The following is a 288,358-nucleotide window of genomic DNA, read 5'->3' on the forward strand; positions in this document are numbered from 1 at the left end:
GCTGCTAAGTGTCATGAGCGGGACTTAAGCCAGGTTTTAGATTCTAAACCCAGAGTTCTTTCTGTTAGGTTGGAGCAAAGGTAATTGCGTTTTTGGTTTTTTTTTTTGTTTGTTTGTTTGTTTTTGCCAAAGTAATGGCAAAAAACACAATTACTTTTGCGCCAGCCTAATACTACATGTGGTTCTTCTCACCTCCAGTCATTTTCCTGCATGTTTCCTTTTCAGACATTTTCCTGAAATCAGGGCCCACTGTAAGTTGAAAACATACAGAGGTTGCAAGACTCTTTGTCAAAAATTTTCATTTAATTCAGTTCCACACATATTTATTAAACTCAGTGATCATGACATAGAGGCTTGCTCTTTTTTGGGCAGGCAGGATATTGCAGTAGGCTAACGACTCTGGAAACAGACTACCTAGGCTTGAATCCCAGCCCACCACTTCCTAAAAGCATGACCTTGGGTAGTTTACTGTGCCTACATTTCCCCATCTGTGTATAGGGTATAATAATATTACCTGCTCCATAAAGTTGTTATGAGAACTAAATGATGTAATTCATATCAAACACTTAGAACAATGACTGAGACTTAGTAAGAACAAAATAAATCCTGGTTAATATTATTTAGAGGAACAGAGATTTGTGGTGACCATAGCTACATGAATACCTACTTGAATGCATAAATAACTCTGCTACCTGCAGGAGGCTGATAATTGTCGTAGAATAGGTATTAACCAGGTGCTATAATGGTTCTGTCTAGGAAAGCAGGAGCCCAGAAGAGGCTGTTTGAGAAGGCCTATGGGTGGAGGACAGTTTTACAGGGTTTAGAACAAGCAGAAACATTTGGGGAGCAAAAACTATGGTGATCAAAATTAGTACTTGATTTAATGGCTGTTTAAAGCAATGCAACCCATGGGTACCAAGCTTCAGGAGTAGGACATAGAAAATGGAAGGGTTTCCAGACCTACCCATCTCTCCATCCCAAGGAAGCAACTGACTTGAAGAGCAGAACTTCCCAGTCAGCTACTGTACAATGATGCCCTCAAGGCTTCAAGAAGACAAATGTAATATTCCTGCCAGAGAGACTAAAGCCTCCAGGTCACAGTGTGACTTCCCTTTCAGTTCTGACTTCTCCTATGACTTACCTAACTCACATAGCTCCTTGAGGACCCCTCCCTGCTTCTTCCTTCCCCCTTTCTCCTTCCTCTTCTTCCTTCCCTTCTCATAATATTCTACCTAATGATGTTTTATGAAGAATGACTAAGATGCATAAAATCATTTTGTAAAAATGCAAAATGCCCTGTGGTTTAATGACGACTAAACACAAAATAAAAACAAAGCTGAAAATGCATAGTTATCTTTTAATCTTCACAAGAAGTAGCTTGCTCAATGATTTCAAACACGTTAATCATGCCTCAGATCCCTGGGCTTGATATTGTTTTATAGAGAAGTTTTATGCTGGGTTTTGGTTTTGTTTTTGAGGCAGAGTCTCCCTCTGTTGCCCAGGCTGGAGCACAGTGGTGCTATCTCAGCTCACTGCAACTTTCACCTCCTGGGTTCAAGCGATTCTCCTGCCTCAGCCTCCTGAGTAGCTGAGATTACAGGTGTGTGCCACCATGCCTGTATTTTTAGTAGAGATGAGGTTTCACTATGTTGGCCAGACTGCTTTTGAACTACTGACCTCAAGTGATCCTGCCACCTCAGCCTCCCAAAGTGCTGGGATTACAAGTGTGAGCCACCATGCCTGGCCTATGCTGTTTTATAGAAAAGTAAACTGTGACATAGAAGCAATTTTTCTAATAAGAAGTCTGTGATTTAGCAGTAGAGCTGGTGAAAGACCTGCAAGACCTGGATTCTGACTGGACTAGCAATCCTAAGGTAGCTTCCACTTGCTTTAGACTGAGACCTTCTTCTTCTACATACTCTAGCGATTCAGGGGGATGCCCTCAGGGATATAAAACTAAGTTACAGAAAAAAGCCCTGTAACCTCGTGTTAATTCTCAGCCCTGTAAATTCTCATCATGGCCCCTTACTAGACAAGTCTTTCAGCCTTTGTGGTAGTGACTGTGTCCTTTTGATGATAGTTTTAAGTCTCTTTCCAGATGGCCAACATAAGGTTATTTAATTCAGTAAACAAACATTGTGTTCCTCCTTTCAAGACTCTTTCTAAGGAGATTTTCCAACTCCACAGGATGGGACAGAGTCTTGATGTATTTTTCTTTCGTGAACCTAATTGTGGAAAGAAAAGCAAAAATAAAAGTAAAGCTGGAAGCAAGAGGCTAAGTCCTTAAAAAGAAAAAAAAAAGAAGGGGAAAAAAACCCCACAAAACTTTCTGAAGGGGAAGGAAGATAATCTTAAGAATCTCTTAAGCATAATGAATACATATTTCTTCTGCAAGCCCTAAACCAAGATGATATATATAATTCTATGTTAAAGAATGCTGAGGTTTCAGAAGTTGAAGCCACTGTGTTACAAAGTGACATCTTAGCATCTCAAGCCAGGGAGAAGATTAATCCAAACCAGAGCTTTACACTTGGGGTGTCTTCACCTCACTCCCCCAGAGAAGCATCTGGGCCCAGGGTGGAGACTGCTGTATCCAGGAGGTTTAGGAGTGGCGTTCAGGGAATGCAGTCTCCTGCCAGCTTGGAGGTCTGAAAGAATGTAGCAGGTCAGTTCTCGCTGGCTTCCTCCCCTCTCCATATGGCATGACCGTTTCTTTTGATCTCCTCCAAGATCTGAGAATGCTCAAGGCTTTCAAACAGTTGCTGGAGCCTGCTGCAGCTCTAACCTGGCTGATATGGCAGGGGGCGTTTCTGTGGATAACAAGGAGGAGACAGAACCAAGCTCTTATCCCAGGGAACATGAACGAATTCTAATATATCCATTGTTATACCCTCTCCTCCTTCAAGTACACCTCTCCTCACACTCACACAAAGAAAAGTAAACATCAGAGAGTCAGGTCAGGCTCCAAGGAATCTGCATCTGCTTAATAGAAATTTTTCAGTAACTTCCATAGGATACTTCTGTGGAATCTCCTCCAGATAAGGGACACATTCAGGAAAGGTAACTGGCATTGAAATCAAACAGATCTACCAACTGAGCTCTGTCATTCAGCAACTTTGTGGCCTCGGTTTTTCCATCTCTAAAATAGAGATGATCACATCATCTCCTTTGTGTGGTTGTTTTGAGAATGAAATGAGATGAATGAAATGTACTTGACCATGTACATGTCAAGTACATGGTACTGTTCCTGGCTCATAATAGAGCATCAGTAAATATTAGTCTTCCCTTGTCCAATGTCATTTCACACAGGTCCAGTTGGAATGTGCTAGACAACTTACCCAATCCTGCTAAATTCTCATCATGGTCCCTTACTAAAAGCCACAGTAAAATTTGGAGAGATCTGGAATGTTCTGCAAAGAAAGATAGCTTAACCCAAATTTAACTTTAAAAATAAGCATTTGTGGAACACAAGCTGTGCTCTTTGTAGGTACTTGCAGTTAAAGATAAATTCTGGTTACTTATGGTCAAAATCACTCCAAAACATAATTTTATTAGTCTGTTCTTGCATTCCTATAAAGAAAGATCTGAGACAGGGTAACTTATAAAGAAAAGAGGTTTAACTGGCTCATGGTTCCATGGGCTATACAGAAATATGGCAGCATCTGCTTCTGGGGAAGCCTCAGGGAGATTATACTCACAGTGGGAGACAAAGTGGGAACAGACCTCTTACATGGCAGGAGCAGAACCAAGAAAGAGAGATGGTAGAGGTGCTACACACTTTTAAAAAACTATATCTCATGATAACTCACTCACAATGACAAGAACAGCACCGAGGGGGTGGTACTAAACTGTTTATGAGAAACCATCCCCATGATCCAATCACCTCCCACTAGACCCCACCTCCAACACTGGGGATTACAATTAAACATGAGATTTGGGTGCAGATACAGATCCACACCATATTATTATTCCCCTAGGCCCTCCCAAATCTCATATCCTTCTCGAATTGCAAACTACAATAATGCCTTCCCAACAGTCCTACAAAGTCTTAACTCATTTCAGCATTAACTCAAAAGTCCAAAGTCCAAAGTCCAAAGTCTCATCTGAGACAAGGCAAGCCCCTTCTACCTATGAGCCTGCAAAATCAAAAACAAGTTAGTTACCTTCGAAATACAATGGGGGAGCTTGGAATGGTGGCTCATGCCTGTAATCCCAGCACTTTTGGAGGCTGAGGCAGGCATATTGCTTGATACTAGGAGTTTGAGGTCAGCCTGGGCAACATGGTGAAACCCCATCTCTACAAAAAAATACAAAAATTAGCTGGGCATGGTCATGTGTGCCGGTGGTCCCAGCTACTCAGGAGGCTGAGGTGGGAGGATCACCTGAGCCCAGGAGGTAGAGGTTGCAGTGAACTGAGATCACACCACTGCACTCCAGCCTGGACAACAGAGCACGACCTTGAAAAAAGAGAGAGAGAGAGAGAGAGAGAAAAAGAAAGAAAGAAAGAAAGAAAGAAAGAAAGAAAGAAAGAAAGAAAGAAAGAAAGAAAGAAAGAAAGAAAGAAAGGAGGGAGAGAGGGAGGAAGGGAAGGAAGGAAGGAAGGAAGGAAGGAAGGAAGGAAGGAAGAAGAAAGAAAGAAAGAAAGAAAGAAAGAAAGAAAGAAAGAAAGAAAGAAAGAAGAAAGAAAGAAAGAAAGAAAGAGAAAGGAAAGAAAGAAAGAGAAAGAAAGAAAGAAAAAGAAAGAAAGAAAGAAAGAAAAAAAGAAAGAAAGAAGGAAGGAAGGGAAGGAAGGAAGAAAGAATTGGGGTACCAGCATTGGGTAAACACTCCCATTCCAAAAGGAAGAAATTGGCCAAAAGAAAGGGACTATAGGCGCCATGCAAGTTCAAAACCTAGCAGGGCAGTCACTAAACCTTAAAGCTCCAAAATAATCTCCTTTGGCTCCATGCCCCACATTCAGGGCACTCTCGTGCAATTGGTGGGCTCCCAAGGCCTTGGGCATCTCCACCTCTGTGGCTTTGCAGGAGTCAGCCCCTGTGGCTGTTCTCATGGGCTGGTGTTGAGTGTGGCTTTTCAGGTTCAGGGTACAAGCTGCCAGTGGATCTACCATTCTGGGGTCTGGAGGGTGGTGGCCCCCTCCTCACAGCTCCACTAGGCATAGGCAGAGACCCAGTGGGGACTCTGTGTGGGGGGTCCAACCCCACATTTCCTCTCTGCACTGCCCTGGTAGAGATTCTCCATAAGGGCTCCACCTCTGCAGTAGGTTTCTGTCTGAACATCCAGGCTTTTCCATACTTCCTCTGAAATTCAGGCGGAGGCTCCCAAGTCTCAACTCTTACACTCTGTGCACCTGAAGTCTTAATACCACATGGAAGCTGCCAATGCTTATGGATGGCACCCTCTAAATCAGTGGCCCAAGCTCTACCTGGGCCCCTTTGAGCCATGGATGGAGCTGGAGTATCCAGGATCCTGACGCTGCACAGGCCAGTAAGACCTTGGGCCTGGCCCATGAAACCATTCTTCTCTCCTAGTCCTTTGGGCCTGTGATGGGCAGTACTGCTGGAAAGATTTCTGAAATGCCATTGAGGCCTTTCCTATTGTCTTGGATATTAGCACTTAGCTCCTTTTAACTTATGCAAATTTATGCAGCCTGCTTGAGTTTCTCCTCTGAAAAATGGGCTTTTCTTTTCTAACACATGGCTGGGCTGCAAATTTTTCAAACTTTTATGCTCTGCTTCCCCTTTAAATGTAAGTTCCAGTTTTACATCATTTCTTTGCTCATGCATGTGAACATAGGGTGTTAGAAGCAGCCAGTTCACATCTTGAACACTTTGCCACTCAGAAATTTATTCTGCCAGATACCCTAAATTATCACTCTCAAGCTCAAAGTTCCACAAATCACTAGGGCAGCGGCACAATGCCTCCAAGTGCTTTGCTAATGCATAACAAAAGTGACCTTTGCTCCAGTTCCCAATAAGTTCCTCATCTCCATCTGATACCTCCTCAGCATGGACTTACTGTCCATATCACTCTCAGCATTTTGGTCACAACCATTCAACAAGTTTCTAGGAAGTTCCAAACTTTCTCTCATCTTCCTGTCTTCTTCTGAGCCCTCCAAACTGTTCCAACCTCTGCCCATTACCCAATTCCAAAGCTGCTTCTACGTTTTCAGATATCTCTATAGCAATGCCTCACTACTTGGTACCAATTTTCTGTATTAGCCTGTTCTCATATTGCTACAAAGAAACACCTGAATCTGGGTACTTTATAAAGAAAAGGGGTTCAATTGGTTATTAACCAGGACCAAGAGTAGGAGAGGAGGTGCTACACACTTTTAAACAATCAGACTTCACAATAATTAACTCACTCACTATCATGATGACAACAGCACTGAGGTCGTGGTGCTTTAAACTATTCATGAGAAACTGTGCCCATGATCCAGTCACCTCCTACCAGGCTTCACCTCCAACACTGGGGGTTACAATTGAACGTGAGATTTGGGTGAGGACACAGATACAAACCATATCAGTAGCGTCTTAAAACAACAATGTATTGTTGACTATCATGGTTCTGCAGATTTACTAGACCTGGCTGGTTGGTTCTCATGCAATGGCAGTCAGCAGTTGAGTCATCTGGAGGCTTGTCTGGGCTGGGCTTCCAAGACAGCTACTTCACCCTCTGTTTTAGTGCCTCCATGCTCCTCCACATGGTGCCTTTCTCCAGGAGAGTAGTCTAGATGTATTGTATGGTGACTTAATGCTCTAAGAAAAGGAAGAAAAAGGAAGCAGAAACTACCAATAATCTTAAAACCTTAGCCCAGAAATGGCCCAGGTCTCTTATGCCATATTCTGATAGCAAAGGCAGGTACAGACCAGCCAAGATTCAAGAAGGAGGAGGGGTAGTTTCCACCTCTTCATGGGGGAATGGCATGTATGTGCACAAAGGGAAGGGATTAATGGTGAATGTCTTTGGAGACAAGCTACCACTGATGGATAAGATATATGAGTTTCATGTGCCTAGAAACACAAGATATTTACTTGTGCTATATTTTAGCTGGTAGTTCTTCAACCAAGTGCAAGATAGACACCATCCGCCACATGCCTCAGGCTTCTGAGCTCCTACCAGTTAAAATGATTCTCAAAAAAAGGGCAAATTTTTGTATCAGATCATGTTTTCCTTATGGCTAAGATGACTTTGTCACCTTGGGCTTTATTTTTTTAACAACAAATTTTATCCTCCACGTGAGCATGTCACTGTGTAACTCATTGCTCTGTCTCTAGAGTAAAAACCAAGAATTCTGATCATTCAAACCAAATGCCTGCTCTTGCTCCCATCTCCTGATACTGCCCTATTTTCTTCTATGTTTCCAGTAATTATGGATTCCAATGAGATATTCAAGTAATTCTTCTAGATAGAATAAGGAACATGCTTTAATAGCTCCTTGTATTTCTTCAAAGCACTTAACATTAGTTTGTAACTTAATATTTGTACAATTGTTGGATTACTTTCTATCTTCCTTATGAGAGCCTAAGCTCTATATAGTCAGGTTTTATTTATCTCCAGCACATAGGTCTGAGGCTCGTGTATACTAGATGCTCAACAATATTATTTGAATGAATGAATTGTTCCTTCTCTCCAGAAATATTTAATGCTGAAATAAAAAGGTGAGCCCCACTAAAATGGAAAGCAATTTTAGGAATTTATTTTCACAAGCATGGTGTTTGATTTTTAAGTGTCACCCCTTAGAAAAATCATGATATCTGATTTTTAAAAAGCAAAATTATTTGATTCTGTGACTCAAGCAATATCAACTAAGTAGTTCTCTTTAAGAATTCCCTCCACAGCAGCAGACATGATCTCAGGCATGCCAGGCTCTATTGAAGGAGTATATCTAGGTTTCAATCTCCACTCAGTATTTCAGACCTCCTTGCTCTGTTCCTGCATCTCAAATTCCTTCCTTGTTGCCTCATACCTGATTGCCCAAGCCCTTCAGATGGATGTTGCAGTTGGAGTGTACATTTGCCTTGAAATCTGCCTGAACTCTGCTCCCCTTGAATAACATCTTTCCAAAGCCTGTCCTGCCTCACCTCCACACCCACACATAACTCTGGAATCTGCTACTAAATTCCAACACCTTGATTCTCAGCATATTCAGACATAGCGTCATTTAGCTTTGGTGTTCCCCAAACTGGAAACACAAATGAGCAATTGGACTCCAAAAATCTTTTTATTGTTACTTTTTACTATGGAAATTTTTAAAGTTAAAGAAAATGTAGTGATAAACTTTAATAGGAACATCACCCAGTTTCAATTATTATTAGCTCATGACCAGTCTTATTTCTCCCACACCCTTATCCACTTTCCCGCTGCCCTAAATGATTTCGAAGCAAGTCTCAGCTAGATATCACAGTGTTTTATCCATAACTATTCTGGTATCTATCTTTAAAAGATAAGTACTTTTCAAAAACACAACGAAAAACATTACCACACCTAAAATTACTCTGGGTACTCTTAAGTTTCAGCAACTGATAATTTTCAGTCCAAAATATATTGAGGTGATAAAGCTCCATGAAGCTAGCTCTTTACGACTGCTGTCCTCCTACGCATACTCCACACATGAGTGCGCCTACACACTCTCTAAAGGATGGAAAGGTGCTTCTAACAGGATATTTTGTTGTCCCGTGCAAGACATGGTGCTGACAATCAGCTTTGCTATTATCTATACTCTCAGACAAAGACTGCCAGAGACACTTGTAGTTGAATAAGTTGAGTTTTTCACAAACTGCAGTAAAGGAAAACATACACCGTGAAAGGGTCATAGAGCATCTCAGAAAAGGTTGTCAAAAAGAACCTGGTATAGAATTTGGGGTTTGGTTGAGCAATTTTTGGGAGGGACTAAGAAAACAGGGTTCTCTCCAGATTGGATATTATCAATAAGTGGAGGTAATCCTACTTTTGGGAATCTCGATAGGTCTTATCTGTGGGGAACACAGACTAGGGAGACATTAAAGCTGTCATTGGTAAAGAAGTCACTGTCACTCATTCAGCAAGAGAAGAAAATGTCTGCTATTTTGTGTTGCACAGCGACCTTATTTTTGTCTCACTTTATCATGGCCTAAGAGTGACCTTGTTAGATATAGGTATTCTGCGAGATTGTTTATGTTCAAGAGGAAAATAAAATGACCAGGCTGTGTGTGTCAGACCAACTTGTAATAGCATTGAGGTCCAGGTGTGAATGTCAAATCAGTCCTAGATGTTGGGGGGTACTTTTATCCTTTTTCATTGTTTTATCACTTTCCAGGGTGTGTGAGTTTACTGAATACTGCTACTTTCAGTCCTGGTTCCATACCATCTTCTCAACCTATTTTTCCTTTTGGATTATTTTTACCACTCATTATTTACTAGTATGTATGTTCTATTCTATTTTATTCAAGTGTTTATAAGCTTCTTTAAATCCTTTTCTAGAGAAGAAAAAATAAATTCATGTTTGAATGAAGAAAAACAATGAGTATCTGAAAATGTAAGATATTCCTGCTACCTATTTATTGTTGCCCACTCCATAATCAAATGCATTTTGAGTAGATATCCAGCAGCATTTTACTTGTAGAGGGCAGTAAGCTGGCCTACTTTGCAATCTATTCATTCAGTTAACAAGGAAAATTTTCTCAAACTACTCTCTTCTACTGGAACCCTCAGTAAGAAGCACATTATGCTCAGTATAAACTATACCACAAAATATAACACACACACACACACACGCACACACACACCCCTTACCAGATTCAAAATTTAACAAAACAATATTTATTTATTTCTTTTTTGGAGTCTCGCTCTGTCAGCCAGGCTGGAGTGCAGTGGAGCAATCTCAACTCACTGCAAGCTCCGCCTCCTGGGTTCAAGGCCATTCTCCTGCCTCAGCCTCCCGAGTAGCTGGGACTACAGGCACCCATCACCACACCTGGCTAATTTTTTGTATTTTTAGTAGAGAGAGGGTTTCCTCGTGTTAGCCAGGATGGTCTCGATCTCCTGACCTCGTGATCGGCACGCCTCGGCCTCCAAAAGTGCTGGGATTACAGGTGTGAGCCACCATGCCCAGCCACAAAACAGTATTTATTCTTACTAATTGTGATGTACTCCAGTATTTTCTATTTCATTCTATTTTTATTTCATTTTTAAAATTAAATACTGACCTTCTAAGTTCAGCTCATGACTCCCTACTGGATCTCAATCTGCATTTGAAAAAACTTACTGGGCACTAGGGCATTACTTTTCACAAAACAAAACATTTGTGGAATTAATTGAATTAGTTAATTCATTGAATTAATTTTGATGCTGCTGCTGTTTGTTAAAACCATGGTGGGTATTTTGTAATAATCACTTAAAAATCTTTCTTGGCTAAATGATGGCAAATTATGTAGAATGATATAAAATACAACAAACTATTTGGAGAGAGAAATCTTAACCCTGCCTCTTATTACTGACTTGGCCGTCACCATGCAGAGATGACCTATGTTGGGCATGTGTCTTCATTATGGACCAAGATTCTTATAACTGGATTTTAAACCAGATTCAGACTCAAATTATTAGCACAGAATAACTGAATTTCAATACTTGTCAAGAAGAATGACCTCTCTTCTCCCTTCTCAAAAGCTTAGCTGTCAGAAATGACAGTGAAAGGGACAGGGACAGTCGCTCACACCTGTAATCCCAGCACTTTGGGAGGCTGAGGTGGGTGGATGGCTTGAGCCCAGGAGTTCGAGACCAGCCTGGCCAACATGGAGAAACCTGATCCCTACTAAAAATATAAAAGTTAGCCAGGTGTGGTGGTGTGCACCTGTAATCCCAGGTACTCAGGAGGCTGAGACAGGAGAATTGGTTGGACCTGGAAGGTGGAAGTTGCAGTGAGCCAAGATCATGTCACTACACTCCAGCCTAGGTGACAGAGGGAGACTTTGTCTAAAAGGAAGGAAGGAAAGAAGGAAGGAAGGAAGGAAGGAAGGAAGGAAGGAAGGAAGGAAGGAAGACAGGAAGGAAGGAAGGAAGGAAGGAAGGAAGGAAGGAAGGAAGAAAGAAAGAAAGAGAGAAAGAAAGAAAGAAAGAAAGAAAGAAAGAAAGAAAGAAAGAAAGAAAGAAAGAAAGAAAGAAAGAAAGAAAGAAAGAAAGAAAGAAAGAAAGGAAGGAAGGAAGAAAGAAAGAAAGGCATGACCGTGAAAGGATGATATTTGGAATATATATTAAACCTAAGTCTTTCTTTGCTGACTCCCCATTTCTACCCTTATTACTGTCAACATTATTCTTTATTGCTCTGTAGTTCTTTCATTTGTCAGAAAGAAGAAAGGATCTAAATTTACCCTGACAGAGTAAATGATATTCTGAATGAAGTTTTTAAACTCACCATCAAAGGTAGACTTAAACTGGGCATTGAACATCAAGAGCAGAAGAGACCAAGAAGTTTATTTATTTATCAGTAACAGGTTAGAGATCAAAGAAGAACACAGTAGCAGGACTAAGTTGAATACTTCAGGATGGACAGCCTGGTGTGTGGACAGGTGGGATTGTGGTAGGGTTGGTAATGGAAATTAACAAAGGAAGGGGGGGATTGGTAATGGAGATTAACAAAGGAAGGGGCATTACTACTCTGGAGGCTAGGGGAGCCATGCCATGCCAGGTGTATTAGTCCATTTTCACGCTGCTCTAAAGACATACCTGAGGCTGGGTAATTTACAAAGGAAAGAAGTTTAATCGACTCACAGGTCCACATGACTGGGGAAGCCTCAGGAAACTTACAATCATGGCGGAAGGCAAAGGAGAAGCAAGTACCTTCTTCACAAGGCAGCAGGAAAGAGAGAAGAGAAAATGAAGGGGGAAGATCCCCTTATAAAACTGTCATATCTCGTGAGAACTTACTCACTGTCATGAGAATAACATGGGGGAATCTGCCCCCATGATCCAGTCACTTCCCTTCCTCAACACGTGGGGATGACAATTCGAGATGAGATTTGGATGGAGACACAAAGTCAAACCATATCACTGAGGAAACCTGACTAGACAGGACACCTCGGTGAGAGTGGAGTAGCATCAGGGTACTGCCCATCCCTCCCTGCCAGGGTGAGCTCAGTGACAAATTTGGACCCAATACCCTGGACTGCCCATTGCCAAATCACCTGAGGAGAGCAATTTAATTTTAACTAATCATTTTTGCAAGCTTAGTTGTTTAGCTGCTGGGGAAAAAAAAAAAAAAAAAAGCACAAGTCTTTTTAAAAGGAATAAAATTCTGACACATGCTATAACATAGATAAACCTTGAAACATGATAAGTGAAATAAATCCGTTACAAAAGGACAAATCTTGTATGATTTATTTACATGAGGTAGCTAGAATAGTCAAATTCACAGACACAGAAAGTAAAATAGTGGTTACTAGGGACTGGGGGAGGCTAGAATGGGGAACTGGTGTTTAATGGGTATGGAATTTCAGCTTGGAAAGATGAGAAAGTTTTAGAGATGAGTACTGATGATGGTTGCACAAGGATGCAACTTAATGCCACTGAATTGTATACTTTAAAATGATTACAATGGTAAATTTTATGTAATATATATTTTGCTACAATTTTTTAAAAGAGTGTGGGTCCAGACAGGGTGTAGTGGCTCATGCCTGTAATCCCTGCAATTTGGGAGGCCGAGGCAGGTGGATTACCTGAGGTCAGGAGTTTGAGACCAGCTTGGCCAACATGGGGAAACCCCATCTCTATTAAAAGTACAAAAATTGGCATATCATATCAATATGTCTGATATTGATACAATACCAGACATATGAGTAAATTAAATACAAAGTAGGAGGTAATAAGTGCCAGAAAAAAGAATAACATATGCTGTTCGAACTTAGAATCAAGAAACGGAACTGTGTGTGTGTGTGTGTGTGTGTGTGTGTACAAGGGGAGAATTAATTTGAGAAAGTTCCAAGTAATTATATTTTGAATATATATATACTGAATGTTTACATTATATATAAAGCACATATCTGTTGTGTGTTTTATACTTTTTGCTTACAAAAATTATATTATGACCTAAATAAATGAAATATTCTTCTCTTGGTCTGCATTCTTATTGAGATCCAAGTCAACATAGTTGCTTAAAAACAGTTTCCAAACTTTTGATGACAGTAAAATTATGATATATGAGTCAGGAAAGATTAAGGAATACAGTATAACGTGACCTTGTGCAACACTGGCGTTGATATGGGAAGGGCTGGAGTTCAAGACCCACATTTGCGTAGTCTTGGGCACTATCTCACCAGGCCCCCATTATCTTATCTACAATATAACTAGCTTGGGCTAGGTAACTTTCTAGCTCTGTCAGTCTCTGATTCTAGGGAGTAAAATAGTCTTAGCTGTGTTATGAATCCATCTATCTCCTTCACCGTAGCCATCACCAGTTTCCTTGGCCAATTGTTGCTCCTGTCTCCACACCTACCCACACTAGTGTCTATTTTGAAGCAAATCCCCAGACATATCATTTCATCTGCTTTTCCTTACTGGAAGAAATGAAGAAAGAAAAAGTGTTTTAACTTGGTGCACCACAATGTCACATTTGCTCCTATATAGAAATGTAAGGAGAAAGAGTTTTCATTTAATGGTGTGATGGCAAGTGGACAACAGTTTTAGAAAACAGGAGTGATTTTAAGAGGCATGATAACCAGCTTCATAGTAAAGAAACAGTAAAAAGTAAAAACATGATTTTTCTCAGAGTATTCTTCACATAGAAAAATAGTTCTCTGTGGCCATTTGGCAGCTCAAAGTGAAGAAATTCTTATGAATGGGCTGGGGAATCAAAGAGAGAACGTGTGAGCCACAGGCAGAAGGGAAATTCCATTGTAGCAGCAGTTGGCCACAATCTGCTTTTCTCCTTGGGCCTCAGATTTTGGACAGCTGTGTGCCTGAGACTACAAGGTCATTTCTGGCCTTGCCAATGTTGCTTTCAGCTATTAAGTTTTGGGTCGGTTTGTTACACAATAATCACTAACCAACACAGAAGAAAATGCAAAATCTCCAATCCTGATATTAGACAATATTCTGTCAACAAAGTGACCATGTATTATTAATAATAATGTAATAATTAAATCCCTTATATGTATTTCTTCAGGTTACTTTTACCTGAGTGGGTGGCAAAGTCGGAGGCTGAGTGAGCAGGAGACTTGGCCATACATGGTTAGAGCTGGTAGTTGGGGTTACGTGGCTGCCAAGCTTGCTGGTATGGACATTCTGTTTTTCTTTGCATGGCAGCAGCTAGAGCCCTAGCCCAGTAGTTAGAGGATGTTTACTCTAATTCTGTCTCTGCCACTTGCTGGTTGTGTGAACTTTGGCTACTCCCTGGACCTCTCTGGCCTCAGTTTCCTCATTCATGAAAAATACTGGCTATAATAATCCCTACCTGACTGGCCTACCCACCTCACTGGCAGGATCGAGTAAGATGATGATATGAACACACAGTGAATGCTGAAAGGTAGTCATATGCATACACACTCATGAGATGACATGAGGATGTGACGTAGGATCTCAACTGAATACACTATAGTTTTGCCTGGACTATTCAAAATGTCTGATAAAACTTTTCTGTTAAAAAAAAAAAAGTCAGTCTTTAGTCTATATGATGTCAAATACCTGGACTTCATTTTACAAAATAAATACAGTTTTGTGTATGATAATATATGTAATCAATGCTATAAACTGATTAATAATTGGCTAACCCTGGATAACCAATTACTCTGCTTCATAGGTGAAGTGACTGAGACTCTGAGAGATTAAGTAACTTCTCAAGGGCCACAGTTACTAAGCAGTAGAGCCAGAACTTGTGCCCAGGGACCCTTTCCATTATATCCCAGCAAGGTTTCTCAAAAAGATTGAAGGCAAGTTGGCCTCAAAGGCACACGTACATCACTGATTCTGAGAAGGTAGCTTTATGTAGGATGATGCCCAGGCATCTTCATAAGAACAAAGCAGAACAAATCCCTTCAGCCAGGGAGTTTTGGAGATCTTTTTGTTTCTCTTCTTTGCCTGCACTAGAGCTGGTGAATAAATCAGGCAGCACTTGAAAGCACCACTGACTTCACAGTAAATGAATACCAGAGGTGCCTTGGGTCCGGGCAGAGGGAGACCCCATGGATGGTGGTGGATGAGATTGTACTCATTTGGGGCTTCCCAGCCAGCATGTGCACATGGCAGAGGAACATGGCCAAAGCTTCTTGTGCATCACATCCCTGTCTGAAACATAATTGTCCAGACGGTCAGAAAGTGTTCTGTATGATGGTAGTTTTCAGGTGTTTATGTTTTTGTGATGGTAGTGGAGAGAAATACTATGCTTGAACCAGATAGAATCACTTCTCTCCTTAGTCCTCTCTCCAAGCCCTTCTTCCCCCAACTCACCCCACCTTGCCAGTTGCATTTATGCATTTGAGTAGCTCTCAATTCAATTGTCAATAAGTGATGATATTTTAAGTGTTAAGTTGAATTTTAAAATGCATTCGAAATTATTAATACATAAGAATCACAAGAGCATGTACATTTTAGCCTCAGCAGCTTAGGTAATTAGATAGATGGTTTGGTCCCAACACGGACCAAAACTAAAGGTTCAAGAAGTAAATAAATGATCCTGTCTTGTATTTTCTTCTTTTTTTAATAAAAATGAATTTTTAATTTCATGAGCATTAAAAAGAAAATCAAAACCTGTCACATTTCCTTCCCACTCATACAAACAGCTCTCAAATGAGATTCTTCAAATTTTACATTTTTTCCATTCTGGCTCATCCTTTGCTTCCTCATGATCAGATTCAAATTGGCCAAACATGATTCTGTGCTGAGTCTTGGAACATGTTGGAAAAACCCAATATGGGTTGTCTTCTGCTGCTTTGGAATGATGCAAAATGGCTTCCCAATGATTACTGTTATCAGTCTTGTCCAAAGCAATGTTCTTCACAATACAGGAAGAAAGAGTGCCCTTGTGGGTCCCAACTCTGCCACCACAACCTGGGTTAGCTACAGGAGGTTCAAGTTTATGCGACTTCAGGGAATCCAGTCTGTCCTTCTCCAGCTGTTTCCTTGTACTCCTTTGGCGGGGCTCACGGAACATAGGCAAGACATGAGGGGTGATGATGTAGTCCTGGGTTAGTGTCTCAGCTTGTTTTGCCTTTCACTGGTTTTTTGTGTGTTTGTTAGAAAACCCGGCATAAAAAACTTTTATTGCAATAACAAAACTTGAAACTCATATATGGTGCTGGGGGGACGAGACAGCAATGATTTCTCTCACCAAATCACTATGCAGGACAGCAAAGGGGGTGAGAATGGCCTGAGGGAGGAAAAGCCAGGAAACTGAGATCAGCAGAGGGAGCCAAGCATCAAAAAACAGGAGATGCTGAAGCTGCGATGACCAGCATTATTTTCTTAAGAGAACATTCAAGGATTTCTCATGACGCCTGGGCTTTCATTGGGTGTTAAGTCTACAAACAGCACCTTCAATTTAAACTATCAATTAAAGTTTTTAAAATTCAGGAAGTGGTGGAGCTTGGAAAGTTATGAGATTACAAAATTCCTGAAAGTCCACTAGAAAAACCACAGGATAGAAAAAAAATAAATAAATAAGCCAGGCCACAAAGAAGACTTCAGAGGTCCCCGCTGGCCTAGGGACAGATACCTGTAGTGTCCAGCATGGCAGTGAACATGATCTGCTTTCAAAGGCAGAGGGTTTAAGGGGAGGGTGGGGTGAGACTAGTGGAAGCAAAGGCTCTCCCCATCCCCACCTCAGTTTGAGGTAGGGCTTTTAATTTAACCCAATGACATCTCTCAACTTGGAGAATAATTCAGCCCTAAACAGTGCCTCAAATCTGCTATGGCTTTGTAGCTCAGCAGCAAGAATGTTTAATATACAATAGATTAAAATTTCATCCCCAAAAATAAAATAAAACATTCTTGCAACTCCCCTCCCCCCGCGCCAACACACACACACACCAATTCCTATTCTAAAGTTAACTTATCACTTATGCTGTTAATACTTGATGATATACTTATTGGAAACCCAGATCCAAAAGACTGAAACTGAATCTTCACCCCAAAATGAAAGCAAATTAAAATGAATAACTTGAGGTTTATGGCATATAGTTTAGGTAAACACATATATGAGGAGAAAGGGGAAGAGGAGATGGAGGTGTCGGAAGCAAAGCTGAGTGACAGAACACATTCAGTAAGGGCAGATGTCTATATAGAGTGGAGTGGAACATCAGGAAAAGCTCCATATGGATTCATGTGCACGCGTCTGGAGGCACCAGATCCCTCCATGGCAGATCCAAGAACAGGGATCTGGATCTTGGATCATTCTAAAACTGGAATGTCAGGAGGAGGCCATTCCTGTCATTCCAGTTTTAGAAGCTCCACATCGAAGACGAGAGTGGCATGTGGTGGGATGATGCCTGGGTGCTCAGTGGCACTGTAGGTGTAATCTGGAGATATAGTCAGTTTGGCTGTCTGACCCACCTTCTTCTGGACAACCCCTACTTCTCACCCTGGGATCACCTCCTGCTTGCCTACCATAAGCTTAAAGGGCTTTTTCTATCCCGGGAGGAACCAATTTTCTTTCCATCTTCAAGCATCCCGGTGTAGTGCATCAAGCAGGTCTGGCCACGCTTCGGGAGGGTGTGCGCGTCTCCTGGGGAGATGGTTTCCACCTGCACTCCCCACGGCTGCTGCGGACGCTGGGCGGACAGGCGGCGCGACGGGCGGCGTGGACTCACAGCTACCTGGCGGCAGTTCCATAGCTCTGCCTAGTCCCCTTCCGCCGGGTTTTAACCACACATAATTTTGCTCCCCTCTGACTCTTGTTGGGGTTGTAATAGACTTTAGGCAATCATTTCCAGTTCCAACCGATGTCTGTTTCATAGAACCTTTGGAAAGTCCTACACTCAAGGCAAACTAGTTTGCCGCTGCCACATCCTCTTTGAACAGATGTACCAGTGACTATGAGCTTACCATCTGGACTGAAACACAGTCAGTCATTGGGAACATGGTGGGAAGACCCGAGGCTGAAAAAATGTGGCTTATTAAATTGTCAGATGTCCCATAATTTTAACGAATCATCACCTCCACGAGAGGCAAGGACATTACCATCACAGGAGAAAGTCACGCCAAGAAGTGTCTGTGCCCAGGTAATGAGGCTGTTTATAGTTGAACTTAGGATGAACAGTCAGATATCGGTCCCAGATCTGTATGCTTCCATTCTGGCAGGCAGCTGCTATGAGATTCCCATCTCTATTATATATGCACGTTGTGGGAATGACTTTTTTGCCCTGCATCGTCCGTGGTTTAAACACACTTTTTTGTTTCTTTGGATTTTCAATTTCCCACGTCCTCACAGTCCTGTAATCCAGGACAGTATAAACATTCTTGCACCTGCTGGTTCCACAGTACTCCTCTCCTGGGTACACTTCCGTATTTCTTGTTGAACTTAAAATGCCAATAGAAGCGATTTCTTCACCTCCATCAGGGTTACACTTCAGGAAAAGGAAGCAGGGGTTTTCATGTTGGTTGTTCAGGCCTCTTCAAAATCACCAGATGCTCGCCTGGAACAGGCGGCGCTAGCAGCTCCTCACATTCGAAGTCGCCAGCGCTAAGACAGCCCGAGTGAGAAGCAGGCTGTGGGTCAGGGCTCCGCCTGCGGCATCCCAGGAAGAGGACAGCATGGGGCCTGAGTGAGGCCCGGTCCTCGGTCCGCGTCTCCCTTTCGCCGCCTGCTGCCAGGCCAGCTCAGCCCCGGAACTTCTCTTCCAGTGCTTGAGGGTCCGCCGGTGCAGCGTGGAAGTGGGCAGGCAGGACGACTTCCGGCTCGCTCCCTTGTCTTGTATTTTCCATAGTCTGGTTTAACAGTTGTATGTGGGTGGCAGTCATTATCGTCATCATCACTATTATCAGCGAATATTTTATGGTGCCTTGATTAAGTGGAGGCACAGTGCTAGGTACAGTTAAGGACTTTACCTTTCTAGAAGATACAGTCACTGTTTTTAAGGAGTGTCCCATCTCCGTTTCTGGCCCAGAGGTAAGATTAGAGGTTCTGACATGGTGATAAGTTTGAAAAACAGATACAGCCCTGGAAGTCCCGGGGCAAAGGGAGGAGAGGGAGCAAGCTTCAGAGTGCTGACTTCCAAAGTCTTTCCGCAGATAGCCAGTGTGCTTCCAGCTGCTCAGTGGGAAGAGCCTCAGAAATAGTGGAACGCTGCAGGGAGGTAAAAGGAGAATGAAGCCTGAGACATGGCCACAGCGTTCAGTAACGGGTAATGGCACTGATGAACTTGCCATAGTGAGACCGGGACAGGAACCAGATGGCAAGAGGTTAACGAATCAGAGGGGGTCGGGAACTGGAGAGAGAGGCTTGGTCATGAGGAGAAAGGGGCAGGGTCAAGGGAAGATGTTTCCAAGAGATAATTCAAAAATGGAAAAGTTTGATTATTTCTGGTTGTTTGATGGGTAAATGGGAATTCATTATACAATTCTCTACACCTAATGGGTATTTTTTAATTTCTTTAATAAAAATTTAGGAAAGGCAAAGTGAGAACTGAGAATGTGTAAAGAGAATGAAGAAATGGGTAAGAGAGGATACTAAATCTTTAAGACAGAATAACGATAATTGGTGGTACAGTCTCAGGGGAGGTTTAGAGATGGAAACAAAAGCACCCGTGAGGGAATTAATCTGCTGACAGGGGAAAGATAATAAAAATGGATGAAGATAAGAATAAAATGTGGATGAAAGAGGAAAGTGTTCATATAAAAATATTATAAGGCTGAAAGGAAGATGGATGAAGGAACTTGGACCTTCCTTTCTGCAAGTGGGAGGAGAGGTTATAACTCTCAAAGTAGTTGGGGCGCGGGAGGAGGGAGGGTTTGAGGAATGTGGAAAAAGGTTGCAATCAATAACAGTTGTGGAATGCAGTAGGGAATGAGTAAGAGGGGAAGATGACTATTGAGAAGCAGGCCCATCTAGAGAAAGGGAGCCCAAACTTTTAACCGGTTCGTACTTTGAGAACCACCACCATAAAGCATGCAGAAAACAGCAAGCGAGAGTGATGTGAGGTCTCTTCCAACCCTAGAGCCTTCTGAAATCCCTAAGCTGGCAACTGACTGTCCCAAGAACAAAAGTTTCTTAGAGCAAGTAGCAACTGCTTGAAACACACCACAATGAGCTGCTCCAGTGGAAAGTCTAAGGAAGGGCATCCATTTGCCCCAAAGTAAGTAGAGTAATAAATGTGTCCAACCTCAATGTATGGTCCTTGGACTGCCAGAATCACCAGAAGCTTGTTAGAAATTCAAAATCTAAGGCCCTGCTCCAGACTTTCTAAATCAGTATCTGTGTTGTAACAAGATTGTAGATGATTTACATGCCCATTAAAATTTGAGAAGCCTTGATCTATAACTTTGCTAGAAGCTTTGATATACATATGGGTAATCACAGAAAAGCTAATGTCAATTTAAAAAAAAAAAAATTGGGCGTCTGCAGTGTGCCTCACACTGTGAAGACCACCAAAGACCTGGATGCATTCTCTACCCTTTAGGTTTAATCACAGTAGTTATTGCAAGGAGGAATTATTTTTGCAATTGCAGTTCAGTCTTGGAAACCTATAAAAGGGAAAAGGTTTATCTAACTTTGACATTCTGTGAATTGGAGCTGATTATTCAATTTCAAGCAAGGAAGTTTATCATTCGACCTTGCTTCTGGACTCTCCACCACTGTCAGTGGCAGGGTAGCCCAGGTGCACTTAGAGCAGGCACACATCATACCAATTACTACACCAAGTTACTTCCTTTTAAAACTTAGTTTTAATGTTTTTACTGCCTTAGAATTTGGTCTTACCCATAATTTTTGCTCTCTTTGCTCAGTCCTTTGGCAACTAGAAATCCATACTTAGAGTCAGTGAGAACATCTTTGAGCAGTGGGACCACATGTCCCTTCCAACTCGTTGGCATTGCTCTTTCATAAGACACGCACTCAGTCTAAAGAGTGTGGGCTTGGGTTCAAGTGCTGACTTGCTTTCTAGCTGTGTGGTTTTGAGCAAACTCCTTACCCCCTGAGCCTCAACTTCCTTCCATAAAGCAAAGAGGGAGGTTACTGGGTTACTGTTACCCACCTCAGAGGGACATTGTGAGTTAACACTGAAAAGCACTGAAGTTATACCTAGCATGTAACAAGCTTACAATAAATAGTACTACACAATGTAATTTTATCAAAATTCTATTCTTGGCAATGAACAGTTTCAAAGGAGCCTATTCAGGGGAGCCTTCCCTATCCTCACTGGAATCCCCCTGTTACCCTATATGCTTTTGTGGCTTTGTCTAGTCCATGGAACAAATCATAGTTTGTTATTATACGTTTTTGAGATGGTCTGATTAATGAAAGGCAACATGCATAGAGGTTATGAGCACAGACTTTTTTTTTCTAACTAGATTGCTTGAGATCAAATCCTATCTCTTGCAGTTACTAGTGATGAGATCTTGGGAAAGTTACTTAACCTCTCTGGGATGCAGTTTCCTTATTAGTAAAATTCAGATTAAAATAGAACCAACTTCATACAATTGCTCTGTTTTCGGTTATTAGCATTATTAATATCTGTCTTCCTTTTCTTATAAGCTCTGTCTTAACATGTCTCCAGTACCTGACACATCAGTGCTCAAAAAACATGCTACAAGAATAAATATATAAAAGCTAAAATTGACCCCCAGAAAAGTTCACTGACATGAAATTTTAAGACAGTTGCTTTTGATGTTATTTTTTCCAAATTGTGCTTGCTCTCTTAGTGTTGTTATCATTTCCCAATATGCTTGTAAATTTTTATAAGCAAAAATTATTTGGAAAAATAATTTTTAAAAACAAATGGGGAAACACTTGTGCAAAGGCACAGATGAAAAGAATAATACATAACTATATAGTCAGATTTATAGACATTAAAATAAATGCAGTGTTAAAATTTCTCTGCATTTTAAAGCCATAACATGAATTTTTAAACTTGGTTTATTTTTGAACCCATGTTTAATCTTAAAAAGAAGATGAGGAACCACAGTTAGTGATGTTTTACCTTATGGAGAGTGGGTGAAGGGTGAGTTCCTGTTGAAAGTTAACTTTTCACCTATAACCATGACGATATGAAAGAATGCTAAAACAAATCAATATTTGGGCAGGTCATCTGGGACAGATTTACCAGCCAGAGCTGACGTCTCTCTGAGAGGTCACAGCTGTGCCCTTTTGTACTAAGAACTACGTTAGAGGGAACTATATAGCACCCCCTTTGAGTCATGAGGCAGGAACAGATTTGCATTTGCTCATTCTAATTTTGAAAACAACTGGAGATACTTTTAGGGTGTAGATAGTGCCTGCTAGCTCCTCAAGTTCAAATCATAACTCAGGCTGTGTCTACCCATACAAAATTGTGGGAATTATCCAGATAATTTATCCTGTGGCTAAGAAAAGCCCTTCATTTGAACCTAAATGCATGCAGGCAGTCCTATCTGTGTTGAGCAAACAATAGGTACCAGTCTTTGGTTTCTGAAACAGGATACTGTGGTGATTAAGAGGATGGTATCTATAATCAGACTCCCTTGGTTTAAATCTACCTTTATCTCTGTGGTGAATTAAAGATGGCTAGAAATTCTCTGACATTTCTTTCATAAAGAGATGAGGTCTATGTTCCCACCCCTTGAATTTGAGATCATTCCGACCACACCGACCAATAAAATATGGCCAAAGTGACCCCGTCCCATTTTCTGGCCCAGGCCTTAAGACAATGGCAGCTTCTACTTATATCTCAGAGCCTTATGCTACCATGTAAAAGTCTAACTACAGTGTTGCAGAAACCACACGGAGAGCCCTGAGACTACAGGAAGAAAAAGAGGGGCTCAGCTTTATATGAGCCCAGTGTTATAGCTGTTCCCATCAAGGCACCTTGGCATATAAGTGAAACCACCTTATACTCTGCACACCAATGTGGCCACAATTGAGCAACAGCAATAACCCCAATCAATGCTACTTGGAGCAGAAGAATCACCCAGTTTGTCTCTACCCACCTTCCTGACCCACAAAATCCTGAGATAAAGTAAAATGATTATTGTTTTAAATACACAGTTTTAAGTTGGTTTATTATACATCGAAAGATAACCAGTGGCCTGATGCGGTGGCTCACACCTGTAATCCCAACAATTTGAGAGGCAGAGGCAGGAGGATTGCTTGAGCCCAGGAGTTTGAGACCAGCCTGGCCAAAATAGTGAAACCCCGTCTCTACTAAAAATACAAAAATTAGCTGGGCATGTTCTCAGCTACTCGGGAGGCTGAGGCAGGAGAATTGCTTGAACCTGGGAGGCAGAGGCTGCAGTGAGCTGAGATCGCACCACTGCACTCCAGCCTGGGCAACAGAGTGAGACTCTGTCTCAAAGAAAAAAAAAGTTAGCCTGGCATGGTGGCATGTGCCTGTGGCCCCTCAGGAGGATAAGGCTGGAGGATCGCTTGAGCTCAGGCAGTCAGGGCTTTGGTGAGCTGCAACTGTGCCACTGCACTCCCGTCTGGGTGACAGAGTGATACCCAGTCTCAAAAAAAAAAAAAAAAAAAAACCAGAACAGTGCTTACCACTTGTTTTTGTTTCCTCATCTCTAAAATAGGGACAATAATGTCATGTAATTGCTTGCTTCTATAGAGCTCGATGACAACTCTAGATAGTGAGATAAGAGACATCTGAGAGGGAGCTCTGTTTCTTCTAGTTCTCCAGACCATGTGGCCCTTTAGTAGTCCAGCCTCTCCCAGGACCCTGGTGCTTTAGGGAACACTCACATTGAAGTGGCCCAGGCATGGAGGAGTCTATCATGAAGCATCAGAGCTCTTAGAGAATAGTGACTGTCTTCCCTTAGGCAAGATATTTCACATTCCTCTGTTTGTGGAGGCCAATTTGGCTCTCAACCCTGCTCCCAGCTCACCACCTTGGCACCTCACAATCTCCCCAAATCGTCTTAATCCCGTCTTCCATCTTTGCTCTTGTTATACTTCCTTGCCTCAAATCACTACTCACTTTCTCTCTGCCAACACAGATTCCATCACAAGCACTTGGGAAATGAGTAAGCTCCAAGTTTTCCAAAGGATGTTTTGGAGAATCCTGGCCCTGCCAGCTACAGGATACAAAAGATGGGTTCTGCAGGCATTGAAGCTTGGAAAACACTGGATCTTATATTTCTCAGCTCCCCAATAATTACACATGCACTTGCAAATTAAAGGCCCCCAAAAGTTCTGCCATTCAGAGCCCTATTTTGCTCTGTGTTATTCAGATTTCCCAAACATATCTTGACGGTAAAACAGTTTTCTTATAAAACAAGACTTCTCAGAAAAAGTGACCACCGAGCTGAGTTCTGGAGGGGTGCAGGGGGAGAAGGGAGCAGAGAAGGAAGCAGGAAGACAGGAGGATTGATCTGGTTGGAAGACAAATCAGGGAGGACTACGTTTAAGATCTGAGGGCCCTGGAAGCCTCCTGAGGGCTTTTGGCAAAAATGTAATATCAGTTTAGCATTTATAGAGATCACTAGTTCTCACTTTATAAAGATCACTAACTCTCACTACCTGGTTTGATCTTTATTTTTTGATTGAAGACCTATAGTAAGGAAAACATGTTGCATTATTACCTAACATCTATGCACAGATAACAAAAATTTCATAAAATGGCTCTTATTACATGCAATGCCCATTAATATTTTATATTATTTTTTCCTCCTTTGGGAAATCACTTTTAACAATCTATTTTCATCATCCAGGTAAGCAAAGATGAGGACCTGAATTTTATTTGAATGCAAATGTGTGGAGACCCCCGTCTTCTTCCTGATATTCTGTATGAATAGATGGGAATGCTCTGCTTTCAGACAAGCAGAAGAAGCCATGTCTTGTTCTTCTGCTAAGCGGCGGTTTCTCATTTAACCTCTGTCTATGGGTTCTCTTGTCTTTTGTCACAAGTAGAAGGTTGTAATATCATTGAGGGCAGAAAGCAAGTCTTAGATTTATTTTATTCACAAGGACAGTACTTGGCACATTGGTGGACATATCATGCATGTATCAAACACACTTATTGGTTGCACTGCATTGCACTGAATTGACAACTCTTCACCCATTTCAGGGTGAATGTCTTCTGCTTCTATGGTTGTTGGCTGAGGAATTGACTTCTTGCATCACTGGAAGAAGCCCCTGGACTTCCTGCTGCTTAATCCCGTGTGGTCAAATGGGATTGTCCATGAAGACAGTGCCCATATTCACGTTCTTCTCCCTTTCTTCCCCCAAGGATCCCTCCTGTCTTTTTATCCCTTCCAGGGCTACCATCTGCTCTCATTTCTGAGGCCTCCTTACATGAGTAATGACAGAGTAGGGCTCAGTGTCCTCAGCCACTTCCTTCTTGCTGTCTCTGAAAACAAGGGGGTTAGCCTTTTTGGTTTAAAGCCTTCACTACTAAACTCCCAGAGGAACAGAGTAAGCAATAAACTATCAAGTAGGGGTGTCACAAAAATGATTCTCAGAATCTCACACAATTTTCCCTCTTGCACCTATAGCAGTCTGTTGGTGACCCCCCGGCTACACTTCCAGAGGGTGAATTTCACCAAGGTTCGCTTCCCCTAGGATCCCCTCTCCCCGGATTAGATATTCCACTTCTCGCCTGGAGGTCTGAAGGCACAATTAATAGTTGAACAATTAATGAGTTAGTCACTATCCAAGTGTTTGAAGTCTGAAGTGGTCAGGGCATTCCAGAAAAGTGACTGTTTTTCAGTGCTTCTCTTCCTCTACCCATGAAATAAGTTACCTCAGACCAGAAAGAAAACCGAAGTGTGGTCCACAGTATTTCTTACTTTCATCTATTCACTCAGACAGTATACATGGGTAACTCCAGTTGCAAGTCTGAAAAATCTAGGACATTAGGGCTAGTGTTGGTCAAATGCCATGATGGTAATATCAAGAAGCAAAAGGTGTAGTCCAGGGAGAAAGAAAAAAGCTTCCCAGTCCCCAGAGAGGAGCTGCCTAGCTCTAAGTGGCATATGCATTTGATTAACCCATCCGCCCACCCCCAGGACTGTTGCCTTCTTTAGAGTTCATATGCTCAGGACTCCCTGTCAGAAGCCAGTGGGTTATAAATAAAGCTCATTTGCACCTGCCTAGGGTGTTGGAAAACAGCTGCCAGCACAGTGATGACAGTCGTTGTTTGCTTCTGGTGGAAACACAGCTGGTTTTCCTTTTCTTCCTTCTGTCTGTATGTCTAATTTTTCTACCAAAAAAGTCACATATTATTTTATAATAAGGAATAAAATCACAGTTTGTTGTTGTGTTCAGAAGGAAGTGTTTCCCACTGTATGCATATACCTCGCACACAGTATCATTCTATTGTTTATATTTAAAAGGTGATGCTTTGTGTTTGTTTGTTTGTTTTTGAAAGGGAAAATCTATGAGAGAGACTATAGCCTGGGTTTTGGCAACACAGAGGTGAAGGGAGGTAGGCTAACGGGTATAAACATACAGTTAGCCAAAGGGATGAGCTCTATTGTTTGACATCAGAGTAAAGTGACCATGGTTAGTGATAATGTATTACAGATTTCAAAGTAGCTAGAAGAGAGGACTTAAATTGTTCCCAGCACATAGAAATGATAAATATTCAGTAATGGATACCACCAAATACCCTGGTTTAATCACTACACATTCTACACAAGTAGCAGAATATCACACATACCCCATAAATGTGTAAAATATTATGTATAAATAAAAAATAAAATCTTAGCTCTTCCTGTTTTGCTGAGATAACCTTGCAAAAATCACTTTGAGCAGACGCATACCCACTTGTGAAGGGGGCATGATACCTTCTTCACAGAAGGGTGAGGAACATTTAAAGTGCTCATTTGTGCTTGGAATATTATGCATGGCTCAATAAACATTTGCTGTTTTTCTGCTTTCTTTCTCATCCTGACCCTGAAATTTCTAAGTATCTTTATAAAGCAACCAGTACTCATTTTGTAGAAATTTTAAAAGGAGCCTCAACATTTATCCAGTCTGACTTCTCTGGAATCCTTCCCACAGCTTCCCTTTCCAAGGGACTCTGAGGCTTGGCAGAGCCCAGTCCATGGCTTCCTTGTGAGCAGGTGGCCTATTCCACGGTAGGACAGGTCTCACCATGGTAATAATGTCACTTGCTTTTTATTTAGCTAAAATTTGACTCCCTAAAATATTCAACCTATTTTAACCTCTAGATTCTCAATGAAGAACTAGTAAGACTTCCGGTTCCACCTCTTAATCCTTCAGCTGTTATGTAATACTAGTACCAGGCAGGGCCATCGCATAATGTAGAGCTTGGTCCAGGCGTGGCAGAGACCTTCTTAAGTGACACAAAGCAAATGAATAATGAATCATGCCCCTGGCAGTTGGCAAACTTTCTAATAGGGGTGTGTTTTACTGCCTCCTACACTCTAACTGCCCTTCCAACTGTGTCTTCTCCCCAGTCAACCCCTCAGGACCTTTTCTCTCCCTCTCTACCCAATGCCGACCTTCCCTTCCCCTTAGCCCTCTTAGTGAATGATGGTTTATTTATTTCTATATGGAAGACATAGCTGAAAGGGTTGATTAGGAAAATTGTTTTTACTAATTCCATCACATCGTGTAGGGAAAAGATAGAACTTAATTACTTAATTGGGTAACAAGTAGAGAAATAGAGCAATCAGACAATAAAATGTACAGTTACTTTTTTCCTTAAAAAATTATTGTAAGTCTGAGCTCAATGATACACAACTAGACCATCAAATTATTTTCATATTGAGGAAAACAGAAACTCTTTTGGATAACCCTGCATTCCAGGCTTTCGGTGGAAAAGACAAAGACACACACTGTACAGCATTAAGTACTTGGGAGACATGATTTTAACCAGGATGTAACTCAATTATATTAGTGATTTATAAAGAGTCTGGAGAAAATATTTCTTTATTTGAGCATGGGCACTGTCAGATTAAAGGTGCAGTGGTTCTAAATGCTGTTTGTTCCAGCCCTGTCTTCGATTGCAACAATGTGAGTGTCTTGTCTGTGCTGGTGGATTATTAACAGAGGTTATTGGTCTCCATGGCAAAGCGATTGAATGATTGCTCTGAACGTAATCTCATTTATGGGGGTGCAAAAAAAAAAGCACTTCAGGTCAGGGAGAATGTATAAATGTCCATCGCCATCAAGGTTCTGCTATTTTTGAGAAGCTGAAGCGACTCCAAGGACGCAGTTCATAGAAATTTGGTTCTCAGCCCCAAAATACTGATTGAATTGGGCACAGTTACAAGGACTCTCTGGCCAAAAACCCTTGAAGAGGCCCCGTGAAGGAGGCAGTGAGGAGCTTTTGATTGCTGACCTATATTGTATCACCCCAGCATGTGCACTGGGAGCTGTGCCAGATGCCTGGGGGGCACCCTCATTCCCCTTGCTTTATTTGGCTTCCTGGCTAACATCCTGTTATTTTTTCCTGGAGGAAAAGTGATAGATGACAACGACCACCTTTCCCAAGAGATCTGGTTTTTCGGAGGAATATTAGGAAGCGGTGTCTTGGTGAGTAGGGAAGCCTTAAAATCCCCCTAAGGGAGATTTTCCCTTCCCCCCAATCCTTTTTAAATCATGTACTTATTGAACAGGGAGATATTTAGTTGGTAATAGAAGCTCAAGCATTGCATGATGAGAGGTCAATGCCTTAATTTATTTCTCCTTTCTGTTAGGATCTAACAAGGACACATCAGCTAAATTTACTAAGTAATTAATTTCCAGACTTGGGTCGGGAGTTCTCATGGGTCATTTGAGTGCCATGAACCGAAGTGAAGGTCACATAATTTCTTGATTCCAACAAGATAGTGCCCAAAACAATAACAACAACAACAAAGCCACAATGCAAACCCGCTAGAAAAGCAAATTGATTTAAAACCACCATGAGAAGCGGTTGTCGGTGCAGTCGTCTTCCACTTAGGACCTAATGATTTCTTTACCTGTGGTTTCCAATAGAATTGGAAACCTCCATTTGAGAGAGTGAAAGGAAGAGAGACTCACTTTTCATGACAATTGAGGACAAGTTTCTTATTCTTTTTTCTAATACACCATCTAAATGGAAACTCAGATTTTGAAACCCTGACTCACTGAAGCTGGTTAGTCACCCCAAATGGAACCTAAGTACTCCATAACACTCCATTACCCCTCCAGCCATGTTCTGTTACTTTGCCTTTCCCTTTGGGCCTCCAAGTCCCTCATTGTGGATGGGGCTCCTTATACAGTCAGGCAGGCTCGGGCCCTCCCTTCAACTCCTGGACTCTCTCTGAGGTGCCTGTCTTGCTGGTAGATGATCTTCCCTGCGCTGGTGTTCTTGGGCCTGAAGAACAATGACTGCTGTGGGTGCTGCGGCAACAAGGGCTGCGGGAAGCGATTTGCGGTGAGTTACCATGGGGGGCAGCCACTAGAATTACTCCAGGGGGCTCTGTGTTTTTGTGCTGGGCAACATGGGGATGGAGACAAGTTATCAGCTCCAGCCAGGACTCTGGGAGCAGCTGGTGAAGGGATAAAACTGCTTTTTCCTGTCAGTGTGAAATAATAATAATTTTCCAAAATACCATAGCCCTCATACTTACAGGGTATGAATACAGTATTAGATTTTGCAAACCGACAGGGATGTCAGAACTGGAGATTCAGAGGGGTCCCATATACAGAATGCAAGCCTGGAAGGCAGAGATGGGGCTGCAGCATTCCTCTACCACTGAGAGGCCACAAGAACTTGGACAAGTCATTTCCCTTTTCTGGCCCTGAATTGCCTCATCTGCAAAGGGAACTTGGGACATGACAAAAGATGGTATCCTCCCCTCCCCAGTAGGCTCCTAGGTTCCTCACCCACACCACTTCCGTGTTCTCTATCTCTGTGGCCCAGCACCTCTGGCTTCCACAGGGCTCTGCCTCAGGACTTGTTTCCTCTCTTGTTTCATGTGGCCATGGAATTTTGAGTAGGTGAACTAGAGACGTTAGGCATCAGAGTTCCAGGGTGCAGTAGAAAGAATGCTGGGACTTGGGGATAGGACCCATTCTACAATTGAGCAAGTCATTGTACTGCTCTGCCTCCCTTTGCTCATGTATAAAGCAGGAAGCTGAATTAGACCAGAATTTCTCAAGTGTGGGACAAGCTCTGGTGCTACACAGATGTGCTATATCTTTCAACAATATAGAATGTCATTGTCATTCAATTCTCCTTCAATCCTTTTGATACTTTCAGGAAAAATATCTTATTTTGATAGACATAAGTCTTTCTTTTTTCTTTTCTTTTCTTTCTTTTTTTTTTTTTTTTTTTGTTTGTTTGTTTGTTTTGTTTTGAGACAGGGTCTCACTCTGTTTGCCCAGGCTAGATCTTGGCTCACAGCGGCCTTGACCTCTTGACCTTCTGGGCTCAAGTGATTCTCCCACCTCAGCCTTCCAAGTAGCTGGGAGTACAAGTGCGCCACCCCACCCAGCTGATTTTTTGTATTTTTAGTAGAGACAGAGTTTTGGCATGTTTCCTAGGCTGGTCTCAAACTCCCGGACTCAAGCAATCCACCCACCTGAGCCTCCCAAAGTGCTGGGATTACAGGTGTGAGGTACCGTGCCCAGTCATCTTTACTATTTTTTACCCTTCATAATCTCCCTTTATAACAAAGAGAGGACAAGTCTTAGGCTCCAGGAATGAATGCAACATTATTTAACTAAAATGCAATTATATTGTGTTTCTCTCTGCCAGTGATTCTAATTTTTCATTCATGTAGTGATATAAATGAATAAAATGAGAGTTGACAAAAAATATTAAGAGTTAGATATATTGATGAGGCAGAAATGAAGCACAGTAGAACTGGAATTACTGGTCTGAAAAATGAGGAAGTCCAATTTCTCCTGTAATCTCCCATGGTTCACATGTCCACCTAAAAGATTCATGAACCACAATAATGAATTAACCACATTTACTTTAACTTCCTAAAGGGAAAGGTGCATCTATCCATTCTGAAGCAGGATCCTTTTAACATTTCTTTCTTAGCATTATTTGTTCATTTATTCAATCAAAAAATATTGCGCATACGTGAAAGGCTGAGGTTGGTCCAATGTGCATACATTACAGTTTCCATGTGAGTTCAAAGGTCAGCCAAAGAAAATATAACGTCATGAGTCCCAAATAAGTATTGATAATTGTTATGTTAACATTTAAAATCATCATTTACAAAGAGATTTTTTAAAACCCACAATTTAATATAATCATGTAATATATGTTTTATATAACAAATGATATTTTATGTGATTATAAATGAAAAGAAGATATTTATAACTTGTTTTCCCCTTATACGTTGTTAACTTTTGGGGGTAGAAGTTGGAGATGAGGATTTTTTTAAAACTAGCAATTAAGAAAATAGGGATGAAAAGAAAGAAGAGTCATTGCTTTTAGAAATCTAACATTTCATACCTGTTGTTGAGTAAAAGGCTAAAGACTGGCTAATATAAAATAAAGGATCTTTTGTTTGCTTGATTTTTGTTTTTAGGTTTACATATAACCACAGTGAGAAGTGAAATAGCATTCTAAGTATTAAACAAAACTTGGTTTTTAAAATTAGATGTAAATGAAGTCCAAGATGAAGGCAAAAAAGTTTGTTTTGTTGTTGTTGTTGTTGTTTGTTTGAGATGGAGTTTCACTCTTGTTGCCCAGGCTGGAGTGCAATGGTGCGATCTCGGCTCCCTGCAACCTCTGCCTCCCGGGTTCAAGTGATTCTCCTGCCTCAGCCTCCCAAGGAGCTGGGATTACAGCCATGTGCCACCATGCCCGGCTAATTTTGTATTTTTAGTAGAGACGTGGTTTCTCCATGTTGGCCAGACTGGTCTCGAACTCCCAACCTGAGGTGATCTGCCCACCTCTGCCTTCCAAAGTGCTGGGATTACAGGCATGAGCCACTGCCGAAAAAAAATGTTTTTATAAGTACATTACATAAAAGAAAGTTTTGAGTCAATAGGATCTGAAATATTTGGTCTTCCCAATACAAGTTGTCTGTGGGGGCTGTCTAAGCCTCCATGTGGAAGCTGCCGTTGGCATGAGTTGAGGGTAACTCCTCCAAATAACCAACTGACCATCCAAATGACGAGGCAGTGTCCGTCAAAGGACCAGCTGGGCCAGACTGTAAACTAAGGCACCTAGCATGGCTGCCCTGGGCCAGGGTCGACCACAAGCTGGGTAGCCAGCAGAAGGATTTCTTGTCTTTGATTTTTTGTTTTATTTTGTTTTGTTTTGTTGAGATCAGGTCTCGCTCTTGTCCCCCAAGCTGGAGTGCGATGATGCAATCTCAGCTCAGTGCAACCTCCACCTCCTGGGTACAAGCAATTCTCCTGCCTTAGCTTCCTGAGTAACTGGGATTACAGGCGCTTCCACCATGCTCGGCTAACTTCTTTTTTATTTTTAGTAGAGACAGGGTTTCACCATGTTAGACTGGTCTTGAACTCCTGACCTCAGGTGATCCACCTGCCTCGGTCTCCCAAAGTGTTGAGATTATAGGTGTGAGTCACCGCACCCAGCCGATGGTTTTGTTTTTTAATCAGCTGCCAATTTTTAAAAATTCAGAGATAGAACATAAAGTATCTAGATATCTGACTTTTTTCCCCAAGAAATAAAAAATTAATCTGGCACCCCTAGCCTGCATTTTGGCACAACAGCAGCCTTCACTGGGCCTGCCTGAGCTCCACAGGGCCCACCCTGGCTGCTCTACTCAGTTAGGGCCCCTTTCCTGCCCCTAAGGCCATTGAGCTCATGTCCCCTGCTTCAGACTCTTGTTTGCTTAATGTTATGTTCTGAGGCTTTGGAGCATCAAGCAATAATCATTTTTTTCTTTCTTTCTTTCTTTTTTCTTTTTTTTTTTTTTTTTTGAGGTGGTTGAGGGTCTCACTATGTTGCCCAGGTTGGTCCCAAACTTCTGGAACTCCTGAACTCAAGCAATCCTCCCCTCTCAGCCTCCTGAGTAGCTGGTGCTAGAAGTGCTCACCACCTCACCTGCCTAATCATTTTTCCAAAATGAGGTATTTGCATTTTGTCAGACAAGAAGCAAAAACTACAGACTAATTTGGAGAGAACTACACTGCTGAAGTTCTGAATTATTTTCCAAAGGCTCACGCATTCCCCTCCAGGCTCCAGCTCCTTCAGGGACACAGGGCTTCTGAGGAGCATTGCATAGGGAGCAGTGCACAGGAAGCCCTGCAGGTGGAAAGGCCTGTGAGGCAGACACAGACTGGGCCACCAGCTGCTAGGCTGAATCCTCTGTCCTCTCTACAGTCTGCTCGCTGTCATTTATTTTCCTGGCTCCTCTCTCTCTCCTCTCATCTTCATTATATCTTTCTGGAACATTCCCCAGAGGCCCACTGCACCATTCTCTTCCCTTTCCTCGGGTAGCAAAACCAAGTAGGAGATAGGAGAAGCAGGATGTGGTGGCTGCAGAGATAAAGCAAGACAATAAGCTGGAAAGAATCTTGGATCACCTGATTCAGTTTCTTGGTAAAGCCGAGAAAATGGCTCTCCTCTGAGGCAGAGCGAGACTGAAGTTCAGCTCCAAAGACCTGCGCTCTTTGAAATAAATTAGGCTAAAGGAGAGCCGGAAAAAGTGAGCCCTGGAGCAAAAATAGTGAGAACCCTGGCCTGGGTTTGTTTTCAGGTCACAGCTTCATCCTCCCAAACCGGAGATTCCCAGTGGCTTCTTGGCAGCATATCGGTGGCTGGTCAATATCTCCTGCCCTCTAATCCTTCTAAAAAATGGATCTCTCAGGGCCCAGTGGGGCAGCAAATTAATTTTGTCAACTCGTTTATGTTAAGTATGTGTTTTATTAAGAGCCTTTTGTAAATCTTGGATTTGACTCAAAGGAGTGTCTTTAATAATGAGACCAAAGGTAGATTGATGAGGACGTGTCTTGGGTAGGCAGGCATTTCACCATCCTTAAAGCATATTAGATAGATCAAGGCCCACCCCACCCATAGGCAGGGCCAGATGATCAACCTCTCTGTTTTGAAGAAAGGTCTTGGTCATGTCCTGATGCAGTCTGTGTGCCGTGGTCAGCACTTCTTCCCGTGCCTGGCTCATCAGTGCCCCCTAGAGATGCCTCCTGAGTGAGCATTTCTGAGGACTCCCTCTTGCAGAGGTCCTGCAGGCCAAAAGCATCCCTAATCTACCTCCTCATTCCTTGGAAATACAACCAGCTTGAGGAAGATTTAAGAAAGACCATTCCTTTAGAAAAATGGAATATATTGAAAGAAAAAAAAAGGCCGGTCGCGGTGGCTCAAGCCTGTAATCCCAGCACTTTTGGAGGCCGAGACGGGCAGATCACGAGGTCAGGAGACCGAGACCATCCTGGCTAACACGGTGAAACCCCGTCTCTACTAAAAAATACAAAAAATTAGCCGGGCGAGGTGGCGGGCGCCTGTAGTCCCAGCTACTAGGGAGGCCGAGGCAGGAGAATGGCGTAAACCCGGGAGGCGGAACTTGCAGTGAGCTGAGATCCGGCCACTGCACTCCAGTCGGGCCACAGAGTGAGACTCCGTCTAAAAAAAAAAAAAAGAAAGGAAAAAGAAAGAAAGAAAGAAAGAAAAAAGTATGGAATTTTATTTCTTTTTTTTTTTTTTTCCAGATGCTTTCTCCTTAAGCTCCTATTTTTATTCTACTTTGACATATTTTATTTTTATTTATTTATATTTTGAGACAGAGCCTTGCACTGCCACCCAGGCTGGTGTGCAGTGGCTCGATCTCGGCTTGCTGCAACCTCCGAGTCCTGGATTCACGCGATTCTCTTGTCTCAGCCTCCCGAGTAGCTGGGATTGCAGGCGCCGCCACCACGCCCAACTAATTTTTTGTATTTTTAGTAGAGACAGGGTTTCACTATGTTGACCAGGCTGGTCTCAAACTCCTGACCTCTTGATCTGCCTGCCTTGGCCTCCCAAAGTGCTGGGATTACAGTCGTGAGCCACCACACCGACATCTTCAGTAAAGATTTTCTATGCTTCAAAATCCTCTGCTACAAAACGGATCGTGGCAGTTACTATCTCTCATAAGGATGTTGTAAGTTCTAGGGGAAGATTTTGCAAGCATTGGTGTAAAGGAAGAGGAGGGAACTACCAACTAAGTGCCTAGGGTATGGAGGACACAGATCCTCAATAAGTACTTGTTGGATGAATGAAGTAAGTGAACACCTAGGAAAGAAAATGGGCTTTCCATATTTATCACGCTCAGTCCTCACAACAACCCTCTGAGTTCGGCATTAAACTCCTCATTTTATAAATGAGGAAACTGGGGCTCCTGCAAGTTAAGTTTCTGACTGCCACTTCCGCCACTCCCTTCCCAAGCCTAGCCCAGGTAAAAAATAGAGGATATTAATTTTTAAGAAGAAAAAAGACTTCAGGCAGTCTCTATTCCTCCTTACTAAGGAGGAATGTCCATGCCCTCAGGATGTGCTTTGGCCAACATAAGCACCTACATGACCCCAGGGCACAACATGTGTGGAGACAGAGCTGGGATCTGATGGTACCTGTCTGTCTCCAGAGCCCAACAGAAAGGGAGGTCTTCAAGCTGGCAATTGGTGAATTACAGGACATATGATTGCAGGTCTTCTTTCAAGGGAAACATTTGCAGCATATGCTATACACATTAACAACGTGAGCAGAATATGTGCGCTGAGTAGCTATGAGGGAATTAGCCCGCTGAATTTTTTCTCTCCAGAGTTATGCTCTCTGTATTTGTGGAAAGTAAGTGCATGTGAGGATGTGATAACAAAAATACTATAATATAATAATGACATTGATCAAGTGCTTGCTAATGTCATGGGAAATTATCCAAACCTTGGGAACAGGAAAAATAATTCTAGGTGTCCTATCAGTGAGGCACTGGGGATTGCTGGTAGCCTATCCCACCTGGGGTTGATCTGATTTTCAAGAGGTGTGTACCTTTACTGGTTAGGTTATCTTACATATTATCTGTAAGGCAAGTACTTATTAATGAGCCTTATTTTACAGAAGAAGAACTGGAATAAAAAAGATTAACTTCCCAAGATTGTGAGGGAGGAACCAGAACTCAGATCCAGATCCATCTGCCTGTAATCCATACCTTTGGCCACAACACAGTAGTGTCCTTCTTCACCATTTATTCACTTGGACCAGGTACAGCATGCCCATGGCACAAAAACCACAAAGGAAGACTCCCTTATCTGATTCCAAAGTCTGCCAATTTCCCTTCTCAGAGGTCCCCACTGTTCTCAATTACTGTCTCCTTCCAGAGATATCCCAGGACTTTTACCTATTTACTATAAATAATACCAATTTTGAAATGTCTACTCTCTAATGTAGTCAACTTGATCTCAAGAACCTTTCTTTTCTTTTTTTCTAGACAGGGTCTGGCTCTGTTGTCCAGGCGGAAGTGCAGTGGTGCAATCTCAGCTCACTGCAACCTCTGCCTCCTGGGCTCAAGCGATCCTCCCACCTCAGCCTCCCGAATAGCTAGGACTACAAGCACACACCACCACCCCTCATTAATCTTTTTATTTCTTGTAGAGATGGAATTTCACCATGTTGGCCAGTCTGGTCTCAAATTCCTGGGCTCAAGCGATCTGCCAGCTTTGGCCTCCCAAAGTGCTGGGATTACAGGCGTGAGCCACCAAGCCCGGCCTTTCTTTCCTTTAACATTTTGTGTCATGAAACCCATGATAAATTGAAGTTATTCTATGCTGGCTTTTCTACTGACCATATCTCTAAGAATTGATTCTAGAGAATTTGTCATTTTTAAGACTTCCCAATGTGAAATAACTTAAAGCAACATGACTCAGCATGTATCTTGCTTCCTGTGATTTATGCATAAAATGTGCCGAGACCCTCCTCCTTCATAGAATCTGTTTTTCTCTGTGACCACCTAGTCTTTCATGAGGACAGCTCAATCTGCCATATGTCAACAAATGTTTCCAGACCACTCAGAACCTATTTCTGAAAGGGCGGTAGGTAGCATTAGAAGAAACTGCCCTAAGTGTAAAATTTCGCTTGCTCTAGTCCTAGAGTTATACTAGCTGTATCTAACTGAACAGAAATTTGGTTGGAGCATGGAGGTGGCTAAGAAACAGGAAACCAGCCATATAAGCTCTCAGTAAGAACTGTAGGCCAGGTATGTTGGCTCAGTAATCCCAGTACTGTAATCCCAGTACTTTGGGAGGCCAAGGAAGGAGGATGGCTTGAGACCAGGAGTTTGAGAACAGCCTAGGCAACACAGTGAGACCCATCTCTATTTAAAATAAACTAAAAAAAAAATTGTAGCAGTATTTTCCAAAGTGTTTTTTTATAAGGACTCACAGGAAAAACAAAAACAAAAACAACAAAAAAAACTTATGGGATACAATAAGAATGGAAAACTGCAAGTACCATGGATACTCAACTGCAGATATAAGGCAAATCTGAACATAAAACCATGTCTTATTTTCCCATGAAGAAACTTCAAAAAAGCTCTTTAACCAAAACTAATATATAAACTTTCTGTGACATAAACATTTTAAATCATGTTATATAAAATATGAAATAATTTTAATATATTGATTGTGAACTGACGTTTCTCCCATTTATTTATTTATTTTTTTTTTTTTTGAGACAGAGTCTTACTCTGTCGCCCATACTGGAGTGCAGTGGTGTGATCTCGGCTCACTGCAACCTCCATGTCCCGTGCTGAAGCAATTCTCCCACCTCAGCCTCCTGAGTAGCTGGGACTACAGGCGCGCACTACCATAGTTGGCTAATTTTTGTAGGTTTTGTAGAGATGAGGTTTCGCCATGTTGCCCAGGCTAGGCTTGAACTCCTGGGAGCAAGTGATCTGCCCACCTCAGCCTCCCACAGTGCTGGGATTATAGGCTTAAGCCACTACGCCTGGCCAATTTATTTTAAAATAAATAATATTCATGTTTCTTTTCATCAATGTCTTTGCTACTACTAAAGACACACTTTGAGCCATCAAAAGGCTCCCACAGCACATCTTCTTTTCCACTTAAGTTTGAATACAACATTTATGTGTCTATGCATGATGTTGTCAGGGAAAATTTCACCATTAGTCACAAATATCAACTCTCAAAAGACAAAGACAATGTTCAAACATTCCTCCTACAGGTATATAGTAATGATCACCACAATTATCAACACGAAGTGTGCTTATTTTAGAATGCCATTTATTTATTTATTTTTTTGAGATGGAGTCTTGCTCTGTCACCTAGGTTGGAGTGCAGTGGTGCAATCTCGGCTCACTGCAAGATATGCCTCTGGCTCAAGCGATTCTCCTGCCTCAGCCTTCTGAGTAACTGGGATTATAGGCATGGGCCACCGCACCCCGCTATTTGTTTGTTTGTTTGTTTGTTTTTGAGATGGAGTCTTGCTCTGTTGCCCACGCTGGAGTGCAGTAGCATGATCTCAGCTAACTGCCACCTTCGCCTCCCAGGTTCAAGCAATTCTTCTGCCTCAGCCTCCTGAGTAACTGGGACAACAGGCGCACACCACTGTGCCCAGCTAATTTTTTTATATTTTTAGTAGAGGGGGGGGTTTCACCATATTGGCCAGGCTGGTCTCGAACTCCTGACCTCGTGATCCGCCCGCCTCGGCCCCCCAAAGTGCTGGGATTACAGTTGTGAGCCACCACGCCAGGCCTAGAATGCCCTTTAAAAGGTTTGTTAACTATAATCTCCAGAACTAGGAACTATGGGGTCAACCTTTTTATAATAATTAATAAATATGTGTTAAGAAAAAGTTTTTAACACAATTCCGTCATCTAACAATGATTGAGTTGTTTCTGATTGATGTCTTCTCTGCGCAGTACTTGGTTGTTCAAAATAAAGTGTTTGAGGAAATACCTTATTGCCTGATAGATGAAATAAGGACTCAACTCTAAGGTAATTCCCTCATTTCTGAGGAATATGTGAGAGTGAATGATTTTCCTTATATTCCAGCATACATAGTAGATTTCCTTCTCAGAAGGTCACATAAATTCATGTCTCATAAGTACTATATTTTTAGAAGTGCAGCAGGAATGAAACTTATTTATGTAATCCAGCAATTCTCAAACTTATTCAACCATACATCCTTTGGAAAAGAGATTGCTTGTTTTAACATGAGAAATTGGCCAAAATGTTCACTTACTTCTGACCTAGGTTAAAGTCATGAATGTTCTTGCTGCTGAGAGTGGATTTAGATACCCTAAGCATAAACAATAAGGGGAAAAATCTAAACAATTAGTAATATGAAACCTTAGCCATTGAAAACATGTAACAAATCATTATCCAGTGACTTTGATAAGCTAGGAAGAAGAAAAACTGTAAGACTATGCTAAGTTTGGAACAATGCCCTATCTTCAAATAACTTATTGTTCGTGACTTCAAGGAACTTGTGCTCTATTTGGAGAAGACAGCCATAAAAAGCTATGCATTAGCTGGGCATGGTGGTGCATGCCTGTAGTCCTAGTTCCTTAGGAGGCTGAGGTGGGAGGATCACTTGAGCTCAGGAAGTTGAGGCTGCAGTGAACTGTGATTGCACCACTGCACTCAGCCTGGTGACAGGGCAAGACCCTGTCTAAATAACAACAACAACAACAAAACCCTATGCATTATTGTATTAGAGGCATTGTGCTGTGATAGAGTTTGTGCAATCTAGAGTACAGGGGTTGGAAGAGATGAAGAATGAAGGGTCAGTTCTACAAGGAGAGTCAGACAAAGCACATGAAGTTAGAGCTCGGTATCAAAACGTTGCATCAATCAGATGAGTTGGCAAAGAGTTAAATTTTCTATTAAAAAGAATTTTTTAAAAAGTTGCATCCAAAATACATTGATTTATGATATGAAAATGGATACCAGCTAAAGTAGAACTCCATTATTACATAGATTCCAATCACCTAGGCACAATCAGGTCCTCTTCACCTTCAAACCCCACCCCATCCCAGATATGTACTATGGTAAGATTGTTAATAACATGAAAGGGGAAAGGGAAAATAGCTGACGTTTAACTTAGGTTGCCACATCTAATGTTCACAACAGACATTTTAGGTAGGCTCTATCATGCCCATTTTAAGATGATAAAACTAAAGCTCTGAGAACACATTCATTATGCAAAGTCATTACATCAGAGAAGACTAGCAAAGCTGAGATATGAGGCTGGGTCTGGGTCTGCTGACTTTAAACCCTGTACTTTGTCATCAAAGCAATAGAGGTGATCGTTTTCTGCCTCTTTCTCCAAAATTTTAAATGTTTTCATGCTACTTTCTAGTTATTGTCTAGAATGGATATTGCAAAAGTTCTTAACATCCCTGGGCCTACGTTTTTTCATCCGTAAGGGGAGTTAACCTAGTTGGACTCCAGGATTGGTTCTGCCTTTTGCAGTCAATAATTCTATTTTGATTTTAAAATTGAAAAAAAAAATGGTAGTCTCATTTGTTTTTCATTAATTAATCTCCATCATAGAAAAATATTTAAAAGAATGGAATTTTTTGGATTGTTTAACCTAAAGAAAAGAAAACGCTCCAAGGGTGGTAGAAGGGGTGAAAGATGTCAAGGCAATCTTCAGATATTTTAAAGACTGATGCTAAATGGAAGACAGGTTAGACTTGATCTTTTTGGCCTCAAGGAACGTAATGAGGGCCTGTGAGGAGGGGTTCTAAACTTTTACTCTTTCTCATAAGTAGAACCTGCCTGTCACATGAGACACCATAGTGACTGGCCTTAGCAGGATAATTTGACCAGAAAACTTTTAAGATTACTGCCGGGCCAGGTGCGGAGGCTCATGTCTGTAATCCCCGCACTTTGGGAGGCCAAGGCAGGCGAATCAACTGAGGTCACGAGTTCAAGACCAGCCTAGCCAACATGGTGAAACCCTGTCTCTACTAAAAATACAAAAAAATAGCCGGGCGTGGTGGCGCATGCCTGTAATCCTAGCTACTCAGGAGGCTGAGGCAAGAGAATCGTCTGAACCTGGGAGGTGGAGGTTGCAGTGAGCTGAGATCATGTCATTGCACTCCAGACTAGGCAACAAGGACGAAATTCCGTCTCAAAAAAAAAAAAAAAAAAAAAGATTACTGCCAATCCTAAGGTTCTTTGATTCTATCATAGATTGGCTTTATGTATCAGCCCTGGGGAGGAGAGGTTATCTTTAACAAGATTAAAAGCCCATGGCTCAAAGGTAACAGAATCAACACCTCCGTCATCAATGAAAAGGTGAAAAAGAAATGGAAATGGGAATGAAGAAGGGAAAAGAAGATACCAAAATTCATTCTAGAAGACCCCACAGGCCCCATCTACTATAAAGACCAGCTCCTACCCCATAACTTCTTGTAGTCACCATGTTCAACAGCAGGTGGATTAGGTTTGCTGAGTGTATCCTCTGGACCACCTGGAGAATTTGACTGTCTCTCTCCTTCTCTTTCAGATGTTCACCTCTACGATATTTGCTGTGGTTGGATTCTTGGGAGCTGGATACTCGTTTATCGTCTCAGCCATTTCAATCAACAAGGGTCCTAAATGCCTCATGGCCAATAGTACATGGGGCTACCCCTTCCACGACGGGTAAGACCACACCCTGCAATGCCCACCTGTCACCACAAGGGGCACGGGCAGATAAATTGCCCAAGGGGAGACTGCACACAATGTCATGTCTTCATCCTTATGCAAGTGTCAGGCTCGGTGCTCCTTTGAGGCAGAGCTGGAGTTGTGGAGTACAGCAAAGTTCATAGAATCTCACTTCGAATTGCTCCTTTGACAGATCCCAGGAGAAATAACTAAAAGAGGATGGATGCCTCCTTTAGCCTGAGGGAAGGAAGAGATTTGTTGTGTCATCACTTGCACCCAAATATTTATTACCAGCAACACAAGGCAACTAATAGTATTAATAAACAGAGTAATAGTTTTCGTTGCAAATCTTATAATAGAAAACAAGAATAATTACTAACTGGGCCCAAGGGCTTTCACTAATACCCCAAATTGCCTATAATTAAACAATCGTTTAAGTGCGTGTACAGAAAATGACATTGAAATCATTGTAGGTTTCTCGTGTTAATGTTAATAGCCTCATTAAGATAACATTTCATATTGTCATGGTACTTTGTAGGCTGTAAAGATCTTTATCCCACAAATTTATAATTTAATCTTCATAGTAACCTCAAGAGGTAATTACTCTGTGCCAAGGCAGGTTTAATAAGTTTAACGAGCTTCAAAGTCACATTGTTAGTTGAGGACAGTGCTGGACTCAAACTCAGGACTTCTAACTTCAAGTCTTAGCCTTTCATAGTACACATCTTTCTGTCCTGCACTGACCAGGATGATTTTGACTACTTATGTTTTAATTTAATCCCATGTAAGATGTAAGGCTGCTCTTTGCGCAAGGTATAAAATATGCCATGATGGCTACAGGAAGGGCATTCAGGGGATGGGCCCAGATCTCACTGCACCCTCTCTGCCATCTGGCAAACCTTCAGCAGCATTCTGTTGTCTCCTCAAATCCTGTTTCCTCCCTTCTGAGACAAGAACTCACATTCCTTTTTGATATTATCTACCACTGCCAGCTCCAAATCTTCCCTTTGACTGCGGAAGTTCACCTTGAATTTCTTACGGCAATAATTGAACTTTCTATAGCTTAGTGTTTTCAGTTAACAAAGTGCTGTTACCTACATTGTTTCATTTGCTCCTCACAAAAAGTTTATGAGATTATTTAACTCTCCTTCGGAGGCAGGATAGCCGAGGCCCAGAGAGGACAAGTGACTTGACAAGAGGAATACAGTTTCTTAATGGCGGAAGCTCAAATCCAAGTTTTCTCACTTGAAGTCACAGTGTTTTTTCTAGAACACAATTTATATTGACTCATACTGTCTGCTTTTTGCCTAGATTCCCTGTTGGCAAAACTCATTGGATTCTACCTCCTACTCCTTTTACTATACTGTACTATACTAGTATCTGATAGTTTAAAAGGGTCTGTGGAATCTTCTTATCCAATCAGCATATAGTAACTGTTGTTATAGCTGGAAACCTAACACTCATACACAGCTGCTCAGAGACTAGAAAGGATCAGTCACTTGTATGAGCCAAAACGAGAAAACTTGAGACAGTTGTCATTTGTCCCTTATTACCAAAGGGCAGCTGTGGTGGCAACTGCTTCTTCTTGTTCTTGTTCTTCTTCCTCTTCCCTCCCCTCCTTTTCTTCTTTTCCTTCTCTTTTTTCTTTCTCTCCTCTTCTTCCTTTTCCTTCTTCTTTTTCTTCCCAATGATTAAGTGCTAAGTGTTTTTATGTGCATTATCTCACCTAATCTTCCTCATAAATCTGAGAAGAATTTTTATCCCTGAAAGAGAAAAATGAAGCTGAAAAAGGTTAACTTTCCCAGGGCTCAATGGCTAGTAATTAGTAGCAGGATTTTTTTTTTAATTGGCTGGGAGTGGTGGCTCATGCCTGTAATCTCAGCACTTTGGGATGCTGAGGTGGAAGGATTGCTTGAGCCCAGGAGTTCAAGACCAGCTTGGGCAACATAGGGAGAATTCCCCACCCCACCGCCCCTCTACAAAAAAAGAAAAAAAAATTTTTTTTTAATTAAAATATCAGCTCGGCATGGTTGTGCATGCCTGTAGTCCCAGCTACTCCAGGTGCCTGATGTGGGAGGATCTTTTGAGCCCAGGAGGTTGAGGCTGCAGTGAGCCGTAATCATGCCTCTGCATTCTAGCCTGGGCAACAGAGCCAAACCCTGTCTCAAAATATATATATATAATATATACACACACATATACACACACACACACGATTTATATATCTACATATACACATATCTACTTTTATATATAGGTGTATATATACACCTGTGTGTGTGTGTGTATGTGTGTGTGCGTAGTAAGTATCTTATTTTGTGCTGAAGCCTATCCCAAACATGGAACAAAAAATGAATAGACATGGTTCCTGCCCTATCAGCATGTGGGTTAGGGTGAACACATGGAACAGATCCTCATAATGCAGAAAGTGTGAGATGGAGAAGGAGTGTGGGGGAACCTTCTTCGAGAAGGTGACATGGGCTGATTTTGGAGGATGAGCAGAAGTTTGCCTTCCAGTGAGGGAGGAGAAACGCATTTCAGGCATGAAAAGGCTGCCATGCTTAGGGAACATCAGAGCACTGCGTGGCAGAAGCTCAGTGTGAATGAGGAGAGATTTGCAGAAGGGACCGCCACACGATGTGGTGAGACTGAGAGGCAGCCAGACCTTCAGGGCATCAGGGCACAGCAGAGGACTTCAAGCAAGACATGGCATGGCTACTTTGGACTTTTAGAGGCATGGTGGTGCTAGTGATGTGGAAAGTAAATAGGAGGGTTCAGGAACTAAAGAGAGATAAAAGCTGCCGTCATAATCCAGATAAGATGGTGAACATCACCCAGGCAGCAGAATTGGGGCTCAAAAAAGACAAATTTCAGAGAGTGTTTGAAATGGAGTCATCAGGTTTAGGTGTGAGGAGAAAAGGGGAAGCTAATCAAGGTGGACTCTGAGATTTCGAATTTAGTGCACAAAATCCAGGGCTCTGCAATGTCGTAGCATTTAGCACTGTTTTCCTCAGAAATGTTTGTTGATGATAATATTAAGGGAGGGAGCAAAAGTAGTTAACTTGTTCTGTCCTGAGAACCATATTAAAGAAACACCCTAGAAGGAAAAAGAAACTTGGGCATTTTGAAATACACCCTCTTGGCTTCCTTTGAGGTAGAACCTCCTCCCATCCAAGGCCTTCCTCCCTGAGACAATTGGCCATCCCTCCCTTGACCCTGAGCTGCTGAAATGAAAGCAGCCTGCATAGGGTGTGGGGACAGCCATAGGAGGGGAAATAGAGGAAGAGCCAGGAGTGGTCAGTAGTCAGGGAGGGATGGGTCCATGCATGGCACTACTGGGCCAGGCTGCAACTCTCCACCTCCTTAGAAAGAGTCAAGGGCAAGGAGAGCACCCTCACATCTGTGGTTCAGACACTAAGACACGGAACTGAACACAGTTAAATGTTCTGCCTTGACATTCAGCTAAGACCATCTGCATTTGCACTTCAGAAATTACTTATTAGCAAAGAATATCATAAGCTGCTTGTGAACATATTCCCAAGAGCTGAAAGCCACCTTAATAGGATGATATTGGATTTGCACCATGTAATGTTAGGTTTCATGAACCAAAAACAGTTCACAAATGTTAGGAGCCAGTTTTGCCCTTGGCTGACTTAGGGTCTAGCCACACCTCTGCCGTATACCGTCTATCTCTCAGGCTTCATCTGTGAAATGAATGTGAGTAACAGCAACATGCACTTCACAGGTTCAGATGAGAGTAAATAACACGAGGTACATAAAGCACTCAGCACAGTTCCGACCACATACTTCCTTGATTCAGCCTTATTATTCATTTTTATGAATATAAAGTATTATTGTAAGTGGAATTTATTTTCATGATTAAAACTTTAAAATTGTTATGCTTTTATAATGATTCTTTGACTTAATTTCAATCCTTTCAACCACACATAAATAAGGCTCAAAAAAACTCTTTATTGTGATATAAGTAACCCTTGATTCACATACCATTATAGATGTATAAATCAAATATCATAAATAAATCATTTCAAATATGCTAAGGAAATAACTGCTCCAACAAAGGGCATTTGTGTAATGGATAAGAGCGATGACTTTGGAGTCAGACAGACCTAAGATCAAACCCAGGCACTTCCATTTATTAGCCTCACCTTCTTAATCTGTAAAATGGGTATATGTTCATTCATTCAGTGATTGTTTACTGAAGGTTACTCTATGCCAAGTACTGTTCAAGTAAAGTAGCAGCTCCCTGGAGCATTAGGAAAGATGATGGAAAGCAGCTAACCCAGAGCCTGGCACAGAGGACCCAGGAAATGAGACCTGCTGCTGTCTATGAAGCACTCCCTGTGCTGGAACTGGGGACAGAGACAGTGGCACATGGTCTTTGCCCTTGGGAGCTTATAGTCCTGAAGAGAAGACAAACAAATGGACAGTTGGTGGCAGCACGGGGTCCAGGGGCTCTGTACAACAGGGACGAAACACAGAGCGCTGGGGAGCACAGAAGGAAACCAAACCCAGGCTGAGGGCAGAAGCATCGTGGAGCTTCTTCCAGAGGAGGTGGCATCTGAATTCATCAGACAGAGCAGACCAGCAAAGCATTCATATTCGGACCCCCTGGTTCCTGTCCTCAGCTGAGAAGAGAGTTCTGTGAAATTTGTGGCTTTCTGCTCCCATGTTGATGGTATTACTACAGCTCCGGTGGAAACACCTGCATAATAATTGGATGCTTTAAAACATCAGTTAAGTGCATCTAAACTGCTTCTGCTCTCCTTGCTTCACTGCCAGGTCCATGAAAAACTCAGGACCCCTCTCTCCCTGGGTTTGGGGAGTTGGACACAATGATCAAACTGAACGTGAACACAGCCTTTTTTGCCAGAGTCTCAAAGACCGCCAGAACCGGAGAGTTTGAGGGGAGAGAAGAAGGGCCTGAGTGTGGCCATGTGGTGTTTTGTGAGGGGTGAGCCTGCAGCAGGAGAGGGACTCGTGATTTCTCCAGCCACCCAAATTCAATCCTTGCTTCTACTTTCCCCCATAAACGTTTCACAAATCCTACCACCAGGAGGTGCTGTCATCCCACCACTGTTCAGGCTCTCCAAAGAGGCCCGGGACTCAGGATTGCCAATTCTTTCACCTCAGAACCTTTTCTTCATCAAGTGTGCCTGGAAAATATTGTATCTTTATAACCTTTTATAATTACCATGTTTTAACATTGTAAAGATAGAAAGGACTAAATGGAAAAATGCAGAACAGAAAGGCGGGTGTTTCATGTTGGAAAAAAAAAAAGGCATTTTCACAATGGGTTTGCCAGCAGAACACAGGTGTCATGAAAACTACCCCTAAATCAAAGCCAAAACGGGAAAGAATAAGACTCATATCAATATTGTCGTTATTGGACACGTAGGTTCAGGTAAGTCCACTGCTACTTGCCAACTGATCGACAAATGTGGTATAATCTACCAAAGAATCATCGACGAATTTGATGCTAAGAAGGGAAAGAGCTCCTTCAGGTATGCTTGGGTCTTGAATAAATGGTAAGATGAGTGTGAGTGTGACACATCACCCTGAGAAAGTTTGAGACCAGCAAATACTGCATGAGTCATTGATGGTCAGGACAGAGACTTTATCAGAAACATGATTACAGGCACATCTCAGGCTGACTGTGCTATCCTGATTGTTGCTGCTGGTGTTGGTGAATCTGAAGCTGATATCTCTATGGGCAGACCCATGAACATGCCCTTCTTGCTTACCTGCTGGAGATGAAACAACCAATTGTTGATGTTAACAAAATGGATTCCACCGAGCCACTCTACAGTCAGAAGAGACACAAGAAAATCATTAAGAAAGTTAGCTCTTTCATTAAGAAAATTGGCTACAACCCCAGCACAGCAGCATCTGTATCAATTTCCAGTTGGAATGGTGACAATATGCTAGAGCCAAGTAGTAACATGCCTTGGTTCAAGGGATGTAAAGTCACCCATGAAGATGGCAATGCCAATGGAACCATGCTGCTTGAAAGTCTGGACTGTGTCCTACCACCAACTCATCCAACTGACAAGCCCTTGCATCTTGCCCCTCCAGATGTCTACAAAGTTGGTGATGTTGGTACCTATGTGCTAAGTGGAAACTGGTGTTCTCAAACCCAGCATGGTGGTCACCTTTGCTCCAGTCAATGTTACAACTAAGGTCTGTTAAAATGCACCATGCTGCAAGCTCTTCCTGGGGAAAATGGGGGTTTCACTGTTAAGAACGCATCTGTCAAAGATTTTTGTAGTGGCAACATTGCTGGTAACAGCAAAAATGACCCACCAATGGGAGCACCTGGCTTCACTGCTAAAATGAAGCACCACCCAGGCCAAATCAGTGCTAGCTACGCCCTTCTGCTGCTTGTCACACAAGTCACATTGTTTCCAAGTTTGCTGAGCTGAAGGAAAAGATTGATCACCATTCTGGTAAGAAGCAGGCCCTAAATTCTTGAAATCTGGTGATGCTGCCGTCATTAATGTGGTTCCTGGGAAGCCCATTTGTGTTGAGAGCTCCTCTGACTATCCTCCTCTGGGTCATGTTGCTGTTTTTGATATGAGACAAACAATCGCTGTGGGTGTCATCAAAACAGTGAACAAGAAGGTTGCTGACCAGAAGGCTTGGCAAGATCACCAAGTCTTCCCAGAAAGCGCAGAAGACTAAGTGAATATTATCCCTAATACCTGCCACCACAGTCTTAATCAGTGGTAGAAGAACGACCTCAGAACCGTCTGTCTCATTTGGCCATTTAAGTTTAATAGTCAAAGGCTGGTTAATGTTAACAATGCATCCTAAAACCTTCAGAAGGAAAGGAGAATGTTTTATGAACCATTTGGGATTTTTTCTTTTTTTTTCATGAAGCAGTTTTAAGTTACTAGGTTGTTTGTTTGTTTTTGAGATGGGGTCTCACTCTGTCACCCAGGCTGGAGTGCAGTGGTGCAATCTCAGCTCACTGCACCCTTTGTCTTTTGGGTTCAAGCGATTCTCCCACCTCAGCCTCCCAAGTAGGTGGGATTACAGGTGTGTGCCCCCACGCCTGGCTAAGTTATTAGTTTCTAAAACCAGTACTTTTTAATGGAAACAACTTGACCAAAAATCTGCCACAGAATTTTGAGACCCTTTAAAGCAAAGTTTAATGAGAAAAAAAAAAGTACTGAAAAGAGCAGTCTTGGCCAGGCGCTGTGGCTCACGCCTGTAATCCCAACACTTTGGGAGGATCACCTGAGGTTGGGAGTTCGAGACCAGCCTCACCAACATGGAGAAACCCCGCCTCTACCAAAAATACAAAATTAGCCGGGCATGGTGGTGTGTGCCTGTGATCCCAGCTACTCAGGAAACTGAAGCAGGAGAACCGCTTGAACCCGGGTGGCAGAGGTTGCAGTGAGCCAAGATCGTGCCATTGCACTCCAGCCTGGGCAACAAGAATGAAACTCCATCTCAAAAAAAAAAAAAAAAAAAAACGACAATCTCACACAACTATGCAGAAGATGTATCATCTCAGTGAATTCTCACAGTTGTGATGTGGTTCTTAGTCCGTTATATAGATTTAAACACACACACACACACACACACACACACACACACACACAAACTGACACTGGCTGGGTGTGGTGACTCACACCTGTAATCACCACACTTTGGGAGACCCAGGTGGGATGACTAACCTCAGGAGTTTGAGACCAGCCTAGGCAGTATAGTGAAACCTCCATGTCTTTTTTTTTTTTTTTTTTTTTTAAAAGAGAAAAAGAAAGAAACTGATGCTAAAGGAGGTAAGTAACTTGCATGAGGAATACATAGCTATTAACGAGAATGCTTGGGTTCAAATCCGGTTCATCTGAATCCAAAATACCAGCTCTTTCCAGTAGATTAGACTGCTTAGATTAAGTAAAATAATGACAATACTAGCATTTACTGAGCACTTACTATATGCTAAGCACTGATCCAAGCACTTTACTCATACTAACTCACGTAGTCCTAACAATAACCCTATGATATGATAATGTAACTCCCATTTTACAGGTAAGTACACAAGGCACATAGCTAGCAAGCTACTAGTACCTGTACTCTTATGGAAAGATGAATCAATGCTATAAACAATGTTTTATTTTGAAATCAAGAGCAAAATGTTCATTCCTTCCTTTTCCATGAATGTTATAAAGATCTAAAAACAATAACATCAACATTAATTCAGTAGATAGATAAAGAGTTTTTCATTAAGGCTCTGAAAGGATGGAGGAAACAAAGAGACCAATTTGAACCTCTAAGAATGTAAAGAGTCATAATAATCCACAACATTTTACCCACTTTACTCATTTTTACCTCAAAATAGTATACTTCACATTTATCCTTCAAGGCACAGTGCCCTTTTTGAGATGGAGTTTTGTTCTTGTTGCCCAGGCTGGAGTGCAATGGCATGATCTCGGCTCACTGCAACCTCCACCTCCCGGGTTCAAGCAATTCTCCAGCCTCAGTCTCCTAAGTAGCTGGGATTACAGGTGCCCACCACAACGCGCAGCTATTTTTTGTATTTTTAGTAGAGACAGGGCTTTGCCATGTTGGCCAGGCTGGTCTCAAACTCCTGACTTCAGGTGATCTGCCCACCTTGGCCTCCCAAAGTGCTGGGATTACAGGTGTGAGTCACTGCACCCGGCCACAATGCCCTTTATATTGCAATAAACTCTTTCTCTATATAATAAAATATAAATATATTGCAGTTTCTCCTAATTCACATTTTATGTAAAATATGTATTAAGGCAACAGATATTTGTTCCTTTTGAGGAAAACTAATTACATCTTTGTGTATGAGAGATTCCTACATGTTAACAAAAATATAGTGAGTCAAATTCACAGTTTAGTTAAAATTAAGACTTGAAATCAAGCTCTTCCCTTTAGCTATATGACACATTTGTACTTTACATGACTTCAGATGGCCACTACACTTGACAAGTCATCTGTCAAAAGTCAAAACGGTCTCTCTAACAACGATAGCTAGGATAAAGCTGTGAACATTTGTGAAATTCTACCACTGGAATGTCTTCATTTTCCTGTTCCCATCATAGATGGTGAATTTGCCCGTCTTTTTGGACAGCTAACGAAAATTGTTCTGACAGTTGTGTGACCTGGGAGAAAGTAACTTAGCCTCTCTGTGCCTCTGCTTCCCTATTTGTGAAACCGAAAAAGGGAACCAGAGGTTTCTATGGGGAATAAACGAGTGAATATGTGTGAATTGATTAGAACAGGATCTGACACACAGGGTGTACTCAATAAAAACTGTAAGTTTTGTGGTATTTAAATTGTTAGTACAGAGTATTTTCTCCTGAAGCTAGTTTTGGATGGAAAGTAGAGCATAAGAAACATCATTATGGTAACTTTCTAGTCGAGGCAATTGCACACTTTTTACAAATGTTTCCTTTGTCCCCCATATCACTAACAGGGATTATCTCAATGATAAAGCCTTGTGGAAAGAGTGCCACAAGCCTGCCGATGTGATTCCCTGGAATCTGACCCTCTTCTCCATCCTGCTGGTCGTAGGAGGAATCCAGATGGTTCTCTGCGCCATCCAGGTGGTCAATGGCCTCCTGGGGACCCTCTGTGGCGACTGCCAGTGTTGTGGCTGCTGTGGGGTAAGTTAAGGCTTTTGCTGTTTCTTCTCAGCACGAGGGAGGCCAGGTCAGGCCACCAGCACTGAGGGAATGAGGGGGCAAGTGTGACCACCTGCAGAAAACCAGCCCAGGTTGGGAAGTCCAGTCAAGCCAGTCTGTCAGCTCATGGAGACAGACACATTGCATTACTGGAACCCAGAGCACATTAAGACACCCAGGCTGAAGTTGGCCATAATTTTCAGCCTCACATCCAGTTGACCATAGTTCTGGAGACAAAGGACTCTGACTATATATAAACATTTACAATGATGTTTATATGAAGATCAACCTGAAATGAGCATTTGTCATATGGGTACAATGTCAGCAATAGTACATCATGGTCTGGGCTGGCATGTTCTCACTTCCTCAGATGAACAGAACATACCAGTGCAAAACCTAGATTTGATATGATTTCTGATACAGAAAAAGAGGTGGTTCTTATATGGGAAGAAAAAAGGGAAATCACTCAGGCTTTAGTCTCTAAATAACATTGTAAAATACCAACAACAAAATACTAAAAATAAAAAGACTTGCAGACAGTAACACAGTCTGATTATTTCAACTAATACCCAAATCAAATTAGGCAATTATTCACATACTTACATAAAGTTATTAAAAGCACAGATTGATATATGAAGAAAAAAATAAAATAAAACTTGAGAATTCCCTAATTGGGGGATTATGCAAATATATGTAAATAAAGGTCTATTCACGTAACATAATGTTATGGTAAAACTTTAAATGACTCAAATTATTTTATTTAAAATTTAAATAAGAAGGCCAGGCATAGTGGCACATGCCTGTAGCCCCAGCTACTCAGGAGGCTGAGGCACGAGAATCACTTGAACCTGGGAGGCAGAGGTTGCAGTGAGCCGAGATCGCAGCACTGCACTCCAGTCTGTGCGACAGAGCGAGACCCTGTCTCAATAAATAAATGAGTAAATAAATTTATTTTAAATAAGCATTACATGTATTTAACTCAAAAACTAAATATGTGCATGTATACATGCAGAGAAATATATAAAGAAATATATAAAGCTATTTATATATTTATATATATTATACGGAGAAATATATAAAGCTATTCAGTTGGAAAGTCTCCCTCCGGCCTTTGTCTTCTATCCACCCAGTTCCCTCCAGTCTCCTCACCTAGGTAAGGTTACCTAATTTCTTATATATCCTGTCACAGTATCTCTTTTTATTATTTAATTCTCCCTATCTTAAAAGAATGTTTCCCCCAAAACTGCAGTAATATTGAAAATCCTTATGAGATACTGTTATTAGCAGGTTACAAAAATCGTACATAATATACAATTATATAAGTAGGAGAAAACAAAATTCTGTGAATAGAAAACAAAAACGAAGGAAATCCAACCAAAAGTTAAATAATTGTTATTTCTAGGTAAGAAGACTAACTTTTTTCCTTTAATCTAGCCTACAGTATTAAAAAATTTTACTAATTATATATTACTTTTTAAAAATGAAAAATATAAATAAGTCCCCCAAATCAGCAGTAAAATGCATGTTTTTTTTTTGTTTTTTTGTTTTTTTTGAGACGGAGTCTCGCTCTGTCACCCAGGCTGGAGTGCAGTGGCCGGATCTCAGCTCACTGCAAGCTCCACCTCCCGGGTTCACACCATTCTCCTGCCTCAGCCTCCGGAGTAGCTGGGACTACAGGCGCCCGCCACCTCGCCCGGCTAGTTTTTTTTTTTTTTTTTTTTTTTGTATTTTTTAGTAGAGACGGGGTTTCACCGTGTTAGCCAGGATGGTCTCCATCTCCTGACCTCGTGATCCGCCCCTCTCGGCCTCCCAAAGTGCTGGGATTACAGGCTTGAGCCACCGTGCCCGGCCTTTTATTCTACAAATTTTCAGTTCTATTGTATTGTATTTAAATGTTTGGGTCTTTAAACGTACTAGAGAGGAAAAGAAACTACCAACTAGCAATCCACCACAATTATTTTTATGATAGCAACTGAGAACATTGAGCATTTAAATCTTGTAATTCATCCAAAGTGAATGAATGTTTGCTAAATTATATACTGAAGTTTCAGTTTCTACATATTTTGGCTGGGTGGTAAATTCTCTTTGCAAGATTTATTGAAAATATGATTACTTTGGCTGGACACGGTGGCTCATGCCTGTAATCCCAGCACTTTGGGAGGCCAGGGCAAGAGGATCACTTGAGCCCAGGAGTTCAAGACCAGCCTTGAACTGGTCTTGACCATGGCAACATGGTGAAACCTCATCTCTACTAAAAATACAAAAAATTAAGCAGATGTGGTGGTTTGCACCCATAAGTCCCAGCTACTCAGGAGGCTGAGCTGGGAGCATCAGCTGAGCCCACAATACTGAGGCTGCATGAGCTGAGATCTTGCCACTGCCTACACCCTGGATAACAGAACAAGACTTTTTTTGAAAAAATAAAAAAAAGAAAAGAAAGAAAGAAAATATGATTACTCTTTGAACTGTTGATAATACTTTGCTAAACCTGAGAATTATTTTTCAATTTAAAGACACATTCAAAGGTGTCAGTACGTTGGTTCCTTTTAGCGAGTTTCATTTATCTGGACACCATATTTTGGAGATCTTAATGGCTGAGTCACTCGATAGTTGAAAGACAGTAGATGGACTCCATGGTTGTCAGTACATGGGCACCAGAGACACAGAAAGTGAATGTACACCAGCAGACTTGTCTATTTTTTTCCTTCCTTTCTTCCTCCCTCCCTTCATCTCTCCTCTCTGTCTCTCTCCCCCCTCCTCCTCCAACTTTTTATTTTGAAAACTTCAAATCTACATAAAGTTGAAGGAATGGTGCAATGAACACATATATACTGTCACCCATGCTCACAAAATTGTTAATATTTCCTCACCCTCTCTCTTTCTGGACTCTTGGAAAGTAATTTTTAGACATCACAAAATTTCACTACTAAATATTTCAGTGCACAAGAGCTGCAGTTTTAAAGTCAGTCTGCTGAAGATTCTTTTCTCGTGGGCAGTTGGCCTCTCATGGGACTGGTCAGCATTCCTGCCCCAGTAGGACGTTGCGGAAAGACTTGGGCTCTCAGCCTAGTTCCACAGCTTACTAGCTGAGTGACTCCAGCAAGCTCACTAACTTCTCATAGTCTCAGTTATTCCAACTGCCTCTTGCCTATTTTATGGAAAGAGTTATGAGATCAACATCTATCCATTCAGGCAGAAAGTATTTACTGAGAGCTTCCTGAGCCTGGCACAGTCCTTAAATGAAGTGGTAGTTGGGAATGTGCCTTAAAATACATGCTATGAGGCCTGGTTTGAATGTCAGCTGTGTGGTCTTGGCCCAGTCAGTAGCCCTCAACTGCTCCTTTTCTGTAAAATGTGGCTATTAATACCTACTCCTACAGTTGTCAATGGAGTGCCTAGTACAGGGTGACAAGCATGAATTCATTTGAATCCTTAGAAGGCTCAGTAAATGGCACTGAATGTTATTTACTAACCTTATGAAAGTCAGTGAGGTAGCATAGCTTCGAGTTTCCCTTAACACAGTCTCTGAGTTCTGCCTCCCTGGTTCAAATCCCAGCTCTCCTACTTGTTAGTGGTGGCTTTCCATGTAGCACTTGGTCTCTCAGCACCTCTTACCAAATTATTTTTTAAAATAAATGATGCATATTGTATACAATGTATTCTCCTTATGTGATGGGTGCACTGCAATTTTATAATTCATCAGTACCTAATTCATCATCCACTGAACCAACAACCACTTGTACCCCAAAAGCTATTGAAATTTTTAAAAATTAAAAACAAAATAAAGCAAAAATAAATAAATAAATAACATGTAACTTCCTTGAGGACTAAATAAATAAATACATGATGCAAAACAAAATGAAGCTTCCATTCCTATACCCTCCACACAGGTGGATGACAGATTAAAGCTCTGAAACAAAGCCAAAAAAGTGTAGGAATTCAATAGGCAACCAATAGGAGCCAGGAGGAAGGCAGGTGATGGGGATGGGAAGAAGGAGGGGGAAAGCAATAATTTACATAAATCATGACATCATAGCTAATTCACCTTTTCTACCTTCTAGGGAGATGGACCCGTTTAAACCTCTGAGATAAGCTGCTCAAACTCTACAGCATGATGACTACAATTTCTTTTCATAAAAATTCTCTTCTTGGGATTGTTAATTCCTATCTGCTTCCTAGCTGACAAAGCTTAGAGAAGGCAGTTATTCCTTCTTTCCAACCAGCTTTGCTCGAGTTAGAATTTTGTTATTTTCAAATAAAATTAGTTTGGCCACTTAACAAATTTGATTTATAAATCTTTCAAATTAGTTTCTTTTTAGAATTTGCCAACAGGTTCAAAGCAAACTTTTCATGATTTTTTAAATTACAAATGTAAAATGTATAAAGTCACATGTACTGCCATACTACTTATTTGTATATAAAGATATTTATATCTTTGGACGTTTTAGATAAATCAAAGGAGGAAAGCACATTTAAAATGAGAAACTAAGACCAATTTTTAAGATGTATAAGGAAGAAAGAATGATTCATGTATCATAAGTATTGGTTATTTGTCTTTTTTTGCTGACTTGCTTGAGTTGCTTGTGACTGATCTTTTGACACTGTCATCTTGGCTAGGGTTCTCTTAAGTATGTTAAATTAAAACCCGAATTCAGAGGTAATGTAACAAAGATTGTGTGTGTTTTAGGAGGGAGGGGCAAAAGCTTGAATGAATAACAACTCATCTTTTCTACAAATGCTTCCTTTGATCAAACAAAAACAAGTTTTTAAAAAATTGATTTGAGTGATCATTTTGTCAGCCTATTGCCCAGGGTTAAGGTCATAAGTGTTATTATTCTACGTGTCATATTAAGACTAACTGGTTTTATGAGTCAGCCACTAATAGGGCATCAGATCCATTCTGTTGATTTGTGTTCAAACTCCAACTCCACCACAAACCAGCTTAGGGGTCCCGGGACAGTTATTTTCAAAGTCTCAGTTTCCCCGTCTGTAAAAGGACACTTGAAAGACAGTCAGTCATACAGGAAATTTTGAAGTCACCAAGGGTGAAGCAAGGGCCTGTGGGGCTGCCAACATGACTGTGTGCAATAAGAAGGGCCTCAGGGAAGTCCGAGCCAGAAAGTCTCCCTCCTGCCCCTGCCAAGCTAATAGGCTGCACCATGTAGGTCAGGCACACTGAAAACTGGGTTTGTCAAAGCCAGCAATAAAGTAATTAATGGTCACCTACAGTGTGCTGGCCCCTGAGGGGCTAGGCACTGAAAACACAAAGAGTTAAACACTATAGTTTTGACCTCACTACAATGAGAATTCTGTAAGATCAGGGATTGTGGCAGGCACCTGAAACTCAATAGGCAGAAGCAAGAAAGGCATATAGACATTGAAGATCTCATTGCAGGAACTACACACACACACACACACACACACACACATATACAGGGTTTCGATTCAGTTTAGACCATTTGTTTTCAAACATGGCTGATCATCAAAATTACCTAGGGAATGTTCTAAAATTACAGATTTCCGAGCTGCAACCTAGACCCACTGAATCTACAAATCTGGGCATGATATATGGAAGTCTGTTTTTTGGTCAGTCTTTTTGTTTTTGTTTGTTTGTTTGTTTGTTTGAGACGGAGTCTCGCTCTCTGTCACCCAGGCTGGAGTGCAGTGGCACAGCCATCTCAGCTCACTGCGACCTCTGCCTCCCAGGCTCAAGCGATTCTCGTGCCTCAGCCTCCCGAGTAGCTGGGATTACGGGCACCCACCACCATGCCTGGCTAGTTTTTGTATTTTTAGTAGAGACAGGGTTTCGCCACATTGGGCAGACTGGTCTCGAACTCCAGACGTCGGGTGGTCCACCCGCCTCAGCCTCCCAAACTGCTGGGATTACAGGCATGAGCCACCACGCCCTGCCAGTCATTTCATTTTTTAAAGTTCACCAAGTGATGTCGAAAACCAGGCACTTTGAGCAACCATTGCCTTAGAACACCACCTGCAGGTACAAGGATGAAGACCGAGTCAGACCCCATTACTGCCTACCAGGAGCTCACATATCACAGGCGAATACAAGGTAGTACATGCTAAATACTAAACGGTGACCCAGGTAATGATGTTCCGGGGTAATGATGTTCTGAAGTTCAGAGATGTTGGGCTATTAGGACTGATTCACTTGCCTGAGTTCTTTGATGAGGGAATTTGAATGTGGCTAAGAGGCATCAATTCTTTATCCAGGGGTTTGCAGGGATTCATTATTTTAGATAAAAAGCAATTGTAATCATCATGAAATCTGCTCTCATTATTTTATAGATGAAGAACTGAAATAACTTTTGATGAGTTTTCACAAAAGGCCATTTTTCAAAACCAGTTACCATAAAGTTAGAGGAAATTGCTTACTATGGATAAGAGGACTTAAAAGGAAGAGACAGGAAACAAAGGGTAAAGATGAGTGCACCTCTCCCTTAGAGATCTCTGTATGCACACACACACCTCAAGGTTGGTCTTCAGACTGTCCAGAAACTTCTGTTATGGGAGTTGCCAACTTCATTTTGCTTAATGGAGTACATTTCTTTATTTTTCTATGCTTTGGACTACAAGTTACTTGAACCAAGAAAAGAATCTGATTCAAGTCTAGGTACTAAGGAGTACCTAACCTAGCACATATTCAGCAATTCATAAATTTGTTGTGTGAATGGAGGTGCCAGAGCCCTTGATTTTCTTTCTCCTGCACTCTAAGTGAAGTAGTGTCCTTTGCCCTGAAATAAATGGAATATTTCAACAATGAATAGACAAGGCTAGGTGCAGTGGCTCACACCTGTAATCCCAGCACTTTGGGAGGCCAAAGCAGGAGGATCACTTGAGCCCAGAGTTCAAGACCAGCCTAGATAACATAGTAAGACCCTGTCTTTACAAAAAATAGAAAAATTAGCCAAGCCTGGTGACACATGACTCTAGTCCCAACTACTTGGAGGCTGAGGCAGGAGGATTCATTGAGCCTGGCAGGTGGAGGCCATGATCATGCCACTGCACTCCAGCCTGAGTGACAGGCTAAAAAAAAAAAATTAAAAAATAATTTAAGGCTGGGCACAGTGGCTCACGCCTGTAATCCCAACATTCTGGGAGGTTGGCAGATCACTTGAGGTCAGGAGTTCAACACCAGCCTGGCCAACATGGTGAAATCCCGTCTCTACTAAAAATGCAAAAATTAGCCAGGTGTGGCCGTGGGTGCCTGTAATCCCAGCTCCTCGGGAGGCTGAGGCAGGAGAATCACTTGAACCTGGAAGCGGAGGTTGCAGTGACCTATGATCATGCCACTGCACTCCAGCCTGGGTGACAGAGTGAGACTCCATCTCAAACAAATAATAATAACAATAATTTTTAAAAAGAATCGACAAAACAAGTAGGAAAGTGGATGTCTATGTGAAAATTAAACATGAGGCTGGAGTGATCTCAGTACACAGATCCATAGTATAAAAATTAAAATTATATTTTCTATGACCACATTTGCTTTCTAGCTGTGTATGCCATTGCACCAGGCTTTACTTTGGGTCGTTCTTGGGATTTTCCACTCTGCCTTAGCATTCTACTGGGTTGATGAGCACAGCGCCAACAATCCACTTGAATAGAGGAAAGGAAAAAGAGAAATATTAGCAAGACAAAACCTAAATTATTATCTCAAAACACCACCCAGCTACACATATATAATATGCTCATGGACCTGAGCTATTAGTGATGATGGGAAGAAAGGAATGAAACGAATTTGTGGCTCACACTCAAACTCACCAGCCACATGTACAGTTGTCTGCAAAAAGCCATTATAACAAGGTGCTGAACAAAGAGTGTGAGTGACATCCAGCTTCTTCTCTCACTGTTCAAACCCGGTAGTGTCTGCCCAGGAACTGAGGACAGCTCTGCTCTGAGCAGATTAAGGAAGACACAGAGGCTCTAGAGGATCTCCAGATGGGGTAAAAACACAAAGGGTCAAATAGAGCGTTCCAAAACAAACATGATTCTTGAATCTACAGAGAACCAGGAGGCAGCAGGATATGGCTGAAGATTCTGGTTTGATCTCATAAAAAAGAAATCAAAACACATGCAGTGCATTCCAATTTAGTCACCACGACATGGAATAACTGTCTTGGCACTCAACTCTTGAAATGCAAGAAAGAGAATTCTAGGACATACCATAATTTATTCACAATCTAAGCATCCAAAGATGATATAGGGAAAAAAAGAAAAGAAAAGAAAAGAAGAAAAGAATACGTCCAGAGTTTAGAACAATTAATGGGGGAGGGCCACTGACATAGGCCCTCTTTCTATATCCACCTTTCTACGAAATTACTTTGTCCTGTGTTAGAAACATTAATAGTGTGACCTTGACTTTAACCCCATGTATCAGGGTTCAATCAGAGATCAATGTCTATGTATACACACACACACACACGCACACACACACACACACACACACATTTACTACAGGGATTTGACCTTACGTAATTGTTGGAACTAGTTAAACAGTCTCTGTAAGAGAGCCGTCTTCGTGTCTGGTGCTGGATCTTGAAGTCCACAGAGCAGGCAATCAACAAGGCAGTCAAACTTGGATGTAAAGCCTGAGAGAGAAGAACAAGCTGTAACCTGCAAGCATGAACTGCAGCCATGAGGGTGGACTGGAACCCTGTTCATTCTTGTTGCCTCTGACGGTATGGGTGTCCTGCAGAAGCTGGAGCCCTTTGTCATGCAGCTAAAGACACACTACCTGGCCCAGGCGACCCTGGCACTGAAGGAGAATCCTGGGGAAGATGAACGGTTGCAGGCCCAGCAGTCCTGTGTTAGCGTGGGGAGGCAGCGGATAGCAACCGTGCATGTGCGCTAAAAAGCAGATACTGCTTCTCTTCTGCCTCCAAAGCTCTCAAGAATCCCTCCTGCAGCGCGCCCTAACAGGAAACACAGGAAAGGGAATTTGGGGAAATGTAGTTCTGTTTAGCCTGGCACATTACCAAACGGCTGTACCCGATGTAGAGAAGAGAGTGGCTTTTTAGCTTTCTTGTCTGTGTATGTGTGTGGTTTCTTAGTCTGGGTCAGGGTTTCTCAACCTCTACACTATGGAAAACCTGCCTCATTCTCCCATGACACGCTGTCCATGTCTGAGTGCCTGTGTCACGTTGGGTCGCCTAACTCGCTCTTCCCCCTGGACTGAGAACTCAGAGACTATCTCATCAGCGTTTGCATCTCTTTCAAGCGCTGGGCCTGGCACATGGTAGGTGCTCACTCAGTGGGATGTTGTCATTGTTATGATGGTGTGACAAAGCTATTCTGCTCAAGGGAAAATGAAAGGGCTGCTCAAGCATTTTGGAATCAGGCCATTCATAATAAAAATAACCCCAGACCTTGGTAAGTGATGTGATTGCCCAAGTGGTTGACCACGTGTTCACAGCTGCCCATTTCTTACCCTCTGCTTTGTCGTGACCACATTTTAGTCAGGCCTCAGCTCTGCTTGCCCGAAAACCCCCTTATCAGTTTAGCTGGAGAACTGTTCCTTGTCAGTCTCTGCCCCCTTGCTTGTCCAACTTCCCGTTTCTGCTACGCTCTGCCCACCTCTCCCAATAAAAGAAAAGCTTTTTCTGTTTGTCTCTGAGACATTTGCAAATTCCTGAGATTGGAGAGCTTTCCCTATTGCAATAGTCCTTTTGAGTAGCGTTTCTTCTTATCTAAGTCCATGTTTGTTTTTATTTGACACAAGCCTATGATATAGAAACAATGATAAGCTCCATTTTGCATAAGAGTAAAGTGAGGCTTAGAAAAAATAAATAACTTTCCCAGGGCCCCCAAAACAGCAAATAGGAAATCCAGGCTCCAAAGCCAAATAAATGGTCCGACTATCTGAGGGTGAGTCCACTCCCTCAGCCACTGAGCTAGATTTCTCACCAATTCTAAAATCACCTACGAAGGAATGCTTGGGTTCCTACATAGAACTGAAAATAATAAAAAGTGTTTTTTGTTGTTGTTTGTTGGGTTTTTTTTGTTTTGACTGTTTTGTTTTTGAGACAGAGTCTCTCGTTCTGTAGCCCAGGCTGGAGAAGTGCAATGGTGCGATCTCAGCTCACTGCAACCTCTACCTCCTGGGTTCACGCGATTATCCTGCCTCAGCCTCCCGAGTGACTGGGATTACAGGTGCCCACCACCACGCCAGGCTAATTTTTGTATTTTTAGTAGAGATAAGGTTTTCACCATGTTGGCCAGGCTGGTCTCTAACGGCTGGCCTCAAGTGATCCACCCGCTTCGGCCTCTCGAAGTGTTGGGATTACAAAAGTGAGCCACTGCACCCGGCCAAAGTGTTACTTTTTTTACTGGCATAATTTTTACTGTTCATTTCACCTGAATTAGGGAAAATGATCAACTAAAATATAATCAGTATCAGTATTTTTATGCGATTACTCAAAGCACCTCTCATGAAGAGAACTGTACACAGCAGCCTGTGCTTACTCCTGTGCTCTTTATTTCCCGAGTCATTCTATTCAGTGGCTTTGCCTCATCTGGGTGGAAGAGGCCCGAATGCAGAGGCAGGTTTCTATAATCCTCAGAGTTAAAAGAAAAGGCAACTCCCTACGATCTCTGCTCTGTGACGGGCCGATCCTGTCCCTTCTTCCTTGCCCACCTCCCCTCCAAGAGCTCTCCCTCCGGTACAAACCCCGTCCTTTCACGTCCTTCAGGGATAGCTGTGCTATCATCACCTTATTTGAAAGCTGAGGAAACTGAAGCTTGAAGAGGCTGCACAACAAGCCAACTGCACTGAGCTAGTCAGTGGCAGAGCAGCCATTAAACCCAGGGCACCTCGACCTCAAGCCCAAGCTCCCCACCACCTGGCTGTCCTGCCTGGCCCCCTAAGTGTCAATACAAAGACGTCCAATGGCAGAACTACAGCTCTCCTGCACTCCACTGGTCAGGCAAGGGGAAGCTCAATAAACCGAGCTGGATGAAAAGGAGCAGCAAGTGCTGATGAAATGGGGCCAAAGGGGAAAATCCCCTGGAGGCTGATGTCAATGATCGGCAGCTAAACCTCCCATGCTACTTTTAAACTTGCCCATCTCAACTTTCCAAGCTTCTTCCGTAGCGCTTTGATTTCAATATTTCCCTGTGTGGCCTTTCCTGGAGCAGGGAGAGAACTGGGTGCTAACTGTGATACTCAGCAATGGTGTAGCCTTGGAAAGCCTCCCCATCTCTTTGGGCCTCAGTTTCCTTCTCAGTAAGTAAGAGCAATTGAGTCAGGCTGTTGCTAAGTTCCTCTTTAGTGCTATCTATCATGCTTTGGTTTTGGAGTTGTCATAAGTAGCCTGGGGCCAGGCGCAGTGGCTCATGCCTGTAATCATAGCACTTTGGGAGGCTAAGACAGGAGGATCACTTGAGCTCGGGAGTTTGAGGCTGCAGTGAGCTATGACTGTATCACTGTAGTACAGCCTGAGCAAGAGAACAAGATCCTGTCTCAGGAAGAAGAGGAAGAGGAAGAGGAAGAGGAAGAAGAAGAAGAAGAAGAAGAGGAAGAGGAAGAGGAAGAGGAAGGAGGAGGGGGAGGAGGAGGAGGAGGAGGAAAGAAGAAAGAAGAAAGAAAGAAGGAAGAAGGAAGAAAGAAAAAAGAAGAGAAGAGGAGAAGAGGAGGAATGAAGAAGAAGAAGAAGAGAGAAGAGAAGAGAGAAGAAGGAGGAAGAGGAGGAGAAGTAGCCTGGATTAGTAAAACTTGGGTCTACAGAGCTTAGCTCCTTTGTGGAGCTTTAAAAAAATCCCAGTGTCCGGTTCAGGTCCCACTTTCAGGTATATTAATTTGAGTTTGGAGGCCAGGCATCAGACATCAGTCCTTTTTATTTTTAACTCACCAGGTGATTCTAATAAGGAAGCAAGTTGGAGAACTGCTCTGGAGTGGTCTCAAACTCGATCCTGGAGGGCTTGCTAAATACAGAGTGCTAGCTCCCACCCCAAAGTTAATGATTCAGTAGGCTTGGGGGTCGAGCATTGCTTCTTTTCTTTTCTTTCTTTCTCTTTTCTCTTTCTTTCTTTCTTTCTCTCGCTTTCTTTCCCTCCCTTCCTTTCCCTCCTTCCCTCCCTCCCTCCCTCCCTCCCTTCCTTCCTTCTTCCTTTCCTTTCCTTTCTTATCCTTTCCTTTCTTTTTTGACAGAGTTTCTCTTTCATTGCCCAAGCTGGGATGCAGTGGTGCTATCTCAGTTCACTGCAAACTCCGCCTCCTGAGTTCAAGTGATTCTCCTGCCTCAGCCTCTCGAGTAGCTGGGATTACAGGCCCACCCCACCACGCCTGGCTAATTTTTTGTATTTTTAGTAGAAACAGGGTTTCACCATGTTAGCCAGGCTGGTCTTGAACTCCTGACCTCAGGTGATCCACCCACCTCACCTCAGCCTCCCAAAGTGCTGGGATTACTGGTGTGAGCCAGGGTGCCCAGCCTCTTTCTTTTTGTAGAGACGGAGTCTTGCTGTGTTGCCCAGGCTGGGCTCCTATCCTGGCCTCAAGCTATCCTCCTGCGTTGGCCTAAATGCCAGGATTACAGACATATGCCAGCATGCCCTGCTGGGCATTTCTATTAAGTTCCTTAATGATGCTAATGCTGCCAGCCCAGAGTCCACACTTAGAACTACAGAAGTGTTTACACTCTCTTAAGTGGTACCTATGGTCACATGAATTATTTTTTCACAGCCCTGGAGCACCTGAAGGTTTCATCGCATTCTTAAAGATCCATGACCCCAGAAAAATTAAGAGCCAGATTGCAGTCTAATCATGCATTGAAAGCTCTTTCTAGGCAGGATTTCACAGCAGATGATTTTGCAACTGGTTCAGTCTTGGAGTAGTTCCAAGGGTGTATATGTGTGTTTGCTTAAGCACCTGGGCATTGCAGGCTGTACGATGCCAACACACTTACCAGTCCACACTCAGTTTCCTACCCAGAAGTTGCAATACTAGGAACATCAGCATGGTTAAGAGAGTAAACATGACAACTTTTCCCAGCATCAAATGTGAATATTGTGAAGAAGTAGAAAAACAGGGAGAGGGGAAGAAAGAGAATTCCCCGTGATGCTATTGAAGCAGAAATAAAACCTCTGCAGATAATCCTGCTGCCTTGTGATGCCTATTGATGTTGGGGCCACAAACTTGGAAAATGAATGTTGTGCCATCACAATCACCCTAAGGATCAGTTACATAACATTTAATTAGCATAAATTATACTCATCCAAAATGTGGCATGTGAAGTTCATATGTAAACTTTAATGCATTTTTTATTCTTTAAAAATTTCCATTTTTTGAATGTTTGATAATGTACACAATACACTAGAACAGTCATTTTGTATTTAATTTATAACATTAAAAAATAAACAAGCAAACATACATACATTGGGGCTCCATGATGAAGAAAAAAGTTTGGAGATTACTCCTCAGGTGTCAGACATGACTGCACCAGAATCACCTGGAAGCTCACTGAACAAATGCAAAGTCTCAGACCTCAGTCTCTTTCAGGTTCAGGAGGTCTGAGAAATTCACATTTACACCAACAACTTGGGAAATTCTAAGGCAGGTGAGCCATTGACTCTACTGTGAACCCTGCTCTGAAAATGACTTTAGTTTGGTTTTTTTCTCTCTTTGTACTTAATAACTTTATTCTGACTCAAAAGCCATAGAGCTCCTCACCAAAGGACACACAGGTCAGTGCAAAGAAGGAAACAAACATGTCTGTATTCTGCATGTCTTTCTCTTTCCCCCTTCAGCAATGCCCCATCCTATTCCCAGCCCTGGTTGGTTGCACTCCCTGAGCCAGGCACTGGTCACTCACTGCATCGTGACAAAGCCACCTGCCGCCTGCTAATGGCGATTCGGCTCAGCCATTAGAGGGCAGCAGATAACAGGTCACTAAGCAGATAATTTCTCCGTGAGCAGGTTTGCCCATCTTCCTAAATAGTCCAATTTTTCTCGAATATTTTCTCATCAAGGAACATTTTCCAAAAACCTTATAAATGCAAGTCATGGAAGTGACAGCAAACAAGTCCAAGATGGCACTGCCCAAAGGAAAGGTTTCTGTCAGGCATGGCTCAAGGTGCTAGGTAAAAAACGAACAAAATCCTTGCTCTCATGCAGCTGACAAGTTAATGGGGACAATGGAAAAGTACGTTGTCTCTCACCGTTAGATGGTGGTAAATGATGCAGAGAAAGACATGGCCTGGGCCAAGAGAGGGAAAAGCTCAAAGAAGGGAATGAATATTTATTGACCACCTGTGAACAACTGGTTTTCACATAAATCTCTTCATCTTCAGCACTCTCTCACTGTACCCCTCTTTTTTTATTATGCCAATTTCACGTGTAAAGAAACTGAAGCTCCCGCCGAGCACGGTGGCTCACGCCGGTAATCCCAACACTTTGGGAGGCCGAGGCAGGCGGATCACCTGAGGTCAGGAGTTCGAGACCAGCCTGACCAACATGGTGAAACTCTGTCTCTACTAAAAATACAAAATTAGCTGGGCGTGGTGGCACATGCCTGTAATCCCAGCTACTCCAGAGGCTGAGGCAGGAGAACCGCTTGAACCTGAGAGGCAGAGGTTGCCGTGAGAGGAGATCATGCCATTGCATTCCAGCCTGGGCAACAAGAACAAAACTCAGTCAAAAAAAAAAAAAAAAAAGAAAGAAAGAAAGAAAGAAAGAGAAACTTAAGTTCTGAGACTTTAAGAAACTTGGCTAGGCCGGGCGCGGTGGCTCAAGCCTGTAATCCCAGCACTTTGGGAGGCCGAGGCGGGCGGATCACGAGGCCAGGAGATCGAGACCATCCTGGCTAACACGGTGAAACCCCGTCTCTACTAAAAAATACAAAAAAACTAGCCGGGCGAGGTGGCGGGCGCCTGTAGTCCCAGCTACTCGGGAGGCTGAAGCAGGAGAATGGCGTGAACGCGGGGGGTCGGAGCTTGCAGTGAGCGGAGATCGCGCCACTGCACTCCAGCCTGGGCGACAGAGAAAGACTCTGTCTCAAAAAAAAAAAAAAAAAGAAACTTGGCTAAGGTCACAGCATTAATGGATACCTGCACAGTGCTGAACTTGTTGTCGGAATGAAGGTGAATTGTAAAGGAGACTGCCCACACATGCCTTTTATTAGCCCTCACACACCCCGCCTTCTCCAGAACTCAGTATGCTACATGGAATGTGCCGGGCCTCCTCTTCCCCAATTAATATCTCACTCTTGTTTTGGTTCCCTGAAACTCTTATTTTGCTCTATGCTAATCCCATAAATTGGTTATCATTCTACTGTGCAGACAGTAATGACTGTTAATTTCTGCTAAGCCCACACATTAGTTTTCTCCATTTATAGCCCAATTGATCATATTACCATTCCCCAGGGAAGATATTTGGTGGAGGTGGGGGGCTTTTTCTGGATTTAGTAGTCCAATCCTAATGATAGAAATGTCAGCTTTTCTAGTTGGGTAATGAGAAATATGCATTCTAATTTGGCTTGCTGAACTTATGCCATTTATAAAGATTAGAGTCATAGTTAAAATATCAGTTTCTCTATCTCCTGTTATAGCTATCAGACTTGGAAGTGCTGTAAGAAAAGGAGTGTGGGCCGGGCGCGGTGACTCACGCTTGTAATCCCAGCACTTTGGGAGGCTGAGGCGGGCAGATCACAAGGTCAGGAGTTTGAGACCAGCCTGGCCAACACAGTGAAACTCCATCTCTACTAAAAATACAAAAAGTAACTGGGCGGTGGTGGCAGGCACCTGTAATCCCAGCTACTTGGGAGGCTGAGGCAGGAGAATCACTCTGATCACGCCACTGTACTCCAGCCTGGGCCATATAACGAACAAACGAACGAACGAAAGAAAGAAAGAAAGAAAGAAAGAAAGAAAGAAAGAAAGAAAGAAAGAAAGAAAGAAAGGAAGGAAAGAAAGAGAAAGAAGAAAGAAAGAAGAAAGAGAAAGAAAGAAAGAAAGAAAGAAAGAAAGAAAGAAAGAAAGAAAGAAAGAAAGAAAGAAAGAGAAAAAGAAAAGGAGTGTATGTTTGTGTACACGAACAAATGTAGAACATTTGTTCAAACACTAAGGAAGAAGATAGAATGGGAGAGTTTTATACCATAACAAAGGGAGCCTTTTATAGGTAAAGAGAATAAAGAATGAGACCTAAAAAGGTTAAGCAGATCTCAGGAGATTACAATTATATCTATTATTTCTGATAGTGCTGGCACTAGTGCCTGACTTGCAAGACTGAGGTTATTGAGGGTTTCATTTGTTTGTCTACTCATCTTCAGATCTCCTTTCTGAGAAAGCTGAGAAAACAGATGGAATTGAAAGACTAATTATAAAGATGTCAATTCTGCCTATTCCAATAATCCTATTCCAATAAAAATACACACACATACAGGAACTAATGATGCCTACTGCAGAACACAGTAGGTTGTCAGCATATATTGTTTCCCTTCCATTTCTCCTTCTGTGCCTTTGTTCACCAGTTTTCCATCCCCAGAATTCTCTGCCTTGGCTTCCCTGGTGTTACCTCACCACTAAGCCCCCGAATGATCTTTCTCTCCTGATCTTTATTAGCATTAACTTTGTGCTAAATACATAGTAGTATATAAGCTTTGTGGAGGCAGAGGCCATGATTTCAATTCCTTCCTATGCTCATAGCACCAAATAGATCCTTGTACAAGGAGAGGGTCACCAACTCCTCTCCATTTTGGTTCATCTTCACTTTTTCACTTGTTTTCTTTAAGTCACTCTACTATTAAAAATCCTCCTATGGCTTCTGTTGTATAGGATAAATTCCAACTCTGATTCGAAGCATACAAACCTTTTCAAGGATTACTCTCCATTCTACTTTATTTGGTCTCAACTCCCACCTTATTGCCCTCACACTCTCGCTCTCCAGGGCCATGGACCTTATGTCACTCCTGTTTTAAAATTCTGTGCTTTCAAGTAGGCTGTCTCCTTTACCTGAAATGCCTGGGAAATTCCTTGGTGAATAAGTCTCAGACATCGGGACCTATTTGCGACTGTTCACACCTCTTTTCCTTCTCTACCTTGAGCTCCTATAACTCTTTGTCCCATAATGTATGGCCCCGATTAAACCATGGGATTGAGTTTTCTTCATCCTTGTTTTTCCTAGGCCTATTTAGTGCCTTCAACATGCCAGGAGCTCAGCAAGTCTTACTGACGATCGAATTAATGGACTCTCTCTCTCTCTCTCTCTCTCTCTCTCTGCTGGTTGGTTGGTGTTGGTGACAGAATGTTGGGGGATGTCAAAGAAAGAAGGTCTTAAGAATTCTATATTCTTTGGTTCCCTCAGGAGAAACCAAATCCACCTTAGGCTCAGGGCCCCCAGACCCACCTGACTCTCTCCAACTATGAGAAACACCGCTAAGTGCCTGGAAATTTTGGTGAGAGGCTATTTTAGGAGAAAATGCTAATAATTTCCCAGATTAATGCTTACAATTGTCTTTTTTATAAATCCCTTGCCCCCACCCAGGGCCCCACACTCAGAGGAGCCCCACGCTTGGTTTAATGCTCTGCTGCCACCATCTTGAAATTCTTTTTTTTTTTTTTTTTTGAAATTCTTATAAATTTGAGCAACGGGCCCCATATTTTTATTTTTCACTAGATCCTGCAAATTATGTAGCCCATCCTGCCAATGAGTACATGATACATACTTCCCAACGTTTCCTGATTTGACAGTTTTTTGTTGCTGTTGTTGTTTTGTGTTTTGTTTTTGAGACCGAGTCTCGCTCTGTCACCAACCTAGAGTGCAGTGGCGCGATCTCGGCTCACTGCAAGCTCCGCCTCCCGGGTTCACGCCATTCTCCTGCCTCAGCCTCCTGAGTAGCTGGGACTACAGGTGCCCGCCACCGCGCCCGGCTAATTTTTTGTATTTTAGTAGAGACGGGGTTTCACCATGTTGGCCAGGTTAGTCTTAATCTCCTGACCTCGTGATTCGCCCAACTCTGCCTCCCAAAGTGCTGGGACGACAGGCGTGAGCCACCACGCGCCTGGCCCATTGGACAGTTTTAACACTGAAATTCCTGAGTCTGAAAAAGCCCTCAGTCCTGGGGAAACCAGGAGAGTTGTCACCCTTCTTCTGGTCCTCAAACTGCAAACCAATGTGCCATGCATTACTTTGACCTAAGCCTCCCTGACATATTCTATCTGTGACCCCTACAAATAAATATTTCTAAACGCAACTCTCTGCTAATTACAGTTGAAGGTTTTATCAACTCAAACTTTTAAGTTACAGGAAACCTATTTCAAAAAACAGTAGGAAAAGGTGGCAGAGTCTAGGTCAGTGAAAGAGTTCCAGCAAGCCTATGAGCCACTGGGGATCCAGTCATTATGTAAATTTCTGATTAGGAATGAGGTTGGTAAATTAGTCACCACCCAGTTTCATCTTCTATAAACTTTCAATTCACATTATTGAGCCATATTTCTACTGGGCTGTTTGTTTTTTTCTATTAGTTTATAAGAGTTTGTTGTATATTCTACACCATCATACCTGGCTAATTTTTGTATATTTTTGTAGAGACAAGGTCTCACTATGTTACCCAGGCTGGTCTCAAACTACTGGGCTCAAGCAATGCTCCTGCCTCAGCCTCCCAAAGTGCCGGGATTATGGGCATAAGCCATCGTGCCCAGCGAGAATTCTGTATTTTTGATGGTCTTGTCAAATCTGTGAGGGTGTTGGGAGGACAATGTAATTTTTATATATATATATATATTTAAAGGTATATTTTTTATTTTTTAAAGGTATATACATATATATATGTAAAAAACCTCAGTGGACTTTGTAAATAAAGTGGAAACCAGAATTCTGCAAACATTTAGAATGTTGAAGGCCAGGCACATGAGCCAAGAAATTGTTTGCCTACAGATTTTTCTTTCTTTCATTGTCTACCAGGAGGGTTACATAAGCCTACCTTCAGTACCACCCAAAACCCCCAGTAAAAGGAACACAGACAAATAATGAAAAGCCAAAGGCTCCAGTGGAAGTTCAATTGTCTTTATTTTTCTTATACAGAATCACAGAAGTAAAAACCAGTACCAAACTCCAGGTAAAATGGTTTGATCTGATCGATTTGGCTGCATACTTTTGGTACGCATAACATTCTAAACTTAAAATAGAAATCTTTATATTACAAAACATAGAAGTAAAATTTTAAAAAGTTAAAGTACTAGCACATATATGTGTTAGGAAAATGGTCTCTGTCAATTGCCCATTCTCCCAATTAAATTAACCTACGATTTCCTTTTTCTAACAGCTTATTTTTTTCATAAAAGTTGTACTTTGAGAAGTTACTTTCTAATTACATCATGAGAACACATCTTGTAATTAGCAACACTTCTGTCATTCTAGATCACTTCTGCAGAGAGCTTTTTAACCAAGCTGGCATCGACCAGCACAATCAAGTTTTTACTGTTTTACCTGCTTCCTGTATATGGTGTAATCAGTGAAAGAAATGGCATTTCACATCCTAAATAATATGGTGAAACACTGTCTACAAATTACTTAGATTTAACAGAATTGCAATTAGGTTTTGACAATGTATTTACTTCAAAACAAAATATCAGGAAATATCAGGAAAAAATATCTTGAAAGAAAGATCTCTGAAATTATTTTTCATTTGATATGCCTTTTCAGTGACAAAATTTGAGGGTGAAATGATGATGTTTACTGATTGATTTAGTACTAAAAAGACTAGTACTAAAAAGGCTAAAGACAGTTGTCTTATAATAAGAAATATAGTATAAATAGCACCTTATCAAGAATTCTGCAGGGGTTTTAACACTTACAATAATAGGAAATAGCCATTAAAAAGTTGCTCTAACTTTAGACTTCTAACTTTAGTGTTCTTTAACAAAGGCCATATTTTGTGGCCTTAAAAACAAAAAAAATTATATCTGGCTTTATCTATTAGTAAACACAAAGGGTCCATATTTCATTCTGAAAAAAAATATTTATTATATTCATTCATAAATGTTCTAACTAATTTAACTAAAAAAAACTTCTAGTATTTTCTAATGCCATAAGCTTACTAGAAAATTACTTCTAAAAATTGGTAATATAAATCATCAATGATTTAACTACTTAAAAAAAGAGGGGTATCTGTTTCTCTTACATTTAATAACCTGAAAATGAGTCTATAAAAATATTTTTTAAAAATACAGTAACACTGCTGAGTTTTGTTAGGTCCCTTGTTTTTTAATCATTTATTTATTTATTTATTTATTTTAAGCAAGAATGTACAACTCTTTTTGCAATTTTTAGCTAACAAAAGACAAAAAGAAATAGTGCTCCCTTCAATTTAGTAGCAATAAAATCATCTACCTTCATCTCTCTCAGAGGGCTTAGGGAGAGTGAAAGGAATTAGAGGAACATAAACCATGGGTCCTTCAGGAAAAAGAAGTCACTTCACAGTGATGGAGGCAACAGCAGGCTACGCTCTTGTCTGCCTGCATGCTCAGCATCAGCGTGCCCTGCCCCTCCTCCTCCCACATAAGGTGCACCAAAACCTTCTTTTCTTCTACCACAGAGTCTTCCGGTAATAAAGGTGGTAACAGAAAATTGTTGCTTTGTCCTTTTGGGGCATCTCTTGCATCTCCTACTTATTTTGCTTTTGGGGTACTATAACTCGTCTCTTTCCATTTCACAACTAGTATCCTTTCCACGATATTCCATAACTTCGCTACTTCATCTCTGACCTTTTCACTTGCCTTCTTTCCAACATGATCCAATGTGCTCTGTTCATGTATATTCCGGTAGATCAAAAGGAATCTTATTTAAGATCCCCAACAAATAAGTCCCCCATGGAAATTGAAAGTGTCCTCTCAGAGACTCAAATTATTAATGTCTTTCAAAAAAGATTAACTTCATAGATTATAAATAATATTAGTTTGAAATATTAAACAGTTGAGGACTTCATTGGCAATGCAGGCAGACTGCGTGCCAGTTGAACATGATGCTCTCTCAGTCCTTAAAAGCTAATAAAAAAAATGGTTTTGGTTACATAAGAGGTATTGAATACATATTTCATGCCTTTTTTATACCAACTGTAGCAAACAGGGTTAGGATAATATACTTAGGAATCAATTTTACTGAATTCAGAAACATGTTTCTCCACCATACACCCTCAAAGGGCATTTTTTTTTTTACACGTCAGTCAGAGATCTGCTTCATCCTTCAGTTTCATAGATAGAATTATTTTAAACACTTGAAATCTAGAAAGCAAACCTGACAAGGCTTCAGAATTTAAAAAGCAACAGCTCACTGTGTGTGGTATGCTATCAGATTGAAATCTATGTTGTCCTGATGTTTTCAGAGTTATTTCAAAAGACAAAAATACAGTTGCCACTGATTTATCAAAAACATTTGGCTACCTTTTATCATCAGCTACAAAATTACAGTGCTTTATAAAATAAACATTAAGGCTGAGCCCAGTGGCTCATCCCAGTAATCCCAGCACTTTGGGAGGCTGAGATGGGTGGGATCACCTGAGATCAGGAGTTTGAGACCAGCCTGACGATGACGGTGAAACCCCATCTCTACTAAAAATACAAAAAATTAGCTGGGCGTGGTGTCGGGTGCCTGTAGTCCCAGCTACTCGGGAGGCTGAGGCAGGAGAATTGCTTGAACCCGGAAGGTGAAGGTTGCAGTGAGCCGAGATCGTGCCATTGCATTCCAGCCTGGGCAACAAGAGCAAAACTCCATCTCAAAAACAAACAAACAAACAAACAAAACCCACCATCAAATTCTAAGCTGCAATTTTTTAAATCCCAAGTTGTAATATTTCAAAACCTTTTGTTTGAATAAAATGCTCATAATTAGTACCAAACTGGTCTCTTTCACAAGATCTATAGTGTAAGAACTGTGACTAATGCTGCTGCTGCTACTCTCCTGCTGGAGGGACTAAGTTGTCTAGATGCTCTGCAGTAAAATAACAAAGGATAAGCTACAATAAGACTGTGTGCCTTTGTAAATACAGACTAATAAGAGCCATCAGAGCCAGCATGGATTCAAAATTACATTGTATTCCATACAGTAGAATTTTACTATCCATACAATGATTTTTAAAGCTCAAGTTAAATAGTTTTTAAAGCATTTGGTACTACTGTCATCAATACAGTTTTTGAAACTGTAAATCAGGTCTGATTTTGTGCACATTTCCTGGACCACACTGCCCTCAGAATTAACTGCCTGTGGTCAGCTTTTCATGGTTTAAAATCAATTGGTGTATAAATTTCAATTAACACTCATAAAGCTTAGCCACGGGGCAGCAGAGAAGAAAGAGAAAAGTATTCTGCATAATCAATCCTGCAGACACAATTCTGTATAATCTGTCGCAAGAATGCAGGCTTGCAGAAAACGAAAATATAGTATTTATTTATGTTTAACTTAAGTTACTCTCAATCGAAACCAGGCAATGATTAAACTGGCAACATAAAAAGGAGGGAGCACGAGTCATGGAGGCAGAAAGTGGTGCACCTGCAGACTTGCTCTGCTCCATCACTTTTTCCAAGAGGCCCAGGAAATGTAAGGTCATGGCTACATCCAAGTTACAATGGTAGTGATTACAGCCAGGTTAGAAAGGGCTCACTTTTGTTCAGAGCAGACTCTACATCATTGAAGAGAGGGATCAGGTCTTCAGATTCCAAAGTTCCTAAGTCAACGTTTGTTCCTGGAAGACAGTCAAGGAAATCAGGGAAACGGGTCTGTTGGGGGTTGATGTTCATGGGTGTTTGTCCTGCGTTTTCTCCTATAACAGAATGAAAAGAAACCATTTTAATTCCTTCTTTTAGGCTCTTGAAGGAGGAACTGTTCAAGTATTAACACAACACTCACCTTCATGTCTTCAACTACCATATTATTGACTCTTACTCATAGGAGGTACAGAGATGTGGAAGAAATCGAAAATTATTTCTGGACAGATGTGGTCCAGAATGGAAAAGGCCAAGGAGATAAGAAAGGAGCATGTGAAAGGCACTGTTGATCTGATCTATGATCTGTGCCTTCCCATGACAAAGGTGTGAAGAACTGTTTTACAAAAGAGTAGAGAGGCCCTGTCTGTAATAAACGCGTTATTACAGAACTATAATCAACAGGTTTCATTGTAAACTTGTGTTTATCCATACCATCCTTCTTTATGTTCAAAGAGAATGATGTGAAGCTTCTTTTAACCAGGTAAATAAAAAGTTGTCTTCATTGATGGCTTTAGGCATTATTTATAAAGGGAGTTCTGCAGGCGTTCTCCCTCTTTCTGCTAATACCTGCACCCTACAACTATCTACCTTTCTCACAAGCATATGAGCCAAAATGCATATAAGCATGCTAAGGCTTTGAGTCTTAGAGTAAAGAAATCTTTTGCTGTGCAGAAGCTCTTTAGTTTAATTAGATCCCATTTGTCAATTTTGGCTTTTGTTGCCATTGCTTTTGGCGTTTTAGACATGAAGTCCTTGCCCATGCCTATGTCCTGAATGGTATTGTCTAGGTTTTCTTCTAGGGTTTTTATGGTTTTAGGTCTAACATTTAAGTCTCTAATCCATCTTGAATTAATTTTTGTATAAGGTGTAAGGAAGGGATCCAGTTTCAGCTTTCTATTTATGGCTAGCCAGTTCACATGCACCCTAGAACATAAAGTATAATAAAAAGAAAGAAAGAAAGAAAGAAAAAGAAAGAAAAAAAAAACTTTAGTGCATATCGAAATAAAAAATAAAAAAAGAAATCTTTTGTTTTCTTTAAGCCACTATTTCCTAAACCCATTTAATCACCTAAACCTACTTTGACAGTATGTGTATCCTAATAAAATTGAAGTTCTACAGAACACAGTTGAGCAAATGCTGTACTAGAGGAAAAGTAGGTGTCTGGGATATGACATGAAGAATATAGGTTCTTTATGTGTAATAGTATGGGACAGAATGCACTACTGACTTTTGTGTCATTAGATCGAGCTTTGTGACTGTGTAAGCTTAGACACATTTAACTTGCTTGATTCTCAGTTTACCCATCTGGAAATTGGGATTATAAGCACCTTCTACAAAAGTTGGAGTACAGTGCCATACAGTGTCTGCCACACATCCGTGGCTCTAGGTGTCATTGACATATACAAAGTTATATACATATAAAAATATGATAAATGTTGATTGTCCTGAGAGAAAGAAAAACCTAGGTCTTCAGCCACTATTAATTATACAATATCAAAACAACAGGTTAATTCAAACAGTCTCAAACAATTTTCTGAAGAGATAATATCTACTTCAAAAATTGAGAAGCATTGATAACTAAGGTCAGCTTCTACCATAACGTCATTTTTTAAAAACGTGTTAAATTATCTTTTGTGTGTTACAAGTGCAGTAGCCTTCCTGAAAAGTATGCAGGGAAGTTCCACTATTTTAAGCAAAATTGCAGAAAGTTCACTTTAGCAATCTGTGTTTTCCAAGGAGAAAAATTATATCCTTCCAAATGATGAAGAAACCATAATCCAATTTGGATTTTGGTGATAGCAAAACACAATGGCTTTTCTAGAAGTCACAAAATATCAATGATTCCTGGACAATATTTTACAGTATTTTCATTGCAAAGGGCAGTAATCTGAAAAATTAAATCAAATTCAACAATATGACCTCAATACAGTGTTACTGATATTGAAAAACAACATAAAATAAAAAACAAAATCCAAAATAACTTTCTTCTACTTACTAGAGTGTAACAGATAAAAATGAGGCTCTAAAAAGTATCTGTTCTAAAAAACTATCTGATCTGAAGTGCTGGATGTCTTTTTTTCTCTTTATCTCCAGTTAGAATCATTCATTTCTACTCATTTCCCATTTTAACTTTCAAATACTCAAAATATAATTGTTAGCCAAGCAAAATCTCTGTTTTAAAGTATTCCTAGGCCGGTTATAGTGGCTCATGCCTTTAATCCCAGCACTTTGGGAGGCCGAAGTGGGTGGATCACCTGAGGCCAGGAGTTCAAGAACAGCCTTGCCAACATGGTGAAACCCTGTCTCTACTAAAAATATGAAAAACAACAACAAAAAAAAAACAAAACAGTGCCAGGTGTGGTGGCACACCCCTGTAATCCCAGCTACTCAGGAGGCTGAGGCCCGAGACTCGTTTGAACCCAGGAGGTGGAGGTTACAATGAGCTGAGATCACACCACTGCACTCCAGCCTGGGTGACAGAATGAGACCTTGTCTCAAAAAGAAAAAAAAAAAAATCCTCTTATCCTTTCTTCTCAGGATTAAAGGCATGAGGATACTGGCTAAGCTTCTTCATTAAGGTTAACAATCTTAAACTAGAAGCAGCTCTGCAATCTCATAGTAATATTTTTGGTCTTTGCAGTTTATCCACTTAGAAAGTGGAAGAGACAAACAACATAAGGCAATTCTTTTTTTTTTTTTTTTAAGATGGAGTTTCGCTCTTGTTGGCCAGGCTAGAGTGTAGTGGCACAATCTCGGCTCACCGCAACCTCTGCCTCCCAGGTTCAAACAATTCTCCTGCCTCAGCCTCCTGAGTAGCTGGAATTACAGGCATGTGCCATCACGCCCAGCTAATTTTGTATTCTTAGTAGAGATGAGATTTCTCCATGCTGGTCAGGCTGGTCTCGAACTCCTGGCCTCAGGTGATCCACCCGCCTCGGCCTCCCAAAGTGCTGGGATTACAGGCGTCAGCCACTGTGCCCAGCCACAGGGCAATTCTTAAAAGGGTGTGATTACTGCAGAATATTCTGGAAGGATGGATGATTTCCCAGCTCTTGCTCATGTTATTCCTTTTACTGGATCTTTGCACCAAGCCCAGCTGTTGTTTCCATGTATGTTTTGCAAATGGAGTGCTCAGCTGGCTCGTTTCCCTTCAGCATGTGGCCAGCGCATGGTCCACGGCCTGACAGATCTTTCCTAGCTACATTTGAGCTCTGCCTGCCCCCACAGCTTTCACTCATCTTGTTACTGTATAATTACATTTCTCCCCTTGAGAAGATTTATGTCCAGTTCCTACAAAGACTTCACAGAGGTGGCCCCACACTCAACGAGTTGACTCTCACTTAACCAGGTTAACCTGGCACTCTGACACGATCAAGTCCATTGTGTGCGTGACATCAGCCTTCTTACTGGAGAAGAGCACTTTGAGCTGGGCTCTGTGATCTCATGACTCCTCACAACTCTGCCATGACCATATCACTCCTACTTTATGGGTGAGAAATCTGAGGCTCATGGAGGCTATGTAACTTACCCAAAGGCGCTACTAGGAATGGAGAAGCAAGGATTCAGCTCAGGCTGCCTGTTGGCTGAAACTATGTTCTTTTCAGGACATCATTTAATTCCACATTATGGCTTCAAAATAAAACGCTCCCTACTTACCCACTTGAGGTTATTTTAAAGAGACATAGAGTAGAATCCATCCTCTTTTATGGTTTTGTTTTTTTGAATGCCAAACTTAGATTTAGATCTCCTGAACTTTTTTCCTTAACTTTGCTTTTTATCCTTACAGGCTGCCCAGCGTTTAGAAGATGATAGTAAACAATTATTAAACATAGAAAGGAGCCACTTTCTAAGGCTATTCCAAAGACAGTAAAATAAATCTCACACTCAAAAAACAGAGAGAGAGAGAGAGAGAGAGAGAGAGATAAAGGGGCAGGGGGTTGTCGGCGGGGATGGGGAGGAGAACTTAAGTAATAAACTTGTGACTCCTCACAAGACAGTCTTTGCAATCTTCTCAACGCAAAGATGACAACCTACACGAAAGACACGGGGGGAGGAGCTTTAATTTACTGCATTTGTAAGACACCTGGCTATGAGTTTGACTCTTGGTCTTTCCAACAATTTAGATTCACAACACAAAGAGGAGCCATGTAAGAGTGGAGTGCAAAAAACCACAGGCACTATGGCAAACACTTTGGGGGAAGCAATTTTTTATTTTCAATACAAAACAATTCCTTTTCTATCATCAATGATAATGGAGGAGGAATTTGCATGAATAACTCCAAACAGTGGACACCCTGCTGTCATTCATTTTTGGTTCTAGAATATCTTCTGTGAGTTTATGACTTTCATAATTAAGTCTAGATAAGGCTAATAAGACTAATTTCAGTTTCTGCAATTAGAAGTCTCACTCCTTGAGAAAAGAAGAAAAAGAAAGGTAATCAGGAAGCCTGCTGAGGCTGGACCTGAAGGATGCACAGGCTGGGGGACACAGGCTGGGACTCTCTTCTCTTTAATTGCCGAGGGAGGATGTCGTTACCATGTTGGAACTTGGAACTGACAATTTTGAATCCTCTGAGCTGCTCAACATTCCAAATGCCCACTGCCATTTTCTTTTCTTTTCTTTTCTTTTCTTTTCTTTTCTTTTTTTTTCTTTTTTGAGACAGAGTCTCGCTCTGTCGCCCAGGCTCGAGTGCAGTGGCCGGATCTCAGCTCACTGCAAGCTCTGCCTCCCAGGTTCATGCCATTCTCCTGCCTCAGCCTCCCGAGTAGCTGGGACTACAGGCGCCCGCCACCTCGTGATCCACCCATCTCGGCCTCCCAAAGTGCTGGGATTACAGGCTTGAGCCACCACGCCCGGCCCCAATTGCTTTTCAAATGCAGTGAATGACATGAAAAAATTTGGGTACTGGAACTATAAACCAGTGTCACTTTCCAGGAGAAAGGGTGGCCCATATACTACAACTGAAAACTAGAACAGCACGAATACCCCACTGTGGAACCATGGCAAAGCAGACAGTGGTGTCTTGATGCAATTGTGAGGAAGGGACTATATGGAGCAAAGATGAATTAAAACACACACACACACACACACACAGAATTTAAAATCCTGTGCCCAGATGTAAAACTATACTTGTGTAATCTATGAGGAAGGGGCTACAGTTTATTAATAGTGCCTGGGGGTTCAGTGGCTTTTCAGTTGTTATTTGATGTTGTTTTTGAGATTGTGTGTTTCTGGTTGGATTTTAAAATTGAGATGACCGTACTCACTTTGGCAGCACATATACTAAAACTGGAATGATAAGCATGGCCCCTGCATGAGAATGACATGTAAATTGATGAAGCATTCCATTTTTTTTCAACATTTTTATGGACACTAGGAACTACTGGGAGTGGGGAGGAACAAGGGGTGAAAAACAAACTATCGGGTACTATGCTCACTACCTGGGTGACGAGAGCAATCATATCCCGAACCCCAGCATCACAAAACATAACCATGTAGCAAACCTGCACGTGTACCCCCAAATATAAAATAAAAGTTGAAATTATAAAAAGAAAAGAAAAAGAAAATTGAGATGACCGAAGAGAACATTTAAAAAACACAAGCCCACTGTAAGTGCTTGCAGGCTTTGCTCCTACCTGTATCCATCTCATCCACGTTGCTGAGGAAGTCCTCCGGAGTTGTGGGGACACTGTAGCACCCTAACCCCAGACCACTGTCAGTGCTCTGCTCCCTCGAATGATATGGCCCTCTGCAGAGCAAAAGATGAAGAAACTTCAATGCAAGCCCACTAAATAAATCTCAAAATTAAAACACAGTCACAAAAGCTCTAAACTAGTGTAGTTGTGCCATTCTGCCCAACTTTCCAGGTTGGGGAGGAAGGAAAGTTTTAATTTTGAAATACATATCCTCATGAAAATGAAAGTAATCAGGTGTGGCCATTCACAGTGAATTGACACTGATTTCCTTTTCACCTCAAAATAACCATTTAAACACTCTTCGACATACAGAGTATGACACCATTTATGTAAAACTTAAAAAAAAAAACAGAAAACAATGTAGAATATTGCTTATGGATACATACACTAAAGGCAGTAAGAGGTATAAAAGTCTGTGTGATGGACACATACCAGTTTCTGAATAATGGCTACCACTGGGGACAGAAGGGAAAAGAAATGAGATTTCAGTGGTGGGGGGGGGATGGATTCAAATATTAATTGTAATATTTTATTTATTAAAAAATAAGGTTAAATGAAAATATGGCAAATCTGGGTAGTGGGTACATGGGTAATTCACATTATTCTTTGTACTTCTCTGTATTTCAAATACTATAAAATTAACAACTTGAAACCTCCATTACTTATTATTTCAGCTTCTGTTTGTTTTTATCTCTATCTTTAATAATGTTCATAATTGTATTTGTTTGTTTGCCAGATGTCTCTGCAAGGGCAGAAGAAAAGGCATAGGAAATACAGAATTGCCTTTTTTATCTGATTTAAAAACTACTTCTGCTCATGAAGATATTTCTGGCTAAATTCTCTTTCCTTTTTGCTCCTTTGTTTTAATTACTTTTTAAATTGTGAAATTATTTTAAACTCACATAGAAGACACAGCAAGAGTACAGAGAGTTCCCATGTACCCTTCACCAGCTTCCCCAGTGATAACATCTTACATAGCCATAGTGCAATTACCAAAACCAGAAACCTGACATTGTAGAATACTAATTACTAAACTATAGATCTTATTCACATTTCACCCTGAACATCATCTTTTTTTTTTTTTTTTTTTTTTGAGACAGAGTTTCACTCTTGTTGCCCAGGCTGGAGTGCAATGGTGCAATCTCGGCTCACCGCAACCTCCGCCTCCCGGGTTCAAGCAATTCTCCTGCCTCAGCCTCCTGAGTAGCTGGGATTGCAGGCATGCACCACCACGCCCTGCTAATTTTGTATTTTCAATAGAGACGGGGTTTCTCCATGTTCGTCAGACTGGTCTCGAACTCCCGACCTCAGGTGATCCGCCTGCCTCGGCCTCCCAAAGTGCTGGGATTACAGGCATAAGCCACCGCGCCTGGCTGAACATCATTTCTTAATTGTTCTGTTCTCAACTTGCCATATGGCATGCTTTTATCCCCTGTTGGTTACATAAAACCACAAGATTCTTCCAAGTATAAGTACTAAACAACACTATCATGTTTAAAAAATATATAAATTCATGCCCATTTTCAAATTCTTGACTAGGGGTTTACTCTATGTCCTATCACTAATTTTTTAATTTGGAAATTTTTTTAAAAGGTAGATGACTTCCCCTGCCTTTCTATTTTCTGCCAGCTCCTCCCACTTCCTCCCTTTATCCTCACCCTCAACCCTCAAGTTCTCCACCTCTTCCCAATGTAAACAAAGATCATATCATAGTCTAGATCACATAATAAAGAGAACAAAAATAAGTGGCCCCCAAATATTAACTTACCCATTGAGGAAAGGATCTGAGCTATTATTAGTGATGGATCTCATGTCTGGGGTCATCGTGGGTGGGTTGACAGCAGCCTGAACTGGAGCAAGAGTCTCAGCTTCCATGGGGAGCTGTCGACAGAGGGCAGCTTCCTACAGAAGTAACAACAGTCAGAGTGGGAAGCAAGAGTCATTCACTCATTGTCACAAGGCATGGAGCAGAGTGTATGTCACATCAAAACTTTTCACCAGGCCGGGCGCAGTGGCTCAAGCCTGTAATCCTAGCACTTTGGGAGGCCGAGACGGGCAGATCACGAGGTCAGGAGATCGAGACCATCCTGGCCAACACGGTGAAACCCCGTCTCTACTAAAAAAATACAAAAAACTAGCCGGGCGAGGTGGCGGGCGCCTGTAGTCCCAACTACTCGGGAGGCTGAGGCAGGAGAATGGCGTGAACCTGGGAGGCGGAACTTGCAATGAGCCGAGATCACACCACTGCGCTCCAGCCTGGGTGACAGAGCGAGATTCCGTCTCAAAAAAAACAAAAACTTTTCACCAAATACAAAGCACTGTGTATTTACTCCCAGCAAGTCAAAATCACCAGGTAACCACTGGTATTCTTTCTCTGAAGAAAGTCTTACAGACATAAGTCACTTCACATTCACAAAGTTAATGGGAAGCTCAGCTATTATTTGACCTAAGGGCACTTAACTGTTGCAATCATCCCACCCATGCAATTATTTAAACACCCAAATCATAGAAAGTCCTCTCAAAACACTTCTCAGAGACAAGGCTATTTCTATCTCAGGTTCTCAAACCAAATCTACATCAATCAAAGCAATCAGATTCCTCTGGACTATAAGGTACATTCTGGTCTTTGCCACTTACAGGCCAGTAAAACTGTGGAATTACAGAGTACAGGCTCTACATTAAATTGCATCTGGAAGTTTTATGTTTACAGACAGGAAAGCAAAACAATGAGTTGAAAGTTTACTTTGAAAAGCCAATCAGTGGCCAGGGGCGGTGGCTCACGTCCATAATCCCAGCACTTTGGGAGGTCGAGGTGGGCGGATCACTGGAGCCCACAAGTTCGAGACCAGCCTGGGCAACATGGTGAAACCTTGTCTCTACAAAAAACACAAAAATTAGCTGGGACTGGTGTTACTTGGGAGCCTGAGGTAGGAGGAGCCTCGTGCCTGGGAGGTTGAGACTAAAGTGAGCAGAGATCACGCCACTGCACTCTAGCCTGGATGACAGAGTGAGACGCTGTCTCAAAAAAAAGGAAAAAAAAAAGTCAATCCATTTGACTACTTCGTTGACTAAAATGCTGAAGATTGGGGAAACATGTAGATCCAATCCAAATCCCACAGACAAGTAACTGTTTCACAGCATATGGATTTCATTAGCAAAAACAAATAATATAAACATTATTTTATAAAAGCTAGCATTACATTGCCAAGGAGAGTCCATCCAAAATGCTAGAAATCTACTGACTGCAATTACTTTCTCTAGGTATGATCTCCAGGAGTCTCTCCTTTTTGACAAACATAACCAGACATCAAATTCCTTTCAAATTTGCTGCTGTTTCCAGAGAATACTTTTATATGTTTACATTTGCATCCCAAACTAAGGTTAGGCCTTTCCCCATATTTATGCCTATCAGTTTCCCACTTTCCATGCTGAAGTCATTGGTCTCACTGTCCCTCAAACCGTAAAACCATGGCTACAATGGCAAACAGAACATTTAGGACTTCTAAATTACAGTATCTTTGTTAGATCTCTTCCAGTCCTAACATGCTGTGACTTTAGAGGGTAACTGCTGTCTAGACAAGTCCTAGTGAAGTCATTGGCTATAAAAATTTTCAGTTACTAGAGTTCGTTGTGCTGTTACAAACCATGAGAGAACTGATTGATTAAAAAAAAACCAACTGTATTGTTAACTTATACTGAAATAAATTTTCTAGCTGGAAAGGGTCTCTGGCTCACTTCTGTTCATCTAAATTGCAAATAATCGAATACTTAACTAACAAATTTTATTCAGGAATCTATAAAAAGCAAACCAAAAAATGGAGATTTTTTTTGGTAAGAAGTTATTTTCATTCACCATCTAAATCTTGGAAGTGCCTTCTGAATAAACCTAGAAAAATCAAATGACTTTCTGATAGTTGTTTTTAATATGGCAGGCAGGGTACATTAGAAACCTTATTATCCAACCAAAGTTTTCCTGAAAGCCTCAGAAGGAGCAACAAGGATTGAATCTGGCATAAAAAGCCTGGACCCCACCAGTCCCCATCCCTCAAGCACACTCACATACCCTGAGCCACAGTTTGAAAAAATGTACCTTGTCAATGGTAAATTTCTAGTACTTTATTAACCATAAATGCAAGAATCTTTTGACTCATAACCTCATTATCCAAAAACACGAACTTTACTAGAATATTCCATTTTTCAATCATTCTGAATAAATGTGGGAGTTTACCTCTAAACAAAGACACTTTTAATATAAAAGTTGATGAGATGGCTGCATTCCTTTCTATCTGACAAAACTTTATCAACATAAGTCCTAAGAATAAAAGTTGAGGCTGGGCAGTGGCTCAAGCCTGTAATCCCAGCACTTTGGGAGGCCGAAGCAGGTGGATCACGAGGTCAGGAGATCGAGACCACCCTGGCTAACAAGGTGAAATCCCATCTCTACTAAAAATACAAAAGTTAGACGGGCGTGGTGGCATGCACCTGTGGTCCCAGCTACTCGGGAGGCTGAGGCAGGAGAACCACTTGAACCCGGGAGGCAGAGGTTGCATTGAGCTGAGATTGTACCACTGTGCTTCAGCCTGGGCGACACAGCGAGACTCTGTCTCAAAAAAAAAAGAATACAAGTTGAATCTGCAATTACCAGGAGTTCTAAATTTAGATATAGTAAGAATCATTTCTGGAACTTCATGGGATAAAAAAAATACATTATGTATAACACGTACGAATTGTTATCTGTAATGATATATAAAATAAGAACAAATATCAAAAATTAGATAGAAAACAAATAGTTCTAAACTTTCCTATTAATTTAAATTACTCCTAGCTATTTCTACTAAATAAAACAGAAAATAATGTTTGTGTGTGTCTAAATATATAAATAAAATATCTAAATAAAATTTAAAGGATTATTCATGATAACCAAAGCTGAAAAACCTATACTACATTGCAGGAAATGTTTCACTGTGCCATTTCACATTTGTTCCATCTATTTTAAATCAAAGAGAACAGAAGCTCTATTCTCCAGCCCTGATGTTTCCCTAACTACCCTGAAGACTTAACCACCAAGTCATCCTAAGGGCAAATGTTGCCTTCTGTCTGTAGGGGGCTCACAGTATCATTTTCTACCTTCAACTGACTAACAAATGAGAGAGAAATCAGAAAGGGTGTTGAATGTGCCCAGAATAACTGCCCCCTTTTTTTTTTTTTCTTTTGAGATGGAGTCTCACCCTGTCACCCAGGCTGGAGTACAGTGGCGTGCTCTCGCCTCACTGCAACCTTTGCCTGCCAGGTCAAGCAAGTCTCGTGCCTCAGCCTCCTGAGTAGTTGGGACTATAGGCATGTGCCACCACGCCCAGCTAATTTTTGTATTTTTAGTGGAGATATGGTTTCGCCATGTTGCCCATGCTGGTCTCGAACTCCTGGCCTCAAGTGATCTGCCCGCCTTGGCCTCCCAAAGTGCTGGGATTACAGGAGTGAGCCACTGCACCCGGCCTGAATAATAGCTTTGAAATATAAATTAGGCCAGTCTGAGAAAGTTATTATTTATAATACAACACTTTGTCTAAGATTATTCCAAAATCATTCTTCGGTCACAGGTTATTTCACATAGCAGCCAAAGTAAAGCTCATGTGGCCCCCTGCTCTAAAGCCACCTGCTTCTTGTTCCACCTGGATGGTAAACAGAGGCAGGTCCTCGCTGCAGACCACCACACCCTGCATAACAGCACTGGCCACCCTTTCCTCCCATGTCTCTGATGTGCTCCCCTCCTTCACCCTCTTCCAGTCTCCCAGTTTCTCTGCTGCTCCTCCCACCTCCTGCACCTGCACCAACTGTTCCCTCTTCTTGCAAGATGTTCCTTGGATCTTCCTAAAGCTTATTCCCTCACTTAATGCCTGCCTCTTACAGATATCATCTCTTCAGAGATGCTCCTACCTCACTCCTGCCTAAAATAGCCTCACCCCTGTCATTTTTCTGTCTCTTAATCTGCATTAATTTTCTTCAATGCAACTTAGGTCTTCATTCTCTGTCTTTCCTACTAGAATGTAAGCTCCACGAGGGAAGGGTCCTTGTTTGTCATGTTCACTCCTACATCCCAACTACCTTAACAGTGCTAGGTATACACTGGGTACTTGGAAATACAAACTAAAAACATGCAATCTCACCTCAATCACGAATATGAGTGAAATAATAGCCTGTTGTATACAACCCAACTAGCCAGGTGAAGACTCCATCCTCAAGAAATGGTCCTGTTGCATTCTTTCCTGCCCCTAACATAGGATGAGCAGGAGGGCCAAGTGGTCAGGAGCTAGATGCTTGAACTGGAACCCTGGTCCTGCTATCTAACAGAAAGTTATTTAGCCCTCTGTTCTTCATTTGTAAAGTGGGGATGATAATAGCACCCACCCAAGAAGGTTGCTGTGATGATAAAGCAGGATAACACTACAAGGTGCTTAGATCACATAATAAATGCTGAAGGAATTATTATTCTTATTGCATTTTCTGAATTCCAATCTCAAAAAACCAAAATAAACAATTTTAAGTCACACTGTCATGTGGAACTGATCCACTTTAAGTGGTGAGAGGTTTCTTCCTGGTCAACTTTCACCTTGGAGGGATTAAACCAAAGTGTGAAATTCATAATGGTCACCAAGGCTAAGAAAACAATTTTTTCAAATGAGGAGAGGTTTATAAACCATTTTTATATAACATAAAATTTGTTCTGAATATAAATGGAGAGTAGCGAGATGTTTTATTTCACTTAAACTTTATATTACAAGTTCTGTATTTAGAACTTTAAAACTTCTAGCCTTTTTTTGAATGACAATACTTTCTCATTTCAACTCATGAACTGAAAGAGAAAAGGAAACAGTACAAAACCCGAGGTCTGAAAATAAAAGGGGTAACCTCACCAACATGTTCCCATCCAAACAGGGGAAGGTTTTGTTTTATACTAAATGTAGGTATAAAATTAAAGCCCAGACCCAGTAGGATTTGGACTGCCACGTGACATCCACTACTCTTGCATGGGTAAAAATGAAAACATCTGACTTAGACCAAACAGCAGCAGTCAAAATGGATGAAACTAAAGCAGCTGAAGCAAAGACAAAGACAGGCACTGGATGAAGTAAGCTTCCATGGAAACAGAGGGGTGACAGTTGGCCAAGGCTGGCTGAAGGCATGACTCAAGGCCTCTGCTGCTGAGCATCGGTGGTGCAGCTGGCTTCACTCAGCGCCCCATCCTTCCTCTGCTCCCTCTAGTCGAGGCAGGAAAACAAACGTTAAGCTGGCTTGTCACTCATTTCCCACTGTGCTCCAATTAAATAGGTATATTCAAAGATCCCTTCCAGGGTCCCCTCTGTGTCCACCCTGCCCTCCAAACAAATCTTCAGTTTCCTAGACCAAGCTCGAAACCTACTTTCCATCTCAAGAAGCAGGTCATCATTGCTCCTCTAGCTATTCCAATTGACCTCTTCCTCCAATCAACCTTCAAGTGCAAGGCTGCATCCAGGCCCCTACCCAACACTTTACCTTAACTGAAATCTTTACAAAGAGTGACCAGAGAACAATCAGGATAGCGACGGGTCAGGGCATCACATCCTATGAAGAAGCATGGGGCTATTTAACCACAGGGGAAGACTAGAAGGGCACACAGTGGCTCTCAAACTATTAATGAACTGTCACAGGAAAGAAGGAAGATCTCTTCTAGCCTAGATTTGAGGCAGATACGATGAAGGGCTTTCTAGTTATCAGTTCAGTGCAGGAACTGCTTGCTTCTCAATTCTCCAGGCTATTAGCCACTGGAATTCTCAAACAGTAGTTGGGGTTTAATGCTATTAGACATGTCGAGAGCTTGGCACCGAAAAGGCAGCATGGCACAGGAGAAAAACTGTCTTTGGAACCAGAAAGATTGGAGTTCAAATCCCAGTTCAGCTACTACATGTTGTGGCATCTTGAACTAAATTCTTAACCTTTCTTGATAGTTTGTTTATCTGGGGGAAAAAAAAAAAAAGGTGGTTTATAAGACTGATCTTGCTGGGATGCTACAAAGATGAGAAAGCATATTTATAATGGACCTGGCACAGTGAGGCAGTCAACAGAACAAGCTACTGATAGTGTTAAATGGTGTGGGAGGCAGAGATATTAGCTAAAAATTGCATATCGCTTACTGTGTGTGAAACACTGTTCTAAGCCCTTTAACATGTTATTTCCCATCCTGGCTAACACAGTGAAACCTTGTTTCTACTAAAAATACAAAAAATTAGCCGGGCATGGTGGCATGTGCCTGTAGTCCCAGCTACTCGGGAGGCTGATGCAGGAGAACTGCTTCAACCCAGGAGGCGGAGGTTGCAGTGAGCCAAGGTTGCGCCACTGCACTCCAGCCTGGGCGACAGACTGAGACTCCATCTAAAAAAAAAAAAAAAAAAAAAAAGAGAGAGAGAAAAGAAGAAGAAAAAAAACATGCTATTTCATCTCATCCTCATGACAACCCAGTTATCTCCATTTTATAGATAAGGAAACTGAGGCCCAGTTTGTGGCAAAGTCTCAGTGAGGCAGAGAAAGACAAGTTGAGGTTGGCAGACCTCAAATTGTCAATCCTTTCACCTACTGGCTGTGAGAACTGGGCAAGTTACTTCATTTTTCCGAGCCTGTTTTCCCAGCTATAAAATAGAAATTCCAACCCCTCTACCTCAGACAGGTCAGAGGAAATTTTATGAAACAGCCGATTTAACTTTCCTGAACATAGTTTTCCTCCCTTGAACAGGGCAACAGAATGAACTGTACATATTCAATGATAGTTTTCAATGTATATGAGTGGAGCTCATGTCCTAGGAATTCACAACCCATCAAGCAAAGTTATAAATTCCGATTTTGAGGGCACTTTTCAGAAGGAAAGCTCGCCCTCCTAACCCTGATGCAACCCTCCTCTGACAAATTTATTTTCTGTCTATGTCCAAGCTTGGGGTGGAAAGACTTGCAAAATAACGGCTCAAGAATCTCTTGGTGAGTTTGTGGTCATCTATCTCGCTCTCTGAAGTGAGTAATTATTTATGGGTTAAAAACACCCTTTCCTAGCAGCTGGAGGGCGGGTGATATGTAAAATATCTGGAGAAGTAAGCATGTGAAAGACAAATGATGATTTGTGAGCTGAAGGTGTCCCTGCAAGCAAACCTCAAACCTCCTTTTCTTCCAGGTCGTTGGCCTGCAGCTTGCCTGTGGAATAAACCAACAGAGGAGGTGAGAAAGTAAACAGCAGCTGAAAGCATCTGTGGCTCTGTCCCGCCTTGGCTGAGGGAACACTCTGCCAGCCAGCTCCTGCCCTCACCAGAATGCACTTCAAAAGGGAAACAAATGACAATCAGCTCTTCAGAGGCTGCTCTGCTTGATTTAAGTGTGTGTGGCCAGGGACTCTGCAAAAATGGAAGATTGGATTGTTTTAATTATAAAGGGTGGGGTGAGTAGAAAAAAAAAATTAAAAAAAAAAAAAAAAGACAGTATTGTGAAATCCCAGTATTAAAATAGTTATTCTGGATGCAGAGAAATTGCTTTCTCTGCCAAAACCCTGAGGGACTTCAGAGAGAGAATGCTGAATTATTTATCTTCTTTACTGGGCGGGGTGGGGTGGCGGGGGAGAGACAAAACAAAATTACTGATGTATATCTTTTTTTAATTCAGTGCCAAGGGATTCTAGAAATGCACTGTCACACTTCCCGGAGACTCTCTTTTTGAAACAACTCATCACTAATGCTCATTTGCCACATTGTCCCTATAAAAGAACAATCGAAACTGCAATACTTTTAGGAAGGCATTTATTAAGTCTGTCATTATTATCTATGGTCTATTTGTTGCTCTTTTTACTCAGAGTGCATAAAACAAATTTGTATTATTCCACAATTGGTTTCTGTTGTCCCTTCAAATCACATTAAAGAAAACATTATAATTTAGATGCTCTTCTGTCTTCACTTAAAAAAAAGAAGGCTGAGGCCTGGTGCAGTGGCTCACACCTGTAATCCCAGCACTTTAGCAGGCCAAGGTGGGCGGATCACTTGAAGCCAGGAGTTCGAGACCAGTCTGGCCTACATGGCAAAACCCCGTCTCTACTAAAATACAAAAAATTAGCCAGGCGTGGTGATGCGCACCTGTCATCCCAGCTACTCAGGAGGCTGAGGCAGGAGAATCACTTGAATCTGGGAGGTGAAGGTTGCAGTGAGCCAAGATTGCGCCACTGCACTCCAGCCTGGGTGATGAAGTGAGACTGTGTCTCAAAAAGAAGAAAAAGAAAAAAAAAGACTTGAATTGATACTATTATTCAACAACAAGGGCACACTGGGACATTTTGGAAAATGGATTATTTCTGGGACGTGTAGGCAAATAAAACACTTGACACAAGCTAGAATGGAGGCTCTGTGAGGGAAGGGGCTGGGTCTGTTGTTAACAGTTGCACATTTAATGCCTAGAGCATTTGTAAAACAAATATATGAATGAATGAACTTAAATAGCCAAGCTTATACGGAGGGATTTATAGATTCACAAAATGTTAGACTACATGACCTCTGCTAACCCAGTCAAGTCTGAAACCTAATGCTACGAAATGCTTTTCTAAAATTTAAATAGTCCTCTGTTCTGAAGCAAAGGTATGAAATAGCCCTACATTTATGCTTCATGATCTGCTCCAAAGTGACACTTGCCTAGCTCGCTAAAAAGCTACTCTTTGCATGAAAAAAAAAAAAAAAAAAAAAAAAAAAAAAAAAAAACCCGGCCTCAGAACCTTCCCGAGGCCAGCGCTGCTCACAGCCAGGTGTGTCCCCCTCCAGGAGCCCTCTGTCAGGATGGCTGTGCGAGGTCAGCCAGCTGGCCCGCCTGGCCTGGTGGCTGTCAAGTCCGGCAGAAATCCCACAGACCTGCCAAAAGAATTCCGAGGCCTCCCTCTTTCCTAGTCCCTGTTGCCCCGGTGACTGGAAACCAGGCTTAGTCAGCATTTTTGTTTCACAAACTGCATTCTCCTGTCCCTCAACCACCCCCACTCCAAAAAAAAAAAAGGTTGAGGGTAAAAGCAGGGCTGAATTTGCTTGGGAATAATGATTTCTCTACAAGGCAGCCCCATTGAAGGGACAAGGGGGAGCTAAGGCTTTGCCACTTACTCATCTTCCAGGTTCTGGTCCTCGAGCTTAAAATCTTCCAGACAGATGGCCCCAAACCATTATATTTAAATGAATAATACACATGAAAAGAAATACTCCTTCAGATAAAGCCATATGCCTGTTCTCATGTCAAGGAATTGTTCTTTTAGATAAACAGGCACTGACAAGCCTGTTTCTCAATGTCTTACCCGTGACTACAATTTCCCATTTCATTTGGTAAAGCTGCAATCATGCCTTTTAGGATACTGAGCAAATATTGCATTGAATTTTTCAGTTGTAACAACAGAATATTCTGTAGTCATTGTGGGTGTGTGTGGCTCATGACTTTTAAAAATTTATGTACGGCCTGTTGTAGAAAGGATTCTAGGCGCTTGGAATGGGTACATACAAAGTCACAGCACAACTTCACGGCTGACACAGAATAAACAAATCATTTCTCAATATATTAAGAGGCAACAAAACAGTATTAAAGTATGCTACCACTTTTGTCTTTTAAAAAACAAAGTAGACACATTGATACACATGATACATACAAAAACACTAGAAAGAAATCATCAACATATTGACAGTTGCTCTTTCTAGGTAAGAGTATAGGTGATTATAATTTCCTTTTTTGTTGCTTAGTATTTTATACATTGTGTACCATAAACATATGTTTTGTCTTTTCGTGTATAGCAATTAATTTTCTTTTATTATCTTTTTGCTTACATACAGTAAAATTCACTCTTTGTGGTATACATGCCTGAGTTTTGACAAATGCATAGAGCCGTGAAATAGCCACCACAACCAAGATACGGAACTGTGCCATCTGCCCCACAATTCCTTAGTGCTGCCCCTTTGGAGTCTCCTCTTTCTCTATTGCCAACCCTGGCAAGTGCTAATCTCTTCTCTGTCCCTATAGTTTTGTTTTTCCAGAATGTCACATAAATGGAATCATACAGGATGTAGTTTTGGGTGGAAGTCTGGCTTCTTGCACTTGGCAAAAATACTTCTTTAAAATCTTAATCACAAAAGTAACTCAGTAATTTTTATATATATATATTCTTTTTTTTTTTTTTTTTGAGACAGAGTCTCACTCTGTTGCTCAGGCTGGAGTGCAGTGGCTCGATCTCAGCTCACTGTAACCTCCACCTCCCAGGTTCAAGCGATTCTCCTGCCTCAGCCTCCTGAGTAGCTGAGACTACCAACACCTGCCATTACGTCTGGCTAATTTTTGTATTTTTAGTAGAGACAGGGTTTCACCATGTTGGCCAGGCTGGTCTCGAACTCCTGACCTCAAGTGATCCCCCCACCTTGGCTTCCCAAAGTGCTGGGATTACACGCATCAGCCACCACACTTAGTCAGGAATTAAAATTTTTTTCTACTTAAAAAAAACCTCAACAAACAAAATTTTAATTTCCTTTAAAAAACGAAGAGAAAGCAAACCTTCAATAAGAATTGCTTTTTTTTTCTAGAGTTGCCATTTTTTTGGTGAACCTGAAGGAGCCTCACAGCCTTTGGGAAATTCAATAAAAATAAAAGAAAATTCTATCACGGACAAAAGACTTCCTTTCACAAAAATGCACTCTTTATGTCTTCCACGGTAGATGCCTGTTGACAGTGGGAAGAGGTCTACTTTCTTGATACGGCTGTGTACTGCAGGCCTGGTGGGATCCCCTCATGTTCCCTGGTACCCCTCTACTTGGAGTGTCTGCCATATTTCAAGACAATTCATCAATTATCAGATACAAGTAGCTCAGCTCTGTTGCTACAGCAGCCAATGTTAAATTGGAGGGACTGCATTTAAGAAAATTCTACTTCGGAAGATTCCTTATCAGCAGAGATAGCAAACCTTACTGGCTCTTTTGATCCTAATTCTGTAGATGGTAACAGTTTGTTGACCTGAGGGGTCACTGGAAAGAAAAAGGAGTCTCTGATGCTCACTTTCACAGAACTCTGCTCAGGTGCATCTGGTCTCAATTCCAGTAATGAAAGTCAAAGATGGTAGCCACTGGGCCCCTCTGAAACAGGGAATGGTTTTAATTTACCCTTCTGGCCATGAATTTGGATTAGAGTTAATTATTTTTCCTTCTCTGCTAAAATACAAGTTATCTGAAGGCAGTCACGTCCCATTTACCTGTCTATTATTTTCTACTAAATAAATATTGATTGAATGAATGAAGAGATAAAGGAATGAAGGAAGGAAAAAATACGAGCTTCCGTACTGAAATAATGAAGGCTCGCTTTAGAGTTGTGATCAAAGATCCTCAGATCCATTTTGTTAATATCCTAGCATGATTTCAATGCCAATGAGTTAATAGGTGAACCTTTGGCATTGCGGTATACATCAAATCATGCAACGAGGACCAAAGAGTTGTTTTTTTCATGGCACAACATCATCAAACTATATGCCTAGTGGAACAATGGCATAGCAGAAGGAACAGGAAGAAAACTGAAACAATATTTATATAGCATATTCTCCATAGGGACCTTTCAGATTCGTCGTATCATTCAAGAATGATAAACTATAGACAGCAGTGATAATGTATTAATAATTAGGGGATAAATTCATCTACGTATTAAATTTTGCCAGCCTCCCTTTCTACTGTAGAAAGAGAGCATAGCCTGGGGCCTTGCTCCCAGAGAGGCTCGGCTGGTAGAAGGGCAGGTAGGTCTAGGCCTACCTGCAGGGCATGGGTCCCAAGAAGACAGGCTGTGCAATTAAGGCCGCCTACAAGCAAGAGGAGAGCCAGTGTAATTACAAACTGTCCACTGAGCAAGGGATATTCAGGCAGTTGTTGACTACCCAGGACATAGGGGTAGGACAGACAGAACAAACAGAAGCCTACAGATAATCTTTAAATTTCACCAGGACCACCATTTCCCCCATCTCTCCAAATTCCTACCATATGCTGGAAGGCAACTAAACAAGTGAGCCAAAGAGCACTTTTAATTCCAGTCCATTTCCCGCTGCTGCCATGGCTTAGGTTCAAAAAGTGAAGCAGAGAATCACCAAAACAGTTCAAAAAATCCACCAAGATGAAACACACAGTCCACACCTGAATATTGAATAATCAGGCATCCTGATAAACGCCCCAGAAAACTATTATAGAACACTCCAATGCCATTAATTATATGGTCTTAAATCCTATCTTTGACAATCAGGAGCATGCTGCTTCTGCATGTGGAAGAAATCTGTCATGATTAAAAAGTCTATTTAGACCTTTTCCTGTACTCCATAACAAAAATAAAAAGGCATCAGAACACCAGAACCATCCACTCCACCATTCCATCTCCTCCTAACTACAAACACACACACACACACACACACACACACACACACACACACACACAGAGTCAAGGCTGAACTACGTGAGCCTCTGTGAGCAAATCTGGACAACCTTTTCTCCTGCTTCATACACACTGCAATTGCTCACTAAGATGCAGCACAACGCCCCGCGTTCCACAGCCTCCAAGGATCAGCATTTAAGGAACTTGGTTGGCATTTCTGTAATATGAACCATCAGTACTACATCCTGGTTCAAAGGCACTTACAGCTAGAATAAAGGAAACAATTTGGGGCACTTTTCCCACTCCTTTTCAGAAATACTTTCTGTGGGAAAGAAGGTGGGGAAGCAAGAGAAAGAGAAACAACCGCAAAAACAGAGAAGCAGGTCATTCTTTGTAGAATGGTCACATCTTTGTGTAAAATGCTGTTGGAATACTGTTTACCCTACATTATAAAACAGAAAAATTATTCCAAATAAAATTATTATTCAAAGACAGAAAACCATTAATAACACAATTATTTCCCATCAAGAAATATGACACTATATATCTAAAATCAGTATAAACAACCGTTAGCCTGAAATAACTGTGAAAGTTCAAACATAAATCCTCAGGGTAAAAAAGACAACTGTAGTTACCTAATTATTAAGTTGTATGCCTCAAATTTGGAGGAAAGTTCAGCTGAGCAACAAAGCACAATTTATATTCATTTTCCTCATTTTCAAAGACTATATCTGAGAAATGATTTTAACTTACCATGCATTTTAAACCTCACACAATACAGATTTCTTATATCCCGGAATTTATTTGATGAGAAATACATTATTCATTTATGGAAGTCAATGTGTATTTCTGAAAGCATCAAATGTAGCTTTTAAAAAACAGCGTTTACTCTAACATGCTCAGTCCTTTGCTCTGCTCCAAGAAAGTTCTCTGGAATGTTAAAACTACTTATTTCTCTAATTTCTCTAAAGTAGCAAAAGGAAGTTATTCACGTATCTTGCTTCATGTGAGTCACAAAACAAAGTCTGCAAAGTTAAAACAATAAACTGAAGCTTTTCTTCCCAAAATGTAGCCAGAAAAAAAGTATGAGACCTGCAAACATGGGTTATAGTAGTTTAGCAACACAGAAGAAAGAATTCTGCTCTTCCATAGACCAAGCCACTGAAACAGGGAGAGAACTGTAGGTTCTTTTAGGGATTCTCTTGTAATCGTTTTTGAAGTACAGCACTGAGCCTGACCCACAGAGGGCACATGGTAACATACTCCTGAGTGAGGGAATAAAAAGTGAATGAATGGAGTATGGCACAAAAGTGCTTGATTGATGCCCAGGCATCAATCAGAGCACTCTGTTGGAGTCCATATACAAACCACTTTCCCTTCTCATTCTCCCTTCAGCTTCCCTCTTTTTCATGCTCTGTGGTGGACCAAGATTCTTTGTCATTTCTTTCGAGGAACATCCACTCCACTATCTGCTTGAATCTAGAGTAGTTCTCTGTGACTTACTTTGACCAAAAGAGTATGGCAAAAGCGACTCCATGACCGTTTCCAGAGCCAGGCCCCACAAAATTGGCAACTTCTACTTCCTGTCTCTTAGAATGCTTTTTTCTTGGAAACCCAAGCTGCTGTGTAATAAGTACCACTACTCTGAGATCGCCACACCATAGATCCCAGGCTTTTGTTCCAGCTAAGCCCAGTCTTCCAGCAATCCTCACCATCATGCCACCCACTTAGGTAAAGCCATCGTGAACTAGGCAGACCAACCCACCTACCAGTTGAATACCACTAAATGACCTCAGTCAATGCCATGTAGAGCAGAAGAATAGCCCCAGGTGAGCCCCTTTTAAATTCTGACCCACAAAATTGTGTGATATAACGAAATGGGTATTTAAGCAACTACATTTTGGAATAATTTGTTACACAACAACAGACTCTTATCTCTCTACTTTCTCCTTTCTCTTCTCCCAAAGACTAGCAGTGGAAGTCAAAGGCAGCCATGATAATACAGCTCATCCTTGTACTCTTAAACTTGGTTCTGAAAATGCAGGCAGAACACTGAGAGAAGAAACTAGATTCTAATCAAGAGGCTTGGAGTAGGGCTTGGAGCCCTATTCTCTTTTTTTCTCTAGAAGCATTACCCTGAAGGTAAGCAGCTACCTATCCATCAGCTTTGGCACCAAGGCCAGGGAGCCTCCACCAGACACCATGGAAGGCCATACCTGCCTCATGAGCTCCTCTTGGCGCATTCGAATCCTTTCTCTCTCCATCTGGATTCTCTGAAGGCGCAGTTTCTGCTGCTGCTGCTGCTGAGTGGTCAGAGCATTGGGCATACTCATGAGCCCTGCGGGTGGGTTCTGAGTGGGGTGGTTCTGCTGGCTTAGGGTACTGGGGGCCATCTGCTGCTGGTGTTGGTGATTCATCACTGCAGGAGGGAAGAACATACAGATTAATGACCAGGGCCCACAATACCTTATCAAAAATAGACCATCAGAGTGTTTTGTGCTTTGGAGTATAGATTCCTGAGATTCCTTCCAAAGTACTTTCCTGTTAACTATTACTGTTTAAGTAATTATTACCTTAATTCAATTCATGGAGGCTCGAATACTGGCCCCAATCCTGACTCATCTAGTCTCGGCTTTTGTTTGTGTTAAAATCTCATTTCACACTTCCCTGTCTAGAGTATACTTTAAGCCTTACATAGAACATAGTGGTCTAAAGCAAATTCCACAAAGGTTATCACAACTTAAAAGATAATTTCACCAGATCATCTGTGTGTGTGTGTGTGCGCGCGCATGTGTACACTTTTTCAGTTCATCTGTGTGTTTATGGCAGAGGTAAGGAGGGCATGTGATCTTTGGTACACGAACCAGTGAACTGATAAGCAACATGTACCACAAAGCACCTAGATCAGGAGCCAACATATAAAGAGGACTTCACCAATCCTTTGTTTGAAAAGCACGCCGCAAGGAAGCCTGAGCTATGAGCTAAACTCAGGAACAAATACCTGATTGAGAAAAAAATGTTTGTCTCTTCAAAGGGAGAAATTAGTGAGAAAAAAATTACGCAGAAATGCTAAAGATGTTGTGCCTGGATAAAGACATGAGAAATATTTTAAATTTTTTGAAAATTCTTTATTTATCTGCATTTAACAACCATACAGCATATAGAACTTCACTTTACGGCCAGGAGCAGTGGCTCATGCCTGTAATCCCAGCACTTTGGGAGGCCAAGGCGGGCGGATCACAAGGTCAGGAGATGGAGACCATCCTGGCCAACATGGTGAAACACCACCTCTACTAAAATACAAAAAAATTAGCTGGACGTGATGACGCATGCCTGTAGTCCCAGCTACTCAGGAGACAAAGGTAGGGGAATCACTTGAACCCAGGAGGCGGAGGTTGCAGTGAGCTGAGATCGCGCCACTGCACTCCAGCCTGGCGACAAAGCGAGACTCTGTCTCAAAAAAAAAAAAAAAAAAAAAGGACTTCACTTTACAAAAATAATTTTAAAATCCTTAAATAAATTTTATAATTGGTATTTCTACAAAAATGCATTTTTAAAAGTGCTAGTTTTTCTCAAAATTGTTTACCAGTCAAATTTGCTTAACTTCTGCTGGGCAATGTCATGTAATGAAGAAAACCATGCTTTTCAGTCTATTTCCTCCTAGGTCAACATCAAAGACAAGAAGGTATAATTTTATATACTCACTTCATTTCTGAGAAAAAAATTCTCAAGTTTTGCTATATTTAGTATCACTAAATACTTTAAAACACTTTAATACACTTAATAATATATGTATATTTTTATAATATTTCATATATATGTGTATGTTTTAAACATAGAGATGAGATCTCACTATGTTGCCTAGGCTGGTCTTGAACTGGGCTCAAGCAATCCTCTCACCTTGGCCTCCCAAAGTGCTGAGATTGCAGGTGGAAGCCACCACATCCGGTGGCTTAAGTTAAATATTTTTAATCTTCAGTTTGCTATGGATATTGTGTAGAAATATGATTTACAAGTAAATTTCCTTAAATGAATTTAAGTAGCCCAAACCTCGATATATTAAATGTATGTATTAAATGTATAATATATGTGTATATTTGAACAACATATATATATATATTTGAAAGACAATACCAACACTGAAGCTTTTCTAGAGAAGAATAGATTTCTTTGAGGAAGAATTCAATGGCAGAAATTTCTCCAGGATGGAGGTGAAGGTGGGATAAAAACGTTCTTTTTTTATTCATACACTCACTGAAACTGTTATTGCAATTCCTGCTGTGTGTCGTGCACTGGGCTTAAACTTGGAAAAGTAGCTCCTGCCTTCATGAGAACTAACGGGCTGGTGGAAGGGAGGTATGAAGAAATGAGATGGATTTTTATGTGTGGCTTATGGAATGTGAAACTGTTAGGCTACATAAGGAACCTGGGAGATTATCTAGTCCATCCTCTTATTTTATGGAATAGGGACTATAACCCAGAAAGGTTAAGGGATGTGCCCTGGTTAGTGGCAAGTAGAGCCAAGACCAAAATCAAGATCCTCTTGTACCCCGTCCAACTGTCCTTAGCCACCTTCTGTCGCATCTGAGACTGAAGAAAAGTAACAATTGCTGAAGCCTCAGAGCAACTCTGTACAGACAATCTGCTTTCAATTGTTTGCAAGAAAGTACCACACACATAGCAGGCCATCAAAATAGGGACCCAAATGTTGCTTGCGCTACTAAGAGGGAGGGTTCGAGGAGAGCCTGGATAGATTTACAACTCTGGGCCCAGTAACATGCTAGTAAAAGGGAAGATACCAGCTAGACAGTTATTGATATTGAAGAAGATATTGCCTAGACAGTTAGGTTTCCCTCTTAGAATTAAGCCTGCCACCAAGGATTCTCACCTCCTGGCCCAATCCCAGGTACATAGGGAAAGCTCAAGAAACGATCTGATGAATGAATAAAACCAGTTGGGCATTTCTTACACTCTTAGATTAAGAACAAGAGAAAAAACAGTCATAGCCGGGCGCGGTGGCTCAAGCCTGTAATCCCAGCACTTTGGGAGGCCGAGACGGGCGGATCACGAGGTCAGGAGTTCGAGACCATCCTGGCTAACACGGTGAAACCCCGTCTCTACTAAAAAAAATACAAAAAACTAGCCGGGCTAGGTGGCGGGCGCCTGTAGTCCCGGCTACTCGGGAGGCTGAGGCAGGAGAATGGCGTAAAAACCCGGGAGGCGGAGCTTGTAGTGAGCTGAGATCCGGCCACTGCACTCCACCCTGGGCGACACAGCGGGACTCCGTCTCAAAAAAAACAAACAAACAAACAAAAAAAAACAGTCATGATTGATGCTGAAAAACCTGAAATGAGTATTTCACTTCTAGAGCTTGTTATAGTATAATTACAACTTCTACTTGAAGGCCTAGGGTGGGAGGTAAAGGATTGTGCACAGATGGTGTCACAGGGGAAAAGTTCTCTTAAGTACAGATTCAAGTAAGACAAAATCCAGACATCCAGAAGGGTTTAATTCTTGAAACCTATGTCATCCAGGGAAGAGAGGCGCAGATGGAAGAATGATAATTATTTCAAGGAACAGCCATTTCTGAACCTTCTGTAAAAGTATGTTCTTACTAGTAGTTATATTTAATATGGTAGTATCTGATACGTCTACTAAAGACAAAAAAGATGTCCAATAGTTCTGGTATCAGAAACCCCCAGGTTAGGAAAAAAAGGCTTCAAAGGCACAGGTTGTTAACCCTATGTTGTTGTTGTTGTTGTTGTTGTTTTGAAACAGAGTGTCACTCTATCACCCAGGCTGGAGTGCAGTGGTGCTATCTTGGCTCACTGCAACCTCTGCCTCCCAGGTTCAAGAGATTCTCCTGTCTCAGCCTCCCCAGTCGCTGAGATTACAGTCGTGTGCCACCCTGCCCCACTAATTTTTGTATTTTTAGTAGAGACAGGATTTTGCCATGTTGGCAGGGTGGTCTCCAACTCCTGGCCTCAAGTGATCCACCTGCCTCAGCCTCCCAAAGTGCTGGGATTACAGGCATGAGCCACCGCACCCAGGCCTATGTTAATTTTTATGACTTTTAGATACTTTGAAAAATTTTAAAACTGACTCAGGCCTGGTAACTTACTGACATAACAAATTCTAGTAGGACTATCATCAGTCACTTAGGTAGACTGCCCTTGTCGGTATACAAGATGCTGCATTGGGCGTACTCACAAGCAATGTACCGTGTTACTCAAAGCCACATAGCAACCAGATATTGCTCAGTAGATTTTATTAATATCTGAGTCCTAATCTGGGGGAGTTTCAGACTTGGAGAAGAGCTCTTCCCAAGCCATACCTATGGGAGTCTTCAAAACACTTGCCCCTACATGAGATATTCGCAGAAAGTAATGGTGGAGACATTGATTTCTTCCACTTAATTTAGATTTGATCTTTCAGACTAAACATCTCTCATTATTAACTGTAGAGTCTGGAAAAGAGTGGAACTTAGATGATAGCTTTGTTTTCAAAGTAAAGCACATACCAAAAGAGCAGTTTGTACAAGGATATTCAAAACAGTATTGTTTATAATTGCAAAAGATTAAAAATGATCTTAATGTCCATCAGTGGGAGATATGGTCCATCCATTTAGAGAAACTCTGTATGATGATTCCAATGTTTCTTAGAGATCGTCTAGAAGGGGAAAAGCCCAAAGGACACAACTGTATGTATAAGCATGTTACTATCTGCGGTTAGAAAAGGTGGGGCATATTATGCATGTGCAGCAAATCTCCACAGAAGGATACACCTGAGACTGGCAACAGCGAGCACCTCTGCAGAAGAAACCGGGTATCAGGGATGGGAGATCTTTCTTCTCTTTTTCTGTACTATTTTAAGTTTTCCTACATGAATTTATCTTTTAATGTAAAACATAAGTGAAAATAAAAATTAAAAAGCATAAAACAAAAACATGGCCATGTAAGCATCAAACTCAATATTTTCTTGGTAGAATGAAAGAAAGAAGCCCCAAATTATCTGAAAAACAACAAATACAGCTTAGACTATAATCAAGACTGTCAAAGCTGAGACTCTGCTTGGTGCAACCTCTCCTTATGGAGATGAAGAAACCAAAACTCAGAGAAAGTGAATTTTATCAAGGTCATAAAACTGGTCAGTATCGTAGAAGCCAGGTGACTTGACTCAACCGAGGAACCCACGATTCAACTTGCCTCTCTGCTCCCTCTAGTTGTTTAATTTCAAACCATACTGAACCATCCTTGACATTGGAGCTAATGAGCTTCACTGGTGGTTGAGATTCTTTAAAACCACTGCTTTTGACATTGGGGGCAGAGGAGGCCTGAGGCAGAGAAAAAGAGAAACAGAGTCCTCAGCAGAGCATGGGAAGACAAAACATCTAAATTTGTGATGAACAAAATACTCCTTGGGATAATATTCCAGAACATTTTAGGGAGAGAACAATAGTTCCATTAAAAAAAAAAAAAAAAAAAAGAGCTAGGTGAGGTCGCTTACGCCTGTAATTCCAGCACTTTGGGAGGCCGAGGCGGATGGATCGCCTGAGGTCAGGAGTTCCAGACCAGCCTGGCCAACACAGTAAAACCCCGTCTCTACTAAAAATACAAAAAATTAGCTGGGTGTGTTGGCGGGTGCCTGTGATCCCAGCTACTTGGGAGGCTGAGGCGGCAGAATGGCTTGAACCCGGGAGGTGAAGGTTGCAGTCACCTGAGATCGGGCCATTGCACTCCAGCCTGGGCAACAAGAGCGAAACTCTGTCTTCAAAAAAAGAAAAGAAAAGTCAGAGTATTCCAAATGCAGTATCTGAGGCCAAGCCGGATTAGGGCAGACTGCCACAAACTGCCTCAAAAAGGCTAAAGACCTCGTCAGCTCTAGACTGTTGCCAGTCCCCACAGAAAGGAGTAACCCAAACAGAAGATTTCTCCATCGAAGCAGGAATGCATCAAAGCTAAAGCAGGGACATCTTTTCTGTTTTTCCTTCCAAGAGAGTCAGAATTTAAATTTAGATTCCCATTTATCTTTTTCTTTTTCATTGTTTTCATCTCCTTTTCCTTTTTTCTTTTCTTTTTTTTTTCTTTTTGGAATAACTGGCTTTCTCTTCTGTGTTAGGAAATTGATAAAACCATGCTCTGCAGATTTGTGACCAGAAACACTTAATTGGTATTATTCATTATAAAGGAAAACATAACCAAAACCAAAAACAAAAAACAAAACAAAACAAAAACCACCTGTGCCAAGGCATCTGAGATACAATTCAATGACTGTGTCCTTGGTGAAGCAAACGGTCAACACGGGAATGGGGAGGTGGTGGGGGTTATTCATGTTGGACATGACCCTCTGGTGAGTGCTGCCTGCGACAAGGATACACTTGGTCATTTCTACAAAGCTCTAAGTGTGTGTTCAAGGCGAGCAAGTTCCCTGGACTCAATTCTAAGCCGGCACAAGATTTGCTGTATAAGAAGCAAACATGGAAAAGGTAAAGGCTTCAATCCTGAACTTTTGCCTTTTGCAACACCAGGAAACAGAGAGCCACAGCTCATAGAGAAAGTGCTTTTGGCAGCTTCCCTAAGCCAGGAGCTACAGACGATGAGGGAGGCCAGTGAATCAGAGGCTGCCCAGAGCGCCTCCTGGAATGTTTCACAAACGTCTTTTTGGCCTCAGCGGGTTTCAGTGGCTTGCTCTTCTATGTCCTGGGCTTGCTTCCCTCATTTTTAAAATAGGGTTTAGTTACACACATACACATATACAATGCCAAGTGAAGAAAACAAAACCATAAGGGTAAGCTCAAGTACGAAAACCATAGCAGACAGGCCTGTAAGGGGCTGGCTCTGAGTGGATTTTTTTTTTTTTTTTTTTTTTTTTTTTTTTGAGACGGAGTCTTGCTCTGTCGCCCAGGCTGGAGTGCAGTGGCCGGATCTCAGCTCACTGCAAGCTCCGCCTCCCGGGTTCACGCCATTCTCCTGCCTCAGTCTCCCGAGTAGCTGGGACTACAGGCGCCCGCCACCTCGCCCGGCTAGTTTTTTGTATTTTTTAGTAGAGATGGGGTTTCACCGTGTTAGCCAGGATGGTCGCGATCTCCTGACCTCGTGATCCGCCCGTCTCGGCCTCCCAAAGTGCTGGGATTACAGGCTTGAGCCACCGCGCCCGGCCCTGAGTGGATTATGGAAAGAACAGCTGGTGCCCAGTGGCTAGAAGTCACACCTAAGCCCTAAGAAGACGCAGCAATTACTTGACTCCCTTCAAATCCTTCTCCCCAGTTCACATGTGAGTCTTGGAAAGTGAAGATGAATATCTTAGGCTAGTATGTGTTTCTTGTTGCATCTCCCTCCTCTCTCCTTTTGACAACAAACTTTTCAGCGGAGGTATCTCTACTCTTGGCACTTTGAGGTGAATTTAGCTGGGCGTGGTGGCGCATGCCTTTAATCCCAGCTACTCGGGAGTCTGTGGCAGGAGAATCGCTTGAACCCGGGAGGCAGGAGGTTGCGGTGAGCTGAGACCATGCCATTGCTCTCCAGCCTGGGCAGCAAGAGCGAAACTCCATCTCGAAAGGAAAAAAAAAAAAGAGAGTAGAACAGGTAGAGGCTGACGTTGTTTTTAAAACCTGAATGCAGTCTCTTCAAAATAGGTAAATATGCAGCATTCAAAGACACACACTGGATAATGCACTTGGTATGGCATCTGGGAAACTTCCTCCTTGGAACAAGGGTTTAATTCAGTTTGATATTTGGGCAAGTTCATATAAACTTCATCAGAAACACTTTCCAGGAACCTAAACCCAACATGAGAGGGAGCATAAGAGCTTCCAAAAGTTAGAATGCAAAGCTTTACAATCACCTCATTCTCTGTCTTCTCTGTCACAGAGGATGAGCAATTATCCTGGGTTGCCTGGGACTGAGGGGTTTCCCAGGACACAGGTCACAGTGCTAAATCTGGGGAAGTCCCAGGCAAATGGGATGGTTTGTCACTCTAGGCCTGTGGCCGCCCATGGACCTAGGGCTAACTCAGGGCAGCAGAACTCAAATTTCCTATTTCCACCCTAATGCCTTCCCTTAAAAAGAGAACCAGGTGCCACTACAAAATGACCATTCATTATTCAGAACTGTCAGGCTATCCAGATTAGCTGTCAGTGCGTTCTCCCTAGATTATAACTAGGTGGTTGTCCTTTCGTATCCATATTACATGATAATCGGAATGGGAATATTACATATTCATTTTCTCTGTAATTTTCAAAGGAAATCAAGCACTACTTATGACATTTATGTCATATATATGATATATGACTGCATTATATCACCCATAAACATGCACTTGGTTAAGTGTGAAAGTCAGGAAAACCTTTCCTGTTGGACTCCTGGTTGAGCCATATACCTGAAATGAAGCTCTTTTAAGAAACATTCGGGCCGGGCGCGGTGGCTCAAGCCTGTAATCCCAGCACTTTGGGAGGCCGAGACGGGCGGATCACGAGGTCAGGAGATCAAGACCATCCTGGCTAACACGGTGAAACCCCGTCTCTACTAAAAAATACAAAAAACTAGCCGGGCGAGGTGGCGGGCGCCTGTAGTCCCAGCTACTCGGGAGGCTGAGGCAGGAGAATGGCGTGAGCCCGGGAGGCGGAGCTTGCAGTGAGCCGAGATCCGGCCACTGCACTCCAGCCTGGGCGACAGAGCAAGACTCCGTCTCAAAAAAAAAAAAAAAAAAAAAAAAAAGAAACATTGAACTATTCTCTTCCTGTGATTTGAACTAACTCTCATATTCCTGGACTTGTGCTCTTTATAAAGAAGACCTGGGAAGGAGCCAAGTCTCCTCCTACCCCTCGGGACCAATCACAATGATACGGATCTTCCTTTCTTACAAAAATGGAACAAAAATAATTTTAGTGCATTTCAAATCTGATTAAGGCACAGAGTAGGCACTAAATACATTCTTCCTAAAGTAAGGTTAAGGGGGGTTAGAAATTGGTAACAAAATATCAGTTCCATTTATAGGAAAATGATCATCATAGGCTTTTTAAATTTCAAGTAGAAACATAATCAAGATGACAACTCAGAAAAAAAAAATGGAAATGCTCCATCCGTAACTCTTCTTCTCTTGAGGATGCATTTGAACCCTTACCCCTAGAGTTTTTAAAGAGTACCACATTCTAGTTGTTGCTTCCTCTTACTTCCAAAGCATAGTTCCCTGCTTAGCCCCATTTCATTTTGAGTTTCACTCATGATTTACAAACCCATCACTTTCCCCACAGCACTCATTACAGGTGAGGGCCATGTATTTACCTGACTTTGTGCTATCACCATAGAAATTCAGGATAGAAGGCTCTTAGTCCATTTAGACCAATGGCTCTCAAACTTTTCTTTAGTTGTAGAATCCTTCTCCAGAGCCAAGTATATGGCTCGAAGCAGAGGCTATCCTTATGTCCCAGGGTTCTTTCATCAGCTGAGGAAATGAGCACTTAAACATTGGCACCTTTGACTGTCTTCTCTAAATTCTCTTGGTCGTGCTTTCACTCTGCTTTCCCTTCAGGCACTTCTCAAGTGCCATGCTGAAACTTTAAACAAATGTTTAAAACACATTGAACAGGGCCCAGCTTTTGGAAACTGAACACTAACTAAGGTTAGCTTCTGCTCACATCCCCCTGAGATTTTAGCATGGAACTCTGGGACAGATTTTAAAACCAATGATTTAGATTAATTCACTTTTTCTAGAGATGAGGAATATTGGAAGATTAAATGCCTCAGCACAGATCTCAGGAACAGGCTGTGACAAACCTAGGAAGCCCAGAACGCCTGCTAGAATGCTACCGCTGGCATCAGCTACATGGATCACCAATCACTGCCCAATCCTTTTTCACAGTCATCAAAATATACGTGATAAGTTAAATTTGGTGAAAAGTCCAAGTAGTGTTTCCTTTTCCCTATTTCATGAAAACGTCTAAAGCAGACTATTTTAATTAACTGATTTACTTTAAAATGATGGGATCAACGTGAATCGCATGTTTTGATGACACCATTTGTGTGATCTCACTTTATAGAAATGGTAGAGCACTTTGTTTTTCAATCCTCCAGAAAAAAAAACAAAAAAGACAAAAATCAAATAAACTTTGAAAACTCACATTTCATAATTTAGAAAGACTTATATATACGGAAAGGAGAGGTACTGCCATCAGCAAATGCTAGACCTTCTGGCCATAGCGGCTTTGGGGGGATAATAATATGCAACTCAAAGAAGCAAGCCAAAACATACAGGTGTAAATCGTTTCTGACGCATGTGCAGACCCAGCCACACCAAGCTTTAAAAAACATTACAGCATCAAGAGTGTCTGGGTGCAGCTGCGGGTCTTTTCCTCTGTTTATGGGCCGTCCATGGCTTAACTCATGTGAACTGGCCAACGTCAGGTGTCACGCAGCCCTGTCTGATGGAAAACATATGTCTTCAGAGGTAGGAAGAAAAACCTAGCCACAGTCCAGCCTTGACTCAGTCACGATACAATGAAGGGAAAAAAAAGGGCTGCAGACGCGTCTCTCGCCCTCCTTGTGTCTCTCTCAGCTCCTGCCAACAATGAGCCGCTTGTTTCTCTTATTTCCCAGAAACAGTATTAGCCATCCAACAAGGTCAGCAAAAAAAAAAAAAAAAAAAAAAAAAAAAAAAAAAAAAAGGCAGCTTTTCACTTCAGGGTGCATTTGGTTCCAAAAATCTGTAAAGTATTAAACCGAGAAGTTGTACTATCCCAACTTCACACTGAGCCCTTTATTCCAATTCTGGGTGAGAATAACTGCAGGGAAATTTCTCAGCCGGCTCAGTTGATAAGGCACAGAGCTCTGGAATATATGTTCATTCAGCCACACTTTCCCAGCTTGACTGTTTCAAGCCTTAAAACCACTTCCAGGTACCCCAAAGCTTGCCAGATGGGCCTTCAGTTCTCCAGATGCCCCAAGCCTGTCTAGTTTTAGACTTGTAACCCAAGCTTCGTTTACTTCACAGGAAACCCTGAATTTTTAGCACCAGGAAATGATTTTCCTCCTTGCCATCCTGTCTGCCCATCCAAACAGTAATGTAGTCCACAAACCAGTGTGCAAGTATCTAGGCAACTCTGCTTTTTCAGGTGTAAAAATCGAAATGCCTGTAACACTGGCTTTTATATTTTCATAATAACTGCATTACCCCCAAATGTATATTTTATTGGCATTTAAAGGATTCAGACATTAGTTCTGATCATTATAATATATCCAGGGAACACTAGCGGAAAAAAAAAATCACAGCTTTCTGGCAGGCTGATTTCTTCTGGATCCTTTTGACTGCAAAGAAATCATCTTTCTTCCACCTAAAGCAGCATCAGAATGCGCTACTCTGACTGCATTTGATTGCAGGGATATCTCAAGATTTATCACAAGTGGCCTGTGGCAGGAAGCACCTCTGTGGAGTTAGGGAATGTACAAAAACAATTGTCTAGCCTGTGGAAAAGAGGAAATTTAGTGCTTCACTTTGCTGCTTCACAAAGTTTTCCTTGTGATTTTGAATATAATTCCATGGTTGGGCAAGAGCAGTACAACTAAAACTGTTTTATTATCTTCAGACAATAGGTATACTTTTATCCAGCAGGAAATGGAAACTCTGATTCATGCATTTATTTTTCATTAGTCAGTAGAGAGTTTATTGTAGTTTTTTATTGGTTAGCTTTCCTGAATCATTTTAAAACTACTCCAGGTGCAAAGTATGGCAGCCCAAGCTAAGAGAAAACCAATCCACAGCTGTGTTCCACAAGGAACGGAGGAAAAGTTGCCAGTGTGAGTTGCTAGTTTTTAATGTGTGCATGTGTTTTTTAATAGCATGCCCCTTTAGTATACATCTTTATTATGGAGAGCATGTAACAGATACTAAGATTCCAAGAGGCAGTCAAAAGACTTCAACAATTCATAAAAGAGGACATGCAATTAGTAATAAAATATGGCAAATTATCAGCTTCGTAAGGAATCACACAAATGCAAATTAAAGAAACAGCCTTTTTTCAGCAATCAAATTAGCAAAAACAATAGTTTGGTTTAGGTGCTTTGCATCGGGCCAGGACCACTCAGGAAAAAAAAAAAACAAAACAAGATTTTACCCAGGGGTAACAGGATTAGGAAATCTGGTAGAAGTAAGTGCCAAATTTTGGAAACTTGTATATACATGCATTTCATTGAGGACTGTACCCTATCTTACAGGATTTCTAGTAACCCCAAAAAAGTTAATTACCTTTGAAATGAAAAGTATTAGAATATTAATAGTGGTGGTGTTTGGCTTATAAAACTATAGATGATTTTTTTCTTTCCAATGATCTATGGTTCACCTAGCTATTCTTCCCCCTGTTTCTCGGAAGTAGAGATACAATGATGAACAAGACAGCAAGGTCCCTGCCCTGTAGGAGAGTATAGTCTAGTGAAAAAACAGGCTATAACAAATGTATAGAATAATTTTAGTGATAAGGGATCTGAACAAACAAATGTGGAGCTATGTTAGGCAGGGAAGTTAAGAAAGGCCTCTGTGAAGCAGTGATGTGTGCTCTAAATCTGAATGAAGTATGGAAATCAGGGTGGGGGACAAGTACAAAGATCCTAAGGTGGAAACGGTGAGCGTGGAGTATTTGTGCAAAATCAGAGCAGCCCATGTGGCTGAGGAGCAGAGGGTGAGGGGCTGGGACCAGGTCCCTTGGGGCCTCTTGCCTGTGGTAAGCACTGTGGTTGGCCTCTATAACAGACTGATAGAAATCTCCTTCCAGCTGACTGCTTGGACTGCATGGGAAACTGCCAGATTATTTCATACTCTATGGTAAAATTTAAAATTCTGAAGAAATCCAGAGACGAAGAAGCTCTGGGGGCACACAGTGAAATGAGTTAAAAAGCATGAAGGAGGCCAGGTACAGGGGCTCACGCCTGTAATCCTAGCACTTTGGGAGGCCGAGGTGGGCAGATCACAAGGTCAGGAGTTCCAGTCCAGCCTTGCCAACATAGTGAAACCCCATCTCTACTAAAATTACAAAAATTAGCTGGGTGTGTTGGCACGCGCCTGTCGTCCCAGCTACTCGGGAGGCTGAGGCGGGAGAATTGCTTGAACCCGGGTGGCAGAGGTTGCGGTGAGCAGAGATCGCACCACTGCATTCCAGCCTAAGAGACAGAGTGAGACTCTGTCTCAAAAACAAACAAACCAACCAACCATGAAGGAAACAGGCCACTCCTTGGGATCAATGCCTGTCAGTTTGTTGTCTCTCAGCCCTGTAAAGTGGTTCAGGATCTTTGGGAAGGAAAGGAATAAGGTTTGGGGCAGGGATGGGGGAACAGACAGAAACCAAAGCAGCTCTGCTTCTAAACACTTACAAAGAGGAGATTCTGATCCCAAGCAAAACAAAATAAAAGCCTGTAGCTCTAAATTTTATTTGAGAAGGTGTGTCAAAAGGAGCTTCCTTCTTAAAAATGAAAACAAAACACACAACAAAAAAATTATGGCCGGGCGCAGTGGCTCAAGCCTGTAATCCCAGCACTTTGGGAGGCCGAGGCGGGCGGATCACAAGGTCAGGAGATCGAGACCACAGTGAAACCCCGTCTCTACTAAAAATACAAAAAATTAGCCGGGCGCGGTGGCGGGCGCCTGTAGTCCCAGCTACTCAGGAGGCTGAGGCAGGAGAATGGCGGGAACCCGGGAGGCGGAGCTTGCAGTGAGCCGAGATCGCGCCACTGCACTCCAGCCTGGGCAACAGCGTGAGACTCCGTCTCAAAAAAAAAAAAAAATTACAACTCTAAATTTTCTAAATGTTATCCTTGAATCAAAATGCATATGTAGTATACACTCATTTTGGTCTTCTGTGAGCGCTGGCTGGTGCTCTGAGATCATGCCACCACCCAGTATTTAAAAAGACTGTAGAAAACCTCCCCCATAAAATTCCTAGTGTTCACTACTGGATTTTTATTTTTATTTTTAATTTTTTTGAGACAGAGTTTCACTCTGTCACCCAGTCTGGAGTGCAATGGCATGGTCTCAGCTCACTGCAACCTCCGCCTCCCCGATTCAAGCGATTATCCTGCCTTAGCCTCCCAAGTAGTTGAGATTACAGGCGCCCACCACCACGCCCAGCTAATTTTTGTATTTTTAACAGAGACGGGGTTTCACCATGTTGGCCAGGCTGATCTCGAATGCCTGACCTCAGATGACCCGCCCCCCTCAGCCTCCCAAAGTGCTGGGATTACAGGTATGAGCCACCACGCCCAACCACTATTGGAATTTTTTTCTTAAGGGCATTGTCCCCTAGATCACAGAGTCTAGATGACTTATGGGGAAGTACAGGAGAACTCCCTCTTACATCTCTATATCTAGAAAAACTACATTTCTCTTCAATACCATGAAAGCCTTTATCTCTTGAATGATCTGACTCCTATAACAGAGCATATTATCTTCTTTCCAATACCCCAGGAATCTCACAGCCAAATCTGTAGGTACCTCTAGCAACCACACAAGGCCCCATGGTATGTATTTTTTCCCTGGCTTTATTTTTTTCTCAGCCACAGTTCTTCTTTACCCCAACTTAATTCAATTATTTATTTTTATCCTTTTGAATTACATGTTTTGGCTGGGCACAGTGGCTCACCCCTGTAATCCCAACACTTTGGGAGGCTGAGGCGGGAGGATCACCTGAGGTCAGGAGTTCAAGACCAGCCTGGCTGCCGGGCGCGGTGGCTCAAGCCTGTAATCCCAGCACTTTGGGAGGCCGAGACGGGCGGATCACAAGGTCAGGAGATCGAGACCATCCTGGCTAACACGGTGAAACCCCGTCTCTACTAAAAAATACAAAAACTAGCCAGGCGAGGTGGCGGACGCCTGTAGTCCCAGCTACTCGGGAGGCTGAAGCAGGAGAATGGCATGAACCCGGGAGGCGGAGCTTGCAGTGAGCTGAGATCCGGCCACTGCACTCCAGTCTGGGCGACACAGGGAGACTCTGTCTCAACAAAAAACAAAACAAAACAAGACCAGCCTGGCTAACATGGTGAAACTTCGTCTCTACTAAAAATACAAAAATTAGCCAACCGTGGTGGTGTGTGCCTGTAGTCTCAGCTACTGGGGAGGCTGAAGCATGAGAATCACTTGAACCAGGGTGGTGGATGTTGCAGTGAGCTGAGATCACGCCATTGCACTCCAACCTGGGCAACAGATCAAGGCTCCCTCTCCAAAAAAAAAAAGAATTACATGTTTTATAAGATGCAAGAGTAGGGAACAAATGAATGGAAGCATCATAATTTCATTTTAAAACTACCTGTGTGTCAGTCACAGACTGCCCTCAATGAGAAACTTATAAACCTGTGAATGGGCCCCAAGCAGTACACCTGCCGGTCTAGGTCTCAACCCCAGGACTCAGAATAAAGTGAAGGAGAAATGGGTTTTTTTGTGGTCTTGAGTCACACTGAGACAGTCAACTGCTTGTGACTCTAATTAACATAGCCTACCTTTTGTAAATAAATTTTTTTAAAAACCTAGGTGTGTGTATATAGCTGCACAGATATATTATATATCAAATAAATAATGTTCTGTGAAGCTTAACTGAGCAGGTTGGAAATTTTACTTGTTAGTCATCCCAAGGGGAAGAGTTTACATGATTTTAGACCATACCTTATAGAGACCTGGTAGACCAAAAAGCCTTTCTACAGACTTCATTAGCTTTACGGAAGATACTCATTAGAGGAGCCATTTGGCACAAGCACGCTGTGCTACCTCCATCCCACCTTCCACAACAGTACCTTCACCAAGCGATCAAAGCTAATGTCACCTATAGTGGGACAAATCGTGTGCCTCGTGATATGATTCAATGAGAAGAACACAACATCACTTCCATGGTATTCCTGCCAAAAATGTATAACCCCAACCAAAATCATGAAGAAATGCTGGACACATCCAAATTTAAAAACGATTCACAAAATAACTGGCCTATATATTCCTCAAAAATGTCAAGGTGCAGAACAAAAGGACCGAAGACTTGTTGCAAATTAGAAGAGATTATGGAGACAAGACAACTAAATGCAATGTGAGTTCCTCAATCACATCCTGGGCCAGAAACAAAAATAGTCACAAAGGACATCACCGGGACAACTGAAGACATTTCGAATCTGGGCTATTAGATAATAGTATTGTATCAATGTTAAATTTCCTGATTTTGATACCTATACTGTGCTTATATAAGAAAATGTCCAGCTGGGCACGGTGGCTCATGCCTGTAATCCCAGCACTTTGGGAGGCCAAGGCGGGCAGATCACCTGAGGTCAGGAGTTCCAGACCAGCCTGGCCAACATGGGGAAACCCCATCTCTACTAAAAATACAAAAAGTAACCAGGTGTGGTGGCACACGCCTGTAGTCCCAGCTACTTGGGAGGCTGAGGCAGGGGAATCGCTTGAACCCAGGAGATGGAGGTTGCAATGAGACGAGATCATGCCACTGCACTCCTGCGTGGGCAACAGAGCAAGACTCCATCTCAAAAAAAAAAAAAAAAAGAAGAAGAAGAAGAAAGAAAAGAAAATGTCTTTTGAGAAAATATAAGTATTTCTGGGTAAAGCAGAATGATGTCTCCGACTTTGTCTCAAATGGTTCAGAAAAAAATATATATAGACAGACAGATAGATAGATAGATAGATAGATAGATAGATAGATAGATAGATAGACAGATAGATAGATGCAACTGTGGCTATGTTTATAATTGAACAATTAACAAAGGCAGATCTGGGGAAAAGGTGTATGGGAATTCCTTAGACTAAACTTGAAACTCTTCTGTAAGTTAACAATTCTTTCAAAATAAATACTGACATTTTAAAAAATAAAAACCTCTCTACACATACCCCAAACCTCCTGGAGACTGAGAATTCTCAGTCCGGCAGGGACCAGAGAAACTGTGTTACATATGGGCCATTGTTCTGTGGCACTGTTGATCTTTGAGGAAACTCCTATTAAACAATGCTTTGATAACTGATTGGAATTTGGATGGAACAGAATCCCAGCTGTAATCTGTGCTACATAATTCTGATACCTCATACTCATAGTTCCTTCCAGCCTCCCACCTCTATCCCCAACCCCAACTGTTATTTAAATAATTCTAATTTTAAAACATAGAGAGGAAGACAGGACAGAGAGCTACCCCAACAGACTGGCTGGGAAGATCTTTCAGAAGAAACACCCCTGGATAGCTGCCCCTGAGGACCAGACACCCGGAATAGGAAATTGCAGGTTTTCCTGGGAAAGACCTGGAACACCAAGAGAGTTGACTGTCAAGCTTGAGATCTGTTGTGAAAGGGCTTTACATCCCAGGGTCAGAGCTAAAGACATTGCTCCATTGTGGTCTTCTTGATAGGAGGAAAAATGAGCAAGCTAAGGGTGGAGGACGGAGAAGGCACCAGTGAATGCAAAGCTATGAAATAAGGAATGCCTCAGGCTAAAGCCATCTGATTTTAATATATCATAGTTTCGACCCTGAGATTCCCTCACATTGCAGGAAAAATATAATGTGCACTTAAAACTAGAGGAGACACAGAGGAGAGGAGAAAGCACAAGCAAAGAAGACACGCCGAGGATCCCAGAGGAGAAGTCTCCTGAGGGGCAGCCCTAGACTGCAGCGTCCCAGGCAGATACGATGTAGAGAAGGTGTCCAGAAACCTTCAGCCTGGAGCCGCCCTGAGCATTTGTTTTGTTAGGATGGGATGATCCAATTCCATTTGGAGAGAAATTATAGTTCTATTCTAATTAATTCAGGCATTGCAGCAGTTGATACGGGAGAAATTAAGAGAATATTTTTCTTGACATTTGAAGTGTGAGCTTTGAAGCAGCTAAATGAAGGTCTTGTGAACCAAGACTAAATCAGCCACATTAATTTTTTTTTAACTTTATTTCTTTCCAGCTCTGCAAATATTTAAGTCTTGGCAAAATTCAAAACTCACAACTCACTCTTCACTGGTGTCTGAGAAATATAATACTGAAAAGGAAAAGGACGAAAATAATATGGAATGAAATGCATGACATGTACTGGGAAGCAAAATAACTTCCAACGAAACTTCCATTTATGGCTTAGTCAAAAACATATGGATATACAAGCTGAAAAACAGAGTTAGTGGGAAAGCTAGGTGGCTGGTTAAAAATACACTTTTTGTGGTAATGTTACGTTATTTTTTAAAAGAAAGTATCACCGCCCAAAAATCCCCTGCTCCAAGATCTTTAGCCAATTTCTCAGTTTGATAAAGCAAACCATGTCAAAATTGTATTTTTTAAGAAATTTTTATACTTTATTCAGAAACATTCTAAAGAAGCTGGAAAAGTGAGGAAATTAAAGGTGGGCACAAAAATATACGTGCAAGAAAATTCATTTATAATGATAAAAAATATAATCAACCTACATGTCTCTCAATAGAAGAATTGGTTAAATAAATTATGGCATTATTGGTTAAATAAATTCACACAAGGACTACGTGCAGCCATTAACATGATGTGATAGTTTTTGAACAAAAGAAATATGTCCAAGTCAATTCATAAGTTAAAAAAAATGAAGATAATGAGAATCTAGTTTGTAGCTATCAGAATAGTAAAGGCTATAAGTTTGATCACAGATATTATTGGCCAGGGTACGGGGAAAGAAACACACTTTATTGGCAGGGGTGTCTATTGGTATACCTTTTTGGAAAGAAATGGAACAACAGTTTTAAAAACTTTAAATGTATATACTCTTAGATCCAGGAATTCCACTTCTGCAAAATTATCCTATACATAAACAGCACATGGCACAAGGATTTGTGTCCAAGGATGCACACTGTGGCATTGTTTAATAATAGTGACCAACCAGAAAATAAACTAAATATCCAGCACCCAGGACTGGTTAAACAAAGTATGGTACCTCAGTGGAGTGGAACATTACCTATTGCTGACAAAGAATGAGCAAATCTGTAAGTACTAATTTGGAAGGCTCTCTAAGATATGTTAAGTTGTAAAAAGACATACTGTACATGCCCAAGCATGCAGGTGTATGTAGTGCACATCTAGAAGAATGCTCAGGGAGCTGGTAGTAGCATTTCCCTGGAGAGGAGAAAAGGGCTGGGGGTCATGGTGGGAAGGAGACTTAATTTTTCATAAATACCCTTTGGAACTATTTGGATTTTTTGCCATATTCGTGTGTTACTTTTCTAATTAAAACAACTCATAAAAAAAATTATAGAAAAATATTTACTGGCCAGGCGCAGTTGCTCTCACCTGTAATCCCAGCACTTTGGGAGGCCGAGGCGGGCGGATCACCTGAGGTCAGGAGTCCAAGACCAGCCTCGCCAACATGGTGAAATCCTGTCTCTACTAAAAATACAAAAATTAGCGTGGCTTGGTGGCGTGTGCCTGTAGTCCCAGCTACTCGGGAGGCTGAGGCAGGAGAATCGCTTGAACCAGTGAGGCAGAGGTTGCAGTGAGCCGAGATCATGCCACTGCACTCCAGTCTGGATGACAGAGCGAGACTCTGTCTCAAAAAAAAAAAAAAATTACTGAAATGAGAAGATGCTCACAGTATATTAAAATAAGCTACAAAAAAGAATACAGAGGAGTTTCCAACTATTTTTATGTTTGCATTGAAGAAAGTCAAGAAAATATATGAAAACATGCTAGTGTCATTTTGAATGGTACGGTGGCTTTTTATTTTCTCATTTTTTGCCAATCAACATTTTCTACAGTGACGAAATAGCAATTATATAATACAGAAAAAAATAACATTCTTGAATCTTGCTGCTTCAAAAATGTTTAGGACCTTTATTTTTTCCTGCCTTAAAATACACACACACACACACACACACACACACACAAACACACACACACACAGAGGGGGAGGGGTGATCTTTTTAGCACTTAAGGAGAAAGACAATCAAGGCTTTTGTTTTCCTGAGGCTTCGCTTAAATGATATTATTTTGCTGACTTCATCCTAGAGAACTATTCAGAGTAAAGCATGGAGGAACAGCTGTTCTTGACCACCAGCAACTGCAAAACACCCAGGGAATAAATTTAGACTTCCAGAAAGGAAGAAGAAATCAATCAGTTGGTACCTGGGTGGGAGAGGTGATGATTACACATAGGCAGGAGCAGTATTACCAGGGATGCCAAAGAGGAGATCAAAGAGAAGTGTCAAAATATCACTCAGCACTTATCAATTTGGAACAAGTGGCTGAATGACAAACCACCCCGAATCCCACTGCCTGCCTTTCACCCTTAACTGGGTGAAATTCTCCACAGCAAGGAAGCTCCTGAGGGCAAACTTTTGGAAGTCAGCCAGCGAACAGGATGAAAACTGTCAAAATTATTTTTAAAACTCTCAACAGAGGTCTACAGCTTGGTGAAGAGATTAGACTCCATTAACAATTAATTAATTAATGTGGCGCAAACAAAGAAAGGACTGAAAAAGAAAACAAGTTTGACCTAGCCTTCACCTTCCTAAAAGGACTCCCTCTTCCCCAGGGTGTGGGGTGCTTCTCTGGAATTCGTCATGGTTTAGGCCTACGAAGGCCTGATTGATTCTCAGGCCCACTCTCTGCAAGCAAAACTGGAGCAGGCTTGTACATTTACCCAGTGAATTAAACAACACATTTCAAGAATCCCAAGCTGTAACTTTCCCCCTCATTTTTGAAGTTTAGTTGGTATATTTGGGGTCAGGATGCTCTGGGAAGCCCATTCAGCATTCACTTACCCAATGCTCATGTGTGCAGTAACACCAAGCACCAAAATGGCAAAAGCCAGTGCCACAGTAAATGTCTATTTCAGACAAAGAAGCAGTTAAAAAGTTGGTGAGCATACTCCAAGTCCTTTTCAAATAAATCAAAGACTGAACGTTTGAGTAGGTTCTTGTATTTTTATTATACTGGCATTTTCCCATTACTGTGCTAACACACACAATTCTTTTTTTGTTTTCTTTTGTTTTGCTTTGCTTTGAGGTAGAGTCTGGCTCTGTCGCCCAGGCTGAAGTGCAGTGGCTCCATCTTGGCTCACTGCAACCTCCACCTCCCGGGTTCAAGCGATTCTCCTTCCTGAGCCTCCCAAGTAGCTGGGACTACAGGAGTGTGCCACCACATCTGGCTAATTTTTTGTATTTTCGGTGGAGACAGGGTTTTGCCATGTTGGCCAGGCTGGTCTGAAACTCCTGACCTCAGGTGATCTGCCCACCTCAGCCTCCCAAAGTGCTGGGATTACAGGTGTGAGACACTGCACTTGGCCTTCACATACACAATTCTGTTGTGGCTCCCACACCTGGCTGATGATCAGAGTCATCTGAACACTTGAAAACAGCATACCTTTCCAGATTCCACCCTACATTTACTGACACAGAAATTTCCAGGGCATATTCCTCCCAGCAGCAGCCCAGGATAGTTCTTTTGGGAGCAAAAAAACCACTGTATTCTAACACTATATGTTTCACAAATGCCCCAAGTGATCCAGCTAGTGGTAGATCTGGACCACACTTGGATAAACACTGATCTTAGAGACTAGTGAATAATCTATTTGCCACAGGCAGACTTGCTCAACTGCAGAGGCCTGAGCATTCTTGGTTTTGTCTATAATACACATGGGGCCTGGAGCCTTTTTTCCAACACACTGTTCTCCTCTTCCACCACAAAAATCTCAAGGTTCTCCCCTGTTGTTCTCCCTTTTTTTTTATTTTCTCCTTTTGGCTATTATAAAAGTAATATAACCACATTACAGAGAAAATAGAGGGAATCAGCCTTAATTCAAAGGCCTAACTATAATAACTATTAACATTTAAAAATATGTAACTGTTCATTCTACAGAGGAGTACACCTATGATGCCTAATGAGCTTTGCTTGGGTCTAGAAATACACAAATGGGAGATCAAGTCCCTGTCCTCAAGAAGCTTAGTCTTGTGAAAAAATGCAAAGAATCTAAGCAATGTGTTTTTCAAAAAAATAGAAGTATAATTATAGCATAAACAATTTGTCATGCTGTATAAAATTAGAATGTTATAACAAAGTTTTTCATGTGTCTACATGGTCTATATCCATTATTTCAGTGCTCATAAATATATTTGTGGCTAGGCGCAGTGGCTCAAGCCTGTAATCCCAGCACTTACTTTGGGAAGCTGAGGGAGGCGGGTCACTTGAGGATAGGTGTTAAGAGACTAACCTGGCCAACGTGGTGAAAATCTATCTCTATTAAAAAGTAGAAAAATTAGCTGGGTGTGGTGGTGGGCACCTGTAATTCCAGATACTTGGGAGGCTGAGCTGGGAGGATGGCTTGAACCTGGGAGACGGAGGTTGCAGTGAGCCGAGATCACACCACTGCACTCCAGCCAGGGCGATGGACCAAGATTGCATCTCAGGAAATAAATAAACAAATAAATAAATAAATGTATTTATTTTCATACTTCAGGCATTTGTTTACTGGCCATTATAACTAACACATCTTTGTGTATGGTTCCCAAAATATTCACCTAGCATACTCCTCTTTTTTTTTTTTTTTTTTTTTTTAGGAAAATTGTGGCATCAGACACTTTTCATGGCTCTTATTATTTCTTATCAAAGAACAAATTTTCTATCTAAGTTTCTAAATTTCATATAAAAAAACCTGTAAGTCTCCATCACCTAATCTTAACAAAGACTCATCCACATTAAGATAAATGGAACATAGCCATGAAAGCGTAAGGTTTATTTCTTTATATGCTATTATGTCCTGCTTTATTACACAAAAGTAGCTGAATCCATTGATTTGGTAATTTTTTTTCAGTCTCATTTAACATATTCCTTAAAAACCCTAAAAGAAAGGAACTATAAAGAATTTTCTTTTCAGGCCAGGAGCAGTGGCTCACGCCTGTAATCCCAGCAATTTGGGAGGCTGAGGAGGGCGGATCATCCAAGGTCAGGAGTTTGAGACCAACCTGACCAACATGGAGAAACTCCGTCTCTACTAAAAATACAAAATTAGCCAGGCATGGTGGCGCATGCCTGTAATCCCAGCTACTTGGGAGGCTGAGGCAGGAGAATCGCTTGAACCCAGGAGGTGGAGGTTGTGATGAGCCGAGATCGTGCCATTGCACTCCAGCCTGGGCAACAAGCACAACTCTGTCTCAAAAAAAAAAAAAAGTATCTCCTTCTTGAAACCCCAAAGAAGGCAGCCTTCAATAATGCTGATTAACTAGAGTGTATTTGACAATAGATAGCTTCCTCAAAATCTAAGAAAATTGAGGGCACAGTGGCTCACACCTTTAATCCCAGCATTTTGGGAGGCCAAGGTGAGAGGATCGCTGGAGACTAAGAGTTTGAGACCAGCCTAAGCAACATAGTGAGACACCTTAATCTCTACAAAATAAAAAGAAAATTGATTTCCTACAGTGTTTAGCAAACTTTTCCTTCTATTCTTTTTTATCAAGAAAATCCTTTTTAAACAGAAACCTTTTCCCCTTTCCTGTGCCCACCAGTGTTCCTTTTCTTCCATAAACACAAACTTTCCACCACCACAATCCTACAACACGTACAACACCCAACACCTCCACCATTCCCCAAAAAGTGTATGGGTATTTTTTTTGTTTGTTTGTCTCTGGGTTTGTGCGCATGTGCCGGTGCATTTTAGGCTAATTTATGCTGCATAAACCACAAAGTTCCAAAAGTAGTGAGAACATCAGAGCTGGAAAAATTACAGTAGCCAGATGTGTCTGCCGTGAACTCACCACGTAAATTTGATTAAGAAAAAAACCAATAGAAAAAAGGAAAACATAAGATGCCTAAGTAGCAATCTGACTTCTAGTGAACTTTCAGGATACCTTTCTAAGTGCTTTAAGCAACACAGGGCTTTTATATCCCTTAGCTGTTTTATTTGCTCTTGATACAATGTTAAGTTTCTTTGTATACTTCCTAGAGAGAAGAGCAAGCCAACTTAGCAAACTGAGCACAGACAAGATTTTCCATCTTGTCTTGAAAAGAATGCGCTTAAAAGAAAAAAAAGAAAAAACAACCACACATGTGTTTATAATTTGAAGTACAGCTCAAGAAACAGACCTGGAAGACTTAGACTCTGGGCTGGTGGATGGCACATCTTCAAAGGGGTAAGTGAGTGTGTGTGTGTGCACGCGTGCGCACGCGTGTATATATCTAATTTTAAAATGTTCCTACAGTATTGAAAATACACTCTGGTTGCACTTTACCAAAGGTTTCTGAATTGGCTAGGGCTCGCAGTCTGGTGAAGTTGCTACAGTCTTTATTTTTCCTGTACTGTCTGGAAGGATACTGGCATCCCAGGTCAGGGTCTCATTCCAACAAAGAGCTCCATTAGTGTGTGACAGCAGCTCAGCACCCCATGGTTTATGATCACTAGGATTATCACCAAAAAGGCAAAAAAGAAAAAAGAAAAAAAAAAAAAAAAAGCATGTCACTTTCTCTTGGTAAAAACATTAAAAAATATGGAGCTTCTTTAAGTTGTTGCATGATTTCAGCATTTGTCTGCTGAGAGATGGGAAAATCTAACACTTCACTACTTGCAGTGGGGAAAATGTTCTTCACTTAGAACTCAAAAGTGTGACTGCTCTTCACAAACTCCCTCTGCGAATGACCTGACTGTCACAAACTTGCTCCTCTTCATCTTCTCACAATTGCTGTCCGAGGTTAAAGATTATTTTTTGGTACCACACCAGCTAGTTTCGCAATTTATAAGCAAAAGTGCCCAAACAAATATAAGTTGCAGTAACCATGGTTGGGTTTTCCTGAAGGAGGAATGGAATGGCTTTCTAACAGAGCGTATCAAAGGCTTTTCCTCTGATTACACAGGGGCCAGAAAACGGAGGAAAAACAAGGCTACCGGCTAACAATAATAGCTATAACAGTACAAGTGCTGGCAGCTTACTATACATCACATACCAAGGCATGGACTACCTAAATACTCAAAACAACGTTATCAGGTAAGTACTATCATTATTACCATTTTACAGATAAGGAAAATGAGACTCAGAGGTTAAATAACTAACCCAACAAATAAACGTCTAAATTAAGAGAAACTCAGTTCTGACTTCGAGTTCTTCCAAAACAGTCCCCACCCTCCATCCCACTTCCATGCCCACTTCGCCACCACTCTAACCAAGGACCAAGATCTGCAGCAGGCTTCATTTTCTGAAGCCCATTGTTCTATATATAACAGAGCCTATATAGGCAGTCTATTTTTTTCCCTGTTTCTTTCCCTCTTATTCTCTTTTTTAAAATTTTAGTTAAGTATTAATAGTAAGGAAGGCCCACAGCCTACTTAAAACATACAAACTTCTGGCCGAGTGCAGTGGCTCAGGCCTGTAATCCCAGCACTTTGGGAGGCTGAGGTGGGTAGATCACCTGAGGTCAGGAGTTTGAGACCACCCTGGCCAACATGGTGAAACCCCATCTCTACTAAAAATACAAAAATTAGCCAGGTGTGGTGGTGGCAGCGCCTGTAATCCCAGCTACTCCAGAGGCTGAGGCAGGAGAATTGCTTGAACCTGAGAGGCGGAGGTTGCAGTGAGCCAAAATCACACCATTGCACTCCAGCCTGGGCAGCCAAGTTTCCATCCCAAACAAACAAACAAAGTCTATCTGGTTTGTGTAAAGAAAAAGAAATCTACTTTCATATGTATAGTAATTTCCCCTATGTTACTTAAAAGTGAGGATCCGAACAACTTGTTAACCCCCAAGTGACAATACTGATACGGCTTCCACCAAATGGCAACCTTTCCTCTTTATTATCTAAAGTCCCCCAAGGTTGTCTTTTCTTCTTCCATTTATTGCATATGTCTGGGAATTCAGGCTTAAAGGCCATTACTCTGCTTAGACAGAATCCAGATTGGTAAAGCCTGATTTGGCAAATACAAAAACTAAAATTTTAGTTTTAAGCTAGACCAAAATGGAGATGGTTATTTGAATTAAAGTGCAAAAAAATTATTTTTGCAATTTTCCCATTCAGAGCTTATTTCATTTTACTTAGATTCACTGTTCAACAAATCTGCCAACCTGCAGAAAGAATTCTCTGTTTTTACAAAGTCACTCACTCCAGGATGACTAAGTAATGGGTCTTTCCTCTCACAATAAAATTACGGTTTGATTTACAAGTCGCATTACAGGCATTACAGGAATACATCTAAAGTTGTTTTTTTTTTTTTTTTTTGAGATGGAATCTCGCTCTGTCGCCCAGGCTGGAGTGCAGTGGCACAATCTCGACTCACTACAAGCTCCGCCTCCTGGGTTCACGCCATTCTCCTGCCTCAGCCTCCCAAGTAGCTGGGACTACAGGCGCCCGCCACCATGCCCGGCTAATTTCTTGTATTTTTAGTACAGACGGAGTTTCACCGTGTTAGCCAGGATGTTCTCAATCTCCTGACCTCGTGATCCTCCGGGATTACAGGTGAGAGCCACCGCATCCCGCATCTAAAGCTCTTAGAAAAAATAAGGTGTCTAGTGATAACAAGTTTCTCCTGGGAGAGGTAACTTAAACATTTCCACCAGAGGGCACTATCCTCACTGAAGGTAATGAATACATTGTTCCTAATTTAAAACACTTTGCAATCTAACCAGCCCAAAACAAATCATTTTTATTCTTGAAAGCATTTATAAAGAACAGTTAGATTGTCTTAAAATAAACATGCTATAGTTAAATAAAATATAAAATAATTTTTGCCATAAAAATAATAATAATAAACATATATTTTAGCTTATTATGTGGCAATCATAGTCCTAAGCACTTTGCATATATAAACTTGTAAGTTCCTCATACATTAATAATCCCCATTGTACATATGATGAAATCAAAGCACAGATAAGTAACTTAAAGGGTCACCAAACTAGTAACTACAGAGCCAGGATTCAAATTCTGGCAGTCAGACACCCAAGTCCAAGTACCTAACCTACAGAAACAGGGTCCCAATACAAGGAGATTTGTTTCTGAATGTATTTAACTATAACACTGATTATATCACAGCTCTAGAAATACACAAAATTAGTTATAAAAAGTACTATTCTATCATCTGATAGTAATGTTACTAATTGTATTTTGACATCCTTTTCACATGTACATAAACTCCTTGCATTAAAGAAGACCTATCACTTTAGTTCGCTTATTAGCTACATTCCATTGAAAAGTATCAAAGCTCTAGATTCAAGAAGGAAGAGTTGGAGGAGAAGAATCTGCTCTTTTCTTTTTCTAGTTTTTAAGAGATGGGGGTCTCGCTAAGTTGCCCAGGCTGGTCTCAAACTCCTATGCCCAAGAGATTCTCCCACCTCAGAGCCTCCCAAGTAGCTGGGACTACAGGGATGCACCTCTACACCCAACTCTGCTCTTTTTATTTTTATATGTTTAAAGATACATAATAAAGACTATGAACCACAGGCAGAGTTATGGCTTGAAATGAAATAGTCTGAGTAAATCATTTATTATTTGGACTTTATTGAGACTCTGTAAATTAACTCCTGGTCTTCGGAACTTACTTGGCATTTACAGTTGTGTTTCCATCCTTCAGACACATCTGTGATTCTCCATAAGCTAGAAACACACTTTGCAACGGGGAAATACACAAATATTGTTGGAAAAACCCCAGAATGTGTGTCTTGAGAAATTCACTGCCTTATGAGAAATCTGGAAACTGCCCGGTGCCGTGGCTTATGCCTATAATCCCACCACTTTGGGAGGCTGAGGCAAGCGGATCACCAGTGGTCAGGAGTTCGAGACCAGCCTGGCCAACATGGTGAAACTCCGTCTCTACTAAAAATACAAAAATTATCTGTGTGTGGTGGTGCACGCCTATAGTCCCAGCTCCTCGGTAAGCTGAGGCATGAGAATTGCTTGAACCAGGGGGCAGAGGTTGCAGTGAGCTGAGACCGTGCTACTGCACTCCAGCCTGGATGACGGGGTGAGCCTCTTTCTCAAAATAATGATAATAATAATAACAAAAATTAAATAAAAACAGAAATCTGGGAACTAAGGTATTTTACTAAGCTATAGATAAAGTTGTTTCAGAATGTTCAGATTACAACTTTTTAGATATACTTTACTAGTGCAATTGGACTTTGTGTGTGTGTGTATGTGCGTGCATGTGTGCACATACAGGCAGACTCACATGTGCCTTCAATATCTCGTTCCAAGCATTCAAGCTTCTTTTCATTAGTCCACTTCCTGCGTATTGCACAATTTTTAAAAATTAAGGAGAATGCATAAAAGAACATGACAAAAGATATCCACTCCAGTATTTGTATGCTAGCAACACACTAGTAACAACCTAAATATCTACCAGATGGGAGTTAGTTAAATAAACTAATTATAGCATATTAATATAGTAGACTAATAGGCAAATTTTTAAAAGAATGAAGCAGCTCTATATGGACAGGCAGGTGAAAAAAGCAAGATAGAGAACAGTGGTTATGATATGCTAACCTTAGTATAATGAAACACACACACAACTAGAAACACTGGCTGGCTCTAGGAAACAAACTTGGGAACTGAGGAAAGGGAGGGTGGAGGAAGTGTTTGAATTTTTTTTTTTTTTTTTTTGGTAAGCTGGGTTCATGAAAGATTTTTTTTCCGATTATAATTGATTACAAAGTTAAAATTAAAACTTAATAATCAGTTTTTAGAATTCTTGATGAAAATTAAATGGTTAAAGAAACTGTAAAACCAGTCTAATGCCACCCAATTTGGGGTTTCTTTTTTTTTTTTCTTTTTTTTTTTTTTTTGAGACGGAGTCTTGCTCCGTCGCCCAGGCCGCAGTGCAGTGGCGCAATCTCGGCTCACTGCAAGCTCCGCCCCGGTTTACGCCATTCTCCTGCCTCAGCCTCCCGAGTAGCTGGGACTACAGGCGCCCGCCACTACGCCCGGCTAGTTTTTTGTATTTTTAGTAGAGACGGGGTTTCACCGTGTTAGCCAGGATAGGTTTCTTTACTACAGTGGCATCTGTTTTCTACATAAGCTCCTGAATATTTGGGACAAAATGACTCATGGGAGGCTTTGGTTTACCACTGCTGGTACCAGAACTGGTTGCATTTTCTCTGATCTGCCCTTTAGATAAGGAACACAACAGAGGTTATTTGATGTCATTTGCTTTTTGGAAACTGTACATCTGCAAGCTTTAAAGCAGTAGATTCAGACTTCCCGGAAGAACTGACACTTGAAGCTGACCAGGGTCTACTTGAGTTCATACTCGCTTTGGCTAAGCTACAGTATGAGGGAAGGGTGTCCAGGAATAACGCTTCCATTTTTATCTTGTTCATTCCTGAAAATCCAACAGGAGATTCTTTTCACTCCCTAAAATTAACTGTTCTGTGTATAAAGCATATCTGGATATCTGATCTTAAATGGAAATGTTATCTGAAAATGGCACCATCTTTTATAAAACTTTAAAATTGGCCCGTTTTTATTTTTAGCCCTGGGGGAGAAGGAAGGGAATGATTACCAAAAAGAGCTGGCGGGTTCCGTTGCTGCAGCGTATTAATTCACTGGTGATTCTCTTTACTGGGAATCATTTTAGCAGAAAATACTCTCTTCTCAAGTCTAAAATCACTCTTACTAAATATTGTAAATGAAGTAAAAAGTGAGCCATATTATCCCACGGCAGGTATGGGGAGAAGCCACCGGCAGGTTATGTAACGGTTAACTCCCTTCCAAAATCAGACTAGCCTGTTCTCCAGCCCTGCTCTCCACAAGCTGCATGACTTTCGGGAAGTTTCTTCATCTATAAACTGGGGAGCCTGTTACTTTTTGTAGGGGTTTTGGAAGACTTTCATAAGGTAAGGCATGGAAGCACCCAGCATGCTATCTGATATGTTATGCAGCAATTATGGAAAAAAGGGAAATAAGGGTAGGGATTTGAGACTAGAATTGTACCTGTAGGCAGTTGCCAGGAGCCAACGTCACCCAAAGCGTGTATGTCCTACTTGCCTCAGTCTAGATGAAGAAAGGAGGCCTAACTGATTTTTCTACCCCAATTAAGGCCATCGGAGGGGAGGTCAGAACTGTAGTTTAAAACCGAGGCAGCAGTATCATAAGTTGGTGGTAAAGAGACCAAGTAAAGAAGGAAAAGGCGGCAGAAGAGTAACATGGTATTGCAGCCAAGAAGAAGGCGCAAACACCGTCTGGGTGCATGAAGAGACATGGAAACAGCCAGAACCACTTATGAGCCCCGCCACCCCTTGATTGAACACCCATTTCTTCAGCTCGGAGTCAAAGCTTGGGGCTCCGCCAGGTGCAGTGGTTCACGCCTGTAATCGCAGCACTTTGGGAGACTGAAGTGGTAGGATTGTTTGAGCCCAGGAGTTCAACACCAGCCTGGGCAACAAACTCTACAAAAAACTCAAAAAAAATTTACTTTTTAATTTTAAAAAAGCTTGGGGCTTACCGAGATTTGGCTGGGATACTGCCATGGACCTCTGAGGCACTGGTGTGGAACTGACGGCAGGGTGGAGGTTCATATGATTCAGGGGCTGATTCATCGCCTTCCTAGGGTCTTGCCATGTGGTGATTTTTTCTATGTGACTAAAAGAAGGAAAACAATTAATTATCTTTTTAATTGTCAGCATCATTATCATCATCACCACCAACAACATAACAGTTAATGACACTGATTCTTCCCTTAGGATCTGCTTATGAGTGGTTGATGGATTGTGCTTGATTTCATCCGAAGACATACTTGCCTATTTTTCCCTGCATCCTGGTTAGGCCACACTGGGGATTCTGCAAGCAGCTCTCTAAACACAAGCCCAAGACTTCACTGTCCAGACAGGCCCTTGCATGCAGTGAGCCCCAGTGAACTTCCGAACCTCAGCCCGTGGAGCTTTTGTATTCCCCAGCACCTGTGCTTCCCGACCATCCAATCACTGGAGTGCCATAGAGCGTGAGCTCCTTCCTGGAAGGGGAGCCATGCTCACCTTCCCAGCCAGTCCCCCATACTCTCCTGACTCATAGAATTGACATAATGAGGATCCCTCTGGCTGTCATCAAGCAAGCTCTCACAGTAGGAGTGTAAGGTATTTCGAGGTCCACAAAGGTGACATAAAACCCTCAAGAAGCTCACTGTCACCAAGCAAGGTGACAACAGTGTAGCTGGAAGGCAGAGTAGTAGGAAATAACAGTAGGAAAGTCGACTAGTGCCAGCTTACGGAGAAACTTAGATATTTGAGGCATGAAGGTTTACAAGGGAGAAGACATGATTACACTTTTGATCACATACAACTTCCAGTTTATTACTATGACTTAATCACAGAGAAACTAGCCCAACATGAAACATGAGCTTCTGCTCAGAGTTTCTAGTACATTCTAAGAAAGGTGGACGTGGCCTCCAGCGTTGCCTACCACCTTCCAAATCACATCACAGGTCACTCCTGGTACTTTCCCTGTCCCACTCCATCAAGCTCTTCCTTTAGTGAGAGTTTATGACACATATATATAAAAGATGAGTAGATTCATCCCGTTCCTCTACTCTGTTTTATAAACAGTATCAGAAATCTTCCTTCACCCTCTCCTTCTCCTTCTTCTTCCTTTTTTGACATGGTCTTACTCTGTCGCCCAGGCTGGAGTACAGTGGCACAATCATGGCCCACTGCAGCCCCGACATCCTGGGCTCAAGCAATCTTCCCACCTCGACCTCCTGAGTACCTGGGACCACAGGCACCTGCGACCACACCTGGCTCATTTGTTAAAAAAACATTTTTTTGGGCCGGGCACGGTGGCTCACACCTGTAATCCCAGCACTTTGGGAGGCCGAGACGGGAGGATCACGAGGTCAGGAGATCGAGACCATCCTGGCTAACACAGTGAAACCCCGTCTCTACCAAAAATACAAAAAATTAGCCAGGCATGGTGGCGGGCGCCTGTAGTCCCAGCTACTCAGGAGGCTGAGGCAGGAGAATGGCGTGAACCCAGGAGGCGGAGCTTGCAGTGAGCTGAGATGGCGCCACTGCACTACAGCCTGGGCGACAGAGCAAGACTCTGTCTCAAAAAAAAAAAAAAAAAATTGTTTTTGTAGAGGTGGGCGTCTCCTTATATTGCCCGGGCTGGTCTCGAACTCCTGAACTCAAGTGATCCTCCCACCTCAGTCTCCCAAAGTGCTGGGATTACAGACACAAACCACCAAGCCCAGTCCAGTATCAGAGATCTTTCCATATCCATCAAAGACAACAAACACTGACAGAAGAAACTGAATGTTAGCCCTTTGTTTTGGGCTTCACAACCACGCTGGTCTCTTCCAGTCGGGCCCACACAGCTGACCTTCCTTAGACACACAACAAAAGGAGCATGATTGTTGTTTCTGTTAAACACACCTCAATTTTGAATAACAATGGCCTCCTTTGAATCTTTAAGGTAGGAAACCACTTTCACTTTCATTATGTTTAATCAGTCTAGAAACTTCCTTGCACTGAGGTTGTATTTGTCTTGTTTTCTTTTCAGTCTGTTTCCTCACTTTTAAATGCTTCCTCTGCTAAAATTGTTATTCAGATTTCTTAATGCAAGACTTGTAGGTATTGCCACGGGGAGCTCATCCATTGCCTTGAGTGAAAACTTGGGTCTAAAGGTCTAAGGTTTTAGAATAAATGTGATTTAAAAAAAAAAAAAAAAGGCCAGGGGCGGTGGCTCATGCCTATAATCCCAGCACTTTGGGAGGCTGAGGCGGGCGGATCACCACAGGTCAAGAGTTCGAGACCAGCCTGGCCAACATGGCGAAACCCCAGCTCTACTAAAAATATTAAAAGTAGCTAGCATAGTGATGCGTGCCTGTAATCCCAGCTACTCGGGAGGCTGAGACAGGAGAATCGCTTGAACCCGGGAGGTGGAGGTTGCAGTGAGCTGGGATCATGCCACTGCACTCCAGCCTAGGCAGCAGAGTGAGACTCCATCTCAAAAAAAAAAAAAAAAAAAGAAAAGAAAAGAAAAAAGAAAAGATGGGGAAAGACTGAAGTAAAGAGATGAAAAACATGTCCCTAAGGATAAAATAAATAATAATAAAAACAATAGTTTTAGTTACACCTTCAGTTTAACTATTGTAGCTCTGTTTAAAGCTTTCTGTTTAAAGCTTTCATAAAATCCATCAATTTCTGGGCAGGTGGAAACGCATAGCCAGCCTCAGGCTTGTCACAGGCCTTCCAAGTGAGGAACTAATTGGTGAGGGTGTCAAAATTAAGTAACTCCCTTTAGCAAAATAATTAGACCTAAGAAATGCTTTGATTATTCCTTCAGAACTCATTCTATTAAAGCGGCATGTTTTCCAAGGCAGACATGTCCAACGTAAATAGTTTCCACTCTGGTACCAGAAGGAAAAGAATCCTCCTCTCTTTCATAAACCTTTCTTAGACTCTCTGACACCATGGATATTGATGCTGCGCTAGAACCAACATCAGCACAGGCCCTGGTGAGATGTGGCAATATACATCATTTGCTGGAAGATGTACAAGGGCACTTCTGTGATCAGAATTTCAGCTACCAGCTGTAGGAATAATACAGGAGCTGGAATGACGCATTCCCCAATGCTGGTCCCCCACTCTCCCCTCCCTTCTGAACAAGTGAGCTGTGGCTCCTGAATGCAGCGAGAGCAGGAACATCTAGCATAGGCAGCCCAGCATCTGAAGTGGCAGATGAGCTCATCTTGCCTAAGGAGTGCCAGCACAGCTTGCCAGCCAAAATCCCCTGGGACAGAGTGTGGGGCCTTCTGGGTGAACCTCATCCTGATAGTTCTGACCCCAAAGATGTACAGCTTACCCAGCTTGAAGTCCCAGCACTCCTGCAGTGCAGTGGGAGCCTCCACGGCCCACCCTTCAAACTACACCCAGCCAACACATTTAAAGGAGTTTTGTTCCCAGTGGATTTGTTAATTAAAAGTGTCACTCACAGTATTCCCCAAAGGCTGTAGTACAAGAGGGAGCCTTTCTTAAGTGAGCAGTTCTCATTGCTCCAAAACAACTCTGAGAAGAAAGCCACTCAAATTCCTGGCTCTGCAGACCAGTCGACCTGACATCGGCTGTAAGGCTGCGCTAACATGGTGTCAAGAGTGGCTCCCAGGCTGAATGCAACAAGTAAGAGTGAGCTATTGCTCACAAGAGGCTCTTAATACAGCCTTGATGATTTCATCTGAAAACTAAATTCTCCTATTGTTCTAATCACTTAGTGCCTCAGGCTCCAGCTCCCCCTACTTCCCACCACTTCCCAGACCCAGGATACACCATTCACTCTTTCACTCTGCTGTCTCATCTCTGCTCCCTCTCTCAGTGTTACTGAGTCATTTCCTTTCTCGTATTTCTCAGTGTAATCTCAGTGGTTGCCAGGACCCACAATTTAGCTAGATTAATCCCCACTTCCCCGCTACTCCCACCTCCTTCCTGGCTTCACTCCCTTGCTTAGTCTTCTTCAAGAAAAAGTCTCTCTGCTGTTTTAAAGTATAACTTCCCTTGGAAATACACACACATACACAAATATATTTAACCTGACTACATATGTGTATTCTGTAAATACATACACTGTACAGGTTTCATATTTGAAAATGGAACAAAGAAAGGAAAAAAAGATACCAAACTATTTATGGTGATATATGCAAATAACAGGCTCACTGGTAATTTTTTTTTTCTTATGTAAACTGCTTTGTTCTTTCCAGGTTTTTAGCAGTGATTATGTATTGTTTTCACAACCAGCAAAACCAAAAATACTAATGAAGCTACAAAAAGACAAAAAAGAAAACTGATGCATGAATACACAGGTCATAAGGTACAAAAAGTTCCTGAAGACACGGGGGCGGGGGGGGGGTTGGTGGCTCACACCTGTAGTCCCAGGACTTTGGGAGGCCGAGGTGGGCAGATCAGCTGACATTGGGAGTTCAAGACCAGCCTGACCTACATGGAGAAGCCCTGTCTCTACTAAAAATACAAAAATTAACCGGGCGTGGTGGCACATGCCTGTAATCCCAGCTACTTGGGAGGCTGAAGCAGGAGAATTGCTTGAACTCGGGAGGTGGAGGTTGCGATGAGCCGAGATCGCACCATTGCACTCCAGCCTGGGCAACGAGCAAAACTCAGTCTCAAAAAAAAAAAAAAAAAAAAAAAAAGTTCCCGAAGATAAACTACAGATTTGGCTCCTACCTTTGTGTGGCTCAAATCAGAAGACAAATGGAATCAATCACCTGATCCCATGCTGTTTATAAAGAAAAAGAATAGCAGTTCCTACGGGGAAGAAAAGATTTTCTTGACAGTAAAAATTCTTTTTCCTCGACTTAAAAAAAAAAAAAAAATCCTTTACAAGTGCTTCCCATGGAGAGCCCTGTTACTATGTGGGGTTAACAGTGCCTGTAACAAATATAAGCGGGAGTGGGCTTTTCCCCTTCGTTCAAGAGCCCCTGGGACCACTACTTCCCAGACAGTCTCCTTCTCTCAGTCCCAGAAAGACAACCAATTTCTGGCCTCCAATCACTTTATGAGTCTCTGCTTAGAGAACTGCCCAGGTTGGAAGAAAGCATGGAGTTTGCTAAGGGGCAAGAAAGGTCAGCACGTCTCTGAGAAGATACTGGCTGGAAATGGTAGGTTATGAAAAACGGTGTCGTGTGAAATCAGTTTTCCCTCATGGATTAATATTTTCTTCAAGAAAGACACAATAATAGAAAGACATTTTATTTATCAGGTAAATTGCGTGTTTGGGGTTAAAATGTTTTGAAATTGGTGGGGCGGCACGCCCACCCTCCAAGTCACCCTCCCCTCAGACTGGCCTCTTCCATCAGCCTGCGGAGAGGGTGTTCACTTTGCTCCAGTTTCCTCCTCTCAAGCCACTGCTACCTCCTTCTACCTCCTTCATGACCTTTCACCTTGATGAGGGCAATGGCCTCTGGGCTTCCCTTCTGCCAATATTTCTGGTTTTCCTCCCTTCCTCCTTCCCTCCCCCCATCCTCTCTCTCTGACAATCCATTCACTGTCTAACCTCCAGGCAGATATCCCAAGGATACCTGGTATCCAAGTCCCCCTGGGTCACCACGGCCCATGAAATAACAGCACAACTCACATAGGCATCTCCCAGACAAAGCAGCCTACTGCCAGATTCTGTGGGCTCTGCAAAGATGTGCAAAGACCACACGCAGTCGTTGAGTCACGTATACCTGGGTATCTGGGTTTAATATTAGTTCTGACCTTGTGTGACCTAATTGGATATCCTAGTCACACTACCCATATCCACAAGACAGACGTAAAAAAGCTAACAGTATACTGGTTCCTCATTGTGAGCATAAAGCAGGTCTGTTCTGGGAATATTATGACCACCAAAGTCACTTAAAGATTTCATGGCCAGTTCTCCTGGCTTCCTAAAGTCATTTTCACTCAGCAGTGAGTGCAGAGAAGGCAGCTCCAGTCTTGAGTCCAAGGTTGGCAACACTTGGTTCAAGTTTTTTCAACAACCATGGATCATATACCTATTATGCACAATGGGTGATGTACTGGCTAGGTGTAAAAATCAAAAACATTGTGCAAACTATATAGTAAAGGCAAAGATAAAAATCTTATCTGTAAAAGTAGAATAATCAGACCGGGCGCGGTGGCCTGTAATCCCGGCACTTTGGGAGGCCGAGGAGGGTGGATCACCTGAGGTCAGGAGTTTGAGACCAGCCTGGCCAAGATGGAGAAACCCCGTGTCTACTAAAAATACAAAATTAGCCGGGCATGCTGGTGCATGCCTGTAATCCCAGCTACTCGGGAGGCTGAAGCAGGAGAATCACTTGTACCAGGGAGGTGGAGGCTTCAGTGAGCTGAGAGCGCGCCATTGCACTCCATCCTGGGCAACAAGAGTGAAACTCTGCCTCAAAAACAAAACAAAAAACAAAACAAAACCAAAAAAATCCTCCAGCTTCTTACCACCCAGGAAAAGGCCTGGTGTTTTGGGATGAATTTACCCACACTAACTTCACAGAAGGAAGCCATACAACAAGGACTTTCTGAAACAGAGAATCCCCCATGTAATATATTTTGTATTGCTGGAAGCATACAAAGATATAAAAATAGGAATGATTACAAGTGCTTCATTTTGAAAGAACTTAAAACTATTAGCAGCATGTTGCTTATTTCTATGGGCCAAGATTTTGTCTTCAAACATAAGTGTTTTGCCTTTTTTCTGGCCCCCATTTATTTAATAAATTAGAGTTTCATACAGTGTCCAACATCAGGGCTCCCCGCCATCAGCAGAGTAGTTAGGACAAGACCTGGAAGCAGCCTCCAAACTGCCTCTTCTTTTGCCACAACCTAGCTGAGCAGTTAAAGAGAACCGCACCAATGAGATGAGAATTTAAAGACAGCCTGGGGTCATAAAACCAAGGCAGACTGGTTTAAAACTCAATCATACTCACTGCTCCCTGTCTTCATCCCCTGGGTGAAATTCCTCTGTAGCCTCGGTCCTTACTACCTCTTTTTTCCTCTTCCAGCAGAATACAAGCTCTTCCAGAAGAAATATTCCACAGAAATGACCCTGTGGAACACAGCAAAGTGTTCTGCACATAGTAGGCATATGAAAAATAATACTAGCCAGGTGCGGTGGCTCGCACCTGTAATCCTAGCATTTTGGGAGGCTGAGGTGGGAGGACTGCTTGAGCCCCAGAGTTGGAGACCAGCTCGGGCAACATAGAAAGATCCCATCTCTTAAAAAAGAAAAAAGAAAAAAAATCTGCCAAGCCTATGATATTTACAAGCCCCATTTAAGTATAAGCAAACTGTCTTATTTCAGAAAATCAGATTTTTAAAACTTTTTTGATTTAGTAGGTCAGTTCACCATCCTCTTAATGTTAAAACAAATGCACATACTGAATACAATTAGCTTAAAATTTGCTAAATGAAACAGCTTTGCAACGTGCTTCTTGTGACTCAGTCCAATTAGGCCCACTAGTGTTAAAAATGGAAACTGAAACAGATTTGGATGAGGCTGATAAATTCCCGATAGGGCCTGCCAAGTGAATCTGACCCACTGTCAGCAGAGAACAAATGCTATGCCAATTTTTAATCCTGTACCAGATGGCAAGAAGTCTTGCCCAAGACTTACATTAAACTTTAAAAATTGTCCTCAATTAGAATTAGAATACAAGTATGCAAAAGTGGTTTACTTTCTCGTATGTTGGGGATAAATACTGTTTGCATTTGAATCAAATTAAACATTCTATCAGTGTGTTCTTATTTAGATTTCAAGACCTAGGAGATGACATATATCTTACTCATATCTTACATTTCTTTGAGTAGCACCTTTTGTTTTGTTTTGCCAATGGTACTTAGCTCTGCCAACCAACACCAGAGATGAGTCTTAACCACAAGAACAAAGACAGGGGTGATATGCGCACTTACTAATTCTCCCAGGCCCAGATGCACACTTTCTCCAGGTAGTCCCTCTGCTGTCACCTAAAACCAGAATGCAGTGGGAGCCCATTGCAGTAGAAACCCCAGGGAGGCATCACAGAAGGAAGGCCGCATCACAGAGGGAGCCCGTGACAGTAGAAGCCCCATCGCAGTGGATGCTCAGCTCATCACCCACATCTAAACTAGCAACCCGACCTGATCACGTTTGTAATATTAAGATTAGGTTGTTTGTTTGTTTATTTTTGAGACAGAGTTTCGCTCTTTGTCACCCAGGCTGGAGTGCAATGGCGTGATCTCAGCTCCCTACAGCCTCTTCCTCCCGGTTCAGGCAATTCTCCTCCTTCAGCCTCCCAAGTAGCTGAGATTATAGGTGCACGCCACCACACCTGGCTAATTTTTGTATTTTTAGTAGAGATGGGGTTTCACCATGTTGGCCAGGCTAGTCTCAAACTCTTGACCTCAGGCGATCCACCCGCCTCAGGGTCCCAAAGTGCTGGGATTATAGGCGTGAGCCTCCGAGCCTGGAGATAAGATTAGTAGCCATCCAGTACACCGATCCCCTCTGCTTAACTTTATCAGTCTATTTGCATAATGTGGAGTCGGCTTTTGAACTTATGACAGTAAGTACAAATATGTTGACAATCAGAAATAAAGTAATGGCTCTTCACATGGTTGAAGAGATACATAGCTTAAGTTTTATTATATCTCTACATGTCCTAAAGTAATCAATCTTCCTCCCACATTGTCATTCTTTCTACCACCCGAATTAATAATTCTTTGTCCCAAAGCAGCTTTTAAAACACTATTATTGGTTATAATTATTCTTCCATTCTGCCCAAATCCTAAACGGCACCATCTCCTGCTATTTTAATGCATTAGAATAAAAGATACAAAGAGGTAAAAGTCAAGCTGCAAATGTGCACAGCTGACACATCTATTAGCAAAGCATTCAGAGTTTAAACCTCAAAGCTATTAAAAAAAAAAAAAAAGACTCATGCCATATAATAAAGGTGACTGTTCACACAACAGAAATGTGTTGGATGAGAAAGTTCATCCTTCTTTGAAACCACAAAGAATTTATAGTTAAAAGTTTCCGGTCAGATTTTCACTTAGGCAGCTCATCAAACATAGCTGCAGTCTATGACACAGAAATAATAACTGATATATAAATAGGGGATTTTTTTAGGATCCTCTAATAAAAGATGATACAAGACCAGAGAAGTTATTTCAGTGTATGGTTCCGGTCTCTACCATTCACTTGCCAGTTCAAAAAATTTCAGCATTCTCTGGAATTCCGAATGAATGGCAGGGATTGTATTTTTAACTACCAGGCTCTAATCCTCAACTTCCCTTGCAGACTTGCCAAGAAGCCTCCACTGGTTTAAGTTAGCAGCAGTAGGCACAGCAGCCATGTGAAAGGCATCCTGGTGCCTCTGCCCTGGCCAGCTGTGGTGATCCATCTCCCTCACGTCCTTCCCACTGAGCACCACCGACTTTTCTGCAGACTCATTCTATCTGAACCTACTCAGCCAGGCAGATGCTGAGTCAAGCAAAGCTGCTGTCAGCCCCAAAGAGCAGATGAGCCAAATCAGGACTGTAATACCCGCAGTTCCTGCAGGGATTCCTTTACCAGAGTTTTGTCCCTAGGGTGGGGAAAATAAGCGGCACTGTGAATGTGCCACTTCCCAGAGAAAACCACTTTGGAAGGCTGATGACTCATCAAGACAGCCCCAGGTGTGACTCAGGAACCTCACTTCAGAAGGTGAACAGTCCAGCTGCGGTGTTAGAGACACCCCGTCACCGGCTCCACGCACCCCAGCAGTACCCGGCACTGGCAAGCCTCACTTTGCCTCTGCAAACTGAGCAAAATTCTTGCTTAACCTCATTTTTCCTATTTTCTGAAAACACAAGAAGGGGGAAAAAAAAAAGGACTGGGAGTTTTTGTTGCTTGTTTGACTTGGGCCAAGAGCCATATTAAAGAACTTTGGCGCTGCATTGCAAACAATTTTATTATTAGTACCAGCATTTATTTTTCTCTTCTCATGCCAGGATCAATAATGCCATTAAAAAAATGTATAGTCCAGACACAGTGGCTCACGCCTGTAATCCTAGCACTTTGGGAGGCTGAGGCAGGAGGATTGCTTGAGCTTAGGAGTTCAAGGTCAGCCTGGGCAACATGGGGAAACCTTATTTCTTTAAAAAAAAAAAAAAATCAAAATATTAGTCGGGTGTGGTGGTATATGCCTGTGGTCCCAGCTTCTTGGGAGGCTGAAGCGGAAGATTACTTCAGCCTGGGAGGTCGAGGCTGCAGTGAGCCGTGATCATACCACTGCACCCCAGCGTGGGCGACAGAGCAAACTTCTGTCTCAAAAATAATAATAAAATAAATAAAAGATGTATAAATCACCTTAAGTTTATTGTGTTGGAACTCCACAACAATGTGAGAGTCTATTTCACGATATTACTTCCAGATGTCGAGTATAAAACATGTACTTGGTAGAGTCTTTATTTCACTTTTCTCCTTTCTCACAAACAAAAACATGGGATGAGAATCAGAAGTAGAGAAAAGATGAGACGGTTTCGCTTTTTCACCCAGGCTGGAATGAAGTGGCATGATTTTGGCTCACTGCAACCTCCGACCCTCTGGTTCAAGAGATTCTCCTGCCTCAGCCTCCTGAGTAGCTAGGTTTATAGGCGCACGCCACCACACGTGGCTAATTTTTGTATTTTTAGTAGAGACGGGGTTTCACCATGTTGGCCAGGCTGGTCCTAAAGTCTTGACCTCAGGTGATCCACCCGCTTCAGCCTCCCAAAGTGCTAGGATGACAGGTGTGAGCCACCATGCCCAGCCACATGAATGGTGAATTCTAGAATAATCGATAGGAAGTGGAATGTATTCATCCATCTTTTCATTAGACAAGTATTTACAGCGGGATACATCTTCTACAAGGATTCAGTTCCAAACTCAGTTTTCTTTTGTTTTGAAGAGATGTTGCCCAGGCTGGACTCCAACACTTGGGTTTAAGTGATCCTCCTGCCTCAGCCTCCCGAGGCTAGGTCTACACATGCATGCCACCTCGCTCTGCTCCCCAAAATCAGTTGTGGCGAATGTGGAGTGTAGTGAAAGTTACCACTGAAAAACTTCTGAATATACAGTCTACTAGGCTTTGTGTATGTTATATTATCTTTCAGTAAGCTCAGTGTGGCCAGTTTCTTCCAGGGTTAGAATATGGTGCTATTTCTACACCCAAGATCCAGATGAAGTGATGCTGTACCCAAATATGTATATTGGGATTTGCTAGGCATTCAATGAATTCACGACACTTAAACACGCATACGGTGATGAGTGCCTGCAATATCTAGGCCCTCAAGGAGCTGGCAGTCAGATGAGCAGAGAGAAGGCGGCAGTGAAACAACGAGCGGTATGGTGGTAAACAGCACAGACTCTATTGTTTTGGTTATTATAAATGGTCCAGAACCTGACACTCTATCTCAATAGCTGCATGTTAGAAATGTTTCCCGTATCAACTGCATCTAACATCTAGGAATCAGTTTCAATCTCACAATAAGTCTTAAAAAGAAATTTATATGTTAGAGTAGCCACTAAGCTACTTTAAATGCTAAAATACTTTGAAAATTGTTTTTCCAGGCTCTCTGTGCCTAACACATGTTTCTAACATGTTGTTTTTCCAGTTGTTCTTAAATGGGACACTGACCCAGTGCTTGGCTGCTCCGAAGCCACTCCAAATGTAAAATATCTCGAAGTTAAAACCGCACTGCCCTCCTTTCTCTTCTTTCTAATGAGGCCAAGTGAATTAAATGTCAAAAAAGAAGGCAAATCCTCTTTAAAACCAAAAATTCTTTTGGGTTAGGCTAGCTTCTTCTCTATTCATGTGAAGAGATTTAATTCCTTTTTGTTGGTTTTGCTTTTTTCAATTCTGGGAAGAGGATGAGCCACCCTGGCTCTGGCCATCAGAGCCACTTTCTTTTTGCACATGTTTGAAAGGCATGACACAACTTGAACTGGAAAAAGGGCTGGCATGAACCTCGGCATCTCAAGAGAGACGAGAGGTGCTTTTCAGAGTGAGGGTCCCATTTTGCAAAAAATTATTTGGAGGATCAAAGACAAAAACTGAGGCATCGAAAGGGACCAAGTTAGGCTTCAGAGGAAGAGGAGAGTGCTACTGGGGACCTTGAAAATAATCATCAGGAAACACAGCTTTTGGTTCACATTTCAAACCCAGTCTACAGTGCTTCTTTACATGTATTTCTTGGCATCTTCAGTCGAACATATCACCCCAATGAGGCAGAGTGGTATAGTGGATTTGAGATCTGCTTCTGCCATTAACTGGTTAAGAGACTACTGTTAAGTAACATCTCCAAGCCTTGGTCTCCTCCAATGTAAAATGGGCATAAGAACATCTATTACATGATGTTTGGAGAATTTCATCAAATAACAAAAGTAAAACACCTAGCACAGTGCCAGATATATATGACACACTATAAATATTAGTTCCTTTCCTTTCCCTTGTGAAAATCTATCCGAACTGTTCAAAGGGATCTGAGTAATTCAAATGCAAAAAGAAGAAAAAAATCAGTAAACACCTTATAGTACAATGAACACAAAATGGAGAGAAATAATGGTAGGCATCAATTTACTGCAAAAACTACAAATATACTTGATTTCTTTCTTTTGTGTGTGTGTGTGTGTATGTGTTTTGTGTTTTGTGTTTTTTAAGATGGAGTTTCACTCTTGTCACCCAGACTGGAGCACGATCTCTGCTCACTGCAATCTTCACTTCCCGGGTTCAAGTGATTCTTTTGCCTCAGCTTCCTGATTAGCTTGAACTACAGACACGCGTCACTATGCCGGGCTAATTTTTTTGTATTTTTAGTAGAGATGGGGTTTCAAGCCTGCTCTTGAACTCCTGACCTCAGGTGATCTGGCTGCCTCAGCCTCCAAGAGTGCTGGAATTACAGGCATGAGCCACCGCACCTGGCTGATATACTTGATTTCATATAGTCGAGTAGTTAAGTAACAGTTGACCCAGAGACAGAAATATTCTTAAAACACAGAAGGTCTAGCTAACCACAAGTCTCACATAGTTCCCCCACCATCTTTTTTTTTTTTTTTTTGCATTCTAATAATAGCAACTCTCAAATTCAGTGTGAGAGACAGCCAAAGCTGCGATTCCTTTGGTGCCCTTGTTGGTAATGAGTGCCTTGGTGGTAATGAGCATCTCATGTCAGCACAAGATTTTCTCTTACATTTAAAGTAGAAAGGGGACTTCAGCCTGAAGTAAAAAGCACAGTAAGAGCTAGCAAAAGAATATCTAGTGGATTCATATTTTTCCTAATAAAGAAATGCTCAAGAAGTTTTAATCTAATTTTATTTTTTAATCATTTACAAGAAGATAATAGTTCCAAAATGTGAGGGGACATACCAGGTACAGAAATGCAGGAAGCTTTGAAGGTTCTATGACTTCAACTAATGGAAAAACAGATTTAGCCTAAAAAATGCTGTTGTTTTAAACAAGTATGTTTATGCAAACTCCAAACAGTAAGTAGTTTTGTACCCACAAGTGGATGTTAATAAAAAATATATGACTGATTTAATTTTACTTAACAAAGTACAGAAATATGCACCTGTTTCAATTATAACTTCAAACCCCATCCTTCTTCATGAAAGTAGCAGATAAAAATCATATAAAGTCAACATCTATTTGTGCGTACATAACTTTTTGTTTTGATATACCTTTAAACTTACAGGAAAGTTACAAGAATATATACAGCACAGCTGTCTACTGATTCACCAACTTTTTTTTTTTTTGGTTTTTTTTTTTTTTTTTTTTTAAGTTAGTAGCATTAGAATAATCACTTGTTTCTAAATGATCCCTCAGTGATAGTAATCCTTTGGCTGGTCACTTTTCTAACTTTGAAGAGAAGTGAGTTTTATTCTGTAACATTCACAAGATAAAGATGACAAAAAGCTAAGATAAATCAATTTGAATAACCAAATCAGGAAACCATGTGTGATATTGTGATATATTAAGAAATAAATCTCTGTCACTATTGCTGATCTAGAGCTCCTATAACCCTTGTAGATAGAGGTGCTAGGAGACTCTTTGGTTTTAATATTTGGTCTTTGACCTCGGCTCCTGACACAGAGTTTCTAATCCCTTGGAATTTCCTGGGTGATAGGAACATCTTTTGTTTTAATGAGGCGACTCTTGGTGGGCTCCTAGATAGCCTTAGGAAGGAGCTGGTTGCTAGAGGGAACCAACCACGTGGCCGTGGCCGGAGGTTAGAACTTTCAGTCCCATCCCCCATCCCAACCTTCAGGGAAGGGAAGAGGGGCTGAAGGATGAGTTGATCACCAGTGATGTAATCAATCATGCCTATGTAATAAAGCCTCCATAAAAATCCAAAAGGATAGGGTTCGGAGAGCTTCTGGATAGCTGAACACGTGGAGGCTCCTGGAGGGTGACATACCCAGAGAGGGCGTGGAAGCTCCAAGTACCTTATCCGATGTGTCTTTTCCACCTGGCTGTTCACGTGAATCCCTGTAATATTCTTTCTAATAAACGGGTAAAGGTAAGTGAAGTGTCTCCCTGAGTTATGTGAGTCATTCTAGCAAATGGATCAAATCCAAGGAGTGAGTTAGTCAGAAGCACAGGTCACGACCTGTAGCTTGCAATTGGCATCTAAAAGGGTGGGCTGGCGGGGGGCAGTCTTGTGAGACTGAGCCCTCAGCCTGTGAGATCTGATACTATCTCCAGGTAGATAGTGTCAGAATTCAACGAAATTACAGGACACCCAGTTGGTGTCTGCTAGGGAATCAGAAGTGCTGTGTTAGGTGGTGTGTGAGGGTAAAAAGAAATGTTTGATTTTTTTTCCGTTCAGACCTGGTGACACCAAGTTTTTTGATAAAATCTAAAGTAATAAAATTTCAGCAGTAATGATGAACCCAATGTCCTTCCACTGAAGGAGAAAACAGACCCCACCCAAAAGGTGGGAAGGCCGGCAGATGATTCCTTTATTTATGGAGCTGCTGATGGTCACACCATGGTGTAATACAAACATTTCTGTTAAAACACTAACTTGGGCAGAGTCACTTTTACACTGTGCCTTTTATTTAATTGACAGGAAGTTTTTCAAAACAGGAGAGAGCTGCCTTACTTTGGTTAATGTATTAATTCAACTGGCAGCCTCCAAATAAGTTTTCTTAGGAGTAGAGGAAATATGTGTCAATAACGTTTAAATGTCCTTCCAGTGCCTGGAATGAATGTTCTACTTGTACAGACATCGATTTTAAAGAAAAAATTGTAAATAATAAAATCTCCACCTCACTCTTTATAGAATGTATGATTTAATAAACAAAGAAAAAAATGCAGCTTCAGAAAAATAGCTTTTAAAATGCCCATAAAATGCACACAAAAGAACCTGAAAACTTACTGCGGGTTATTCTCGCATATTACTAGACTTAACCTGGTACTGTCTTTCTGGAGAGCAGTATATCAATATGTAACAAAAACCTGGGAAAAGCTTTGATGCAGTAAGTCCATTTCCACAAAGCTTTTATTTCCAGAAAACAATTAGATGGGAATGACAGAGATGGTTGTTGCTTTGGAATATCTGCTCTCCCTTTTTAGGTGCTAAGTATGGCCAAGAGACTAAGTTCTAGACAATGAACAGAAGTGCTGTGTGGGATTCTGGGAAGGGTTTTTAAATGGAAGCAATAGACATACTTTTCTGCTTCCCATCCTTCCATCTCTTCTCCAGCCTGGCTTATGAACATGATGGCTGGAGCTGCAGCAGCCAGCTGGAATTATGAGGAATGAAAGCCACTCGGTAGGAACAACTAAGCAGAAAGACAGGTGCAGCAGAGCCATCAAACCAGTTCTTGAGTTCCTTAATTCAGATTTCCTTAATGTTAGAGAAATAAATGATCTCATTTCACATCCCTGTAAATCACAAACATGACTCCAAACCAATACAAGTATGCAGAATGTATGCTCAAGGATGTCCACTGCAGTTTTGTTTCTATCTTTAGTGTATGATGATAGAATGGTTAAACAAATTATGGTACAGTCAGACAGTGGAAGACTGAACAGACATGATAAATTACGTAGATCTGTATTTGTTAAAATATATTGTGGGAGTGAACATAATCCCATTTTGGTAAATAGAACACATATGATTGAGGGGGAAGTAGGCTTTATTCATATCTTTACATGTCTTTTTTTTTTTTGTACAATAAGCATTATTTTTCTAATCAGAAAAAAATGAGAAAGCTATCCTCTCCCCAAAATGAACTCATTTCCTGCTTAAAAAATGATGTTGCATTCCACATTTGAACCTATACCTGCTCATTACAGCCTCTGAAAATAATTCCACAGCTATAGTTCAGGACTGAAAATCTTGTCTGTCCCTTAACTGTGAGTTGGAAAAGGCGCCACCATAATACTCCCATGAGTGCTTAGCCTAAAGGTGCTCTGAACTAGAGAGAGGCACAAAAGGGGAAAAACATGCAATAGAAGGAAGGGATAAAGAGGATCAAGGGAAATTCTATAATTAAGCAATATTTTATGGCTGCCTCTGGCAGCTGGTTGAGTGAGCGGGAGAATCTAAACGAGGTGTCAACAGACACAGGAGTTGCCCTCTCCTTGGGCAGATCCAGCAGGGCCTAGCATGTCCTGTACTTCACAGGACAATCTGGGGCATCTTATATCCAGCACCTGTCAGCCTGGGAGACTCCCAGCTGCAATACTGTTATTGCTACCATCTGCCTAATCCAAAAGGGAGTGGCATTTATTGTATCTAGAAAGAAAGATTAGGCTAAAATATCTTTGACTGTTCTTCTGAAAGAGAATGCATGCCTCATGTAACTGTTTGTTTTCTTCTTGTCCCTCCTGACTTTTTCTGTTTTTATCAAAGGAAGAAACCTACTCTTGCAGCTGTATTTTTCATTTTTAACCCCCACGTTAATCATATATTCACAACAAATAATGGTTTAAATTTAGTCTGACGACCAGCCACAAGGCTCCTTCTCATCCCACTATGAGGCACATCCTGTCTTCAGACTCTGTACGCAATTCTCATTGACTTGGAGAGGAACCCCATGCAATGAATTAAACAGGATATAGACCATCATAATTACCATAGGAAATGGTATTTTCTTTACAGGATACATTGAGATTTTTCCTTTCCATGAGACTTTTTTTTTTTTTTAATGGTGTTAAAATGAAAGGAGACTTTAAAGAAGCTTTCAACTTCTCGGTAGCCCCAACTGTGGACTAAATGCAGAAGGTCTGACACACAGCAGACATTAAAAATCTACTTATAGAATAAGTCACTGAATTAAAGGAATGAATGAATGAACATATTTAATGGGTTTACTTCGACAAATCATTTTGCTTCTAGGTATCACATGTAACAACTGAATCTTATTCACATCATACATGTTTTTATCTGTAAGTACTCATAAAACTAATCTAGGAAGATTTGTTCCTTACTTGCCCCAGAAAGGAACAAATTCTAGAGAATGCTGTAACATTCTATTAAACAAATTAAATCATTATCAATTCATTCCTGTTGATTCTGCAAACTGCTCGACTGAGCCTCTACCAGGTACTATACACCATGGGTCCTGAAAGTGCACCACATCTAGCATATAATAGACACTAAAAGATAAACGTATGTTGAAAGAATTGGTACTTATATTCATAATAATGACAATCACAGTAATAATGATAGTTATGATAATAATTATTCATATTAACTATTAGTCATAATATTCACGATAACCATGCTGTTAATGTCTGATAATAATAGTTGATATTTATATACCATTTTATGGCTTCAAAAATTATCTTAGCTTGATCATTACATAACAGGTTTACTAATCTCTGTTTTTAAGATATAAAAATGGGCCGGGTGCGGTGGCTCACACCTGTAATCCCAGCACTTTGGGAGGCTGAGGCAGGTGGGTCACCTGAGGTTAGGAGTTTGAGACCAGCCTGGCCAACACGGTGAAACCCCATCTCTACTAAAAATACAAAAATTCACCAGCTGTGGTGGCGGGTGCCTGTAATCCCAGCTACTTGAGAGGCTGAGGCAGGAGAATCGCTTGAACCCGAGAGGTGGAGGTTGCAGTGAGCCAAGATCACACCATTGCACTCCAGCCTGGGGCACAAGAGAGAGACTCCGTCTCAAAAAAAAAAAAAAAAGATATAGAAACAGAGTTGGGTGAAGTAAACCTACTAGTTTCCATATGGCACAGCAGAGTCAAATCTTGTTCTCATAGTAAGGTCTAGGGCTTTTTCCGTGATACAATACTGCCTTGTGAACTCAAAGAGGCTGACGTGTATAACTTGGGCCATTAGGAAGGAAGGAAAAGGGGACGTGGACCGTCAGCACTGCTGATAGCCTGACTTTGTCCTGGAACAACATCTCCTGCAGGCTTGGTCCTCCTCTTGTTTCAATAACACACCACCATCCCTTCTTGTCCCTCCTGAAACCCCTGAGTCATGCAGTATGTCAACTTGCCTGAAAAACTTAGCTTTTTTTTTTTTTTTTTTTTAACAGCCTGGTTTTAATTAGGCATATCCTGTCAAGAAAAGGGACTCTTGTGACAATAAAACAAATTAGGTCCATGTGATCCTGTAGTTGTTAGGGAGAAAGGACAGAAAGAAATACAAATACTACTTAAAAAAACATAAATACAAAGCAGAACCCCAACTCTCCACTAATGACCTAAAAGGAAGAGGTAAAAGGACTCTGAAGATAGATTTGGAGATGCAAGGCAGCAGCTGAATATACCATGAGCAATGCTGGAACTCTGAGCCAGAGCTGGGGATGTGATTCTAAACGCCCTGCCGCTTGGAAAGCCAAAACCTGTTCTTTCAGAAGCCAGTCTCTGACAGTAACTTTAGCCTAACTTGCCTTCTGTTTTTATTAATGCTTTTAATATTATATTGCCTTTAGTTTTTATTAATGTTTTTATTATTTTAATAACTAGGGAAAATATTCAAATAGGGCTAATGTTTTGTAAAATGTGTTCATTCTACAATAAGCTATGTAACCAGCCTTTATAATTGACTATAATTGTAATTACTTAACTAAAATTCAAGATGTACATTAACCTTTCCTAAATTTTTTCTAAACAAAAAAAAAAGAGTAGTAGAGATAAATTCCAATTTTTCTAAGAAATTACCTTTTCATGATAATATCTTATGTTTTTAACATTTACACAAAAAACATTTTTGCAATGTATTCTGAAATTAAAAATGGTTATATTAGAAGAAACATTTCGTTTTGAGTTAGGAACTGTAGTCATTTTAAATGACTTGAGAAAACAGTTCGTGTTTGCATGCTGAGACACATAATAAATATATTAATACAAAAGTGCAGAAAAATGTACAAATATTATCATATGTTGCTGAATGTGAGAAACATTGCGGAGTGAGGGGTGGGAAGGGTGGGGGAAAGGACTAGTGAATACAAAGTCATTGTGAATTCACCAGAGGGAAAGACACTTCTGATTCTGCCAATTGCATCTGGCATTTCAATCTGAAAAATCTATTTCTCGGGTAACAAATGCTTTCAGGCTCAACCAGACTGTGAGGAGACACAGCTATGGGGCATGGTAACCTCAATTATATTCTATAAGACATTAGTCCTAGAAGATAATCCCCCTCACCCCTGCACCCAAAAGGGTTCTGTTATCAAATAAGTATGGAAAACACTGAATGTTATATTCCTCTCCTAAAATTTATACAATACATATGCATATAAAAGATTCTAGGTTTAAATTAACTTAATCCCACATTTCTGTAGTTAATTTTATGTGTAACTTTTTTCACTTAATTATTAATATCTTATAGAATACATTTTAAGAAGTTGCAAAATATACTATTTATGGTATTTATTACAAGCATGACTTCTGATTCAACAGCATTGTCGGAACACACACTGTGCTTCTGACACTATAGCAGTATTTTTATACCCAACTGACCAGAACTGAAAAAACTACAGGCAGTTCCTGTCCGAAGTCACTGAGCAAAGGTAAGTACAATGGTACGAAGCCCTGATTCCAAAGCATCCCAACGACAAAGTTCATTCAAAGCAGACCTCATATAGATGAGAGAGATCAATCGGCATATATCAGAATATATATATGTAGGCATATATGTACGTGTATAAATATATATACATATGTAAAATGCACATGTACATTTCCATATAGCTTGAAACTAACTTGTGTTTTTAAAAAGTGACCTGAACTGTTTATACTCAGAAAGCTTTTAATCGTCCACCGTATTTCAAAATCAGGAGCCTGTATCTATTCTTAGTGTGCTTTCGAAATAAAGCTTCCCTTGGTTCGGGGTCACAGCTGCTGCAAAGCACTCTGGGTGGCTCCTCTCCATCCCTTTGAAACAGCTGGTGGGAACCTAGTACAAGGCCTTGAACCCAGCTGTTCAATCTTACTTTCTAACTTTAGCAAGTCACTTCTCCACTAATGTCACTAGGGCATGCCACATTGAAAAACACACCAGAGATGGTAGATTCCTATCCCCGCTAAAAAAAACTCCAGGCACACAGAGCCAAGTTACACTCATGTACCAATCACAGTATCACCCAGATACCGACTGCAGGATCCACGTGATCTGATTTAGGCAGGGCATACCAGTGATTTAAGAAGGCTTCCCTAGACATCACAAATAGGCATGCTGCCATCACTCCTGCCAGCTCAGCGCATTAGAAAGTTACTTGCTACCAGTGGCAGAGCCCCACAACCTAGAATCTAGAAGACCATGAAAACCAACCTCAGATTCAAAAGACTCGCACATACAGTGTGCTGTCTGGTGGCTTTCGTGTTCGCAATGTTAATGCACCGTACACTACTCATGAAGCCCTCATAATGTAATTACTTGTATTTAATTGATTGTACCTGCCCTCATCTTAGTTTTCTTTCTTTTTTTTTTTTAATTGCATGCTCATTGTAATTACTTGCCCCAAAGCCAGGAGATTTCAGAAATATTTGACTGTTTATTACCCTTTGAGAATTACTAATTAAAATAATTTCCTTCAGTGAAAAGGGTTGCTCTTTTCCTGATTCCACTTCGACACTGCTCACCACTGAAGAGAACTCTAAGAATGCCTTGCTAAGCTCCCCTGTAATTGACTGCCTCCTTTGTTAACATATGCGTGGACTTAAAAAACATTAAACGACTTATACAAATGGAAACAAAATGCTCTTTGAGTTCTATTGATAACTTAACCTTTAGTGTTTTGGATGAAATCCCAATTCTAGGGAAGCAGGGGGAGCCACTGAATGAAACCATTATGTAAAACATTGTTGTGGGAATTATTTTGTGTGAAAATATATACAGTATATCATATAAAATGTCTTTGTAGGTGGACTTTCAAAATACGTAATTAAAATATACATATTTTGTATGGCATCTCTACTTCGTGCTTCCTCTTTCAGGGAAGAGAAGAAATTTTCATAAGGCAAATGAACCCATGACACTGGATGTCAGGAGAGTGGGTACCCTTGGGGAATCTGGAAGGGGCGCTTTTTGGAGCTGGGAAAAATCCTGTTTCTTGGGTCCGAGACCTGCTTAGGTGGGTGTGTTCAATTTGTGAAAATTCATCAAGCCGTTTATTTATGGTTTGTACACTGTTCTACAAAAACTTTACTTCATTTCTTAAAGTAATCAAGAGAAATTGCCTCAATATTTTTCAAGTAATTTGTAGAAAAGACAACAGGATGGAGTATCCATATAGCAGAAGCCTAAGAATTACCCTGAGGCATTTACAAGGAATAGAAATTAAGACTGTGATCAGGGGGTCTCTCTGAACTTACTCTGGTTTAGGGGTTCCCCCTCCCCCTCAAAAAGACTGTAGTCGATTTTTCTATTTTGGTTTCTTTTTAAATGGTGTACAATATTTGGTTTGAGCAAGCCAATGTAAAAAATCACATCTGAGACCATTAGGAATATTTGAATATGTACTGCATATTAAATAATATTTTAAGAAATTATTGCTTCTATCCTGATAAGATACAACAAGAAATTCATCATTTATGCTGCATTTTTGTGAAAATTTTTAACTTAATTTAATCATAAAGAACCCATCATGTGTGACAGTAGTCTAAAGTTTTTGTCAAAACAGGTTAAGATGAAAAACAAACAAATGGTCACGGGGAGGGACGCTTTTTGAATCAGGAGAAACATAATTATTACTAAATGTAATACATGAATCTGATTGGATCCTGCACTGGGGAAAACAGACACACGCACAAACAGACACACACACAAACACACACACACACACAGCTACAAAAGACATTTTTGGAACAATTGGGGGAATCTGAATAAGGGCTAAATATTAGGTTATATTATTGTACTAAGTTTAATTTTCTGGGCATAATAATAGAATTTGTTATGGTATAAAAGAATGTCTTATTCTTAGGAAATGCATTCTAAAATACTTAGGGAAAATCTCATACTTTTTTTTTTTTTTTTTTGAGACAGAGTGTTACTCTGTCGCCAGGCTCGAGTACAGTGGCGCGATCTTGGCTCACTGCAACCTCCGCCTCCCAGGTTCAAGCGATTCTTCTGCCTCGGCCACCTGAGTAGCTGGGACTACAGGCACGCACTACCATGCCCAGCTAATTTTTGTATTTTCAGTAGAGACAGGGTTTCACCATGCTGCCCAGGACGGTCTCCGTCTCTTGACCTCGTGATCCGCTCACCTCGGCCTCCCAAAGTGCTGGGATTACACCAAGTCCAGCCTTGCCTATAACTTCTTTTGGAAAAAGGTTAACAATTGCTGAACCTAGATGAAGAGTAAACTCTCTTTCAACATTTTTTCAGATTTGAAAATGTTCAAAAACAAAAGAAAAAAATAAGTTATTGTTGATTTTGTCACACATGAAAATAGTAATTTTGTTATGTAGGAAAATGTCCTTTTTTAGAGGCATCTATTTAAGTATTTAGGAGTAAAATATCACATATTTTATTTGCTTGAAAATACTGCTATTAAATAACATATTAAACAAATATACCAAATGTTAACAATTCTTAAATCTAGGTAAGGGGTATATGGTGGGTCATTACACTATTACTCTCTTCTTGCATGTTTGACATTTTATTACATAAAATGTGACCAGATTTTTTAACAATAAAATCCTTCCTACGTCTTCTTGGTTCAAGTTTCCAAAATCAACTGCAGTAGAATTCCTCCCCAATTAACATTCATATTATGGTTCAAAGTTCTCCATAAACTGGGCCAGGCGCGGTGGCCCATGCCTGTAATGCCTGAACTTTGGGAGGCCGAGGTAGGTGGAACACCTGAAGTTAGGAGTTTGAGACCAGCCTGTCTAACATGGTAAAACCCCATCTCTACTAAAAATACGAAAGTTATCCGGGCATGGTGGCACACACCTGTAATCCCAGCTACTCAGGAGGCTGAGGCAGGAGAATCACTTGAACCCGGGAGGCGGAGGTTGCAGTGAGCAGAGATCACACCACTGTACTCCAGTCTGGACAACACAGCAAGATTCCATCTCTCAAAACAAAAAACAAAGTTCTCCATAAACTGGTATTGTCTTGGGAGACATTATTAGCTCCCAATGGACTCAAAATTCTTTGTACATTAAATCAAATACCATATTTCTCTCTATCTTCCAGTTACAACAAAAATTACAGTAAAGGACAGCAAGTGTTCTAAGAGAAGTAGTAAAGTCTGTTCTGAAACTGAAAGTTGTTCGGATGTTCTCCAAAGACAAGCCATCATATTCTTGCCCTGCTCTCTCAGACCTGGCACTGATAACACAACAGGCTTCAGGAATTCATTTTTCTCTGAATCATTCTCCACTAGGGAATTAGCCCTGGCATTTCTAACTCCCTTGCTGGGCACAAGCAAGCCCTGGCATGACAGCTTTCCCAGAGAAATCCCTCTGTAACCTTCTCCTCTGTCAGCGCACTGATTAAGTTAGAAAAGGTGAGCCCACTTCTCTGTGGCTCGCTGACCTCAGGACATGAGGAACTGTGGATCTGAATACACAAGGCAACAGACCTAGCGCAGTGGATCTTCTAGTGGATCTGCCACTGGCACACATTTTCTTGACTGTGAGGAGAGAGGCTGAAGAGCACTCAGAGCAGTACCTGATGCCATCATCTCAGAGTTTGAAGCCATGTTGCATAACAGACAATGATGTGGGCAGTGGCGAATCTTGTTTGAAGGTAAGATCTGCCACTTACTAGCTGTGTGACTTTGGGTAAGCTACTCAGCCTCTATTTCTCAGTTTCTTTATCTGTACAGTGGAGATACTGCACAGTGGTTAAGATGTCTGGAATCAGACTGTGTTCCAATCGTAGCTCCTACACTTTCTACTTACATGAACTTGGGCAAATTACATAATCCCTTGGTGCCTCCATTTTCTACCAATACCTATGACATACAGAGACCTTAGAACAAAACCTGGCAAATAGAAAACCATCAATAAATATTAGCTACCATGATGATTAGGACACAATGATCTACTCCATAAAGTTACCCCGAAATTAAAGTTACTAACTTAACATGGTGCCTAGAGCACATAATTGTCTAATAAATATTAGCTATTATGATTGGGCTTCACAATAACTGTTAGGTAAACAGTGCCAATATTAGCATTTTATTGATAAGGAAGCCAAGGATCAAAAAAACTCAGTGACTTTCCCTCTGTCGTATGCTGACAACACTGACTTTACTATCTGTACTCATGCTCTTCCTAAAATTCTCTATGCCTTAAGGATCCACTATATAGAAGAGAGAAAAACTAAAATAGGCCAGGAGCCTGTAATCCCAGCACTTTGGAATGCCAAGATGGGTGATAGCTTGAGCCTAGAGGTTTGAGACAAGCCTGGGCAACATGGTGAAACCCCATCTCTACAAAAAAAAAAAAAAAAAAGAAAAGAAAAAAAAAGAAAGAAAAATTATCTGGGCGTGGTGGTGCACACCTGAAGTCCCAGCGCCTCGAGAGGCTGGGGTGGAAGGATCACCTGAGCTCAAGGGAGGGTGAGGCTGCAGTGAGCTGTGTGACAGAGTGAGATCCTGTCTCAAAAAAATAAAATAAAATAAAATAAAGTAAAAAAGAAAAACTAAAATAGCATTCGAAGATAGACTCAGTAACATCAGCAAAGGCGTTCTGAAACTAAGTTTAAAATATAAACTAGTAAATGACGAGACTGGGAAAGATGCTTGGAAGAAAAACAAGGAGTCCAACCTTGGACATAAGTGCACTTTACTTTGTGCCACGGAAAGTGTACGCCGAATCGTTTTTTAGTTTGGTTTGCTTGAATCACATTTTAAATGCACAGAGAGAGAGGTCACCCTTTGAAAATTAATTCTGTTGCAAATCTTTTGGGAATGATTATTTTTTAAAAGAAATAAGCTCCACCATTTTATAAATGGGATTGTAGGTACAGATTTTCTGTATCTGTTTCACTCAAAACAAGCAGCATCTATACTCAAGTGAAGTGCATGCCTACAGGTGAGTGTTGTTGGTCAAGCTCAGGTGAACAGTGAAGGTCCCTGAATAGGTGACAGGGCCTAACACAGGTGTTGGTGTTTGACCTACAATGCACCAGAAAAGCCGTAAAGGCAACCCCCCCAACCCCCCAATAGATCCTTCACATTACCTGTCTCTTAGCAGCATGTCAAAACTCAGTGCAAAAGTCACAGAAGAATGCCAAAGTCAAGAATACAACTGAGAACATCATCTTGAAGCTATGAATTAGTACCTGCCACCATCCAGCTGTTGGTTGCCTATAGAATATCAATAAATTTATTTGTAACATTATCTCACTTAATACAATAATCCTGGAAAAATTATTATCCCTGTCTTATAAATGAGGAAACTGAGACTCAAAAGTTTGAAAGACTTGCCTGAAGCTGCATAGCTCATAAGTAAAAGAATAGGAATTTGGACCCAAGTCTGACTGGCACTCAAGCCAAGCACTCTTGACATTTTCTTTAATCTTCTTTCTACTTCTACTGGCTGACCTGGGCCAGCTTCTCCAGCTGTGACAGGATTTAGGAATGCTAATCTCCAGGCAGTGAGCTGGCCCAGGTCAGCCAGTAGGAGACCTGAGCCCGTGGTCACCATTGAGAATGGTCAGCTGCTAGCCACGCAGAAGACAACCTGTGCAACAAACAGAGCACACAAGGGTGGGGAACCTCGCAGCCTGCATTTATTTAGAAAGTGATGTCTTACTCTGCACAGAGCATGAGGAGGAATTCCTGGACTCAACCGGACTTAATTATTTAAAGTATTTATTTTCCTTTAATTTTCAATTCAAACGCTTAAGAATCTGAGTGTCCTCTTTTTTCTTTCATGGGACACTAGAAAGAAGTCTCCTACTGGCTGACCTGGGCCAGCTCACTACCTGGAGATTAGCATTCTTAAACCCTGTCACAGCTGGAGAGGCTGACTGCAGATTGAGAGAGAGAGCGCGACAGAGAAACAGAATGGGGGAGGCATTTCCCTTGTCACTGAAAGAATGTGATTCAGGGCCTGAATGTGATTCAAACTCTGAGCTACAAGCGCAAGAAGAACAGTTTGACAGCCATCATAGCATCTGAAATTGGGCTTCCATTCAAGAAAACTAACATCGGCTTTTAGCTACTGCCTTTGTACCATAAAGGTGAATTTCTTGAACCTGCATTTATATAGATTTATATTTCCCATATTTTTGTTCTCTTTCACCTCCCCATTGTCAGGCTTTCTTCCCAGACTTCTTCAAGAAGATAAAACTCAACTAAAAGAGGAAAACTGCTAGAAGAAGAACCACTCAGAAATTTTTTTTTTTTTTTTTTTGAGACAGTCTCACTCTGTCGCCCAGGCTAGAATGCAGTGGCGTGATCTTGGCTCACTGCAACCTCCGCCTCCCAGGTTCAAGCGATTTTCCTGTCTCAGCCTTCGGAGTAACTGGGACTACAGGTACTAAATATCTAGCCCACCACCACTCCCAGCTAATCTTTGTATTTTTAGTTGAGACGGGGTTTCACCATATTAGCCAGGCTGGTCTCGAACTCCTGACCTTGCAATCTGCCCAACTCGGCCTCCCAAATTGCTGGGATTACAGGCGTGAGCCACCGTGCCCAGCCAGAAATTTTTTTCTTAACAAAATAAATATAGATGGTATTATAAATCATTGTGACCTGCAATGGCAGGTCCAACCACTAAGGGTGAAAGGGGTGAGCCATCATGACAGTTTTGTCCATATTGTCTCTGTAATTTCATACATAAAAGAAGTTTGCTTACTTGTTTAGATATTTTTGTTGAACAAAAAAACTAAAATTTTGATAAATGTCTTGGCATTTTAGTGACACTTACGAATAGCAAAGCTTCCCAGCTTAGCATTTTTATATTTTACTTTGAGCCCTTAAGAGAAAAAACTTATGGGCCGGGCGCGGTGGCTCAAGCCTGTAATCCCAGCACTTTGGGAGGCCGAGACGGGCGGATCACGAGGTCAGGAGATCGAGACCATCCTGGCTAACACGGTGAAACCCCGTCTCTACTAAAAATACAAAAATATAGCCGGGTGCGGTGGCGGGCACCTGTAGTCCCAGCTACTCTGGAGGCTGAGGCAGGAGAATGGCGTAAACCCGGGAGGCGGAGCTTGCAGTGAGCTGAGATCAGGCCACTGCACTCCAGCCCGGGTGGCAGAGCAAGACTCCGTCTCAAAAAAAAAAAAAAAAAAAAAGAAAAAACTTATGGAAACAGACTTTTCTATAAGGACTAACAGTTTATTTCCAGATGCAGACCACAATATTCTCATTTTCCAGAGTCTTGCAAAAATGTTCAAAATGTAGATCAGCTTGCCCCATTTTCAACAAATTTTGCGTGACGGAGTACTGATAATTAAAATATCAGAATTCTTTAATGCTTAAACAAAATACATCCTGGATATTTCTAATACTAGTCTAGTTATTGTTTTCAATACCATAAATCTTACAGCATCTACTACCATATGCAAGTAACTCTTCCAAACAGAACTCCTGTGTTCCTCAGGCTGCTTGTTACGCAAAGCCCTCAGGTAGCCTACCTGATTTACAGCTATCTTCAGAGCTGGGCCACCACACTGAATAAATGGTTTTACTATTAACAGTACAGCAATATATAAACATTCATCAACTCATCAGAAGGGCTGTGCTTCTGAAAAGCTGTTATCAAATCCACCTTTTTAAATCAAAGCTTCTTTTTCTTCCACTTGTATTATGAACACAGCCTGTTCCTAGGAGACAAAAATGCCTACATCATTCCATGCACATTTAGGATGTTAAGAAATGGGGCGGCGGGGGGAAACTTAGAGACCATCTAATCTAACTTCCTTGTTAATTTCTGCTTTACTATGCCACATTCCTAAGTGACAGCAAGAAGCGTTAGGATCACATGCATCTCACGGACCACCTCCATCCACCCCATAAAGCAAAGAGATTGTGACTTGGGCATGAGCATTGTTCTTTCTGGGTGCTAGCCAGTGGACTTCCCCAGTCGTCCATTATTAAAGAGGCTTGTTCCTTCTTTGGAGGCCTCATTCTGGCAACGGTCAACAAATGGCAGCAACTGAGTTCACCAGCTGGGTGCCTCAGTGGTGGCAGCTGATGTTCAAATGAGATGACCTGAAGGTCTTGAACACAGGTCACAATCCCCTCTCTCAGTCCTCTTTCATTACTTCAGGAGTTATTTCATTACATAATTTACCTGCCTAAATAAAATCTCAGACCCCCTCAACCTGAGAAAAGTTCAGGATCTTTGTGCTAAGCAACTACTGTATGAAGAGGCTTCCTTCTGGTGAACATGTCAATGACCCTCTATGAAAAAGAAAACAGGGCAATTGTGATCGGTTTGCACAGGAGTATTTAACCACACCAGAACTGTATTCTGAAACTGGTGGATAAGCAACTTTCTGTATTTTACTACCCAAACAATAAAAGAGTCAAGTGTTTTTTTTACAAAGATTTGTTATATTGCCTTCCAGTACATCTGCTGTGTCCCTCCCTCCCTCCCTCCCTTCTTTCTTTTCTTTTTTTTTTTTTTTTTTTGGCAGAGTCTTGCTCTTCAGACTGTCGCCCAGGCTAAAGTGCAGTGGCACGATCTCTGCTCACTGCAACCTCAGCCTCCCGGTTTCAAGTGATTCTCCTGTCTCAGCTTCCCGAGTAGCTGGGATTATAGGCACCCACTACCACGTCCGGCCAATTTTGTATTTTCAGCAGAGATGGGGTTTCACCATGTTGGCCAGGCTGGTCTCAAACTCCTGACCTCGGGTGATCCACTCGCCTCGGTCTCCCAAACTGCTCAGATTACAGGCGTGAGCCATGGCGCCTGGCTGGTTTATGTCTTTTTTCTAATGCATGTTTTTTTTCATGGCTGTGACCATATGTGGAAAATGTTGTACTCCACTTTTTTTTTCATTTAACATCATAACAATATTCACATGCTGTTAAAAACTTTCATTTACATCATAATTTACTTAACCAGTTCCTTACTGTTAGATATTTATATTTTTCTTTTTTCATTACAAATAATGCTTCAATAAACATCCATAAGCATAAGCTTTTCTCAATGTTTTGAGTTGTTTCTCTAGGCTAGAGCCCTAGAATCAGTACTACTGGGTCAAAGAGCATGAATGTTTTATCATTTGCTTATTTTTTTAGAGTGAAAAAAATACAGCCTTATTACTTGTAAGTCATTATATATGGATTTTTAAATTATTATTTGTACATAAGAACAATTTTAATGATATTTGCATTATCAAATTATCTTTAATTGGCCAACCAATTTTTAATGACACACTGACATGTTTGGATTATGTCAGTCCATAAGGTAAGGATTCCAAAATGGCAATGACTAAAGTCTGCCACAGGGCCCTTGGTTAGAAAGTATCACTCTGCATAGTACTGACTTGTAGATTAATAGCTGGATATTGGAAGGAAGATTTGATTCATCAAGGTTAATGGGCTGGGGAAAACAATAGGTCCAGTTAGCAAATGGATTGTTCTTGGACCTTCTGCTAGTCTCAAAAGGATAAGCTTATGGTTCCCATGGCCCATGGCAGAAACACAGAACAAATAACCAGGTTAAACACTGAAGTTCAAAAGTTGGCCAGTAATGGTTGTCAAGGGCTCTGTGTCCAGGAAATCCCGCCAGACAGGCACTGTTTGCAAATGGCTGGGAAATATGGTCTGTTGCCATCAAAAACAGATGAAAAGCAGGATTTGGTTAAAAGAGTAAGTCTTTGCCCAAGCAAAACCTTTCCAAAATAAAGAAACAGTGTATAGCTGTTGCCAACTGACCTCGGCTGAAAAGAGGGGACTCCCAGTCCTGTACCAATGCTCATCAGTCTCACACTACTTAAATGGTGTTGAGTGGAAAGAAGACTTAATCAAGTGAAGAACCTGCCAGCTTTGACAGTGGTAATATCCCAAACTAAAATCCTCAAGAGTATCATTAAATCGAAAATATTTTAAACTGAAAAGTAAAATATACCAAGTGATAATATCTACTTCAGTGTTAAGAGAAACTACAATAATATAAACGAGGATCCATCAAGTCATGTGTTCAAAAACATCAAAATTCCAAGGATTTGAGATATCTTTAAATAGCAACAAGGTGTATAATAGGCCCTCCATCTTCACCTGTTTCACATCCTGGGATTCAACCAACATTGGCCTGAAAATATTCAAAATAAATAATGATAGTACAACAATTTGTAAAAATTAATACAAATAAAAAACAATAAAATAATACAGTATAACAACTATTTACATAGCATTTACATTTTACTGGATATTATAAGTAAATCTAGAGATGACTTAAAGTATAAGAGAGGGTGTGTATAGGCTTTATGCAAGTATGATGACATTTTCTATAAAGGACTTGAGTATCCTCAAATCTGTGTATCTTCCAGGGTCCTGGAACTAATCCTTTCCGGACACCAAGGAACAACTGTGTATCACACAGTGTATTCAAATGGAACAAGGGTTTATTAATAATAATCTCTTCAAGTAATGCCATTATTAAGAATCAGTAGCAGTAGCTTTAATTAAGATTCTACCTGTAACATAGTCCCCAGTGGGAATATAATTGAGTTGATAGATGTAAAGTGCCTGGTACATAGTAAACACTATGAAGTATTAGTTAAGCTAATAAAGTCACAGGGCAAAAGGGAAAAGAGGAGCCTGACAACTTCCTCACCCTAATTCTTCCCTGTCCCTCCAAGCACCTCAAGCTGGGACCTCAGTCCACTGTCCTTGACACTCACTCCACTCACCTGAAGGGGAAGAGCAAAATAAACTTGATAATAAGCATTAGTTGCACCTCATGGGCCTGGCACCTTCCTTTATTCATTAGTGGAAATAAGGCCCCTTCCTCAAGGCAATAGCCACCCTGGGGAACCCATTTGATACACTGAATGAAATTCAAATAAAGTCTTTCCATGAGTCAGAAAATTTCCTATTTAAAATACACATTATCAACTGCTTGACCAATAGAATATGGTAAATATGATGCTGTACCAGTTTCCAGGACCAACTCATGGCTCCTACTTTCTGTTTCATGGAATGCTGACTCTTGGAACCCAGCCACCATGCCATAAGGAAGCTCAAGCATTTTGTAGAGAGACCCACTTGGAAAGAAACTGTTGCCCGGCTGACAGTCAACACCGACTTGCTAGTCATGTGGGTGAGCCCCTTGAAAATTAATCCCCTATCCTCCAGTCGAGCCACTCCAAATGACACTGCATGGGACAGAGAGAAGCTGTCCCTGTCAAGCAAGCTCTGTTTAAATTTGTGACCAAAATTAATGACTATTTTAACCACCCTCCCAAGCACATTATCCTAGCAAAACATAGACCTATCCTCAGGTTCTAATTATTCAACATTTCCAAATACAAAAATGTATCAATTTTAAGAGGTAGATGGATATTTCATAATTTTTTATAGTTTTTTTTTTGAGACAGAGTCTCACTCTGTTGCCCAGGCTGGACTGCAATGTGCCATCTCAGCTCACTGCAACCTCTGCCTCCCAGGTTCAAGCAATAAAAAAAAGTGCTTCAGCCTCCTGAGTATCTGAGACCACAGGTGCGCCCTCCATACCTGGCTAATTTTTGTATTTTTAGTAGAGAGGGGGCTTCACTGTGTTGGCCAGGCTGGTCTGGAACTCCTGCCCTCAAGTGATCCACCTGCCTCGGCCTCCCAAAATGCTGGGATTATAGGCGTGAGCCACTACACCCCACCAAGTGGATGCATATTTCCAAAAAAGCACCCAAAAATGACCAGGCATGACCATTTCTCCTTTTCTTGAAACTACAAGGTCAATCTCCTTGGGAACTTCCTAATACTTCTCTAAAAACCAACCTAAAATCCCAAAACTAATACATCCTCCAGTTCTTTAACACATAAAGTCCTTGTAAACAAAACTATACTGACCCAGAATATGAAAAAAAAAAATTTTTTACTTTTTAAAATATTATATACTTCTATTCTTTGGCTACCTTTTAAGGATCCTCCAGTCTACTTGAGAAATAAGATGTGCAGGTTTAAAACACCCAACCAACAATGCTAAAGGCAGTATAGCAAGCAAGCAAGCCATGTAATCATATGGTACAGAGGGAGTGGCTGCCCCAAAACAGAAGGAATTCAACGTGAGCAAGATGTGAGAGATGGGTACATTATGCTTGAAGTTACATTTACCAACAGAGATTTTACTACACTAGTGGTTGTGGCAAGTCTTATTTCTATCAGATTTTAAACTCCTTTTGAACTTGGACTACATCTAATTTTCACATTTACCATTAACAACCACAAACCAGGTCCCACTAGAAAAACTACCAACATGCATTTGCAGATACTCAAATAATGCTGGGGGAAAATGAGGAAACAGTAAATTTTCCCCCACAGGAGAAAAACGTACCTAAGAGGAGGAAATGTCAAGAAAACCAAAGGCAAAGTTCAGGTAGAATTTTCCATCTGCAGAGTTATGATGTAAGAGGATATTTTAATATCCTTTATATACTTGAATGAACATTGACATGTATTTTTGCTAGCAACTATTTTGGAATGAGCTGAGGATTTGGATTAAAGAATAAGCAAAGCTGTGTGAACAAAGGCAACCCAAGATGGGAAGGCGTTATCGGCGGCAGCATTCTTTTCACTCTGGGCCCTAAGCAACCCTGAATTCCTAGCAGTCACAGGATCCTAAATACTTGGGGACACTCCGACTCAGTCTCACAGACTGAAAGGTAGACAGCACAAGATCTCAATAGGAGCTGAAACTCTGGTGTTGATTATTGCCCTGACACAACTTTTAGGTGGCCACCAAACCCCTCAAATAGCTATTTTCATCCTTGTTTACACTGACCACACTGATGCTCAATTGGTGAGAAAAGCGTTTGTTTTTTTTGTTTGGTTTTTTTTTTTTTTTTTTTTTTTTTTTTTTTTTTTTTTTTTGAGACGGAGTCTCGCTCTGTCGCCCAGGCTGGAGTGCAATGGTGCGATCTTGGCTCACTGCAACCTCTGCCTTCCAGTTTCAAGTGATTCTCCTGCCTCAGCCTCCCAAGTAGCTGGGATTACAGGTGCCCACCACCTCACCCAGCTAATTTTTGTATTTTTAGTAGAGACAGGTTTCACCATGTTGACTAGGCTGGTCTCGAACTCCTGACCTCAAGTGATCTGCCTGCCTTGGCCTCCCAAAGTGCTGAGATTATAGGTATGAGCCACCGTGCCAGGCCAGAAAAGCCTAATTTTAAAGCCAAAGATAAATAAATAACCAGGCTTCTTTCTACTCTAGGTTTCAACTGTAGAAATCTATTTGCAAACTTCAAAAACTGTTAACTTTGGGCAAGAATTTTTAAGATCTAAGAGGAGACTCTAAAGTTAATAATAAGTCTTGCTTTGAGAAACCAGGGTCTCCACCCACCCTGGGCTCATAAACTTCCCCCCTCACTACCACTCTCGGCTTCCCACCAAGTCCTCAAGAAATGATTTACTAAGTTCAATCAAGGAACCAGATTCTATGAAATAATAAAGGAAAATGGAGTTCATGACTGAAATCAAGCTGGGCAGAGACATAAAGGGTCTTTGTTAATAACTGTACAAGGGAATGCAAATGAAGACAGGCTTCACAAGGAATTTTGACATCTTAATGAAGATTTATGAAGAATTTGCAACATATTAACCTCAAATACAAGGGGAATTACATAGTCACATAAAAACACTGCTTTATGATTTCTTTAGCTTAAAAACAATTCAAAAGAGTTTCTTCATAATAATGCTAATAATTTAGCTATAAAGGTTTTTTTCCCCTCGTACTCCACTCTAATTACATTCTCCATCCCCTATTACATTTCTTTCTTTGGTTAACTCTGAAGTGGTACAGCTCATTGGCATGCCCTAAAGCTGTGAACTGCCCCACTGATAAAATCATGAGTGATTAAATTTCTCTATTCCACACAGAAAGTTTTGTGTTACACAGTTTTCTTTGTTCATGTGCTTAGTAATGCAGAAAATCAACTGACATTTTCTCCTAATAATGATAGGAATATAAGATAATGTCAATGAAAAAAAAATCCTCTACTGGTGCTACATAAGTGGCACACCAAAAAATAAAAAATAAAAAGCCTGTGAAGCTGTACAGATCTCAGTCAGGAGCACATTTGTCACATCTATGGTCAGTGATAGTATTTTGTAACGGTCATAGATTGTGTGTTGTATTTATGATACATTCATGAAATATATTCAAAAGACAGAAACTTTTTAAACTCCATAAACAGTAGTAGTAATACTATTAGTAGTATATGCAAAATATTTTCAAATTATATAATATGCAAAGCATTTTTGCTTTTTATTCTCCTAATATTTATTTCATGCTCCAACCCTGTAAGATAAGTATTATACCAACTTTATAGGCAAAGGAACTGAGAACTAGAAGTTATTAAATAACCGGCTTAAAATCATACTGCCAACACTGCCAGACAATGGCTGAGGCCTCATTCTCTGTGATAGGGCCGCCCCCTCCAGCTCACTGCATGCATACCCCAAGACATCCCAGGAAGGGGCTTGCACAGGACTTTAAGGGCATGTGACTTGGCTTCCATCTCTACTTATCATCCAGAGGAGCTCCTTAGCTAAAAGAGAAGCTAATCTCAGGAAATCAATGCTAGCAGGGCCAGGTTTCACTCTTAGGGTTCTATCTCAACTTTTAGCTACAATTTAGAAAATGCAGGAAGTGAAGGAAGGAGGTCAAAGAAAGAGCCCTGGGACTTCCAGGAGGGCCAGGTGCTCCCGGTGTCACAGTTGCTGCTACAAGGGCTGCATTAATCCCTAGTCCCGTAGCCCAGCCCCATTCCTCGCAGCCCACATGCTGACCAGCTGCTCAGTGTTTCTCTGTAGGGTATGTGAGGGGCAGATGCAGGCCAGCCCAAGGCTGCTGGCCTTCCGTGTGCTGCCCTTCCTGCCGAAGTGGGCTGGCCCTTCCTCACACCCTCCCAGTCCGCTCAGATCAGACACGCTGGCAGGCCAGAAGGCAGGTGGGAGGACAGGTGCCAGGAAAAACCAGGCACAGAGAAAGGCCCACACAGAAGCTGAAGCCATAAGTTCTGCATTCTCATCCATGGAGCAAAGGGGGGAACTGTCAATGGAAGGCTTGAGATGCTGAGGTTCAGAGTCACCTTATCTCTTGGATTTCAGGGTAGTGAGATTCATGGATAGGCTTCAAAGCCTGTGCACCAAAGGAGGGAAGGATCACTAATTGAGAAAACAAGTAATTTAGACAGAAGGAGCAGCACTGAAGGTCCAGAGGCCAGAGACAGAGCAATACATAGGAGAAACTGTAAGATCATCAATATGGTTGGAGAGTAGAGACCTGGTCACAGGGCCTCTCGTAAGCTAAAACATTTGAACTTTATCCTAAATGCCAAATGAGGAGCTTCAAAGCGCATGCACAATTAAGACATCTGTCTTTTTAGAAAATCACTTTGACCACAGCATGGGAGTGGATCAGAGGAGAGTAAGACCAGCTACCGGGTGGGAGACCAGTTAGAAGACTATCGCAGGAGCACAAGCAAAGGATGATGGTGATCTACACTAGAAAACATAGACAAGGGAGCAGGTTATGGAGGAAATGTATGAGGTGGGACTGAGAGAACCTGGAGGACTGGATGTGATAGGTGAGGATGAAATAATGGGTGAGGCAGTAATTTGAGCAACGTGGTTACTGAGTTCCATAACAATGGAGAAGGAGCAAGCTTGAGAGTGAGATAATGAATTTGCTTTGGACATGTTGCCTTTGAGGTGACAGTGGCACATGCAAGTAGATGTGTCTAATGGGCAAAAGAATAGGGTATCCAGCACTCAAAAGAAAGATTTGTGCTAGAGATTTAGACTAGGGACTTATCACCATACAGTTGCTGAAACATTTTCTCTAGTTACTAAAATGTGGTCCTGAGTTACAGACTCCCTCAAGCCCCAGCCACTCCATGAAGCTGCTTTCTTACCCCTGGTTAACATTCTGAAGTCCTCTCCTGAATCTAATGTCCTGTCCAATACCTCTGAGATACTGGGGAAACCAGAGAACACAGCTATAAAGACAAACAGGTATTGTCACAGGTGGCATACTGCTATGGTATGAATGTCTGTGTCCCCACCAAATTCATATGCTGAAACATAAACTCCCAACATGGGGCCTTTGGAAGATAATTAGATCATGAGGGCAGAGCCCTCATGGAATGGATTAAGGCCCTCATGAAAGAGGCCAGAGAGCTTGTTTATCCCTTCTACCATATGATGACTCGGGTAGAAGGCACGACCTATGAAGAACAGGCCCTCACAAGACACCACATCTGCTGGTGCCTTGATCTTGTACTTCCTAGCTACGAGAACTGTGAGAAATAAATGTTTGTTGTTTCCTAAGCCACCTAGTTTGTGATATTTTTGTTACAGTAGCCTGGACAGACTAAGAAACATACTAATTATTTCATGCATATGTATTTTCCTGTCCCATTCAGCTTTAAGCATTTCAGGTCAAAAACGTGTCTGCTATATGCCCTGGGTTTCTCTAAGGCAGTCCTGGTTTCGAACATTCTGACCCTATGCATTTTTTTATCATTAAAATTTATTTTTTTTTCTTTTATTTTTGAGACGGAGTCTCACGCTGTTGCCCAGGCTGGAGTGCAGTGGCGCGATCTCGGCTCACTGCAAGCTCCGCCTCCTGGGTTCACGCCATTCTCCTGCCTCAGCCTCCTGAGTAGCTAGGACTACAGGCGCCCGCCACCGCGCCCGGCTAATTTTTTGTATTTTTAGTAGAGACGGGGTTTCACTGTGGTCTCGATCTCCCGACCTTGTGATCCGCCCGCCTCGGCCTCCCAAAGTGCTGGGATTACAGGCTTGAGCCACCGCACCTGGCCTATCATTAAAATTTCTAAGAAATCCCAATATTTCCTCAAATAGTAACTGACCAAATCTAGTCAGTAAACATTATAATATATAGGTCATGAAACACTGAGGTCTACAAAAGACACACAGAACTAACTATGGGATGAGGAAACATCAGTATTTGTCACTAAATTACGTGAATAATAGCTTATATTGATAAAGCTTCTTTTGTGGAGGGAGGGTAACATACCACTTATAGGCTCATTCAAACCAAGTGCTGACAATAGAGTGATGGGCAATACAGACTCTGCCTTCATCCAGCTTCTTGTCAGATGACATAAACAATTACAGCTGCTCAGAAGAAGTAAGGATGCTAACAGGGGAAACTTCAGTCCACAGAAAAATCAGGGAAAGCTTCCATAAACAGAAGACCTTTTAAGGTGGGACTTACCAGGAATTAACTAGATGATAAGGTCAGAGGAGGAAGAACACGTTTCCCAAAGGGCGGCAAATGTGTGTGTGAAAGACCTGAGGTCAGATTTAACTTTATTCAAAAAGAACTGCGAGGCATCCACTCTGTCTAGAAGTAGAACAAAGCCAGGAGTGGCCTGGAGGGGTGTGATACAGAGTGAACGCTTTCGCTATTGATGGACTATTGGTTACAGTTATAATACTATTATTACAAAGGTATTTTTTTTTATTTGTAAAGCCCAACAATGCCACCCTCATAAAAACAGACAAAATTCATGATATCAAGGCAAAGCCATGATACACTTTTAACAGATATTACTATTTTCAGTTGCTTTTACTTCTTGAAATATTCATCTTTTTTTAGTATTCATTGAATAAATGCATATGAAATCTTTCTGGATGAGGAGAAATGTGTAACACAAATATAAATCAACTAACGTTGCTTAGAAGACTGACAGCACGGGTTAACGTCAGTGTCCTTTGAGAATTTGACATAGTGATTTCCTTTTCTTTTTTGAGACAGAGTCTCGCTCTGTCACCCAGGCTGGAGTGCAGTGGTACGATCTCAGCTCACTGCAACCTCTGTCTCCCGTTCACACCATTCTCCTGCCTCGGCCTCCCAAGTAGCTGGGACTACAGGCGCATGCCGCAATGCCCGGCTCATTTTTTGTATTTTTAGTAGAGACGGGGTTTCACCGTGTTAGCCAGGATGGTCTCGATCTCCTGACCTCGTGATCTGCCCACCTCAGCCTCCCAAAGTGCTGGGATTATAGGCGTGAGCCACCACGCCTGGCCTTGACATAGTGATTTTCTAAAGAATGCGCTGAATTGATCTTCCCTAAAGTTTTAAGTTGACTGAAGTACTTTCCAAATTAACTAATATAGCTAAAACGGTTGAATTCGTTCCTTGTCAGTGAGGAATCAGAGTTCTCTTCAATGATTAACGACTTTAGGAGACTGCAAAAGTCAACAAAGACCTGTGTGACTGTAAAATTTCCTCTGGTAATTCAAAAACATCACTCAAGAGATTTCCCAAGAGATAACTGAAACAAGAAAAAGAAAAATAAGTAAAGAATAAGTACACCTCTTCTGAAAAGTACAAATAAAACTACCTACCCAGCATCTTCAACAGGAGATTCTATTAGAACGCAAGTTTCGTGAGGGCAAATAAATAGTTTAGTCTTCAAGGCTTAAGCCAGTGCCTTGAAGTACATGGTAGGTACTCAAGAACTATTTGTTTCATGAATGAATAAATAAATGGATAACTAAAGTAACTGCAAAAATCAATATCGGATATTGTTGAATTCTGAGTTTAATTATTCATATAAATTTATTATTTTTAATAAAAATAGTGTAAATGCCTAATTGCCCATTATATAACTTCAAGAAAGACTGCACAAAATAGAAAAAAATTTTATTTAGAATACTATTGTAACTACCCTACCATCTGTTTCACACACATGCACACACACAAATGTGCACAAACACACAACCACCGTCACCAGAGTCTGCACAGTTAGCATATATTAGTTTCTCAAGAAATATCTAAATATCTAAATTTTTTTTTTTTTTTTGAGATGGAGTCTCGCTCTGTCACCCAGGCTGGAGTGCAGTGGCACAATCTCTGCTCACTGCAACCTCCACCTCCCAGGTTCAAGCCATTTTTCTGCTTCAGCCTCCCAAGTAGCTGTGACTATAGGCATGCGCCACCACACCTGGCTGATTTTTTTGTATTTTTAGTAGAGACAGGGTTTCACCATATTGGACAGGCTGGTTTCAAACTCCTGACCTCAAGTGATCTGCCAGCCTTGGCCTCCCAAAGTGCTAGAATTACAGGCGTGAGCCACCACGCCGGGCCTAAATAATTTTTTAAAAGGTAAATTGCAAGAAGTATCAGAAAAAGAACCGGAACACAAGTAATAAAGGGTCTAAAATGTTAAGATCTGCCAAGTGGCTCACACGCTATAATCTCAGCACTTTGGCAGGCCATGGCGGGAGGACTGCTTAAGCCCAGGAGTTTGAGACCAGCCTGGGCACCATGGCGAAACCCTGTCTCTACAAAAGAAAAAAAAACAGAAATAATACAAAAATCAGTGAGCTGTGGTGGCATGCGCCAGTAGTCCCAGCCACTCAGGAGGCTGAGGTAGGAAGATTGCTGGAGCTTTGGAGATAGAGGTTTCAGTGAGTCCTGATCACACCATTGCCCTCCTGCCGGGGTAACAAAGTGAGACCTTGTCTCAAAAAAACTAATTAATTAATTAATTAACATAAAATGTTAAGCTCTACATGAAGCCCTAGAAGTCATCTAGTCCCACCTCATCATGTACCAGACGGGCGACCAAGGTCCAAAGTGCCATTCCGCTTTACACTAACGGGGCAAGAACAGTGGACTCCTCAAAAGCCATCCAAACTCCACCAGGGGATTTTCTTCACAAGTTTGGGTTAGCTAATCATAATCAGATTACCTACTCAAAGGTACAGAATGTGTAATGTGTTATCCACTACACCTCCCCACCTAAGAAATTATTGCACTAATTCACCAGGATAGGGTCAGCAAACTATACCCTGCACCCAAATCCTACCCACTACCTGTTTTTGTACAACAGGGAATCTAATAATGGTTTTTACATTTTTAAATAATTGTAACAAATTAAAATAATACTATTTTGTGACATACGAAAATTCAAATTTTTGTGTCCATAAATACAGTTGTATTGGAACACAGCTACTCTCATTTGTTTCTAAAACTGTCTATGGCTGCTTTCATACCACAACAGCAGAGCTGAATAGTTACAACAGGGACGGTATGGTCCACGAAGTCTAAACTATTTACCTCTAGCCCTTTACAGAAATGTTTCTCGACCTTTGCACTAGAAGAGTTAATGTGACTTTAGTAAGTTTCACCTTCAAAAGAGCCAGGGTTGTCCCCACCAACCAGTTGCAGTCACTCACATGCTATTTCCTCTTCTTTGATTGCTAAAACTCCACAGCAAACCAATGTTTTTACCAGTCACCCAGAAAACAAAGATAAACGTTTCCACAGAGGAAATAATAACCTTCCTTTTCCAAGGCCCTCCTCTGCCTCACTTCCAGTGAAATTAAAAGCAATTCTTCATTCGCAGGGGGTCTGTGTCATTTTCCAACAGAATTGAGAGGACAACATTAGTTCACTTTTACAATGAAGGGCTCGGGGAGAAGAAAAGTAGCTAGGAGTGAGTTTATCCTAAGAAAAAAAGGAACCTTTAACATTATCTGGAACTGAAAGCATTTTTGTTTTCCCTTGAGATGCTCTTCTTTCTAATATCAAATGCAAACTGCCATTATATACCATACATCTTCTAAAAATTGAAAATCATAACATCCATACTTAAAATTCAACTTTCCAGTTTTTCAATTGCAAGCAAAGTACCAAATTCATACCTGCTCAATGTTGCAAAATGATTTTAAAATGTAATGATGTTTTTGTTTGATTTTGTTTCATAGTATTTTCCTCTACAGATGTACAAAACACTCCCTTGTAACAAATAAACTAAGAAAATCCCATTCTCAGGGCCTTGGGAAATAACTTTAAGGGTGTCTATGTTCACTTACATCATGAACCCAGCTGTTATGCTCCTAAAGTTACAAATGGCCGCTCTTCGTTTTAATAGCAGATTTTAAAAAACCTAATGTTAGTTCAACACGGGTAAACAGTCCCTCACACAGTATAAATAAAGAATTCTTTGAGTTGTAAATAGTAGTTGCTCAAAGTAGTGGAAGGGTGGCTGAGGAAGACAGAGAAAAGACGCCTTCTCTCCTCTCTTTCTAGCAGGGCAGGCCAGGGAAAGGAGGCAGGATACCAGAAGGCTGGAAGAGCTCAGCCATCCAGAAGGACAGCAGGGTTGCCAACTTCTGAAAGCAGCCACCATTCATTCACTGGTCACTCATTTGTCAAACATCAACTGAACACCCTCCTATTTATACAACATCTGGGGGACTCAAAAGAAGAAAGCAGCCTGGACACTGCTGTTCATAAGAAGCCTTACTGTCCAGGCACAGTGGCTCACACCTGTAATCCCAACACTTTGGCAGGCCAAGGCGGGAGGATCGCTTGAAGTCAGGAGTTTGAGACCAGCTTGGGCAGTGAAGCAAGACCCCATCTGTACAAAAAAAAAAGTTTTTCATTAGCTGGGCATGGTGGTTCATATGCCTGTGATCCCAGCTACTCGGGAGGCTGAGGTGGGAAGATAGCTTGACCCGAGAAGTTCGAGGCTGCAGTAAGCTATGATTGCACCACTGCTCCAGCCTGGGTGACAGTGAGACCTTATCTTTAAAAATAAAAATAATAGTAAAAGTTTTTTTTAAAAAAAAAGAAGACTACTAACATGCAGGTTAAGGCAAAATGCACACAGAACCAAAAAAGCTACATTGCAAGACAATGAGCCATGCCAAGGGTCAGCTAACTACAGCTTGCAGGCCAAGTCTAGCTGGCAGCTTATTTCTGTGAATAAAGTTTTATTTGAATATGGCCACATCCACTTATCTATGTATTGTCTACAGATGCTTTCACATTACAATGGCACAGTTGAGTGGAAGCAACAGAGACCATGTGTCTGGCAAAGCCAAGAAATGATCCAGACTCTTTCAGAAAGTTTGCCCATCCCTGACATATGCCAGACAGGGATCGATCCAACTGGAGTAATCAGAGAAGACTATATGAAAGAACTGACATTTGATCTAAGTTTTGGTTACTCAACGTTTCAAAAAGCAAAAATGGGAAAATCATATTGTGAGGGGCAGAATGGCCAAGACAAGATGAGTCTGAGCAATGAAAGGACTGAATTTGAACGGGGTACGGGATATGAGGTGGGGAGTTGTGGCAAAGTGGTTAATGATGCTTACCCAGACTACGTGGTTTAACAGTTAATAACACAGCTCCAGAGTGTTTGCTAGCTTACTGGAAGTGTCATTCCCCTTTTCTGTAGCTTCCTTCACATTTATGGCTAATTCCATAGCTCACAAACATGTTTGTTCACTGATTGATTACTATGATCAATCAAAAGTTTGCATGTCAGTTTAATTTCAAAAACACTTATATTTACATTATTACCTAGACTTACGTTTAATCCTCAATCACATCAGACATTACTATTCCTACCTGACGAATGATAAAAACTGGGCAACTCACCTCATGTCCCGTACGAAGTCAGGGGGAAGAGACTGGCTTAGAATTCTGGATTCTCCAACCCATCTCATGACCCACCTTAGGAAGACACTCATATTGGAAAGGTTACCACCTGGACTGTATTCTAGACCAGAAATTCTGATTATCGAACACCAAATAATCAAACAGGAATGCCTTTTTGGTACATATCCTTGCTGTATCTGAACTGTGGCCTGACAGTAGCTCAAAATCCACATCAAAGACCGAGTTTGAGGTACGTTCACTTTGTACTTAATGAAATCTGGTCAATTCACATCATTTTGTTACAATGGGCATTGGGTAAATGGGCTCATGGATTAACTTAATCCATTATAGAACGCGAAAAGAAAAAAAAAAAACAAACTCCACCTACCAATATATACCTTGGCAGTTGGATCATCTTTATTTTGCACTGGAAACCTAGAACCCTTAAGAGAAAGGTATCATTTATAATTAATTTTCCTGTCCTTTGTACTTGTGAGTACACAGGTGGTGTTCAGATGAGTCCATTAAAAGCCCCTGTTGCCTGCCAATTAAGTAATAATATTTTCTTTTCAGGGAAGTGCCATAAAACAGATTAGAATATCTTGGGTCACTGAGTATTTCCTATGCAGGAGGATATGAGGCTGGACACTGAATTTCTCCACCAGCAGGATATTCAGTGTGATGAGTAAATTAGCAATTAGCATGGAAAAAAGGAGTTATTCTCAGCATTTGTCATACAAGAGATCAGAATTTCCACACTCACCAAGTCTGTATAAATGGTTTCTTTTCTTTTTTTTTTTTTTTTTTTTTTTGAGACGGAGTCTCGCTCTGTCACCCAGGCTGGAGTGCAGTGGCGCGATCTCGGCTCACTGCAAGCTCCGCCTCCCGGGTTCACGCCATTCTCCTGCCTCAGCCTCCCGAGTAGCTGGGACTACAGGCGCCCACAACCACGCCCGGCTAATTTTTTGTATTTTTAGTAGAGACGGGGTTTCACCGTGGTCTCGATCTCCTGACCTTGTGATCCGCCCGCCTCGGCCTCCCAAAGTGCTGGGATTACAGGCGTGAGCCACCGCGCCCGGCCAAAATGGTTTCTTTAACTATGAACATCGTCTCCTTTTAACTCCTTGCCCATGTCTCTCCACTCACACTCCACCCCCACTGATCCCCCAAAACATCTCTTCCTACACAATGTTTAATGTTTTATTCCTTTACCTGCTTGCTTTACACAAGCCTGTCTAGAGTCCTCTACAACTAAATTATTTCCATCATTATTAACTTTAGAACATGGTTCCAATGCCGGTCTGCAAACCGTTCTGAAATATCCAATAGCCCTTCTTCCAAAGTGCAGGTGGGTAGGCTGGCAGCAGAACAGAAAGGCATTTTTATACTTTCAGGATCATAAGAGGAGAGACTACACTCTGCTAGTGTATTGTCTTCCAGCATCCACCATCTCCTAGCCTTTCCCAACACCCACCTCTTAAAGCCTGGGCAGTCTCAGAAGGCAGATCAGGAAATGTAAAGGCACAGGACCAGACAGAATCATGTACGAAAGCCTAACACAGCTTAGGGGACTGGCCTAGCAACTATGGCCAATTATCCTCTTTCTTGGCCTAATGAGATTAAGTTATGAAGATGAGTACACTCCCCACTATTAGTAATGAGAATGCAGAGACAAGAACCAAGGAGCAAGGAGATGGTTAAAAACAAGCCGCAAGACGAAGGGTAGAAAGCTTGGTGGTTTAGACACATTATCTGTCTCCCCCTGACATACTCAATACAGCCAATCTCCACTCCCGGCATGTCTTCTTTGATTTACTAACTTATATTCTTTTGTTACTTTTTTTTTTTTTTTTGACAGAGTCTCACTCTGTTGCCCAGGGTGGAGTGCACTGACACAGTCTTGGCTCACTGCAGCCTCAACCCTCCCTAAGTTCAAGTGATCCTCCCACCTCAGCCTCCCAAGTAGTTGAAACTACAGGCGCACACCACCATACCCAGCTATTTTTTAAAGTTTTTGTAGAAATGAGGTCTCACTCTGTTGCCCAGGCTGGTCTTGAACTCTTGGACTCAAGCGACCTGCCTGCCTCTGCCTTTCAAAGTGCTGGGATTACAGGTGTGAGCCACTGCGCTGTTACTTGTTTAACAATCAAATAATCCGCGCTCATGGTGAAAGAAAATCCACGCTCATGGCGAAAAAAAAAATTATACAATGCAGGTAAACAAAAATGAGAGAGAGAGAGAGAGATGAATGGAAAAAAGAAAGAAGAGAAAATACATAACTTCCCTATCCATTACTAACACTTCAGTACTGGCTTCCAAATGTGTTCCTGCTTAAATGTCTTTTGAGGGGTCTTGCTTGAACTGCTTTCAAACATCAGATTTTACTTACATTTCATCTGGGAAAATCAGTCCTGAGAGCTATTACTGACACGCTGCCATGTGCAGCATGACTTGTGGGTCAACAACAAACTGTACATTCAACAGGGGGCCCGTAAGATCATAATAGAGCTAAATAACTCCTATTGCCTAGTGACATCATAGCAGTAGAAATGCAGTGGCACAACATATTACCTTTCTCTATGTTTAGATACACAAATACTTACCGTTGTATTTGTACCATTGTACAATTGAATACCTACAGTATTCAGAACAGTCACATACTGTACAGTTTTGTAGCTTAGGAGCAACAGGCTGTGCATATAGCCTAGATGTGTAGCAGACTATACATTCTATGATGTTCACACAATGATGAAAACATCTAATGATGCGCTTCTCGGAACATATCCACATCAAGCAATAGCAATAGTACTGATACTACTTTTCATGTAGTATAATATAAATATTGGATTCTATATCTTCCTCCAAAATTAATAAGGCTCTTTTGACCTAAGAAGTCTTTTACAAACAATATGAACATCTTTCAAAAGGAGACATCAGAATGATGGCTTAGGGTGGGCATGGTGGCTCATGCCTGTAATCCCAGTACTTTGGGAAGCTGAGGTGGGTGGATCACTTGAGGTCAGGAGTTTGAGACCAGCCTGGCCAACACAATGAAACCCTGTCTCTACTAATAAAATACCAGCCTGGGCGACAAGAGCAACACTCTGTCTCAAAAAAAAAAAAAAAAAAAAAAAAAAAAACCGATAGCTTAGGTGATGTTAGGTGATGGTTACAGGGGGGTACATTATATTACTCTACTAGTATTGAAGTATGTTTTAAATCTTTCATTAGAAAAAAGTGTTTTGCATATGCTCCTAAGTGCTAATCTATGTGCAGACCAGCATGTGGCATGCTCCCTAAATGAAATAAACAATATTGTGAACTTTCAAAATGCCACTCGTAAAGATTTGCAGACATGTCCTACTTTGGTGCAGAAATACCTATAATTCAGCTCTGAAAATTGCATTCAAAACACTGGTTTCTGCCATTTTTTTTATAAGGATTTCTTCTTTGGTCACTGATTTATCAGACTCTTAAAAACTCTCTATACACAAAATTATATGCTCTCCAGAATTTGCTTTAAAATAATATAGGTAGCAGTCAACCATTACAAATTTAAAACATTTCTAAAAGAGGGAGGGGATCAACAAATAAGAATGGTAGAATGTGGACAATTGCTGAAGTGGATGGATGGTAGGTACATGGGAAATTACCATACTGTTATCTTATGGATATTTGAATATTTCCATAATACAAAGTTTTAAAAAAATCATTGTGAATATATATTGCTCCAATTATGAATTAATATTTCATACCCAGAACACAAATAATTAAGCTCTACTGGAATGGCTACTTACTACGTGTCCGGCACTATTTCTAGCACTTGATACCCATCAATGCCTTGAGACACGCCTGTTCAGTTGGTATTATTGGTCTCATTTGATATCTGAGGAAACAGATCGAAAGAAACAACCCACTTGGCCAAGGACTCAAGGCAAGTGAAATGGAGGAGGGGTAGCGGCCACACCACAGAGGTGTCTGCCATACATATTGTTTGGTCTCTTTATAAATATTATTGTACGTGAGCATGTCTGTTTCATTGTCACTTGCAGTATTTTAGTGCATCCTGTTTTTCTAGAAAAATGAATCAGCCTCTCTCTGTTTATCCAAGATAACAAAACAAAAAAAAAAGTCCTGAGAACAATATTGGTCTGATGGAGGCCATCCTGACTGAAAGAGGAAACGTCCCTGAGTCAATATCCTCAGTGAGAGACATCCCTTCATAAAACAAACCAGGAATATTCCAACAAGGTTCAAATAAGCATAAACATCCACAGAGTTCAGTGGAAGCTACACTGCACTCAGCCACCGGCATTTTTTACTGCCTGTGGGCTTTTCCTGTCTCATCGCAGACTCAGTTCTCAAACTCTATTCCCTCAAATGTCTCAGGCTTTAAAACTTCCATAAGATCTCATTTTCCCCCTTAATTGAGAATGCCCACTTCCCATCCTTTCTTTCTGCCTATCAAAATTTGACCCTATCTTTAAAAATTCAGCTCAGAGAACACCCTTCTCTGTAATCCCATGTAATGAAATCCCCTGGCTAGAACTACGTATTTCTTCCTCTGTACTTTCCTAATAAAATGGCTGTCCTCTCTCTCTCTCCTTTTTTTTCCCCCCGAGACAGAGTTTTACTCTTGTTGCCCAGGCTGGAGTGTAATTGCTCAATCTCGGCTCACCGCAACCTCTGCCTCCAGGGTTCAAGTGATTCTCTTGCCTCAGCCTCCTGAGTAGCTGTGATTACAGGCATGTGCCATCACACCTGGCTAATTTTGTATTTTTGGTAGAGACGAGGTTTCTCCATGTTGGTCAGGCTGGTCTCGAACTCCCGACCTCAGGTGATCTCCCCGCCTCAGCCTCCCAAAGTGCTGGGATTACAGGCATGAGCCACTGCACCTGGCCTACTGTGCTCTCTTTTAATTAATTTCCTTCATTCTGCCGGGTATTATGAGAAGTCATTTTCAGATTTCTTTCTAAAACTGAACCTAAGTTATTTAGGACAAAAGTCACATACTTATTCATTACTACACCCCACAGTCCCGGCACAAACTAGAAGCTTAATGTGGAAGAAAAAGTAAGAAGGAGGGAGGGAGGAAAAGTTGCTTTATATGCATAGGCCAGAGAGTCTAATAAGGGGATTAGGTTCTAAAGTCACCAAGAAAAAGCAAAACTAATGTCGAAAAAAATGCCCCTGAAAATCTCCTAACTGCATATTAAGTTTATGTGCCATTTTTAGACATGCTATCTCTTAATAAAACCAGTACACCCAGTTTTACCTCCCGCTTTGGAACAGATAGCTGAGAAGATAGCTGGTTTACATTTAGGAGCCACACTGTGCTATGACAAGGTCGTCACAATTTGAGGGTCTCCTGGGGACCATGATGAGCAGAAGGAAAAATGGACTTTCCTCTCATCTCACTCTCACTCCAGGGCAATTGGACTAGAGCACTGTGCAATCCGTCTTCTCTTTCCTTCTGTCCCCATCTCTCTCCAGGCTCATGTAGTAGCATGTAGGTGAGCCAACGTCCACACAATGTAACTTTACTGTGCTTCTTCAAGTTCAGAACCACTAGAGGCTTATGGCTTTCCACGATTAGCCACTTTTCATTATTTCTAACTGGCCTCATTCTAACAAAGGAATTGGAACCTTTTAAAATTCCATAAATCAGGCCAGGCGCAGTGGCTCATGCCTGTAATCCCAGCACTTTGAGATGCCAAGGCAGGAGGATTACCTGAGGTCACAAGTTCGAGACCAGCCTGGCCAACATGGTGAAATCCCGTCTTCACTAAAAATACAAAAATTAGCTGAGCATGGTGGCATGTGCCTGTGGTCCCAGCTGCTTGGGAGGTTGAGACAGGAGAATCACTTGAATCCGGGAGGTAGAGGTTAACAGTGAGCAAGGATCGCATCACTGCACTCCAGCCTGGGCAACAGAACAAAACTCCATCTCAAAATAAAGTAAAATAAAATAAAATTCCATAAATCATATCAATATTATTCATGGACTCTGAAAAATCCCTCCTATGGATACAAAAATAAAATGCAGAATATTCCACCATTGACTAAAAGAAAACAACTGTTATTATAGTACATGCACACAGAAAAATCTGGAAGGATGTATACCAAAGCAAACAGTGGATATGCAAATGATAGACCATGGGAGATTTCCCCCCTTAATTAACAAAGAACTATAATTACTTTTGAAATAACTTTCAAGGGCTACTTTTTAAAGGCTACTGTCAATTTCTTAGGGATAGACTAAAACAAGAGATTCCAAAGACAAAGCCTGTGCTCCTTGCAGGCATGTCCTCTCAGAAGGGCGTCTGAGAATAAGACGTTCGAAGGACTGAAGAACGGTATGAAGGACTCCTTGAGCCAACAAGCTGCCTGCCCAGGCTGGCCACAAGCCTGGGGCTACAATGTCTTGTAGCCAACAGATACATCCGGGCATGCTGGTGGGGTCAGCAGACACTGAGGCGCTGGTACCAAGCTTGAGGTAAGGAGAACAACATCTCCCGAGCATCCATCTATGCTGGTCTTGGTGCCAGCCATCCAACATGTATTTATCTCTAATCCTTACAACACCACCCAAGGCAGGCAAGAGGCAAGATAGCTTACCCAATGTCACATAGCCAGCGTTTGAAGCTCAGTAAGCCAAGCTCCAGAAAGTGCTCTTTAATAATCTGATAGTTATGAAAAAGATGTGGTCCCCACATATCTGAAGCTTACAGACAAATGCAGAAAAAGAGAGAGATGTCAGATGTGAAAAATATCATTGAAGAATAAGTACAGGGGTTTTGAGGAGTATATAGGAGAAAAACCTTAAAACAGGCAGAGTCAAGACTTGAACCCAGCTCTATTTAGACATAAAGTCTCTGTGCCTTGCATTATACTAGGCTGCCTCTCCACACTGTAGGAGCCTGGAAAGGTAAAGGAAGCTCCAGCTGAGAGGGCAGTGACATGACAAGTACGAACCTGTTCCCTCTTCTCCTTCCCCTTTCCCACTACCACCTGGGCTTCTGAAAGAATCAGTGCAGGAGCCAACATCTCCTTCAACCCATTGACGTCTGTGAGATACCCAGAGACGTTCAACCCAGAGATATCCAGACTACTTGCCAAACAAGGAAATCCAAGATAAACGTGCCATTCTGTCATGACCTCATCCTGCTGAGAGACAGAAACAATGGCAGAGAGGAATAGCCTTGCATGTTTTCATGGCACCCTTCAGGAAGAGATGAAATTCACCATCAGTCACACCTCTTGGAGTTTCTACCATTTAGCTGATAAGAAACAGGCAGAGAGGCAGGGAGTAGGGAGGCTCCTGAAGGCAATCCTATAGGAGCCCCCTGAAACTGAAACTTCTTGAAGAAGATAAACAGCACTACTCCCCTCCCCTTCAAACTCTTCACACTGACAGGAGTTCCTATGGGGCAGTGTTTGTCCGTAGTATTATTAAAAAAGAAACCAGACCAGATTAGTGACTCACACCTGTAATCCCAACACTTTGGAATGCCAAGGTGAGAGGATTGCTTGAGGCTAGGAGTTCAAGACCAGTCTGAGCAATATAGTGAAATCCTGTCTCTACCAAAAGAATTTAAAAATTAGCCAGGCCTAGTGGCATGCTCCTGTAGTCCCAGCTACTCAGGAGGCTGAGGCGGGAGTATCACTTGAGCCTAGGACTTCCAGGTTACAGTGAGCTATGATCATACCACTGTACTCCAGCCTAGGTGACACAGTAAGATCCTGTCACCAAAAGCAAACAAACAAACAAACAAATAAACACGTATATAGCACTGGCTGATGATTTCTTCAATCTCCACACTCTGTTTATTTTTATTAGAGCACAACAAAGGTAATTTTGTTCAAGCCTACTACTTCAGGTTTAGGCTTGAACGGACTGCCGAGGGACACAGTTTACCTTTCTTGCCCAAAAATGTGGTAGCCCCAGTAATATTGCCTTCTTGGGTGCTGGTTAATCCTCGTACAGGCTGAACCTGGAGATCTTATTCTATCAATGGTCTGGTTCTCTCAGTATCTCACAGACTGATTTCTAAATTTTGTTATCCAAATTGGTGGTCCATTAGAAGCACCCAGGATTCCATCATTACACCTTCCTTTAGTCACCCAATTTGGGACTTAGCTCCATTGAACATCTACATGCTTTGATGTATTTTGGTCCTGGGCTCCATCATGTAGCACTCTTATAAAAAAGACACTTTCTTAAATCCTGTAAACAGCTTTGTTGGGTAGGTGTTTTCGTATCATCTCAGTTTAGAGATGTTGCAAACCTCAAACATTCTGACTCAGAATCCATATTCTTAACCACTACACCAGATTGCCTCCTCCAAAGAGGGTTTCAGACAACTCAGTTTCTTTATTTTTTTTGGATAAAGAATCCATAAAGGGAAGCGTGGCATACGGAGCACAAACAGAGGTCATGAGGTCATGGACACCCCAACCTCCGTGATATGAGACCTGAGGATCTAACTGGATCTTTTTGGAACCTCTTTGGTCAGTCCTTAAACTGAGGCAACCACAGAACTCATCTTCTAAGATTATAGTAGGTGTGACCACAGAGCTCAGCTGGATTGACAAGTCTTGATGAAGGAGAGAATTTGCGGTCAGTGCCTTCAAACTTAGTTCCAAGTGCCTTCAGGAAGATCCTCTGGGGAGTTGCATCTCATATGTTCTTCTGCACTCTTCCCCCACCACACACACACACGCACACACACACACACACACACTCACTCACCTTCTTTGTAAAAGATTTCCTTAAAACAACAGAGTATCTTATCTACTTAACATGAGAGGATGTTTTTCTAGGAGCCAATGCCTAGATCATTTTTATCTAGGTCCTATTTATCTATTTAGGTCCTCAAGTTCCAGCTCAAATCCCATCTGTCTGGAAACTAACAGCATTTCCATCGCAAAAAGTTACAACTGCATCTGCCCCACATGGAGGAATAAACCATACCTCTAGGATGCAGAGCTAGGAGACCACACACATCAGCCTTTTCACAAGAATCTCAAGCTTTTCAACTGTAGTGTCCTATGACTATTCCCTTTTCTCAGAATGACACAAGTAGAGAGAATGCAAACAAACTACCAGAAATCTGGAGCATCATAAAAGAATCCATGTCACCCCTGATAGGAACAATTCTGTATTGGAATTAATTTTGCTGAATGAACCACAGATTCCTGAAAACAAATGTTCTGCCATTCTTACTTTTTGGTCCTGAAAATGTCACAGAATAACATGCTTTTTCTACCTTAGCTTTTGCTTTGCTTAAACTGTTTTGAAGTATACTAAATATGGCATTTTAAAGGGCAAAAAATATGAACCCAACAGTTTTTAGGCCTCCCTTATAAAGAAACAGTCCTTGTTTTTAAACTTTTCAAGTTTCTTAAATTTGCTTCTTTGCTGTCTGCTTTTAAAAATTCCAGACAGTAATTCTAATCACAGAAGTCTTTGTGAAACTATATTTCTGTATTTTTTTTAACTCAAGTAATGTTATTGGAAGGAAGCAGAAAACCACAGTGCCCAAACAGAAGTGACTAATGCTAGTAGCAAGTGCTGTAATAAATAAGTCCCCGAGAGCAAGAGACCACTGCACCACAGTAGCCTGTTGTATTTTCCCATGGTCAGGACTATTTGGAGACCAGCAAACAGATTTTCCAGATCTCTTGATGTGTTAATCAAGGTAACCAGGTGCAACTCCTTTCACTAGCAATCTTTTGCTAAAGATGAGAGAAAGAAAAAATACAGGAAAAGCAAAATCTAAAGAGAGGAAGAAGTCCAAATAAAACATTCACTTAGAAGACAGAAATCATACTGATATAGTCTATGCCCAGTTATATTAGAATTCAGTTTTTAAATAACTACATATGTTTTAATGTCTGATGTAATGCATTACAGGTGTTATCAAAGTTTTATGTGGAAGATGGACCAGTGACCTAACATTAAACTTTGAATCTCTCTACTACTGTTTCAACATGTTGTTGGCACAATTTCAGAATTAGTTATATGGTTTTTCTTTGCCACCATAAGGATGTCTCCTCTGGGACCCAAAGAGTCAAAATGGCTTTATCAATCATGGAACTTTCCTTATCTTTACTTCAACTCTCACTCACCTTTATCTAAAAAGTATTTTGGTAGAGATTATGAATCCATATCCCACACCCTCCTACTGCACACCCTACCTGCTTCTGCTCACTGCATGCCCCCCAATCTTATGACATGATTGGTAATAACTACTTTTTCATTACCATAAATTTGATCACCTCAAAAACAGCAAGAGGTTTAACCCAGTCTTATGAGACGTTTCTCTGACAATGACAGTTCAGGTATAACCAGGTTGATTAAAGCAAATCTGGGATGTTGTTATTATTCTCCCAGGTGCAATTAGCTTTTCTATCAAGTTGTTGTTATTTGAATGATACACTTTGTTTTCAAAAACCATGAAAATATGAATGACCAATTGTCAGAGTAACTTATTAGAGACATTAAATTTATACCAATAATACAAATAATATATAACAGTGATAACTATCTTTTTGTACTTACAACCAAATCATATTTTCCCACATAGCAAAAAAGAAAGGAAAGAAAAAAAGGAAGGAAGGAAGGAAGGAAGGAAGGAAGGAAGGAAGGAAGGAAGGAAGGAAGGAAGGAAGGAAAAGGAAAGGAAAGGTAAGGAAAGGAAAGGAAAGGAAGGGAAGGGAAGGGAAAGAAAAGAAAAGAAAAAAGAAAAGAGAAAAGAAAAGATAGAGCAAGCGAGCATCCGGGCACAGTGGCTCACGCCTGTAATCCCAACACTTTGAGAGGCTGAGTTGGCTGGATCACTTGAGCAAAGGAATTCAAGACCAGCCTGGACAACACGGCGAGAACCCATCTCCACCAAAAATACAGAAACTCAGCCAGGCACAGCCAGCCTGTAGTCCCAGTTACTCAGGAGGCTGAGGGAGGAGGATCACTTGAGCCTGAGAGGCAGAGGCTGCAGTAAGCTCACATCACACAACTGCACTCCAGCCTGGGTGAGAGTGAGACCTTGTCTCAAAAAAAAGAAAAAAAATTAATGTGCTCGATTCAGTAACCCACTAAAGTGGGTCTGAGTTTATCATTATTCTTTCCTTACTACCCCCATCGAAATTTATGGCAATAATAGCCTTGGATTCAGTAATTCCATTGCTAAGAATGAATTCTAATGAAGCACTCAGGATGCATCTTAAAAATCTTTGAGAATGTTTATGGGCTGGGCACAGTGGCTCACGCCCATAATCCCAGCACTTTGGGAGGCTGAGGTGGGCGGATCACTTGAGGTCAAGAGTTTGAGACCAGCCTGACCAACATGGTGAAACCTTGTCTCTACCAAAAAAATACAAAATTAGCTGGCTGTGGTGGTGCACGCCTGTAATCCCAGCTACTCAGGAGGCTGAGGCAGGAGAATCACTTGAACCTGGGAAGTGGAGGTTACAGTGAGCCGAGATCACGCCATTGCACTCCAGCCTGGGCAACAAGAGCAAAACTCCAACTCAAAAAAAAGAATGTTTATCATATGGCCATTTAAAGTGTGAAAATGGGAAACAACTCAAGTGCTCAGTAAGAGGGGCTAGATGAACAAAGTAGGGTAGAGCTATAAAATGGAATGTTGGGCAGTCCCAAAGGTCATGCTATGATGCCATTAGTTTGTGAAAGGCATCCGACATCATTCAAGTTTGCAACATATGTTGTCTTTCTTTCTGATGAATTCATCCATTTTTTGTCCATTGAATGACATCACTTCTATGAACTTGCATTCTGACATGCTTATCTGAATAGCAGAGAAATACTTTCTATGGATAAATGTAAATCTGTATAAGTGGAAATTATGTAATTGCTTTCAGGACTAATCATCTACTATGTGACCGTGGAGAGAAGATAGAATCCTGATAAGCAAACTAGAGGGCTACTATTTATGGCAAATGGGAATTTATATACAATGCCAGAATCTCACAGTCCTTTCCGAATGGCCATGCTTGAGGGCTGCACTTAATTCTGCATCTCCTCGATACCTTCATGTAGTTTTGGCAATGCCATGCTCTCTTGCATATATGCTTAGCTCTCCAGCCAGCCTACAGGGTTAAGGCTAGGGTCCCTATCTCCCATGTGGCTTGCATCACTCTCTGTGGAGAAAGTATGTGGTTATTGTCTGCCCAGAATCACTTCCCTTCTTCCGGCCACATCCCTCCCCACCACTACCATGACTACTTCCATTGAGGAACTAATCTTTCTCCATTCTAACTCTGTGATTCCTGAATGATGAACAGTCCAGTACCCTTCTCTGCTGAGCTCACAGGAGAGCAAATGAACAGATACTGGCATACACTGAAGTGAGTGGGTGAGGGCAGGTAGAGGGAAGCCCTCTTGTCCTTTTAGAGGCTGCTCATTTGGGATGTGGATGCCTAACCTGCCTCAGGCCATATTCCTGCCAATGGAGAAGGCAATGTGGCCAAGAGGCAGAGAGATGAGGAGTCTAAATGATACTAATGAAGTCCCTGGATCTGGAGCGAACCTTGGCCTCACTTGGTTCATGCACCAGCTAGTGTGAGCTAGACCTCTGTCACCTTCAGCTAGAACAGTCCTGACTAGTCCACCTTTTATCACACAAGCCAGAGACAGGAATCTATATTCTGTGCTGCATTCGTGGCCAAATGGCCCAGTCTGTTCTTCAAGCTCTCCAGGCTAGGTATCACCTTGGATATGGGAGCCACGCTTGGGAGTGTATAAGATCCAGTTTGCTACATCCTTCTAAAATAACAGTGCTTCTGCTAAGGGGAATGAACTGATATGTTCTGTTTCTTACTAAACTTAGAAAAAGAAATCATAATCATTTTTAAACTTTTTTTTTTTAGATGGAGTTTCACTCTGTCACCCAGGCTGGAGTGCAGTGGTGTGACCTCGGCTTGCCACAATCTCCACCTCCCAGGTTCAAGTGATTCTCCTGCCTCAGCCTCCCAAGTAGCTGGCATTACAGGCATGTGCCACCATGCCCAGCTAATTTATTTTATTTTATTTTATTTTTTGTATTTTTAGTAAAGGCGGGGTTTCACCATGTTGGCCAGGCTGGTCTCGAACTCCTCACCTCAAGTGATCCACATGCCTTGGCCTCCCAAAGCGCTGGGATTATAAGTGTGAGCCACCATGCCCATACTATTCTTAATCTTTACAGAAAGTCCCTTTTCAGGAAAAGTTGGTTGTTAGTGAAATAGACAACTCTACCCTTTTTCATCCCTGCCTTCTGTGACAGAATTATAGTGACTCAATTTTTGTTTTAGTTTTAACAAAGCAAAAATTAGGGGCTGGGCATTGGTGGCTCACACCTTTAATCCCAACACATTGGGAGGCTGAGGCGGGTGGATCATCCGAGATCAGGAGTTCAAGACCAGCCTGGCTAACATGGTGAAACCCCATCTCTACCAAAAATACAAAAATTAGCTGGGCATGGCAGTGCACACCTGTAATCCCAAATACTCAGGAGACTGAGGCAGGAGAATCACTTGAACCTGGGAGGCAGAGGTTGCAGTGAGCTGAGACTTCACCACTGCACACTCTAGCCTGGGCGACAGAGCGAGACTCCAACTCAAGAAAAAAAAAAAAAAAAAAAGCAGAAATTAGGATCACATGCAAACAATTATATTCTCATAAGGAAACAAGTTGTTCTATGCATAGCACTAAAAGCCCTGACTCAAACCAAATGCCATCTCCTTAATCACCTCCATGCAGCACCCTGAGTTTACCATTTAAGTACCTACCAAGTCCCTCCCTTCCTAGATGTCTGACACCCAGTTGAGCTCATGGATTAAGGTGACACTCATAAACCATTCTTAGCAATGAATGTGCTACAATCACATAGTAATGACTGCACGGTAATTGTAACTCATGACAAATGAGTTTTCCTGCAGGGGGAGGAAACAAAAACATCACAGCTGGGTTTCTGAATCAAATCAAGGTACAAGGGACCAAGTTTTAAATTGGGAAAACCGTGCATTTGATTTCAGTAGGAAACAATTGTAAATAAGTTAATCCCACTCTGTCAGTCCTCTATATTCATTACTGGAGCCTACCAACTAATAACAGAGCCTTGAGAAAGAGTACCAAAACCCCAGCATACAGTAACGCAACATGCAGTAGCAGACCACGTCTTATAACCATCCTCGGTGCCTCAGGATCATATTTCCCATGGGTTTTTCCTCCCTTAAAATCCATCCAGTTGAAATCAGTCAATATATAAAACCAAGCTAATCATATGTTGTTTGAGCTAGAATTTAAAGAGAATGTTTGTATTCAAGCATATACATATTCTATAGTATGTTAAAAAAAAAAAAGTTGGCCAGAACTGATGTGATGTTCAGTATAAAAAAAACTTTTACTTTATTTAAGTAATCAGCATTGAAAAATCCTAAAGCAGGCTGAGCATTTTTGCTTAGAGGTCAAATTCTATTCCTCTTTTCCCATACTCCAAGGGAAGATACCAGAGGTATTTTCCAATGAGGACTACAAAAGAGCATCGATTGGAAAACCACCCATATTGAATGTGTAGGCACATGGGGTGATGAAATACATACAGCATAAAGGTGCATCTAAGAATAGTATCAAAAACAAGGTGTTGCCCAACTTTGGCACACAGCGAACAGGTAGTTGAACACCTACTCTGTCCTCAGGCCACCAAGCAGCTGCTTGGCCAATACTTTATTTATGCCCTGCCCTCTCTTAATTCACACAAGTGTAATATCCTGCCCACTGTGCCACTCCCCAGCACCTCTCCAAAGCAAAGAAATCTTAGGCCAGGTAAGCTAACAAAAAACATAAAATGAGACATGAGAAGTATCTTAGGGATCTAGGGTCATCAGATTTAGCAAATAAAAATGCAAGATGCCCAGCTAAATATGAATTTCAGATAAATAATAAATAATTTGTTTAGTATAAATATGTCCCATGCAATATCTGGGATATACTTAAAACTAAAAATTTACCTACTGTTTATTTGAAATTCAAATTTAACTGAACATCTGTATTTTATCCAACAACCTTTCTTAGGGTAAACATATTCTTAAGGTAAACCCATGATCTATTCCCCTTCTCTCCTGACCACAATCCCAACTTCCTTTGGGAAACATCCACCCCATTTTCAGCCATGTGGGGTGTCATGTGGGGTAGTCAACCCTGAATTTATGCTGAGCAACGAAATGCAATGAGCAGAGGAACACGAAATTTTGATGGGAAGAAACTATGGTGTATAATCCTAGGAGTGGGGAAGGCTGAGAGAAAGGAAGGTATGCCAGCTGCCTTAAACCAGCCCTTTCCTGCACCCCCTGGAAACGCCCGAGAAGCCAGGGAGAAAGGAATAGGTGGTGATAGCTGAAGAGTGTGTGCTGTGGCTACAGGAGGCCCCCAAATCAAGCTGGTGAAAGTTTGTATTAAACCAGAGATATCCATGTTGTCCCATGAAATCACAGCAGGGTTCACCTCCAAAACTCTCCAGGGTAGGTCTCCTTCCCTTCTCCTTATAGTTGTAGCCTGAGAGGGCCCTTTTATTTTTAAAGAAAGTTGACGTTTTCTAAAAAATTCTAAAGACATTAAAAACTTATTGGCCCAGCGTGGTGGCTCATGCCTGTAATCCCAGCACTTTGGGAGGCCCAGGAGGGGCAGATCACCAGAGGTCGGGAGTTCGCAACTAGCCTGATCAACATGGAGAAACCCGGTCTCTACTAAAAACGCAAAATTAGCCAGGCATGATGGCACATGTCTGTAATCCCAGCTACTTGGGAGGCTGAGGCAGGAGAATCGCTTGAACCTGGGAGGCGGAGGTTATGGTGAGCCGAGATAGCGCCATTGCACTCCAGCCTGGGCAACATGAGCGAAACTCCCGTCTCAAAAAAAAAAAAAAAAAGGCTGGGCGCGGTAGCTCACACCTGTAATCGCAGCACTTTGGGAGGCCGATGCGGGCAGATCACTAGGTCAGGCAATCAAGACCATCCTGGCTAACAAGGTGAAACCCCGTCTCTACTAAAAAATACAAAACAAATTAGCCGGGCGTGGTGGCGGGCGCCCGTAGTCCCAGCTACTCGGGAGGCTGAGGCAGGAGAATGGCGTGGACCCGGGAGGCAGAGCTTGCAGTTATCCACCACTGCACTCCAGCCTGGGCGACAGAGCGAGACTCCGTCTCAAAACAAACAAACAGCCGGGCGCGGTGGCTCAAGCCTGTAATCCCAGCACTTCGGGAGGCCAAGACAGGCGGATCACGAGGTCAGGAGATCGAGACCATCCTGGCTAACACCGTGAAACCTCGTCTCTACTAAAAATACAAAAAACTAGCCGGGCGAGGTGGCGGGCGCCTGTAGTCCCAGCTACTCCGGAGGCTGAGGCAGGAGAATGGCCTAAACCCGGGAGGCGGAGCTTGCAGTGAGCTGAGATCCGGCCACTGCACTCCAGCCCGGGCTACAGAGCAAGACTCCGTCTCAAAAAAACAAACAAACAAACAAACAAACAAACAAACAAAACTTACTCAGCCAGTTTCGGGCACTCTGTGAGCTGCATGCTTTGCAACTCAAACAAACAAATACTGCTCTAGGAAACAGCTGCCACTGAAGTCAAATTTTGTCTCTTGGTATTGTTTATTGCTTTGTATGATAGGCTAATTCTTGCCCTGGCAGTATCTTTTTCGGTATGGTGGAGCACATATATCCCTGTCCACAGGATAGAATAGGGGAGCTTTTGGAGGTTAGGGAAAATGGGTGGTTACCTAGATCAAGTCCAGCTATTTCAGACTTTAGTACCAAGAAAGATTCTAATCCAATGCTATAAGTCTCTCAAGTCTCACAAATCATTCTTTTTTTTTTTTTTTTTTTTTAACTTTGAGATACGGTCTCTCTGTTGCCCAGGCTGGAGTGCAGTGGCATGATAACAGCTCACTACCTGGACCTCCCTGGCTCATGTGATCTTCCCACCTCAGCCTCCTGAGTAGCTGGGACCACAGGCACATACCACCCTGCCTGGCTTTTAAAAAAATAATTGTAGAGATGGGTCTCTCCCTATGTTGCCCAGGCTAGTCTCGAACTCCTGGGCTCAAGCAATCTTACCACAGTCCTCCCACAATGATGGGACTACCAGGCGTGAGCCACTGTGCCCAGCTCATTCTTCTGGCAGTAATCTCTGCCAAGTATGTGAAGGAAAGGTTAAGAGAAAAAACATTTTTCTTGAATTGTGCAGCATGAGTTTAAGAGGAAAAGAAGTTATTTCCCAACTCCTACTGGAAAGACCTCAGACTCCCTATTAAAATAAATACTGTTGTTTATTTTAAAAGTTTCACTCCTTTCTCAATCAAACTAAAATATTTGTCTTTGATCTTGCAGAAGAGTCCGCCGGGCTCACAAAAGTACTTACATTTGTATTTTCCAGCTATTCATTTAGGATACTTACATACCCTTACAGAGAAATGCCTCAGAGATTATCTAAGAACTAGGTCAGTATTTCCTAGGCTGGGGAACCTAAGCCAAGCTAACCCCAACCGGGACTTGAGCGTGGCCTGTAAAAGATTTTCCCGCTAGACCCTGTGGTTTCTCCAACCTCACTCCTATGCTCTGCCATTTCGAAATCTGAGGAAAATAGTCTCTCTCATGTTCTCCAAATACCAGTAACTTGTCATCCAAGCGAAGACCAAAACAAAGCCATGAAGATATTCTTCTCTATCACAACAATCTTTGATAAAAATATTGTTTCAGAGACAACTGGCACTAAATGAGTATTAACCCTTGGAAGTTTTAAACTGGTGATGACACATATTAAAGGAATAAAACAAAACAAAAAATCCTTTCATATCAGCCAAGCCATCTACTATGGAGTATCTGATCATGAAAGTATGTAACAATATGAAAACCGTATATGCAAACATAAAGGGAAAAACTTGAAGGGTATTATTATTGAGACAGGTTCATGCTGTCACCCAGGCTGGAGTGCAGTGGAGCAATCAAGGCTCACTGCAACCTCGACTTCCATGACTCAAGCAATCCTCCCACCTCAGCCTCCCCAGTAGCTGAGACTACAGGCACACACCCTGTGCTTAGCTAACTTTACTATTTTTTGTAGAGACGGGTTCTCACTATGTTGCCCAGACTGGTCTCAAACTCCTGGGCTCAAGCAATCCTCCTGCCTCAGCTTCCCAAAGTGCTGGGATTACAGCTGTGAGCCACCGCACTGGGCTAACTTGAAGGATATTAGAATAATAAAATCTTCGGTGCATTTTTTCTTCTGTAAAAAAAATTCCAATTCCCTCTAAATTACTTTTGCAATAAGTAATATTCTAATATTTAAGCGAACCATAATTATAAGAGTGTTAGTCCCAAAATAACTCATATAAAATTAAAGTCTTGTCATTTTGCTTTAGCCTCCACCTCTAGCAATGAATAGAGAGAGATGAAGAAAAGGTTTTCTACCAAGGATAAAAGAAAAACAGCAACTTCTCTCAGACCAGTAGCCAAAGACAAAGATCTAATCTGGGCCGGGCGCGGTGGCTCAAGCCTGTAATCCCAGCACTTTGGGAGGCCGAGACAGGTGGATCACGAGGTCAGGAGATCGAGACCATCCTGGCTAACATAGTGAAACCCCGTCTCTACTAAAAAATACAAAAAAAAAAAAAACTAGCCGAGAGAGGTGGCGGGTGCCTGTAGTCCCAGCTACTCGGGAGCCTGAGGCAGGAGAATGGCGTGAACCCGGGAGGCGGAGCTTGCAGTGAGCTGAGATCCGGCCACTGCACTCCAGCCTGGGCAACAGAGCGAGACTCCGTCTCAAAAAAAAAAAAAAAAAAAGATCTAAACTGTTTCCACTCTCCTAGCTGGCCACCTGATAGACAGGATATGGCTCTATTTGGGAACAGATAATCAGAATTTCTTCTTGCCTTTCCTGCAGACCTGCTCAGTCCTGCTCAGCTCCTGTACTTTCCAGGCAGAAATAATCTTGTCACTTCGTGTGAGGCCCCAGTCACCTGCTTAAGCCCTTTTGCACTTACTGGGCAGGCAAACAAGGGTTTGCATATAAATCAGGGCACCTTAGCTCTAGGATCAATAGGAAGCAGAGTCACAATGCCTAAGGTAATGAAAACGGCTAATAACTCAGATGATTAAATCCTCCTCTTCCAGGATCATGGTGTAGACCAAGAGTACCTGCAGTCACACCAGGAATGACGTCCATTCTTACCTCACCCGTCTGTTTTTGCACAATTTGCATTTAGATGTAGCAAACTAAATTTCCTTTACTCATTCCTTCCTTGTTTTTAAGCTCTACTTAATTCTGACAAGGTTCACAATCTAATGATGGAAAGGACAGACTTAATGGACAAAAGGGGACGTCAGTCTCCCAGAAACAAATATTCTCTTGTTGAGATCTCCCACACAAAATGTGGTCAGTGTGTCAGCCTGGAAATGTTGACCTTTTAACTGTTGCCATTAATAGGTCAAACCAGTGGGAGGAATGCCAGGCCAGAGCTGTCCCCACTTACCTGGGGTCAGAATAGAGGAAGGGGAATAAAGGTCCACGTAATCCTCACAATCAAATTTCTCCACCTCCTACCAATATCATGGGGGCAGAAGCTGAGTTTAGATGAGGAAAATGACTAACTTTCCATTCTCTCAAAAGATCCACTATTATAAGAGTTGTATGTTTCTAAAACCTCCTTGCTTTAAAACAATTTTTTAAATTGTTACTCTGGGTGTAGAGAGACGCCTTGCCTAAAATCCAAAATTGTCGGGTTCCTTGATTCTTAATGACATTAGCAAAATCAGTTGTGAACACCACTCTCCAAGCAAAGTTTAGATCAAATTAACATTTCATCTCTCATGCAGCCAGTTACTAAAAAAAGGCATTTTCAGTCTTCACGTACAAACCCCAAATATAAGTGCCAATGGATGTTCAATAACCATAAGCAAGCTCAGTGTCACCACCTACCCTCTCGCATAACAACTTTCAGGTGAAGCTTACCAAAAACCAGCAATGCGTCCTCCTTGTCTATCCCACAAAGAATGAAATACACTCCCGCTGTATCTTTTCAGAGACGGAAAAATGTCTCCCTCCCTATAGCCATTCTTCTCAAATGACCTGATGGGGTAGTGACTGGAGCACAAATCCAGATCCAAGATCAAGAGAGGCCATTAATACACGTGAAAGGAGACATGAATTGTCCCAACAAGACTAAGTAGGTCTGCTTTGGGTACTGCAACTAGTGTGGTGATCCTGGGTTCCATGCTTGGTAGGGAAGAGCTGTGAGGCATGACACCTTAATAAAATTGAGAACTTTAAGCACTTTATTTATTTATGTATTCATTCATTCATTCATTCATTCATTCATTCATAGACAGGATCTCACTCTGTCACCTGAGCTGGAGTACAGCGGCTCACTGCAGCCTCAACTTCATTCATTCATTCATTCATTCATTCATTCATTCATAGACAGGATCTCACTCTGTCACCCGAGCTGGAGTACAGCGGCTCACTGCAGCCTCAACTTCCCGAGTTCAAGTGATCCTCCCACCTTAGCTCCCCCAAGTAACTGGGACTACAGGCCCCCACCACTATCCACAGCTAATTTTTTTGTATTTTTTGTAGAGACAGAGTCTCACTATGTTGCCCAGGCTGATCTCAAACTCCTGGGTTCAAGTGATCTGCCTGGATTCAGCCTCCCAAAGTACTGGGATTACAGGCATGAGAGCACTTTTTAAAAAATAATTTTTACTTTTTAAATTTTATTTACTTATTTATTTTTATAGCCATGAGGTCTCTCTGCATTGGTTGAGTTGCCCCAAGGCCACGTAGTTTCTAGCATAGCTCTGACTCTAAGGAAACAGGCAAGGTACTTCCCACTTTACCAACGACGAAACGTGCTTCCTGAAGTTATGTAAGCTCATTAAATGGCAGATCCATGATTCAAACCAGTACGTCTGATTACAAAGCTCACGAGTACTCTCTATGACTGCTCTCTGACATTGATGACCAAGCATCCAACCTGTCCATCCACACAGTGCAAACAAAGCCATTAAGCCCAGATCCTTACCTTTAAAGCAGTAGAGGGAAACTGCTGTTGGCAACTGTAGAAGCCACTAAAGGAAGATCATTTGCCCCTCAAAAATGGATGTAATTTTCAAAAAGTTGGAGACAACCCAAAAATCCACCAACAAATTAATGGATAAACAAAATGTGGTATATCCATACAATGCAATATTATCAAACCATAAAAAGGATGAAGTTGTGATGTATGCTACAACATAGAGGAGCTTGAAAACATTATGCCAAGTGCAATAAGCCACTCATAAAAGACTACGCATCATATGATTCAATTTACATAAAATTTCCAGAATAAACAAAGCAACAGAGACATAAAGTGGATTAGTAATTTCTTAAGACTGGTGAAGATGAGAATGTGGAGGAGAGGGGGATGGCTAATAGCTATCTACTTAGTTGGGGCTTCTTTTTGGTGATGAAAATGTTCTAAACCTGACTGTGATGATGGTTGTACATACCTGAATATATTTAAAACTATTGAATTATACACTTAAAATGAGTGAATTATATGCTGTGTAAATTATATATCAATGAAGCTGTTAAAAAAATAAGTGTGGCCAGGTACAGTGGCTCACGTCTATAATCCCAGCACTTTGGGAGGCTAAGTTGGGAAGATGGCTTGAGGCCAAGAGTTCAAGAACAGCCTGGGCAACATAGGAAGACTCCATCTCTACAAAAATAAAATAAACCAGCCAGGCATGGTGATGCACACCTGTAGTCCTAGCTACTTGGGAGGCTGAGGTGGGAGAATCTCTTGAGCCCAAGACGTTGAGGTTACAGTGAGATATGACTGTGCCAATGCACTCCACTCTGGGTGACACAGTGAGACCTTGTCTCTAAAAACTAAAATAAATATGCAAGTGTAATTGGTTAAGCAAATTAAAAGGAAACTTGGCCATTATCTCCTTTAAGTTCTTCATTTAAGGGTGAGGAAACCAAGTAACAAGCCCAATATGAGGCTAGTGTCCTAATGTGTTCTACCTACTAATCCCAGTACCCAACAACGTCCTTTGGGACCCAGCTCAGTGCTAGGTATAATGGCAGACCCCCCAAAGAGTTTAAACCTCATCAGGCTTTTTCAAGCCAGGAACAATGAAATCCAACAACCTGTAGACTGGGTTCAGGGGTGGAGCAGACACTAAGAGCTGTGTAGTCACGCAGGAGGTGAGACCTAGAAGAACATCCACGGCAGAATGAACTGATGGAGGATCAGGGAAGAGGAGAGGGTGCTCCAGGGAAGGGGTACGAGCACTGTCAGGAGCTGTGGCAGCACATGCGTTGCCAAGGGAAGTGAGGCTAGATGAGCAGGGCGGCACTGTCAGATTCTAGAGGTTTGGGAACCAGGCAGGAGATCGGCCCTGACAGGACAGGACACCAAGGAGAGTTCTGTAACAGGGAAAGGGCGATGAGAGCCATCATGAAGGAAGATTCGCCTGGCTGTGGTGTGCAAGGGACTGAAGTCAGAGGCTAGTGTGCTGCAGTCTACAAATAAATGATCACAACACACAGCAGGGTGGAGGCAACAGGAATTGAGAAAGAGGAAGGAAAGATGAGAGATCCAGAAGGGGAAACATAATGAAGACCCAACCACGTCAAGACCGGTGAGGGGGAAAAGGAGAGCCGGGGTGACTCTGGGCCCAGACTGCCCAAGTTTAAGTCCTTACTAGTGTGTGGCTTTGGTCAAGTTACTTAAATGCCCTGTACATCAGTTTTCTGAGCAAAGTGGGGATAAAAATAGTGTTTTTGTCAGAGTTGTTGGCATAATTAAATGAGAACAATGCCTGGCACAAAGTAAGTGCTATGTACATGTTTGTTAAATAAATACATGTAAATGCATATTAAGATGTCTGTGACCCAGCTTCTAAAGATAAGAGCAGCAAGGAAAAGCCTCATTATCTCCTACCAAAGTTTCCTTTTATACTCATTTTCTCCCATTCATTTATCCTAAGGTTCTGGGAAGAATAAAACATGTTCCCTGCCCTTGAGGATGGACTTTCAAAGAGAAATAAATCAGAAAACAGAACAATGCCTATTCCCTACCAAGGTCCATGCACAATAAATGGATGGATGACATGCTTGGTTAGGATCCCAAAGCAGCAAGTGAAAGACCCTGGATCTGACAGGCTGCTGTTGTGCAAGTCCACCTCGCCTGTGGAGCTCCTGTTCGCAAGGTAGCCAGTGACCCAAGGCCATGTTCAGTTGGCATTCGCCCTTTCACATGGCTGTGCTTTGCAGACACTACCTCAGCCCCAGCAACCACTGAGCCTCTTCCCTGCCCTGATTCTCAGGAGTGCACCCTCCAGACCCGGCCACAGTATATCCTCACCACGTCTGTCCCCTCACAACTTAAATCAAAGACTCTGAGGCCAAACCTCGAACTGACAATGCTAGCCAAAAAGCTCTGAGTCGGGATGGAAGACTAAAGAGGAGAGGAGGAATCCCTGCCTTTCTTGCATGGGAGGGAGAAACACATTCTGTGATGTTGACCAAAGAGCCCCGTATAATGAGAAATTAGCAGAATGGGGCCCTGCTCTACCCTCTTCTTCTTCTGGTTGTGATAACGTTCCCCTTCTCCTGGCCAGCTCACAGGAGTGCTGGGCATACAGTGCTCTGGGTCCCCATATTTAAAAGAAGTTTAACTTACCATACAAATGCATTGTATTTTTAGTAATTGGACCTGTTTGAGCTTGTATTTTTTGATAATTACTAAAAATCTCCCTTCAAAGTGATGACGAATTCAAATGAAGCTAGAATTTAATTTATACTAGGTCTTTGAAATGAGGTTTAAGTAACATTACAGTCCCATTACTAGGAAAAGTGGGTAAATAAACTGTGTATAGCCATGAAATGGAATAACGTATTAAGATAGATCTCTAGCTGCTGTTCTAGAACAAAATACTTTCAAGCGGTGGGGAAAAACGAAATTAAGGTACAATATATAGAAGAAGAAGGAGAAGGAGGAGAAGAGGAGGAGGAGGAGGAGGAAGAGGAAGGAAGAGGCGGAGGAGGGGAGAGGAAGGAGGAAGAAGGAAGAAGAAGAAAAACTTGAATCATTGGTTTCTACATGCATATGTCTGAAGGACAGTCCCTGAACTGAGAAAGGGGCTCTCCTTCTGGGGAGATGAGCAGGACTGGGGATAGAGGGTCAAGAAAATCTATCGCTTTAGCTGAATTTCTTAAAGCAAGAATGCATTTATTTATAACTTGGACAGTTTTTTTAAAATAAAAAAAGTAGGCAATGTTGACTATATGACCACATATGAGTAAAGTAAACTTGGTTTATAATTTTAAATTCTTCTTCCCTTTATTCTGGTCAAAAGTGGATTCATTTTCCCACTTTTCTGAGATCTGAAAAGATGATAACCTTATTAAATCTTGGGTCTGTGTGACCTTAAGGGACAAGTAAAGAATAAAAGAGCTCAAGTCAAAATTTTAAATGAAGATATTAACAATGAATATGTAATTTAGAATGTGATGGGCAGGGCGCAGTGGCTTACGCCTGTAATCCCAGCACTTTGGGAGGCCGAGACCATCCTGACTAACACGGTGAAACCCCGTCTCTACTAAAAAATAGAAAAAATTAGCCGGGCGCGGTGGCGGGCGCCTGTAGTCCCAGCTACTCGGGAGGCTGAGGCAGGAGAACGGCGTGAACCCGGGAGGCGGAGCTTGCAGTGAGCTGAGATCGCGCCACTGCACTGCGGCCTGGCCAACAAGCGAGACTCCGTCTCAAAAAAAAAAAAAAAGTGATGTTCCCAGGAGAATGAATTTTCCTGGATTAATCCGGTTAAACTTCCTTTAAAGTTTGTGGATGATGGCGGCACCACTGAAAATGAACTTGAGACTGTGTTTAAATAGTTGCTACTAACTAGCTTTTCTGACATCTCTGAACTCACTACTGACACAGTCAACCCACTTAATTCGTTTTGTTGATATCTCCAATTCCCCTATTTACTTTGTATCCGGAAAAGTCCTTTGAAACCCAAACAGCCTACTCTAGCTCTTCAGTTCCACTGGGCTAAGTTAAATCTTAGGATCATTTGAAAGGCAAGGAGGGGGTGGTAAATTTCCACCATCAAGTGGAATGTGGAAATAATCTGGGAATAGATTAATATATTGAATTAATACCAGGAAATTTTCCTTTCTTGGATCTTCATTGTTTTTTCTTGAAAAAGTGATTTTTTAGAATTTGCAGTCAGGCTAAGAATTAAATACAAAGAACAGAATATATTCTAAAGTGAAATACACATTATATGTATCGTTTATGCTAAGCACAGTACCAGTATGTGGCACACAGTATGTGCTCCATAAATATGTATTGGCTTATTGCATAGGAAAGAGTCACCAGAAAATCTAAATAATGGAGAAATTTAAAAGAAAAAAAATCATTTTTATTTCTTTCAGCAAAAGTTAAATGAATCCCTACTATGCAGGCCATGCTTTGGGCCAGGCATTAGAGAAGTATTATGCACAAAAAATTAGCTGGGTGTGGTGGCGCATGCCTGTAATCCCAGCTACTCAGCAGGCTGAGGCAGAATCGCTTAAACCCAGGGGTCAGAGGTTGCAGTGAGCTGAGATCATGCCACTGCACTCCAGCCTGGGCAACAGAGCAAGACTGTCTCAAAAAAAAAAAAAAAAAAAAAAAGAGAGAGAGAGAGAGAGAGATATTATGCAAGGCAGGTAAGATTTGGTTCTTGTCACTATGAGTTCATAGCATACAGAATAAAAATAAAGGACAAGTACTCTCTATCACAGCAAATAATCAAAGGTTGTCTATTATTTCTAAACTCAATTTCCCATCAAACTTGCTATACTATTACATCTAATCTAAAAGCATCAATTTCTGCCTCTGACCACCCAGTCACATTTTGATTATTTCAACAGCATATTCAGTATTAACATTAATCTCGACAAATATTCCCTAGTACCAATATGTGCTAGGCATGAAGGACAATACAACACCAGTTCCATATTCTAAGAATTGGCAAGTTGGAGAAATGAAATAAACCCATTCATTTACAAACAAACCATACATGACACTTTGATGGACAGTAGAAAAGATTAAGTGGCAAATTACCGCGACAGATCAAATTACTATGGGGATCTGGAGTAGGAGGAGATCCCTTCTAGTTGGTTGGTGCAATAAGGCATTAAAGAGGAGATAGGGTTGGCTAAATCTTAACAGACCAAGCATAGAGATGTAGGACGTTCTAGGCAAGTGAGAAATGACACACTACTCCTAATCAAAAGTCCAAAGATGAGCTACTCTGTATGAAATATGCAGTGGCAACCAGGCATGGTGGCTCACGCCTGTAATCCCAGCACTTTGAGAGACCGAGGCGGGTGGATCACCTGAGGTCAGGAGTTCGAGACCAGCCTGACCAATATGGTGAAACCCCATCTCTACTAAATACAAAAAATTAGCCAGGCGTGGTGCTGTATGCCTGTAATCACAGCTACTTGGGAGGCTGAGGCAGGAGAATGACTTGAACCCAGGAAGCAGAGGCTACAGGGAGACAAGATTGCACCATTGCACTCCAACCTGGGCAACAAGAGCAAAACTTTGTCAAAAAAAGAAAGAAAAGAAAAGAGGGATGCAGTGGCCATGAGCATAAAAGGAGAGAAAACTAGAGAAAGCAGCACTTTAGTCATTGATGGAGCTTCCTTCAGGCCTGTTTATTAACATATTCCAAAAAAAATCACTGTTGTATGTACACATATGCCTTAAGATAAAGGTGAGCAACTGGAAAGGAATACAAGCCCCAAGTACAGTATATTTTCCTGACATTTGTGCTTTTAAAGAGTTCATGTAAAGGGCAATGGCATAATACTAGTATAATTCACATAATGCTAGCTCTGGGCTTTGGACTTTTAACCAAATGTTAAAAATGACTCCTTTTCTCTTGTCTCTGCGTGTGCTTCTCTGACTCTCTTGGCCTATTTCCATTCTCTTTCTTTTTTCTCTCTCCATCCTTCTTAGTGTAAGTTAAAAAAAAAAATCAATGCCACAAGTTATGTTTAAATTCAGCCCACATGACATTTCCTTCGCATTTAATTGCTTCCATACAGTTTATATCCGCTAGTCACGCTAGACCCCAGAGTATTAAACATGCTCTTTTACAAAGAAGCTCTTGTCCTGTAATAACCCCCATAATCAAAGTTCAGGAATTATGGGTAAGGCTCAGCTGGCTGATGGGGAAACAAACAGGTTTTTAAATTCATCCAAAGCAGGCTTCAGGCAGGAAGCAAATCAAAGCCGTCACTCTACCACCAGGTTTGAGAGCAAAAACACTGCAGAGGCTAGCTCAAACGAGAGATCTTGGCATCTCTGCACATCCAGCAAATCTGATGCCAGATACTATCTCTTTGGCCTGCCGTGAAGAACCACTAAACAATGCCACTTAAAGACACATGGTTACATTCTCTGTGCTTTCAAGTCAGCCCATTCCAAAAAGATCTAGCAGTGGTCTACAAAGACTGCTCTTAAGATGCCTTTAAATGAATAAATCATTCTTCTTTGTTATTCAGAGTAGACTAAGACAAAAGTTATTTTGGAAAAAAAAAAAAAAGATACAGGGTCTCTTTCTGTTGCCCAGGCCAGAGTACAGCAGTGCAATCATAGTTCACTGCAGCCCTGAACTCCTAGGCTGAAGCGATCCTCCTTGCCTCGGCCTCCCAAGTAGCTGGGACTATAGTAGTGTGCACCATCACATTCTGTTAATTTTTAAAACTTTGTAATGGAGATGGGGTCTTGCTCTGTTGCCCAGGCTGGTCTCAAACTCCTGGCCTCAAGCCATTCTCCTGCCTCGGCCTCCCAAAGTTCTGGGATTGTAAGTGTGAGCCACGACAACCTAAAGTTACCTCTTCTATCTTCCTATAGTCAGTTTGGACAACATGTCTGATCTTCCTTCATACTAATGGACCGCTACAGACATCTCAAGGTCTCTTATAAACTCAGATTTCTGGAAACTTTCACAACTTATCCCATTATCTTCCCCACTTCTCAAGAAATCACTTCCCCTTTGAAAAAGTACAAAAGTCATACAATTGCACAGGGGCACTAACAGGGATTCTTGGATCGCCCTTATTCACATGGCCCACTTTTCACAAGAATTGTGGCTACTTTTCTTACAAAATCTCTCTAAGCAACATTTCTGGTCTTCCCCACTGTATTCAGATATATGCCTCTCTACCAGTGTCAACAATTTTAAAAAACAACATTTAATTTCATGCAATCTCCCCTGTTCAAAACCCATCCAGATCAAGAGCAAAACAATTTAAACTATTTATCAGATCCAGACAGTTGCATCTTAAAGAACTTATGGAAAGTTTCTATGGCTTATATCTCTGATGGTTTTCACAAACCAATGCTTTTGTCTATAGATAAAGGTTAGATAGATTGGTTTTGTTTTTGTTTTTGTTTTTGTTTTGAAACAGAGTTTCACTCTGTCCCCCAGGCTGGAGTGCAGTGCTACGATCTTGGCTCACTACAACCTCTGCCTCCCTGGTTCAAGTGATTCTCCTGCCTCAGCCTCCTGAGTAGCTGGGATAACAAGCGTGTGCCACCACGCCCAGCTAATTTCTGTATTTTTAGTAGAGACAGGGTTTCACCATGTTGGCCAGGCTGGTCTCAAACTCCTGGCCTCAAGTAATCCACTCGCCTCGGCCTCCCAAAGTTCTGGTATTACAGGCATGAGCCACCGAGCCTGGCCAGAATCAATATAGTTTGGATCAGAGATATCATGCTACTCTTAGAAACTGGCAGATAATAAATATATTATTTGTAGCCAATAAACTACTTTTGGTCTATCATAATAAAAAAACAATTCTTAAGCTATCACTAAAACATGATGTCATTTGTCGTTGCTTTATTTTGTATTTACTATACAGATATATTCTTTATTGTGATGGTCTAGATCTGGACATATTCAGAGCCATAATTATTTTATGTATCAAGTCACTGGCAAATCAAAGAAAAATCAAATTATTTAAACATTCATTTAGGAGCTCATATTTATATTTTGGAAATGAAACTTCATATTTTAATGGCATTCAGTATTATTTATTATGCAGGGTCCTTTTATCTTGTTCCACAATATAACTTTTTGTTTTACTCTTGGCAGACTTTACTGTCACTGTACAAAACAGACATTGTTTTAAAAACCCATTTGTAATAAGTGTCAGTAAATATGATCTTTTGCTTCAGCTAAAGCAACTCCATGGCATCAGTTTATACCTCCACACTCACTTGGAAGTTTATAACGCTTGTTTTCAGCAGCTCTCAAACCTAGACTCCATACGATATGTACCAGCCACCAAGATGTTTACCAGTCCTCAGAAGGGCCTTTCGAGAACTCTTAAAACTTAATTCGTTACTGACGCTTTGCTTAAAGGACAATGCACTTTAATTAGCCACACACTGGCCCTTTATTCACACACATGAGGTAAGCTGGACATTCCAATGCATGTGCAACTGGGAAATTTGACTCCTTTAATGGTTTTCGACAATTAACTAGGGCTGGCCAATTATTAGGTTAAACAAAAAGCACTGTGGCAAAACTTGACTCATTTCACTACGGCTAATAATTAAAAAAGGCTGTGCTGATCCATCCCTCACTCTACTCACCTGCCAAAGTTTCAGGCAAAGCCTCAACAACTGGGATCTAACCTTTAAAATCATTTCTTTAATGTTGACACTCCAAATTGTCCATAATGACCCTACACTCTGCTCCTACTGTTAATAATCACCAACTACTTAATAGTTATTAAAAAGTTAACAACAGACAAATACAAAGAACAATGGCTCCACTGTGTACCATACGGATTACAGCTCTTGGACCTTTGCTTGAGAACACAGTTTTCCAAAGCCCAAAGCACAGTCCCTGTCATCTTCATACTTTGGATGCAGACATGCAAGATCAATAACTCAAGTTTAACTTTTCTTAGATGATAGATAAGATAGCTAAACTTTTTTAAAAGCCTAGGTAAAAAAGAGATGTTTTAAACATACCCTTGGTTACAGCTTAACTTTTAGGTAGCTGATCAGCTTTCTCCATTCCTGCCTTCCTTCCTTCAAGTTTTTCTACAATGTAGCTTTATGGTTGGATTTTACGTTAAAATGCATGAATACCCAAATATAAGTTGGATGATATAATTTTGTAAGAGAAATCCTTATTTGCCAAAAGTTCCATACGCATAGGGTTATATTTCACATAGTACCTAAAACAAAGACCCACAAAGTGGGGATGGTTGCACTAGAGAATGCAGAAAACCTAAGTAATTTTATGAGCAGCACTCAAGTTTACGGCTTCTTTTATGACTCTTAATCCGGCCTACTAAATTCACATGTCTTTACAAATCCCAAATCTGTAACAAGGCCACCAAGTGCTCCCAAATTAGCAAAATACAGAATAGCCTCTTAACCACAATACAAGCTTTAACTACAAAATGCAGCCAAACTCAAACCAGTTTGATAAAATTAAACACATTTTATTTACTTTATATTGTGAAAGGGCAAACTGGCCTGACGAAGTTACTTGCATTAATCTGAGTCCCCTTTGCCAGGTATCAAAATCAGTTCCGGTGAATAGAGAAACAAAGATAGGAAAGATAAACATTTACCTGAAACTACAGTTACATAATATTTGGAACCACAAATTTTTAACTGATACTCTCCAAACATAATCTGCTATTTTTATGGCTGTAATTTAGTTATGACGTGTGCCAGCAATAACAGTCCTGTGCACTACAAATTGTGACAACAATTTTACCAGGCTAGGATTGGAGACTGTAATTTTCCTCACAGCAAGTGATGATCATATCAATTAGAGTCATGTTTTCACCCGAGCCTTATAACTTATCTCAGTTAGTTATAAAACACTGATTTCGGACCCTGTTTTAATAGGGTGCTTAAATAAGCAAACGTGTGGTATACAGCAATAAAGTGAGAGACATTACAGGTTATATGGGAACTCGTGGGACTCTGTGGGAGTATATTCACACCTTATCTAATAGAGATCTTTATTTTCCACATTTTTCTCTCTCTCAAAACTAAATTATCTGAATTATCATAAGAATTAGTACCTCAGGCCCTGTTCCAACCTATCCTGGGAAAGTGTCCTCGTAGAAAAGTCATTCACTGGACATTTTTCAGTCCTTATCTTCCTTGACCTCTGAGAAACACGCCACAGAGCTAACCATTCTTCCTTCTTGAAAGACTTTCTTTCCACTCTCTGGATTTCCTCCTACCTCTCTTTCTGTTCTTTCTCCATCTCTTTACAGGGTCCATCAGGACTTCTCTTTTCTTCTCACTCTATCTGTAACCTCTCTAAGAAATCTCAACCATACCAGGATTTGAATAATTATACACATTCCCCTATGCCCCATTTACTTCCCTTGAGCATCTTAAAGTCACTTCAAACTCAGCATGTTAAATAATTTCTCCACCTCTTCCAAGCCTCCCAGTACTCCTTGCTACAATTAGAGGCACCACCGGCCCTGACATTAGACAGCCAGCAATCTGCAAATCTTCCTTTCCTCCTGCTTTACTCGCTGCCTTTATCCAATCCATCACCAAATCCTGTCAAAGGTACCTCCTAATATCCCTTCAATGATTAAAATGATTTCACTTCTTCTCTTTTCCAGCACCACTAAAGCAACTTTTCAGCAATTAAATCACTCTTATGAGTACCTTCCTTCCAGAGTGGCAGAATATTCCAGTCACTACTTATACTTCTGGAACAGCAATGAAAATTTCTATCCCTGTTTCTCCCCAGTATGGCTCACATCAGACAGTCCTCGAAAACCTGACCAGTTTTGGGCCAGTAGAGACGTCACTTTCTTGAACCCCAAAGCCAAATCCCAGTCTCTAGATCATGGTTACCCGGATAAGGCTTTTCACCCTGAGACATCCCATCAGGCATTGCATCCAGTTCTCCAGAATTTAATCCATGTCTGTACTCTACCCAGCCCTGAGGTTATGTGAGGCTTAACCGGTAACAGAGACTTCCCACAATGCAAAAACAAAGTAATGCTGTTTTTATCAATCAAGTCATATACACATATATGCATAACAAATCCTTGGAAGATAACACGGTAATTGTGAACAGTAGTTACTTCTGAGGAGTAAACCTAGTGTGTGTGTTGGGGTTGGTGGGGGAGGGGGTGTGGTGCTGGGAGGTGGGTAGTACTTTTACTGTTCACTTCTGGTTTTTTTTTTGAGACAGAGTCTTGTTCTGTTGCCCAGGCTGGAATGCAGTGGCCTGATCTCAGCTCACTCCAACTTCCACCTCCCAGGTTCAAGCAATCTCATGCCTCAGCCTCCCAGGTAGCTGGGATTATAGTAGGTACAGGGTTTCACCATGTTGGCCAGGCTGCTCTTAAACTCCTGACCTCAAGTGATCCACCCACCATGGCCTCTTAAAATGCTGGGATTACAGGCATAAACCACTGCCAGGCCCCTACTTTTCACTTTATATCCTTCAGCTCTGTTTGGACTTTTTGGTAAGAGTATATATTATTTTTATAACAAAAGCCAGCTTTTTAAAAACAAACCCCAAAATAAATGACGTCAGTAAAAGTTATGTTTATTCATTACAGTCACATTTACCATTTGCTTGGGTTTTCTCCTTTCTGATGGGTTATCAAAGTTGCAGCCTCAACTGTGATAGGTGCTACGTGCCCCTTTGAAAACCTGGGCTAAGAAATGCTTTGCAAGTGCAAACTAGGAGAAAAATATTCAGTATTTTAAAATCTGCAGAAAAGCCATCAAAAATAAATTTATTTTTTTAAATAAACAACCCAGCATGTGTATTTTTCTCCAGTCACCAGGTTTTGACTCCTGAGTCTGTCGCTGGCAATGCTTACCAGCACACTAGTCACAAAAAAGAAGAGAAATTGGATTTTTGTACAGTGTTCAGAATTGAGATGTGCCACAGCAAAATTTTAAAATAATGAGTTAGCATAGAAGTCACAAAGACATAAAATATATTATGTACTAGAAAACAGATTATATATAACCTTTGTGCCACAGATTTCCATTTTGAGATTCAATCTCTTAGAATTATTATTAAGTTAATGAAAGGTATGAATAATTGGTTGATGCATAAAATATAGCTAGAAGGATGGATGGAAAAATAAAATGATAGGTAAGTAGATACATAGGTGAATGGATAAAGAGATGGATGACAGACATATTAGATAGGTCACTGAGAGAGATAAACAGATTACTGCTTCTCAAACTATCTATGGTGAAGGACCAGGGTTTTATTTCCAATCTGTCAAGACCAGTATGTAGTCCTATTGTGGATGGCTTATACATAGCTCATACCACATGTGACTCACCACACAAGATCGACACACCCAAACTACCCTGTTCCACAAGATAATTCCATTGGTCACCTACTTGGATGTCACAGCAATGCCATTTCGCCATAAAGTTTCTAAATACTCTCAACTTCTGTATCTAGCTCTTCATAGGCCAGTTACAATTGTACATTGGCATCAGTCCATGGACCATACTTTGAGTAGCACTAAGCTATATAATCAGTTACTTCCCAGCAGTATGCCATCAGTTCTTATTGGTTGGGCATCCACTCTAACTGGTTATTGAATTTGGTAGACCATGCATCAGCCTTGTATAAGAAGGATAAGCAGATTGATTGACAGAACAGTGGATGACATATAAATTAGATAACAGACTAGCTAGCTAACAAATTAGATGGGAACCAGAGAGCTGTTCTTTGTGCAAAGAATATTTCTGAATAAAGTGTTAACAGTGGTACTTTCTATATGGGGGATTCAGAGAAGATCAGAAGAATTTCTTTTCCATTTTTCTCCCTCCAGCAGTGTTTGAACACATAAAATTTTTAATTCAAAAGAGAAAGAAACAATTTAAATGTTCATCAATAGGGGACATGATGTATCTTTAAATTCCTAAACAATGGAATACTATGTGGTCCTTAAAGAAAACAGATGTTTATGTACAGAAGAGAAATGAACTCCAAGATACATTATATTAAGTGAAAAAAAAGAAGGTGCCGAAGAGTGTGTACAGTACACTACCATTGTATTGTGTTGACATGGTCTAGGTGGATGTCTACATTGATACTCGCATGCTTGTACTCACACAGTTTCTCTGGAAAAACAAAAAACTAGTGCTCTGGGGAGGAGGACAAGAGGACCGGGGGAGAGTGAAAGACTCTTCCCAGTAAATGCCTTTGTACTTATTTTAGCTTTTTGGGACTTAAATGTATTTATTACCTCTTTAAAAAATTTTTTTTTTTAATTTAAAGAAGTTACCTGAAAACACGAACTTTCGAGTTTAGAAGATGTGTTCCTGAGAGGGAGGCTACTGGCTGCTCAGGCAGGGCATCCTCAGGGAACTGGGCCTAGGTGGGCCCTGACGGGATGACTACGGTTCCAGAAACTCAGTTTGTCTGTGTCTAGTTGATCAGCCTCAGAGGAACTGAGAAAGTACCGAAAACCACAAGAGAATATTCTGGGAACAAGCAGACTCAAAAGCTATTCATTTACAAGCAGAAATGATAGATCCAGCAGGGGCGGTCCCAAGTCAAGGGTAGCCTGGTATCCCACTTACTTGGGAAGTAAAGACCACCCACAATTTTGGAACTGTACTTACTAAATTGAATATAGATGGAGCTATGAAAGGATAGATAGGAAGACTATCATTTCCAGACTCATTTAAGTCAGTATAAAATGCTTAGTTCTCTAAACAACCAGGAGGATCTCCACATAGGTGACAATGGTGGAGTCTTATGCTACGGTCACAAAAAGCTAGGACTCGTGTATCTCAAAACTAAGGGATGAGAAAGTTGACATTCACTAGCAAAAGGTCAATGAGCTCATCCCAGCTGAGGCTCCAGAACCTCAATCGGATGCATAATCATCTACCAACTAACACCTATCTTTTAATACAAGTCAGTACAAGCTCCTCTTAGTCTCAGAAACACACCCTCAGCATTTCTGCCTCTATACCTCTCTTCCCATCCCTTTTGTCCTGGAAGGCTTGTCTGCACACCTACCTATATCTTTCCCATTTTTTGAAGGTTCTATTTATGTCTAAGCACCTTTATGAGACTTCTCTGAACACCCAGCCTTTATCCATCTCCCTCTCCACTGTATTTAGTATCTGGAGCTCTGACATTAATCTTGCAGTCAAAGGGGCACAGATACAATGGAATGCCACTTCCAAGCATGGAAGACTCCTACGAATTCCAGGGTGCAAGTTTACAATGAAAATGGCTAAAAATAAGTAATACACGGTTCCTTTCGAACACCTACTATGTGCCAGGCACTGTGCTCAAATTATACAATGCCAAGCAAGACAAACATCATTCTTGCCCTGATGAAGGTTACAGTGCAGTAAAAAAAAAAGGGGGCGGGGGGGCGGGAAACAGTAATACGGGAGTGGAGCAACGACTGGGGAAACAGAAGGGCCTAGGGGAAGAGGAGCAGGAGCATTGAAACCAGAGTGGGGGCTGCAAGTCAGGGAAAATTTCCTGTAGGATGTGGCATCCAAAACTGATATCTGAAGGTAATGGAGGAGTTAAGCAGGCAAAAAGCAGGGAAATAGTGTTCCAGGCACAGGAAACAGCTTGTGCCAAGTTCCTGAGGCCAGAAGGAGCATAGCCAACGGGAGAAACTGACAGACATTCTGTACAGCTGCAAATTTCAGACCTGTAGTCATATTATAAATGACTGACTGACCGAGGACACACCTTACAAAGGCTTCCGGCAAACCAAGATGGAAGGCAGCTGATCAAGGCTCTAGGACCACACACAGTTCGAAACCAGCTCTTTGGCCTGGTTTGTCTGTATTCCCTTCTCTCTCCAGATTCTGTCAGCTGCCTGCAGTGATAAAGCCAGCCACACATTTCTTCTTTTAAGACATACTCACGATGCTAACACACACAGGAGTTCAATGATTTTATTTATTTTATTTTATTTTATTTTATTTTATTTTTTTCTGAGACAGAGTTTTGCTCACGTTGCCAGTCTGGAGTGCAATGGCACGATCTCGGCTCACTGCAACCTCCGCCTCCCGGGTTCAAGTGATTCTCCTGCCTCAGCCTCCTGAGTAGCTGGAATTACAGGCATGCGCCACCATGCCTGGCTAATTTTGTATTTTTCGTAGAGACGGGGTTTCTCCATGTTGGTCAGGCTGGTCTCAAACTCCCGACCTCAGGTGATCTGCCTGCCTCGGCCTCCCAAAGTTCTGGGATTACAGGCGTGAGCCACCGCGCTCAGCCGAGTTCAATGACTTTTAGTTGTAAATTAGCTGAACTGGCTAAAGATCTTTAGATGGCACAAAGGCAAGGCCCTGGAAGATCGTCGCCCCCTTCACTACCTAAAACCCGAACAATAACAGGAACGAACTTGCAAAGGTGGTGCTTGTACCAGGCACTGCGCTCAGCACTTTGTAAATGTTTCTTCATTTCACGTCCTCTCCTAAGAGCACTGAGCAAGTGAACGTCATCTTTTCCTTTCTTATTTATTTTCTGCTATGCCTAGATGGAACATTAAATAAAAGCTAGAAGTCCAGGAAAGAGAGCACGCAAGTAAAGAATAAGCTGAAAGAAATCCATATGACTGCTGGGTGCGGTGGCTCACACCTGTAATCCCAGCACTTTCGGATGCCAAGGCAGGTTGATCACCTGAGGTCAGGAGTTAGAGACCAGCCTGGCCAACATGGTGAAACCCCATCTCTACTAAAAACATAAAAATTAGCCGGGTGTGGTGGCAGGTGCCTATAATCCCAGCTACTCGTGAGGCTGAGGCAGGAGAATCAGTTGAACCCGGGAGCTGGAGGCTGCAGTGAGCTGAGATTGCGCCATTGCACTCCAGCCTAGGCGACAATAGTGAAACTCTGTCTCAAAAAAAAAAAAAATATATATATATATATATATATATATATTTCTGTAGAGACAGAGTCTCACTATGTTGCCCAGGCTTGTCTCAAACTCTTGGCCTCAAGCAATCCTCCCACCTCGGCACCCCAAAGTGATGAGATTACTGGTGTGAGTCACCTTAGTGGAAATTTTGATGAGAATAAAATATAAATAGGCACTGGAGGTGTACTACCCATTTCTGGTATATTTGGGTTTTCTTCCATCGTCTCTATCTCACCATCAATGACAGTTTCAAATAGGATAACCCAGACTCAGTTCAGAAGCAAACTCTAAAAATCCATCCACCACTCCACCACCACAGTTATGTGATCATCAAGGATACATAATTACAAGATCTAATTATGGGCCACACAACTGGCATGAGACAGCACAGCATAAGGAAAGGAACACAGGTTTTGGAATCACAGAGTTCTAATCCCATCTCTGCCACTCACCTGTTATGTGACCCCAGGGCATTTACTTAACCTCAGTGAGCCTCAGTTTACTCAACAGTAAAATGAGGTAATAATATATACCTGTTCACAGGATCACTGTGAGGGTTAAAAGAAATAATATATGTAAAAGCATCTAGGGTTATGAAAAAGTTCCATACGCATACAATTCTGTTGCTCTCTCTCTGGGATGCACTGACACTCACTTTCTGCCTTGTCTGGCATTCAGCAGGTAATCAACAAATGTCAATTACCTTTCCTGCTCGTCTCTCCCCCTTCTCCATTTCCTCTTCCTCCCCTATCCCACACACAAAAACAGCTCAATTTGTAGTGACAATCTAGATTCCAAACAACAAAAACTAGACACTTATCAGATGGAGTTGAGTATCCTCTGCCCAAGATGCTGAAGCAAAAGGGCACTTACAGTGAGCATTCCTATTCAGGTTTCTCTTAACCAGGAAAGTTGACTCTAAGTCCTTATTTTAAACTTAAAACTGACTTTCAACTCCAGATCCAGGTTGTCCCTCAAAGCTACAGCTGTAATCCAGAGTCAAAAATCACCTGACCCCTATTGCCAAGGTTTCTGCTTCTGATTTTGGCTGGGTAAATACGCTATGCATGTTGGGAGAGAGAGAAGGGGAAGCAAGAACTAACTTGTACTGAACATTTCCTGTGTGCCAGATGCTCTAAATATGCTCATCTTTCAAACCACCAGGCAACAGGTATCACTCTCTTCACATTACAGACAACTGAGGTAGCAAACAGTATTTTTTGAATAACAAAAGGCCCTTATGAAAACAGCTACATAATACTGTCATTCAAAGATAAACAGAAAAAACAAGCCAGAGTCAGAACAATTTTTAAGTAAATACGTTCAGATAGAAAAGGACTTGAAAAACTTACCTCCTACAAACCATTTATTAAGAAGTTACTCAAGCATGTACTGCAGCAAAATGAGGGATAAACCAAACAAACAGGAAGACACGGGAAAAGGAAACCGCACTTCCAGCTATGGAAAGAAGTCCCAGGATGACAGCTCTGTAGTGGGCCTAGTGAATAATCAGTTCAGAACGGCACAGAACAAGAAAGGAATCTTGGCATACAGCTTAGACAAAGAAGACTTGATAGGTTAGACAAGATTGAGAGCCTAGAAAACTTCTGAGATCATAATAATGGCAAATAATGCATGAACACATTAAAAGGCAATCAGAAATAATAGGAAAAAAATTTAAGAAAGTCATGGTCCAAATATGAAAAAACTACAAGGTAAGACAAATTTAAACAACTGATGAAGAGTGAGAAACCAAAAAAAACCATTTGACTTTAGGGCTAGATACCTCGTCCTTTGAATGGCCCAGGAATCCTAATACCAGACCCACAGTGCAAGTCTAAAATCCAATCCCAACACACAAGGCAATGAATCATTTCACAGAATTGTAGTCATGTAAATGTTGCCTATGGATTTTCAACTTTAAGAATCATATATGAATAAGATGGTCAACTTTGGGGCAAAGCACAAATACAGGTTATGGGTTCAGGGCTTTGGCAACGTGAAAGCAACATTGTCAAAGAGTGAAGGGTAGAACTGGTAGCAGTCCAAACATTACTGACATACACCATAAGGAATCAAGAAATACTATCAAAAGTTGACAAAAGCCAGGTGTGGTGGCTCACACCTGTAATCCTACAGCTTTAGGAAGCCGAGGTGGGAGGATTGCTTGAGGCCAGGAGTTTGAGACCAGCCTGGGCAGCATAGGAAACCTTGTCTCTACAAAAAAGTTAAATAAATTAGCCAAACATGGTGGTGCAAACCTATAGTACTAGTTACTTGGGAAGCTGAGGTGGGAGGATCGCTTGAGCTCAGGAGTTTGAGGCTGCAGTGAGTTATGATTCCCACTGCACTCTAGCCTGGATGACACAGAGAGACCTTGTCTTTAAAAAAAAAAAAAAGTGGGCCGGGCGCGGTGGCTCAAGCCTGTAATCCCAGCACTTTGGGAGGCCGAGACGGGCAGATCACGAGGTCAGGAGATCGAGACCATCCTGGCTAACCCGGTGAAACCCCGTCTCTACTAAAAAATACAAAAAAAACTAGCCGGGCGAGGTGGCGGGCGCCTGTGGTCCCAGCTCCTCGGGAGGCTGAGGCAGGAGAATGGCGTAAACCCGAGAGGCGGAGCTTGCAGTGAGCTGAGATCCGGCCACTGCACTCCAGCCTGGGCGACAGAGCGAGACTCCGTCTCAAAAAAAAAAAAAAAAAAAAAAAAGTGATTATAAAAAAAAGGTGACCTAACAGACAAACCTAAAATGTAATAAACATCAAACCTGGGAGAGAAAAAAGAAAACTAGCTTAAAGAGCTACATTCTCACTTTCATATCAGGTGCTAAAAGTTGATAAATCAAAACATGGTGGTAAAAGCATATTACTTAGGCTTAAGAAGGTAACAGTCTAAGAATTAAATATGGAAACAGTTGAAAAAAATTGAAAGGTTCCGTCTGTGAGCCTTGAGGAGGTGAAGGAAACCATTGTTTTTCAACAAAAGTCCTCCTGTATATTGGATTTGTTACCAAGTGCATGGATCACTTGGACAAAAATAATTTTCTGTCACACATTTCAGAAAAGGCAGAACACTAAAATTGTCACTAAAAATTAGACGTAACAGTCAAATATTATAGTTGGAATTGTATTTAAGAGGAGGATAAAATCTTTTTTCTTATAAAATCACATTATTCAAATGAAAGATTTTTATAAGAATGTTTGCAAAAGAGTAAAGATGGGAAATTCTACTGAAGCTAGATAACTTTCTTCTTTATAATTCCCCATTTTCTGTAAAAGCATGTATTCTATTTATAATCAGAGACCTTTTAAAAATTTAATGTGATCAGTATTCAATCAGTGTGCCAGGTTGCTCAACACCTCAGCCTGATTCATGAGAATTAGAGAACAGCAGGAATAATGAATGAACACAGTGGTTTTCAGAGGCTACGTGTTTTAACATTCAATCTGCTTCATTGTTACTCCAATTTTTAAGAACTTTTTATTTAGAGATCGGGTGCGGGTGGGAGGGTCTGCAGATAGGCACCACCATGCCCTGGTCATTATTACTCTAAAGGAATATCTGAATACCACAGGACATCTGAACACCACAGGAAAGGTGTAAATGGTCAGGAAAGGTGCCTTCGGGAGGTTCCAGAAAGTGACTACATCATATACCTAGCAACAATCTTACCTGAGAAAATGACAAAAGGCTTTTTTAAAGCTTCTTAGATGTCCAGGCTCTATTTCCCATTAAGTTCATTGTTTAGCTAAGGAAGTGACATGGGGGAAAGGTGGGCTGGGGAAAAAGGAAAAGTGTTCCCTAAGTAGACAGCAACAGATTAGAGGTCCAGTCCAGGGTCCACCATTAAATAACCACATGACTTTCCCAAATTCCTATCATCACCTTTCCCTGGCCTCAGTTTTCTAGTCAAAAACTAAACAAAACAAAAGTGACCCTTATTATTCTAAAATCCTTTGATTTCTAACTTATAAAGCCCTCAACTCCCAACAAAGTCAAGAAACAGATTCTTCTTTTGGCTGGGCATGGTAGCTCATGCCTGTAATCCCAGCACTTTGGGAGGCCAAGGCAGGAGAATCACTTGAGTCCACGAGTTTGAAACTAGCCTAGGCAACATAGTGAAACCCCATCTCTACCCCAGCCAAAATAAAAAAAAAAAAAGATTTATCTGCTAGCCCCAGCCCTATTTCATAGATGGCAAGTAAAGTAATAAACAGACTTAATGAAAATTAACTCTGAGTGAGTCACCATCATTTTGCAAGCTTCTACTTAATCCACTGAAATATATTACCTTTTGAGGCTGTGTAACAAAGTGTATGACATTTACCTTATTACAACTTTAAACAAACTCTACAAGAAATTCAGAGAACTCTTGGCAGATTGCTTATCCTGAAAGACAATAGTCACTGACAAATTCTTAACCTCTCTTAATCACTTGGCCAAAAAACTTCCAGGGATAGCACCAGATCAGGCCAGCCTACTACTTACACATTTTTTTCAGCTGTCATTTTCATTGACTACCCAGAGTGAAATGAAGATGCACTCTGCTTTGGATTGGAGAGTGGTTGTGGTTGGGGGGATGGGCAGAGAGATCACGGCAACTTTCTCTAAATCCAAGGCTAATTCCACTTTTGCCCTTGTTCACAGGCAGTTCTGTGCTACTCCAATCACTCCAAACACAATGTGTAAAAGCAATTTTTTTGTTTTGCTTTTGTTTCAGGGTCTTTTTCATCTAGTTTTCCTCAGATATTAGGCAAGCTTAGCTCTTATTTCATATTTTTAATAATCACAGTTAATGCTGATCATATACCATACGTATGTGTGTATATATTCATAAACACAGTTTAGAAATTATGTAGGGCTGGGCAAGGTGGCTCAAGCTTGTAATGCCAGCACTTTAGGAGGATGAGGCAGGCGGATCACTTGAGGTCAGGAGTTCGAGACCAGCCTGGCTAACATGGTGAAACCTCCACTCTACTAAAAATACAAAAATTAGCCAGGCATGGTGGTGGGTGCCTGTAATCCCAGCTACTCGGGAGGCTGAGGCAGGGGAATTGCTTGAACCCGGGAGGCGGAGGTTGCAAGTGAGCCAAGATTGTCCCACTGCACTACAGCGTGGGTGACAAAGTGAGACTTTGTCTCAAAAAAAAAAAAAAAAAAAAGTCATGTTATTACATCACATACTTGACTCCACCCACTACTTAGAAGTCAAAGGACTGAGCACATGTACAAACTATCACTCAATAACCCAGAGAAGACCAGCCGTCGCATAAATGACCATCAAGTCTGTTTCAGAATCTCAGCATTATACCAACCTCAGAAACACAAAAAGAACTCCTTGAACAAGATACTAACAGCCTTGAGATGGGGAAGGAATAGGAATTGGTCACTGGTATGAGTCAAAGGGTTCACTATAGTAAACTTCATCCATCACTGTGTATGCATTCTTAAAGCTCTCTCATAGCAATCAAAGCATCAAATATTAGTGCCAAAGAAAGGCTTGATTAAAGTTTTAAAATTGTACATAGTCTTTTGAACTAAGGCTACTCTACTAAAGAAATATAGGCTTTAAAATGAAATCTAAGTCAGTTTTTTAGGAGAGGAGTTTCCCTCACTGGCAGTGCAGGCAGTCCTGAACCAAGTGGTCAGGCTGGCACAACCTCCATCTTTGATAGTCTGACCCTATGACCTCGATGGAACATTTCAAGTTCCAGCTTGGTTTCTCCTGAAGAATGTAGTTATCTTAGGGTACTGCAATTGAAACAATCTCCTCTAGTGTTTGAGAATATATTTTCCTGTGGGGTGTAATGTGATAATTTGAACTAATGTAAAATTCATGACATCAAAAAGCTGGAACAATGTGAAAGGAAGAAGAGCAGGCTTGTGATTTGATGGTATTTTAGGTTAACAAGTTTAATGTAATAAAACTCCTGACACAATTTCCACACGATTGATTTGTCCAGCCCACAGCTACTTCACCACACAGTTGCTAATTACATCACTGTGCTGTGTGGTCATTATGTCACCCAGCTGGGAGCACTACGGCCTACCAGCCACTGTTCACTTTTCCAGCTTGCTTTTCCCAAGAAGACAGAACCTGCAGACCACCTACTTCACCAAAAGTCCCTCTGTTCCTCAAGCTTCACAGCTTTTCTCTCATTTATCTTGGTGTCACATCCCAAAGGGCCTGGCTCTGGACTATCTGACTCAGAGTGGCCAAGGAAGGGACTAAGGGTCTGTGCCCAGGAGTTGGCTTCAATCCTGCAGATTCAGAGCAAAGTCACCTGTGTGTTTTATGGTGGATGAACTTCACCACACTCTCCTCCGCTTCTGATCCCTACAATTCCAACACCCAGAGACTCACTCCCTGCTTCCAGCTCTCCATATCTGTGAAATAACCGTGGAAGGACACACACCATCTCTCTCTCTCTCTGTGTGTGTCACACACACATACACACACGAACACACGCGCGCGTTGGGCACTGTGCCTTGGTGCCGTCTTCGGCTCCAAGTTGACTTACTTCAGGAAGTATCTCTGGCCAGTGGCCGTGAAGGTCATCTCCCAGCCCGGGGGCAGCGGCAGCTCGTCGGTCACGTCGTAGGACTGCTGGCGGAGGTGCGCGTGCTGCTGCGCGGGGCTACCCGCAGCACCCGCGCCGGTGCCCAGCTGCAGGGACGCGGGCGACGAGTGCGAGCGGACATGCTGGGCACCCCCAGCCAGTCGAGGCCCCGGGTGGCCGCCCGAAGAGTCGGTGCTGGACTGGCGCGAGTGCGAGCCCGAATCAGGCTCCTTGAAGAAAGACTCCGGCAGGATCTTCTTCCGCCACGAGCTAGGCTTCGGGTTCATGACAGAGTTGAAGAGGGCTTCGAGGTCTGTGTCTAGGTCCTGCGTGACGTGGATCACTTGCTGCCCAGGCGGCGGGAGCGGAGGGGGCGCCGAAGCCGGATTCATCTTCTGCAAAAAGAAGGTCAGATCAGTCTTTTATTTAAAGTCGGAGGAAGTGGGTAAAAGGGTTATAGGGTGAGAGGGCGAGATGGTGGGAGGAAGAATAGAGGGAAAAGGAAACGAGGAGACAGATAATTGCCCGCCTGGAGATCCCAGACACTCAGCGGTGAGACCAGCAGGATGGGGGAGGGGTCCCTCCTGGCCTCGAGAATTATGCAACTTTCTTGAAGCAAAGAAGTTGCCGGGAGGAGGAGAAGGAAGGGCGAGGGGTGGAGGGAGTAACTGCACTCGAGGCTTGCTGAACCGCAGGATGGCAAAGGAAAGGTCGCAGCTTTCCGGGACAGGCAGCCCCCCGAAAGAAGTTCAGCCCGAGCCAACTCCACCACGTCTCGACTCCGGAAGCCTGGGGAGCCTGGAGCCCTGGAGTGGTGCCGGGTGAGCGCGCGAGCTCCAGCGGGCACTACCTGGGCGGGCAGCGAAGCTGAGCCTGAGCGCGAGGCGGCCGCCGTCCCGCCCGAATTTGCCGTCGGGCCTGGGTCGCTCGGGTGAGTCCCGAGATTGCGGAGCTGGAGCCGAGGCTTGGCTGACAAATCCTGACCCGACTCGGTGCCTGGCAGTCTAGGGGCTTCGGCTCTCACATCCCCCGAGCTGGCCTAAGGAGCTCGCGCTGGGCGAAAAGGAGGCGCAGGAGAAGCAGACAGCGCGGCCGCAGCAGCTCCCGGACTGTCCCATAAACAAAGTTTGGAGCAAACTCCCACCCCCAGGAAAGAGGCGGGCCCGAAAGTTGAGCTGTTGAATTATGTATGACCTCCTAGTCCCGAGCCGGCCGGCCCCCGCTCGCCCCTCCTCTTCCTCCTCCTCCTCCTCCCACTCCGGCTCCAGAAAACCCTGGGCGTGATGGGTACTTTACTGGGTAAGAGGAGACGGGTGCCCCCCACCCACTGCTCCCGGCCACGCGGACCTCTCCCGCGGAGCCCTGCATCTGCGTTCCTTTGAGTTTACCACGGACTTGGGGCGGGATCAAAGGGAAAGTGGCCTGAGCCTGTTTCATCAAGGGCTTGTGGACCGAAACCAAGGCCGGGGGTGGCGGAGGGCAAGCGGATGAGGGGCTCAGGCCTAGGAAGGGCCGGTCCTGGACACCGCGCCCTCCCCTGCAGCCAGACGCCGAGGCCGGCAGCACCCGGAGCGCCGCGCTGACCAGCGATTCTGCCCGAAGGCCGGCCCGGGTGCGCCCCGGCGTGGGGAGACTCCAACAAGGCCAGCCTTTCCACGAGAGGCTGCTTAGCTCTTGTGACCATATTTGGTCTGGCGAGGAGGCATCTTGGCTGCCTGGCTCTCAATTGTCTGCTAGAGCACAGACGGTGCCCAGAAAGTGCCTCTGTCACTGGAGATGCGGCTTCGCCAACGGGTGGGTTGTAAACAAACAACTTTCAAACCATTCATCAATCCTTAATTTCCTCTACGGGGGTGACTCAGGCCACTAGGGATTGAGAAGAAACCGGGTCAAAGCTGGGTGCTGGAAGAGAAGAGCAGTTGCGCCCCCCTCCCCCGCAACATCCGTGAGGGTTGTGGGAGGATTGGAATGTCCCTGCCGCCCTCCAGGGAGCCTGGAGCTGGGATGGAACCCGAGCAGGTGGCTAGGAGTAGGGAGGGTGCGCCAATGACCCGAAAAAAGCCACCCACCTTCCCACCGACTAGATCTGGGCGAGGGGTGGAGACCCCCTGCCTCTAGCTAAGGGAAGAAGGTCAAGCCTGGCGAAACAGCTGCGGGAAGTGGGAGGAGGCCTTGCCCTTCAGAGCAGCTCAATTTCTTTTCTCTCTGGTTCCCTTTCCACTGAAGGGAAAGGGTGGGGGGAGATGGCGAGGTAAGCCAAATTCCAGGAAACCCCTACCCCACTCCATTTGATTCAAATAGGAGTTTATTAAGTAAATCAAATGAGACAATGTAAAGCACTTCGCACAGCACCGGCCTGATTACATAAGTGTTAAAACAGAACTGTATGTTCTTCAAGTTCACGTATTGTGCCTTAATTTTTTTTTTTTTTGAGGGAAGTCTCGCTCTTGTCCCCCAGGCTTTAGTGCAATAGCTCCATCTCGGCTCACCCCAACCTCCGCCTTCCGGGTTCAAACAATTCTCCTGCCTCTACCTCCCAAGTAGCTGGGATTAAGGCGCCTGCCACCACCACGCCCAGCTAATTTTTTTATTTTTCAAAAGTAAAGACGGGATTTCACCATGTTGGCCAGGCTAGTCTCAACTTCTGACCTCAGGTGATCCACCCGCCTCGGCCTCCCTAAGTGCTGGGATTACAGGCATGAGCCACTGCGCCCGGCCTCCCTTAATATTTTTATAGGGTAAAATAAAGTCAAAGTTAAAATCTGGAGCTGCCTTGTGTTTTGTTTCATTTAATTTAATTTAGGAGAGCTAAGTCCTTTCTCCCTCACCCAAACACCTTGAAGGAGAAAAGTTTAAGGAAAAGACAAGGCCACTGATAGTTTTGTCTCGGAAAAGGTAGGAGAATGTTGGGGCCACTTCCTGAATGGCTACATCCATACTCAAAACAGAACAACACCCACCAAAGTGAGCCACCTCACCTGTTATCTGTACTTGGAGGTGTGCTCCAATTCCAGACTCCTCACAGACTGGAAAAAATTAGGGCCGCCTTAGACGAAGGCAGGCATACATGTATCATCCTTTTTTTTTTGAAATGGATTCTCACTCTATTGCCCAGGCTGGAGTGCAGTGGCATGATCTCCGCTCACTGCAACCTCCGCCTCCAGGGTTCAAGCAATTCTCCTGCCTCAGCCTCCCGAATAGCTGGGATTACGGGCACCCACCACCACACGTGGCTAATTTTTGTACTTTTAGTAGAGATGGGGTTTCGTCATGTTAAACAGGATGGTCTCAAACTCCTGATCTCCAGTGATCTGCCTGCCTTGGCCTCCTTAAGTGCTGGGATTACAGGCGTGAGACACCACTCCTGGCCGTGTATCATCTTCAAACGTAAGCAGAGGACAGCTCCTTTCAGGAGCCTTTGAAACCAGATGTTTTCCGTGAAGCAAGTCCTCTGCCCATAGGACTGGCAAAAGGAGAGGGGAAGCTAGTACAGGTCACTCCTTGGAAAGTAGAATATCTGCAAGTTACTCTCAGAAGCCATCACAGTTGCAACAATGGAGGAAATAAGCTATGGAACTAGAGGAAGTGACTGGAACCTAATGATAGTAATTCAGAAGTCACAAGGCTGACTTGATGATTAAAGGATGAAAACTTGAGGCCAGCTATACTCCATGAAGGTCCTCACCCCAGAAGAAAGGTGAGAATCAGGGTTGGAATTGGATGGGCAGTGAGAATCAGGATTGGAACTGGATGGGCAAGGATGCAGTCTTCGTTTCTTTCCAAGCTTCAAGAAATAGATAGTGCAACAGATGAAGTAGATGTCTGAAACAGAAATTGCCCTTAACACAGGATAACTGAAAAACTCCCAGTTCTCAAATAGCATATAAGATGTAATAGTGAATAATTCAAAAGATTTACTGTTGTCCCAGCCATTCTAACAATAGCTTCAGATTAAATAACATTTACAGGTGTCTTGTATGTATCAGGTACTGCCCATAAGAGGCAGCACAGTGAGTAAGTGTATAATTTCTGGACCCCACAGGATTCTAGGTGAAAACACATATTTGTTTTATTTGTTGATATGTGATTTAGAACACAATCTTTGAAGCTGGCTCTACCCGCTACATTATGCCAGTAGCTTAGCATTCCTAAGTCACAGTTTGCTCATTTACAAATTGGAAATAATATTGTGGTAGTCTCTCTGCTACACTGCAGCCTTTCAATGGCCCAGCCTCATGTTATCAATACCTTTATGTAGCCCCTTCCACTTAATCTGGACTGGGCCAGTGATTTGCCTTAACCAGGAAAATGCAGCAGTGAAGTTGTGCCACTTCCCTGCCTTTCCCATCCCATCTCCTAGGAAGGTATAGAAGCTTCCAGTTTGTACTTTTAGGAGACCTGAGCCACTAAGAAGTCCAGTTACCCTGCTGGATAAACCACATGGAGAAGGAAAGGCCCTGAGATACTTGGAGAGCGGGAAAAGTCCTGCTGCCCAGCACCTGAGCTGAGCCCAGCCTCAGCCAACCCCACTAGCTGACTGCAGACACATCAGTGATCACCAATAAGACCAGCAGAGCTGCAGAGCCAAGCCCAGTCCAGATTGCAGAATTGTGAACAAATAAAATGGATGTTGCTTTAAGCCACAAAATATTGAAATGTTTTTGTTTTAAAATGCAGAATGTGCATTCTAAGAATTAAAAACAATGCAAATAAAGTCTTTTTCTTTTTTTTTTCTTTTTTTTTTTTTTAGACAGGGTTTCACTTTGTTGCCCAGGCTAGAGTGCAATGGCTTAATCTCGGCTCACTGCCCCCTTCACCTCCCAGGTTCAAGTGATTCTTGTGCCTCAGCCTCCTGAGTAGTTGGGACTACAGACAGGCACCACCATGCCCGGCTAATTTTTTTAGTAGAGACAGGATTTCATCATGTTGGCCAGGCTGATCTTGAACTCCTAGCCTCAAGTGATCTGCCCACCTTGGCCTCCCAAAGTGCTAGGATTATAGGCTTGAGCCATCATGCCCGGCCACAAATAAAGTTCTTCACACAAAGCCTGCTTAACATACTAAAGCACTCAACAAATATGGCTGTTTTGTCTCATGGAGACCTAAAGATAAGAAAACTGGATCGATGAGTTAGAAAGTATTTTGTCCAAATATATACAATGAAACCATGTAAAAAAAAAAAAAAAAAAAAAAAAATCCTGAGATTCAGCCCAGGGTTTGTAACTCTAGACCAGAGCACATTCTCCAGAGTGCATCCTGTGTGTGGAGTTGCTTCCTGGTATTGCCATTTTAAATCATGTGATACCTTTTGTCTGACTATCTCATAGAGAAACTCCACAGCTTTTATAAGATAATCAGTTGAGAGCATACTCCTGCTGATAGATATGTAAATCTTTCCATTTGCAAACACTTTCCAACAAAGTCCATTGCCTGCTTCTAAATCCTCCCTTCAACACACTTCCTACTGAAGCTTCTCTTGAGTCATCTGTTTCTCTTCCCTCTCTGTTCACATCCAATCAGTGTCAAGTGCTATTGGTTCTTTCTTCTGGTGTCCCCAAAAATCCATACTTCGCTTCCCATTCTCAGGACAGGACCTTATCTCAAAATGCTTGAAGTGGCCTCCTAACTGGTTTCTCTGCCTCCAGTCTCTGTTTTCTGGTCTCCTTCTTTTATAATGTCATTACCTAGCTCGGAAGTTTTTTTTTAACAACTGTTCACAAGTATATAAGTCAAAGCTATCAATCCAGCACTAAAGGTTTCCCAACACACTGCCATCTTCATAGCTTTCTGACCCTGGTTCTTACATGGCCCCCTAATAAAGTGTCTTTCTCCCACTTCAGCCAGGCTCTGACCCAAGCATATTTTGCCTAATTCTTTACTACACTTATCTGAACTCTGCTATTTGAATTCTGCTCAAAATTGTCCTCCAAACTCCATTGACAGGCGTTTAGTAATCTCTCCCTTCTTCCTAAATTCTCCTTGTTCTTGTCTTTTTCACTCTTTCCACATGTAATCAAACATGTAACCAAACACTGCCTTATACTGTTTTTTGAGACAGAGTCTCACTCTGTCGCCCAGGTTGGAGTGCAATGGCACAATCTCAGTTCACTGCAATCTCTGCCTCCCGAGCGGAGGCCGAGATTCTCCTGCCTCAGCCTTTTAAGTAGCTGGGATTACAGGTGCCTGTCATCACGCCTGGCTAATTTTTGTACTTTTAGTAGAGATGGGGTTTCACCATGTTGGCCAGGCTAATCTCGAACTCCCGATCTCAGGTAATCCACCCACCTCGGCCTCGCAAAGTGCTGGGATTACAGATGTGAGTCACCATGCACAGCCTATATTGTATTGTAACATTCACCTCAGAATCTCTTGCCTCCCCAGCTGGATTGTAAATAGCTGCAGGGCTAGAAGCAGCTTAAATTTCTTTATGAGGCCAGGTGCAGTGGCTCACGCCTGTAATCCCAGTACTTTGGGAGGCCAAGGCAGGCAGATCACCTGAGGTCAGGAGTTTGAGACCAGCCTGGCCAACATGGTGAAACCCCATCCCTACTAAAAGTACAAAAATTAGCCATGCGTGGTGGCGCGCACCTGCAATCTCAGCTACTTAGGAGGCTGAGGCAGGAGAATTGCTTGAACCCAGCAGGTGGAGGTTGCAGTGAGCTGAGATCATGCCATTGCACTCCAGCCTAGGCAACAGAGCGAGACTCCATCTCAAAAAAAAAAAATTTCCTTATGAAACTGCTCCTAAGAAGGCCACAATTCCTTGTTGAGAGCATAATGACCCTTAGATGATTTTGCCCATTCCTCTTTCAGCACCCATTAGTGTACTATGAAGTTTGTTAGATAATTTCTCACCACTCACTACAATTTCAGCTACTTCTGGACTCAACTCTTTAGCAAGATTGCAAGCTCTTTGAGAACAAGTCTAAGAGAACTTCACTTTCTTTTTGTTTTTCCCATGCCTGAGAAAGTGTTCTCCATGCAGGAGTGTTCCGTACATGCCTAGCCCAGTGGATTTTGCCCCTGCTATTCATCTGCCATTTTTGTCTCAGGAAAGCCTCAGCTGCTTTTCTCAGCCCTACTTCTGGGTTGCTGACTTGATCTGAATGACTGATTCCAGCAAAGATGTACAGTTAGAAACTTGGTGGGGTGGCTAAGTTAAAGGACTGTGGTCCCAGAAGCCCTTGGGGCAGAACCTGCCCTGACTTGCTGAACCAGTATGGAGAAAATTCCCAGAGCCAGGGTTGGGTCGCCATTAGCAACTGAAGAGTAGCAAAACAGACAAGGACCTTGAATAGATAAAGGTTTGAATAATGGGGAGTCCAAAAAACTATAGAATAAGGTTAAACTTTATTTCAACATGAGGATAAGAGTTGACCAGTTCCTTGACAAATCAAACGTGATACTTGCGTTTTCATAATTTACCATATCCCAAGTGTCTAGCACAGTGTCCAGCATGTAGCAAATATGCAAATACCTAAATAAAAAATAATTGGTGCTGCCACTCATTTCTGCATTTACTCTTTCGTTGCCATGCTTCACTTTGTTCTTAATAAATGCATCACTAGCATGATGATAAGGAAGATAATTTTGATGATGATGATGATCATGGAAGGCACTATTTTTTTTTTTTTTTTTTTTTTTTCAGACGGAGTTTCACTCCTGTTGCCCAGGCTGGAGTTTAATGGCACCATCTCGGCTCACCGCAACCTCTGCCTCCCGGGTTCAAACGATTCTTCTGCCTTAGCCTCCGGAGTAGCTGGGATTACAGGCACGCGCCATCACGTCTGGCTGATTTTGTATTTTAGTAGAGACGGGGTTTCTCCATGTTGGTCAGGCTGGTCTCGAACTCCCGACCTCAGGTGTGATCCACCCACCTTGGCTTCCCAAAGTGCTGGGATTACAGGCATGAACCACCACGCCTGGCCAGAAGGCACTATCTTTTGTCTGATGTTATCTAGTGCTTTAGTAATGCACTTGGGCTAGAGAAAAAAAGGGATTTTTGATATTTAATCTTTACTTAACTTCAGTACCTTATGTAAGTTATTTATCCTTTAGTATTTTTGCTATCATTTTGGGGCAAGGGACTGGTGGAAATATTTTTAAATGGGAAATAGTAAGTAATAGATATTTTCCTAGAAAATAAAAATACACTTTTGAAAAGGCTTAACAATATACAGTTTGGTTTAGAAGCTAACTATCAAGCCATATTGCAGAGTTGCTCATTGCACCATGATCTATAATAGTGGGAAGTTAGAGAAATTAGAAATTTCCTTTCTTTTTTTTTCTTTTCTTTTTTTTTTTGAGACAGAGTCTTGCTCTGTCACCAGGCTGGAGTGCCGTGGCATGATCTTGGCTCACTGCAAACTCCGCCTCCCAGGTTCAAGTCATTCTCCTGCCTCAGCCTCCCAAGTAGCTGGGTTTACAGGTGCCCACCACCATGCCCAGCTAATTTTTATATTTTTAGTAGAGATGGGATTTCACCATGTTGGCCAGGATGGTCTCAATCTCCTTACCTCATGATCCGCCCCCCTCGGCCTCCCAAAGTGCTGGGATTACAGGCATGAGCCACTGTGCCCGGCCCAGAAATTTCCTAAATATTTAAGAGGAGAATGGTTGAGTATATCTAACAGCTTAACATATGCAATTAAGTGTTTTATAGTTATTTGAAAGTGTTTATGAAGACAATGTGACAACCTGAAAAATGTTTTTAAGAATTTTTATAATTTTAATGAGAAAAATTCAGAAACAAAGATCTGTGAATACCATCATTATAACTTTGTTCAAAAACATGGAAAAATGAATGAAAAGGTGCTAAAATTATATTTTAAAACTATGTAAAAGTAAAAAGATAAATACTTCTCTTTTTGTGCTTAGATCTGTATATATGTGTAACATGGTAATGGTGAATCATCACTCTCAGAAGTACAAACCATATTATTAGTATTATTTTGGGTGTGATGAGAGAACTAATTAGCAGTGTTTGGGGTAGGGGGAATTTCAAGGTGCTCAATATTATCCTTCCATTCAACAAATACAGTACATATTTTTTGAGTATCCATTGTGTGCAAGGCCAGAAGTGATCTTTCAAGCTGAGCTTGGAAGAGTTTGCCACCTGATTAGAACATTTATTGGTTGACGATTTCACTCAACTCCTCCCTTTACCCAAATAAGTCACAGATCTGGTTACACCAGCTGTTCAAGCCACTGCTCTTCCTTGTCTTATTTTTCTTGGTGACAAGAGTCAAGTATATATGAGCTCTACTATTACCTCTCTGTGCATTGTCCAGACACAAGTTAGGACACTTTTCATGCCTGGTCAAAAAAGTTAATTTGTGGTTTGGAGCCAAGGAGAAGACAGCCCTCCAAATCAAAATAAGGTGGAGAGAGGACCTGAGTGTAAGAAAGCCAGTGCCTGTGGGCACCAGTTCAATTCACACATGCTTAAAAATGGCTAAATTTTCTTTAAAAATATATATTTCTAGATAATCTTAGATAAGATAGTAGATTAATTCTCATACAGCATCTGCCACACAATAAATCCTAATTTGACCATATGACTGAAGACATCTCAATCTAGTTATGGTCATTAAAAGCTGTTAGTATTTCAACTAGGGCAATAATAATAAATCATATTTATATAATATTTTACAGACTACAAAACAACTTCACATGTACAGTCACACATGAATCTCATAGTAACCCTGTGAGAATGGGCAGATAAGTCTTACTAGAACTATAGTACAGATAAGAAAACCAAGGTTTAGAAAAGTTTATGTCTTGCCAAAGGCCACTGATTTATAATAAGAGCACCAGGACTCAAACCCTCCAGTATCTCTCAGGCTTTCAAATGATATTTCTTCTACAATTTCCTAACAGAATCAGACTCTTAATTACTTCCTCCTCTGTGAGCATACACAATTCTGCCTTTTCCTTTAAAGAGAGGGAAAGAGAGGCTGTTTTTAAAGGCATTTTTCCTCCACTGACTTACAGTATCATTTCACAAATGTTTTGTCATCTAATGGCCATACAATGCACAGAGGCTCCTCAAATTTATATCGAAGCTTAGTTGTCTCCTCCCTCTCATTAAACAAATAAAAACTTACATGTGTTGGAGGTACTGAAAATTCAATCAAACCCTGATTTTGGAGCGCTTGTGTGTATTAAAGAATCCTTCTGTGATGTGAACCATCATTTCTAATTACTATGAAGCAATGGGTCTCTACTTTTTTTAAGAGTTGTATTCCTGGCCGGGCGCGGTGGCTCAAGCCTGTAATCCCAGCACTTTGGGAGGCCGAGACGGGCAGATCACGAGGTCAGGAGATCGAGACCATCCTGGCTAACACGGTGAAACCCCGTCTCTACTAAAAAATACAAAAATCTAGCCGGGCGAGGTGGCGGGAGCCTGTAGTCCCAGCTACTCGGGAGGCTGAGGCAGGAGAATGGCGTAAACCCGGGAGGCGGAGCTTGCAGTGAGCTGAGATCCGGCCACTGCAGTCCAGCCTGGGCAACAGAGCAAGACTCCGTCTCAAAAAAAAAAAAAAAAAAAAAAAAGAGTTGTATTCCTAAAATTATTTTGTAAATTGTTCATTTGGAACTCAATGCATTTTGCTATAGGAAAAGAAAGGTCTTACTAATGGGGGGCGGTGGCTTGCGCCTGTAATCCCAGCACTTTGGGAGGTCGAGGTGGGCGGATCAGGAAATCAGGAGATCCCGAAATTAGCAGGGCGTGGTGGCGGGCGCCTGTAGTCCCAGTTACTAGGGAGGCTGAGACAGGAGAATAGAGTGAACCCGGGAGATGGAGCTTGCAGTGAGTGGAGATCACGCCACTGCACTCCAGCCTGGGCGACAGAGTGAGACTCTGTCTCAAAAAAAAAAAAAAAAAAAGTATGAAAAAAATCTTACTAATGATGTCTAGGCAACCCAGCATCCCACTATACTCCAAATTCTTGGAAGCCCCCAAGTCTCAGTCTGTCCTCATACTCTGGTTGAGTCCTTCTAGACTTGGAGGTATCACATGAAGCTCTTAACAGCCAAACAACGTTAGAATTACATAGGCACTAACTTAGTGGCTGCACATTGTAGTTCTATTGAATCATCATCTCCCATGTTTTGTGAATGATTTTAGGCAAGAGAAATTTCACAGTTCATTCTGTATATTTCCTCCTACCTGCCATCTGTTTCACCAGAGGGAGAAGAATCTGAAGATATTTGAAAAGAGAATTAAAACGTCTTGATAAGATACCAAAGAAAAAGTGAATGAGAAGACCCCTGAGATTTACTTGTCACCTTCCTAAAAAGTTCTGTAACTGCTGTCTGTGAAAGTGTCAATCAAGACTCATCCTTGGTATAGATTGTACAGCCTGGAGTTCAACACTAGAGATGATAATAATTCAGAGTCTGGTTAGTTGGCATTAAATCTATAAAAATAATACTGGTTAATGACTTTTAGGGAAAGAAGCCTCTAGATTTTTAGTTATCCACTTCTCTCATAAGTGTAAAAGACTGCCTTTTTTCCCATTAAATATGACAACTTATATATTTCAGCAAGGAAGGACGAAGTTCTTTGTCTAATCCTGATTTAAATACATTATCATGTGAAAAATCTCTCTCTTCTATCTGCCCTAAGGATAGGTATTTTGGGGTTGTCAAGAGCTGACTCTTGGCCAGGCATGGTGGCTCACGCCTGTAATCTCAGCACTTTGGGAGGCTAAGGCGGGCAGATCACCTGAGGTCAGGAGTTCGAGACCAGCCTGGTCAACATGGTGAAACCCCATCTCTACTAAAAATACAAAAAATTAGCTGGGCATGGTGGTGGGCACCTGTAATCCCAGCTGCTTAGGAGTTAGAATTGCTTGAGCCTGGGAGGGAGAGGTTGCAGTAAGCTGAGATGGCGCCACTGCACTCCAGGCAGGGCAATAGAGCAAGATTGTGTCTCAAAAACAAAAACGAAAAACCTGACTCTTGGTTGCTTCACACCACAACCCAAGGTCTAAAATTTGAACTGTTGAATCCCATTCTTAGAAAAAAATAATTAGTTACCAATGGGGAATGGGGGATCCCTTTTAATAAATTCTCTGACAACACTGAGGCAATAGTTATATTGATTTCTCCACATAAGCTCCCTCAGACACTCCACTCACCAAAAAAAAGTCATCTTGGTTTCAAAGCTTTTTTCATTAGTGTTTGAACACCCCACAAAAAGACTGCCACGAAGTCTCTTTCTGTTTGGCTGGAAAGACAAGCATAATCTAGTGGTAAATTTCAACCTTGCTAATGAATCCTCCCTTTGACTTTCTGGTCAGCTTTGCTAAATGAGTAACTTTACAGCCTCCAAAGTAAGCCGTTGGTGTGGGAGAGACTTGGCCTTTTTTTACTCAAAGTCACCAAAGGCCTTTGTACAGAGTCCAAGTTTTTACCTTTAGTCAGTCTTTTCTATTTCACCACTGCCAGGGGTTTTGTTTTTGTGGAACAAGTAATAAGAACCCCACATATAGGTGTTTTTCTACAAAGGAACCTCCTTTGTGACCACATAATCTTACCAAGGAAAATCCCCAATGAGTTCCTGCACCAGTCCCATTACTCTGCAGCCTGGGCAGCAGTGGGTAGCTAGTCTAGGTACAAGAGTGCTCTTTTCTTTCTGTTATCACATATCCATCTGAACTCAAAAGGGCCTCACTTAAGGAATTTCCATTCTTCTAGAAATGTCATTTCATTTGAACTTGCACTTCTATGGTTTAAAGAAGACAAACACGGTCCCCACTACTAGAGTCCAGTGGGAGGGAAAAGGAAAGGAAACATTAAAAGAAATCCAGGGAAACTCTGAAGGTAAACTTGCCCTTCTGAAAACAGACAAAGGTAGACCTCTGCTTTCCTGCTACAATTTCTAGAAGAAGCAAAACCATCCTGAAACCCCTCTGGAGAGTTCAATTACAGTAAATTGGCCAACAATGATATCTGTATTTATACAGTAAGTATGTTTAATATCTTGTTCAAACTACCAATCAAGAAAAAAATGAATAAAAATAGATGATTACCTGGAAATAACTAGTAAGCATGGTTTATGGGTCAGTTCAGATCCACCAGGAAGCAGATGCCAAGATAGAGTTAGATGAGCAGAGATACATTGGGGAAAATGCCTGTAAAAGTTAAAGAGGAGAAAGAAGGAGAGTAAGCCAGGAGAGTATTCAGATTGCAATACATGTCTGTCAGTAGTGAAGGAGGAGGGTAGGAAGGAGGGCTGGCCAGGAAAAGTCTCAGCCCCGACCAGCCCAGTGCTTCCAAGGCAACAGCTGACCTTTAGGGGCGTCCTGCAATGGGCAGCAATGGCTCAGCTCTAGCACCTAGCTGGGTTCAACCCTTGGTAGACAAGTAACCTTGGCCTTCAGTGTAAATAGTGCGGACAATTTTACAGGTGTGGCTGGTGAAGATATCAGCTCACTGCTGTCCTCACAGTGACTCTATTGAAGAAAGTCCTAAGCATTTACCCATATGGGACATGGCTTTTTTATCACAGTCCGTACAGACTGCATCACACAGGCTGACTTCTTCATTTTCAGGGTGCAGTTCGTCCAAGGTTGCTGTGGGCCTCTCCTCCTCAGGGGAAACTTAGAAGAGGAAGAATAATGAGACAAACCACAGTCCCTACCGCTGTAGTTGGTCTTGAGGCCATAACTGGTATTTATCCTCTTCCTCCTTCACTATCTACTCTTAAGTTTTCCATATCCAGTGCTATCCCCTCTACAGGTGCTGATGTCCAACCTGGTGGTGCCACTCAAACCTTCATTTTGAAGAGGCCCATGCCTTTGGAATCATACCCTTCTCAGATTGTCCATCATAGTTATAACCAGGAAAGTGAGCCCCCAGAGACACCCCAGTGGGTCACCTGGTCATGTACATTCCTCCTTGCCTGCCTTGTGCAACAGTAGTTGTAGCTCTTTCTGTTGCCCAGGGTCATGGATCCCAGCCAGAGCAATGATGACCATTCTCTCTTACTGGTCCCTGGACACAAGAATCTGAAGTGCCTAGGTGGCATTCATAAATTATAGTTCAATAGGACCCTTGCTATATCCCCTAGTGAGAGAGCACGTCTTCTGGGGACTTGGACCTTTAACCCTTCAGAACTCAAAGTTGTGAGGACGGGAAGCACAAAGTTCCCAGCGGGTCACTGGGAGTGATGACAGTGGAATCACTCTTGCTTCCACCTTTTTGTTTGTGGACTCATGCACTCTTTCTATTGGTGACACAGAATCATATAAAGGTCTCTGTGATTTAGTCTATGTACTATAACCTGAAGGATGGCACCTCATTCTTGCAGAATATTGCCTACAAGCTGGTGCTTCAGCTATACCTTCACTCTATTAGTGCAGCTAATTCTACATAGCTTACCGTGTAATACATCAGTGGCTCCTATAGCCAAGGGGTCATTTCTGCATCATCTTTGCTGTAAAGCTGCTCTTCTGATCGGATACAATATTGCATAGGATTTCAATCGGGCATTCTGGGAGTTTCCAGATAGTGGTACTGACTGAGACTCTGTGGGCAAGAAAGGCAAACTCATGACCAGAATACATATCTATTCCCGTGTGGACGAACTGGATGGAAGAGACCCATTACAATCAGCCAAGTGGCCATTTGGACTATTCTAGGAATAACATCATATCAGAGGCTCAGTTTCTGTTGTTAGCACATTGGACATTCAAAAGCAGCATGAACTAGATCAGGGTTAGTAAGTAGAGTCCATGCCATTGGCTCATGTATAGCCTCTGTCTCTGTCACCTTTAATTTCCCTGTCACGTCAATTCATGGTAAATGGCCAAGACTGACTAACATTACTGGCCAAGTCCATTCTGTCTATGTGGTTGTTTAGTGCCTCTTCAATGACAAATACTTTTGAGTGGGAATTTTTTTGTATGTGATACAAAGATCTTTATGCATTATGCCCACTCCCATATATCCATCCAAATGCCTCTCCTTCTGACCATTTTGTCTCCAGTCTTCCAGTCCTTTCCTTTTCAGTACTACTAAACATGAAAGTGTATATATTCTTGTCCAAGCAATCACCTCTTCTCCCACACAAAATGAATGACCAGCTGCAACGCTTGTAGTTCTACCTACTGGGAAGTTTCTGAGCTACTCTCCATTTTTAACTTTCACCCACATATGGAACCAACCAATCCATAAAACAACCCATGATAATTGCATGAACTAATTTTCCTACTAAGTGCCCCCCACCACCTCTATTATCCATCCATCCATCCATCCATCCTATTGAGCCTTTCAATACTTGCCATGGTATTCCAGGGTCCCTACTTCTTTGTTTCTTGTTTGTTTGGTTGGTTGTATTTTTTTTTTTTTTTTGAGACGGAGTTTTGCTCTTTTTGCCCAGGCTGGAGTGCAATGGCACAATCTCGGCTCCCCGCAACCTCCCCCTCCCAGGTTCAAGCGATTCTCCAACCTCAGCCTCCCGAGTAGCTGGGATTATAGGCACCCACCACCAAGTCCTGCTAATTTTTGTATTTTAGTAGAGATGGAGTTTCACCATGTTAGCCAAGCTGTTTCGAACTCCTGAACTCAAGTGATCTGCCTACCTTGGCCTCCCAACGTGCTAGGATTATAGGTGTGAGCCACCACACTCAGCTGTAGCTTTTCTTTTGTCTAACAAGCTGACGGTTTTCACCAGTCATCCTGTCTCATGTTTCAGTGGTGGCTCCATTTCTCTTGCTCTAGATCTTCTCTCCAGTGCTGCTCCTTCATATTTACTAAGTTCCTTGCCTGGAGTAAAATGGGGCTAAGAACAGACTAATTGATGAAAGTCTTGACCTGTATCTAGAGGTCAGGGTTGAGTAATGGGTAGGAAGCTTCCCTACAGCAGCCATTGATAACAGGAGCCACTAAAGTCACCTGAGGGCTTCGGCTACCATTAGAGTCAAAGCACCTTAGTCCGACCTGTCCAGCCCCATTCTCTTAAGAGTCTCTCTACATGGAGAGGAACTTCAATAACACTAACCAGACTTCTGTTATCTTGATATCATTTTTAGAAGTCTCATGGGTATGGCTGCATGTTCAAGGAAATGAAGACCTACTTCTCCTCACACTGTGAGGGTGACTTCCCTTCATACTGTGAGGTTGTACAGCAGACCTAAGCACAGCAACTATGGAATTCTTGTTGTTCCAGGACTACCATTTTAGAACCTTATTACATTAGAAGTATTTTTAAAGCCAATTATATTAAAATAAGTGTTTCAGGTTATCTATTGCTACAAAACAAGCCACTCCAACCTCAGTGGTATCAAATGATAAAAATAATTGGTTATTATTATCTCTCATGGTCCTGTGGATTGAGCTCAGCTAGGCAGCTGTCTCTCAAGGTCTCTCAGGCAGTTGGTGTCAGATGGAAGCTGGGACTGGAGTCATCTCAAAGGCTTCTTTACTCACATGTCTGGTGGTTGATTCTGGCCGTTGTCTAGGACTGCTGACTGGAACACCTACAAGTAGCCTCCCCATGTGGCCTAGGCTTCCTTGCTGGATGACTGGATGCTGAGAAAATGTCCAGAGAAGGAACCAGGCAGAAGCTCTGTCACTTCTTATGATCTATCCTCTGAAATCACATAGTGTCACTTCCACCACCTTCTGTTGACAGAAAAGCCACAAAGTCCACCCAGGTTCAAGGGGAAGGGATATAGATTCCATCTCTCTCTCTCTCTCTCTTTTTTTTTTTTTTTTTTTGAGACGGAGTCTCACTCTGTCACCTAGGCTGGAGTGCAGTTGCACAATCTCAGCTCACTGCAACCTCTGCCTCCCAGGTTCAAGTGATTCTCCTGCCTCAAACTCGTAAGTAGCTGGGACTACAGGTGCGTACCACCAGGCCTGGCTAATTTTTTGTATTTTTTAGTAGAGACAGGGCTTCACCATGTTGGCCAGGCTGGTCTCGAACTCCTGACCTCGTGATGCACCCACCTCAGCCTCCCAAAGTGCTGGGATTACAGGCGTGAGCCACTGCGCCCGGCCTAGATTCCATCTCTTAATCAAGAAGGGGCTAGGTCACATGGTAGGATGAGCATGTGGGATGAGAAATACCATTACAGCCTTTTTTGAAAAATATAATGTCACAGTACATTTTTTTCAGTAATATTGAATGGATGGTGACTGAGTGAATACAAGTTATCTTTGTTATCCAAATTTCCAAATTACCAGGGGCTCCACTGAAACATTGTGATATAGGAAAGCAAAAATCACCCTATAATAAAAATATTCCCTAATATGCACTCAAACATCTCTTCCTACTTAACATTGAGAGTGTCTCTGATTATTGGAAGTTGTAAATCTCTATCTACACAATGCAAATAAAAATATAAATCTTGCAAAAGATAAAATATTCCTTTAAATTAATTGTTTTTAGAGAATATTTAGACTCTTTTGTATCTGCTAAACCAATTAACAACCTAAGAAGTAAACAATCAATAAGGATAATCATGTTAGAGGAATTATTTGAAAAACCAAATATTAATAAAGGCATTAGGGAAAGTCGTTTAAACCCTTTGAGTATTTTTGCATGCATTTTGAGTGAATGTTCTGTATGTTATTAATTTTTACTGGAAAAATGATGTGCCCTTCAAAAAGCGAAAAAAAGGAACACTTGATTTAATTATGGTACATTGGCAGGTCTTGGTGGCTCATGCCTGTAATCCCAACACTTTGGGAGGCTAAAACAGGAGGATCGCTTGAGCCAAGGAATTTGAAACCAGCCTGGGCAACATAGTGAGACCCTGTCTCTTCAAAAATTAAAAAAATTAACCAGGCATGGTGGCTTGTGCCTGTAGTCCCAGCTACTCAGAAGGCTGAGGTGAGAGGATCGCTTGAGCCCAGGAGGTTGAGGCTGCATTGAGCTGTGATTGCCCCACTGTCCAGCTTGGGCAACAGACCCTGTCTCAAAACATGAAAAAAATTCAGGGTACATTTTAAGGACTAGCCTATAGTTTCTACAGTAACCTAAATTTTGTCACTTATATTAATACCAGGGGTCCCCAACCCCCCGGGCTCTGGACCAGTACCTGTCCGTGGCCTGTTAGGAAATGGGCCACATAGCAGGAGGTGAGTGGGCACAAGTGAGCATTATTACCACTTGAGTTCCACCTTCTGTCGGATCAGTGGGAGCATTAGATTCTCATAGGAGCACAAACTCTATTGTGAACTGCACATATGAGGGATCTAGGTTGCACTCTCCTTATGAGGATCAAACGCCTGATGATCTGAGGTGAAAGAGTTTTATCCCCAAGCCATCCTCCCCATCCCCTACCCCACCTCCCTGACTCTACCCAGCCCCACTTGCCATCTGTGAAAAAATTGTCTTCCATGAAACCTGTCCCTGGTGCCAAAAAGTTTGGGGACCACCGACTTATACAACAACATTATTTTTATATTTTTTAGTTTAAATTTTCAGAGAAATTCCTAGTCAAACTTCTTCCTGTGAGATTTTGATCTCTTTTTGAGTAGATTTACCGCAGTGGCCTTTTTTCCATCAATTTTGATAAAAGAACCTTCTGTATTATACACAAGCTTTCATCCTTCCCTAGAGAGTTAAGTATGAGCAATGTGATAGTATTTGGTGACAGTATTTTCATAGGTGTCTTAGAAAGCCTACCATATCAAGCGAAATTAAACCTGAGATCTTCAAAAGAGTAAAGTTTTTGCCTTCGAAAGTAGATGTTTCTGTAATTATCTGCTAGATATTCTTTCATCAGATGTTTAATGGGCACCTTCTTTCTGGAGGGCAGTGTGCCAAGTAATATGGGAATCACAAAGATGAACAGACTCTGTGATAAATGCATTAATATATACATTTTCATTCAAAGTCACTGTGAAGTATACACCACCGTCTCCACCACTACCACCATCACTAGTGAAACCAACTCCATCACCTCCCTCACCACCCTCATTACCTCCACTTCTGCCACCACCGGCACTACCATCATTATCAACACCACTTATACCGCCTTTGCCACCACCAAAATCACCATCCTCACCTCTACCACAACCACCATTACAATTACCACCACCACCATCACCATCATTTTCATCACCCCCATCACTCTCACCATCACTGGGATCAGCAGCAGCAGCAGCCACATACATCTAACAGTGTAAAACACATTTACTGTGAAAACTGGGTTTAAACAGACAACTTTACCCTAAAGTTATTTGGAAAAACGTATTTCTCATGTGTTGAATTCACTTGTACTTTTCGGTGTACATCCCATATCACATATCACAAGTGATGCATGCCAGTATGCTGAAATTTTCAGACCAGTTCTTCAGCATTTTGACATGCTAGGAGGAAATTTTAGGTTTAAAGGAAATGTAAAAACTACTTATTCCAACTCTCATTTTTTAGGTGAAGAAGATGAGGCAAGGCCGGGCGCGGTGGCTCAAGCCTGTAATCCCAGCACTTTGGGAGGCCGAGACGGGCAGATCACGAGGTCAGGAGATCAAGACCATCCTGGTTAACACGGTGAAACCCCGTCTCTACCAAAAAATAGAAAAAATTAGCCTGGCATGGTGGCGGGCGCCAGTAGTCTCAGCTACTAGGGAGGCTGAGGCAAGAGAATGGCGTGAACCCGGGAGGTGGAGCTTGCAGTGAGCCAAGATCATGCCACTGCTCTCCAGCCTGGGCAACAGAGCCAGACTCCGTCTCAAAAAAAAGAAAAGAAAATGAGGCAAGAGGTGAAGTGACTTGTCCAGGGCCACATGAGTAGACAGCAACAGATGAAAAAGGAAGTCAATTCTCTTTATTTACTCACTGCCCAGGAGCTTCCTCTCTCCAGCCACTGGACTCCTACTGCAGCAGGACCAGCTAAGAACTATCGATCCAGTTTGAGAAAAAAGTTATCACACTGCTTAGGCAGATACACACTCTGAAGAAAAGGAGAAAGTGCAAATCCTCAGGAGTCCTTTCAACTCAATTTATGGCTGGTTATGTAAATGAGGATGTGGTGCAAGAGAATGGGGTCATGAGCTTCCTGGGGATTAAGCATGACAAGGCCGTCCGTCCTGGGATGAAATGATACTTTGCACTTGTATAATACCTTTCATCCATCCAGCAATAATAAATAAGACTTTGTACTTTCAGCTAAATATTGCAAAACGTAACAAATATTTAACTCATGAATCCTCAGAACCACCAAGAAGGGAAAACTTTTGAAAGGAAGAAAGAAAACAGCTTCATCCTCATGATCCACGGGAGAATCTAAGGTCAGAAGAAACGGGTCTACACCTGGCCTGGCAACACCGCTGGCAGGACTCCTGACACGCAAGGACATTCCTGTGTGTGAACACTGTCTAAGGTGACCTAGACACAGGATTTCGAAAAGAGCAGAGGTAAACCAGAAAAACCCCTGCTTGTACATTCGGCCCAGGGAATCTATGAAGCTTTCAAAGAGGTTTGGTTCTGAGTCTATAAGGGTTCTTTGAAGCCTCTTCAAAGGTTTCTGCTGGCATATCCCCTAACAGAAATTTTTAAAACCGTGTACTCCTTCACAAAATTTTTAGTTGACATCTAAAATATTACATCGTATGTTTAAATAATTGCAAAGGTTGTAATTTTTGGGATGTTATTAATATCGATATTTTAAAATAAACTATTGCAATGTGCTCTGAAATATCCAATTGAATCTAAATCCAAGCAATCTGATGCCCACCACATCCATTTTAGAAGTCTACAAATGAGCTCTTTTTTAACAGTCAGATATTTTCTCCCTAAACTCCTATTTTTATTCTACTTCTACATATTTTATCTTAATGTGCTATATTATTATGCTTAAAGGTCTTATTATTCATTCTGTTATATTATACTTCTCTGCATTAAAAATGTTTGTAAATTTATTTTTTATTTCCTGTGTTATTGTGAGACTGATTTGTAATAACAAATAGGTCCAGCATGTAATGGCTCAACACAATCAAAACCTACTTCTTTCCCACAGAATAGTCCTGGGTGAGGTCCCCAGGGAAGCAAAGTGCTCCCCACCACACAATGATGAGGGGAATCTAGTTCCTTTCATCTTATGGTTTCACTGTCTCCTAGAAAAAGGGTTTAGCTTGTGGGCCTATTTTTGTGTGCCCTGGGAGCTAAGAATAAATTTACATCTTTAAAAGGCTACCAAAAAAAAAAAAAATGTAGAATATGCATCAGAGGCTTTATGTGGCCACAAAGCCCAAAATAGTTACTGTCTGGCTTTTTACCAAAGTTTGCCAACCCCTTTCCTAGAGCCTCATTCTCAATTCATGTAGCTGGTAGAAGGAGAAAAAGCAAAGAAAAGCACAGAAGATATTTCATGGGACCAGGCCTGGAAGTGACCTATATCATTTCCACTCACATTCTGTTGCCAGAACAATTACGTGACCACATGTCCCAGCAAGGGTGATGGGGAAAAGTAGGCTAGCTACGTACCCGAAGGAGGGTGGAACAAATTTTGGGAGCCAGGTAATAGTTTCCACCATGGCCAAGCCTCTAAAGAGTCAAAAACTTCTTATCATGACAATTATTACTGGTGTAAAAATATCAAAATAACCTACATACATGATAAATTAATAGAAATAACTTGAAACATTTTATTAGAGGTATAGTTCTTAATAAGATGAATGGGACTATTTTCAATTAGTTCATGTGTCTCAACTTAGAGTACCAGTTTTATTCCTACTTTTTATTTTTATAAATGTTACCGCCCAAAAATCTTTATATAAAAAGATATATAAGAGGATGGATGGGAATGGAAGAAGTTTTTTCCTTTTTTTTTTTTAAGAAATAGGGTCTCACTTGGTCACCAAGCTGGAGTACAGTGGTACAATCAGAGCTCACTGCAGCCTTGGACTCCTGGGCTCAAGCGATCCTCCCGCCTCAGCCTCTGAGTAGCTGGGACTATAGGTACATGCTGCCACACCTAGCTGTTTTTAGAACTTTTATTGTTAACTTTTCCTATCTATTTAATGAAAAAGAAAAAGTATGAATTGTTAAAAATGAAGTCTGGCAGCTAGCATATAATGCTACTTTGTATTAATAGGAGTAAAAATAAATGTTTTAAAAGAAGAAATAGGCCAGGTACAGTGGCTCACGCCTGTAATCCCAGCACTTTGGGAGGCTGAGGTAGGATGATTGCTTGAGCCCAGGAGTCTGAGGCCAGTCTGGGCAATATAGTGAGACCCTGTCTCTGTTTTTTTAAAAAATAAAAAATTAAAAATCAGTTAAAAGAAGAAATAAGTTGAGAATTGACTACCACTGGAAAAATATTCAATGATGTAATTTCATAGAAGTAGGTTTTAATTACTTTATTCAATGATGTGTACATTATGTAAAAAAATCAGGTGAATTTTTAATCCATGAATTCCATCTTGTGTAGTAGAGAATGTAGTAACCTCAGAAAACATTCCATTTAAATTTAAAACTATTTTTATGTTATCCCCAAGTTTAGAAGGATCATTCACACTGCTTTCTACAAAAGGTGAATGACACTCGGAAAGGCACGTGAAAATTTGGTATGTGCTTGATATGGATGCATCACTCAGCCCTGAATCAGCATCAGTATCTGGCACCGCATCTGCTGCTCGGAGACATTTTTTTCAGCTAATCTCCCCTCCTAGGTTTTGAGAATTTTGTTTTGAAAATAAGTGAAAACAGAAAGCAGACTCCATTTTTAGCATTTGAAGTGTTCTTTGCTTTGCTGTCATGGGTCTCTCTTTCCAGAGCTATGCATTCTTTGACAATAACCAGAGAAGCCAGGGATGGGAGGTGCTCAGTCACTCCATCTCTCCACTCTACAATATGTCTGAATACATAGCCTCCCAATACAGGCCCAAATACCCCAACTCTAAAACCACACCTCACACTTAATGGAAAGACCTGCCGGGTGATTTGCTTCATTATTAAAGGAGGCTTTCTCAAAGCCAATACTTCAAATGGTCCCTTTGTTTCCCCCTCGCCTATTTCCCAGAGGTCTCAAGACTTTGGAGGTACCAAGGTAAGATTCAAGACTGGTAAGGAGGGCCGGGCGCGGTGGCTCAAGCCTGTAATCCCAGCACTTTGGGAGGCCGAGACGGGCGGATCACGAGGTCAGGAGATCGAGACCATCCTGGCGAACATGGTGAAACCCCGTCTCTACTAAAAAAATACAAAAAAACTAGCCGGGCGAGGTGGCGGGCGCCTGTAGTCCCAGCTACTCGGGAGGCTGAGGCAGGAGAATGGCGGGAACCCGGGAGGCGGAGCTTGCAGTGAGCCGAGATCTGGTCACTGCACTCCACCCTGGGCGACAGAGCAAGACTCCGTCTCAAAAAAAAAAAAAAAAAAAAAAAAAAAAGACTGGTAAGGAGAAGATAGGCTATTTTGAGATGGAAAGTGAAAATAAGAATTTGGCCGGCTATGATGGCTCATGCCTACAATCCCAGCACTTTGGGAGGCTGAGGTGAGAAGATTGCTTAAGTCTAGGCAACATAGTAGAAGACCAGCCTAGGCAACATAGTGAGACCTCGTCTCTACACACACACACACAAAAAAAAATTAGCCGGGCATGGTAGGCACAGGCCTGTAGTCCCAGCTACTGGGGAGGCTGAGGTAGGAGGATTGCTTGAGCCAAGGAAGCCAAGGCGGCAGTGAGCCATGATCATGCCACTGCACTTCAGCCTGGGTGACAGAGCAAGACATTGTCTCTCTCTCTCTCTCTCTCTCTCTCTGTCTTTATCTCTTTCTCTCTCAAAAAAATAAAATAAAATAAAATAAAATAAATTGTAGGGCCGGGCATGGTGGCTCACGCCTGTAGTCCCAGGACTTTGGGAGGCCAAGACAGGTGGATCACGAGGTCAGGAGTTTGAGACCAGCCTGGCAATATGGTGAAATCCCATCTGTACTAAAAATACAAAAATTAGCCAGGCATGGTGGTGCGTGCCTGTAGTCCTAGCTTCTCAGTAGGCTGGGGCAGAAGAATCACTTGAACCTAGGAGGCGGAGGTTGCAGCAAGCCGTGATCACACCACTGTACTCCATCTTGGATGACAGAGAGAGACTCCACCAAAAAAAAAAAAAAAAGATGTTGTATGAAACCTAAGGCTAGCCTTCAGAGAGAACAAGCCAAAATTGATTCTCTTAAAAGAAAAATCTGTGCTCATACACCTCCTTAGAAAGTTAATTAACTTAGCTTGAAGATTGTTCTTTTAGGGAGATTTCTGTATACTGTTCGTTTGGGTAAGCAAAAGAGGTATTTAGCTAAGACCACACGTCCATGTTTTCTAGTCTAGCTCACAGCTAATATTCTTGGTGCTAGCTTTTGACATTCCAAGCTCCCTGGGCCTTCTAACTCTTATGTTTTATGGTTTAAACATTCTATGGTGTGTCTGAATGTTTTTCTGAAGGTTAGAGAGAACCAATGGCATTTTTAAACAAAAGGGCTAAGTGGAAAAGCAGTGTTTCTGGAAGATAAATCCAACAAAATTGTGAGGGAAAAATGTGGGGAGACCAGTTGGGAAACTATCACAGTTGTCCTTGAGATGCTAGTCCAGGGCTTGGACTAAGATGGTAGAAGGAAACCGGAATCATATATCTCACTTCTTTTGATTTTCCCCTTTTTTTCTTGTTAGAAGAACTCCCATTTTATTTGGGTATCTACACATCAGGGAAGATGACACTATCCCTGGCTCAGGGCCATATCTTGATTAATCTAAGCCAATCATGACAACCCTATACTCCTTACCAGTGACTGATTGTTTTTAAAATGAGCATGTTTTGGCCAACGAGATGTGAGAAGTCTGCTGAAGGACTTTAGGGAAATATTTATTTATTCATATTACATACACAAGAGAAACTACTGTCCGCTTCATCTGAACATTGGGGTATCTAGGGTGATGCCTAGATCTCTGGAAGCCATTTTGTAACCAAGAGGGCAGCTGGCCTGAAGATGAAGATGGGTGAACAGAAAGATAGGAATGATCAGGGTCTTTGATCATGTTTTTCAGCCACCCAGCCTCCTGATTTTTGAACTTGTATCACCAGGAGAATAATGGCACTGAAGAAATTTGGACAGCCAGAAGAAAGAGTTTAGAAGAAGACAATGAAACTATCAGTGTTAAAAGTGTCTAATGTGAGGAGCAGTGTTGTTTCTAGGTAAAATGGCCAGAACCTAATTAAAAACATGGAAGTGGAGTGAAGGAGTAATATTAGAACTCAAAATTTCAGTGCAGAAATTACTTGCAGAAACTGATATCTACTGGTAAGGAATTATGTTGGAACATTGACCATGTCCTAATGTCCACACCTAATGCCTCCAGGCAGAATCCAACACCAGGGGAAAAAAATCACAAATCACCATCTGCTTAAAGAAAAAGGAGAGAGATGTCTTTGTCAACCTATTTTTAAGATAAAGATCTACTTACATTTCAGAACAGGAATTCTGATTTCCCCAAAAAGAGAAGGGAAAGAGACAAAAAAAAAAAAAATCTTCAGCATTGATTCTTCATCAGCAAAATTCAATAAGAATGTTTCCAGATAATTTAAGGATTTTAGCATCTCTGGTTTTAAAGGGGAGTCCTAATCATCTCTTCAACAATATGAAAATCCAGTCTCATTTTTATTGAATGAGGGCAAAATCCTTATCAGATTAGATTCTTTGTGTTTTTTGCAGAAAGAAGGAACAAGAAAAAAAATCCATTATGGTAGATGACCTGTCTGATGATGGTAAGCACAGCTTCAGTACATCCGGTTTTTTGCAGGGTGCTTTTACACACAGTTTCCAGTCCTCACAGCAACTCTGCCTGGCAGATATTGTTAGTTCAGATTTATGATAAGGAAAACAGAAGATTAGAGAGACTAAGTAATTTGCCCATGGCCACAGTTAGCTGGGATTCTAAACCAGGTCTGCCTATTTTCAAGGTACATGCCTTGCTTGCCACACCACTGACTTTTTAAGAGAGACAATAAAGGGAGAGCAGGAAAAGCAATGGGAATGGCAGTGTGCATGCTTTTCAATAGTGAAAGTGAGCAGAAGAGTCAGAGAAGGAGCAACCAGAAACATCGTGTTAAACCCCGAAGTCTGTCACCACCATCCACTCTCCTCAGTCAACTGGATAATCTTTTTTTTTTTTTTTTTTTTTGAGACGGAGTCTGGCTCCGCCGCCCAGGCTGGAGTACAGTGGCCGGATCTCAGCTCACTGCAGGCTCCGCCTCCCGGGTTCACGCAATTCTCCTGCCTCAGCCTCTCGAGTAGCTGGGACTACAGGCGCCCGCCACCTCGCCCGGCTAGTTTTTTGTATTTTTTAGTAGAGACGGGGTTTCACCGTGTCAGCCAGGATGGTCTCGATCTCCTGACCTCGTGATCCGCCCGCCTCGGCCTCCCAAAGTGCTGGGATTACAGGCTTGAGCCACCGCGCCCGGCCTCAACTGGATAATCTTGAGACTCTTTTTTTTTTTTTTTTTTTTTTTGACGGAGTTTCACTCTTGTTGCCCAGGCTGGAGTGCAATGGTGCAATCTTGGCTCACTGCAACCTCTGACTCCCGGGTTCAAGCGATTCTCCTGCCCCAGGGTCCCGAGTAGCTGGGATTACAGGCACGTGCCACCATACCCAGATAATTTTGTATTTTTAGGAGAGACGGGGTGTCACCATGTTGGTCAGGTTGATCTCAAACTCTTTACCTCAGGTGATCTGCCCGCCTCGGCCTCCCAAAGTGCTGGGATTACAGGGGTGAGCCACCGCACCTGGCCGAGACTCTTAAATGGAGAGGGCACAGTCCCAAGGCAACTTGATGCTTCCCTACAGGAGCAATTTCATATTCGCTAAAAATGCTTTCCTCCCAAATACACTTATGAAAGAAATCACTGTATTTGCAAACAGCCCTGGCATGTAATATTAAGGTAGTGATCCCAAAATTCTGTTGTTGGCTCTATTTGCTTCCCATTACCCAGTGTCTTGGTCAGACTCATCCATTCCCATGGCTTTGACTACCTTTCATACACTGACAAGCTCCAAATGTATATCTGCAGAGCACTTTCCAGTCTTAGACACCACTTAACGTCACCTATGGTGTTCCCACGGGAACCTAAAACTCAATGTATCTAATGTATCACGCCTATAATCCCAGCACTTTGAGAGGCCGAGACTGGTGGATCCACTAAGGTCAGGAGTTTGAGACCAGCCAGGCCAACATGGTGAAACCCCATCTCTACTAAAAATACAAAATCAGCCCAGGGTCGTGGCACGCACCTGTAATCCCAGTTACTCAGGAGGCTGAGGCAGGAGAATCGCTTGAATCTGGGAAGAGGAGGTTGCAGTGAGCCAAGATCACACCACTGCACTCCAGCCTGGGTGTCAGAGCGATCTCAGCTCACTGCTACCTCCACCTCCCAAGTTGAAGCAATTCTCATGCCTCAGCCTCCTGAGTAGCTGGTACCACAGATGCCCACCACCACACCCAGCTAATTTTTGTATTTCTTTAGTGGAGACGGGGTTTTACCATGTTGGTCAGGCTGATCTTGAACTCCTGATCTCAGCTGATCCACTCACTTTGGCCTCTCAAAGTGCTGGGATTACAGGTAGGGGCCACCACACCCAACCAGTTGATGTTATATTCACAGTTGATATTATATTCAAACAACCTAACATCATTGGCAAATGTAATGGTGCATTTCTTGAGATAATGAGATGGATTTGTAATCTAGTCTAACTTTTTCATCTCAACTATTTCAAAATTACGTTGAAGCTCTAATTCACAGAACACTTATACACGTGATTATAATTACTGTGCAGCTAGAGTGGATGCCAATAGGAGGGTACCTGAGCAACAACAGAAGTGGCCAACTTCTGTAAAGACAGGTTTGAGGCCATCACTTAGAACTGTGCAGCCCCAAGTTAGCCTCCCCTCCTCTGGAACACAAACTCCCCTGGCAATTCTGCAGGCCCTTTTACCATAATGGCCAGTAGTACATTCTGCTTAATAGCCATGTTCTGTTAATCACAGGAGGCAGTGAGTGCCAGAAATCACTCACCATGCTCACTACCTACCCTGCAGAGACCACAGTCTATGCCATTAGATCCCACTCGCTGGAGCAACTTTGATCCACAGCCTGAGGCAAGTCACCAAGTCCTACCCTGCCACTGTGAAGGTTTACGGTATCAATTTCTTTATGTACCAGCTGCCAGTAACACACAAGTTAGGAATTTCTCCCTTATCTACCAAATTCTACCTCTGTTATCAGAAATGGATTTATAGATTTTTCAGGAAACTAATAAAGCTTAAACATCAGGACCCTCAATTTCATGGGAACTTTCCAAGGTCCTGGAAGAACTATATTAATGTGTTCACAAGGCCCTTTTTTTTTTTTTTTTTTGAGACGGAGTTTCGCTTTGTCGCCCAAGCTGGAGTGCAATAGCGTGATCTTGGCTCACTGCAACCTCTGCCTCCTGGTTCAAATGATTTTCCTGCTTCAGCCTCCCTGGTAACTGGGATTACAGGCGCACATCACCATGCCCAGCTAATTTTCTGTATTTTTAGTTTAGACACGGGGTTTCACCATGTTAGCCAGGCTGGTCTTGAACTCCTGACCTCAGGTGATCTGCCCGCCTTGGCCTCCCAAAGGCCAAGGATTACAGGTATGAGCCACCATGCCTGACCCAAAGCCATAAGTTTTTGTAAAATTTATAAAAGTAGAATATTTCAACTGCAATCAGTAAAGGTTATTGTTTTCCTCTCTGACTTCCATTGGGTTGGTGATGAGCATTTTGGGATACCAAGTTAAGAAAGAGTTAAGAATGGATACGTATGTTTGAATTTAGTGAGATTTATTTATGTGCTTTATAATTTCCACATCAGAAAATTAGGACAATACTACCTACCTTTCAGGGTTATTTTGAGCATGATATGAGATGACAATTTGGCAGCCAGCATATTCACCACTGAACCCAAAGAAGTGTCCTAACTTCCTGAAATTCTAACCTCTTTCTCTGTACTGTTCAGCCTTTCCAGATAAGTTGGCTTCCAGGAAAACAGTAAACACAACAGGAATTTACCTAGTTTAGCTGGACTGATCCTAGCATGCTATAGATAAGTTAGATAAATATCATTATGCCTGTGATTACCCCTGCCCTCAAAGCATCACCTCTGTCAGGAGTTCAGGGAAAGAGAACAGACGGAATGATGGGAAAAAAAAAAAAAAAAAGTAAAATGCCAACACAGAAAAGTAAAACCAGGCCATAATTCCTGAGAAGGAGCCAAAGATTGGCAAAGAAAAGTGATGAACTCCTAGGGATGATGATAAAAACCTCTCAGGTGGAATAATGATATACTTTTATGAGGAAATGGACAGAATTAACTGTCCTACCCTCCCTGCCATCTGCAAGCCTGCCACTAGGATTTCCCAGGGCTGATTTCTCAAGCTTTGATTGGAAGCCAATCGTGTCCTAGAGAGACAGGCAACATTTCTTTTTTTTTTTTTTTTTTTTGAGACGGAGTCTGGCTCTGTCGCCCAGGCTGGAGTACAGTGGCCGGATCTCAGCTCACTGCAAGCTCCGCCTCCCGGGTTCACGCCATTCTCCTGCCTCAGCCTCCCGAGTAGCTGGGACTACAGGCGCCCGCCACCTCGCCCGGCTAATTTTTTTTTTTGTATTTTTTAGTAGAGACGGGGTTTCACTGGGTTATCCAGGATGGTCTCGATCTCCTGACCTCGTGATCCACCTGTCTCGGCCTCCCAAAGTGCTGGGATTACAGGCTTGAGCCACCGCGCCCGGCCGAGACAGGCAACATTTCTTTGCCCCAAGAAGTTCAGGATTGTATTCTGAGATCATGGTAAATCTCTTCTGGTCTCTCCTTCTACTTGTGTGAATGTGGGAAAGTTACTTAACACTTTCCTTTCCTCAGCTATTCAATAAGGTGATGACAGTAACCTCCTCATAGATAAAGTGACCACATAATTTACTGTCCAAGAGAGGTACTTTTGAGAATGAAGGGGGTACTACTAATCATTATATTGTGACAGGTATAAGTGGAGACCGTTTGGTAAATCAAGATGCACGGTCACTTTGCACATAGAGCTGTTGTGAATATCAAATGAGGGTACACATGTAAAATACTTATTTGAGGTCGGGCACGGTGGCTCATTCCTGTAATCCCAGCACTTTGGGAGGCCGAGGTGGGCGGATCTCCTGAGGTCAGGAGTTCAAGACCAGCCTGGTCAATATGGTGATACCCTGTCTCTTTTAAAAATACAAAAATTAGCCCGCTGCGGTGGCAGGCACCTGTAATCTTAGCTACTTGGGAGGCTGAGGCAGAAGAATTGCTTGAACCCAGGAGGCAGAGGTTTCAGTGAGCCAACATTGTGCCACTGCACTCCAGCCTGGGTGACAAAGCAAGACCCCGTCTCAAAAAAAAAAAACTTATTTGGGAGGCTGAGATGGGAGGATCACTTGAGGCCAGGAGTTTGAGACCAGCCTAGGAAACACAGAGAGACACCATTTCTTTTCTTTTTTTTTTTTTGAGATGGAGTCTTGCTCTGTCGCCCAGGCTGGAGTGCAGTGGCCAGATCTCAGCTCACTGCAAGCTCCGCCTCCCGGGTTTACGCCATTCTCCTGCCTCAGCCTCCCGAGTAGCTGGGACTACAGGCGCCCACCACCTCGCCCGGCTAGTTTTTTTGTATTTTTTTTAGTAGAGACGGGGTTTCACCATGTTCGCCAGGATGGTCTCGATCTCCTGACCTCGTGATCCACCTGTCTCGGCCTCCCAAAGTGCTGGGATTACAGGCTTGAGCCACCGCGCCCGGCCAAGAGAGACACCATTTCTAAAAAGAAATGAAAAAAGAATTAGCCAGGCTCAGTGGCTACATCTATGCACCTGTAGTCCCAGCTACTCAGGAGGCTGGGGCAGGAGGATTGCTTGAGCCCAGGAGTTTGGGGCTGCAGTGAGCTATGACCATGCCACTTCACTCCAGCCTGAGTGACAGAGCAAGGCCCTGTCTCTGAAACAAAAATTGACTATTATTTTTCTTTTTACATATGTATTATGTAATATTGGTGGCTGTATTATAATATATAAAATCAGTTCCATACTTATAAACATTTTAGTTGCTTTCAGTTTTATTTTTAGTGAAAGATGGATAGATTTATCAAACAATGCTGCAAAGAACATACATCTGTAATACCTTGTACATACATCTCGTACTTACAGCTTTCAATATAAGAAGTAGAATTGCTGGGTCAAAACAATTTGAAATTTGGATCCATCTAAATAAACTGCCATCCAAAGAGACTGAATGTGTGGTGTAAGAGTTTTCCCATATTTTCTTTAACTTCAGGTTGTCAATCAAGATCAACTTTTTAAATAAGTACTCAGAAGTAGATGGCTGATTATATGGTAGTTATATTTTTAATTTTTTGAAGAACCTCCCTGCTGTTTTCCATAGTGACTGTACCATTTTACATTTCCACCAACAGTAAACAAGTGTTCCAGTTTTACCACATCCTCACCAACATCTCTTATCTTTTGTCTTTTTGGTAATAGTCATATCAACAGGAGTGAGGTGATACCTCATTGTGGTTTTGATTTATGTTTTCCTGATGATTAGTGGAATTGAACATTTTTTAATATACCCATTGGCCGTCTGTATGTGTTTTTTTTAAGAAATGTATATTCAAGTCCTTAGTCCATTTGAAAATCAGGCGTTAGTTTTTTTGCTGTTGAGTTGTGGGAGTTCTTTATTTCAGAAATTTTATCCAATAGAATTGACATCAGGATCTCAAAGAAATATTTGCAATCCTATGTTCATTGCAGTGCTATTCATAATAGCCAAGATGTGGAAATGACCTAAATGTTCATCAGTAGATGGATGGATAAGAAAATGTTGTGTATATATACAATAGAATATTATTCAGCTTTAAAACAGGAGGAAATCCTGAATATGCGACAACATAGATGAAACTTAAGGACATTATGCTAAGTAAAATAAACCAGCCACAGAAGGACAAATATTGCATGATTCCACTTATATGAGAAACCTAAAATAGTCATATATATGGAAGCAGAGAGCAGAGGAGGGGAAGAGAAAACAGGGAGTTGTTAAAGTTTCGGTTATGTGAGGTGAATAAGTTCTAGAAATCTGCTGTACAATATTGTGCCTATAGTTGACAATATGGTATTGCATACTTAAAAATCTGTTGCCGGGCATGGTGGCTCATGCCTGTAATCCCAGCACTTTGGGAGACCGAAGCAGGAGGATCACCTGAGGTCGGGAGTTCGAGACCAGCCTGACCAACATGGATAAACCCCGTATCTACTAAAAATACAAAATTAGCCGGGCGTGGTGGCACATGCCTGTAATCCCAGCTATTCGGGAGGCTGAGGCAGGAGATTCGCTTGAACCTGGGAGGTGGAGGTTGCAGTGAGCCGAGATTATGCCATTGCACTCCAGCCTGGCCAACAAGAGCAAAACTCTGTCTCAAAAAAAGAAAAAAAAAAAATCTGTTAAGAGGGTAGCTCTCATGTTATATATTCTTACCACAGTAAAATAAAAATTAAATTTAAATGTAAAAAAAAGATCAACTTCCTGATTTGCTGTCAGGAAGTAAGCACTGTAGACTGATTCACCATCTTCCACCCCAACATTTAAGACCCCTGGGAGTCAGGTCTCTTAGTGATTAGTGGGTAAGCAAACACCAACCATCACTGGTATCTGCAGATTCAATCTGGCTTTGTAACTTTGGCTGTACCATAGAGACACTTACTAGTTTTAAGGTTAACTCCCCAGGATAGTGAAAACTGTCATCCCTAAAGTCAGATATTTTTGAAGGCAGATAATAATAGTAAGTGAATGTATTAAATTGATAAAAACAACAAAAATGTGTTGAGGTCTTTTGACTTCAAAAATTGGCCCAGGGCACCAAGGACTGCAAAGAATTTCTTTGTTAAGAGGCTAATTTTTCTACTTTGGTGAAGTTAGAGTTGGTTGCTTTGAGTGCTCCAGAATGAGCCAACCTCTCTGGTCTAGAAGAGAAGCACACTCCTCTACAAAAGCCTATTTTTCCCAGCTTGGACTGCATCATTCAACATACAATATTGAATAGACTGTAAATAAGCCTAAATTTCAAATGATTGCAACCTTAACCCCATTATTAGTGTTTCTGTCTCTCTTCCCTTCACTACCAAGGTTTCAAAAAGTATAGTCTACTTTTATATTATCTGCCTCCTTACTTAGCCCTTATCCTTCAACCTATAGTATTAAACTACAGGGAGACAGAGATCTCCCTTCTGTAGGTAGAAAGAGGATAATTTTTTGAAGTAGATTTATTTGCCTTGCAGAAACTACCATGGAAAGCCATAAGAAGCCACCTTCAGTCTTCCCAACTTGACTTTGGCTTTGAACCTCCTGTGGCTCTGGCAGGATGAAGCATGGACCCTGGGGGATGTGCAATAGGGTAAAATAGAAAAGACCAAAAGACAAAGATGGGGAAAGGAATTCCCAGGTGCCCATCTGGAGATAGCTCTATATTAGCTGAAATGCAATGAGATGTTACTATGAAATGCTTTTAATTACCGTCTGCAGAGTGTGACTGCCGAATATTATTTCTGAGTGCTTACATACATCTTTTCATTTCATCCTCACAACCACCCTATGAAAGGAATACTATTATTCTTTTGATTTTACAAGTGAGGACAGTAAGGCTCAGAAAGGTCAATGAGTTTGTCCAAGGTCACATGGCTAATAAATATTGAGGAATGATATTAATGTATCCCTATTAGTAAGATTGTTAGTTTTCATAATGGTTTTACACCTAAAGCCCTTTCTAGATTCCAGAAGTGTAACCACAGAATAACTTCTTACAGTTGCCCTGCCTCACTTAGGATATTTAGGCTGGGTGCAGGGGCTCATGCCTGTAATCCCAGCACTTTGGGAGGCCAAAGCGGATGGATCACTTGAGGTCAGGAGTTCGAGACCAGCCTGGCCTACATGGTGAAACCCCATCTCTACTAAAAATACAAAAATTAGCTGGGCATGGTGGTGTGCGCCTGTAATCCCAGATACTCAGGAGGCTGAGGCAGGAGAATCTCTGCAACTTGGGAGGTGGAGGTTGCAGTAAGCTGAGATTGCACCACTGCACTTCAGCCTGGGCAACAGAACGAGATTCCGCCTTTAAGAAACAGAAAAAGAAAAGGACAGTATAGATTTAGACAAGAGCCAGAGGTCTGACGAGGAGCAGACAAGCGAGTGGAAATCCAATGGGAAGGGGGTGTGACAGAGGCCAAGGGAGAAGCGTGACAGCATGCAGTGTCCAAGAGAGATGAGCTGGGGTGGAGATTATTGATGGCTCCTGTTAATGTAGTTTGAGTGGCGCTGTAGGAGCAAGAGCCATTAATGACCTCCTCAAGCCTCTTCATTAGTTTATCTTCTTCACCCATTTCTTTTTTAAAAAATTGCATTCCAGTTACTCATGGTTGTTTTGTTCATAATAGCAAAAGTTGAAAACACTTTAAACATCCATCACTCAGGAATTGTTTAAATAAGTTAAGTAAATGGTATATTACTATTTGTGTTTAAAAAATATGGGGAATGTAGAAATAATAAAGGCATTTACTGGTACATGCATAGATTATCATTTTTTAACATTTTCTGTTTAGAATATATATATATTTATAAAATTACATATATATATATTTATAAAATTACATAAATAGAGACAGGGTCTCGCTATGTTGCCCAGGCTGGTCTTGAACTCCTGGGTCCAAACGTCCTTCAACCTCAGCCTCCCAAAGTGTTAGGATTACAGGCGTCAGGCACCACGCCCAGTTGATCTTTGAAAAGATATAAATGACGACATCGCCTACAGGCAAGGGAAATGTTATGACTGGGACACGGGTGGGAAGGAAACTCTGTGTAAATACCGTTTCAAGATTCTAAAAATCGAACTATTCATTACTTTAAAAGTAGATAAAAATAAAAACAAATCAGTGTCTGGTAGCGCAAACCTTGACTCTCCTCTTCTCAGTCTATGTGATCCTTCTGAGAGGTCTGTCTCATATATCATTATTCCTTTTTTTTTTTTTCCTTTTTGAGACAGTGTCTCACTCTGTCACCCAGGCTGGAGTGCCGTGGGGCCATCCTGGCTCACTGCAGGCTCAACCTTCTGGGCTCAAGCAATCCTCCCACCTCAGTCACTCAAGTAGCTGGGACTACAGTTGCATGCTACCATACCCACCTAATATTTGTATTTTTTGTAGAGACGGGGTTTCACCGTATTGCTCAGGCTGCTTTCGAACTCCTGGGCTCAAGCAATCCTCCTGCCTCTGCCTTTCAAATTGTTGGGATTATAGGTGTGCTGCACTGTACCCAGCCTTCTTTCTTTTTTAATTCCCACCTACATTCTGATGGTGTCACCTTTCCAACTTCAGTTCAGACCTCTGCTTAAAAGACATTTTCCATTGGCAGTCCCTTGAGCTCCACAAAATTAATATATTCAAATTTTAATTTATCATTTGCTCCCATCCCTATCTCTTTCACCATTTGAAGCCACTAACATACTTGAAATGTACTCATTTCCTCCATCAATTATTGTTTTGCTACTCCCATATCCCCTTTTAGAGGACATGCTCTCATAATCCTGGGAGGAATTGCATACATACCACTAATTTAGCTGTTCAACCAGAACTCTCAGGACAAAGAATGGGCACCTGATGGAAGATGGACTAATTAGAGTCTCTCTCCTGAGAGTTTGGAACTGAAACATAGAAGACCTGAGTTAGTCTCTGCTGGGACCTTATGTGAAGAGGTCCAAGAAACCTGGGGCTGGGATAACTATAAGATCACCATGCCCACCAGAGAAAACCAGTCTGGAGAAAATGAGGCTGATGTGCTGAGAGAAGCAGAAATGAGAGACCATATGCCACCACCCAGAATAGGTGGAGTCCAGTTCCCTAGGGTTCAGTCTACTCTGGCTGAGGCCCAGTGAAACTTCTTGCTCCAGGCTCTGAGAGATACTCCTGTATCCTTCCTTAGCTAGTTTGATTAGGTTTCTGGTCACTGCAACCAAAACCTTCTTCAGGCTCTTCTCCTGGTAAATAGAGCCCTGGAAATCCAAGTCCAACATTTTGGAATCATTCTGTAACCCTTCCCTTTTACCACCAGTCATCACTAAGTCCAGATGATATTGCTTCTTGATTCATCAGTTCCTCCTCATTAAAGTTCTCATTACTTCTCATGGACTTACCTGATCATTTTTCCTTCACTCTCACTTCCTCTAGCACCTACTCAACATCATTAGCAGAGTAGACTTTATCATTTTAAATTCCAGTTTGTAAATTTATTTCAAACTAAATGGCATATGTAATATAACATATGGTATTTTTTATATCATGGGACAAAATCAAATTGGAGTACCTTTAAGTGTTAAAATTATAGTAAATTTATTTGACAGAATGCTTAGTCCATAATGCAAAAAAAATGCTGATGTCACTTCTTGCTTAAAGATCGTTTTTTGATCCCATGTTGCCTACATGATAAGGCTAAATTTATTTGCATGTTGTTTCAATTCCCATGCCTTCAGCCACAAGTAACAGAAAGCCCTATCTCAGATTGGCTTAAACAATAGGGAGCATTTATTATCTCAGATAGTGAGAGGTTACCAGGTAGAGCACTTTTATGTTTGGCTGATGCAGTGCCCTGCAATGACATAAATGACTCCAGTTTGTTCTATCTCTGCTCTACCATTCTTGGAGTATTAGCTCAGTTTTCAGGCTAGATCTATTCATGGTCATGACGTAGTAGCCCTACTTCCAGGCATCACATCTCAGACATCAACATCAGTGGAAGGAAAGAGACTGTCGATTTCTTAGGTCTCCTTTCAGAGTGAAGAAACCAACTAGGGATGGTGGCCAGTAGCTGAAGTCCAAGGCTCTAAGGAGGCTGAGGCTGGAGGATCCCTTGAGGCCAGGAGTTCAAGGCTATGGTCATACCTGTGAATAGCCACTGCACTCCAGCCTGGGCATAAATACAGCAAGACACCATCTCTAAATATATATGTATATATACACACACACACACAAATACACACACACACACACACACACACACACACATTAGAGTGAAGAAACCTTTCCCAAAGACCTCCTAGGCAACTTCTCTCTATGTCTCATTGGCTACACTGGGTTACACACTCACACCTAAACCAATGCTAGGAAATGAAAAAGATTATTATGATTGGTGTAGACTATCAGGATTTACCCCTGAGCTGGGAATAGGGTCACATTCCCTGAGGGATAGATAAATACTAAGCAGGCACTAAAAAGAGGCTGCCATGCACAGCAATACAAGATAGCATAATCTAGCCCCTTCTCCATTCTTCTGGGGTCTCTTCTTTCATTGCTATCCACCCCACTTCTGAACTATGGGAGTTCTGAGTACATCTGTTGCACACTTTATGGCTTTGCAAATGCTGTGTGTAGCTCTACAATGCCTTTCTTTGCTTTACCTATATAGTCTATCTTCCAACTACCTCACCCTAAGGTCAGTTACCTTTTGCCCTCAGGAGTATGTTTGAAGGAGTCACAGACTGCAGGAACTGAAAATAAGCATTACTTTTATTGTTGCCTCTAGGCCCCAGGTTCACTACTGACAGTCTCCCCCAGGCCTTCCCTCCCATTGAGTTCTACCAGCAGCAATCATCTTACCCATATTACCTTTTACCTACTAAGACTCAACTGCAATTTTAGAGCCTGGGTTCCCCTAGCAACTTGCCCTGTGTGCTTATCTATAAGATAGCTGCATCATAGCCTCCAGAACTAACTGCAGACTCACTACTGGGAAGCTTTCCTGGTGAATCCTGCCCTGACTCTGATCATTTCTTCACCTTGTAGCCAGAGCAATCTCTCATTTCTTCTTTAATAATGTTTTTAGTTTAAATATATTTAAAAAGAGATGGCATGCCTGACATTCAACATGTGATATTAGAGGCAAAAAGATTTTTTTTTAAAAAGTGTACCATTAGGTATATCCACACTTTTACAACCAATTACAGTAGCTAATAATATACTAGGTTCACATGTTAACTCATTTAATCCTTATAACAATCCTATGGGAAAGGTACTATTTACTATCATTTCCGTTTTGCAGATGATATTGAGTAATTTGCTCAAGATCACACAGCTAGGCAGTGCTGCCTTTAGGTGTGACCCAGTACGTTCTCACCTATGGTGGCCATGGGAGAGACACCTTCTGCTAGAGGAAAGGAGAGGGAAGAGTAAAAAGGACTTTGTCTTGCAACTTGGGTACCAGCTCAGCTACAGTAAAATAAAGTACCACACAGACCCCTAAGGTCCCCAATTCCAGGCCTTAGCTCCAGGCCTTAGCTCTAGAAGTGGATGGCATTTCTACATCTGCCCTAGGGCTGAAGGAAACCCGCTGTCCTGAAGGGAGATACCAAGACCCAGCAGGATTCACCTGCTTACTAAAGGGTCCTTGTGCCTTGAATAAACATCAGCAGTAGCCAGGCAGTTGTTGCCGTGGACCTGGGGCTCATGGTGGTGGTGGACATGGGGAGAGATTTCTGCTTGAGGAAAGAAGAGGGAAGAATAAAAAGGTCATTTTCTTGCAATGTGGGTACCAGCTTAGCCACAGTAAAATAAAGTACCAAATAGATTCCTAAAGTTCCCGATTCCAGGTCCTAGCTTCCAGACAGCATATCTAGACCCACCCTGGGCCAGAAGGGAACCCGCTGCCCTGAAGGGAAAGACATAAGCCTGGCAGGATTCATCACCTCTTGACTAATGAGCCCTTAGGCCTTGAGTAAACATAAGCAATAGCCAGGCAATAATTGACACAGGCCTTGGGCGAGACCCAGTACTTTACTGGCTTTAGGTGTGATCCAGCACAGTCCCAGCAATGGTGGCCACAGGACTGCTTGTGTCACCCTTCCCCCAACTCCAGGCAGCTCAGCATGTAGAGAGAGATTCCATTTGAGGGAAAGGAGGAAAGAGAATAGAAGACTGCCTGGTAATCCAGGGAATGCTCCCAGTTCTTATCTAAGACTACCAAGGCAGTACTTCTATAAGTCTGCAAGAGTCACGGCATTACTGGGATTGGGGTGCCTCCTAATGTATATATGGCTTCAGTGACCAAAGACTTAGATCACAACACTCAATTCCCTTTGAGTACTTGGAAAACATTCTCAAGAAGGGTGAGTGCAAACAAGCCCACATTGTGAAGATTAGAATAAATACCTAACTCCTCAGTACCTAGACATTGATGAACATTCACAAGCATCAAGACCATCCAGAAAAACAGGACCTTACCAAATGAACCAAATAAGGAACCAGTAACCAATCCCAGAGTGACAGAGACATGTGAACTTCTGGAGAGAGAATTCAAAATCGCTGTTTTGAGGAAGCTCAATGAACTTCAAGGTAACACAGAAAAGAAATTCAAAATCCTATGAGATAAATTTAACAGAAATTGAAATAAATTCTAAAAATCAAGGAGAAATTCTGGAGCTGAAAATTTCAATTGAGAAATTGAAGAATGCATCAGAGTCTCTCTACAGCAGAATGGCTTAAATAGAAGAATGTATTAGTGAGCTTCAAGACAGGCTATTTGAAAATGCAAGGGCAAGATGGGAATGGTGGCTCACACCTATAATGCTAGCTCTTTGAGAGGCTGAGGTGGGTGGATCGCTTGAACTCAGAAGTGCAAGTCTAGCCTTGGCAACATGGTGAAACCCCATCTCTCCAAAAATACAAAAATTAGCGGGGCATGGTGGTTTGCACCTGTAGTCCCAGCTACTTGGGAGGGTGAGGCAGGAAGATTGTTTGAGCACAGGAGGTGGAGGTTGCAATGAGCTGAGATCATGCCACTGCACTCCAGCCTGGGTGACGGAGCGAGACCTTATCTCAAAAAAAAAAAAAAAAAAAAAAAAAAAAAGCAGAGAAGACAGAAAAAAAAAGAATAAAAATGATTTTTAAAAATGCCTTCAAGATCCAGAAAATAGCCCCCAAAAGGGCAAATCTAAGAGTTATTGGCATTAAAGAGGAGGTAGAGAGAGAGACTGGAGTAAAAAGTTTATTCATAGAGATAATAACAAAGAACTTTCCGAACCTAGAGAAATATATCAATATTCAAGTATAGAAAGGTCATAGATCACCAAGCAGATTTAACCCCAATAAGACCATATCAAGACATTTAATAATCAAACTCCCAAAGGTCAAGGATAAAGAAAGGATCCTAAAAGCAGCAAAACAAAAGAAACAAGTAACGCATAAAGGAGTTCCAATACTTCTGGCAACAGACTTTCCAGTGGAAATCTTGCAGGCCAGGAAACAGTGGCATGACATATTTAAAGTACTGAAAGAAAAAAATGTTTATCTTTTTTTTTTTTTTTTTTTTTTTTGAGACGGAGTCTCGCTCTGTCGCCCAGGCTGGAGTGCAGTGGCGCGATCTCGGCTCACTGCAAGCTCCGCCTCCCGGGTTCACGCCATTCTCCTGCCTCAGCCTCCCGAGTAGCTGGGACTACAGGCGCCCACAACCGCGCCCGGCTAATTTTTTGTATTTTTAGTAGAGACGGGGTTTCACCGTGGTCTCGATCTCCTGACCTCGTGATCCGCCCGCCTCGGCCTCCCAAAGTGCTGGGATTACAGGCGTGAGCCACCGCGCCCGGCCAAAAATGTTTATCTTAGAAAACTATATCCTGTGGAAATATCCTTCAAACATGAAGAATAAATAAAGACTTTCCCAGATAAATGAAAGCTGAGGGATTTTGTCAACACTGGGACTGTCTTATAAGAAATGCTAAAGGGAATTAATGAGCAATAAGAAATCATCTGAACATATAAAATTCACTGGTAATAGTACACAGAAAATACAGAATACTACCACACTAAAATTGTGGTGTGTAAACTACTCAAATCTTGAGTAGGAATACTAAAAGACGAACCTATCAAAAATAATAACTACGGCCGGGCGTGGTGGCTCACGCCTGTAATTCCAGCACTTCGGGAGGCCGAGGTGGGTGGATCACGAGGTCAGGAGCTAGAGACCATCCTGGCTAACACAGTGAAACCCCGTCTCTACTAAAAATACAAAAAATTAGCTGGGCGTGGTGGCGGGCGCCTGTAGTCCCAGCTACTCGCGAGGCTGAGGCAGGAGAATGGCGTGAACCCGGGAGGCGGAGCTTGCAGTGAGCCCAGATGGCACCACTGCACTCCAGTCTGGGAGACACAGCGAGACTCCGTCTCAAAAAAAAAAAAAAAAAAAAAAATAATAACTACAATAACTTTTTATTTATTTATTTATTTATTTATTATTTTATTATTATACTTTAAGTTCTAGGGTACATGTGCATAACGTGCAGGTTTGTTACATATGTATACTTGTGCCATGTTGGCGTGCTGCACCCATCAACTCGTCAGCACCCATCAACTCGTCATTTACATCAGGTATAACTCCCAATGCAAACAATAACTTTTAAGATATAGATAGTGTAATAAGATAGAAATAGAAACAACAAGGAGTTAAAAGTGAGAGGCAGGGTTGAAGTAAAAGTATAATTTTTATTAGTTTTCCCTTGACTTGTTAGTTAGTTTGTTTTTGCAGAGTTAAGCTACCAGTTTTAAATAATGGGTTATAAGACGTTATTTGCAAGCCTCATGGTAACCTTGAATTAAAAAACCCACAACAGATACACAAAAAATAAAAAGCAAGAAATTGAAACATACTACCAGAGAAAATCATTTTCACAAAAAGGAAGACAGAAAAGAAGGAAGGAAGGGAGATAAAACCACAAAACAACTAGAAAACAACAAACTGGCAGGAGTAAGTCCCCACTTACCAACAATAACGTTGACTGTAAATGAACGAAACTCTCCAATCAAAAGACAAAGAGTGGCTGAATGGATACAAAAACAAGACCCAATTATCTGTTACCTACACAAAATACATTTTACTTATAAGGACGCACATACCAAAAATAAAGGGATGGAAAAAGACATTCCATGCAAATGGAAATGAAAAAAAGCAGGAGTAGCTATACTTAGACAAAATAGATTTCAAGTCAAAAACTATAAAAATAGGCAAAGAAGGTCATTATATAATGATAAAGGGGTCAATTCAGAAAGATAATACAACAATTTTATATATATATATATATACACACACACATATATATACACACATATACATACACACACACACCCAACAATGGAGCATTCAGATATATAAAGCAAATATTAGAGCTAAAGAGAGAGATAGACCCCAATACAATAATAGCTGGAGACTTCAGCACCCCACTTTTAGCGTTACACAGATCATCCAGACAGCAAATCAACAAAGAAACATCAGAGTTAATCTGCACTATACATCAAATGGACCTAGTAGATGTTTACAGAACATTTCATCCAATGGCTACAGAATAAACATTCTTCTCCTCAACACACGGATCATTCTCAAGAACAGACCATTTATTAGGCTACAAAAACACTGCAATCATCTTAAGTATTTTCTCTGTCCACAATGGAATAAAATGAGAAATCAGTAACATAAGGAACTTTGAAAACTATATAAACACATGGAAATTAAACAATGCTCCTGAATGATCAGTGAATCAATGAAGAAATTAAGAGAGAACTTTAAAGATTTCTTGAAATTCTGGCATGGCATTGATTGAAAAAAAATTTAAAATTTAAAAAATATTTTTAAAAGGAAAAAATGTCTTGAAACACATAAAAATAAAAACACAACATACCAAAACCTATGGGATACAGCAAAAGCAGTAATGAGAGGAAAGTTTATAGCAATAAATGCCTACATCAAAAAAGAGGAAAAACTTCAAATAAACAACTTAATGATGTATCTTAAAGAACCAGAAAGGCAAGAGCAAACCAAACCCAAAGTTAGTAGAAGAAATAATAAAGATCAGAGCAGAAATAAACAAAAATGAAATTTAAAAAAAATACAAAAGAGCAATAAAATGAAAAGTTCATTTTTTTGAAAAGATAAACAAAATCAACAAACCTTTAGCCAGACTAGGAAAAAAAGAGAGAAGACTCAGATAAATAAAATTAGAGATGAAAAAGGAGACATTATAACTGATACCACAGAAGTTCAAAAGATCATTAGAGACTATTATGAGTAACCATATGCCAATAAATAGGAAAACCTAGAAGAAATGAATAAATTCCTAGACACACACAACCTACTAAGACGGAACCATGAAGAGATTCAAAACCTGAAGAGACCAAAACAATAATGAGATCAAAGCTACAATAAAAAGTATGCCAGCAAAGAAAAACCTGGGACTCTATGGCTTCGCTGCTAATTTTTACAAAACATTTAAAAAGAAAAGCTAATACTAATCCTACTCACACTACTCCAAAAAATAGAGGAGGAGTGAATTCTTCCAAACTCATTCTATGAGGTCTGTATTACCCTGATACCAACACCAGACAAAGACACATTAAAAAAAATAAAAAATAATACAATAAAAAGAAAGAAAGAAAAAAAGAAAAAAGGAACAAAAAAAAAGAGAAAACTATAGGCCAATATCTCTGATGAACATTGATGCAAAAATCCTTAACAAAATACTTGCAAACTGAATTCAACAACACATTAAAAAATAATTCATTATGACCAAGTGGAATTTACCTCAACAATGCAAGAATGATTCAACATATGCAACTCAAACAATGTGATACATCATATCAACAGAATGAAAGATAAAAACCATCTGATCATTTCAATTAATCTTGAAATACTATTTGATAAAATTCAATATCCCTTCATGATGAAAACCCTCAACAAACTGGGTAATGCGTTGAATATACCTCAACATGATAGAAGCCATATATGACAGACCCACAGTCAGTATCACACGTAATGGGAAAAAACTGAAAGCCTTTCCTCTAAGATTGGGAATACAACAAGGATGCCCACTTTCACCACTGTTTGTTTGAGGCGGAGTTTCATTCTTGTCACCCAGGCTGGAGTGCAATGGTGCAATCTCGGCTCACTGCAACCTCCGCCTCTCGGGTTCAAGCGATTTTTCTGCCTCAGCCTCCCAAGTAGCTGGGATTACAGGTGCCTGCCACTGCACACAGCTAATTTTTGCACTTTTTAGTAGAGATGGGGTTTTGCCATGTTGGCCAGGCTGGTCGTGAACTCCTGACCTCAGGTGATCCACCCGCCTAATCCTCCCAAAGTGTTGGGATTACAGGTGTGAGCCACCGTGCATGGCCCCACTTTCACCACTGTTATTCAACATACTACTGGAAGTCCTAGCTAGAGCAATCATAAAAGAGAAAAAAAATAAAGGGCACACAAATTGGAAAAGAAGAAGTCAAATTATCCTTGTTTGCAGATAATATGAACTTATATTTGGAGAAACCTAAAGACTCCCAAAAAATTTATTAGAACTAATAAACAAATTTCATAAAGTTGCAGGATACAAAGCCAGCATACAAAAACAGTAGCATTTCTATATGCCAACAGCAAACAATCTGAAAAAGAAATCAAGATAGTATCCCATGTACAATAACTACAAATAAAATTAGATACCTAGATATAAGTGTAATGAAAGAAGTGGTGTTCTCTACCATGACAACTATAAAACGTTGATGAAAAAAGTTGAAAAGGACACAAATAAATGGAAATATATTCCATGTTCATGGATTGGAAGAATCAATATTGTTAATATGTCTACACTACCCAATCAATCTACAGATTTAAAGCAATCTTTATCAAAATACCAATGACATTCTTCACATAAACAGAAAAAAAATCATGCTAAAATGTATATGGAACCACCAAAAACCTAGAATAGTCATAACCATTTTGAGCAAAAAGAACAAAACTGGAGGAATCATATTACTTGACTTCAAATTATGTCACAGAGCTATAGTAACTGAAACAGCAAGATACTGGCATAAAACAGATACACAGACCAATGGGACAGAATAGAGAATCCAGAAATCAATCTATACATCTACAGTGAATTCATTTTCAACAAAGGTGCCAAGAACATACATTGGGGAAAGGACAGTCTCTTTAATAAATGATGATGGGAAAACTGGATATCCATATGTGGAATAATAAAACTAGATTACTATCTCTTGACATATACAAAAGTTGAATATAAATGAATTAAAGACTTAAATATAATACCTGAAACTATAAAACAGCTAAAGGAAAACATTGGAGAAACTCTCCAGGACATTGGTCTGGGCCAAGATTTCTTGAGTAATATCTCCTAAGCACAAGCAACCAAAGCAAAAATGGACAAATTGAATCACATCAAGTTAAAAAGCTTTTGGACAGCAAAGGATATTATCAATGAATTGAAAAGACAAAATGAAGTGGGAGAAAATATTTACACACTATTCATCTAACAAGGGATTAATAAATAGAAGATTAATGCATAACTCAATGGGGAAAATAATAATCCAATTAAAATGGGCAAAAGATCTAAATAGACATTTCTCAAAAGAAGACATACAAATGGCAAGCAGGTGCCTGAAAAGGTGTTCAATATTATTGATCATCAGAGAAATGCAAACCAAAACAAAATGGGATATCATCTTACCCCAGTTAAAGTGGCTTGTATCCAAAAGACAGGCAATAAGGCAAGGATGCACAGAAATGAGAACCCTCATACACTGTTGGTGAGAATGTAAATCAATACATCAATTATGCAGAACAGTATGGTGTTTCTTCAAAAAACTAAAAAACTACCATATGATCCAGCAATCCCACTGCTAGGTATACACACAAAATAAAGAAAATCAGAATATAGAAGAGATATCTGCACTCCATGTTCACTGCATCACTATTCATAATAGCCAAGATTTGGAATCAATCTAAATGTTCATCAATAGATAAATGGATAGAGAAAATATGGTACACATACACAATGGAATACCATTCAGCCACAAAAAGAAAAAGATCCTGTCATTTGCAACACAGATGGAATTGGAACACATTATGTTAAGTGAAATAAGCCAGGCACAGAAAGACAAACTTTGCATGTTCTCAATCATTTGTGAAAGGTAAAAATTAAAACAATTGAATGCATGGAGATAGAGTGTAGAATGATGATTACCAGAGGCTGGGAAAGATAGTGAAAGTGGGTGCAAGTGGGGAAGGTTAATACATACAAAAATATTGTTAGGTGGAACGAATAAGATCTAGTATTTGACAGCACAACAGGGTGACTACAGCCAACAATAATTTATTGTACATTTTAAAATAATTAAGAGTATAATCTGAATGTTTATATCACAGAGAAATGATAAAAACTTGAGGTGATGATACCCCATTTACCCTGATGGGATTATTGCTCATTGTATACCTGTATGAAAATATCTCATGCACTTCATAAATCTATATACCTACTGCATACCCATAAAAATTCAAAATAAAAAAATTATTAAAGGGCTGGGCGTGGTGGCTTACACCTGTAATCACAGCACTTTGGGAGGCTGAGGCGGGCGAATCACTTGAGGTCAGGAGTTTGAGATCAGCCTGGTCAACATGGTGAAACCCCATCTCTACTAAAAATACAAAAATTAGCTGGGCATGATGGCAGGTGCCTGTAAACCCAGGTACTTGGCAGGCTGGGACAGGAGAATTGCTTGAACTCAGGAGGCAGAAGTTGCAATGAGCTGAAATCATACCACTGCACGCCAGCCTGGGTGACACAGCCAGGCTCCATCTCAAAAAAAAAAAAAAAAGAAAAGGAAAGAAAAAATATATATATTTTTGGAAAAAAGATAACACAGATAGGAAGTGGCAGTGTCTTTAAGGAAACTAGTGTAGTGGAGAGATGTGGGCTTTGGACTCAAACAAAGGCAGACCGAGTTTATCACCGTCCTCCAAATCCATCCCCTTTTCTGTGTTCCTCAACACAGAAACTGGCATCACCAAACACTTAGATGCCCAAGCTTGTACCTGGAAAGACATGCTTGGCTCCTCCTTTTGCCTTGAGATTTCCCAAATGCTTCATATATGTGGGAACTACACTAAAACCTTTACAGGAATTCTCTTTTAGTTCTTATGATGACCTTACAAGGTAAGTACTAATATTATCCCATTTTAACCCAATTTTTACTCCCATCTTGCAAATAAGAAATGTGATATTTAAAGAGGTTATAGTAATGCCCTGTACGATGTCACAAGCAATTCAATGTCCAATGGTTCTGCTGTCAGGAAACAGGGCAAAGATTCCTGGTGGTTACAGAATCTTTTCTCATGATCATTACTGCATACCAGTCCCTGAAAGTCTTTTGGTTCTACTTCCCAAATACCTCAGCATTGACCTTGACTCCAGGCTGCTATGGGTTCTCCCCTGTGGCAGCCTCTCAACCAGCATGGCCTTTTTGAATCCATTCTCCATCCCATAGTTAGAATGTGATCACATCACTCCCCTACTAAATCTTCACAGGCTTTATAATATCTGAACTACTCAGTCTTCAGTTTTCTCCTCCCCAGTCACTTTGGGCACACTCCCGCAACAGATTCAGTCACCCTGAAAGCCTCCCAAAACATCAGGCTTAAGATTACTCTTCTGTCCACCCTCTCACATTTTCCTCTTCACCTGGCTAACTCCTAACTCATTCTTGATGTCTTAGCATGGAGGTCACTTTTTCTAACAGCTTTCCTCAGTGCTATAAGTTGAGTTGATGGTACTCTCGTAAGAACCACAGCACATGATAGATGTTTTAGTTCATTTTTGTTTTGCTATAAAGGAATATCTGAGGCTGGGGAATTTACAAATAAAAGAGGTTTAATTGGCTCACAGTTCTACAGGCTGTACAAGCATGGCACCAACATCTGCTCAGCTTCTGGTGAGGGCCTCAGGAAGCTTATAATCATAGCAGAAGGTAAAGTGGGAGCAGGCATGTCATGTGGCAAGAGTGGGAGCAAGAGAGAGGGGAAAGGTGCCACACTCTTTTAAACGAACAGATCTCCTGTAAAATACCAGAGTGAGAACTCACTCATCACCCAGGGGATGATGCTAAGCCATTCATGAGGGATCATGACAACTATAAAACATTGATGAAAAAATTGAAAAGGATTACAAATAAATGGAAATATATTCCATGTTCATGGACTGGAAGAATCAATATTGTTAATGTGTCCACACTACCCAAAGCCTCATGATCCAACCTCCTCCCACCAGGTCCCACCTCCAACACTGGGGATTACATTTCAACATAAGATTTGGAAGGGACAAACATCCAAACTATATTATTCTGCCACTGCACCCCCAAATCTCATGTCCTTCTCACATTTCAAAATACAATCATGCCTTCATAATAGTTCCCTAAAGTCTTAACTTATTCCAGCTTTAACTCAAAAGTTCAAAAGTCCAAAGTCTCATCTGAAACTCAAGGCGAAGTTCCTTCTATCTACAAACCTGTAAAATAAAAAACAAGTTATTGAATTCAAAGATACAATGATAGTACAGGCATTGGGTAAACATTCCCATTCCAAAAGGGAGGAGTTGGCCAAAAGAAAGGGGTAATAGGCCCATGCAGGTCTGGAACCCAGGAGGGCAGGCATTAAATCTTAAAGCTCCAACACAATCCTTGATTCTAGGTCCTGCATCCTGATGTGAGGGATAGGCTTCCAAGGCCTTGAGCAGCCTTGCCCACGTGGCTTTGCAGGATGCAGCCCATGTGGTTGCTCTCACAGGTTGGAGTTGAGTGCTTGCATGTTTTCCAGGCAGAGAGTGCAAGCTGCCAGTGAATCTATCATTCTGGAATATGGAGGATGGTGAGTGATGTGGTTTGGCTCTGTGTCCCCACCCAAATCTCATCTTGAATTGTAATAATCCCCATGTGTCAAGGGCAGGCCTAGGTGAAGATAATTGAATCATGAGGGCAGTTCCCCCCATACTGTTGTCATGATAGTGAGTGGGTTCTCACAATATCTGATAGTTTTACAAGGGGCTTCCCCCTTCACTTGGTTCTCACTTCTCTCACCTGCCACCATGTAAGATGTTCCTGTTTCACTTCTGGCATGATTGTAAGTTTCCTGAGGACTCCCCAGCCATGTTGAACTGTGAGTCAATTAAACCTCTTTCCTTTATAAATTACCCAGTTTCAGGTATGTCTTTGTTAGCAGCGTGAGAACAGACTAATACAGTGGGCCACTCCTGATAGCTCCATGAGGCGGTGCCCTGGTGGGGACACTGTGGTGGGGGCTGGAATCCACATTTCCCCTAGGCATTGCCTTCGTAGGGTTTCTCTGTAGGAGCTCCACTCCTGTGGCAGGCTTCTGCCTGGACACCCAGGCTTTTCCATACATCCGAAATCTAGGAGGAAACCATCAAGTCTTCTTCACACTTGCATTCTGAGCACCTGCAGAATTAACACCACATGGAAACTGCCAAGACTTATGTATTATACCCTCCAGAACTTCAGCACAAGCTGTACCTGCACCCCTTTCAGCCAAGGTTGGAGCCACAACAGCCAGGATATGGGAAGCAGTGTCCTGAGGTTCCACAGAGTGGTGATGTCCTGTACCTGGTCCCTGAAACTATTCTTTCCTCCTAAGTCTCTGGGCCTGTGATGGGAGGGAATTCCTAGAAGATCCCTGGAATGCCTTTAAGGCCCTTTTCCCATTGTCTTGGCTATTAGCACTTGGCTCCCATTTAGTCATGCTAATCTCTCTAGCAAGTGCTTATTCTGCAGCCTGCTTGTGTTTCTCTCCTGAAAGTGCTTTTTCTTTCTCTGCCATATAGCAAGGCTACAGATTTTCCAAACTTTTACAGTCTGCTTCCCTTTTAAATGTAGGTTCCAACTTTAAGTCATTTCTTTGCTCCTGTATCTGATTGTAGGTGATTAGAAGCAGCCAGGGCACATCTTGAATGCATTGTTGCTTAGAAATTTTTTCTGCCAGATATTCTAGGTCATCACTCTCTGGTTTTTTTTTTTTTTGAGATGGAGTTTTGCTCTTGTTCCCCAGGCTGGAGTGCAACCGTGTGATCTCGGCTCAGTGCAACCTCCGCCTCCCCAGTTCAAGTGATTCTCCTGCTTCAGCTTCCCGAGTAGCTGGGATTATAGGCATGTGCCACCATGCCCAGCTAATTTTGTATTTTAGTAGAGAAGGGGTTTCTCCATGTTGGTCAGGCTGGTCTTGAACTCCCGACCTCAGGTGATCTGCCTGCCTTGGCCTCCCAAAGTGCTGGGATTATAGGCATGAGCCACCACGCTCCGCCAGTCATCACTCTTAAGTTCAAACTCCCACAGACCCCTAGGGCATGAACATAGTAAAGCCAGGCTCTTTGTTAGGGCATAACATGGGTAACCTGTACTGCAGTTCCCAATAATTTCTTCATTTCCGTCTGAGACCTCATCAGCCTGGATTTTATTGTCAATATCTCTATCAGCATTTGGTCACAACCATTTAACCAGCCTTGAAGAAGTTCCAAACCTTCTCTCATCTTCCTGTCTTCTTCTGAGCCCTCCAAACTCTTGCAACCTCTGCCTGTTACCCAGTTTCAAAGCCGCTTCCACATCTTCAAATATCTTTATAGCTACACCCCACTCATCAGTACCAATTTTCTCTATCAATCCACTTTTGCATTACTATAAAGATATACCAGAGACTGGGCAATTTATAAAGAACAGAGGTTTAACTGGCTCACAGTTCTGCAGACTATACAAGCATGGCACCAACATCTACTCAGCTTCTGGTGAGGGCTTCAGGAACTTTCGGTTATGGCAGAAGGCAAAGTGGGAGCAGGCACATCACATGGTGACAGTGGAAGCAGTAGCTTATCTGTTTACTTTTTAAAACTTCTTCACTGGGCTGAGTAAGGTGGCTCAGGCCTGTAATCCCAGCACTTTGGGAAGCTGAGGTGGGAAGACTGCTTGAGCCTAGGAGCTCAAGGCCAGCCCTGGGCAACACAGTGAGATCCTATCCCTAATTAAAGAAAAAAATTAATAAAAAAAAGAAAACCCCTCCATTAGACTGACAGGAAGGATCTATGTGCCTCACAATCCCATCTTCAAAGCCTAGCATGGTACCATTATAGTTATTCAGTGAGTACAGAAAGGGTGAATTAATCTTAGTTCCACTACTAATTAGTTATTTGCAAGTAGCTACTAAGCTCAATTTCAGAAACTGTAAAATTGGAACAAATATGCAGACTGAGTACATACACTGGCCTTCCTTTCCTGTCCTAAATCCTGAAAAAGACAAAAAAATTAAATTAAATTAAATTAAATTGGAGCAACAACCAGGAAACTTAGCTGACATAATATATTTAAAGTTCCTGGAACTCTAGAAGTATTATGCAAAATTGGTAACAATAGATAACACTGGGAAGGGGATCACAGGCTGGGAGCCATGGGTGGAAGAGTCTAACTTTCGTATCCTTCATAACCCTTGGACACATATGAGCTTCTAAAAAAAAAACCACATAAATTAAAAAAGAAAGCTGTGCCCAACACACACTGGGAATTTAACAAAGGTGAGTTTTCTTCATAGATAACAAGCCGAATACAACTGGTTAGCAGCAATATCAGGACTGAAACACAGGACTCCAAGTCTTTGCAGTCTTTCTATGGAGCAGTGATTGTTTTAGATAAAATGATAGCCCAAAACGCTGTTGCGAGCTGCAGCTGCAATCGCTGCGGTAGGTCCAGAAGTTTTTGTTCTTAATTTCATTTCATTTGGAGCTAAGAGGTCTAATTTGATGATTTTCAATCTCTTCTCCCCTGTCCTGATTTTAAAAGCCTTTCTTTTTTTTTTTTCTTTTTTCTTTTTAGGCGTATGTGGTAATATTAGAATTTAATTCTAATTTAATTTAGGAAACTAGGATTCTTAAAAGAGAAAGTAAAGCATGTGAATAAACTTTGAAGTGTTCACCTTAGTTTGGGACCAAACTGCCTGGATCTTTGTAAAAATCGGTTTTGTATGTCAAGGAGGAGTTTAAGGCCTTTCCAACCACCTTGTGTTCCCCTTTTCTGTGCAGCCATATATCACGTGGAGTTGCTCCTAACCACACCTCACGTGCCCCTGAGCCATATTTCCTAATTTCTTCTGGGCTGGACTTCCCATTCTCTACCAGCAGCTCCAGTATCCCAAACTTTCTAGTCCTGCTGATCCTCCCAGCAACAGGGTAGAACTGGAGGGCAGTGTCTGGTCTGTTTTCTAAGAAATTCGTGAATTCTATTATCTTTACAAATACAAGATGATAAAATATCTTTTTCCATATTTTTTATTTATCTTTTTATAAAATGAAATGAAACTCCTATGATGGATTCAGGAAGATGGTTATGGCTGGGCGGTTCATGGGGATTTTGGGGGTTTCTTTGGTTAGTTTTGTTTTCTTTTTTGTCTTTTTAATCTTAAGCTCTTTAAGTTGAAGCATTCTTAGATGTATGGGGGGAAACATCCTCTTAAAATGGGCCCTTGTGCTTGCCTTCTGGGGAGGCAGTCTTGACCAGGTGAATCATAAGGCATTTATGCATATTTTACACACAGACTGCACCCACCCCTTCCCTCAGCCTTTGCCTCTTGGGTTGTTGTGCTGCTTTCCCCTTACTTTGCTACATTTCTATAGTGAAGTTGGTTTTACTTGAATGATTCATGTTTAGGGGGAAAATGAAAATCTCCCTTAAAATTTGTTTCAACTCCTCCTGCAAATAAAATAAATGAAGTGGCAGATGTAAAACAAACAAACAAACAAAAAAATGACAGCCCAGGAAAGTAGCACCTTCAGCTGACCCCTTCCACACTCTGTATTTGTCATCTGTGTACCTGTGATGAAAGGTGATTTGCTGGACTGATGACAGCAGTCATGAGTCATATTTGTATTACACAATGGACAAGTTTGCCATATACTAGCAAGAATAAGCATATGATTCCTCCTGGCATGTATGAAATGTGTCCTACATTAAAAAATGAACACTGTACAAACAATATGCAAATGTTATGAACATTGTCTGTCTCAGAATGGCAGGCTGGCTCAATGCAAAGATTCTGGGTTTTGGAGAAAAATTTTAAAAATCTTGCTTTTAAATCCCAGTTCAGTCTTTACTAATTTGGTAACCTTAGGTAAGTTACTCAACCTCTCTAAGCCTTATTATTATTAATTTTTTTCAGATTCAACATGGTTGTAATAATATTATGGCAAAGTGATTCTTTGACTTTTAAAAAGCAATTTTTCTTGATTTTACTCTTGAAACCAAAAAAAAGTAGTATCAGACACATCCTGATTGGCAAATGGATTTTTTCCATCTATGAAATAACAAGTAGGATTAGTTTTCCTTTGACTATAGAGGCCAAAAATCAGTTTAAGAAATTTTAGTTTTGACTATTGCTTACCAGAATGACCACTGCATTTCTGAGACTGCAAGGCTGTTGATTCTGTTTTGTTGTGAGACTGGCCACAGGCCCACACAGTCCAGGCCCATTCAAATAGCTGCCTGAATTGCCTTTCCTGAAGTCAGATCTGCCAGGAGGGTATCAGTTGTGGGGATTCTTGCTTTGGCACATAAAATTGGGGTTAAAGATGTAGAAAGCGTTAACATTTACTATGGAGTTAAGTCCTTGCTTATCTTGTTACTCTTTAGTCCACATACAGCTCACCCTAAGCCCAAATCTACCACATCTCACTTTACAGAAAGAAGGCTGAATATAAAGTCTCCTACCAAAATAGATATTGAATGTACGTGTCTTCTCATTATGGAGATTTTAGTCACTCTGAGGTTTCTCTCTTGAGAGTCGCCAAGATGTGAGCTGAAATGAGCCGATATAATGACTTGTGTTTGGGAGTCTCTGGTGTTGTAGAGGAGTGTGTCATAAAGTGGGAGCCTGAATTTCAGAGTCCATCTGGAGCGCACATGTTGTTTACATCTATAACGACATAAAGGTGATGAACAACCCAAGAGGGTTTTGCCAACAAACAGAAACATCTACCACACAACAGTTATGATGGCCAAAATATTAAGACCCAGTTAGAAATTAAATGAACATGTTTACAAAGCTATTCTCAGGCACTTTACTTTATCTTAGAGTTAGTTCTTGGATTTGGGATTCTGGCACAGAAAATCTAATTTTTCAGAAAAAAAATTATTACATTAAGAATATCATCTCCCCACCCTCATTTTGGTTTAGATGTTTGTACCCTCCAAATCTCATGTTGAAATGTGACCTCCAGTGTAGAAGGAGGGCCTCTTGGGAGGTGTTTGGGTCATGGGGGTGGATCCTTCATAAAAGGGTTGGTGCTGTCCTCGACATAATGAGTGAGTCCTCACTCTATGAGTTCACACGAGATCTGGTTGTTTAAAATGAGCCTAGCAACTCCTCACTGTCTCTCTTGCTCCCTCTCTCACCATGTGACACACCAGCTCCCCTTCACCTTCTGCCATGATTGGAAGCTTCCTGAGGCCCCATCAGAAGCAGATGCTGGTCCATGCTTCTCATCAAGCCAATAGAACCATGAACCAAAATAAACCTCTTTACCTTATAAATTACCACGCTTTGAGCCTTCCTTTATAGCAACACAAGAATGGACTAATACACCTCTGAGATGGGCTTTCCCTTTGTCACCCAGGCTAGAGTGCAGTGGCATGATCATGGCTTATTGTAGCCTTGGACTTCTGAGCTCAAGCAGTGCTCTTGCATCAGCCTCCCAAAGTGCTGAGATCACAGGCATGAGCCACTGTGCCTGGCCAAGAATATCTTTTTAAAAAATACTGATTAAAGATGGCTGATTGAACAAATGTGTTTACCCCCAAACCTCTACTAAAATAAAAATAAAAGGATTTTAGCAAATTAAAAGAGGGAGAAAATAACGACAGCAACAAAATTTTAAGAGCTAAAAAATAGGATACTTAGTACGTCACGTAACAAACTGAGAAGGCTAAATTCTAAATCAACACAGGGGAAACCAAGAAGCAAGCCAGTTCCCAGAATAGGCTACCCCAAAAGCCTCCCTCCTAAATGGAGGTTAGTGGCTGCTGCAGAAGATGTAATAGAGGGTCTCTAAGCCAGAACTAGGGACACTAGGCATGATAAAGAGTGGGAATACTATGCTGAAAGCAGACAGATTTGAAAACAGGTTTATATAATGAAACACTATTCTCAGTCCAGAACAGAGGCAATCAGCATAAGGAACCATTCCAGGAAGGAGAGTAGACATTTACCTTCTAGAAAACTTACTCAGACCAAGAAAAAGACCTAAAGACAAGAATATCCCCCTCCCATAGAAATGGCCCAGATGGATCATTCTAAAGACAAAAGGCAACAAGCTTCATCCATGGCACAGAGGTGTCCATTAGCTCTAAAATATAAGTGAAGAGCCAGAATTATCATACATCTGAAAAACGCCTCTACCAGGGAAGACAGAGACAGAACACACAAAAGAAAAAAAAAAAGCTAGAGAGGAAACAAAGTCTTAAGAATATGCAGGGAAATAAAGCTTTAAAAAAGCTAATAATATCTTCAGAGAAGTAAACAGATGTTACAAGAATAGGATGAAATAAAAAGAACAAAAAATAACTGTTAGAAATTTGAAATATAATCACGGAATCTTAAAACTTAGATGGGTTAGATGATAAAGTTGAGAAACTCTCTAGGAAAATAAAGCTAAAAGACAAAGAAAAGGACAACAGGAAAGAAAAGACAATCAGAGGATCAGTCTACAAGGTACAATATTTCAATAAACAGGAGTTCCAGAAAGAGAGAAAGAGAACAGAAAAATTGATGGGGAGGAGCTCATAATAAATCAATAATTCAAGATTTCGAAAACCAAAGGATATGAGCTGCCAGATTGATAGCGCCCAAAAAATACCTAGACAATGGATGGAAATAGACTATTGTGAAATGTCAGGCCCTTATAAATAGGAGAAAATCCAATAAGCTTTCACAGGGAAAAAGCAGGTATCAAGACCAGGAATTCAAATGTCAGAAGACAATATGACATAGTAATCATGAACTTGTACAAGAGACAAGATGCCATTTTCAGTTTCTACAAAATAAAGTGAAACAGTAGGTAGAAGTTTAAAATAACGCTTAAGGGGAGAAACCTTAATTCCAAAACATTTATCTGTTGGACAGGAAATTGAAAGCAAATGCTCAGTGTTTTGCAGTTGGATTGCAAAATAGATTAAAGCAAGGATTTCTTCTTAATCCTTACATATCAACAAAACTACAGTAAGAATAGCTGACCTGGGCAACTAATCATTAATCTCTGCCAACATATGTTAGCTTGTGCGCTCCTCATGACAATTCCAACTGGCAAAAATAATTAACATAATTTTCAAAACAAAGTTATGCTAATTAAGTAATTTTCTCAAGGTTTCATATAGTTGGGTAAGAGGAGGAGCTAGAATTCAAACTCCAAAATCTGTTTTATTTAACTACTACGCCACACAGCCTTGAAAAGTAATGTTGCAGCGAGGTGGCTCCTTTCTGTAATCCTAGCACTGTGGGAGGCCAAGGCGGGTGGATTGCTTGAGTCCAGAAGTTTGAGACCAGCCTGGGCAATATTTGAAACTCCATCTCTACAAAAAATACAAAAATTAGCCGGGTGTGGTGGCATGTGCCCACAGTCCCAGCTACTTAGGATAGGGGGTTGAGGCAGAAGAATTGCTTGTGCCTGGGAGGTGGAGGCTACGGTGAGTTTAGATCACACCATATACCACTGCACTCAAGCCTGGGTGACAGAGAGAGACTCTGTCTCAAAAGAAAAAAAAAAAAAAAAGAAAAAGAATGTTCACATTTAAAATTTTCAGGCACATCCTATAATGTTCACATTTAAATATTTGTATACCTTAATATTTCTACTAACACTGACTTCTTCTTTTTTATTTTTTTGAGACAGAGTTTTGCTCTTATTGCCCAGGCTGGAGTGCAATGGCGTGATCTCGGCTCACCACAACCTCCGCCTCCTGGGTTCAAACGATTCTCTTGCCTCAGCCTCCCGAGTAGCTGGGATTATAGGCATGCACTACCATGCCCGGCTAATTTTGTATTTTTACTAGAGACGGGGTTTCTCCATGTTGATCAGGCTGGTCCTGAACTCCTGACCTCAGGTGACCCACCCGCCTCAGCCTCCCAAAGTGATGAGATTACAGGCGTGAGCCACCATACTCGGCCAACACTGACTTCTTAGAGATAGCAGAAAACGGTGTATCAGAACTCTATTTTATATCTTTATATTTTGAGCAAGAGGGATCAAGGAGAAAGAAGAGAGGTCATCCTAATATTATTTATTAATAAATATTAATTATACATTAATAAATTAATATATTGATTATACATTAATATATTGATCATATTATTATATAATATATTGATTAATTAATATTAATATAATAAATAATGTTTATTTATTATTAACACTATTTTATGAACTTTTTAGAATAGAATATCTTGCTGAGCTGGCAGGACTTCTAGGAAAACTTTTAAGAAAAGGAAAGTCTCAATGACACATATCCAAAACAAAGCAGCAATATTTCAGTTTTAGCTGGTCTACCACTCAATTGCTCGGTGGCATTAATGCCAAAACTACAATAAGGTTTTGCACAAGACTTTTATAAGTTGGCCTGACAGCCATTTTTATTTACACAAGCCACCCGCCAACCCCAATACTGAATTTTCCATATTAATGTGCTTCCATTGTTCTCAGCTGGGCCTACAGTAACTTTAGCCCTCTTCCAGATGTTTCCTGACATCAGCATCCAAGATGTGCTGGCCAGCTGTCTTTAAAATTGCAGGAACTCTGTGTTGTGTGCATTAGTTATGCAAATGGAAAAGCAAGGACAAGGAGCCAATGTAGAGGATAAAAAAGAACTAGGGGAGGGATTGGCCAGGCTTCACTAGCACATGCAGTGTAGGGAGAAAGCCAAGACAGCAAGCTGTCTTTGATCAAAGCCCCCAGCAACCTTCACCACCACTCCCCATGCAGAGGGGTTAGTGTCCTCAGTTTCCAGGCCAGGCCTGGGTTTTTGGAAGCTTTCTCAGTCTGTTTTGGTGACTTAATAGGGACACACTGAATATTCACAGATGTGTCAACTATCTAACCAGTTTCTCCTTTGCTTCCCTTTGTCAACTAAGAAATATCTTCATAAACCGGAGAACAATTCTGCAAAGTGTAGTCCTCATTAAATTAATAGATGTTTTATGAAAAAAAAAAGGCAGGGCAGTCAGATGAGTTTTGGAAAACCCAGGTTTAACAAAATTAAGCAATTCTCTTTCCCAGAGCACTCTGAGGGCCTCTGATATATTCATGTGCACTGTGAATATCGGAAGGAATCATTTCTCAGAGGACTCACAGCCTACCTAAGGAAATGCTGCGCTAGGGGCAATGTAGGTTCTCAGCTACAATCACCCTTTCAGGCAGCAAACTGACTGCCAATTGAATATGTTTGCATGTCCCCAAACTTATGTGTCTCTTACTGAACTCGCAATAGTCTCTACCGCCTGCTCAGGCTCCAGCTTCCCCTTTCTGGGGAAATGGCCATACCAATCGGTATGGCCAACAGTGTGGTATGGCCATACCAATACTGTTCTCCTAAACTAGAATTACGGTCATGGTCCTCTGCCTGATTCCTTTGTCCTAACCAATGCCCTCTCTCATCTAATCAATCCTGCAGTAAAGGGCTACTGTTTTGTCTTCCTAGCCTCGGACCTGTACCCCAGCTCATGACTGGACATTTCTACTTGGTGCACTACAGAACACCGTACCTGGACATGTAAGTGACTGAGTTCATGTCTTCCTCACCCAACAGGCATTTTCCCCCCAACTCTCTATTTCTCTCAATAACACAGACTCACTGTGGTCTCAATATGACTGACAACTTTTTTTTTCTTGTTGGTTTCTGTTTGTTTTGTTGGTTGGTTGGTTTTGTTTGCTTGTTGGTTTTTTAATTGTGGTAAAATATACTTAATATAACATTTATTATCTTAACCATTTTGAAGTGTACAGTTCAGTAGTACTAAGTACATTCACATTGTTGTACAACCAATCTTAATATAACATTTATTATCTTAACCATTTTGAAGTGTACAGTTCAGTAGTACTAAGTACATTCACATTGTCGTACAACCAATCTTCAGATCTCTTTTCATTTTGCAAAACTGAAACTCTATGCCCATTAAACAACTCCCCATCTCCCCTCAACCCCCACCATGGCCCTGCTTCTGGCAGCCACCATTCTATTTTCTCTTTCTATGAATTTGACCACTCTAGGTATCTCATATATGTGGGAATATACAGTATTTGTCTTTTTGTGACTGACTGACTTCACTTAATATGTCCTCAGGGTTCATCCATATTATAGTGTGTGTCAGAACTTTTTCTTTTTAAGGCAGAATAATATTCTATTTTAAGCATATGCTATATTTTGTTTACCCATTTGTCTGTTGATGGACACTTACGTTGATTTCATATCTTGACTATTGTGAATAGTGCTTCAGTGAACATAAGGGTGCAGATATCTTTATGAGATCCTGATTTCAATTCTTTTGGAAATATACCCAGAAGTGGGATTTCTGTATTATACTGTAGTTCTATTTTTAATTTGTTGAAGAATCTCCATACTGTTTTCCACAGCTGTTGTACCATTTTATTCTCACCAACATCATACTAGTGTTCCAGTTTCTTCACAACCTCACCAATACTTACCTTTTTTTTTGGTTTTATTTATATTTATACTTTATTTTATTTTTCTTGAAACAGGGTCTCACTCTGCCGCTCACTGCAACCTCTGCCTCCCGGGCTCAAGCAATCCTCTCACCCCAGCCTCCTGAGTACTGAGACTACAGGCACATGCCACCGTGCCCAGATAATTTTTGTATTTTCTGTAGAGAGGGGGCTTTGCCATGTTGCCCAGGCTGGCCTCAAATTCCTGGGCTCAAGCAGTCTGCCTGCCTCAACTTCCCAAAGTGCTGGGATTATAGGTGTGAGCCATCATGTCCAGACTTTTTTTCTTTTCTTTTTTTAAAATAATAACCATCCTAATTGGTGTGACGTGTTAACTCATTTTGGTTTTGATTTGTATTAATATCTCCCTGTTGAGTAGTGATTTTGAGTATCTTTTTATATACTTTGTTGGCGATTTGTACGTCTTCTTTGGAGAAATGTATGTTCAAATTATTCGCCCATTTTTAAGTAAGGTGGTTTTGTAGTTGCTGTTGTTATTTTACAAGGAACAGAGAACCATTCATGCTAGGTTAAGTAAAGGATTTTTTTTGCTATGATTATAACAGCTGTGTCTTTTGTTTGTTGTTTTTTTGGAAGGATACGCAGTGGGCTCACTCAAAGAACTAAGGACTCGGCCAGGTGCGGTGGCTCACGCCCGTAATCCCAGCACTTTGGGAGGCTGAGCTGGGTGGATCACCTGAGGTTAGGAGTTTGAGACCAGCCTGATCAACTTGGTGAAACCCTGTCTCTACTAAAAATACAAAATTAGCCGGGTGTGGTGGCGCATGCCTGTAATCCCAGCTACTCAAGAGGCTGAGGTGGGACAACTGCTTGAACCTGGCAGGCGGAGGTTGCAGTGAGCTGAGATCACGTCACTGCACTCCAGACTGGGCAACAAGAGCGAAACTCTGTCAAAAAAAAAAAAAAGAAAGAAAGAAAGAAAAAGAAAAGAAGAGAACTAACGACAGTTGGGACTTTGCGGGACCAGACCTGAGAAACTTTAGGAACGGAATGAGGCTGGCTGCTCCCTCAGAGGTCACGAGCCGTTCCACTTAGTTTTGTCATGGTGCATCTGCCCTGTTTTTTTTTTTTTTTCTCTTCTTCCCTCTGCTGATTCTTTTCACATAAGACTCCCAGTGGCCATCAAGGCCCCAGCTGTACTGGACTTTTCAGTTGCAGTTCACACCATCATGTGGCAGCTTATTCCCATGTTTTCAGAACAAATTCCTCAGAGTGAAAGAATCTGACCAGTTCAAGTCATCTTTCTAGCTGGGCTATACAAGTATTGTATGTTTTTGGGTCAGGTGTTCACCCAGGTCCAACAAGACTTGGAGAAGGGCTTTCAGGCCTACACAGTGCAGAGCATGACCCTTTAGGACAGACAGGGAGACATCCTTGCAGTTAAAGGCTCTAGGTTGTGAACCACACTGCCTAGGATCAAATTCTGGTTTGCTATTTATCAGTTTTGTGATCTAAGGCAGATAACATCTGCCTTAGATGAGATGGTTTTCTCATCTGTAAAGGAAGTTTAATTATACTACTTATAGGATTATTGTGAAGATTAGATAAATTGATACCTACAAAACACTTATAAAACATTATCATTATCCCCACCATCCCCTTTTTTTTTTTGAGATTGAGTCTCACTGTGCTGTCCAGGCTGGAGTGCAGTGGCGTGATCTCAGCTCACTGCAACATCTGCCTCCCAAGTTTAAGTGATTCTCCTGCCTCAGCCTCCTGAGTAGCTGGGATTACAGGTGCACACCACCAGGCCCGGTTAATTTTTGTATTTTTAGTAGAGACGGGGTTTCACCTGTTGGTCAGGCTGGTCTTGAACTCCTGACCTCAAGTGATCCACCCACCTCGGCCTGCCAAAGTGCTGGGATTACAGGCATGAGCCACTGTGCCTGGCCCGTTATCACCTTTTAACAAAGGAAGAAATTGAAGCATAAGGAAGTTAAGTAATTTGTCCAAGTTCACATATGTAGTAAAGAGTAGAGCCAGCATATAAAGCCAAGTCACAGTCAAAATCTGCTCTCATAACCACTGTGCCAAACTGATTTACTCCCCAGTTTAGGAAGCTTTCAGTGATAAACTCCACCCAAATTGATTATATATTCATTTATGGGCACAGTTACAAAAGAAGATGGGAAGGGGTGAGGAGGAGACAGAAGCCTATGGTCTTACACACCTGTTAAAAAAAAAAAAAAAGGAGGCTGGATGTGGCTGTTCGTGCCTGTAATCCCAGCAGGTTGGGAGGCCAAGGTGGCTTGAGCCCAGAAGTTCAGGACCAGTCTGGTCACCACAGCGAGATCTTTTCTCTACAAAAGTAAAAATTTAAAAAATTATTAACTTCAACTAAAAAAAAGAAAAAGGAAAATTCAGGATCTTGATATAATAGTCAAAATTATATGAAATCAGTAGTAAAATCATAAATAATTCTACTATTATTATTAGCACAACTTGCCAGAAGTGATACAAACCAAGTAGATGCATTTGTTTTGTGAGGTACTGGGGGTACTAGAGCTACTTTATTTTATAAAGAACAATCTAACCAGCTTCTGGGCATATACAACCTGATCACTAGTTTCTGCCTTTGGCAGACTTCTTCCCTTAGCCTCAGCAGTTGAACTTGCATCCAGATAGCACCACAGTCCCTGCTTTTGCCCAGGTTACCAAAGGTAAACTTTAATAATCACTTCTGGTTTTTATCTCACGTACTTTATCAGCAGATTCAATTGCCCAATTTCTCTTTCTTAAAACATTTTCTTCTCTTGGCTTCTGTGCATCACATTTTCCTGCCACATTTTCAAATGGCTCAGACCTTATCAGCCAGGTCTTAGCTCAAGCTCTCTTTAGAAAGCCTTCTCTGACCACCCAATCTAAAGATACTCCCTAGTTACTCTCTGTCATATTTATTTTATTTTCCTTATAATATTTAGCATTCTCTGAAACCATCTTATTTATTTATTGTTACTTACCTCTAGTTATCTGCCTTCCCAACCAATGTTAACTTCCTGAAATCAAAGACTGGCTGTTTCACTTATTATTGTATTCTATAAGTTTCTGACATGTAGTAAGGACTCAGTCTGTAGTTCTTGATTGTATACATGTCAAATGAAGTTTAAGTAATGGAAAGAAAGAAAAACGAAGAAAGGCAAAATTTTATTTTACATTTTAAAATTTAAAATTAGTAATGTGTATCTGTAGTCCAACCTACTTTTGAGGCTGAGATGGGAGGATTGAGGCCAAGAGTTTGAGGCTGTAGTACACTATGACCACACCTGCGAATAGCCACTATACTCCAGCCTGGGCAACAAAGCAAGACCCTGACTTGCTATCAAATAAAATTTTATTTTAAGTATCTTTGCTATAAAATAAAATTATTGGGAACTAAAGGGAGGGAAGGGGTAAGAGAAAACACAAAAAATTATCGTTTCTCTAAATCAGATTTTTTTCTATAGCCGTGGCTCTCTCATAATCAGTCTGTGATTTACCCAGCATTCTCTTGTTCCTGAATTCTTCTTAGACAATTCCTGTGTTGTTATATATTGATCACACTTTTTGAGTAACCTGGATGTTTTTAGCTGCTGACAAAACCTTATATCAAGAGGAAAAGTATGTGTGACCTGCAAAATTAGGGCTGTGTAACCCATCTGCTTATTATTGAACCTTATGAGTAGGAATTTTGAGGATTAGACATTAGTTAGTCTCAGGCCAAAACCAGGAGCTAATTCCTATGGAATAGTAACAATCCAGGCTTTCACACTAGTCTAAACTACAACTAAAGTGCAAAGTAATTTATTGATAAATATTACTCATTTTACTACTAACAAGGGTGGAAAGTATTTTGGAACCAATTACACTTCAGGACAATATAAATGATATCTCATTTAATCCTCTAAAAAACTGCAAGACATAGATATTATTATTATGACATTTGCAAAAGTGTAAACTGAGACTCCGTCAGTCACAACATTTGCTCAAGGGCATGCTGTAAATTAAGTAAGGTAAGGAGGTGTCTGATGCTCAAGGCTACACTTTTTCTCCCCACCCACACTGTCTCCCAAACATTTGGTTTCACATATGCTGCATATAAGAGTGACTATCCTGGTTAGCAGAGAATGTAGGTGGAGAGAAAAGGTAATACTCAGAAAAGAAAACGGTCTAAAACATTTGATTTGCAGGTGAAGGTGGAGTTTGAGGAACTGAAGTCCAGAATATATTTTTCCGTGCACTCAGTATTCATTTAAAAATATACTTAAGTTAAACTATTTGACATTAAAAAAACATTTTCACACATAAACCATTAGAAATTCAGGACTGTCTATGCCAATTCTGAAAAAAATAAAACCATGAATTCTCTTCCATAATAATGTACATACATCTTGAATTTTTATTTTATTTTATTAATTAATTAATTAATTTTATTTTTTATTTTTTTGAGACGGAGTCTCGCTTTGTTGCCCAGGCTGGAGTGCAGTGGCACAATCTTGGCTCACCGCAACCTCTGCCTCCTGGGTTCAAGTGATTCTCCTGCCTCAGCCTCCTGAGTAGCTGGGATTACAGGTACCCGCCACCACGCTCGACTAATTTTTGTATTTTTAGTAGAGACGGGGTTTTGCCATGTTGGCCAGGCTGGTCTCGAACTCCTGACCTCAGGTGATCCACCAGCCTCTGCCTCCCAAAGTGCTGGAATTACAGGCATGAGCCACCGCGCCCGTCCTACATCTTGAATTTTTAAATCTGTTTATTTAACTTCTCTGAGGCAGTTATAAAATAAGGATCACAGTGATAGCAGCAGCAGAGGGGCATGGACAGTGGTTGAGGGAGCGGCTGTGGGAGCGACAGTGGCAGCGTTGTGACCCCTGTGGCCTGCATCCCTGAGGCAGCCGACTTCGACTTTCCTGCCCAACCCTCGCCCAACCCTCGTGCAGTTGGGTGGGACTTGATCCCAGGCCCAGAGCCTCTGCCGCTCTGGACCCTGGTCCCACGTCGCTGCTCTTGCTGTCCACCACTGCGGGGAGGAGGTGACAGTCTCTGGAGCCTGCCCTGGGAGCCCTCCAGTGGCTTGCCGTGATGGGGCCAGGCCGAGTTGCCTACTGACAGAAGAGCAGTGCGGTCGCACATGAAGGGGTGGGCAGAGAGGGGACCCAAGGCGGAGCTGGGCCTGGGGCGGTGTCACCTTCATGAAGCTAGCGGGAGCAGGGAGCAGGGAGCAGCCTGGACCTTTCGGGTGCGGTTGCAGCCACCCAAGACACCGCTGTGGACATGGACCCCGGTCTCCCTGTGCTCTTAGGGGCTGGGAGCAGGCAGGAGCCCCGCAGCTGCAGCGCCCAGCTGCGACTGCAGAACCAGGCATCTATGCACTCTCAGGGGCCCAGGAAGGCCACCCTTGTCCCCGCAGGCTCAGAGGTATCTGCCCCCAGTATCTAGCCTCTCCCCGCACCCAGCATCCCCCTCGGATCTCAGAGCAAGGATGGGGCCAAGCCCGGGCACTGTTGCAGCCTGGCTGGGTGTGTGCAGTCTCAGGGCAGCACTGACACACTCGGCCCCTGCCACTCTGCCCTCTCTGGACTTTGGGAACTAATGAGCATGGGAGGGAGACCAGGGGGTGCTGAGGACAGCCAGGCGCTGGCGTGCCCCTTGGCACGAACAACCTGGGCACCATGAACAGCAGCAGGAAGCAGATAGACTCCTGGGCAAAATGGGGTGGGTCCCCAGGAAACTCCTACCTTCAAGCCAAGGAGGGGGGCCTGAAGCCTGGGGGCCGGGCTGCCAGTCCCACGGACCAGAGTGGGAACGTGCGGTGCTTTTCCCTGGGCCCATCCACGGCCACCCATGGACCAATCAGCACACACTTCCTACCCTCTGAGGCCCATAAAACCCCCCCAGAGTCAAACTCGGAAGAGAGGATGGAGAGAGGACAGGGAGACAAGGGGATGACCAGCTGCAGAGAGGAGCTGAAGAGATGATGGGACGACTGGCTGCAGAGAGGAGCTACCTTCTCTGCTGAGAGCTGAAAACTGGTCGAGACACCCTGGCTATGGAAAGGAGCTGCCCACTGCAGGTCTCCTCTAAGCTGTTCTATTGCTCAGTAAAGCTCCTCTTCGCCTTGCTCACCCTCCACTTGTCTGTGTACCCCATTCTTCTTGAAGGCAGAACAAGAACTCGGAACCCACCAAATGGCAAGGCTAAAAGAGCTGTTAACACAAACAGGGCTGAAACCCGCCCCTTGCTCGCCGTGTTGTGGGTGAAGAGGAGAGAACAGCTGCGGCCCTTCAGGGAGCCCAGACCTGGGAGCTCCCCAAGCCAGGGCTGTGACTCCGTCTTTGGGGGCCTGCAGTTGCAGGCATCTCCAAGTTTCTGGGCATCACTGCATTTTCCGGTGCCAGCTGGGAAAGTTGCTTGAAGTGTGCCTGGTCCAGCGCGGCCTCACAGAGCGCCGGCACCCGTGCCAGCACTCGGAACTGCCTGCCCCCTGGCAGCAGCCGGCGTGCTTGTGCGCAGTGGCCGGATCCCATGATCGCTTACACATCCCTTGCCGCTCCACACCTGACTCAGTCTCCCTTAGAGGCGTGTGATCAAGGGCCAGTAGCATGAGTGGGGCACTGCCTGCTTGGCCGAGTGGGCGGAACAAACCCAGAGGGCCTGAGCAAAACTTGGGCAAAGGCACCAAAGAAGTTTTCGGCCAGAAAAGCGACATCCCAATCCCAAAGATCCCAGAACAATAGTACTTTATACATATATCTCACATAGGAGTTGGGAGACAAGTACAACTTAGTACATGTGGATAAAGTGCTCTACAGATATGAATTTCTCTTCCTATTACTTATGTTAATCACAAAAACAGTAAATACATGAATAACAAAGAGTGGTGGGGATTTCAGAGGGGACTACCACATATTTAACTGGATAAAATGTTTTGTTTGGTTTGGTTTGAGGTGGGGGTTAACTAGGGAGCCTCATCAACATTTATGGCACTGTCTTCCTAAGAAAATTGTTCTCAGGTTTGCCTATGATGAAAACACTGACAAAACATTGAACATGAATTTTCTATTCAGTGAATAGAGAACATACCATTCAGGGCTATTTGTTTTGAATTCAGAAATTGTTCTGGCCCTGGCATGGTGGCTCATGCCTGTAATCCCAGCACTTTGGGAGGCCGAGACAGGTGGATCACTTGAGGTCGGGAGTTTGTGACCAGCCTGGCCAACATGGTAAAACCCCATCTCTACTAAAAATACAAAAATTAGCCAGGCATGGTGACACACAGCTGTAGTCCCAGCTACTCTGGAGGCTGAGGCAGGAGAATCGCTGGAACCCAGGAGGCAGAGGTTGCAGTGAGCCAAGATCATACCACTGCACTCCAGCCTGGGTGACAAAGGGAGACTCCGTCTCAAAAAATAAAAATAAAAATAAAAATAAATTGTTCTGATGCTCTGTGGCCTACTTACCTCCTCAACTAAATCTTCTCATACTTGCCAAAGGCACAGAAAGATAAAAACAATCCTACAAAATTTGAAAACTATTCTGAATATACTGTGATTGAGGGATGGCCCAAAGGAAAATAAAAATATTCTTACTTGGTATGAGGGAAAAAAAAATCTATATACTTATACTTTGACATTTTCTTTTAGAATCATTTACTTATTGATTGTTGAGACCTGTTTTATAGTAAACAAAAAATCATATTTTATTTTTTAAATTTAATTTCTAGATTTCTTAATAGTCATATTATTTCATAAATGGATGGATGGCTACTTGGGTGGCTCTGAATGTGTAGTTTAGGATATGTCCACAAGAATTAAATAGGTTTAGAAAACAAATTTTTATAAAGAAAGATCAACAGAGAAATCATTAAGAAAAAAATGTGAGCACACAGTCACAAGAATCAAAAATTATGGGCCAAGCATAGTGGCTCATACCTCTAATCCTTGCACTTTGGGAGGCTGAGGTGGGCAGGTTACTTAAGCCCAGAGTTCGAGACCAGCCTGGGCAACATAGGGTGAACCCTGTGTCTACAAAAAATAAAAAACTTAGGTGGCACACGCCTGTAGTCCTGCTACCTGGGGGGCTGATGTGGGAGGATTGCTTGAGTTGGGGAGGTTGAGGCTGCAGCAAGCTGAGATTGTGCGACTTCCCAGTGGGTGACAGACTGGCCTTGTCTGGTTAACATTTCTCCTAGAGGTAATTCTACTTTGCAATTATACGGTGCTTCTTTCCCCTTCGAAAGCAGTTTCACCTCTATTATCTCACTTTATAAGCTTTGAAGGCAAAAGTTATGAATAGAATTTTAGGCTATCTGCAGCCTAAAAACAATGAAAATTTAGCAAGAACCAAAAAAAAAAAAAAAAAAAAAAAAAAAAAAGAACTAATGGTTTACAAAGATTATTTTCTTTTTTTTTCTTTCTTTTTTTTTTTTTTTTGAGACGGAGTCTTGCTCTGTGCCCCAGGCTGGAGTGCAGTGGCGCGATCTCGGCTCACTGCAAGCTCCGCCCCCCCGGGTTCACGCCATTCTCCTGCCTCAGCCTCCCGAGTAGCTGGGACTACAGGCGCCTGCCACCTCGCCCGGCTAATTTTCTTGTATTTTTAGTAGAGACGGGGTTTCACCGTGTTAGCCAGGATGGTCTCGATCTCCTGACCTCGTGATCCGCCCGTCTGGGCCTCCCAAAGTGCTAGGATTACAGGCTTGAGCCACCGCGCCCGGCCGTCACAAAGATTATTTTCAAGGACAATTCTTTTTTTTTTTTTTTTTTTTTTTTGAGACGGAGTCTCACTCTGTCGCCCAGGCTGGAGTGCAGTGGCGCGATCTTGGCTCACTGCAAGCTCTGCCTCCCGGGTTCACGCCATTCTCCTGCCTCAGCCTCCCAGTAGCTGGGACTGCAGGTGCCCGCCACCACGCCCAGCTAATTTTTTGTATTTTTAGTAGAGACAGGGTTTCACCGTGTTAGCCAGGATGGTCTCGATCTCCTGACCTCATGATTCGCCCGCCTCGGCCTCCCAAAGTGCTGGGATTACAGGCGTGAGCCACCGTGCCCGGCCCAAGGACAATTCTTTTGATTGTGCAGATTGATACAGGGAGCAGGCCTCCTGAGTAATCATTACTTTCTGTCTCTGGTGAGTGTGTTGAACCACACCATCAGGAAAGCCACTAATCAGGAAGAGCAAAGCTGAACTGTTCCCCTAAGTCAAGGTGCCAGAGCAAATCCAGAGGAGAAAATCCTGCAGTGGAGGGAAAAAGGATTTGTGTCTCTGAGAAAGTGAGATTTAAGATGTGTGCCCTCTGGTGCCCAATAAGTGAAGGACAAGGGTGATGATCCAACATAAGCAATTTGTGAATATGAAATATGTTGAAAAACTTTGAAAATTTCCTGATTAGGTGTAGGGTGGGGATAGTGAAGAAGGATATTCTTGGCTCAAGATATAGACATAAAAATTCATACATTTGGAAGGTCTCTCGTGGAAATTTAGGAATAAGATTATGGTAACTTGTTAGTATTCACATTTTCTGCTACTCACAAGTAGTAAATACTTGTGAGTATTCATTCATGTTTTTCTCCTAGAGTTTATATCACCATTAATAAAACATGTATTATTATCCTAATTTTAGAAAAAAATAGAAATGATCATATCATCGAGGCTGATTTATACTGAAAAATAACTGAACAAGGGAAATTATACAAAATTATATCCCTAAACAAATATACTATAAAATTGCTTACTCTTTTATAATAACTCAATGACATTACTAAGTTACCAGGCCCCAGAGATTATTTTTTAAAGTCTATGTGACTATTAGAAAATTAAAGGGCCTTCCATAGTGTCCCATCTTCTCATTGTGACCTCACATTCTTTTTTTCCCCATAATCACCACATCAAACTTGGAATTTTGTATCTGAAAGAAGCAAGATTGTTCTCTCAAGGAAGCAAATTAAGAAAAAAATTGAGGAAGAAAAGGAAACAGATATTAGAAAACAGATCGTTACCAACCACTCATTCAGCCACGTGATGCCATGAGGGCCAGTAGTCTCTGTTCACACAGGCTCAACAGCTCACAGCATCCTCTGCTATCTCACTTGGGTTCTTTTCATTTTAATTTTTCCCCCCAAGTTTATTATGGTAAAATATACGTAACCAAATTTGCTATCTTAATCATTTTTAAGTGCACAGCTGAGTGGCATTTGGTATATTCATATGGTTGTGCAACCATCACCAGCATCCATCTCCAGATCTCTTTTCATCTTGCAAAATTGAAACTCTATGCCCATTAAACAACTACTCATTGCTCCCTTCCTGCTACCCCTGGCAACCATCAATTTACTTTCTGTCTCTATGATTTTGACTACTTTAAGTACTTCATAAAAGTGGGATTATATAGTATTTGTTGTTTTGTGACTGGCTTATTTCACTTAGCCTAATGTCCTCAAGGTTCATCCATGTTGTAGCATGTGTCAGAATTTTCTTATTATTTGTTTTTTTTTTTTTTTCCCTTGTGGCAGGGTCTGCTTCTGTTGCCCAGTCTGGAGTGCAGTGGTACAACCTCGGTTCAGTGCAACATCTGCCTCCTGGATTCAAGTGGTTCTCCTGCCTCAGCCTCCTGAGGAGATGGGATTACAGGTGCCTGTCACCACGCCTGGCTAATTTTTGTATTTTTGATAGAGATGGGGTTTCAGCATGTTGACCAGGCTGATCTTGAACTCCTGACCTCAAGTGATCTACCTGCCTTGGCCTCCCATAGGGCTGGGATTAGAGGTGTGAACCACCATGCCTGGCCTGAATTTTGTTCCTTTTAAAGGCTGAATAATATTCTCTTTTTTTTTTTTTTTTTTTTTGAGACTGAGTCTCACTCTGTTGCCCAGGCTGGAGTGCAGTGGCATGATCTCGGGGCTCACTGCAACCTCTACCTCCTGAGTTCAAGTGATTCTTGGGCCTCAGCCTCCCAAGTAGCTGGGGCTACAGACATCAGCCACCATGCCCAGCTAATTTTTTTGTTTTTAGTAGAAACAGGGTTTCACCATGTTGGCCAGGCTGATGTTGAACTCCTGACCTCAGGTGATCCACCTGCCTCGGCTTCCCGAAGTGCTGGGATTACAGGCATGAGCCACTGTGCCCAGCCGTAAGGCTGAATAATATCCTATTGTAAGTATATATCACATTTTGCTTTTTCATTCATCTGTCAATGACCTCTTGGGTTGCTTCAGTGTTTTAGCTCTTGTAAATAATGCTGTATGAACATAAGCATACAAGTATCTTTGATACCTTGCTTTTAATTCTTCTGGGTATGGCATTGCTGGATCATATGGTAAATCTATTTTTAATTTTTTAAGAAACCACCATACTGCTTTCCACAGTGGTTACACCATTCTATATCCCCTAAACAGGCACAAAGATTCTATTTTCTCCACATCCCTGCAAACACATTTTATTTTCTATTGCTTTGATAGTAGCCATCCTAAGGGTGTCCAGGTGGCTTTCACTATAGTTTTGACTTGCATTTCCACAATGAGTAGTAATGTTGAGCATTTTTGCATGTGCTGATTGGCCATTTGTATATCTTCTTGGAGAAGTATCAAATATCTATTCAAGTCCTTCACCCCATTTTTGAATTGAGCTGTTTGTATTTTTGTTGTTGAGTTTTAGGAGTTCTCCATATATTCTGGATATTAATCCCTTATCGGACATATGATGTGCAAATATATTCTCAAATTCTGTAGGTTGCCTTTGTATTCTGTTGATAGTGTCTTTCAATATAAAATTTTAAAATTTTCATGAAGTCTAATTTGTCTATTTTTTCTTTTGTTGCCTGTGCCTTTTGTGTCATTACACAAAATCACTGCCTAATCCAATGTCATGAAGTTTTTGCCTTATGTTTCTTCTAAGAGTTTTATAGTTTTAGGGCTTACATTTAGGCCATGGATCTACTTTGAGCTAAATTGTGCATATGGTATTAGATAAGGGTCCAAGTTCATTCTTTTGCATATGAATACCTAGTTTTCTCAGCACCATTTGTTGAAAAGACTGTCTTTTTCTTATTGAATAATCATGGTTCCCTTGCCAACAATCATTTGACCATATATATTTGAATATTTATTTCTGGATTCTCTATTGTATTCATTGGTCTTTATGTGTAGTCTTTATGCCACTACCATACTGTCTTAATTACTGTTACCTACAATAAATTTTTAAATCAGTAAGTGTGAGTCCTCCAGCTTTGTTCTTCTCTTTCAGGATTATTTTGACTATTTAGAGTTCCTTGAAATTTCATATGAATATTAAGATCTGTTTTCCTATTTTTGCAAAAAAAACCTTGTTTGATATGAATTGCACTAAATCTGTAGATCACTTTGGGTAGTGTTGAAATCTTAACAATATTAAGTCTTCCAATCCATGAACATGAAATAGCTCTCCATTTATTTATGTCTTCTTTAATTTCTCTCAGATATATTTTGTGCTTTACAGTACATAGATTTTTTACCTCCTTGATAAAGTTAATCCCTAAGTACTTATTATTTTTGATGCTACTATAAATGGAATTGTTTTCTTAATTTTCTTTTCAGATTGTTTATTGTTTGTGTATATAAATGCAGCTGATTTTTGTGTGTTGACTTTGTTTCCTGCTGTTTTGCTGAATTTGTTTATTAATTCTAACTTTTTTGTGTGTGAAATCTTCAGGGTTTCTACATATAAGATCATGTCATCTGCAAACAGGGATATTTAGATACCTTTCATTTATTTTTCTTGTCTCATTGCTGTGTCTAGCATTTCTAGTGCTATATGGTGACAGTGGAAATTTTTGTCTTGTTTCTTCTGATCTTAGAGAAAAAGCTTTCAGTCTTTCACCATTAAGTATGATGTTTACTGTGGGTTATTCACAGACAGCTTTTGTTATGTTGAGTTAGTTTCCTTCTATTCAGAGTATACTGAGAATTTTTACCATGAAAGGATGTTGAATTTTGTCAAATGCTTTTTCTGCACCACTTGAGATGATCATGTGGCTTTCCCCCTTCATTCTGTTAATGTAGTGTATTACATTGATCAGTTTTCACAGATTGAATCATCCTTGCATTCCAGGAATAAACTTCACTTAGCCATAGTGTATAATCTTTTTAATATGCTATTGCACTCAGTTTACTCATATTTTGTTCAGAATATTTTTGCATCAATGTCCATAAGGGATATTGGCATATTAATTTTCTTTTCTTGTAGAGTCTTTGTCTGGCTTTGGTATCAGGGTAATGCTGGCCTAATAGACTGGGTTAGGGTGTAATCTCTCCTCTTCAATTTTTTGGGAAAAGTTTGAGAAGGATTGGTGTTAGTTATTTAAATGTTTGGTATAATTCACTGGTAAAACCATCAGATCCAGGGCTTTTCTTTTCTTTTAAGAGATGGGGTCTTCTTACGTTGCCCAGGCTGGTCTTGAACTTCTGGGCTCAAGTGATCCTGTCACTGCAGCTTCCTGAGTAGGTGAGACTACAGTTGCATGCCACCGTGCAGGGCTTTTCTTTCATGGGATATTTTAAATTACTGTCTTTTATAAGAGATTCAACTTTTTTGTTAGCTACAGGTTTATTCAGATTTTCTATTTCTTTGTGACTTAGTCTTGATAGGTTGTGTGTTTTTAGAAATTTGTCCATTTCATCGAGGTTATCCAATTTGTTGAAGTACAATTGCTCTCTCAAAATCCTTTTTATTTCTGTAGATTTGGTAATAATGTCCCCACTTTATTTCTAATTTTAATAATTTGAGTCTTCTTTTTCTGTAGTCCTTTTAGCTAAAGACTTGTCAATTTTGTTGATCTTTTTGAAGAACCATTTTTTGATTCCTCTATTATTCTTCTATTATTTTTCTCCATTATTCTTCTATTCTCTATTTCATTTATCTCTGCTCTAATTTTTATTATTTTCTTCCTCCTACCAGCTTTGGGTTTAGTTTCTTTTTCTTTTTCTAGTTCCTTAAGTTTTAAGGTTAGGTTTTGATTTAAGACATTTATTGTTTTTTAATGTAAGCTATTTAATGTAAATTTTGAATTTATTCTAAATATTCCCCTTAGCATTACTTTCTCTGTGTTCCATAAGTTTGGGTGCTATGTGTGTTCATTTTCATTTGTCTCTAGGTACATTGTAATTTCCATTGTGATTTCTTCTTTTATTCATTGGTTATTTAAGAATGTGTTGGTTAATTTCCACAAATTTGTGAATTTTCCAAATACTTAGGGAGTTTTTGACCATAATTTCTTCAAATATTCTCTCTTCCCCTTTCTCTCTCTGTTCACCTTCTGAAACTCCCACAATGCATGTTGATCTGCTTGATGGTACCCTATAGGTCCCTTAGGCTCTGTTCACTTTCCTCCAATCTTTTTTCTGTTCCTCAGTCTTGATAATTTTCATTGTCCTATCAAGTTTGCTGATTCTTTCTTCTGCTTGCTCAAATTTGCCTTTGAATTTCTTAAAATTTTCACTTCGATTACTGTAATGTTCAGCTCCAGAATTTATTTTTTCTTTCTTTTTAGGTTTTCTATTTCTTTATTGGTATTTCCATTTTCTTCACATATTGCTTTCTTGACTTTCACCACATCCTCCTTTAGTTCTTTTAGCATCTTTAAGACAGTTGTTTGAAAGTCCTTGTCTATTACATCCATTTTTAGATCTGTTTCAGGGACAATTTCTTGTTAGTTTCCCCCCCCCTCCTTTAACCAAGCCATACATTTCTGTTTCTTTGCATGCCTTGTGAATTTTTTGTTGGAAATTGGATATTTGAATCTAATAATGTGTTAACTCTGAAAATCAGTGTCCTTTCTTTTGGTTTGCTGTTTTTTGTTTGTTTGTTTTTTTTTTTTTTTGAGACAGAGTTTCACTCTTGTTGCCCAGGCTGGAGTTCAATGGCACGATCTCAGCTCACCACAATCTCCGCCTCCCGGGTTCAAGTGATTCTTCTGCCTCAGCCTCCCAAGTAGCTGGGATTACAGGCATGTGCCACCATGCCTGGCTAATTTTGTATTTTTAGCAGAGATGGGGTTTCTCCATGTTGGTCAGACTGGTCTTAAACTCCTGACCTCAGGTGATCTGCCTGCCTCAGCCTCCCAAAATGCTGGGATTACAGGTATGAGCCACCTCACCCAGCTGGTTTGCTGGTTTTCTATTTTTTTTGTTGTTGTTGTAGGCTGTCTCTGTGGTGTGGATCAGCCAGAAGTATAAAGTTAAGATCCTCTCATATATTTTTTCGAGCCTTTGCCTTTCCCTGGGTATACATGATGATTTTCTAACTCCAATCACATATATGTGGTTCATTTTTAATGTTCTAGTCTTCAATATCTAGTTCCCAAAAGGGGAAAAAATGTAGGAAGGGAAAAAGGTGTTTGCCCTTTATATTCCCAGAGTCACTTCATCCAGAGATGGAGGGACTTGCAACAATGGGGTAAGGTGCAACAACAAAACTTGCTGCTTCTTTGCACCTCTGTGATCAGAAGCAGCAATCAGCAATGAGAGCACAGATCCTAGATATTTGGAGGACAGGGTCCTTTTCAGCCACCCTGGCTCCCACAGGCTATGTACAGGTTGCTACAGGACCATGTGCACAGCTGCCTGACACGTGGCTGAAGGGTGGTTAGCTGCTACTGTGATTACAGCTGAAAATGATGAA

General features: G+C 41.6%; 2 protein-coding genes, 2 long non-coding RNA genes and 3 pseudogenes across 4 annotated transcripts; 4 read left to right on the forward strand and 3 right to left on the reverse strand.

Annotated features, from left to right (window-relative positions):
• Positions 1–15,741: 15,741 nt before the first annotated feature.
• On the reverse strand, positions 15,742–17,922 carry LOC139361283 (peptidyl-prolyl cis-trans isomerase FKBP1A pseudogene; annotated as a pseudogene).
• Positions 17,923–28,188: 10,266 nt separating this feature from the next.
• LOC105463669 (transmembrane 4 L six family member 4) lies at positions 28,189–56,085 on the forward strand. Its single transcript, XM_011710886.2, has 5 exons — positions 28,189–28,606; positions 29,382–29,471; positions 41,493–41,629; positions 51,102–51,291; positions 55,371–56,085. Exons 1-5 carry the CDS (start codon positions 28,433–28,435, stop codon positions 55,386–55,388), a joined length of 609 nt encoding a protein of 202 aa, XP_011709188.1. The 5' UTR covers positions 28,189–28,432; the 3' UTR covers positions 55,389–56,085.
• LOC139360796 (elongation factor 1-alpha 1 pseudogene) lies at positions 46,486–49,251 on the forward strand (annotated as a pseudogene).
• A 1,069-nt stretch (positions 56,086–57,154) lies between the features above and the next one.
• On the reverse strand, positions 57,155–68,515 carry LOC112423476 (uncharacterized). The gene is made up of 3 exons (XR_011619797.1): positions 68,266–68,515; positions 60,059–60,236; positions 57,155–59,912 (listed from the first exon to the last, which is right to left on the reverse strand). It is a non-coding gene; the product is annotated as an uncharacterized lncRNA (long non-coding RNA).
• A 1,767-nt stretch (positions 68,516–70,282) lies between these two features.
• Positions 70,283–214,183, reverse strand: LOC105463670 (WW domain containing transcription regulator 1). Its single transcript, XM_011710887.2, has 7 exons — positions 213,922–214,183; positions 213,033–213,466; positions 126,493–126,629; positions 96,339–96,541; positions 81,479–81,612; positions 79,651–79,763; positions 70,283–74,069 (listed from the first exon to the last, which is right to left on the reverse strand). The coding sequence occupies exons 2-7, from the start codon at positions 213,461–213,463 to the stop codon at positions 73,885–73,887; spliced, it is 1,203 nt and encodes a 400-aa protein (XP_011709189.1). The 5' UTR covers positions 213,464–213,466; positions 213,922–214,183; the 3' UTR covers positions 70,283–73,884.
• Positions 79,274–79,369, forward strand: LOC112423482 (U6 spliceosomal RNA; annotated as a pseudogene).
• Positions 140,918–147,680, forward strand: LOC139361893 (uncharacterized). The gene is made up of 3 exons (XR_011619798.1): positions 140,918–141,043; positions 146,406–146,515; positions 147,543–147,680. It is a non-coding gene; the product is annotated as an uncharacterized lncRNA (long non-coding RNA).
• Positions 214,184–288,358: the final 74,175 nt, after the last annotated feature.

The sequence above is a fragment of the Macaca nemestrina genome, chromosome 2 (assembly GCF_043159975.1).
Source record: "Macaca nemestrina isolate mMacNem1 chromosome 2, mMacNem.hap1, whole genome shotgun sequence".
In the NCBI taxonomy this organism is placed as follows: domain Eukaryota; kingdom Metazoa; phylum Chordata; class Mammalia; order Primates; family Cercopithecidae; genus Macaca; species Macaca nemestrina.

Excerpts from the sequence above, each read along its gene's own strand:
- LOC105463669 (XM_011710886.2), top strand. The coding sequence starts at position 28,433 with ATGTGCACTGGGAGCTGTGCCAGATGCCTGGGGGGCACCCTCATTCCC. Across the intron at positions 29,472-41,492 it reads GCTGCGGGAAGCGATTTGCG|ATGTTCACCTCTACGATATT; the intron begins GTGAGTTACCAT and ends CTTCTCTTTCAG. Across the intron at positions 41,630-51,101 it reads GGCTACCCCTTCCACGACGG|GGATTATCTCAATGATAAAG; the intron begins GTAAGACCACAC and ends TATCACTAACAG.
- LOC105463670 (XM_011710887.2), bottom strand. The coding sequence starts at position 213,463 with ATGAATCCGGCTTCGGCGCCCCCTCCGCTCCCGCCGCCTGGGCAGCAA. Across the intron at positions 126,630-213,032 it reads GGCCAGAGATACTTCCTGAA|TCACATAGAAAAAATCACCA; the intron begins GTAAGTCAACTT and ends TCCTTCTTTTAG. Across the intron at positions 96,542-126,492 it reads AGTATCCCAGCCAAATCTCG|TGATGAATCACCAACACCAG; the intron begins GTAAGCCCCAAG and ends TCCCTCCTGCAG.